We start from the raw sequence: 288,358 nt of genomic DNA, 5'->3' as shown, positions 1-288,358 counted from the left end.
GTTTGTCCACAAAGAATAGAGATCAGTGGAGTAAGACTCAGCATTAGTGAGCTTGGTACTGAATCTAATTATTTTCTGATATGAATTTGCTGTGGGAAATAGAACAACTGGTACTGACTTTTAAAGAGTTCTGAACCTATTTATTATTTGACCTCAATAAGACCATGAAGCTTATTGTTCTATGGTAAGACTTAGAATATGGTAGAGAAAGAATAAAGGTCAGGGGGAAAAAAACTGATCCTTCTGACTCTAAGGGATAGTGAGAAGAAGAGGACAGGCATAGTAGCCTCCAGAGTTCTTAGTTTTTTTCTCTCTTCTCGGGGCAAAGTTTTAAGGCAGGGGAACACCAACTAAACTGAGGAACAGACACTTTGGGGAAGCAAAGGAAGAGACTAGAGCCTTTGTTCCCCTGTGTCCTGGCTCTGAGAGGGGGTCTTGAGGCTTACCTTGGCATCAGTGAGGTGACTTCACAACAAGGCTTGTAGTGGACCCCTCAGACCTGGGTTCCAGATGGAGCCACTTGGAGCCTAAGGATACAAGGCGCAGGGTCTACATGAGTGAGAGTGAGGGGAGGTCAAGTCAGCCAAGGAACCTCTAGACTAGGAGTCAGAAAATTATTGCCTATGGGTCAAATCCAGCCCAGTCTCCCATTTTATAAATAAAATAAACACCCATTTGTTTACATGCTGTCTGTGGCTGCTTTTGAGCTGCAGAGTTGGACTGCAACAGAAACTATAGGGTCCCCAAAGCCTAAAATATTTACTACCTGGCCTTTTATCGAACAAGTTTGTCAACCCCTGCCCTAAGCCTTATGAAAGGCTTTTCAGGACAAACTATTCAGGACAAGCTGTAATAAAGCCAATAAGAGATGGTGCTTTGGAGCTCAGAGGAATCAGAGGCTACCAAGCAAATCCAAGGAGCTGGAGTCCCTTCTTTAGTCATGAGAACACACACCATAAGCCCCTTCTTCTATTCACTCAGAAGCTATCCTGGAGAGAAGCTGAAAAAGGGATGGAAGACTGAACTGAGAAATTCAAGAGGCTGAGGTTTTTACCTAGAGAGACTGAATATTATCTAAATGGATAGCTCTATTATTTCAGTAGGTTGGCCTGAATATAGTTTCTCCAACATGAAAGGGCTGAAATTCATGAGGAAGTCTGAATCAAGAAATTACATTTCCTCTCAACATCTCAAAATGTGAGCTCTACAACCCACCTACTGATTTATAGATTATGAGCCCTAATGAAAACCTTAAACCTCTTCTCTCATTGTGCAGAGAAGGAAAGACTGTCCCTGAAAGACCATGTTCCTCATATAGAGGATGAACTGACACTGGAATCCAAGTTCCCTGATTCAATGGTTCCAAATACCAAATTTTCAGAGGGATTATTAGTGCTACATGTTCATGGTCTTGGTAGGAAAAAGCACAGTCAAACATCAAAAAATGAAGGCAGTTTGATAAAGAAACTGTTTAGAAAGGTGTGACAAGGGTTTAGGTATGCCACAAGGGAGAGTCTGTGTGCCAGGGCCAGCAGTAGTGGGGAGCTCTTCCCATCCAAGGGTAGGACAAGGGAGGGGGTTACTCTGAGAGAGAGTAGCTTAGGAGACAAACACCAACAAGAGTGGAGGGATGCAGCTAGCTCAAAGTAACCCGTTGGGGAAAAATCTAGAGACGTAAGCTTCATGATTTCACTTTCTTTCTACTCTTTCCTCGTCCTGTTTTTCCATTAGCTGAATCCAGAGTACATAGAAGTCCAAAAAATTAACCTCTCAAGATAAAAAGAAGGGTCGATATAGTATCTAGAAGAGAAAATGGAAAAATTGGGTACCGTCAGATAAAATAGTCATATAAAACATCGTCTGGAAGCATTCATGGCTTGTGGTAGGTGCTCAAATATTTTTTGAATGAATGAATTGATGAATTAATTAATTTTACTGTTGATAAATCCATCCTCATGAACTCGTAAGTGATTCTTACCAAGCACAACATCCAGTCAACAGACCATCCATCCAAGCAGGAAAGTTCTAAAGAGAGACATCTCTTCCCCATAACAGAATATGGAGCTCCCATAGATGAGAGCTGGGGTCTCATCCGGAGGTTGAAGGCCTCTTCCATGCTCATTCAGGTTATTGCCAGGATTCACTTTCATGCAGCTGTAGGACTGAGGCCTCTATTTCTTGCAGGCTGTTGGACAAGGGTTTCCCTAAGTTCCTAGAGGCTGCCTTCAGGTATAGGTACATGACTCCCTCTGTAAGCCCCTTCACACCTCCAATCTCTCAGGTCCACCTACATAATCCCTTTAGATTGAGTAAAGTCAATTCACTTATTAGTAACGTGATAACTGGTATCTCATCATATTGGCAGGTCCTGCCTATACTCAGGGGGAGAGGATACACAAAGTGTATGCTCCAGGGTGGGAATCTTGGGGGCCATTGTAGAATACTGCCTTCCATGGTGGTGCAAGTTCTAGTGCTCTTCAAAGTTCATAGATTTTTTTTTCAAGTAAATAGTTTGTTTACATTTGTCATCCTGACTTGGAATCTTTAAACTCTAGAGTGTTTTTTGTTTTATTTTGTTTTAATTTGGGAATATTTCTAGGTCATTTATCTCTTCAGAGACACATGTTGAGGACACTGGGGTATTAGTAGCTATGCTTGCATTTTAGAGCCATTTCTGGTAAGGGAATTTGGTGGATCTGATATCATTCACAAAAGAAGAAAGAGGAAAAAGTGGTTTATTTAAATTGTGTAAATATGATCATTTGAAGCAGCAAGTACCTTATAAATTCTATTTCTACAAAATTTCACAAGCATGGTAGCTAGTGTCTACAATAATTTTTAGACAAAACCATACAAAATTAAACAAACTACAGGCCAGGGGCACCTGGGTGCCTCAGTCAGTTGAGCGTCTGACTCTTGATTTTGGCTCAGGTCATGATCTCATGGTTCGTGAGATCAAGCCCTGCATCGGGCTCTGTGCTGACAGCTCTTGAAATTCCGCCTCTCTCTCTCTCTCTCTCTCTCTCTCTCTCTCTCTCTCTCCCCATCCCTCCCCTGCTTGGACCCCACCCCCAAATAAACATTAAAAAAAAAAAAACCCAAGCTACAGACCATTTACAGCCAAATCAAAATAACATTAATAGATCAAATAATGTTTAATCTTAATGCCAAAAGTAAAAGTATTTTTTATGCTTTTATGCTTTCCAGAATGGTATCTGTGAGATAGAAGTAATACTTAAATACTTAATAGGAAAGTAAATACTTAATAGGAATTCAACTCCCACACTTGACCCTCTTTGCATCTTAACATGGGTCTTAACATGGGTCAACATGGGTCTTACACAAAGTAAGATCATATTTGGTTGTAGATTTTTTAGGACTGTAAGGAGGAAAATATCAGCTATATATTATCATCCATGAAATCTTTGGATTTTGTGAGAAAAGATCAGGAATTTCAATGTCTACTTAAGGTTTTGTTTCAGAGTCATTGCTGCCCTACTGAGGCCCAGGGAAGGAAGCAGAGGGGGCTGGGGAATGGTTTGGTAGTATCTTCACTGAAGCTGCCATTTTGGCATGGACCAATTTGTTACTGCAAAGGTTACATTTTGGGGAAAGTCCATTCATGAATGCAGTTTGAACAGGGTATCATGAGGTAAGTGAAGAAACTGCCCTGATTGTTTTATGGACTCCCTGCTCCTCCCACTTTCCTAGTCTCCCACTACCTCACTCCCTGCAATATCAAACATGGGATTGGCAGCAGAGAGAAGAAAGAGGAGAGCAGGGAAAAGGGAGAGAAGCATAGCAGAAAGTGTGGCAGAAATCACTCAGAAATGGTTTTTACCTCCTCATCAACAGCATAGAAAGAAAGTCTTCAAAGAGAGAACTAGAGTGTATTCCACCTGGTTCCACCTTTTCTCACATACTAAATTCAGTGATGTTTACCTGCTCAGTCAGAGAGTTACCACTATCACATATTGATACAATGGTACTATTGACCACTGGGCAAGCTAATGTATTTAGGGAGGAATATACCACACAAGTAGATGACTTTTAGGAAAGAGATTCAGGGAACTCTCCCTGTACAATTTAGACAAACAATAGTTTTCCTGGAGGCCCCACCAGTTTACTTTCTCTTGCATCTCATTAGGCAGAAATAGATCACATGGCCATCCCTAGCTGCCAAGAAAGTGATTTTTTAAAAAACTGACATATATGGAAGTCTTGAATCACTATATTGTATATCTGAAACTAATATGACACTGTATACTAGCTAACTTGAATTTAAACAAAAACTTAAAAAAATAAAATAAAAACTGGCATGTAGATGCTGCAATGAAAAGGGAGTTCTGTTAATATAAGACAGGAATCAGCAAACTTTTTCTGTAAAGCGCCATATTTTCATCTTTTGGGTCCAGAAAGTGTCTGTTGCAACTGCTCAGTTCTGTCCTTGCAGCATGAAAGCAGTCATTGGCAATACATGGTGAGACTGTGTTCCAAAAATTTTTTTATAAAAACAAGCAGCAAGCTGGATTTAGCCTAAGGACTGCAGTTTACCCACTGTCTTGACATAGGAGAAAGACAGTAGGAAGGAAATGAGCAGCGTGTCCCATCTCACCTGTTTGTTTTTAAAAATTACTCTCCAATCCCCTTTCCCACCCTGCATTCCGGTACTTGAACACAGCAAGAAAATAAGGATATCGAACACGACATTGCACATTTGGAAGGGGTTCGGCTTCTGGGTTGTCACAGGACTCGGTTTCTAATCCTCTCCTGACATAGGTGTCTGTGACTCCATGCAAAGTGGAGCCCAGCTACTCTGGTATCTTAGTCATATCGTTTATTCAAGTGCAGGAGCCCGACTGCACCAGAGTCTAGAAGTCACAAGCAAAAGTGAAGACGTGGCTGTCACAAGATGATGAATGGCTGCTCTCCGAAGTGTTGATTTGGATCCTAAATGACAAAACTGGACCGACCAAGAAAACTGGGTAATTTTCCCTGCTACAGAGCAGCCACCTGGCGGATATCACACTGCAACGACCAACCCTTGGCAGAGGTTGGAACAGCAGCTATAATTATAAAGAGCAGGGAGGAGACTCTAAAAAATCTCTTCTGAGTGGCAAAAATTCTGAAAATCAAGATAATTACAACACTAGCTCATCCTGATTTGCTTGGCTATTTATAGATGAGGAGAAGCTGATGCACTGAGAGCTTTTTCTTTTCTTTCTTTTTTTCTTTTCCATTTGCATTAAATCCTGTGTGGCTCCTCTCTGAAATGTGTGCATATGCTGAGTCCATGTGAGATGCCACCACTGGCACTTGTCATAAGAATTAAATCCCTCTCAAGCTTGTTTACAGCTCAGCACTTGTCGTAGTGCTCCCTTGAGCTTCATGGCTGGTTGGGTTCTTTTTCTCCCCAGCTCTGCGGAAGATTTAATTTCTTTTTTGTTTATGTGTGTACTTACCCTTGCAGGTGCAGGAAAAAAAAAATTGCTGTGCCCAGATGTTTTGGAGCTGCAGTAGCATACATACAACTCAGATTAAATAGAAAAATTGCATAAGATAAGGCAGGCACTTCAAGTACATTATTCTATAGGGTACTGAATAAACCCATCATGTTTTCTTGACAATAAGACTCTTGAATATAACTTTAGGAGCAGAGGAATATTTCAAGGCATCACCAGCTCAATTCATTTATAGATGACTTTACAGTGAGATTTGTCATTTTTGAGGGGGACCCACTGCATTTACCCCATTTTCAACTTAGCGAATATCTTCCCAGAACAGAACAGTCTGGGAATTGGGTGGGAACATCTCCTATCAAGCTGTCTCAGTTCATTACTGGATTAATTAGACCCCAGGGATCTGAGACCAGATTTCACCTTAGTTTTGAAACACAGCAAACATAAGCCAAGCACAAACAACCCTCTTGCTGCCCATTGAGCTCTGTACTAATATGCAAAAGCCCTGCCCAAGTTGCAGATGGATAATGCTTCTGTGGACCCTCAGTTTGGATTTTCCTTTACCCAAGGCAATGGGGTAACCTGTTTTGTACATAGCAACTGTCAAATAGCGAGAAGGAGTTTAGCTCAGGAGAGGAGATAATGCTCAATATTCTCCAGACCCCACTTCACCAGCCTCCAACAATTGTTTCCCACGACTGCATGGAGGTAGCTCATCACCTTCAGCAACTAGTCTTTTAAAATATTCCCTCACAGCCAAAGCCTAGCTCACAAGGCTTGTCACAAAGGCCTATACAATAGACCCACCTCTGCTTTGTGCCACACTCCCCTGCGGGGGGGGGGGGGGGTGGTGCTCCCTGGGAGCATGTTACTGTTTTTACCTTCCCTGAGATGTGGAAGAGTTCCCAGCTGACTTGCTTAAGATGTTGATTTAAAAGAAAACCTCTATCTGCCTTTGCTCATGAAGCTAAAGACCCTCACTAGAATTGGTAGGGGCTTTAGTTAGTGGAAAAGAGAGCTGTAGGCCTGTTTCCCTGTAGGGAAGAAAGAGGTAGTGTAAAAAAACGAAAAAAAGAGAAGCTCTCACATTTTAATCTGAGTTCCAGTGTTGGATCCCCAGTTGGCAAAATCTTTTATAGTCAGTTTTTGGCCCAGCATTTTGCATCTGCAAGATCAGAGCTTATTAGTATCATCTCTTACTTATGCCGCCCAACATTGCCACCAGAGACCGTAAAAGGCATAGGCTATACACACTGCAGGGCGAATGGCTCTTTCTTAACTACCACAATGCAGGGTTTTGCTTGCACTGAAAGACTTATATTCCCTTAGCCATACTGATAATATGAAACACTGTCTTCATCCCAGTATCTTCTAGAACTGCCCCTTGGAACAGAGGGACTGTATTAGAAATCAGTATTTCCTGTAACTGGCTGGTGTGAAAGACAGAATAGTGGGATGTGGGAAGCATCTGTGGTTTCATAGACTATGACAGTGATACTTTTGTTTGTAGGTCATTGATCAGTTCTAGAAACAAAGCCATCATATAATTTATAGACTCGTCTATTTGTGTTTTTTTCTCTTTAGTCTGTTCAAAGCATCCCATTAAACTCCAATTATTCTTATGGCAGGAAGCCTACGGACTCATCAAGAGATGGTGGGACTTTATGAATGAAATCTTTTGTGGTGGTGGTTTTGCTAGTGTAAATAATTTATTATGTCTCTAGCATGTAATGATTATAAATATTTTAAACATATGAAGCTTGTACATTGAGGCTCCAATCAAGCATAGCCACCCACCACCAGACCGTGGGTAATAGAACCACAACCACACGAGCCAATGAGATGAAAGTGGTTATATATGGCCAGGTCCTCAGTCTCAGTGAAGTATGAATCCAGGTGATGACTTCAGCAGCCCCAAAACATCTGCTCCCTACCTTCCCTAAAATCTTCACAAGCACATGCAGAAACACACATACATGTACTTGCCAGATCCAAAAATTAGCTAAGAGTCAAGTATATTATGCTGAGAAGTAGCACAAGGAAGTTACTTTCTAATGTGTTTATCAGGTTCATTTGAGCCTGGAGCAGAGCCATGAGGAAGGGAATCTCTCAATGGCAGTCTTTGTTAGATCACCAGAATAAAAGAAGCTAAAAAGAAGTCTAGAGGCAAAGGGTACTCTTGGGAAGGATGGAGGGGAAGAAGAAAAGGGGACAGAGGGACATTTCAAAGGCACTTTTCTTGCTTCAAAACTTTGTCTTAGAAATCACTGGGCTATTTATACAACAGACAGAAGCCAAGCGACAGTCAACTAGAGTCAACCCCATTGTCTCTCAACCCACAAGTTTAGAGGGACTAAAGATTTTATGCAATTAGTTGTTTACTCTTTTCTGTATAGCTGTCTCAATCTACCTTTCTAGCTCTTTTCCTGCCACTACCATCTTTACCTAAAGCTGGCCACCTTCCTTGAACATTTCCTGCAGCTCTGTGCCTTCATATCTTGGTTCAGGTTATTTGCTGTCTTTGGAAAGCTCTTTGAAAACCTTTCTCCTTTTGAAAACTCTTGCCCATTTTTTTTTTAGAACCTAGCTCAGAGGTATCAGATACTGTGACATCTTGCTTGGGCAGATCAGTCAGTTCCTCCACTGTGTTGTGAGTGTACATTTTACACATTTATTGCCTCCTACAGGATTGTTTGAGAGTTGCCATCCCATCAAGATTCAACTCCCAGAAATCAGTGATGGCATTGGATTTATCTACATGTCCTTAGTGCTTAGCCCACAGTAGGCACTCAATATATGTTTAATGAATGGATGGATGGATGGGGCATTGCAATTTTTAAGGGAAGAAAAAAAAGAGCATGAGGAATTAGCAGGTGAGAAAGTTCCAAAAGAGGTGTTAATCAAAACTCCAGCCACTTTCTCACAAAGGTTCATCTTTCACCTCCAAACATTTGACTCTCAATACTGCCATCATTTCCAAATTAGAGCTACAATCCAGGCAAGTATGAAGGCTTAGAAAAACCACAGGAAAAGTCGTGAGATCCTGCTCATTTGAAGATGGACTTAAACTTCAGTGAAGTACCAACCCTGCCTGCTTGTGTTATTTCTTTATACATTTAATAGAGCACTTACCTCTCAAAACCCAGCTGTGGCTTGATCTCACATTTTCTTCATACTTGCTTGAACACCTGTTAACCACAACACTGAGGCTGCCGGTCCTGGCTTCATCTTGCTCTCTGACTGTTACTACGACGTTGTAACCACAGTTCTGCAGCTGCTACGTTGGCAGCCATTACAGAGACTGGGGCTGGCCTCTGGCCGCTGGGGTGCTTTAACAGTCACACAGGTTCCTGGTGCAATAGATGTCTGTCTCTCTCTTCTGGCCCTCACAGCCCTTTGCTCATCCTGCTCTTGTAAAGCCCATCGCTTCTATGTAGTTAGCTTAAGTATGTCTATCACTCTCACTGGACTGCAAGTTCTGTGAGGGAAGGACCATGCCCTACTCATTATTGTTTCTCTCACACTTACCAGGGCCTGGGAATAGAAGGTAAGAGTGAAGAATGAATGAATGAATGAATGAATGAACGCATGCATGAAAGAATGTGTTCATTAAAATTCTTTGCTAGAGCCTTAATTAAGTCCCTCATCACTCCTATCAGTTATTATTTCCCCCAAAATTATACTCGTGATTTAGTGTAATTGATTGCTTTTTTTTTCTTTCACCCCAGAAACGGGTAATCTTTCTTGATTATCAACAGCTATGCTGTCATACAAAAATAGAAAAGAAAAATCTAGGCGTGGTATAAACCTGCTAACGGCTTCCTCTCTGAAAGCTATCTTTATACATCTTTAAATCCCATTTAGTAATATTTGATTTCCTCAAACCTCTCAAGCCAGTTGGACATGGTGTGCCCTGTTTATGTAGCTAAGTGTATCTAATTCCATTAGCACCAGAGCCACAGTGACACTGCATTTTAAAAATACTACTTGTGATTTTTTCATTTAAAGACTTGAATGTTTCTGCTTTTTGGGGTCTTAAGAAATAAATGTCTCTTTGGAATCTTTGGGAAATTAGCCAATGTATTGAAACTTTATCACACCTGTTAGTAATAAAGATACCAAACAGATGATTCCTCCCACTTGATGTATCTATCTTGTCTTACCTAAAGTTAATCACCATTTCCAAATCAGAGGACACTTATGGGTGTGGTTAAGTGGGAAACCAGGGCCTGGGCTCACAGCTGACTGAAGCTGACTGATCAGCTTGGCCACACATTTCTCTTTATGTCTGTAAACAGAGATAATAATATTGACTACACAAGGTTCTTGTGAAAATGAAAAGAAAACAGGGCATGCATAATGTTCTTAGCCCAATTGTGTGAAGCAGAATTTCCTCTATAATGTTAGTACCCTCCGCTTTCTGACATTCCATGTCCACCAGTGCTGCTTTCCCAACAGGGTGCACTGTGGTGCAATATAGAGACATAAACTTCCATAGCAGAGGGAAATGTGGGGGCTGGGGGTGCTTCACAGAGTTACACAGTAGAGGCAATGGTAAGAACAATTTCACAGTGTTTTGATATAAAGCATCCTGGGACTTTTTGTCTCTCTCCTAGTGACAGTGCTCTTTTCTTTTCTTTTCTTTTCTTTTTTTTTTTTTTCCCAGAAATTCCTCTTCTAGGCCTCAGCCTTTGGGATTACCGCATTTCCCACTTCACCCACGTTTGTTTTCTCCTGATCCTCCAAATCTCAGGAGCAAGGTCTTTGCTTCCCCACTGGCCATGCTGGAAATTACCTTTGTTCTCAATTTAGCCAGAGTCCTCCCTGGGCTCTCCTCACAGGAAAATGCTCTGACTTTCCTGGTCCGGACTCACTTCTCTGACCTGGGGCCTTCACAACCTGAGTGTCATTCCCATCAGTGCTGCCCAAGCAAACACTCCCATCTTCAATGTGAAGGCTTTTCTTGACAGGGCATTTCTTCAACTTCTCCTTGGGGTCATTTTGTTTCCTTCTTCCCTGGACCCTCAGTTATCCTAAAAATATATCTTAGTGGCTCACTGTCACTCCCATCCACCATCTTAATCTTCTCTGACTCACGTAGAAAATTCCTGTCCCTCACAGGGGTAACAGAGATGACCACAGTCAAGGCACGTTTACAGCTCCCCACTCTTGTTTCTGGAGGTTGTTGTTTTTCATCTTCCTTTACAAAAGTAAAACAAGTTCAGAGTACATCCTTATGTTTTGTTATATCTACTACTTCTACCTTCAAGTAATTAGTTTCCTTTCAATTAACAGTTTGGGAGAAATAAGATTTTTAAATATAAAATGCCAGTTTTTTTCTCTTTAAAAATTTTTTTATTGTTAAAAATGTAAATAAAGAGAAAATATAAGATGCTACATAATCCCCCAACCACCGACAACTATTTTGTTTTGTATGTCTTCCATGTACCCTATTTATCTATATCCACCCTACAAAATCTCCACAAAAATTTGTTGTTAAAAATCTGTGAGATACTGAAAATGTCCTGCCTTCTGTTCAACTAAGTTTCTTACATCATCACCTCTTGTCACCATGATTTCAAGAGATTTCTTTAAATAATGTGCTAATGTGCATATAGTAGTTTCTTAATAAATATAATCTCTTATTCATAAACTGGATTGGATTATATGACAATAAAATGGCTTTAACTGTGTTAAAAGTGCAACACCAATGCAGTAGGTTTGGAGAAATGTAAATTCTACTATTAAGAAGCATTTGACTCTCAGGTCTTGATCTCAGGGTTGTGAGTTCAAGCCCAGTATTGGGCTTCATGCTGGGTGCAGAGCCTACTAAAAAAAAAAAAAAGAAAAGAAAAAAAAAAGCACGTAACAAAGGTTTCACTCTTTCCACTTGTAGTGTTCGTTTTCAAAGCAATATATTTCTAAACTAAACTAGCTCATATTCATCAGTGATTATTGTAGCAGTAAATTGTGTTAGTTTAACTATTTCAAGCTTTAGCTTATGAATATACTTACCCTTTTTAAAAACTAAGAACAATAGCTTCCCCAGGGAAGTTTCTGTCTAGTATCCTTTATTGTCTCTTCAAGCTCTTATCCCTCTCTTGTGGTCCTTTCTTAGTACTGACAAATGCCAATAAAGATTGTCCACATGAGAGGTCTTCACCTCCTTACTAATCTCCCCTCAATGCTGGACACTCTGGGTTTCCTGCCACACTACTTTACTGACATTAGACTCCTGTGTTTGTTAGGACAGAGGTTTGGCTATTTTTAATCAAATTATTTGTTCTTTTTCTATTGAGTTGTATGAGTTCTTTGTATATTTTGAATATTAACCCCTTATCAGATATATCATTTGCAAATATTTTCTCCCATTCTGTAGGTTGCCTTTCCATCTTGTTGTTGGTTTCCTTTGCCATGCAGAAGCTTCTTAGTTGGATGTAGTCGCACTTGTCTATTTTTGCTTTTGTTGCTGTTGCTTTTGGTGACAAATCCAAAAAATCATGCAGAGACCAATGGCGAGGAGTTTAGTTTCTCTGTGTTTTTCTAGAAGTTTTATGGCTTCATATCTTACATTCAAGTCTTTAATCCATTTTGAGTTGAATCTTGTGTACATACCTATGTCCAGTTTTAGACACACGATTTGCAAATATTTTTCCCACTCTGTGGTTTGTTTTTTCATTTCTGAATGGTGTCTTTTGAAGAGAAAAAGACTTTAATTTTGGCAAAGGCCAATATACCATTTTTCAAGTGGATTATCCTTTTGTGTCATAACCCAGAATCACAAACATTTGCCTATGTTTTCTTCTAGGCATTTTATAGTTTTCAGTTTTACACTTATATCTATGATCCATTTTGAGTTAATTTTTTGTATGGTGTGAGATAAAAGTCTATATTTGTTTGTTTTAATGAGTATACAATTATACCCACTCCATTTTTTAAAAAAGAATATTCTGTTCCCGCTGAATTGTTTTGGAATCTTTGTCAAAAAGTGACAGACCATGGGTGTCTGGGTGGCTCAGTCAATTAAGTGTCTGACTCTTGATCTCAGCTCAGGTCATGATCACATGGTTCATGAGTGCCAGCCCCACATCGGGCTCTGCGCTTACAGCATGGAGCCTGCTTGGAATTCTCTCTCCTTCTCTCTGCCCCTACCCCACTTGTGCTCTCTCTCTCTTTCTCAAAATAAATAAATAAACTTTAAAAAAAAGTGATAGACTGTACATGTGTGCATTTATGTCTGGACCCGCTGCTTTTTCACATTAATTTTAATGCCTATACTACACTATATTAATTTCTGAAATTGTGTCATAAGTTTTGAGATCAAATAGTATAAACCCTCCAGTTTTGTTCTTCTTTTCAACATTTTTTCTTTGGCTGTTCTAGGTGCTTTTCATTTTTATATAAATTTTAGGATCGATTCTGGGAAGATGGCGGCGTAGGAGGACGCTGGGCTCACCGCGCGTCCTGCTGATCACTTAGATTCCACCTACACCTGCCTAAATAACCCAGAAAACCGCCAGAGGATTAGCAGAACAGAGTCACCGGACCCAAGTGCAGAGGAGAGGCCCACGGAAGAGGGTAGGAAGGGCGGCGAGGCGGTGCGCGCTCCACGGACTGGCGGGAGGGAGCCGGGGCGGAGGGGCGGCTCGCCGGCCAAGCAGAGCCCCCGAGTCCGGCTTGCAAAAGCGGAGGGGCCTGACGGACTGTGTTCCCACAGCAAGCGCGACTTAGCGTCTGGGAGGTCATAAGTTAACAGCTCTGCTCGGAAAGCGGGAAGGCTGGAGGACAAAGGGAGGGTGAGCTGCGGAGCCCCCGGACGACAGAGCTCAGTTTGGCGGGGAACAAAGGCGCTTGCCAGCGCCATCTCCCCCGCCCATCCCCCAGCCAAAATCCCAAAGGGAACCGGTTCCTGCCAGGGAACTTGCTCGCTCCGCGCGAACACCCAACTCTGTGCTTCTGCGGAGCCAAACCTCCGGCAGCGGATCTGACTCCCTCCGGCTGCCACAGGGCCCCTCCTGAAGTGGATCACCTAAGGAGAAGCGAGCTAAGCCTGCCCCCCCTGCCGCCGCGCACCTTGCCTTCCCACCCCAGCTAATACGCCAGATCCCCAGCATCACAAGCCTGGCAGTGTGCAAGTAGCCCAGACGGGCCACGCCACCCCACAGTGAATCCCGCCCCTAGGAGAGGGGAAGAGAAGGCACACACCAGTCTGACTGTGGCCCCAGCGGTGGGCTGGGGGCAGACATCAGGTCGGACTGCGGCCCCGCCCACCAACTCCAGTTATACACCACAGCACAGGGGAAGTGCCCTGCAGGCCCTCACCACACCAGGGACTATCCAAAATGACCAAGCGGAAGAATTCCCCTCAGAAGAATCTCCAGGAAATAACAACAGCTAATGAGCTGATCAAAAAGGATTTAAATAATATAACAGAAAGTGAATTTAGAATAATAGTCATAAAATTAATCGCTGGGCTGGAAAACAGCATACAGGACAGCAGAGAATCTCTTGCTACAGACATCAGGGGACTAAGGAACAGTCACGAGGAGCTGAAAAACGCTTTAAAGGAAATGGAAAACAAAATGCAAACCACCACGGCTCGGATGGAAGAGGCAGAGGAGAGAATAGGTGAACTAGAAGATAAAGTTATGGAAAAAGAGGAAGCTGAGAAAAAGAGAGATAAAAAAATCCAGGAGTATGAGGGGAAAATTAGAGAACTAAGTGATACACTAAAAAGAAATAATATACGCATAATTGGTATCCCAGAGGAGGAAGAGAGAGGGAAAGGTGCTGAAGGGGTACTTGAAGAAATAATAGCTGAGAACTTCCCTGAACTGGGGAAGGAAAAAGGCATTGAAATCCAAGAGGCACAGAGAACTCCCTTCAGACGTAACTTGAATCGATCTTCTGCACGACATATCATAGTGAAACTGGCAAAATACAAGGATAAAGAGAAAATTCTGAAAGCAGCAAGGGGTAAACGTGCCCTCACATATAAAGGGAGACCTATAAGACTCGTGACTGATCTCTCTTTTGAAACTTGGCAGGCCAGAAAGAATTGGCACGAGATTTTCAGGGTGCTAGACAGCAAAAATATGCAGCCAAGAATCCTTTATCCAGCAAGTCTGTCATTTAGAATAGAAGGAGAGATAAAGGTCTTCCCAAACAAACAAAAACTGAAGGAATTTGTCACCACTAAACCAGCCCTACAAGAGATCCTAAGGGGGACCCTGTGAGACAAAGTACCAGAGACATCACTACAAGCATAAAACATACAGACATCACAATGACTCTAAACCCGTATCTTTCTATAATAACACTGAATGTAAATGGATTAAATGCGCCAACCAAAAGACATAGGGTATCAGAATGGATAAAAAAACAAGACCCATCTATTTGCTGTCTACAAGAGACTCATTTTAGACCTGAGGACACCTTTAGATTGAGAGTGAGGGGATGGAGAACTATTTATCATGCTACTGGAAGCCAGAAGAAAGCTGGAGTAGCCATACTTATATCAGACAAACTAGACTTTAAATTAAAGGCTGTAACAAGAGATGAAGAAGGACATTATATAATAGTTACAGGGTCTATCCATCAGGAAGAGCTAACAATTATAAATGTCTATGCGCCGAATACCGGAGCCCCCAAATATATAAAACAATTACTCATAAACAGAAGCAACCTTATTGATAAGAATGTGGTAATTGCTGGGGACTTTAACACCCCACTTACAGAAATGGATAGATCATCTAGACACACGGTCAATAAAGAAACAAGGGCCCTGAATGAGACACTGGATCAGATGGACTTGACAGATATATTTAGAACTCTGCATCCCAAAGCAACAGAATATACTTTCTTCTCGAGTGCACATGGAACATTCTCCAAGATAGATCATATACTGGGTCACAAAACAGCCCTTCATATGTTTACAAGAATTGAAATTATACCATGCATACTTTCAGACCACAATGCTATGAAGCTTGAAATCAACCACAGGAAAAAGTCTGGAAAACCTCCAAAAGCATGGAGGTTAAAGAACACCCTACTAACGAATGAGTGGGTCAACCAGGCAATTAGAGAAGAAATCAAAAAATATATGGAAACAAACGAAAATGAAAATACAACAATCCAAACGCTTTGGGACGCAGCGAAGGCAGTCCTGAGAGGAAAATACATTGCAATCCAGGCCTATCTCAAGAAACAAGAAAAATCCCAAATACAAAATCTAACAGCACACCTAAAGGAAATAGAAGCAGAACAGCAAAGGCAGCCTAAACCCAGCAGAAGAAGAGAAATAATAAAGATCAGAGCAGAAATAAACAATATAGAATCTAAAAAAACTGTAGAGCAGATCAACGAAACCAAGAGTTGGTTTTTTGAAAAAATAAACAAAATTGACAAACCTCTAGCCAGGCTTCTCAAAAAGAAAAGGGAGATGACCCAAATAGATAAAATCATGAATGAAAATGGAATTATTACAACCAATCCCTCAGAGATACAAACAATTATCAGGGAATACTATGAAAAATTATATGCCAACAAATTGGACAACCTGGAAGAAATGGACAAATTCCTAAACACCCACACTCTTCCAAAACTCAATCAGGAGGAAATAGAAAGCTTGAACAGACCCATAACCAGCGAAGAAATTGAATCGGTTATCAAAAATCTCCCAACAAATAAGAGTCCAGGACCAGATGGCTTCCCAGGGGAGTTCTACCAGACGTTTAAAGCAGAGATAATACCTATCCTTCTCAAGCTATTCCAAGAAATAGAAAGGGAAGGAAAACTTCCAGACTCATTCTATGAAGCCAGTATTACTTTGATTCCTAAACCAGACAGAGACCCAGTAAAAAAAGAGAACTACAGGCCAATATCCCTGATGAATATGGATGCCAAAATTCTCAATAAGATACTAGCAAATCGAATTCAACAGCATATAAAAAGAATTATTCACCATGATCAAGTGGGATTCATTCCTGGGATGCAGGGCTGGTTCAACATTCGCAAATCAATCAACGTGATACATCACATTAACAAAAAAAAAGAGAAGAACCATATGATCCTGTCAATCGATGCAGAAAAGGCCTTTGACAAAATCCAGCACCCTTTCTTAATAAAAACCCTGGAGAAAGTCGGGATAGAAGGAACATACTTAAAGATCATAAAAGCCATTTATGAAAAGCCCACAGCTAACATCATCCTCAACGGGGAAAAACTGAGAGCTTTTTCCCTGAGATCAGGAACACGACAGGGATGCCCACTCTCACCGTTGTTGTTTAACATAGTGCTGGAAGTTCTAGCATCAGCAATCAGACAACAAAAGGAAATCAAAGGCATCAAAATTGGCAAAGATGAAGTCAAGCTTTTGCTTTTTGCAGATGACATGATATTATACATGGAAAATCCGATAGACTCCACCAAAAGTGTGCTAGAACTGATACATGAATTCAGCAAAGTCGCAGGATACAAAATCAATGTACAGAAATCAGTTGCATTCTCATACACTAACAATGAAGCAACAGAAAGACAAATAAAGAAACTGATCCCATTCACAATTGCGCCAAGAAGCATAAAATACCTAGGAATAAATCTAACCAAAGATGTAAAGGATCTGTATGCTGAAAACTATAGAAAGCTTATGAAGGTAATTGAAGAAGATTTAAAGAAATGGAAAGACATTCCCTGCTCATGGATTGGAAAAATAAATATTGTCAAAATGTCAATACTACCCAAAGCTATCTACCCATTCAATGCAATCCCAATCAAAATTGCACCAGCATTCTTCTCGAAACTAGAACAAGCAATCCTAAAATTCATATGGAACCACAAAAGGCCCCGAATAGCCAAAGGAATTTTGAAGAAGAAGACCAAAGCAGGAGGCATCACAATCCCAGACTTCAGCCTCTACTACAAAGCTGTCATCATCAAGACAGCATGGTATTGGCACAAAAACAGACACACAGACCAATGGAATAGAATAGAAACCCCAGAACTAGACCCACAAACATATGGCCAACTCATCTTTGACAAAGCAGGAAAGAACATCCAATGGAAAAAAGACAGTCTCTTTAACAAATGGTGCTGGGAGAACTGGACAGCAACATGCAGAAGGTTGAAACTAGACCACTTTCTCACACCATTTACAAAAATAAACTCAAAATGGATAAAGGACCTAAATGTGAGACAGGAAACCATCAGAACCTTAGAGGAGAAAGCAGGAAAAGACCTCTCTGACCTCAGCCGTAGCAATCTCTTACTCGACACATCCCCAAAGGCAAGGGAATTAAAAGCAAAAGTGAATTACTGGGACCTTATGAAGATAAAAAGCTTCTGCACAGCAAAGGAAACAACCAACAAAACTAAAAGGCAACCAACGGAATGGGAAAAGATATTTGCAAATGACATATCGGACAAAGGGCTAGTATCTAAAATCTATAACGAGCTCACCAAACTCCACACCCGAAAAACAAATAACCCAGTGAAGAAATGGGCAGAAAACATGAATAGACACTTCTCTAAAGAAGACATCCAGATGGCCAACAGGCACATGAAAAGATGTTCAGCGTCGCTCCTTATCAGGGAAATACAAATCAAAACCACACTCAGGTATCACCTCACGCCAGTCAGAGTGGCTAAAATGAACAAATCAGGAGACTATAGATGCTGGAGAGGATGTGGAGAAACGGGAACCCTCTTGCACTGTTGGTGGGAATGCAAATTGGTGCAGCCGCTCTGGAAAGCAGTGTGGAGGTTCCTCAGAAAATGAAAAATAGACCTACCCTATGACCCAGCAATAGCACTGCTAGGAATCTACCCAAGGGATACAGGAGTACTGATGCATAGGGGCACTTGTACCCCAATGTTCATAGCAGCACTCTCAACAATAGCCAAATTATGGAAAGAGCCTAAATGTCCATCAACTGATGAATGGATAAAGAAATTGTGGTTTATATACACAATGGAATACTACGTGGCAATGAGAAAAAATGAAATATGGCCTTTTGTAGCAACGTGGATGGAACTGGAGAGTGTGATGCTAAGTGAAATAAGCCATACAGAGAAAGACAGATACCATATGGTTTCACTCTTATGTGGATCCTGAGAAACTTAACAGGAACCCATGGGGGAGGGGAAGGAAAAAAAAAAAAAAAGGACGTTAGAGTGGGAGAGAGCCAAAGCATAAGAGAATGTTAAAAACTGAGAACAAACTGAGGGTTGATGGGGGGTGGGAGGGAGGGGCGGGTGGGTGATGGGTATTGAGGAGGGCACCTTTTGGGATGAGCACTGGGTGTTGTATGGAAACCAATTTGTCAATAAACTTCATATAAAAAAAAATTTTTAGGATCAATTTGTCAATTCCTATGACAACCTATGGAAATTTTTATAGGACTTTTATCCACTCTGTTGTTTTATTTGAGGAATATTGTCATCTTAGCAATGTTAACTCTTCCAATTCATGAACAATTCATGAACATAACACTTATATATGCTGTTCATTTCTTTCAACAATGTTTTATAGTTTTCAGTGTACAGGTCTTGCTCTTCTAAGGACTTTATTCCTAAGAATTTTATTCTTTTGTATGCTGTGGTAAATAGAAATGTTTTCTTAATTTCATTATTGGATTGCTTTACTGATCCAGCATCATATGGCCTCACTGCTCAGTTCAAGTATTTTGTTTTGCTTTGTTTTGTTTTTACTAGATTCCCTACAGTTCTTGCAGAGTGGTAAGGCAGGAGACTCAGGGTTCTCCCTGATGGAAAAGTCCCTCCCTATTCCAATGCGCACCTCAACAGCTCTAGTTTTATCTTTTGATATGTTGTGGTTCGGCTGTAAAATACCATTCGAATACAAATCATCTATTTTACTCTCATTGTGCAGATGAGGAAACTAACTGATCTCAGGATCACTGAGTAAATTTGACATGCAGTTTACAATGAAATAAAATGGGGCACCTGGGTGGCTCAATCAGTTGAGCATACAACTCTTGATCTCAGCTGAGGTCATGATCTCATGGTTGTGAGATCAGGCCCCCCGTTGGGCTCTGTGCTGGGTGTGGAACCTGTTTAAGATTCTCTCCCTCTCCCTCTGGCCACCCCCCCTCCCCTGTTCATGCTCTCTGTCTCTCAAAAGTAAATAAATAAATACATACATACAAATAAATAAATAAATAAAATGAAATATTACAAAGGAAAAATAAAGTATGACATGGAAATACAAAAGAAGTAAGTGAATCAGTAAAATTGCAGTTAGTCTTGTTCCTAATGAAAGATTTTATTTTCTCATTATAAATATTAATTCATGGTGGATACAACTCTTCAGCTTTATGTAAATTTCATAGAAAAAAATGTAGATTTGTCATTTTTCTTATCTCAAATTGAAGCTGCATTTGAAAAGGTTAAAAGGATGCATAATTACACCGTTATTAAATGTCATATGGACTGATATTGTGCAGGTTAGGCCAAGTGTCTCTGTAACTCGAGTGTTAATTATTTGCAAACCTGCATATGGGAGGCCCCTAAGGATATTATTACTGAAGTACTGGCCTTCTCCTGACTTCACTGCTGTTAGTGTCAGCAAAGCCAGTGAATCTGTCATGTCTTTCCTGTTTATTCATAGAGGGTGTAGTGGTATTAGCAATATTCTTGCTTTTCGTGTATAATTGTTTCTGCTTTTGAATTTATATCTCATGTAACATTTTAATAATCCTATTCGTATGCAAAGCTCACTTAAAATGTAGAATATACAACTTGTTATTAACTCTTTTTGACAGAGAGAAGTTCGTGAGAACTGCATACTAACAAGCAGAGAAAGAAAGCCACCAGGACTTTCAATTATTAATAGAAGTAGGAGTTATGCCCAGAGACTTTTTGACACAAATACAGGTAGTGAACGGTCTTATTTTAAAATGGCAGGGGACTCTGACAGCAAAATACTCTGAAAATCCCAAGCCAAATGATGGAAACAAGAGAATAATATATACACCTTTTTTTAATATTTGGTGAAGTCTGCACTTAACTTTGGTAGAAAAACTTATCAAAATTGTTACACAGTAATTAGAAGCCATTGAGTTTTGTTATTTACTTAACTGTTCTTATATATTGTACTTATAGAAGTGTCTTCAGTTGGCTAAGAACAGAACAAAATAGCTACTTGTTATAAAGCATAAGATAAAGTTTCCTGTGTTTAAATCTACCTTTTTGTTGTTATGATATCAGGAAGGTATCAGGGAATTGTTGAAAAGGAGAAATTGGGCCATTGCTACACAAGGAGATACTAGAAGTTTTAATACAGCATGAGTCTTTTCACTTAGAAATAGCTTTGGAGATTTGTGTGTGATAATATATACAACTATAACCCTATCTTCAAATGGAAAACTTATGCTCCAAGGTTCAACGATATTTTTATAAACATATTGCTCATATAGAGAGTCATAAATTACAAACGTAGCACATGAGGGATAGAAATATAACTAACATATTTTAAATTGATTTCAAAAAATAATTTTGTTGAGGCACCTGGGTGGCTCAGTGGGATGAGCATCCGACTTTGGCTCAGGTCACGATCTTGCAGTTCGTGAGTTCAAGCCCCGTGCTGGGCTCTGTGTTGACAGCTCAGAGGCTGCAGCCTGCTTCGAATTCTGTGTCTCCCTCTCTCTGCCCCTTCCCCGCTCATGCGCTGTCTCTCTCTGTCTCTCAAAGATGAATAAACGTTAAAAAAATTTTTTAAATAATTTTATCAGTTGTTTTGGAATTTAGAAGCCTTTGGGTCTCATTCTGGTGGCCCAGGGATCATTTAAAATCTGTTAAGATCATGTGCACCCATGCCTTCTTTTTCTTTTGATCAATTCCCCTACAGCAAGAAAAGGTATACAGGATGCTTCCCTTCACTCTAAAACTGTCTGTGTTCAAAACTTATTTTGTGCCAGTGGTGTTCTTCTTCAGTACCTGCCATGGGAGAAGGTCACTGTCAAGCATTATACATTCAAACTATTGCCACCTCTATATCTCTATCACGTAACAGGGAGGTCAGATGTCTGGACCTGGGGATCAAACCCTGGTTCTGTCCCTTATAAACATGTGAACTTGGGCAATTTACTCAATCTCCCCTAAAAACACCAACCTCACGGAATTGTTATGAGACTTAACATGGATGTATATAAACCTAAGACCTGGCTCCTAATAGGCACAAAATAAGTGATATGTAGTAACAATGTTTTGCTCATCACTATCTCAGGACCAGGGAATAAAACTTTTGGTGGGAAAAGTGAATAAATGCTGAAAACCATCTTCTGTTCTATTTCTTGCTTGCCCTCTGTCTTCTGTACTTCTCCACTGCAGTAAGTAGTAGTAAAGGGTGGAGGAGAGCCACAGCCAATTCCAGACCTACCTCAGAGTTGGTTCCAGGAAGTCAATGGAAAGAATAAAGCAGACCATTGAATTTACTGCCCAGGCTAGCTCACTAGAATGGTCAAGCAGACAAAGATGAAGTTAGAAGTTTTACTTAGGAGTATAGACTATGCACTGGGCTGCAGAGTGTTTGTGTTTTATATATATATATATATATATATATATATATATATATATATATATATATATATATATTAAGCTTATGTATTTATTTGAGAGAGAGAGAGAGAGAGAGAAAGAGAGAGGGAGGGAGAGAAAGATCAGGGCAGGAGAGGAGCACAGAGAGAGGAGAGAGAGAATCCCAAGCAGTCTCTGCGCTGTCAGCATATAGCCTGACCCAGGGCTCGAACTCATAAAACATGAGATTGTGACCTGACCCAAAATCAAGTTGGATGCTTAACTGACTGAGCCACTCAGATGCCTCATTGTGTTACATTTCTTAAGGAGTCTGAGAAAAACCATCTCTGACAAGATGGGCTGCATGTCAAAAACCCTTAAATTAAACAACTCTTGTAACCATTAAATTAGTAAAGGTAATTTTTAAAAATTCTAAAACCATATGTAGGTGGGCAAAAGAGATATAGGCTGATTCATACATTGCTGATGGTACTGTGAGAGTTGGCTTTCAGGACAGTAAGTTGAATGACATTTAAGGGAAAAGAATCAAAACTAATCATATTTGTCAAGACTACCTTTTTGAGAAAATGCATTCTTCCATAACTTTAAAAGACTAGAACTGCTAACATTATTGAAGATTGAGCTGTTGACCATCCAAGATTTACATCCTGTAAGAAAGAGTCGACTATCTTTTCCTCTCTAGCTTGGACACTGATTGAACAGACTTGGGTCACATGCCTTCCCACCAACAAATCAGTCACTGTCAAGAGGAATAAAAGACAATGAGAGACTTGCCACCGCATGTGGACACCATGGATGACCACACCCTCCAGACTGCTCTTGTCCTCATATATTCTCCAAAGGAAAGGGGATATATGTACCAGATAACAGAGGATGAGAAAGTGTCCTAGACAAAATAACTGTCACAATCTGATAATCTAATCATGCCCTTTGCTGTAATAATATTCCTAAAATTATATCCCAAGAAGTAAGTTGAAATAGTGGGAGGGAGGGCTTGTGTAATTACTATGTCAACATGTCATAGCTTTTTACATTTTAACAGAAAAAGGAAAACAAAACAAAACCTAACCTGGAAATGGCCTAAATGCTCAAATGCTGAAGAATGGTAAAGGTACTTTGGCATATTATAATAATAAGCCATCTTGTCCAATTCAATTTATTGAAGATTGAGAAGGTATGTACTTTTGTTTAACAGTTAGTGGGAACATAAGGATGGATAAGGTATAGTGGCCACTATGTGATGTTAGTGATAATGATAATGGGTATTTTTGAGCACTTGCCAGTTGATAGGCAGTGTGTCAAGTCCTGCATTATTACATTCAATCCTCTGAACAATATCTTGAGATAGGCATTTTTGTATATCCATATATTTAGTTATATAGATGGTGAAACTGATTTTAACTTTCCCAAAGTCACACAGCTAATAAATGATGGAAATGGGACTTCACCCAAGGCCTTCTAACTCCAAAGCTGACACTGTGGTAGAGCTTTAAAACAACATTTTGTAGGAACACAGAGAATATGGTTATTTTTTTACAATATTATTGAGTTATAATTTGACATTCAATAAGCACACACATGTAAAGTATACAATTTAATAAACATTGAGATGTTCCTGTGAAGGCATCTGATCTCCTTTCTATGACTATAGATTAATGTGCATTTCTAGAATTTTATATTTGTTTGACTTGTTTGACTCAGCCTAATTATACTGAGATTCACCATATTGTTGCATGTATCAAATACCAAAAGGTCAGTTCTTTTTTTGCAGTGTTCCGTTATTTATTTGAATAAACCACAATATGTTTACACATTCACCTGTTGAAGGACAATTAAGCTCCCAGTAGTAGACTATTACAAATAAGACTGTATGAACAGTTGTGTACAAGTCTTAGTATGGTCAGTGCTTTCATTTCTCTTGGGTAAATAGTTAGGAGGGGAAAGGCTGGTTCATACGGTAGGTGCATATTTAACTTTTTTAAAATTTAAACTCTTTATTTTGAGATAATTGAATACTCTAATGCAGGTGCAAAAAACAATATAGAGAGCCTGTGTACCTTTTACCCAGCTCTTCTCCAATAGTAACAGCTTGTACTACTACATAATAATATAAAAACTGGGGTATTGACATTAATAAAGTGAAAATGCACAACATTTCTATTGCCACAAGGATTTCTTATGTTGCCCTTTTATAGCTACCTCTACTTCTCTCATATACCTCCTCACCAAGAATCAAATACTAATTAGTTCTCCATTTCTAAAATTCATTTCAAAAATATTCTATAAATGGAATCATTCAGTAGATAACCTTTTCGGACTAGCTTATTTTTATTATTTTTTCTTTCTTGTTTAATGTTTATTTATTTATATGGAGAGAGAGAGAGAGAAGGGGAGGGGGAGAGAGAGAGATAGAGGGAGAGAGAGAGACAGAGAGAGAGAGAGACTCAGAGACAACCCCAAGCAGGCTCCACGCTGTCAGCACAGAGCCTAATGCAGGGTTCAATCTCATGAATCGTGAGATCATGACCTGAGCTGAAGTCAAGAACTGGATGCTTTACTGACTGAGCCACCCAGGAACCCCTATTATTAAGTTTTTAAACTCAATTCCAGAATAGTTAACATACAGTATTGTATTAGTTTCAAGTGTACAATATAGCGATACCACAATTCTATACATTATTCAGTGCTCATCATAAGTGTACTCTTAATCCCCTTCACCTGTTTCACCCATCCTTCCACCCACCTACCCTCTGGTAACCATCAGCTTTGTCTCTATAGTTAGAATCTGTTTCTTGGGTTGTCTCTCTCCCTCTTTTTTTTTCCTTTGTTCATTTGTTTCATTTCTTAAATTCCACACGTAAGTGAAATCATATGGTATTTGTCTTTCTCTGACTTATTTTGCTTACCATTTTACTCTCTAGTTCCATCCATGTTGTTGCAAATGGCAAGATTTCATTCTTTTTTATGGTCAAGTAATAGTCCATTGTGTATATATACCACTTCTTCTTTATCCATTCATCTGTTGATGGACACTGGGCTGCTTCCATAATTTGGCCATTGTAAATAATGCCACAATAAACAAAGGGGTGCATGTATCGCTTCTAATTAGTGTTTTTGTATTATTTGGCAAATAACCAGTAGTGGAATTACTGGATCATAGTGTAGTTTCATTTTAACTTTGTGGGGACTCTCCATGCTGTTTTCTAGAGTGGCTGCACCAGTTTGCATTCTCACCAACAGTGCAAGAGGGTTCCTGTTTCTCCATATCTTCACCTACACTTGTTGTTTCTTGTGAGGATTAGCTTTTTTCATTCAGAATAATTCTCTGGAGATTCACTCAGGCTGTTGTGTATCAGCTCTTTCACTCCTTTTTTTTTTTTTCAAAATTTTTAATGTTTATTTTTGAGAGAGAGACAGAGAGAGACAGAGCATGAACAGGGGAGGAGCAGAGATCTAGGGAGACAGAATCTGAAGCAGGCTCCAGGCTCTGAACTGTCAGCACAGAGCTTGATGCGGGGCTCGAACTCCCAAGCCACGAGATCATGACCTGAGCCGAAGTGGACGCTTAACCAACTGAGCCACCCAGGTGCCCCTCTTTCACTCCTTTTTATTGCTGAGTAGCATTCCATGATATGGATTTACCACATTTGTTTAATCATTCACCCACTGAAACATTTATGTTGTCTCCAGTTTCAGGCTATTACAAAAAAAGGCCTAGAAACATTCACGTACAGGTATTTATATAAATATAATTCTTCATTTTTCTGGGACAAATGTCCAGGAGAGCAGTTTCTTGGTGATACAGTAGTTGCATGCTCAATTTATTTAAACATTGCCAAACTGTTTTCCAGAGTGGCTGTGCCATGTTACCATCCTACCAGCAACATATGAGTGGTCCAGTTTATTCACGTTATCAGCATTTGGTATTATCACTATGTTTCACTTTACCCATTCGGATAGATAAGTAATGATATCTCTTTATGGTTTTAATTTGCATGACTCTAATGGTTAATGAAGTAGACCTCTTTTCATGTACTTTTTTGCCATCTGCATATCCTCTTCAGTGAAATGTCTCTTTCTGGTTTTTTTTCCCCCATTTTCAAATTGGATTTTTTTTATTGTTGACATTTCAGAGTTCTTTTTGTATTTTAGACGTTAGCACACTGTCAGATATGTGGTTTGCAAATAATTTTTCACATTCGTTGCTTATAACTATCTTCTTTTTTTAAAGTTTATTTATTTTGAAAGAGAGTGGGGGAGGGCCAGAGAGAGGGAGAGAGAAAGAATCCCAAGGAGGCTCTGCACTGATAGAGCCTGATGTGGGGCTCAGACTCATGAACTGTCAGATCATAACCGGAGTCAGTCAGATGCTTAATCAACTGAGTCACCGAGGTGCCCCATGTAATTTTTATGAGGTTCAGCTTTTCATTTTTCCATTATGGATTGTGCTTCGGTGACAAGTCTAAGAACTCTTGGCCTAGTCCTAGATCCTGAAGACTTTTTTTCCTTTCCCCCCCCTAAAAAAGTGTTATAGCTTTATGTTTCCATTAAGCTTTATGTTTACACAGTACTTATCATAACGTGTAAAATGTAGGTCAAGATATGTTTCTTTTTTAACCTATGGGTGTCCATTTTCTCCATAACCATTGTTTACAGGCTATCTCTCCTACATTGAATTGCATCTGCACATTTGTCAAAACTCAGGCATATGTGTGTTGGTATTTTGGGGGTTTCCCTCTTCTGTTCCATTAATCTATGTGTCTGTGCCTCAAAAATACCAATCTATCTTGATTGTCTTAGCCATTCTAGTTAGTCTTCCATAAAAATATTAGAAGAATCTTGCCTATACCTATAAAATTTCTTGCTGAGGTTTTGATGGGAATTGTGTTAAATCAGAGTATTAATTTGGAGAGAATTGACTATGTTCTTTCCTCCAATCCATAAACATCTTATACCTCTTCACTTACTGATATCTTTTTTAATCCAAGTACAATTAACATACAATGTTATATTAGTTTCAGGTATACAACATAATGATTCAACAATTCTATACATTACTCACTGCTCATCATGATAAGATTACTCTTAATCCCTTCCCCCTATTTCACTCATCCCCCTACCCACCTCCCCTCTGGCAACTACCAATTTGTTCTCTACACTTAAGAGTCTGTGTTTTTTCACCACTCAGAGTGGCCAAAATGAACAAATCAGGAGACTATAGATGCTGGAGAGGATGTGGAGAAACGGGAACCCTCTTGCACTGTTGGTGGGAATGCAAATTGGTGCAATCACTCTGGAAAACAGTGTGGAGGTTCCTCAAAAAATTAAAAATAGACCTACCCTATGACCCAGCAATAGCACTGCTAGGAATTTATCCAAGGGATACAGGAGTACTGATGCATAGGGGCACTTGTACCCCAATGTTCATAGCAGCACTGTCAACAATAGCCAAATTATGGAAAGAGCCTAAATGTCCATCAACTGATGAATGGATAAAGAAATTGTGGTTTATATACACAATGGAGTATTACGTGGCAATGAGAAAGAATGAAATATGGCCCTTTGTAGCAACGTGGATGGAACTGGAGAGTGTGATGCTAAGTGAAATAAGCCATACAGAGAAAGACAGATACCATATGTTTTCACTCTTATGTGGATCCTAAGAAACTTAACAGAAACCCATGGAGGAGGGGAAGGAAAAAAAAAAAGAGGTTAGAGTGGGAGAGAGCCAAAGCATAAGACTCTTAAAAACTGAGAACAAACTGAGGGTTGATGGGGGGTGGGAGGGAGGAGAGGGTGGGTGATGGGTATTGAGGAGGGCACCTTTTGGGATGAGCACTGGGTGTTGTATGGAAACCAATTTGACAATAAATTTCATATATTGAAAAATAAATAAATAAATTGAGTGAATACAGGGAAAAAAAAGAGTGTTTTTTGTTTTTCTCTTTTTTTTTTTTTTAATTTTTTTTTTCAACGTTTATTTATTTTTGGGACAGAGAGAGACAGAGCATGAACGGGGGAGGGGCAGAGAGAGAGGGAGACACAGAATCGGAAACAGGCTCCAGGCTCCGAGCCATCAGCCCAGAGCCCGACGCGGGGCTCGAACTCCCGGACCGCGAGATCGTGACCTGGCTGAAGTCGGACACTTAACCGACTGCGCCACCCAGGCGCCCCTGTTTTTCTCTTTTTTTTAATTTGTTTTTTTCTTACATTTCACATATGAGTGAAGTTATATGATATTTACTTTTCTCTGACTGACTTATTTCACTTAGCACTATACCCTCTAGATTCATCAATGATGTTGCAAATGGCAAGATTTCATTCTCTGTTATGGCTGAGTTATATTCCACTGTCTATATATACATCTTTTTTTTTTTTGGTAACTAAATTTGTTTATTTTTATCATGATTTTCCCCCAAAGATTTTTTTATTTGAGTATAGTTGACACATTATATTACATTAGTTTCAGGTGTACAAGTTGATTTGACAAGTTTATGCTTGACATGATACTATATTCACCACAAGTGTAGTTACAATCTGTCCTATTAACATTGCTATTTCAATAACATTTACTGTATTCTTTCTGCTGTGCCTTTTATTCCCATAACTTGTTCATTTCATAACTAGAGGCCTGTATTACCCCCCTCCCGTTTACTCATTTTGGCCAAGCCCTCACCCCTCTCCTCTCTGGCAATCAGTTTAATCTTTGTATTAATAGGTCTGATTCTGCTTTGTGTTTGTTTAGTTTTTGTGGGGTTTTTTTTTGTTGTTGTTTTTATTCCACTTATGAGTAGAATCATATGGTCTTTGTCTTCCTCAGTCTGACTTATTTCACTTAGCATATTACCCTCCAGGTCTATCCATGTTGTCTCAAATGGCACAATCTCATCCTTTTTAATGAACTCATAATATACGTGAGTGTGTGTGTGTGTGTGTGTGTGTGTGTGTACATTTTCCTTATCCATTCATCTAGTGATGGACACTTAGGTTGTTTCCATATCTTGGCTACTGTAAAAAATGTTGCAATCAACATAAGTGTGCATATATCTTTTCAAATTAGTGTTTTCATTTTCTTTGGAGAAAATCTCAGTAGTGAAATTATTGGATCATATGGTATTTCTATTTTAAATTTTTTGAGGAGCCTCCATATCAGTTTCTACAGTGGATGCACCAATTTACATTCCCATCAACAGTCGGATTTCTTTCATCATCATTTGTACTTCTCAGCTTTTCCACCCAAGTATTTCTCTCTCTATCTTTTTTCAGTGATTGCAAATAGAATTCTGTTTTAAATTTCAGTGTTCATGTGTTCATTTTGGGGGTAAAGAAATACAATAAGTGTTTTAATGTTTATGCTGTATCCTGCAACTTTGCTGAACTCACTCACTTATTATCACTTGAAGGTCTTTGTAGATTCTTTAGGATTTTTTCCATGAATAGTTTTATTTCTTCCTTTATGATATGCATGCTTGTTATTTCCTATTCTTGCCTTATTTCACTGGCTAGAACTTCTAGTACTATGTTAAATAGGAGTTGAGAGAATAAATATATGTGCTTTATTCCCTGTTTTAGGGATAAAGCAGTCACTCTTTCACCATAAATGTATGTCAGCTATAAAGTTTTTTGTAGATGTTCTTTATCAGGTTGATGATTTCCCCTCACTTCCAATTTTTGTAAGTTTTCATTAGGAATCATTGTTAAATTTTGTCAAATGCCTCTTTAGCCTATTAATATTCTGGATTATATATATTTTTAAGTTTTTATTTGAATGCCAGTTACTTAACATACAGTATAATAGTCATTCAAAGCTTCCATTTAACACCTGATACTCATGACAAGTGCCCACCTTAATCCCCATCTCTTTTTTTTTTTTTAACTTGTTTTTACATCGATTTATTTTTGAGAAACAGAGTGAGACAATGCGTGAGCAGGGGAGGGGCAGAGAGAGAGGGAGACACAGAATCTGAAACAGGCTCCAGGCTCTGAGCTGTCAGCACAGAGCCTGATGCGGGGCTCAAACCCACGAACTGTGAGATCATGACCTGAGCCGAAAGTCGGACGCTCAACCGACTGAGCCACCCAGGCGCCCCTCCCCATCTCTTTTTTAAGCTATCCCCTCACCCACCTCCCTTCTGGTAACCATCAGTTTACTCTCTGTACTTAAGACTCTGTTTCTTGGTTTGCCTCTCTCTCTCTCCATTTTTCCCTTTGCTCATTTGTTTTGTTTTGTTTTGTTTTGTTTTGTTTAATTCCACATATGAGTGAAATTATATGGTATTTGTCTTTCCCTGACTAATTTCACTTAGCATAATACTATCTAGCTCCATCTATATTGTTGCAAATGTCAAGATTTCATTATGTTTATGGTTGAATAATATCCCAATTGTATATATATATTTCCACATCCTTTTTATCCATTCATCACTCAATGGACACTTGAGCTGTGCCCATAATTTGGTTATTGTAGACAATGCTGCTATAAACATTGGGAGTTTTGAGTACTGAACCAGCTATACATCCTTGGAATAAAGTCCACTTGATTATTATGTATAGTTTTTTTTACATGGTGGAATTTTATTTGTTGATATTAAGAATTTGTGCATCTATATTCATAAGTGATACTGAGGTTTTGGTACTGTCTCTGGTTTTAGTGTCAGGTAATAATGGCTTCAGAAAATGAGTTGAGGATTGTTCCCTCAGAGTGGGGGAAAATATTTGCATAATACATATTTGGTAAAGGACTTAAATCTAGAATATATAAAGAACTCTTAAAACTCAATAAAAAGAAGATAAACAGCCCAGTAAAATTATGAGCAAAAGATGTGAACAGATAATTTACCAAGGAAGAGATGTGGATGGCAAATAACACATAAAACAATTCTTGATATCATTGGCCATTATGCAATAAAGCCACAATAAAATACTACTATAGACCCCACTCAGAAGGCAAAATTTAAAAAATTAACGATACCATGGGGCGCCTGGGTGGCTCAGTCAGCTGAATGTCCGACTTCGGCTCAGGTCATGATCTCACAGGTCCGGGGTTTCGAGTCCTGTGTGGGGCTCTGTGCTGACTGCTTGGAGCTTGGAGCCTGCTTCAGATTCTATGTCTCCCTCTCTCCCTGCCCCTCCTCTGCTGGTGCTCTGTCTCTCTCTCCTTCAAAAAGAAATAAACATTAAAAAAGTAAAAAAAAAAAAAGATCAACAATACCAAAAGTTAGTGAGGATATGGAGTAACTGAAATGCTCTAAATATCTGGTATGAATGAAAAAAATGATAAAACCACTCTGGAAAGAAGTATGGCAGTACTTTATAAAGTTAAACATACATGTACTATAGAAATCTGTAATTTCACTTCTGGATATTTACCAATGAAAAATGAAAATATATGTCCCACTAATAATTGCCAATGTATATTTATAGAAAATTTATAGAAGATACTCATAATGACCCCAGACTGGATTCAAATATTTTTTAAGTTTATTTATTTATTTGCAGAGAGAGAGAAAGCATGAGCAGGGGAGAGGCAGAGAGAGAGAGAATCCCAAACAGACTCTGCACTGTTAGCACGGAGCCCAATGCAGGCCTCGAACCCACAAACCATGAGATTGTGACCTGAGCTGAAACCAAGAGTTGGCTGCTTAGCCGACTGAGCCACCCAGGTACCCCCAAGACTGGACTCAAATGCCCAAGTCATGAATGGATAGGCACATCCATACAATAGAATGCTACTCATACTTCTACAAACAACAATCAAAAGAATTATGATAAATGAAAGACACCAGATATAAGTGGTGAGGATATTTTATAAAAGGCAAAACTATAGGGCCAGAAAACATATTGATGATTGCCTAAGGCTGGGAATGAAGGAAAAGGAGTTACTTCAAGTAGGCAGGAGGAAACTTTTGGGGATGATGAAAATGGAAATTTTGATTGTAGTGATGGTTATATAACTGTATGTGTTTGTTAAACCTCATCAAATTAGGGGTGCCTGGGTACCTTAGTCAGTTAGGCATCTGATTCTTGGTTTCGACTCAGGTCATCTCATAGTTTGTGAGTTTGAGCCCCTCATGGGGCTTTGCGCTCACAGCACAGAGCCTGCTTGGGATTCCCTCTGTCTCCCTTTCTCTCTGCCCTGCCCCACTCATGCTCTCTCTCTCTCTCAAAATAAATAAACTAAAAAAAAAAAACTCATCAAATTATACATTTTAAAATAATATACTTTGCTACATGTAAATTATACCTTAATAAATCTGATAAAAATTATTTATGTGGCTAAATTTTGCTATATCAGTTACAATTAATTTAAGTTTGCATCCCCAGGTTTTAAGAGCACATGTACCTCTACATCCTGCCAATGAGTAACATTAAACAAGCTTTTTGATCTTTGTTAAAATTATAGGTAAAAAGTAGTATACCATTGCTTTTTTTACTTACAACTTTTTTAAATAAATTTTTTAAGTTTATTTATTTATTTTGAGAGAGACAGAGACAGCACAAGTGCAGGAGGAGCAAAGGGAGAGGGAGACAGAGAATCCCAAGCAGGCTCTGCACTGTCAGCACTGAGCCAGATGTGGGGCTTGAACTCATGAAACCATGAGATCATGACCTGAGCCAAAACCATGAGTTGGACACTTAACTGACTGATCCACCCAGGTGCCCCTTTATTTTTGACAGAGACAGAGACAGAATGCGAGTGTTGTAGGGGCAGAGAGAGAGGGAGACACAGAATCCAAAGCAAGCTCCAGGCTCTGAGCTGACAGCTGGATGATTATTGTTTTTATTCTTAGTACATTTTATATGTGAAATGACTTTTCTTATTATTTCCCATATTTCTATTAGTGGTGTTTATCTTTTCCAACTGAGTTGTAAATAGTCACTGTGGATATTTATTTACTTGGCTGGTAACAATTTATTTTTATTTCATTTTTTAAATAAATTTCACATGCATGGTGGAGCCCAGGACAGGGCTTGAACTCATGACCCTGAGATCAACACCTGAGCTGAAATCAAGAGTCAGTGACTTAACCAACTGAGCCACCCAGGAATCCCTCACTGTGGAATTTTAAAAGGTACTGTATAATTAATATTCAAATGTTCTTGCCAATATATTATTTTTAAGTTATATATATATATGTATATATATGTATATATATGTATGTATATGTATATATATATGTATGTATATGTATATATATATAGTTTTCATTGGAAATGTTACTAATTTTTATTTAGTCAAATTGACTTATTCTTTCCCTTAATATAATCCTGGTTTTACATCATATATTCCTACTCCAAGATTACATATAATAATCTATGTTTTCTTCTGTATCTTATAGAGTCATTTTTGTTATCAAATTTTGCTCTGTGCAGAATGTATTTGGGTATAAGTTGTCTGAACATGACTTATTTAAAGAACTAGCTTTTTCCCACTAATGCCACATTTGTCAATACTAAATTCCCATATCTATTATACTTTATCTATAAATTATATTCTGTTCCATTAATCTTTCTAGTCATATGTGATATTACTTTAAGTATTGATAATAGTCACAATCTTACCTTAAGAAATGAGCATGCATCTATCTATCCTCTACCTGCATCTTATCATAAGAAAGATAATACAGAGAAAGAGAGATACCATATGTTTTCACTCTTATGTGGATCCTGAGAAACTTAACAGAAGACCATGGGGGAGGGGAAGGGGGAAAAAAAAGTTAGAGAGGGAACCAAACCATAAGAGACTCTCAAAAACTGAGAACAAACTGGGGCACCTAGGTGGCTCAGTCAGTTGAGCTTCGGACTTCAGCTCAGGTCATGATCTCAGAGCTTGTGAGTTCGAGCCCCGAGTGGGGCTCTGTGCTGACAGCTCAGAGCCTGGAGCTTGCTTCGGATTCTGCGTCTCCCTCTCTCTCTGCCCCTACCCCACAAGCATTCTGTCTCTGTCTCTCTCAAAAATAAATAAACATAAAAAAAAAAAGATGGTGAATAAACTGAGGGTTGATGGGGGGTGGGGGGTGGGGGGATGAGCATTAGGTGTTGTATGGAAACCAATCTGACAATAAATTTCATATTAAAACACACACAATAATAATAAAGCTAATAAATAATTGCTGAACTTAGTACTTTAATGCCAAGTATCAGTCTTTTAACTACAATATTTAATACTTATTACTTAGTGTTATATTTGTATTAGATTAAAATAATAAATTTAAAAGCAAAATGTAATAATATAGGGTACTAGGAAATTTTTAATGTTTTAGCATCAGTGAACGGACTTACAGTACTATATTTAGTTACCCTGTTTAAGACCTTTAACATAATAAAATCTTTTTGTAGTTTTATGGTCTCCTCCAAGGAATGATTGGTAATTATGTTTAGTGCAGCAAATAGTGAGTTTCTGATTGCACTGCAGCTCTAGTTCATTAGGACTGAGCTAGAATGAGCTTGCACATTTTGAATTAGACTGCAGAAGGGTGCAAGTAGTAAATGAACCTTGGCACCATTTCCAGATTGGCATGTGAAAACCCAAAAGACGCCCTTTGTCCATAGTCATTTCCTCAAATGCTGAAGAATTAATAATGCTTCTGTTCAAAATGAATGTGTTAAAATTGGAAGCCTGAAGAACAAATCTTTTTAAATAACAGGGTCAGTAAACATGAATCACCATTTGTATACGGATCCAACAGATTATAAGAATAGACTAAGTTTTCCAAGGCCTTTCTAGCCTGGGTATAAATGGGGTCATGGTCACGGCAACAGGCTCAGGTCCTCATCTTTTTTGTGTCATCATATTTTATATGAACTCTAGGTATAAAACATATAGCTAGATTGTATTTTGAAATCCTATTTGACAATCTTGACCAGTTTAACCCATCCATTTATCATGACCAGTCATATATTTGGATTCATTCACCATATTTTGGATTCACCATATTTTATTATTTTCTACTTTCTAGGCTTTTTACTTGTTCCCCATCTTTGCTTGCTTGTTTGCTTGCTTGCTTGTGTATGTATGTATGTATGTATGTATGTATATTTGCATCATTCATTCATTCATTTATTGGATTGAATATTCTTCTCCTTTTTCTGTGCAAACAAGTGTTTTTATTAAAGTACAGGGACAGGACCCATGGGAAGAAAGAACTTGAATTGAGTTTTCCTTACTCACTTTACCCTACTTTACTGATTTGGGAGTTACTGACTATACTTGACTGAAAATCTAAGATTAGTCAATATCTCTTTCTCTCTAAAATGTAAGGACTCTAATTACAACATGCCCCTACCACCCGGCCTCTTCCATATTAATTTTGATTGCTTTTCAGCTTCACTTAATTTTGTCCAGTTCTATAATAGTGATTCTTCATTTTCTTTTTTATATAATCAACTGTTAATTTGATTTATCCATATTGTTTTGCTCAGATTATTCTTACAGCCCACATCTTACTCTGGATTAAATTTCCTAAAGTATGCATTTTTACAAATCCTTCTTCAGGGGTCTGAGTGCAATAAATGTATCTATCACCTAAAACGAACAAATCAGGAGACTACAGATGCTGGAGAGGATGTGGAGAAACAGGAACCCTCTTGCACTGTTGGTGGGAATGCAAACTGGTGCAGCTGCTCTGGAAAACAGTGTGGAGGTTCCTCAAAAAATTAAAAATAGATCTACCGTATGACCCAGCAATAGCACTGCTAGGAATTTACCCAACGGATACAGGAGTGCTGATGCATAGGGGCACTTGTACCCCAATGTTTATAGCAGCACTTTCAACAGTAGCCAAATTATGGAAAGAGACTAAATGTCCATTAACTGATGAATGGATAAAGAAGATGTGGTTTATATACACAATGGAATACTACGTGGCAAGGAGAAAGAATGAAATATGGCGTTGTGTAGCAACGTGGATGGAACTGGAGAGTGTTATGCTAAGTGAAATAAGTCATACAGAGAAAGAGAGATACCATATGTTTTCACTCTTATGTGGATCCTGAGAAACTTAACAGAAGTCCATGGGGGAGGGGAAGAAAAAAAAAAAGAGGTTAGAGAGGGAGGGAGCCAATACATAAGAGACTCTGAAAAACTGAGAACAAACTGAGGGTTGTTGGGGGGTGGGAGGGAGGGGAGGGTGGGTGATGAGTGTCGAGGAGGGCACCTTTAGGGGTGAGCACTGGGTGTTGTATGGAAACCAATTTGACAATAAATTTTGTATTAAAAAAATAAATGTATCTATTGCTTGTTTAGAAGAGATTTTCTTTTTCCACTCTTGAAGACAATTCAATGGGAAGAGGTGTATAGACATAGAGTTATTTTCCCTCAACACTTTGAAATTATTGTTCTATCATTGTATGACTGTCAACATAACAAGTGTATAGTCAGTCAGCTGAATTTTTTTTCCATTATAAATACATTGTCTTTTCTTCTTTGGTGTCCTAAAACTTTCTTTCTGTCTTTGGTATTCTGTATTTTGGTGGCAATGTGTCTACTTCTCCATTTCATTTGCTTTATCCAGTAGGGGACTTGGTGTATATTCAGTCTGAAGATTCATGTCTTTAACTCTAGAAATTTTGAAACCATTTTCTCTTCAAATATTGATGCACTCTATTATTTCCTTGCAGAATTCTTTGAGATATATGTTAGACCTGCTAATTATACCCTTCATATCTTATAACATTTCCTTTGTGTTTTCCATATTTCTAATCTGCATTCTGTGTAATATCCAGTGATCTATCTTCCAGGTCACAAATTCTCTTTTCTACTATTTAAACATTTACTGAGTTTTAAATTCCAATACCTATAATGACTATATCCATTTATAAAAATATAGTTGGTCCTTTTTAAATTTTGCCTCTTTTTTTCTCACAGTGAATTATTTATTATCATGATTGCTGGTACTGCTTTTATCTCTGATCATTTTAACAAATGTATTTTATACACTGATATTATTTATTATCTCAAGTTCTTAGACTGTCAGTTCTCCAGATTGTTGAGTCTGGTGACTCTTCCTCATGCTAGATCACCTCATGTTGTTTGTGAATTTTTGTCACTAGCTTAACTTCAGTGGGAATTTGCTTTATATGTGTGAATTAATGCATCCTGGGGTGTGGGGGTGCTCCCCATGGAGCAATTTTGTGGGTTTTTCCCCTGCTGTGTGCCCTCAAATTATTTCAATAGTCATGGATAATTTTTATTTTTAAAAAATTTTTTTAACGTTTTATTTATTTTTTAGACAGAGACAGAGTGTGAGTGAGGGAGGAGCAGAGTAAGAGAAAGACACTCAGAATCCAAAGCAGGCTCCAGGCTCTGAGCTGTCAGCACAGAGCCTGATGCAGGGCTTGAACTCATGAACTGCGAGATCATGACCTGAGCCAAAGTCAGTTGCTTAACTGACTAAACCACACAGGTGCCCCATGATGGATAACTATTAAATTAACATCTTACAGCACGGGATAGTATAAATTCATATACTCTCCATCATCAACAGTACTGGTAGAGTGGTCTCATGGTTTATTTTCTTAGAAAAGACTTCCCCCCTCCTCTGACCTTCACAAAATCAGGCAGATGACCAGCTACTTTGCATTTTTCAAAAACTTCATGGGTGAAGCTCATCTAGTCTCCTTTTCATAGAAATAGCATGCTTTGGGAACCCTAGCTTTATTCAGGGGGCTCCGTTCCAGTTCCTTATTTGGGCTCAAGGTTATATATCAAAGTTAGCTAAATCTCTATAAAGATATATAAATTCCCATCCCTAGTTATTAGACCTGATTAGGACTTCCCCTTCTGGTGATGTTGGAATGGTAATTTAGACCAATACTCCTATTGAAGAAAACTAAAAAAGGTTAGAATAGAACAATCATATTCTTAAAGGCATCAAAAAATGTAAAGGATATAAAGGAAATACTGGAGCTAAGTCCAGAGCTAAGTCCTGAATAACAATTCAGGGATTTGCTTTTGCTCAGGAGGCATTTGCTGACTCAGAAAAAGCAGCTGAGAGGACACAGAGATGGAGAGTCCAAATCCTTCTTTAAGGAAGTAACTGATACTCCAGGTGCTAAGAATACTGTCAGCAAAGAGTCTTCAGTTATCGTCCTTTTCAGGGATTGTCTCAGCTGTAGGGAAGCCACCTGGCCCAGATCATGCCATTCCTAGCATGGCCCACAGCCAATAAGTGATTGAAATGACTGTATAAAAACTTGGCCATTTTGTTCCTCCTTAGGGCAACACTAACGGGCCATTTCAACTCCCCTGTTATTGGACCCGTATCACATCCTGACTTTTCCTTTTACCCAATTCCTACTCCCTTTACCTCCCTTTCACAGCTGTTGATCTCAACAGCACTCCTGAATAAACATCTTAAAAACTAAACTCCATCTAGCTCTTCAGAATTACCAAAACGTTTTTGTTGCAAGTTGGGTTTTCTGTGAATCAGAGCTTTTTCCAAGAGTTAGTGTAGAAGACTTTAAGAGTCCAGAGATTAACTAAACGTCATCTGTGACCAGAAATCTCAAGTCCTAAGATTGGAATGTAGTAATTTGAGATGGTTAGAACATTCATTCAAGCAGCAACACAATCCACCTTGGAGAACTCCTGCAAGTCAGTAAAGAAAAAGAATAATAACCCAGTAGAAAAATGGATGAAGACTTGGATAGGTGCTCAACTCAGTACTCTTCAGGAAAATCCAAACTAAAACTGTAGGAGATACCACTGATCACCCACTATAATGGCTAAAATTTAAGACTAGTGAAACTGAGAGTTGGCAAGTATGTAGAGGAACAGAAACTGTAATGCACTTCTAAGTGGAGTATAATTGGTACAACCACTTCAGAAAATAATTTGGTATTATCCACTAAATTTCAAGATATGCATACCTCATGATCCAACAATTTTACTGCTACATGTTTATATTCTACAGAATTGCATGTGTGTATAAAGAGACACATATAAGAATGTTCTTTACAGACAATGGACTGCTATACAACACTAAAGAAAAGCAACAATGAATATAATTCAGATGCAACAACATGGATAAGCTAACACAATGGTGAATATAGGAAGCCAGACACAAAATAATACATTTTGTATGATTTAATGAATAAGAAGTATAAAACCAGGCAAAACTAAATAATAGTGCTTAGACCTACATGTCTTATTGGTCAAGAATAAAGAAAAACAAGGACATGTTTACCATAATTCAGTACAGGAGACCCTAAAGATTACACACACACACACACACACATGTAGAATTAATGAATGAATTCAACAAGGTTTCAGGATACAAAATAAACACACAAAAATTAGTTGAATTTTTATATACTACCTGAAGAATTAAAAAAATGAATTAAGAAGAAAACACAATTGGTGAAGATGTGGAGAAAAAGGAACTCTTGTGCACTTTTGGTGGGAATGCAAACTGGTGTAGCCACTATGGAAAACAGTATGGAGGGTTCTCAAAAAGTAAAAATAGAATTAATGGATGATCCAGTGATTCCACCAGTAGATATTTACCCAAAGAATATAAAAACACTAATTTTAAAATATATAAGCACTCATACTTATTGCAGCATTATTTACAATAGCCAAATTATGGAAGCTACCCAATTGTCCATCCCTAGATGAATGGATAAAGAAGATGTGGTGTCTATATATATATATATATATATATATATATATATATATATATATATAATGGAAAATTACTCAGCCGTAAAAAAGAATAAAATATTGCCATTTGCAACAACATGGAAGGATCTAGAGAGTATAATGCTAAGTGAAATAAATCAGTTAGAGAAAGACAAATACATATGATTTCACTTATATGTGGAATTTAAGAAACAAAACAAATGAACAAAGAAAAAAAGATACAAACAAAAAGCAGACTCTTAAATAGAACAAATTGATGATTACCAGCAAGTAAGGTCAGGGGGATGAATGAAATAGAGGGGATTAAGAGTACACTCATTGTGATGAGCAATGAGTAATGTACAGAATTGTTGAACCACTATATTTTATACCTGATATAATAACTGTATATTATACCCAATATAACACTATATGGTAACTATAATTGGATTAAAATAAATTAAAAAATAGAATTACTATATGATCCAGCAATTTCATGTCTGGGAGTGTAGTCAAAATAATTAAAAGCAAGGTTTTGAAGAGATACCTGTACACCCAAGTTCATAACAGCACTATTCACAATAGTCAACAGATAGAAGCAACCCAAGTGTTCATCAGTGGATGAATGGATAAGCAAAATATGGTATGTACATACAATGTAATATTATTTGCCTTTTAAAAAGAATGCAACTCTGACACATGGTACAACATGGATGAGCCTTGAGGACATTATGCTAAGTGAAATAAACTAGTTACAAAAAGATGAATATTACATGATTCTATCTATATGAGGTACTTAAATTGGTCAAAATCAAGAGACATATAGTGGAATTATAGTTGGCAGGGGCTGGAGGAAAGGGAGATTATGGAGTTGATATTTAATGGGTACAGAGTTTCAATTATGCAAGATGAAAAGAGTTCTGGAGATGAATAGTAGTGATGGTTACACAACAATATGAATGTACTTATTATTACTAAACTCTACAGTTCAAGATAGTTAAGATGATAAATTTTATGTTGTGTATATTTTACCAAAATAAAAAATGGAAAATAATCCATTGGTCATAGATTATGTATTATTTTTGTACTCACAATTCTATTGATATATATCTGTCCTTATGCCAGTAGCACATTGTTGTGATTATGTAACATTGTAGTAAGTTTTGAAATCAGAAAGTGTGAGTTCCTCAACTTTGTTCTTTTTCAGGATTGTTTTGGCTATTTGGGGTCCTTACAATTCCATATGAATTTGAAGACTGGCTTTTCCAATTCTTCAATTAAAAAAAAAAAAGGCCATCATTTTTGCTATGGATTGCACTCAATCTGTAGACCATTTTGGGTAGTGTTTCCATCTTAACAATATTCTGTCTTCCAATCCATAAGCACAGGACATCATTCCATGCATATAGGACCTCTGTTTTAGTCTCTGTTCTCCAGATAAACAACAAATAGGATAGGAGAAAGAGGGGGGGTTGATTTACTATAAGGAATTGGCTCATACGCTTATGGAGGCTGAGAAGTTCAAGATCTGCAGTTGGCAAGATGGAGACATAAGGAAGCTGATGGTATTGTTTTAATTTGAGTATGAATGACTGAGAATCAGAACAGCCAATGGTATAAGTTCCAGTCTGAGTCCAAGTCTGAGGGAAGGAGAATATCACTGTACTCATTCTGGGACCGGCAGAGACAAAGATTTCTTTCTCACTCTGCCTTTTATTCTGCTCAGGACTTCAATGGATTGGATGAAGCCCAACCACGTTGGGGGTGGCAATTTGCTTTACACAATCTACCTATCAAATGTTAATCTTGCCTGGAAACATCCCCAAAGACACACCAGAAATAATGTTTAACCAAGTATCTGGGCAATATGTCCCAGTCACGATGATAAATAAAATTAAACATCACTATTTGTTCTTACCTGCAGCCAAAGTTGAGAACCATTGCTCTAGACACTGGAAAGAATGCAATCTAAAGCCTGGAACTATCTCCAAGTAGTTAACAGACATCTAAATGGTCAGGTTTTCCTTACAAGAAGTAGAAATGCCAGTTAAGAGAATGGCTAAATAGGTTGGCTTGGGATACAGAAATTGGAGGAAATGATATTGGTTTTTTTTTTTTAATGTTTATTTATTTTTGAGAGAAACAGAGAGACAGAGCGTGAGCAGGGGAGGGGCAGAGAGAGAGGGATACACAGACTCTGTATGCTCTGAAATGTCAGCATAGAGCCTGATGCAGGGCTCAAACTCACAAACTGTGAGATCATGACCTGAGCCAAAGTCGGATGCTTAACCAACTGAGCCACCTAGGTGCCCCATGGAGGAAATAATATTCTAACAAAAGTTTGCTTTATGTACATCTAGAAACATGTTCACTTTTTTCCATATCCTCATACAAGAGAAGCAGATTCCAAACATGTAAACAGGGATTTTGATCTTTTATGCAATGAACTACTAATGTAGGTTTGTTGCATGAACAAGAAAAATGACTTTAATTTTCCAGCATAATTTGAAAACTTGCCATTCAATTACTAAATATTTAAAAACTTTTCAGTATGTTCCCTCTTGTATTCTTATAAACCTTTTATGAGTTGGGGAAAATTAGTGTCACATTCATGAATAAGTAAGCAGAAAGGCTGCATTGGTGCAAATTCAATGAACCCACTATTTTGTTTTGTCATTTGGCAGCAAGAATAGACTTAACATCTAAACATAATCAACACCAAATCTGTGATGTTTTATTCTACAGCTCCAAATTTCAAAATACAGAATTTGAATCAGTTCTCTGGTGGCATATTTAGGCATGAAAGGCAAACTTTTGAGTGTGAATCTTATTACCTCTCAGCCAAATATGGACCCTTTTTCCATTTAGCAAAGCATCTTTGGCACAGTAACTGGTAAAAAGTGCATGAAGAAATGAGAAAGGCCAGTGATGTAATCTTATCTTAATCAAAAGCTGATTTCTGACTTCTTCCTGGCTATAATCAAGCTAACCTCAGAGCTAACCACCTCTGGCAGGACGGAAAACAACCTCAAAACAGACTTAGGCCACTTGAGTTATAAACTCTATTTTTGTATTCTGTGTGATGTAGCTAACTTTGGGAATGTTATCAAAAGCTCTCTTTTTATTAATTTAAACAGAAGGAAATGATAATATGTACCTCAAAGGGTTGTCATAAATATGAAATGACATAACCTATTTAAAATCAATATCATAGCTTTAGAAATATATTCAGTAGGTGCTTGTTTCCTCCATCTGTCTTATAGTTTATTTTAAATTTATTTTAAGAGAGAGAGGGAGAGAGAACGAGTGGGGGAGGGGCAGAGAGAGGGAGACAGATAATCCCAAACAGGGCTGATGCAGGGCTCAGACTCCTGAAACCATGAGATCATGGCCTGAGCTGAAACCAAGAGTCTGATGCTCAACCAACTGAGCCACCCAGGCGCCCCTGTCTTACAGTTTTCTACCACCTTTCTGCTTCCCCAGGTAGAATGCACTTCACCTATTTTATAAACCTAAACTTTGGATAATACCATGTAATAGTCTGAGGCTGAGGTTAGCCTAAAATGGACAGAAGAAAATACTCCTTGCCAAACCTCAATATCTGGTGGAAATGAAGCTGAGGGTACAGTGAGTCCAGATAAATTGGAAGCTCTTGAGTATCCTAGTAATGTGAGCACACTGAGATAGCTGTTGTTTGAATTAGGTTGTTGGTATATTGTATCAGCCCTAGAAGTATTGAAAAAGAGAGAAAGAGGAGTGCCTGGGTAGCTCAGTCCGTTAAGCGTCTGACTTCAGCTCAGGTCATGATCTCGCGGTTTGTGGGTTTGAGCCCCACATTGGGCTCTGTGCTGACAGCTCAGAGCCTGGAGCCTGCTTCAGATTCTGTGCTGCCCTCTCTCTCTGTCCCATTCTCACTCGCAATCTGTCTCTCTCAAAAATAAACATTAAAAAATTAAAAAAGAAAAAGGAAAGAGAGGGAGAGATATCCTTGATAAATAATTGAAGCTAATTTTCAAATACTTAAGAGGCTATATTACTCAATCAGCTAATTCCTACCTATCCTAACTGCCAACTCCATGTACCTGGAGTCCAACTACATGAGCACATTCAAATTTGACTATTATAACTGCTCCATATAAAACTCTCTTGCCATCAGATTTTTCTATTTCAGCCTATGCTTTGCACATTGTTACTTGGTATTATCTCCTAAAAAAATCAAACAGCAAACAAAAATCTACACAAAAGTTTAAATTTAATATTTTTTGGCCTCACTAACTCCTAAAATATCACTAAAATTATAGTAAGGGAGGTAAAATGACAGTAAAAGTGTATGTTCTTCTTCATCAAAATCCCTTTCTACCTCTACAAATGTAACTACTGTACTGACTTTTAAAAGCTATGGTAAAGTATCCATAACAAAATTTACCATTTTTTCTCAAATGTTTATTTATTTTTGAGAGAGAATGTGACTGGGAGAGGGGGAAGACAGAGGATCCATAGGGGGCTCTGTGCTGACAGCAGAGAGACCCATACAGAACTCAAATTCACGATTTGCAAGATCATGACCTGAGCTGAAGTTGGACACTTAACCGACTGAGCCACCCAGCTGCCCTACCATCTTTACCAATTTTAAGTGTACAATTCAATGTTATTAAGCACATTCATACTGTGTAACCAATCAGCAGAATCTTTTCATCTTGTAAAACTGAAACTCTAACCCATTAAACATTAGCTTCTCATTATTCCCTCTCCCTAGCCCCTGGCAACCACCTTTCTATTTTCTGTCTCTATGATTATGACTACTCTATATACCTCTTATAAGTGAAATCATATAGTATTTGTATTTTTCTAACTAGCTTATTTCACTCGCATAATGACCTCAAGGTTCATCCACGTGGTAGCATGTTTCCTTTTTAAGGGTACATAATATTCCATTTTGTATACAGATCATATTTTGCTTATCCATTCATCCATTAATGGACACTTGGGTTGCTTACACTTTTTGACTACTGTAAGTAATGATGTTATGAACTTGGGTGTACAGATATCTCTTCAAAACTTTGCTTTTCATTATTTTGGGTACATGTCCAGATGTGGAATTGCTGAATCATATGGTAATTCTGTTAATTTTTTAAGGAAGCACCAAAGTGTTTTCCATGGTGACTGTACCATTTTATCCTCCCTCCAACAATGTGCAAGGATTCCAATTTCTCCACTTCCTTCCCAACACTTTTTATTTTCTGTTTGTTTGACATTAGGTATCCTAAAAGGTGATATCTCATTGTGGTTTGGAAGTGCATTTTCCTAAAGATTAGTGCATCTTTCCTAAAGATGTTAAGCATCTTTTCATTTTTTTATCTTCTTTGGAGAAATATCTACTGAAGTCTTTCATCTCTTTTTGAATTGGATTGCTTGTTATTTTGTTGTTGAGTTGTGGGAGTGCTTTATATATTCTTGATATTTACTCTTTATCAGATACATGATTTGCAGATATTTTCATCCGGTCTATGTGTTGCCTTTTCACTATGTTCATAGTGTCTCTTGAGGAACAAAATTTAAAATTTTTGAGGTAGTCCTATTTGTCTACATTTTATTTTGTTACCTGTGCCTTTCAGGTCATTGACTGATTGATTTTTGACATGTGCCAGGACCATTCAATAGGGAAAGAAAAGTCTCTTTAACAAACGATATTGGGACCACTTGATATTACATGCAAAAGAATGAAGGTGCACCCCTACGTCACACCACACACAAAAATGAACTCAAAATGGATCTAAATATAGGAGCTAAAAGGAACTCTTAGAAGAAAACAGTGGTAAATCTTCATAACCTTGAATTTGGTAGTGGATTCTTAAATACTATATCAAAAGTACAAGCAATGAAAAAAAACAGGCAAAGTAGACTTCATCAAAATTTAAAATTTTGTGCAGCAAAGGACATCATCAAAAAGTGAAAAGACAATGTATAGGAGTAGGAAGAATATTTTCAAATGATATATCTGACAAGGAACTAGTATCCAGGATATATAAAAACTTCTACAAGTCAACAATAACAAAAAAGACCAACAACCCAATTTTTAAAAATGGTAAAGGACTGTATAGACATTTCTCCAAAGAAGATATACAAATAGCCAAAAAGCACACAAAAATATGCTCAATATCCTTCATCAACAATGAAATGCAAATCAAAATGACATAAAGTACCACCTCACACCCACTAGTATAGCAACAACAACAACAAAACAAAAACAACAGAATATAAAAAGTCCTGTTGAGAATGTGGAGAAACTGAAAATCTTGCACATTGCTGCTAGTAAAGTAAAATGGTTCAGTCACTGTGGAAAATAGTTTGGCGGTTCCTTAAAAAGTTAAAAATACAATTACCATGACTCCATAATTCAACTCTTAGGTATATAGCCAAGAGAATTGAAAACACACTTCAACAAGTAGATGTACACACATGTTCACAGCAGCACCGTTCACAAAAGCCAAAAGGTGGAAAAAAACCCAAAGGTCCACCAATGGATGAACAGATAATCAAATTATAGTATGTACACACAATGGAATATAATTCATCAATAAAAAGAATGGAGTACTGACATGCTACAACATGGATGAACCTCAAAAATAGGATAGGGGCCCCTGGCTGGCTCAGTAGGTAGAGCATGAGACTCTTGATCTCAGGGTTGTGAGTCTGAGCCCTATGTTGGGTGTAGAGATTACTTAAGTAAGTAAGTAAGTAAGTAAGTAAATAAGTAAGTAAATAAATAAATAAATAAATAAATAAATCTTTAAATATATATTATGGTAAATTAAAGAAGCCAGATACAAAAGGTCACATATTATATAATTCCCTATATATGAACTACCCAGAATAGATAAATCCATAAAGATAGAATACAAATTGGTGGTTGATGGAAGCTGGTAGGGAGGAGACAATGGGGAGAAACTACTTAATGGACAAGGGGGTTTTACCTTAGAGTGAGGAAGTGTTTTGTAACTAGATACAGGTGGTGATTGCACAACACTGTGAATATACTGTATGCCATTGAAATGCCACTTTAAAATGGTTATTTTTATGTTATATTACTTTACCTCAACAATTTTTTTAAAAAGAATATTGTATATTCACAGAATTTCCAGGAAATCTGGAGAAGTAGGCTTGGAAATTGACCAGAAAAAAAAAGGAGGCCAGGCAGTCAGAATTACATGAAATTCACACCATAGAATCAGTCTGGAGGGCAAGTGCTACTCTGAGATTGAGGCTATATTCCACAGCTTGCATGAAAGCTTCATCTCTTCAATTATGGATGGTGCCATGGACAATATTATTACCCCTGAAAGGAGAATGTTGTGCCATCGTGAAAACTTCTTTTTTTAATGTTTATTTATTTATTTTGAGAGCGAGTGAGCGAGAGATTAAGAGCAAGCAGGGGAGGGGCAGAGAGAGACGGAGAGAGAGAATTCCAAGCGTAGTGCCCTGCAACAGGGCTCAGTCCCATGAACTATGATATCATGACCTGAACCGAAAACAAGAGTTGGATGCTTAACCAACTGACCCACCAAGGTGTCCCCCAAAAATGAATTCTTCATTGGTCCTCCATTTTTGCTTCCTTATCTCTGAGTCCTAAGGGGGCACATTTGATTAGCTGAGTCTAATTGAAGTGTCCACATCCTACCTCAAGGGGGTTGGGAAGAAAAGTATTTTGGCTTTTTCTGTTCATACAGTGAGAGATAGGCTTTTCCTGATTCACTGGGCAAGAAATTCCTTAACAACAACAAATGGTTCAGATGTCAAGCAGTTTTTTTCCTCCAAGTGGTAAATGTCTACGGCATATTTAACCTTGACTTGAAAATCAAGAAATATCAGGAAAGGAGAAAATATCTCTATTTGCAGATGACATCCCAGCAAAAAACTGGAAATGCTAGTGAAAAATTCGAAGAACTACTGAGAAAATTTGTTAAAATGGCAGGATACAAGATGAGTATACAAATGCCAATAGCTTTTCTTACCCATAATGGAAATGGAAATTTTTCCCATTATCATAACATCAAAAATAGTAAATACGAGGGGTGCCTGGGTGGTGCAACTGGTTAAGTGTAGGACTGTTGGTTTCAATTCAGGTCATGATCTCACGGTTCATGAGACTGAGTGCCACATTGGGCTCCGTGCCCAAGTGGAGACTGCTTGGGATTTTCCTTCTCCCTTTCTCTCTGCCCCTTCCCTGCTTATGCTTCCTCTCTCTCTTTCTCTCTCTCAAAATAAATAAATAAATAAATAAGTAAATAAATACTTTGAAAAAATAGTAAATACTTAAAAAGCACATGATGAAAAATTCTGTGCAGTAGTCCTCCCTCATTCACAGTTACCTTTCTGCAGTTTCAGTTGCCTGAAGTTTCAGTTTTATGATCAACTGTGTTCCTGGAAGCAGGTGATCCACCTTCTGACACATCGTCGGAAGGCTAATGGTTGCCTAACACTACATCACAATGCCTAGTCATTCACCACACTTCATTCATCTCATCGTATAGGCATTTTATCACACAACATCACAAGAAGGGTGAGTAAAGTACAATAAGATATTTTGAGAAAGACCATATTCATATAACTTTTATTACAGTATATTATTTTATTATTGATTCTTGTTAATCTCTTCCTAGGTCTAATTTATAAATTAAACTTTACCACAGGTATGTATGTATGGGGAAAAAATGGAGCATATATACAGTTTGGTGTTATCTATGGTTTCAAGCATCCTGTGGCTGTCTTGGAACATATACCCTGCAGATAAGGGGGGATGACTGAAAAATTATAAAAAACATAAAGCAAAACTTTCAAAAACAGACATGACATATCCATCCAGAATTGGAAGTTAACACTATAAAAAATTTAGTCCTCCTCAAATTAATACACAAATCGAATTTACTCCAAATCAAAAGGGTTATTCCTGGTACTAGATAAAATTGTCCATATACAAAAATTCATATGGAAAAGTTCATATGGAAGAAGAAAAATCTCCAAGAATATACAAAATGTTATGAAAAACAATAGAAAATAGCTAAAATATTGTGAAGAACAATTGCCTTTGGATATTAACCTTTACTCTAAACCTACTGTAATCACAATACCATAATATAAAGCATTAGAGTAGGTAATTAGCTTAGAAGGAGCAAATAGAGAGTCAGACATTAACCTACCTTATAAAGGTGACTTTTTGATTTAGTTATAAAATGGTGGCTTATTTAATAAATTGTAGGGGTTTTTTTTATAGTTGACCACAGAACGATGCATATAGTTTGGTTCTTTTTTTTTAATGTTCACTTATTTTGAGAGAGCATGGAGGCGCGCGCGCGCGCGCGCGCGCACACACACACACACACACACACACACACACACACACACGAGTGAGTGGGGGAGGGGGAGAGAGAGAGAGAGAGAGAGAGAGAGAGAGAGAGAATCCCTGCATTAACAGCGCAGAGCCCAAGTCCAACCATGAGATTGTGACCTGAGCTGAAATCAAGAGCTGGACACTTAACCAATTGAGCCACCACCACTATATGAGCCTCTCATATAGTCTGAGTCTGTTTGACTAAAACAAGTGTGTGTGTGTCTGTGTATGTAGATGGCTATCTATTTACACACACACACACATACACACACACACAGCCTGGGGGCGTCTGTGTCAAATTTTAACAGTGATTGATTAATTCTAGGAATTAGGATTTAAAAGCGAATAGGGAGAGAGGGGAGAGAGGAGGGGCTTTCACTCTATTTGATATGCTTCTGTATGGTTAGTCTAGGTTGTTCAGGTTTGCTTGCTTTTGTTTTACAAAGGCACTGTTTGACAGAATCAACAACATAACTAAGCAACAAGCATTAAACTACTTTCATTGTTCTCTGTTGAAATGTGCACAGTGGGCCTAATTTATTTTTTTAATGTTTAATTTCTGAATGTTGCTTCTTTAATAAAGACTTTAGTAACTCTAGGGTCTCAGCAATATGTCTGCAATATAACCTTTTCCATAGTACAAACTATGCCTTTTGGCATAGTGCAAACTACTAATTATGCCCAGCCACACTTATCTTTCTTTCTCGTAGGCATATGGCAGCTGAGATTAAAAATTACATTTCCTGGTCCCCAATACAGCTATGTATCGCCACATGGCCAAGTTGTGGGCAATGGGCTGCAAGGAGTGAATGTTGTGACAGGGGGAGTTCCTCACCTGGGTTTGTTTTGTTTTGTTTTTTAGAATTTTTTTTTGTGAGCAGTTTTAGGTTCACAGCAAAATTTAGGAAACAGTATAGAGATTTCCCACATGCTTCATGCTGAAGAACTTTTTAAAAAGCTATTTTTAGCATGAAGGATTAGATTACGTAAAGGAAATTTTGATGACAAATACTCTACTTCTGAGATTATTCTTTTTAGCAGTTATGTATGAAAGTCATAGAATCTTTGTTGGATTTGTCTGTTGGATTATATTACTGAGTTTGAAATAATAACTTTACCAATTTGTATTCATAGTTTTTATTGACCTAAACTGGCCACATTTAAACTGCTAATGCTTCCTGTATTTACCAGATAAAGCAAAGGATGGAAAAACATTTCACTGTGAAATGTGTCATCCTCCAGGAGTTTCATCAAATTGTCTTTGCCCACTAGCTACAATAAAGCTAATGCATCTACTAACATAAAATAGTGCACTGGTTTTGTTGAGGTTTATTTACTAGTCTAATGATTATTTCAGTAAAGCCAGAGTTCTAAATGACAACCACATGGATAATTGCATTGTGATGTGTTTTCACTTTAGTCAGGTTTGATTTCATATCTAACAGAACTAGTGCCTTTCAAATATTGTGATTGGTATAATATGAATAAAAAACAATTTATTTGTAAAGTATTTGAACATATTAGTTCTAATACTATCAACTGCATTTTTTTCAAAGTACTTTTTAGTAATATTAATATCAGCAAGTCATTTATTATTCATTTGATACATTAACTTTTATATATATTAACTTTTATACATGATATAAATTAACTTTGATATATAACTTTTATATATAAGAATGCATATTATAAATTTATTATACATTTTTGTGACTGGGAAATGTAAGAGTGTTAGGTCTCTTTTCTGCAAACTTTGAGCTCTGACTGCTATCCATATGAAATGGAACTTACCTGCAAGGATCACTTAATTGAACTCATGGTTGCCATAGAATGGCCAGTTGAATTCTGTCCTACATTGGAGCACCTGGTGGCTCAGTAGGTTGAGTGCCAGACTCTTGGTTTCAGTTTTTGTCATGATCTCACAGTTCATGGGTTTGAGCCCCACATCAGGCTCTGCACTGGCAGGGCAGAGGCTGCTTGGGATTCTCTCTCCTCTCTCTCTGCCTCTCCCCTACTCTCTCTCTCTCTCAAAATAGATAAATACATAAGTAAATAAATAATATAAATAAATAAATTCTGTCCCACCTTATCATTTTGGTATCTTCTAATAGAAGATCCCATTTACAATGTAGTCAAATTTATCAATCTTCCATTATGGTCAGTACTTTCTTTTTTGTTCTGTTTTCTGTTTTATAGAAAACTTTCATTACACTAAAGCTGTGAATTAATTCTATATTACATATCAAAGTTTTATTATTTGGTCTTTCACACTTAGATTTCTAATCCACCCTGAACTGTCTTCATGTACAGTGTGAGGAAAAATCAAGTTCATGGGTTTTTTTTTTTTCCATTTTGATGGGGATTTCTCTCCCTTGTGACCCTGCAATACCATCTTTGTCATAAATCAAAGGTCCATTATAACACAGCTATAATGTCATTGCACACAAAATACAATGTTATGCCATCTAATTCAACAACTAAATATTTCACACTCCACCGTACCTTAGAAAAAACATGACGCTTGGAGCCCACTTTTACTTGCCTTATTTTTTTTAGACATAACGCGAATGTACTAGTAATAAATACTAAAATAAAATGTTGCACTCTGGTGCAACACATGGCACTTGCAACACTGTTCAGTTACAACTGCTTCATTGCAAGTTATAGTGCCACCAGACAGCAACGTGATTGGGAAAGCTAAGCAACGTGATTGGGAAAGCTAAACAAGATCAAAAACTTAACTACTAATAGCCTACCATTAAGCAAAAGCTTTACTGATAACATAAACAGTCAACACATATTTTATATGTTATGCATGTATGCTATATTCACACGTAAAGTAAGCTAGAGAAAATAAAATGTTATTAAGAAACTCATAAGGAAGAGAAGATATATTTACAGTATTTTACTGTATTTATAGATAAGGTAAATTAACACCATCTGTTTATAAGATAAATTGTCAGCATCTACATCAGTATTGTCTGATATGATACAAAACACTGTAGATGTTACACATATTACTAACATCTGACATAAAAAATGGAAAGATAATCTGAAAAATAAATTTATATTAATTTACAGGTATAATGATTCATGCACTGATAACCAAGAAGCAGCCATATAATTGCTTTATAGGAGCCTATTGTAATCAACCCTCTTGCTTCATAGTAGCTGAGCCTATATACTAATGGATGAGTCATTATAAAATTTTTATGGCTTACTGGGGCGCCTGGGTGGCGCAGTCGGTTAAGCGTCCGACTTCAGCCAGGTCACGATCTCACGGTCCGTGAGTTCGAGCCCCGCGTCGGGCTCTGGGCTGATGGCTCAGAGCCTGGAGCCTGTTTCCGATTCTGTGTCTCCCTCTCTCTCTGCCCCTCCCCCGTTCATGCTCTGTCTCTCTCTGTCCCAAAAATAAATAAACGTGGAAAAAAAAAATTAAAAAAAAAATTTTTATGGCTTACAGAATTATAGTCATATTCATAATACATTATTGGAAACATTATTACATTTTTTAAAAAGAAAAAAACACTTGTGATGATAGGCTGATACATAGTTTTTGCAACTATGAGAGAGACATACTGTAATTCTTTGAAAGCAAAGTTATAAAACAGAAAACTAACACATTATTAATTTTATGTTAAATATCACTCACCTTATGTCTATGTGATGATAGGCTGTCCACCTTCCATACAAGTTTCACACAGGATGTTCAATGTGATGAACACTTGGGGTCATGATGGTAATGGTGACACACAAATGTCTTACACAGTTCTTGTACAGTTATTAGGTTTTCATGAGAAGACACATCTATACACAACAGATAAGTTTATTGACTGTACAGCATGAGGATTATTTACTATTCATTAAGTGGAAGTGAATCATCATAAAGGTCCTCATCCTCAGGTTCTTCACATTGAGTAGGATGAGGAGTAGGAGGAAGAGGAAGGATTGTCTTTTTATCTCGGGAGTAGCAGAGGTGGAAGAGGGGGATGAGGTAGAAGGGAGGCAGGAGAGGCAGGCACACTCAGTGTGACTTTCTGGAAATACATTGTAATTTCTGACATTTTGTATTTTCATTTCTCTAAAAACGTTTCTATATGGTACAATTTCTTCTTCCACTGTTTGCTTTAGTTTCCAGGCCTGTATCATAGAAGGGTCCATGTTGTAGAAGTCAAAAGCAGTCTTGAATAATCAGAACCCTTCTGCCAGATTGTCTGACGTCAAGTTGTTTTTTGTGGCACTGCTTCTTCTAGATCTTCTTCCTCATCATCTAGCACCAGTTCCAAAGCACTCATTTCTATCAAGCCTTCTTCTGTTCATTCCTTTGGTGTGGTATCTGTTAGCTCTTGAATTTCTCTAAGATCCATGTCTTGAAACTCTCACCCTCCACTTTTTTTCCCTCCCCATATCCACAATCTCCTTCGTGATTTCCTTGATTGGCTCTGTCATAAACCTGTGAAGTCATGCACAACATCTGAGCACAGTTTTCTCCAGCAGGAACTTAATTGTTTCTGGCTTGATGCTTTCATGACTTTTTCTGTAATGATGATGGCATCTTTGATGGTGTGATTCTTTCAGACTTTCATGATGTTCTCTCTATCAGGGTTCTCTTCCATGGGATTGACAATTCTTTCCAAAGAGTACCATGTGTAATGAGTCTTAAAAGTCCTTATGACCCCTTAATCTAGAAGCTGAATTAGAGACATTGTTTGGGGGCAAGTAGACCACTTTGATGCTTTCAGTGTTGAACTCTGGGTGGCCAGGGGTGTTGTTCAATATTAAAAGAACTTTAAAAGCCTGTCCCTTCCTGGCAAGGTACTTCCTGATGTCAAGGACAAAACATCAATGGAACCAATTCATAAAAAGGGTTCTCACTGTTCAGGCTTTCTTGTTATAAAACCCAAAGACCGGCAGCTGGCATTTATCTTTTTATTTCAAGGCGCAGGGGTTAGCAGCTTTATAGATGAGGGCAGTCCTGATCATAAACCTGACTGCATTTGCACAGAACAATAAAATTAGCCTATCCCTTCCTGCCATAAATCCCAGTGCTCACTTGTCTTCCTCACTAGTAAATGTTCCTTGTGGCAATTTTTTTTCCAGAATAGGGCACTTTTGTCTGCATTAAAAAACCTGTTCAAGCAGATATCCTTTCTCCTCAATGATTTTCTTAATGGTGTCTGGGAACTCGTCTGCTGTCTCTTGGCTGGCAGAAGCTGCTTCTCCTGTTATCTTGACATTTTTAAAGCTGAACCTCTTTTTAAAATTATCAAACCAAACTTTGCTGGCACTAAATTCTCCAGCTTTAGGTCCTTCGCCTTCATTTTGCTTTATGTTGTCACATAATGATTTTAGTTTTTCTTGAATTATATTAGTCTATAGGTGTGTCTTATAGCAATGCTGTACTTACCTGAAAGCTGCATTTTCAATATGACATAAAGAGGCATTTCCAAAAAGTGCAAGGTTTTCATGTTTGCTGACAGTGACGGCTTCACAAATTCCCTTTTCTTTTTTTTACCGTGGTCCTTAACACTGGATTAATTCATTTTGAAATTGTGAGCAACCACAGCTGCAGATCTCAATTTATGGTACATATCAAGCAGCTCAACTTTTTCTTGCAATGTCATGACTTTCCTCTGCTTCTTCTGAGGACTTCCAGCACCAATAGTGGCACTTTGTATGGGTCCCATGGTGTTTGTTATCCAAGGTTTATGATATTGCACTAAAAATGATGAAAAATAGACAAGAACTGCGAGAGATCGCTTTTTACTGTGATATACAATTTACTGGAGAGACAGACTGCTCATGTGGAGATGATTAGCATCACACAGCATTTTAAGTGGATACTCCCTACACTTCAGCTCACCACAATAGCAACAGGAGGTTCCAGCAAAAATACTACAGTAGTCCAGTATGTACTACAGTTAATTTTATGTGGTTATGATTTAATGCTGCATCTTTATGTTTGTTTACATTTCTCTCCACTGTGAATAGCACCATGTATTTTCTGTGTCTGTGTACACAAGTTTTGATAAATTTTAACCTGTTAAACTAGATTTGTGTATGTTTATAGTAGTAAATAATAAAATAGATCAGTATCTACATATATTGTGCACATTTATGAAATATGTAACTTTTTCTTGATTTTTTTATGTTTCTGGGCTATTGTGAGTTTTTTCAAATTGTCACAAATCTCCAAAAAATTTTCCAATATACTTATTGAAAATAAATCTGCATGTAAGTGCACCTGCACAGTTCAAACCCTTATTGTTCAATGGTCAATTCTATTCAACTCTGCTGTTACAGTGTAAAAACAGGCATTGATAATATGTAAGCAAATGACTGTGGTAGTGTACCAAAAATTTTTGTTCAAAGTCACTGAAGTGTAAATTTCATATAATTTTCAAGTATCACAAAACATTATCCTTTTGATTATTTACAACCATTAAGATATATAAAAATGAGAGAGAGGGGAAGATGGTGGCGTAGGAGGACGCTGGGCTCACCGCGCGTCCTGCTGATCACTTAGATTCCACCTACACCTGCCTAACTAACCCAGAAAACCGCCAGAGGATTAGCAGAACGGAGTCTCGGGAGCCAAGCGCAGACGAGAGGCCCACGGAAGAGGGTATACAATATACCATTCTTTTAAAATTTTTAATTCCAATATAGTTAACATACAGTGTTCTATTAGTTTCAGGTGTATGGTATAGTGATTCAACAATTCTGTACATTACTCAGTGCTCATGATAAGTGTACTCTTAATCCTCTTCACCCATTTCACCCATCCCCCACCCCACTGACCTCTCCTCTGGTAACCATCAGCTTCTTCTCTATAGTTAAGAGTCTGTTTTTTAGTGTGTCTCTTTTTACCTTTTTTAAGTTTATTTATTTTGAGAGAGGAAGAGAGAAGAGTTGTACATTCAAACTGTGCATATTAAACATTCTGAAAACTTCTGCAATAAAGAAACGTGTCTATCTTTGCCTAATCCAGCTGTAAGGAACCTTATATATTTGCCCAAAAACTCTTAAGTTACATAACACTCTTATTTACATGCCTTAGAACCAAGATATCATATATACTTTGAGAAATGTTGGCATGAGTGAAATGAAATAACAAAGTGCTGAGAATAAAAAAAGTTCTTATTTTTCTAGAAATGGTCTGACCATTTACTGGCCCTATCAGTAGTAACAACCAGAACCAGTTTAAAACTCATCCCAACTTTTCCATAACTTCAGATCAGTAATTAAAAATCAGTGATCACCCCTTCTGCAAGTCAGCCAATCAACAATAGTCTCATTTTGGTAGCAATATGAAAACAGCTAAAGGTTAACCAATCCCTGAACACTTCTTACAAGTCTTCGAGTTTACACATAATGAAACAAATACTGAGATCAGGTGTATGGGGAAAGGTGTAAATAAATGCAGTAGTGTGAAACAATTAATTTTCCATTTTCACACTTTCAGGTGAAAATTTTGTTCAAAACCCAAGGAAGGCTAGCTGACAGTAAACTGCCTACTCTTGAAACTTGGTAGATTTGCAGTAATTGGGTATTTTGAGGAAAGATCACATTTTCTTCGCTCTGAAGGCACTTTTGGCATTTCGAGTAAAATCAAGTTCCAGAGACAGCACGTTTGGCTACAAAAATGTAATCTCAGGGCTGAATCCAGAGATTCATAGGTCTTTATCTTTTATCTATTGGCTCTTTAAATCCGAAAGTAGCTTTAAAAGCCTAGCTATTATTCTGGCAATAAAATTTTGGTGGATTGCTTAACTGCTGTGAATAAAAAGGTTCTCATCCTCTGTCCTAGGAAAGTACTCATTGTTTTCTGCCCGTAGCATCAAGTAAACTCTAGAATCAGGTTTTAAACCCACCTCAATCTATCAAGGACAACTTTGCATCAGTAACCATGCTTCTGAAAGCCAGAACCTTCATCACCAAGTTGATACATTAGCATGTCCTTATTGCCTTTATTATATATATAATGGAATATTTTTCAGCCTTGAAAAGGAATGAGATTCTTACACATGCTACAACAAAGATGAACCTTGAGGACATTATGTTAAGCGAAATAAGCTAACTAAAAGAAAAAGATAAATACTGTATGATGTCACGTATGAGTAGTCAAAATCAAGAGACAGAAATTAGAATAGTGGTTGCCAGGCACAGAGGGAAGGGAGAATAAGGAATTATAGTTTAATGTACCCGTTTCAAGGAAAAGTGTGAGTCCTCCAACTTTGTTCTTCTTTTTCAAGATTATTTCAACTATTTGGACTGTTGCAATTCCATATGAATTTTAGGATTGACTTTTCCAGTTCTGAAAAAAGGCCATTGGAGCCTGTTAGGGATTACATTGAATCTGTAGATCACTTTGTGTAGTATTGCCAATTCAACTGTATTAACCCTTCTAATCCAGAAGCATAGGATGTCTTTAATTTCTTTCCACAATGTTTTGTAGTTTTCAGTATACAAGTCTTTCACCTTCTTGGTTTAATTTATTCCCAGGTATTTTATTCCTTTGGAGGCTATTATAAGTGAAATTGTTTTCTTAATTTCCTTTTTGGATTATTCATTAGTGAATAGAAACACAACTTTTTTTTTTTTTTAATTTTTTTTTCAACGTTTATTTATTTTTGGGACAGAGAGAGACAGAGCATGAACGAGGGAGGGGCAGAGAGAGAGAGGGAGACACAGAATGGGAAACAGGCTCCAGGCTCTGAGCCATCAGCCCAGAGCCTGACGCGGGGCTCGAACTCCCGGACCGCGAGATCGTGACCTGGCTGAAGTCGGCCGCTTAACCGACTGCGCCACCCAGGCGCCCCGAAACACAACTTTTTGAGTGTTGGTCTTGTACACTGCAACTTTGCTGAACTTGTTTACTAGTTCTAGTACTGAAATTATCACTTAATCACTTCTGAGGAAATGATTATTTCTCCCTCTGGTATCCCTCTGCTTGGATTTAGGCAGTCTGAGATGAGGAAATGGTCACTGATGTGGTGAGATATTGGTTCTAGAGAAGTCTTCTAGCTCAGGTTCAAAGAGGAAGATTGGGGTCTTCTGGAACCCCTACAGGACTCCACAAGCATCAAAAGTTTTATCATGTTGAGGAAACTCCCTTATATTCTTAGTTTTCTGAGTTTTTATCATGAAAACATTTTGTCAAATGTTTTTTTCTGCATCAGTTGCAATGATCACGTGATGATTTTTCTTCATTCTATTAGTGTAATATAGTACATTGATTTATTTTCTATGTGGAACAACCCTTGCATTCTGAGGATAAATTCTATTTGGTCAAAGTGTTTAATCTATTAATATGCTCCTGGATTTGGCTTGCTAATATTTAGATGAGGATTTTTGCATCGATATTCATGAAGCATTGATCCATAATTTTCTTGTGGTGTCTTTATATGACTTTGGTATTAGGGTAATTCTTGTCTCACAGAATGAGTTACAAACTGTTCTCTCCTCTTCTAATTTTTTGGAAGAGTTTGAAAAGGTTTGGTGTTGATTCCTCTTTAAAATTCTATGTTAGAATTAGCCAGGGAAGACATCTGGCCCTGGACCTTTCTTTGTTGAGAGGTTCTCTAATTACTGATTAAATCTTTTTTGATAGCTCTATTTAGGGTTCTGTTTCTTCTTGATTCAATTTTGGTAATTTGTGTTTCTAGGCATTTGTCTATGTTATTTAGGTTATTTAATTTTTTGGTATACAGCTGTTGATAGTATTCTCCAAAAATCCCTTCTATTTCTTTAAAGTTGGTAGTAATGTCCCCACTTTGATTTCTGATGTGGTTATTTTTGTCTTCTTATAGTATTTATTCTGTAAGTTATTTTTCATCTTAAATCAATGAGTGGCTTTTCTGTGATCTGTAACTAAAAAGCCTGAGTAACACAGCAGGCATCCCTGACTTGTTCTTGATTTAGTAAAATTTTGAATTTGGCTTCTACCTGAAATTTTGCTTCGAATAAAATTCTATGGGTCAGTCAGAAAAAGACAAATACTATATGATTTCACTCATATGCGGAATTTAAGAAACAAAACAACAAGCATAAGGAAAAATGAGATAGGGAGGTAAACTAAGAAACAGACTTTTAACTATAGAGAACAAACTGATGGTTACCAGAGGGCAGGTCAGTGGGGGGATGAGTGAAATAGGTAATGAGACTTAAGGAGTGCACTTGTGATGAGCACCGGGTGTTGTATGGAAGTGTTGACTTGGTAAACCGTACTCCTGAAATTAATATTGCACCGTACATTAACTGGAATTTAAATTAAAAAAATTTTTTTAATGTTTATTTATTTTTGAGAGGGAGAGAGACAGAGTGTGAGCAGGGGAGGGGCAAAGAGAGAGGGAGACAAAGAATCTCAAGCAGGCTCCAGGCTCTGAGCTGTCAGCACAGAGCCTGACGCGGGGCTGGAACTCACAAACCGTGAGATCATGACCTGAGCTGAAGTCAGATGCTTAACCGACTGAGTCACCCAGATGCCCCAATAAAAACTTTTTTAAAAGTATGGAAACTTTTAGGGAAACTCGCCTGGTCTTACAAGTGCTTGCATATCAAATTTGTTTGATTAACAAAAAACTGAATAAACAGTCTCCCTTGCTACTGTTGTTTTTAATTAAAAAATTATAGGGATTCCAATTCTGGGTAAGATGCAGTAAGCACACTCCACTCTGCTTCTCCCACTGAATGCGGCTTTAAAACCAGTGTTACAAAAATGTAACAATTCTGGGGCACCTGGGTGGCTCAGTCAGTTGAACATCTGACTACAGCTCAGGTCGTGATCTCATGGTTCATGGGTTCGAGCCCCACGGCAGGCTCCAGGCAGTGGAGCCTGCTTCAGATTCATTCTCTCTCTTTCTCTCTCTCAGAAAATGAATAAAACATTTAAAATTTTTTCTTAAATGTAACACTTTTAAGAACACTGAAAAGTAAATGGTAGTATATAGAGTAGAGAAATAGGACAGAATTCGAAGTATCACTCAATCAGTGGTGAGTGAAGTATTTTTTTCTCCCTCTAGTATCCCTCTGCTTGATTTAGGCAGCCTGAAAGAGGAAATGGGCATTGGCGTGGTAGAGAGTGGTTCTAGAGAAGCCTTCTAGCTCAGGGTCAAAGAACAAGATAGGGGTCTCTTGGTAGCTACAGGATCCCACAAGCACTGAAAACTGAGGGAGGCAAACTTTCCAATCAGAAGAGTCATAGTCTCAAGAGAGTGAGGAGATCCCCATTACTTTTTAACTCTCTCCAACTTCACTTAGCCCTGGTTGTGGGGGCAGTTATGGTGGGTGGCAGAATGAAATAAAGCCCCAGCATTCTAAATGGAGCTTCAAAAGGGAGTCCCATGGGATTAGTACTGAGGCGAGTAAGAGGGAGAAGTTTTTGACAATGACCTGATAGAATTGTTTATGAACACCTGGTATCACTTCTGAGTGCATGTGTGGTTCTGATTGTAAACAACATAGCAAAGACTGAGAACTCAAGTAAGAGAGAGACCACCACTCAGGACTCAGACTGGCCTCTGAGCAGCATACATGTAAGACAGATTTGAATAAAACTGTGGAGGCTTTGAAAATGGAACTGACATTGAAACCACAACCCACAGATGGCCGCTTGGAACTTGCAACCTGAACCCAACCAGGTTAATTGTCTGCCAAAACAAAAATATCAACATTCTCCATATGATTTAAACAAAACCCAGAGTCTCAAAATGTCCCGGATATAATCCAGAATATGAAGCATATGAAGAACCAGACAATCTGAACTTACATGAGAAAGAAATAATCAACACATACCAGTGCTGATTTGACACAGATGTTTGAATTATCTGACAAAGCATTGGAGAAGGCATTATAAAACTGTTCCAAGAATAAGGACATTCTTAACATGAATGTGAAGATATAGAGTCTTAGTAAAGAAGTGGAAGATACAGAGAACCAAATGAAAATTTTACAAGTAAAAAATGCAGTAACTGTATTTTTAAAAATCTCACTGGAATGAATGGATTCAGTAGCAGAATTGAGAAAGCAAAAAGAGTAAGTTAATTAGCAGATAGATCAATAGAAATTATCTGCTCTGAAAACAGAAACATATTTCTTAAAAAGTACAGAGCCTACAGAACCTGTAAGACAACACCAAAAGGTCTTATGTTTGTGTTATCAAAGTCCCAGACAGAGAAGCCAATTATAGCTGATACCATTCCCTAAAGATGGCTAGTACCAAAAACCCTGCTATTAACATGTGTTACTGAGGATGTGGAGAGACGGGAACACTCCCGCACTGCTAGTGGGAATGTAACATGGTGCAACCACTGAAGAAAAAGTTTGGAGGTTTCACAAAATGTTAACTATAGGAATTACAATATGATTTCGCAATTCCACTGTGAGGTGTATACTCAAAAGAACACAAAACAGGACTCAAACACACAGGTAACATGTTCACAGCAGCATTACTCACAATGACAAAAAAGTTGAAACAAGCCAAGTATCCATCAACAGATGAATGGACAAAGTGTGGCATATACATGCAAGGGACTATTATTTAGTCATAAACAAGAATGAAGTTCTGATAGATGCTGCAACGTGGATGAACCTTGAAAACAGGCTAAGTGAAAAAAATGTAGACACAAAGTAATACAGACATACGGTATGATTCCACTTATAGAAGATATCTAGGACACACAAATTCACAGAAACAGAAAGTAGAAGAGAAGTTATCAGGGACTAGGAGGTGGAGAAATGGGGAATTATACTTAATGGGTACAGAGTTTCTGTTTGGGATGACGAAAATGTTCTGGACATAGATAGCAGTGATGGTTGTACAACCCTGTGAATGTATGTACTGAATATCACTGAACTGTATACTTAAAAACATTAAAATAGTATACCACCCTATACTCAACACAGTAAGTGTATGGAAGTGCTGAATTACTATACTGTACACCTGAAATGAATATTATACTGTATGTTAATTAGAATTAAAACAAAAACTTAAAAAATGTTAAAACAGTAAATTTTATGTTGTGTGTATTTTACCAAAATAAAAAAAGGGGTTCCCTCTGGCTGAAAACTTCCCAAATTTGGCAACAGACAGAAATGTACAGATTCAAAGGAGTTCAGTAAATCCCAAATAGGATAATCCCAAAGAAATTCAGAACTAAACAGGCCATAACCAAACTGCTGAAAACTAAAGACAAAGAAAACACTTTGAAGGCATTCCAAGAAAAATACCTTATTATAAAGGAACAATGATTCAAATAATTGCTAATTTTTACCAGAAATCATGGAGACCCAAACAAAGTGGCACAACATTTTATTTTTAATTACGAAAAAAAAAATCTGTCTACCTAAAATTCTTTATCCAGTTAGAATATTACTTAGGAATCAAGGTGAAATAAAGACATTCTCAGATGAAAGAAAGCTAAGAGAATTGTTGTCATCAGACCTACTCTAAAAAAATTACTAAAGAAATTTCTTCAGACAAAAGGGAAATGATACCTGAAGGAAACTTGGCATATCATTAATAAATGATGAGCAAAAGAAATGGTAAGTTTCTTAGTAAATATAATAGACCATTCTCTCTTGAGTTCTTTAATATATATTTGAGGGTTGAAAGCAAAAATTATAACATTATCTAATGGAGTTTTAATGAATGTAGGTGTAACATATATGACAATTAAAACATAAATCGAGGATAAAGGGACATATGATGGTAAGTTTTCTACATTCCATTTTAAGAAGTAAAATATTTATTCTAAGTAAAATGTGAAAGCTAAGTATGCAAATTATGCAGCTACTCTGGAAAACAGTTTGTTAACTTCTTATCAAGTCAAACATACACTTATAATGTGACCTACAATCCTTCTCCTAGGTATTTACCCCAAAGAAACAAAAACTTATGGTTACAAAAAAATATGTACATGAATGTTTATACCAACTTTATTCATAATCACCAAACAGAAAACAACTCATATGTCCTTTAATGGGTAAATAGATAAACAAATCCAGTTTATAAATATAATGGATTACTACTCAGCAATAAAAAAGAATGAACTATTAATATCCGGAAGAGGTTACATGAATCTCAGGCATTACACTGAGTGAAAGAAGCAGTCTCAAAGGTTACAAGGGTAATATTCTATTTATATGACACTCTCAAAAAGACAAAACCATAGTTAAGAGACCAAATCAGTGGTTGCACTATAGAAAAACTGAAGAACTGAAGGAGTAACAGGTGAACTAGAGTGAGATTTTAACTCACATTACCCAGTAAGCAATAGAAAAAGTAGACAAACAAAATCTTATAGGATGTAAGAGATTTGATTCTTTAAAATTAAGAAAACTGACCCAATGGACATATAGCCAACAACTACAGAATATACTTTTTAAGTACACATGAAACAGTAATCAAAATTGACACTTACTTTGCCATAAAGACAATCCCAACACATTTTATTTTATTTTTTTTAAATATATGAAATTTATTGTCAAATTGGTTTCCATACAACACCCAGTGCTCATCCCAAAAGGTGCCCTCCTCAATACCCATCACCCACCCTCTCCTCCCTCCCACCCCCCATCAACCCTCAGTTTGTTCTCAGTTTTTAACAGTCTCTTCTGCTTTGGCTCTCTCCCACTCTAACCTCTTTTTTTTTTTTTCCTTCCCCTCCCCCATGGGTTCCTGTTAAGTTTCTCAGGATCCACATAAGAGTGAAACCATATGGTATCTGTCTTTCTCTGTATGGCTTATTTCACTTAGCATCACACTCTCCAGTTCCATCCACGTTGCTACAAAAGGCCATATTTCATTTTTTCTCATTGCCACGTAGTATTCCATTGTGTATATAAACCACAATTTCTTTATCCATTCATCAGTTGATGGACATTTAGGCTCTTTCCATAATTTGGCTATTGTTGACAGTGCTGCTATGAACATTGGGGTACAAGTGCCCCTATGCATCTGTACTCCTGTATCCCTTGGATAAATTCCTAGCAGTGCTATTGCTGGGTCATAGGGTAGGTCTATTTTTAATTTTCTGAGGAACCTCCACACTGCTTTCCAGAGCGGCTGCACCAATTTGCATTCCCACCAACAGTGCAAGAGGGTTCCCGTTTCTCCACATCCTCTCCAGCATCTATAGTCTCCTGATTTGTTCATTTTAGCCACTCTGACTGGCGTGAGGTGATACCTGAGTGTGGTTTTGATTTGTATTTCCCTGATAAGGAGCGACGCTGAACATCTTTTCATGTGCCTGTTGGCCATCCGGATGTCTTCTTTAGAGAAGTGTCTATTCATGTTTTCTGCCCATTTCTTCACTGGGTTATTTGTTTTTTGGGCGTGGAGTTTGGTGAGCTCTTTATAGATTTTGGATACTAGCCCTTTGTCCGATATGTCATTTGCAAATATCTTTTCCCATTCCGTTGGTTGCCTTTTAGTTTTGTTGGTTGTTTCCTTTGCTGTGCAGAAGCTTTTTATCTTCATAAGGTCCCAGTAATTCACTTTTGCTTTTAATTCCCTTGCCTCCCAACACATTTTAAAGCTTGAAATCATGCCGAGTGTATTCTCTGAGATACCACTACAATACAGATACCATACATACCCCCCTGGAATGGATAAAATTAAAGAGATTGATCATACCAGGTGTTGGTGACAATTTGGAACAACTGCAACTCTCACATAATGCTGATGAGAGTATAAAACAATGTAGCCTCTTTGGAAAACAGTTCAACAGTTTCCTAAGCAATTAAACATACATTTGCCATATGACCTAGTAATCCTACTCAGATTTTTACCATAGGTGAATGAAATGTTTGTCCATTTAAAGACTCATATATAATGTTCATAGCAGCTTATAATAGCTAAAAACTGGAAACAACCTGTACTGGTATTCTGTGCTGCATAACAAATTACTACAAATTTAGTGGCTTAAAATTGGTATTTTATTTAAATGTACTTTTAAATAGGCAATTCACTAACATAGTTCAAATGCTAAAAGTACATTAAGTGAAAACTCTTCATCACACCTGGCTCCCAGGCATCTACTTGTCTTCTGTACCATAATCCTTGTTTAAGGAGCTCCTAAAGGGCTGTTTTGTGCATAGAAAAGCAAATCTGTATGTGTGTACGTGCTTGCACCCACATGTGGTATGCTTGTACAAGTACCAAGAATTAAATGATACATACCAGGGTTATTAACATTGGTTACTTTGAGTGTGTTGAGTAAGCGGAAAGGAACTAAAAAATGAAAAAAATCTATGAACTCTTTCTCTATACATATTTGCATCATTTAACTGGTTGAGCTAATTCTAGTCAAGATCTCAGGCTTTTGAGAAACAGACGACCTATCTAATTACCTTTGGCAAATTTCTTATTCTTTATGCCTCAATATACTCATTTACAAATGGAGGTACTGATGGTTTCTATCTCCTAAGATTTGGGGGAAGATTATAGCAAATAATTTATATAAAGTACTTTTAGCCTAGTGCCTGGCATATAGTAAATGGTTAGTAAATGTGAGCTCTAAAAAATAATCACCTTAAACTCATATTTAGAAAACAAAATGATTCAAAAGAGACTAAGCACCCAAATAAAGAAGCTAGAAAGAGGACAACAAAATAAACTTAGAGAAATATGAGAGGGACCCTTCAGGTCAAGAGTGTTGTAAACTCACACTTTAAACTCTCCTGTTCTACATATGTGGATTATAGATTCAATTAACAAGAAAAAGATCGACTCATGCTCAAACATAAAATGAACATTCTCTGGGTCAGAAACAGAAGGTAATAGTAAGATGTGGCCTTACAGCTATAAAGCTATAGCCCTGCAGATTTCTGGGTCCAGGAAGCAATTAGAAGTCAGTTGGGGGGAGGGGGAGGCTGGGTGGCTCAGTCAGTTTAGCCTCCAACTCTGGATTTTGGCTCAGGTCATGATCTCACCACCATGAGATCGAGCCTTGCCTTGGGGTTCATGCTGTGAGCACAGAGATTCTGCTTGGGATTCTCTCTCTCCCTCTCTCTCTCCCCCTCCCTTGCTTGTGTGCTCTCTCTCTCTCAAAAAAATAAATAAATAAACTTCTAAAAAATGCCGATAGGATTTTTCACTCTTTTGAGGCGACAAAAGCATTCCATATGTGGCATGGAACCATGGTATAGCTGGGCTCTCTGTGTGAAAATGGTTGTGATCACTATATGATGTTACTGCTTATATAAACCTGTATAACTTCATTATTGGTAAGATAAACAGAGAAAACTGAACAGAGACCTGAGCAAAGTTGCATACTTCCCCAGGTACTGGGCCAGCTACAGCCTCAAGCCACTTTGGGGCAGGAGTCCCTAGCCATGGAAACCTAGTTTTGGACTAGGGTCCTGGATGATCAGAGGGAGGAAACCACAAAACTGCCAAATAGGGAGGGGTGAGCACAGAAAGAGGCGAGGTGGGAGCAACACTCCCACTGAAAATGAATCTGCAGATAAAAATTCCAAACCATCTGATGGAAATTAACTTTAAGAAACAGAGCCAAGAACAGAACAGAAAATAACCAAAAAGTCTGGACAAATATTTTTAAAATCATCTTAAATGGTCCATAATCTATTAAAAAAAGAAGAAAGAAGAAAGAAGAATGAAGGACAAAAGAAAAAGGAAGAAGGAAGAAGGAAGAAGGAAAAAGGAGAAGGAGAAGAAGAAGAAGAAAAACAACTCAGGAGGAAAAACTTATTGAAGGCAGGAACCCAGAGAGTTTGAGACCTGAAATTGACTTCTGCTGTGAGTGTACTTGCTGAACTGGATGAACCTGAGCATCAGTTTTACAACCTTAACCCTGAAGAAGGAAAATAAAGCTTATGTGCAATAAGAGACTAGCCTACAAAGCTGAGACCACAAAAGTCTACTTCTTAGTGTAAGGGTGAATTAGAAATACTTGCTCACTCCCTCAGCCACTGGTACTGCAAAAACAAAAAATTATCTCTTAAACTGTGGCATGTTGGGATAATTTGCATTTCTTTTCTAATTTTTTTAATGTTGACTTATTTTTGAGAGAGAGATAGACAGAACACGAGTGGGGAAGGGGCAGAGAGACAGGGAGACACAGAATCTGAAGCAGGCTCCAGGCTCTGAGCTGTCAGCACAGAGCCTGATGTGGGGCTTGAACTCACGAATGGTGAGATCATGACCTGAGCCAAAGTCGGTCACTTAACTGACTGAGCCACCCAGCACCCCGAGAATTTGTATTTCTAAGCTGCCCTTCAAGTAGGTTTGTAGCTTGAATTTGTGGTATTTCAAGAGTCCACAAAACCTCAGATCATGAATTAAAAGTGGTACTGGACTAGTACTACCTCCAGATGCTTGATACAATCTAACCCTCCTCAGAGGAAATTTCTTTCCTTCCAGGTCTTTAAAAATTACTGTATGAGGAAAATACACAGTAGATCAGAATAATCACTAAACATCAAAGAAATAAGACCCCATAAGTGATAACAAGCAGAAACAACAGAGAACAGAATCAAACCTGAAAAAATTCAGACATTGGAATATTCAGACACAAATCAAAATAATTTTGCTTAATATCCTTCAATACATCAAAGGAACTTAAAATAATGAGTAAATTACAAGAGAGTTGAAGAAAGAATCAGAGGATGTTCTAAATTAAAATATGTAATAATTGAAATTTTACAAATTCAATGGATATTGACTAGGTAGAGCTAAAGCAATATATTAGAAGGTCTGACTAAGTAATGCAGAATGTAGTCCAGAGTGGATATGAGAAAAAAGGCTAAGAGTCATAGGATAGAGTGAAAAAGTCTAATGTGAAGTTAATGAGTTTTAAAAAGAAAGAAAAGAGCAGAGGCCAACATTTGACTAGATAGTGGCTGAGAATGTTTCAGAAAGTCACCAATCCACAGATTCAAAAAGTAGGTTAATAAACAGAAATCCATACCTAAACACATCTTTATGAATCTGCAGATAACACAAGGCTAAAAGATCTTAAAAGCATCCAGGAAAAAAAAAAAAGGAAGCATCAATTAAATGAATAGCTAACTTGTTAGCAACAAACACAGAAGTCAGAAAAAGTAAATTTTAATATTTTTTAATATGCCAAAAAAAATTATTGTTCAATCTGTAATTCAATACTTACAAAATTACTTCCAACAATAAGGACTAAAAGCAATCAGACAAAAGCTGAGAATCTGAAAACCCTCCATTGAAGAGCATTATGAAGGATGTACTTCAGGCAGGAGAGTGAACCCAGAGAGAAGTTTGAAATACAAGAAAAGATGAAGAACAAAAAGCTGGTAAATATGATGGTAAATCTGAATAAACCTCACAGCTATGTTAATCTCTCATGAGAAATTCTTAGAGGCCTGGAATGAAGCCGGCATCCTCTAAAGAGAATTAGCTCTGTCAAATATTTGGAGGCACTACTCATCACTTGTTAAAACAAAACAAAGAAATCATGCACATGACAATTGTAGGGCCCTATATTAGTCAGTGTTCTCCAGAGAAACAGAACCAATAGATCTGTATCTATATCTGTATCTATATATCTGTATCTATAAAATATATATGCGTAAATTTATTATAGGAATTGGCTCACATGGTTATGGAGGCCAAGAAGTCCCATGATCTGCCCTATGTAAGCTGGAGAACCAGGAAGCCAGTAATATAATAACCTGAGTTCCAAGGCCTGAGAACGGGGGGCTAATGATGTAAATCCAGATCTGAGTCAGAAATTCCAAGAACAGGGAGTGACAATGTCTGAGCTCTGGAGAAGATGAATGTCTCTTAAAAATAATTGATTAAAATCATTAATAAATTAAGGTTACTTGGTATAATTTCTGGAGTGGCACGCAGGGGCTACTGGAAATTTTTACTTCTCTCATAGCAGGGATAAAAGCATGGCACGTGTGGTAAGGGACTACAGTGAGGCTGTCTGTGAAAAATAGTTGCAACCACTATTAAATCAAGTCATGATGAAATGTTCTCTTTCTTAGGCCCTAGCAGAGTCTTGTAACTGCTGAACTATTAACATGTTTATGGTTTTGTTTACACATTTTTTAACCAACACTTAAAAATCAAGAGATTTCAAGTCCTATTCTGAGCCTGTATTTCTGATTGGCAGGAGTGGAGTCGAAATGGGAAGCAGAGGCCACTTTTAGAAAAGGGTATGTGGTCTCAAGTGGAGTTTAAGTGTTTTTAGTCCCTGTTTAGGAAAATGGAAAATATAACTTAGGACTTTAATAAATTAAAGTATACATTGTGTAATTCTTGGGGGTACCCATTAAAAAGATTTAAAAAAAAAAGAACATAGAGTATATAACTTCCAAAACAGTAGATTTTAAAAAATAGATGAAAGGATACTTCAAAAGATGACCAAAAATAAGATTAAAAAATAAAGAAGACACAAGGGAAACAGAGCACACACAATTCATCAGTACCATAGATATAGTGGATTAAATGCTGTGATTAAAAGACAAAGATTGCCTGGGTAGATTTTAAGGTTGTATCTATATACCACAAAAAGGTTGAAAGTGTAATAGTGGAAAATACTTATGTAAATCATAACCAACAGAAAATGTGTAAGCTATATGAAGGAAAATGACTTCAGTAAAATAACAAAAACTTTAAGTGTTACTAGAAATAAAGAGGGTCACTATATAATGAAGCTCAATTCACCAGGAAAATAAACTAAGCTTGTATGTACGTCATATAATTTCAAATTCAAGCAAGAGCTAATAAAATTACAGCTATAAATAGACAAAATCCATCATTAGAGTCAGATTTAAAACATGCTCTTAATAACTGATCAAGGGGAATAAAAAACCAGTAAGACTACAGATAATGTGAACAGAGTTAAGTAATTTGATCTCAAGTGTATACCTTCTGCATACAGGACTTCTTTGTATTGTACGTCTCCTGGTGATAAATTCAGAAAAAGTCTTTGCCTTTGTTTTTGAAAAGCAGTTTTCCTAAAGAATATAATTCTATGTTGACAGGGTTTTTTTTCTTTCAGTACTTTTAAGGAAATCTGATGTCGTCCTTATCTTTGTTCCTCTGTATGTCATGTCCTTTTTATCTGACTACTTTAAGCTTTTATCTGTCTGCTTACAATTTTCCCTTTATTACTGGTTTTGAGCAATTTTATTATGCTACTTTTGTGGGTTTTCTTCATGTATCTTGTACTTGGGATTTGTTGAGCTTCTTGGATACGCAGCTGTATAGTGTTCGTGTTTGGAAAACATAGGCCTCAATTGCAGCTCACTGGATTGTTTGTATTGCTGTCTTAAAATCTCTAAACTTTTCTTCTGCCCTGTCTGATCTGCCATTAATCTCACAATTTTTATCCCAGATGTAGTTTTTATCTCTAAAGATCAATTTTGATTTTTAAGTATCTTAATTTTTGAAGATAATTCTATTAACTATTTTAAGGTCTTGTCCTAATTCTGACATCTATATCAGTTCTGGGTCAATTTTGACCAGCTATTTTCTTTATTATGACCATGTTTTCCTGCCTCGTTGTGTGCCTGGTAATCATTTACTGGATGCCAGACATTGTGAATTTTACTTTTGTGTAAAAAAAAATTTTTTTTTACTCTTGTTCTGCTTAATGTGGAAATTACTTGACCCTTTCAGGTCTTGTTTTATGATTTGTTCATTGGGTCCGGAGCAGTGCTCAGTCTAGGGCTAATTATTTCCATACTACTGAGGCAAGACTTCCCTGAGTTCTCTACCCAATGCTCCATGAATTATACATTTTTTTTTTCATTCTGGCCTTTAGGAATATGCACTTTCTAGCCCTGTTTAAAATGCCAACACTATTTCCCCTAATCCTTTTGGATTTTTCTTTCCTTCCCCCTGGTTAGTTTCTCACATAAAACAAAGTGCTCTGCAGAATACCGCACATCAGTGCAGCTCTCTCCTCTCTGGGACTTGGTCCTATGAACTCTTCTTCTCTGGGCCTTTCCAGACTCTCAGCTGTGTCTTCTCACCTCAGTGAATCTCTCAGGTTTTGTCTCACTTACCTTCCTCTGTTTCTTAGCTTGTAAACTCTCAAGGCTGTAAACTCAGGCAATCATAGGGCTCACCACATTTGTTTTCTCTCATGGATTCACTACCTTTCGTTCTTGAGGTCACTGTCTTGAAAACCATTGTTTTATGTTGCTTTTTTGGTTTATTTCATGGGGGAAGGTAAATCCAATCCTTATTATTCCAAATTTATTAGAAGTCAAAGTTCTAAAACTATTTTTTTAATTATGCACAAAACCCTGATTCTTAATAATCCCAAGGGGGACTAATTTAAAAATAGTAAAAACTAAGAATTGCTGAGGTAGTTCTAAAAGGTTAGGAAATTCTGACATAGGTTCTAAGGCACTGGCTCAAAAAGATTTTCACGATATTATCAGTCAGGATAGGTTAGACTTATATTGTAGTAACCACCCCCAAATCTCAATTAGTAACAGCAACAAAAATTTCTCACTCATTTTAAAAGTCCATTGCAAACTGGACCGGTGATTTTTCTGTTCATTAGTTACTCAGATGACAGAGCAACCACCATCTCAAACAGTGCCAGTAAACAAATCGAGGAAAGATAAGAGTCTAGAAGGTCTCATACTGGCAATTCAGTGCTTGAGTTCAGAAGTTACATGTCATATTTGCTTACAATTCATAGACCCAGACAGATTGCCCCACTCACCCATAAAGGAAGTGTAATCCTGTTGTGTCTGGTTCTCTAGGGAGAACCTAACCATCTGGGACCATCTTTCTGGTCAATAGCTATTCAGTGCACTCTCCTTCCTACAGCCCAAATACAGTTTCTCTTCTAAGCAGAAGTAACTCAAAAGTCCCATTAAATCAATGGCAGCAAGCTCAAAGTTCAGTATCTCCTGCCAGTCTCTAAATTGGGTAATGGTATGCACTAGTCTCCTCTTAACTATTGACCTATGAATTGAATGGCTATCCGTCTCCTACACATACAAGGTTGAAACAGAAATATAAAGGGGAATTTGGGAGATACGCAGTCACTGGCCCAAAACAATTCCTTGATACAAGAATGCTCTACTCTGGTGGCTCAAAAATTCCTTGAGGGGATCCCTAATCCACTGATGTCTACAGCTATTGATCCCACCATCAAAGAGGCCCTTCCTTTTTTCTTTATCCTTCTGACCACATCTGAGGTGGATATTGGGTAATAGGTTCCATCTGCTACATCATATAGAAAGGTGGGAACCCGAAGGATACAAAAATACTAATTTGAAGGAATATATTCACTCCAATCTTCATAGCAGCATTATCAACAATAGCCAAATTATGGAAAGAGCCCAAATGTCCATCGACTGATGAATGGATAAAGATGTGGTGTATATATACAATGGAATATTACTCAGGCATAAAAAAGAATGAAATCTTGCTATTTGCAATGACATGGATGGAGCCAGAGAGTATTATGCTAAGTGTAATTAAGTCGGCCAGGGAAGGACAAATACCATATGATTTCACTCGTACGTGGAATTTAAGAAACAAAACAAATGAACATAGGGGGAAAGAAGAAAGAGACAAACCAAGAAACAGACTCTTAATTACAGAAAACAAACACACTGATGGTTATCAGAGGGGAGGTGGGTGGGGAGACAGGGTAAACAGGTGATGGGATTAGGGCTGGCACTTGTGATGAGCACCAGGTGCTGTATGGAAGTGCTGAGTCACTAGATTCTACACCTGAAACTAATATTACACTGTATTTTAACTACCTGGAATTTAAATAAAAACTTGGAACGAAAAAAAAAAGTTGGGGACCCAAGGGTTCATTTTAAGACTTGAACATTTATAAACTTTTAGTCTAAATTCATGGTTTCTTTGACAGTATACCTCTCTCCAAATTTTTGCTTTTTATATGATTCCAGTTAGCAATGAGCCAATAGTCACACCCACAATTTTAAAGAAATGGTCCCCACTTAACTGGAGTACCTTGAGCCCATCAGGCATTGATAGAAGACTGACACTTCAGCACCCATTTCCTAAGCCATTTTGTCTACCTGAACAGATTTACTGGGCATTAGTATTTCCAATTCCTGACAGACATTAATATTTAGGAAATAGGAATAAAGAATAACATTTCTGGGAATTCTCAGGAATCCCCAAATTATATGCAATCATCATTCTGTATTTTTCATAACACTATAATTAATATATTTTAAAATAGTTATCACCATAATAAATACTGCATCATTTTTCTGCTAAATGTTTGATATTTTCTGTTAAAAAGACATAAATATGTGATTTCTTAATACGAACGAATGTACTGTGACAATATTATATATTTCAATACCACTCTCTTTGCCTGACATAGACATTTGACAACAGAAAACATTAAATGAAGGAAATATTAGCATAGACGCCAAATTAAAATCATCTTAAACTGTAAGTACTACAAATACTTGTTATAAGTTTATCTTAAAATGAAACTTAAAAGCACACAATGCATTAATTGACCTGATAGTTTTTATCTTTATTTTGTTACAAACATGTCAGACATAGAAACTTATCTTTCATATTCACATTTCTATTAGTTGAATTGCTAAGAATTGTCCAAAAACATCTATAAGCTGGCATTTGGTTACATGTTGATTTATAAAAGTTCTTTTCCTTTTTAATGATGAAAATATTTTGTCGGCTTTCCCTGATTTTGGTCTTGCTGTTGAAATTGATACTGCTTTTTCTAATTTAGAGTTTAGATCAGTTTCTAACTTCATTTCATTATGTGCCAAAACATTTACTTCTTTCCTTTGCATTTCTAGTTAAAGTATTTGCAAAGAACAGCAGCTTTTGGCAAATAATCATACAAACTTAGAAATGCTGACAAGTTTATTTGGTAGTATCTGAATGTTACATTTGGATGTCCCATGAAGGGACAGGACACAGAATCACAGGTCAAAACTGACAATGTAAGGAATTAATTTGCTTCCATGTGTTATTTCTTAGAACACCAGTGATGGGATTTGCATAAAGTATACTCTCTATATATAATCCTATTCATATTTATTTTACTTATAAGAATGACTCACCGTTAGTAGCAGACAGGAACATAGACATACATTCATAACATGGCAATAGCTACAAGTAAGACTGAATGATCAGGTTGTGACAACTTCTCTTCCATGTCCTCCTGTTCTGATTCCTGGAAATGTTGAACTTACTCTGGGACTCTATATCAGCATTCCCCATTCTTGCTTTTGTGCTTGACTTCAGTGGATTCCTTCAGTCCAATAATGGCTCTAAATTCATTACTAAGCTTTAATTCTTGCTTAGTTGCAATTCTTCTTCCTGTTTCACTAATTTCCTGAATGATGGGTCATGAGATTCAGAAAAATACATAAATTTCCCAAGAAATGCTGTGAAAGAATTCCTACATAGAAACACTATGGAGGCAGGATCTCCTTAACCAAATTAGACATTTAAAACAATTAGTATGATGGCCATATTCTTGAATTAATTTAGCTTTGTTACTTAAAGGCTTTCTTGTTCAACTGATTGGGGATGAGAAGTTCTGTCTTTCCCAGCTTTTCAAGTGCCTGAATTTCTGGACTTTTCTTATTTTGTTTCCAATGGACATCTTACCATTTCTCATCTGAGTTCATGTCTTTCTTAAAATGCAACTGTCAAATGCAACTAATAAACAAAATTGTTATCCAAACTCTTCCAATAGAGATAAAACTTCACTATATTATTTTTCTTCCAAGTATTGCAGGCAAGTTTACCAAATGTTTCACCACAGCAAATGTGGATCACCTCATGTAGCTTTACCACCTGTCACCTAAGCCAATGCAATATAGTTTAATTTAGTTCAATTTTGCTTCTTTTTATGGCAGCACTCCACTTTCAGGGCTAATCCTGTATCAAATGAGGTATTCCCTAACTGTATTAACTTAAAACAAAAATGGTTATTTCTCCCTCACGCTATATGTCCATCTAAACAGGGAGGCTAGGTTTACAGTCCCTCAGGAACCCAGCCTGATGCAGCAATCATCATCACCATGTCAGAGAGAAAAGAAAGTTCTAAAGAGTCTCGTATCAACACTTAAATGATCCAAATTGAAATAACTTTTCACTCACAACTCACTGGCTAGGTAACAGTCATATTACCACACACTGGAAATATTTGGTGAATAGCATAAATTAAAGTCACAATAGGTTAAAAAAGCTAAATTTGTTTGAAGAGTCAAAATAAAATCTAGATAAGTAAACTCTTAACTCTAGGAGTTCATACTGGAACAAGAAGCTTTCCACAAGCATCATGGGAAGATAATTCAAGTTAAGTATTGGTATTTGGCTACTTAAAAACTAAATATTCTTCAATCTAATATTGCACTTAGACTTCCTATAGGTAATAACAAATAAAGACCAAAATTTATGAAGTGAGAGCTTCCCTGTAGTCTTTATAATAGTGACAATAAAATAATTATAAAATTATGATATACTTACATAAAAATATAGAGCAGGTGCTAGCAAACGTTTTCTTAAAGTGCCAGATTTAAGCTTTGGGCCTGTGAGCCAAATGGTCTCTGTCCGGTACAGTTGTGCTATTGCAGTGCAAAAACTACAACAGACAATATATAAACAAATGATATGGGTATTTTCTAATACAATTTTGTTTATAAAAACAGGTGGCCAACTGTGGGTCACTGTCTGCTAGCCCCTGATACAGAACAATTAAAGTCATGTTTTTAAGGCAGTGGATGAAGACTTGAAATATTTAAAAAATTTAAAATTATAGTTTAAATTCTCCCAAATTCCCCACAAATGGCAAGTTATACTTTAAGATTTAAAGGGTTTTAGTCATTTTTAAAAAGAGGTTGGATTGGGTGAGTGATACAGTCAATTTTTCTGTTCTGTTTTTGGAAAAGCCAAATGACCCCAGATGTATCTGGGATATTTTCTAGAAACCAAAATCCAAGGTAACTTCTGTGATCAGCAGGTATTCAGGCCATTAACATCTATAGCTATGGCTTCATTTACAGCTTAGCTCAATAATCTTCATGGTGATACACTGTGTCATCAAAGAAGACTATACTATATGCTTAGTATATTCATTTAAATAATGAAACTGGTTTTATAATATTTTAACATGCAATTTACATAACTGTAAAAGTGATTTCTCAGGATATCTCATTCCTCTACAAAGTTACATTTGTTGCTAAAGATGTGTTTAATTCCTTACAAGTATCTTTTAATTTATAGCTTTTGAGGTAAAAATTAAACACTGCCATAACTTGTAAAAATCTAATACTATTTTTTTGTCTACATGGATCTGCACATGTGTCTCATTTGAAAAAATAATTTAAAAATAACTTTCTCCCTTTTAATACTTAGAAATAGGTAAGTTAAATGTTTCATTTCCTAACTGAAAAAACAAGTCTTATTGTTAAGGTAATCTAGTAAAAATGAAATATTTGCACTTCTTCTGTAGTGTCTACATACATACAAAAGTACTATTTCATTGAAGTCAGTACAAGTGAGTGGTTTTGCAGTAATGATTTTGATGGAACAAAAATGATCATGTCAACCATGAAGTAAAAAATGACATTACAGAAGCCTACAAAAATTTAATGATGTTAAATTTATATAATTATTATATAAAGTATATCTTTAGTGGCTCAGTTGGTTAAGCATCCAACTTTGGCTCAGGTCATGATCTCATGGTTCGGGAGTTCGAGCCCTGCGTCAGGCTCTGCGCTGACACCTCAGAGCTTGAAGCCTGCTTCAGATTCTGTTTCAGAATCAAGATCAAATTTCATTCAAATCTTAGTTTTTTGTTTTTTTTTAATTTTTTTTCAATGTTTATTTATTTTTGGGACAGAGAGAGAGCATGAATGGGGGAGGGGGCAGAGAGAGAGGGAGACACAGAATCGGAAACAGGCTCCAGGCTCTGAGCCATCAGCCCAGAGCCTGACGCGGGGCTCGAACTCACGGACCGCGAGATCGTGACCTGGCTGAAGTCGGACGCTTAACCGACTGCGCCACCCAGGCGCCCCTCAAATCTTAGCTTTTTAACCTTAGGCCAATAATTGCCTAGATATTTGGTTTCCTCATCTTTTTACTTACAGCTAAAACAAAGTGACTTGTATATTATCAGTTCCTTTTTAAAATGTTTAGAATAGTTCTTAAAAAAATTCATGGATGAAAAAAATTCCAATTTCCTCCCTATTGGAGAGTCACAAAGGGGAAGAAAGAATACAAATAAATATGGCATTCAGATTTTCAATGTAAATTAAAAGTATATCCACAAAATGAATATAATGCTTCTTAGTGTCACTGAACTGCACTTAAAATCAATCCTAAGTTTATTGTCAGGTAACAGGGAACTATTATACACTAAGGCACCTTGGTAGGTAGTTCCTAGGCAAACAGTCACTAGAGTGCATCACTGGCTTTCACTGTCAGATTAAGTCAGTCTAAGCACTCTAAAGCAGGCAAAGGCAAACCACAATCCATGGGCCAAACATTCTTGTTTTGTAAATAAAGTTTTATTGGAACACAAACAGGCTATTATTTACATTACATCTACAGCTGCTTTCAAGCTACAAGGAAGAGTTGAGAATAATTGTGACCGTATGGTCCACAATTATTTACTATCTGGCCCTACACAGAAGTTTGCTGTCCGCTGTTCTAAAGCACTGCTACTCAAAGGCTAGGTCTGTGCACCTGAACTGTTTGTTCCTCAATGGAAATAAGGAGATGGTATGAGAACATAAACCAATTATGTTACCAAATACAATGCTTATTTCAACTACACTTTTGTTTTCATTGCCAGACTTTCCTTAGAGTTTGGTACAGTTTCCTCTTCTCCTAATGGATAGGCATAAACAGTTCACTGATTAGCTATGTTGAACACAACTACTCTAAAGGTATATAGCCACAGAAGAAGGAACTACCCAAAGCTCAAAGGGATAACAGTGTCATTAGAGACTTATTTTGGCACAGTGATCTAGGGTTTTGTACATTAGGTGATCTGCCAGCCGATTAATTGAATAAGATTCAGAAAATAGTCTTTACATAGACTTTCTTCTACTCCTTCACTTCTAAGGTTTAAATTACTCCAAAAATCTTGTCCGCTATAGTTTTATGTTTCAACAAGGTGAAGGGTAACAGCTAAAAAGTCCCTCTCTCTCTATCTTTTCTTGGTAGCAGGAAAGATGAAAATATGTGACCCCCTCAAAAAAAAAAAAAAACTTTTCAAGAAAGTAAGCCAATAATATATTTTGCCTATTTACTCTTTTTACTTTGCTGGGCAGATAGAAAACTAGAATAGTAAATTATATTTCTCTTGCAATAAAAGAATTTTTAAAGCAGATATATTCTCTGTAAATATTAACAGTATTTTCCCCTGTACTTTAAGTCCTAATTTAAAATAAATCATGCATCAATTAAAGAATACAGAATGAAATCCTACCACTAACTTCAACATGAAATTTCCTTGAACAAGTATACAATTTCTAAAGGCGCCAAAGGTAATCCAACTCAAGCAGGTTTCTGAAAAATAAAATTATTCAGGGACAGATTTTTATTGCAAATATTTACTCAAAAACTACTATATACAGCAGAATTTTAATAGCCATTTAAAACATTTAACATTCAATGAAACAAAATTTAAGAATTCAAAGCACATTTTAAGAAGTAAAAATGTAGCATTTTAAATAAAATTTTAAGTACTTTAAAGCAAACTACTTTATCCATATTATTTATTTCTATATCTACTATTTTCTAGATGATAAAAAACAACTGAAAAATCTATTTAGCAGCCATTTTATGGATAAAATAGGATATGGATAAATTAGACTAAATGTCCCAAACCAATTTTTTACATCACTGCTTTAGGTCCCATTTGAAGTTTCTATTTTACAATTAAAGAAAAAGTCACTTAAACATGGCATGAGCCAGGACATGTTTTCCATTTACTGCTTTACAATATCTACATTATACCATACTTTGGTTTGGTGTCCAGACCATTTTTATGGGTCTATTTCTAAAGATCATTAAAACAATATTAAAAGCATAATAGCTACAGGAGTTTCAACAGTGGGTTTCTATTTTATACAACTAGCACATCAAGGGATTTCTGCACAGCTTACACACTGACAAAAAGCACAAATATAAATTTACATATTAATAATGTCACTTTCACTGAAAGTTTAATTAAGGTAAGCTTACAGCCTTGCAGGCTCACACTTGTAGGGAGGTACACAGATTCAAATATTCTGTTTACATGCTTGTGACAGTCTGGAATGTTATATTAAATCCAAAATTAACTTTACGTTCATCCAAATTCCCATTAGATCAATTAACTTAGCACTCTAAGCATGCCCCTTTACCAGCATCATACTCGAAATGAAGCCTTCATTAACAATGACTATCAGCCATTACTTTAAATCAATTACTCCCAAAAGGTATGTGGTTTCCAAATCTCTTCCTTTAAGTAACCTGAAAAGAATATATAGGTACTAAGAACTTTTAGCTTAGGACTGATGGAAGTTTCAAAAGCTTTATCATTATAATTAATATTCTAAAAATCAATTCATACTGGCCACCGACTTCTCTTCAAAAACTGTAAAATGAGACTTTTCCATTGCAAACTTAGCTTTCTTTAAAATCCATAATAGTTTTAAAGGCTTTTTGGAAATCCATACAAATCATGCTATTATGGGTGAATTGATTTCTTTAATAACCTGGATTGAACATACAGGTAAAGTGTAGATGAATGACCTCCTCACATTTTTCTATTTCTGAACTCTACAGAACAGCACCACTGAGTTCACCTGATAGCACTGTTCCAAATGTTATTACCGTTGGTACACTAAACTTAGAATGACTAATAAATTTCAACTTCTTTCTTTTTCATCTGCCAGGTCTACTGTTGTCTCTGTTGTGCTAGGGCTATTTTCCCCAGGAACACTGCCAGTTTGATCAGATACTACGTCATCAGTCTTGGCTGAAGGATCACCACTACCTTTCTGAAGAATCTCTGTGGCTTCATACTCAAGTACCTCTGATGGAGTCAAAGGTTCTAAATGAATACTGCCTTGCTCACTAACATCAGAACTAATAGATTCAGGTTCATCTCTTTTTCTCAAAAATTGATCAATGCTAACATCACCAGATGTTAACCGCAAATCCTTAACATTCTTTGAAGAAAACTTAGCTTCACTGGAGTTGGAATCTTCATTCTGATCACAAGAAATTATGTTTCCTGAACTTTGGCACATCTTCAACTCCATTTTCTGACAAACGTGCTCTATTTGTTTTTCCTTTTCTACTTTATTTGCATCAATATTTGAATCATGGCTGAAGATATTCTTTAAGCCAGTTTTCTGATCTTCAAGACAGGTATCATTTTCCTTATTTGACACTGTTATGCTTTCTTCATTTTTTGTTGCTAATGAGCCTTCAAATGAATTTGTAACACATTCATTTTTTTCTTCCTCTGAAGAAGCTTTATCTTGTTTACTGAAAAAATAAAGCCATTTATTATCTATTCCTTTATAACACATTGTATTTGAACACTATCAAAATAAAGACATGCTCTTAAAAAAAAAAAAAAGATCAAAGCACATTTGCCAAAACAAAAAACAAACAAAAAAAATAACCCAAATCCCCAGTCCTTGCCATGTACTTTAGGAGGTGGCCAGTTTCTTAGGCATGAGACTGAGAAACTCCAGAGTCACATCTTAAAAGGAGACCTGGGGAATCTATCAAAACTGGTTTTAGTCCTGATAATCATCACTTTCAACTGTTCACACTCTTGCCTATCTAGGTTAAAATTTAAGCATTCTTATTAATTTGTAACTTTAAAGAAGAAGTGAACATATTTGGAAAAAAACTATTTTTTTAATGTTTATTTTTGAGAGAGAGAGACAGAGACAGAGAAAGAGCATGAGTGGGGTAGAGAGAGAGGGAGACACAGATTCTGAAGCAGCTCTAGGCTCTGAGCTGTCAGCACAGAGCCCCAAGTTGGGCTTGAGCCCACAAGCCATGAGATCATGACCTGAGCAGAAGGTGGACGCTTAACCGACTGAGCCACCCAGGAGCACCGGAAAAAAACTACTTTTTAAATGATTTCTATATCCTCTTAATTACAGTGTCTTTCCCTATGCAAAATTAAATAAGCATTCATAAATATTTCCCTAATATTTAATAGCTGAATTAAAAAAAACAAACATATGCCTAAAAAAATATATGTAAATATATACAACATGCATACATAAATATGTTTGTTTGTATATATAAACGTTTATGTGTGTATAAGTGTGTGTGTTCACACTTACCCTGGCATGTTAACACAAACTATGTAGTGAATCATAAAATATTAGATGATTTCAGGAGTAGATTCCAGTGATTCATCCCAACAAGTGTATAACACCCAGTGCTCATCCCAGCAACTGTCCTTTATTATTTAATAGAGTAAATCACCTACATTCTACTACTTTTCTTCCTAAGTTTAATAGTTTAAAAATGGAAAAGATATTGGTACAAAGACACTCATAAAAACAATGTCTAAATAGTGAATACAGAAACAACCTAATACTAACAAAAGAACAATAATTTAAATAAACAATTATGGTAGTAAATAGAACATATGAATCTTCCTTTAAACATTGTTGGTTTCCAAACCAAATCCCATTAGGATTTTTAACTAACTACTCATTATTAAAACTATAAATTAATTTGGAAAATGGCCTATTATGCAGTAGTTGTTAATTAGTTATTTTCTATCACAGTAAGTTTGCATTTCTTCATTTAGATCCTGCACAGTTCTCATTTTTTGCTCCTCTTGTGAAGAATATTATATTTTATAATCACATTATTGGTATATTGAAAGATTCAGATTTTTATAACAAACTACCTTAATTTATACTCTCACTAATTTCATTCTTAGCTCATTTTCTTGGATCTTATAGGTCAATTATGCCATCTGCAAACAATTAGTTTATTTTCCTCATTTAAATTTATATAATTTTTATTTTTATTCAGATCTTATTGGACTAACTACAATTTATAGAAAACATTATAGAGAGGTGACTAGTCTGTTTTTTCTAACTCCTTTGTTGAAATTTTGTTAACCATTGCCCTGTCCCCAAATTCTAGGTGAAGAAAGGGCTAAATAATTTTTCTAGCAAAGTCTAAGAAACACCTTCATAAGGCCTTATTCCATAATTTTCTTCTCAGGGGCAATAGATGAATCACTCTTATTTGGTTAACTAGCACCCTACACCTTACGCTGTATAGCTGTATATAAAATACACAGCATAAACATAGCCATGGGGAAATTACTTAACTTGAAAGATAAAATAAAATTATCTTTATCTGGAATTAAGTTCTAGTTTGAATGTTAGATTCTCTTTTGTTAAGAAAGCTTCTAAAATGTCTTGGGCTCTTTAGTGTTGATCAGAGAATTACATTTTTAAAAGCCAATTCCTGAAGTTTGAAACTTTTATGAGTTCCCACCAAAAGTTTTATAGCTTTTGAAAATACTTTAGGAAGAAAAGATTTTAAGATGATCTGTTTGCAAAAATTGTCCCCATCTGTCTTGTAACTTGTAGTATCTTATAACTGTTTTCATTTGATAGGAGCAATTAAAATCTGTTAACATTTTATTTACTAATAAGTACTTTTTAAAATTTAACAACTGTAAGGTGTTTAAAAGATGTTTAAAAGATGTCAAAACTTAAAAAATGATTTTAAAACTAAGGATATACAGTATATTTTTGTTGTATTAAAATTTCAAAATTTTATTTTAATTAAAACTAAAATAACAGGGTACCTGGGTGGCTGAGTCATTGAAACGCCAGCTCTTGGTTTCAGCTTAGGTCACAATCTCATGGTTTCATGGGTTTGAGCTCCACAGAGGGCTCTCTACTGGCAGTGCGGAGCCTGCTTGGGATCCTCTCTCTCCCTCTCTCTCTGCCCCTCCCCCATTTGTGAGCTCTGCCTCACTCTCTTTCTCAAAATAAATAAATAAGCTTAAAAAAAACTAAACAAAATAACTGAAATATCAATTCACTAAAATAATGCAGTTCAAGTATCAAGCTTTTTATATACTTGAATTTCAAGAGAGTCAGTTTTTCCTTATATTTACCTTTCAGAATTTGATGTTTCTGTTTCTCCTTCAGCCATATTAGTTCTTGTAATTTCCTGAAACGATTAAGAATGTTTCTTTTATATTCATAGTTAGGCTTAAATTAAACTACTTTAATGATACTAAACTTTCTAGATTAAAGGAACATAAATGTTCAACCTAACATACCAAAGAAATAGAAAAACAATTTCTTAATCTAAAGTATGTACTAGAATAATTCTCAAAAGCAGACTTTAAAAAATTGTTAAAAAAAAACCTATCAGAATTTCAGTATACCAAGTTTCCAAATCAAGGTCATGAAGCAATTACCCAGTTATAACAATACCCGTTTTTCTTAGACTGTTTAAAATGTGGACTCTAGTTACAATCACTTGAATAGAAACACAACTTGAATTTGAAAACAAGTTGCATCCATAGTAATTTTATACAAATATATTAAATACAAACATTTATATAAAACATTTCTGAAATTATAATTTCATTTTGGAGTCATGTTAACCCTTTGTATAATATGAGTTGATAGATTAAATATTTTGCTTACTTGAAATGTTTTACAGGGAGAAAAGAATGCAATAAAATTTCAGTAAGCCAGAGACCAGACCAACAGTTCATAACAATTACTGATTATTGAGCACATATGATGCATGAGGTAGTATGTTAAGAGCTTTGCATTCATTATCTCATTTAATCTTCATGTTAGACATTCTCAATTCCATTTTTATAATAAGAAATACGATTATGTAGGTTAAATAGAGAACCCTAGGCAATAACCACAATAAATGGTAAAGATTCAAATCTAGGTCTAGTTCTTAACTACTATAGTGATTGACTATTGAAATTGATAAGGGTGTATTAATCACATACATTTATTTTTTTTACTCTCCTAAAACCCTGATAAATTGAGGCAAAGATATGAAATATTTTCATTCATAAAGACCACAAAAACACCAAACCATACTAATCGCCAATGAGATTTCAACAAATTTTTAGATGGAAAGTGACTGTAAGAGTACAAGTTAACTTTGCAGCATGGAGGAAGTTACAACTAAATACCTGAGTGAATGAGTGCAAGGAGAAGAGAATCAATTTGTCCAGGGAACTTAAGCAATCTGGTATTTGGAATAATTCGGTATAATATCCAGTACATAAAAAATAAAAATGAAGCACAAGGACTGCTGAGAAATCTAAATGCTCTTTCCCCAACTCATATAACAGATACCTACTCTTTCCTCTACCACAGAGGCTAAAGGTTAACTTTATGAACTAAAGAGAATCTAGACTTGTGAACACCAGGAATGGCAAAGGGCAGCCATGAGGTACTGGGAGAAAACAGAAAAATTTAGTCAAATTCCATAAACTGAATAAAGGTCCCTACAGTTCTCCCTGACTAGTTCCCAAAATGCTAGCAGCTGGAGGGATCACTCTTCACTCTACTACCAACATCTGGAATCTAGAAGATTCTTCTTTGGAGAAAATTATTAGATTCAAGACAGACAAGGTTTCCTATAATGACTTTGAAAGCATCTTCCTCACCAAAGAATTAGTTCATCAGCATCTGATTTTCCTATGGGAACTCTGAACAATTCCCATACAGACTATGCAGATTGTATAGACCACTAATCCAGAAGAATTAACTAACCTTCATATTATAATACATGTCAACAGTTCTCCAAGTGTGTTTCACAGATACCTTGGGCCTCCAAGACACTTTCAGGAGGCAGGTGAAGTTAAAACTCTTGGTACAAAAGCAGTAGTGAGTAATATGCTGGCATCTCAACATCAATCAAGGCAGTGGCATCAACCCAAAACTACACTAGAAGTCACTAAATAATTCTTCACTGGCAAACACCAGCAGCAACACTCACTTTATTAAATATCAATCTCTGAGTTCATGTCTTTTGAATATTCTATGTGATAAAACAGAAGAATGCATAAAGCACTGCTATTGTATACTGAAAACACTTGGGTCTGAGACTGAGTTGCAAGTTGAATTTAGGCATATTTTTTTCATAGAATATCATTTTTATTTTAAAGGATGACTGTCAAACTGAATATTGAAACTTGGTTATTTAGGAGATATTTTCTTAAAATTGACAAAGTAAGCCTGTCATATCAAAGAAACAACTGACAGTGTTTATTGCCATAATAAAATTAAACAAAAATTAAATTTTAGGAAAACTTGCATTCACCATTGATTAGATTAATGGCTAATAATGAATGTGCTTACTTGGAATTATACATAAAACATGTCAACACTTGCAAGATCTATGTAACACAGTGAACCATTATTTCCAAATGACTAATCTATGATGCTATAAAATCATTTGTGAATGATTCAATCAAAGTGTAAGACAGACCAATAGATTTTAATGCAACAAAGCATAAAATAGTTCAGTGATATGGAATCAAATCCTGCACTGCAAAAAACCTTTAAGAAAACTTCCACTTGTCTACTTTTTTAAAATTAATTAATTAATTTTCAATTTAAAAAAATGTTTTATTTATTTTTGAGACAGAGAAAGAGAGAGCATGAGCAGGGAAGGGGCAGAGAGAGAGCGAGACACAGAATCTGAAGCAGGCTCCAGGCTCTGAGCTGTCAGCACAGAGCCCGATGAGGGGCTCGAACTCACAAACCGTGAGATCATGACCTGAGCCGAAGTCGGACGCTCAACCGACTGAGCCACCCAGGAACCCCAAAATGTATTTATTTTTTAATTTACATCCAAGTTAGTTAGCATTAAGTGCAACGATGATTTCAGGAGATTTCTTATTGCACCTTACCCATTTAGTCCATCCCCCCCTCCAGCAATCCTTTGTTTGTTCTCCATATTTAAGAGTCTCTTATATTTTGTCCCCCTCCTTTTTTTATACTATTTTTGCTTCCCTTCCCTTATGTTCATCTGTTTTGTATCTTAAAGTCCTCATATGAGTGAAGTCATATGATATTTGTCTTTCTCTGCTGATTTCACTTAGCATAATACCCTCTAGTTCCATCCATGTAGTTGCAAATGGCAAAATTTCGTTCTTTTTGATTGCTGAGTAATACTCACTGTATGTATGTATGTATGTATGTATGTGTGTGTGTGTATATATATATATCACATCTTTATCCATTCATCCATCGATGGACATTTGGGCTCTTTCCATATTTTGGCTATTGTTGATAGTGCTACTATAAACATTGGGGTGCATGTGCCCCCTTCAAAACAGCATACCTGCATCCCTTGGATAAATACCTAAATCTAACAAAGATAAATCTAGACACTGAAAGCTACAGAAAGCTTATGAAAGAAATTGAAGAAGACACAAAAATTTGGAAAAATATTCCATGCTTCTGGATAGAAGAACAAATATTGTTAAAATGTCAATACTACCCAAAGCAGTTTACATATTCAATGCAATACTACTTGTCTACTTTTGATGAGTATCAAAAAAAATCACAATTATTTTAAAAGATTATTGAAGTACTGGCTAGGGCTGGACATTCCTCATATATTTCATCCACAATAACAAGTCATAACAGACTGAATGCAGAAACATGAAAATCTAGCTTTATTCTATTTAACCAGACATTAAATAGTTATGCAAAAGTATAAAACAATACCAAGTCTTCTAACTAAATATCTCATGTTTCAGAAAATAGTTATTTTTCAGAAAAGTGTTATTTATATGTTACTATATGTGAATATATAGTAGGTTTATTAGTTTTGTTTTTAAGTTACATTTTACAACTCCTATTTTCAATTTCTAATATGGCAAATCCAATACTTTTTGAAAGTACTAAGGGATGTATGTAAATATTACCCCCTGGAGTTCTTCAGTGCACAACCTGTATGACCATATGAGGCAGCCCTGTCCCTATTCATAAACAAGTTTTCAAAGAACTTTGTAGTGCTTTACTCTTTAGTGTGTATGGGCAGACAAGGATCACCACACAATTGAAGATACCCTTTAATGTCAGAAATCCCAAAACAAATAGAAAAGGAATAAAGAGAGGAGATACGAGACATCAGAGACACTGCTGGGAACAAAAGAAAAAATATATAATTTATATTTAGTATCCCCAAAGAAGTATCAGATGTTATTACATCCATTAAACAAGAACAAAAATTATGAAGAGAACTGAAGAAAAATATTAAAGAGCTCTTCAAAAATAAATACATGACAACTAAAATAATGTGTTAAGTACAGTAAATGTTTTTAAAAAGACTGTATAAAAAAGAAAGATGGAAGGCAAGAAAGAAAATACCATACAATTAGAGGAGTTAAAGTAGGAAATCAGTGTCACATCAATAGGAGTTGAGAGAGAAAAAGAGAAAGAGAATGAACAAAGAAAAGTGAAAATTTACCAAATAAATAATACAAGAAAACTTTCCCAAACATATACATCCAAATTACAAAGGTTTATCAAATGCCTACCATAATGAATGGAAAACGGATGACTGGTGAACATATTATGAAATTTCAAAGCACTAAAGATAATCATTAAAGTTTCCAGAAAGAACAAAATAACCAAAATGCAATGAAACTGGAGCAAGAATGGCATCAGACTTATCAAAAACAATACTTTCAAAATTACATGGGAAAAATGATTTCTATGTACTTCAGCCAAACTACTACCATTTACGTAAATAAAATTTTAAATATGCAAGGAGTGAAAAAAGATGCACCCATTCTGAGGAAGGTGTTATAGAACATGTTTCATCAAAGTAGGAAGTAAACCAAAAAGGAAAAAAAAGGAACTCAGAGTTCAGGAAATAGGACATCCAACATAACAAAGCGGCAAAGCAAAATCTTGATACAACAAACTATGCAACCAGACCCAGAGAGCAACTAGTTTACACTGAAGGAGATCTAAGGAGATATACAGACTCTCCAACAATTTCTTGTGATGTGTGTGAACATTTGGAAAAAATACTTCCAAACATTAGACAAGTAAATCACATTTTTTAAAAAACAGCATTAAGTGTATAGAAAAACAAATGAGTAAAGATATATATTGTTTAACTCCATAAAAGTAAAAGGAAAGGATATAATAAAGGAAAAGAAATCATAGTACTTCCTGGATCAGCACACATAATGGTCTCAAAAGCTGTGATGTAACTATGCTGATATCAGTGCTATGCCAAGCCATACTGGAACCTGAAGTAAAAGAAAAAACACATACCCCTATATACACGTTTTTTTTTTTTTTGTGATGAAATACACATAAAACTTACCATCATAAACACTTTTAAGTGTACAGTTCAATGATACTAAATACATTCATGCTGTTGTGCAACCATCAACACCACCCATCCCCATACCTTTATCTTGTAAAACTAAAACTTTATACCTATTAAACATTAACTCCACATTCTCCTCTCCCCCGCAGCCCCTAACCACCACTACACTCTCCATCTTTATAATTTTGACTATTCTAAGTACTTTACAAAGGGAATCATATTGTATTTATCTTTTTGTGACTGATTTAGTTCATTTAGCATAATGCATTCAAGGCTCATCCATGTTGTAGCATATTGAAAAATTTGTTTCCATCTCAGAGCTGAATAATATTCTGCTGTATGTATATATCACATTTTGCCTACCCATTCATCTATAAACGGATACTTGGTTTACTTCCGTATTTTAGCTACTGAGAATAATGTTATACGAAAATTGGTATACAGACTAATTGAATTAGTCTCTGCTTTCAATTCTTTTGAGTATACTCAGAAGTGGAACTGCTAGATCATACATATTTTTTCTTTTGAGAAATTGCCATACTGGCTGTATCATTTTACAATCCCATCAACAGCACACAAGGGTTCCGTTTTCTCTACATTGTCATCAACACTTGTTTTTGTTGTTGTTGTGTTGTTTTTAATAATAGTCATCCTAACAGGTATAAGCTGATATTTCATCATAGCTTTGATTTGTGTTTCTCTAATAATTAGTGTTGCATATCTTTTCTATTTATATATCTATCTTCTTTGTGGAAAAGTCTGTTCTAGTCTTACCCATTTTTTTAATTGGGTTGTTTTTTGTCATTAAGTTTTAGGAGTTCTCTGAATATTCTGGATCAGACATATGATTGGCAAATATTTCCTGTCTTTTGTGGGTTGCCTTTTTATTCTGTGGATACTGTACTGATGTACAAAATTTTTAAATTTTTAGGAAGACCAATTTGTGTATTTTTTTCTTGACTGTGTGGTTTGGTGTGATAACTAAGAAATTATTGCCAAATACAATGTCATAAAACTTCTATCCTATTTTCTTCCAAGAATGTTATTGTTTTCAGTCTTACATTAAGGTTCTTGATCCAATTTGAGTTAATGCTTGTATATGGTGTTAGGTAAGGGTCCAACCTCATTCTTTTGCATGTGAATATCCAGTTTTACCAGCACCATTTATTGAAAAGACTGTCCTTTCCCCACTGATCATGGCTACCTTGTAAAAAATTATTTGACTACATATATGAGGCCTATTTCTAGGCTTTTTATTCTAGTCCACTGGTCTATGTGTCTGTCTTTATGCCAACACCACACTGTTTTGATTTCTGTAGCTTTGCTGTAAGTTCTGAAATCCGTGTAAGTCCTCCAGTTTTGCTCTTCTTTTTCAAAATTGTTTTAGCTATTTGAGGTCCCATATAAATTTTAGGATGGGAAAAAGTTAAAAACTGTCTTTGGGACTTTTGTAGGGATTGCAATAAATTGGTACATTGCTTTGGGTGGTATGGACATTTTAACAATATTAAGTCTTCCAATCTGTGAACATGGGTTGTGTTTCCATTTATTTATGTTTTCTTTAATATCTTTCAGTAAGGATTTTTAGTCTTATTTTACAAATCTTTCATCCTTTTGGTTAATTCCTAACTATTTCATCCTTTTTGATGCTATTGTAAAGTAGAATTATTTTGGTAATTTCCTTTTCAGACTTTTAGTGTATAGAAATGCAACCGATTTTTGTCTGTTGACTTTGTATCCTCCTACTTGGCTTAGTTTCTTTTAGTTTTTTCAATGTTTATTTATTTTTGAGAGAGAGAGACACAGCACAAGCAGGAGAGGCACAGAGAGGGAGACACAGAATCCAAAGCAGGCTCCTGGCTCTGAGCTGTCAGCACTGAGCCCGATGCAGAGCTTGAAATCACAAGCCATGAGATCATGACCTGAGCTAAAGTTACCCTTCAGCCTGAGCCACCAAGGCACCCCCATTTATTAGTTCGAACAGGGTTTTTGTTTTGTTATTTCTTTTTTGGTGGACTCTTCAGGGTTTCTACATAAACAGGATAATTTTACTTCCTTTTCTCCAATTTGGTTGCCTTTTCTTTTTCTTGACTAATTGCTATTTCTGGGCAGAACTAAATCTAGCTCTAAATGTCTGCTAAATCTAGTTAGCTTTTTAAGTTCTCTAGTTCCTTACTTACGTCTTATTGTTCTATCCATTATTTTAAGTGGGGTTTTGAAGACTCTAACTATTATTGTAGAACAGTCAATTCTTCCCTTCAATTCTGTTAGTTCTGCTACATATATTTTGGTGAATTGTCATTAGGTACATAAATATTTATAATTGTTGTATCTTCTTGTTGTATTGAACCTTTTATTAATACATAATGTCCTTCTTTATTTCTTGTAAACTTTTTTCATTTAGTCTATTTTGTCTGGTATTAGTAAAGATACCCATGCTCTCTTTTGGTTATTATTTGCATGTAATACCCTTTTTATCCTTTCATTTAACTTGTCTTTAGATCTCATATGAGTCCTGTAGACTGCATGCTCTTGAGTCATGTGTTATTATCCATTCTGCCAACATTTGTCTTATGATTACAGTTTAATCCATTTACATTTAAATTAATTACTGATAAGGAGGGAGGTATAACTGTCACTGTGTTACTTGCTTTCTCTATGCCTTATAACTGCTTTGGCACTCATTTCCTCCACTACTGACTTTGTGTTTAGCTGATTGTGCTGAAATGTTTAAATTCCTTTCTCGGGGCACCTGGGTGGCTCAGTCGGTTGGGCGTCCAACTTAGGCCCAGGTCATGATCTCACAGTTCATGGGTTCGAGCCTCACATCGGGCTCTGTGCTGACAGCTCAGAGCCTAGAGCCTGCTTTGAATTCTGTGTCTCCCTCTCTCTGCCCCTTCCATACTCATGCTCTGCTCTGTCTCTCAAAAATAAAAATTGAGGGGGGCGCCTGGGTGGCGCAGTCGGTTAAGCGTCCGACTTCAGCCAGGTCACGATCTCGCGGTCCGTGAGTTTGAGCCCCGCGTCGGGCTCTGGGCTGATGGCTCAGAGCCTGGAGCCTGTTTCCGATTCTGTGTCTCCCTCTCTCTCTGCCCCTCCCCCGTTCATGCTCTGTCTCTCTCTGTCCCAAAAATAAATAAAAACGTTGAAAAAAAAATTAAAAAAAAAATAAAAAAAATAAAAATTGAGGGGCGCCTGGGTGGCTCAGTCGGTTGAGCGTCCGACTTTGGCTCAGGTCATGATCTCATGGTCTGTGAGTTCGAGCCCCACATCGGGCTCTGTGCTGACAGCTCAGAGCCTGGAGCCAGTTTCAGATTCTGTGTCTCCTGCTCTCTCTGCCCCTCCCCTGCTCACTCTCTGTCTCTCTCTGTGTGTCAAAAATAAACATAAAAAAAAATTTAAAAAAATTTTTGAAAAAAAATTAAAATAAATAAATAAATTCCTTTCTCGTTTCCTTTGTGTATAGTTATTTGTGTGTGTGTATGTGTGCTTACCATGGGAATTACATTTAACATTCTAAGATTGTCACCCTCTAATTTGATTTTATACCAGCTTAACTTCAATAACATACAAAAACTCTGTGCTCCTTTACAGCTCCATTTCCCTCTCTGCCCCCCTTGTCCCATGCTTTTTGGCTGTTGTAACAAAATCACATCTTTATAAACTGTGTACCCAGACATAAACTAGTATTTATTTTAAATGTGTTTAAATCACATAGAAAACAAATTTGGAGTTAGAAACCAAAGTTACAGTAATACTAGCATATACACTAATATTTTTTTTTCTTTTAGTGAATTTATCTTTTAATTCACATAGAAAACAAAAAACAATTACAAAGTATTGTTACAATACTATTAGTTTTTATAATTCCCCATGTACTTACCTTTATTTAGATATTTATTTCTCTGCACATCCTTGAGTTACCACGTAGTGTCCTTTAATCTCACCTTACAACGACTCCCTTCAGCATTTCTTGCAGGACAGATGTAGTTGCCACAAACTCTCTTAGGTTTTATGTCAGAATACCTCACTTTTGAAGGATAGTTTTAATGGATATAAAATTATCGACTGAGTTTTTTTCTTTTAGCACTATGAATACATTGGTCCACAGCCTTTTGGCCTCCAAAGTTTCTGATGAGAAATCTTTTGATAATCTTTGTGGGTCCCCTAGATGTGATGATTTGCTTTTCTCTTGCTTTCAAGATTCTTTGTCCTTTGAGAGTTTGATTATAATGTGTCCTCAGTGTGGGTCTCTTTGAGTTCATCTTACTTGGAATTCACTGTGCTTCCTGATGTTTACATTTATGTGTTTCATCAAATTTGGGAAGTTTTTTTTATCATTATTCCTTCAAATATTCTCTCTTTGTTTCTGTCAAATGTTCTCTGGAACTCCCATGATATGTATATTTGTCTGCATAATGGTGGGCACCAGCTGCCTCAGGCTCTGTTCACTTTTCCTCAATATGTTTCCTTTCTGTTCCTCAAACTCAATACTTTCCATGTCCTGTCTTCCAAGTTTTCTGATTCTTTCTTCTGTCTGCTCAGATCTGCTTTTGAATCCCTCTAGTGAACTTTTCACTTTCAGTTAATGAACTTTTCAGCCCCAGAATGTATTTTTACCTTTTCAGGTTTTCACTCTAACATTTTGTTAACATACTGTTTCCTTGACTTTCCCCACATTCCTTCTGTTCTTTGGGCATCTTTAAAATAGTTGTTTCAAAGTCTTTGTCTAGGATATCTGCCATTACGTCTTTTTCAGGACCAGTTTCTATTGACTTTTTTCCTCTGAATGGGCCCTCTGAATGGGCCATACTTGCCTGTTTCTATGTATGCCTTGTAATTTTTTTTTATTGTACAATGGACATTTGAAACTAATAATGTAGTAACTTTGGAAATCAGATTCTCCCCCTTCCCAGTCTCTGATGTTTTTGCTATTGTTTTTGTTTCTTTTGATTGTTGTAGGCTGTCTCTGTTCTAGGATCAACATGAGATGTAAACTTAAGGTCTTCTTAGGTCTATGCTGAGCCTTTCTCTGGGCATGTACAATCACTTTCTAATTTTACCCATATATGTGATTGTTTTTGAATGTCCTAATCTTTAATGTCAGGCTCCTGAATGGGGAAAAAGCAAAAAACAAAGGGGGGAAAAAGGGCACTGTACCTTTAAATCCCCTGGAAGTCACATCAGTTATAAGGGGAGGGGCTTGCAACAATGAGGAGAGGTTTTAACAACAATGTGCCCACTTCTGTGCAATGCTGTGATAAGAAGTATCAATCAGTGATAACAGCACAGCTCCTCAATATTTGGAGGGCGGTATATTTTTTGGCCACTCTGGTCTCATAAGCTTTGCGCAAGCTGTTCTAGGTACATGTGCACAGCTGCTTGCTATGTGGCTGAGGGTGGGGGGGTGGGTAACTGCTACTGTGTTGAATGCTTAAATTAACCAATAGTAATTACAATTTACCAACCAAGTCTTCCCCTGGAAGTTGCAGGCATTCAACAGACTCAGGAATTCCAAAATACAGACATATTCATTTTATTACATGCATTTCACAGATATGCATTTTATTTTACAAATTAAAGATTTATGGCAGCTGTGGCATAATCCAAGCCTGGATGATAGTATATCTGTTTACTACAGATATGAATCTATGTTTTGAGCCCACTGTTGCAACCTACTGTTCAGGAAAAAAAGATTCCTTTCAAAATATTACTGTTCATTGACAAGACACCCAGTCACCCAAGAGCCCTAATGGAGATGTACAATAAGATTAATGATGTTTTTCATGCTTGCTAACACAGCATTGATCCTACAGTCATGGACCAAAGAGTAATTTCGAATTTCAAGTCTTATTATTTAAGAAATACATTTCATAAGGTTATTGCTGCCATAGATAGTGATTCCTCTGATGGATCTATGCAAAGTCAACTGAAAACTTTTTGGAAAGAATTCATCAGTCTAGATGCCATTAAGAACAGTCATGATTCACAGGAAGAGTTCAAAACATCAACATGAACTGGAGTTTGGAAGAAGTTGATTCCAACCCTGACAGCTGACTGAGGGGTTTAAGACTTCAGTGGAAGAAGTAACTGCAGATGTAGTGGAAACAGCAAGAGAACTAGAGTTAGAAGTAGAGCCTGAAGATGTGACTGAATTGGTATAATCTCATGATAAAACTAATGGTTGAGGAGTTGGTTCTTATGGATGAACAAAAAAGTAGTTTCTTGAGATGGAATCTATTCCTGGTGAAGATGCTGTAAAGACTGTTGAAATGACAACAAAAGATTTAGAATATTACATAAACTTCATTGATAAAGCAGTGGCAGGGTTTGAGAGGAGTGACTCCAACTTTGAAAGAAGTTCTATTGATCAGTCGGTAGCCATTACATTGAAGGAACACCCTTCACTCGCAAAAATATTATTACTTGCTGAAAGCTCTGATGATGGTTAGCATTGCTAATCAATTTTAGAGGACCCGAATACAATTCCCAATTTTATAATTTATTGATATTGTAACAAACTATTCTACATGAAATTTTGATAGAACTTAAATTGTCAGGATATTTGAGAACAGAGTCAGTGGCTGCTTTGTGTAAATCAATGTAATTTATAGAAAATAATTTTTTTCTGGTTTTAAAAATTCTAAATTCTGAAGATACCTTAATTTTTCATATATATATTTCAAATATGAAGTTAGCACATTTATAATCTTAATGTCTATTTGATAAGCACTTTCTCTATAATTATAAATACCCTCAATCATTGATTCATGCATTTCTAATTTCTTTTCTTTTTGTCTAATTTTGAAATTCATGTGAATATTCACATTTCTTGCTTATGTTTTATATTCAATGAACACACTTATCAAATTACTTTCTTTCATTTGTTGTTAGCAAAGGCACAAGCCTTTTATTAAGCATGCAGTTTTATTTATGGTGATTTTTCTGATTGTAGAGTTCTATTATATCTTGCCACTTTGTTCAAAATATCATACTGATAAGTTGTGTAAAAATCTGTAATATATTTGTATCAAGATGCTTTTGAGTTCAACATAATTTTGACATTTGATATTATATCTTTTCATACTTGATAAAAATCTTTAATTTGTATACAAAATACCTCAATTGCATTTAATCTTAATGCCTATCACATATCTGTATGTGATTTTATTTTGTATTTAGAATAGTCAAGAATATTCCATCTGCTTGTTGAATTAACCAACTCCCAAAATATATCCTTTCTACAATACTGAAAAAGATAATCATATTTGAATTCATAGATGCTGTACTATTATATCAAATTATGATTATGAGCTGAGCAAGGCACAAATTTGGCATAATTATTTTGGGGGAGAAATATTGGATTGTATACCCTTGTATACATCTGACATACCTGCTCCATTATCATATACCTGGCCAGGACAATTTTTATATAAATATGATCTCTTTTAACTTATTGATAATTTCATAAGCTAGACCATATTGAGTTTTTCTTTAAAATGAAAAGTTTTTTAAAGATATAATTGTCCAGTTTTTCCTTTTGTTTCAATCAAGTCAAATAAAACTCTCCTCTTTAAATGACATTATTCTTAATGTAAATAATCAGGCACATTCATTCATAATGGAGTATATCTGGTTTCCAAAGAGCAAGGAAACATTTTGCTTTTTTTTATTCTTCATGGTATTTCAGATTTAACATGATTTGCTAACAGCATTTTACGTTTTTTAAAATTTTACTAGACAAATAAAGCATAGAAGCCTTTTAATGATTAGTTATATGATGAGGAGTTCCTGTAAGTTCAAGTGATTTAAACATTCCAGCATTTGGACTTCCAAGAGTTTCCTATGCCCATCTAAGAAATAAATAATTTTTGCACAAAACATACATTTAAAATCACTGACACATATTTTAACACATTCTGTAAAGCATCATCTATTAAACTATCAGTGAATATATGTTTAAAAATACTTCCATTTTTAAGGGGCACCTGGGTGGTTCAGTTGGTTAAGCATCTGACTCTTGGTTTTGGCTCAGGTCATGATCTCACAGGACATTAGATCGAGCCCCAGGTCAGGCTATGCAATGACGGGGTAGAGCATGTTTGGGATTCTCTCTCCCTCTCCCCTGCTCATATGTGCACTCTCTCTCTCTCTCTCTCTCTCTCTCTCTCTCTCATTCTCTCTTTAATAAATAAACTGAAAAAAAATACTAACATTTTAATTTTTTTTTTTTCAACGTTTATTTATTTTTGGGACAGAGAGAGAAAGAGCATGAACGGGGGAGGGGCAGAGAGAGAGGGAGACACAGAATCGGAAACAGGCTCCAGGCTCCGAGCCATCAGCCCAGAGCCTGACGCAGGGCTCGAACTCACGGACCGCGAGATCGTGACCTGGCTGAAGTCGGACGCTTAACCGACTGCGCCACCCAGGCGCCCCAATACTAACATTTTAAAAGCATCAAGATGAAACATGGAATTTTTGTGATCACAAATTCTTTTTCAAATTTTAGAAAAATTTGAAAGCATTTTTTTGGTTACAAAAATTTAATTCTGTTGTGAGACACCTGGGTGGCTCAGTCGGTTAAGCATGACTCTTGATTTCAGCTCAGGTCATGATCTCATGGTTTGTGAGATTGAGCCCTGCAGTGGGCCCTGTGCTGACAGCACAGAGCCTGCTTGGGATTCTCTCTCTCCCTCCCTGCACCTCCCTCACTCATGCTCTCACTCACTCTTTCAAAATAAATAAATAAACATTAAAAAGAAAAGAGAAAAAAAGATCCAACTTTTGAAAATTGTTGCTCATGATGTAAAACAGATACTCCAAAATCTGCATGTTGAATAGGCCCATGCTCTATTAAAAGCATTTTGATTTTATTAGAAATATGTGGCGACAATGAAGAATTAATAAATTTATTTCAAAAGGCATCTTCTTATTTTCTTGCTGATGCTTAATAAATCTAGCTTCTGAGACTTCCAACATTTCATTTTCTTTATCTTTTCCTCACATTTCAAAGAAAAGTCTTTATTTAACTCTGAATTTCATAGTAATTCTATTCTAATAGTATCAATCAACATTAAAGACTATTAATTTTCAGCCACTGGAATATTGTGTTTTTCCACCCTAACTTGTTACAATGCCCTATAATTCTGATCAAGTTGTGTATGTGTTTTTCCCTATGCACCACTTGACTTTTTAGGTGCCATATTTGTTTTAAGAAATTTTTGGTATTCTTTTTAAATATATTTATTTTAATTAGTACATTCAGCTAAACATAACAAACATTTATTTAATCAATTTTTTAAATGTTTATTTATTTTTGAGAGAGAGACAGACTGGGAGTGGGGGAAGGGCAGAGAGACAGGGGGACACAGAATCCGAAGCAGGCTGCAGGCTCTGAGCTGTCAGCACAGAGCCCAACGTGTGGCTCGAATTCACAAACCGTGAGATCATGACCTGAGCTGAAGTCGGATGCTTAACCAACTGATCCACCCAGGCACCCCAACATTTAATTAATTTATATAAATTAAAATATATAACAACCAAATAGGTGTACATAAACATTCATATGAAAAATATAAAAAGTTAATGATTACAAACAATAGAAAATTACATACCAGGAGAATCAGATAAAATGTCAAGACAGAGGAATTTATCCCAAATGAAAGAACAAGATAAGGTCACAGCCAGTGTTAAGTGAAAGAGATATAAGTAACATGCCTGATGGAGAATTTAAAGCAACAATCATAATGATCACTCACTGGAATTGAGAAAAGAATAGAAGACATCAGGATGACTCATACCACAGAGATAAAAAAGTTAAAAAAACCAACCAGAGATGAAGAATGCAATTAATGAGATTAGAAACAGGCTTGATGCAAGGAACAGCAGGCTGGAATAAGCAGAGGAACAAATTAGTGATATGGAAGACAAAATAATGGAAAAATAATGAAGCTGAACAAAAAAGAGAAAGAATTATGGAACATGAGAATAGACTTAGGGAACTCAGTGACTCCATAAACATAATAATATTCATATTATAGGAGTTCCAGAAGAAGGAAAGAGAGTGAAGGGGGCACAAAATTTATTTCAGGAAATGATAGCTGAAAACTTCCTTAATCTGATCAAGGAGGCACAGAGAAATCCCATCAAAATCAACAAAAGCAGGCAACACCAACACATATTGTAACTACATTTGCAAAATACAGTGATAAAGAAAAAAAAATCTTAAGAGCAGCAAGACAAAAGAAGTCCTTGACTTACAAGAGAAGACCCATAGGTTAGCTGGAGATTTCTCAACAGAAATTTGGCAAGCCAGAAGGGAGAGGCATGATACATTCAAAGTGATAAATGGGAAAAATGTGCAGCCAAGAATACTCTATCCAGCAAAGCTATCATTCAGAATGGAAGGAGAGATAGAGTTTCCTAGGTAAACAAAAACTAAAGCAGTTCGTGACCACTAACATGGCCCCACAGCCCTGCAAGAAATATTAAAGGGGACTCTTTGAGTGGAAAGGAAAGACCAAAAATGACAAAGGCAAGAAAGGAACAGAGAAAATCTCCAGAAACAATAACAAAACAAGTAATAAATCAGGACTAAATACACAGTTACCATAATTACTCTGAATGTAAATGGACAAAATCCTCCAATCAAAAGACATAGTGTGTCAGAATGGATAAACAAAACAAGACCCATCCATATGCTGCCTGCGAGACTCATTTTAGACCTAAAGACACCTGCAAATTTAAAGTGAGAGGATGGAGAAACACTTATCACACAAATGGATGTCAAAAGGAAGCTGGAGTAGCAATACTTATATTGGATGAACGAGACTTCAAAACAAAGACTTTAACAAATGATGAAGAAGACACTACATCATAATAAAGTGGACAATCCAAAAAGGAGATCTAACAATTGTAAATATTAATGCACCCAACATGGAAGCATCCAAATATATAAAACAATTAATAACAAACATAAAGGAACTAATTAATAATAATACAATAATAGTAGTAGACATAAACATCCCACTTACAACAATGGACAGATCATGTAAGCAGAAAATCAACAAGGAAACAATGACTTTGAATGACACACTGGACCATATGGACTTAAGAGATATATTCACAACATTGCATCCTAAAGCAGAATACACATTCTTTTCAAGTGCACATGGGCAATTCTCTAAAACAGATCACAGACTAGATAACAAATCAGGCCTCAACAAGCACAAAAAGACTGAGATCATGTCATGCATATTTTCTGACCACAATGCTATGAAACTTGAAATCAACCACACGAAAAAATTTGGAAAGACCACAAATACATGGAAGTTAAACAACCTGTTACTAAACAACGAATGAGTCAACAAGGAAATCAAAGAAGAAATAAAAATAATACATGGGAAAAAATGAAAATGAAAACAATGGTCTAAAACCTTTGGGATGCAACAAAAGCTATGATAAGAGGGAAGTATATAGCAATAGAGACATACCTTAAGAAGCAAAAATACCTCAAATAAACAAACTAATATTACACCTAAAGGAGTTAGAAAAAGAAGAATAAATAAAGCCTAAAGCCAACAGAAAGAAGGAAATAATAAAGATTAGAGCAGAAATGATAAACTAAAAAAACAATACATCAATGAAACCAGGAGCCAGTTCTTTGAAAAAAAATCAATAAAATTGATAAACCTCTAGCCAGACTTATCAAAAAGAAAGGAGAAAGGATCCAAATAAATAAAATCACAAATGAGAGAGGAGAAATAATAACCAACACCACAGAAATACAAACAATTATAAGAGAATATTATGAAAAACTATACGCCAACAAACTAGACAACCTGGAAGAAATGGGTAAAGTCCTAGAAACATATAAACTACTAAAACTGAAACAGGAAGAAATAGAAAACTTGAACAGAACAATAACCAGGAAAGAAGTTGAATCAGTAATCAAAAAATTCCCAACAAACAAAAGTTCAGGACTCAATGGCTTCAGAGGAGAATTCTACCAAACATTTAAAGAAGAGCTGATACCTACTGTGCTCAAACTATTCCAAAAAATGAGAAAGGAAGGAAAGCTTCCAAATCTATTGTATGAGGCCAGAATTACCCGGATAACAAATCCAGACAAAGACTCCACTAAAAAAGAGAGCTAAAGGCCAATACCCCGATAAACACAAATGCAAAAATTCTCAAAACTGAATCTAACAATACATTTAAAAACACATTCACCACAATCAAGGAGGATTTATTCCTGGATTGCAAGGTGGCTCAATATTTACAAATCAATCAATGTGATACATAATAATAATAATTATAAACATAATCATAATAAACTTCATATCAACATAATAAATTCCATATATGAAAAACACACAACTAATATCATACTGAACAGGGAAAAACTGAGCTTTTCCTCTATAGTCAGGAATAAGACAGGGATGTTCACTCTCACCATTACTATTTAACAGTACTGGAAATCCTACACTCAGCAGATGACAAAAGGAAATAAAAGGCATCCAAATTAGCAAAAAAAAATTCAACCTTTCTTTATTTGCAGATGACATGATACTCTATATAGAGTATCCATATAGAAAATATATACTCTATACTCCATATAGAAAATCCATAAGACTACACTAAAAAATTGCTAGAACTGATACATGAATTCAGTAAAATTTCAGGATTAATGTGCGAAAATCTGTTGCATTTCCTTTTTTTAGTGTTTATTAATTAATTAATTTATTTATTTATTTATTTATTTTGAGAGAGAGCATGCGAGTGGAGGAGGAGCAGAGAGAGAGAGGGAGAGAGAGAATCCCAAGCAGGCTCCATGCTGACAGTGGGAGCTCAATCCCACAAACCATGAGATCATGACCTGAGCTGAAATCAAGAGTCAGATGCTTAACCCACTGAGCCACCCAGGCACCGCACACAGAAATCTGATGTGTTTCTATACATAACAATGAAACAGCACAAGGAGAAATTAAGGAATCAATCCCATTTACAATTGCACCCAAAATAATAACATACCTAGAAATAAAACTAACCAAAGAGGTGAAAAACCTGTCCTCGGAAAACTATAAAATGCTGATTAAAGAAAATGAAGATGACAAAAACACAAGGAGAGACATTCCATGCTCATGGATTGGAAGAACAAATACTGTTAAAATGTCAATACTACCCAAAGCAATCTACACATTTAGTGCAATCTCTAATAAAATACCAACAGCATTTTTCAGAGCTAGAACAAACAATCCTAAAATTTGAATGGAACCACAAAAGATGCTGAATAGCCAAAGCAATCCTAAAAAGAAAAGCAAAGCTGTAAGCATCACAATGCCAGATTTCCAGTTATATTATAAAGCTGTAGTGACCAAGACAATATGGTACTGGCACAAAAACAAACACATAGATCAATGGAATAGAACAGAGAAACCAGAAATGAACCCACAACTATATGGTTAATTACTCTTCAACAAAGCAGGAAAGAATAATCAATGGGAAAAAGTCCCTTCAACAAATGGTGCTGGAAAAACTGGACAGCAACATGGAAAAAAATGAACCTGGACCACTTTCTTAAGAAACACCATAAACAAAAATAAATTCAAAATGGATGAAAGACTTTATGTGATACAGGAAAAAATAAAAATTCTCATGAACACAGGCAGTAACCTCTTTGACATCAGCCTCAGCAACTTCTTTCTAGATTGATCTCCTGAGGCAAGGGAAACAAAAGCAAAAATAAACTACTGGGACTTCATCAAAATAAAAATCTTCTGTACAGCTAAGGAAACAATCAACAAAACTAAAAGACAACCTACAGAATGGGAGAAGATATTTTCAAATGACATAGCCAATAAAGGGTTAGGATCGAAAATCTATAAAGAACTTATAAAACTTAACACCCAAAAAACAAATCACCCATTTCAAAAATGAGCAGAAGACAAGAATAAATATTTTTCCAAAGAAGACATACAGATGGCCAACAGACACATGAAAAGATGCTCAACCTCACTGATCATCAGGGAAATACAGAACAAAACTACAATGAGATATCACTGCCTATCTGTCAGAATGGCTCAAATCAACAACACAAGAAATGAGGTGTTAGAGAAGATGTGGCTTGCACTATTGATGAAAATGCAAACTGGTGCAACCACTGTGGAAAACAGTGTGGAGGTTTCTCAAAAAGTTAAAAACAGAACTACCCTACCATCCAGCAATTGCACTGCTAGGTATTTACCAAAGAATACAAAATACTAATTCAAAGGGATACAATCTCAAGATTGGGGTTATTATCTACATTATCTACAATAGCCAAATTATGGAAACAGCCCAAATGTCCATCGGCTGATGAATGTTTAAAGAAGATGTAGTATTACTCAGCCATAAAAAAAGAATGAAATTCTTGTCATTTGCAATGGCATGGACAGAGCTAGAGAATATTATGCTAAGCGAAATAAGTCAGAGAAAGACAACACAGTATGATTTCACTCATATATGGAATTTAGGAAACAAAAGAAATGAGCAAAGTGAAAACGAAGAGATATGCAAACCAAGAAACAGACTCTTAACGACAGAGAACAAATTGATGGTTACCAGAAGGGAGGTGGAGGGGATGGGTAAAATAGGTGATGGGGAACAGGGAGTGAGTGCACTTGCTGTGATGATCACTGGTTGTGGTATGAAGTGTTGAATCAGTATATTGTACACCTGAAACTAATATTATACTATATGTTAACTAACGGGAATTTAAATAAAAACTTAGAAAAAAAAAGGCATCTCTACCTGATTCTTCTTACTCCCTACCTACATTATAATGAAACTCCACTAACCCTCAAATTGGAGGGGAAGATTCATGGTATACATACAGTTACAGATCAATAGCAGTAGACTGTTGAGCATACAGAATACAAATAGTTGTGTAACAGAGGCTATGTTAGAAGCCACTAAATCATAATTCCAACTATAATCTAGTATAGGAAAGGAACTAACTTTCAAAGAGAAAATGTAAAACTACAGAATGAAAAAGAGTGATACCAGGAAAATATTATCTGGGCATGATAACACCATCTAATCAAAATCTTGAAGATTAATTCAACCTATCCATCCTATCACAGGTGTACCTAAAATAAATACTTGCATCTATTCAAAGAACTATCCACATCACATTATACTTGAAAGACATACGTGGACCAAGATTGTTCTATGTAGCCTTCCATTCAATATGACTGCCTTTAACCCTGATGATGGCTTGCTGAATTTTTAGTATAAGGTTTTTTCTTTTAACAAAAAATAAATTTAAGAAATTTGGTTTATGTATAAAAGGCTGGTTTCATTTGACACAGATGAAACAGGGCAATCAAAGGAAAGTAAGAGTTCAAAGATTTATTCTAGTCAAGTATGAATGTATCAGAAAAGAATCAGTAGATGACATGATGAAAATATGGATTCATATTCATATGGATTCATAAATTTTCTTCATGCTTCTACATACTGGAAAGAAGATGGGCAAACTCTGTTGTCCCCACGGCACAGAGACCAACTGTGGCTAGGGGATGGAAGAAAAAATTCCTAATCTCAAGACCCAGAACACAGCCATCTTAAGAGTGAGGCAAAACCAGAATACAGAACATCACCCCACGCCCCACCACCCACCTCCAGGCTAGCAAACACCAAATAACAAACAACAGCACTACTGCTGAAAAAAAGCAACAGTGTAGAGAGAGAAAGACACACCCTCTAAGACTCAGTGTCACCAGGACTAAAGCTGAGTGTGAAACAAGGATATTGAGGGAAAAAACCTCCAGTGATATAACTCCCACCCTAAGCACAAAGAAATAGCAGAGGAATTGAACCTGTAGTATGTTAAGGGTAACCATGGCAACAAGAAAGCTACAACCCAGTTCATCACTATTAAGTGAAACAAAATTCCATAGTAATGACTTAACATAAGAAAAGGTACACCTATTTTCAGATATATATACACTATTTATCTTAGTCCTAGATATAATTTCTTGCTTTTAACCAAACATGATATAACACCAAAAAAAAGCAATGGGAAAAAATGGACTGTAAGGAGACAAAGCAATCAGTAGAACCAGACTTATAAATGACCCAGCTATTGGAACTATCAGACAGAAAATTTTAAATTACTATTATTAGTATGTTAAATCCTTTGGTAAAAAAGGAGGAAAACATGCATGACCAGAATGGGAATTTTAGCAGAGGGTCAGAAACTGCAAAAATCAATGCAAATGCTAGGAAAACAACAACTACAACAACAAATGACAGGGATGAAAAATACCTTTGATGAGCTCATCAGCAGACCTGATACACTGAAAAAGTGAATCAGTGAAACTGAATAAACGTCAATAGGTAGAAACTACCCACACTAAAACACAAAAAAAAGTGTGTGTGGGGTAGGGTGGAGACTAAAACAAGGCATCTAAGAACAGGGACAAACATCAAATGGTATAGTATTTAGGAAACTGAAGTAGAAGATACAGGACAGCTCAGAGGAAATTGAAACCCCAAAAGTAGAAGAAACAGGACAGCTCAGAGAACACCAATCAGGGTAAATGTCCCAAATAAAAAAACAACTAGATAAACATAAATAAACATATGTACGATCCAGAATAAGATACATCATGCTCAAACTGATGAGAACTATAGATAAAATAAAGATAAAATCTTAAGGACAACCAAAAAATTTATATATATATATATATATATATATATACACACACACACACACACATATATATACATATATATATACACATATATACGCATATATATACATATATATATACACATATATATATATAAATAAAAGATCAAAATTCAGTAAGACATTCTGTCAGAAAATATGTAAACCAAGAGATAATAAAATGATTCTACACTCACCAAAAAATATCTTTCAAAAATGAAAAATATAGATATTTTTAAATGAAAAAAGCACAGAAGAATTAATTACCAGTAGATCTGCAACATAAAATATATCAAAGGAAGTTGTTTATGCAAAAAGAATGTGATACTAGACAGAAATGGGGAGCTAACAAAGAAACAACGAGCATTGGGCATGGTAAAAACAGCGGTGAATATGAAACTTTTTTTTAGAATTTTTAACTGCTCTAAAAAAATAACTATCTAAAACAAAAACAGTAACACTGTACTTTGTCTTTATAACCTATATAAAAGTAAAATATATGGCAATAATAGAAAAAAAAGAACTCACAAACTATTAACATCAGGAATGAACAAGAGGATTATCACTGCAGACCTTACAGACATTAAAAGAATAAGGAAATAGTACAAACAACTCTACACATTCAACATAAAATTCAACATTAAAAACTACAACTACCAAAACTCACTCAAGAATAATCATATAATCAAAAAAATCCCATTTCTATGAAACTTATTTGTAGTTAAAAACGTTTCAAACTGAAGGAAACTTTCTGTGGTGTAAAAGAAAGCTGCTTGGAAGAAGGCGGCTAATTCTGTCTAGGTCTCACTAACTCTACAAGACAAGAAATGCTGTTCCAAACATAAATGCTGAACCTGCCTCACTTCATTACACTCAGAAGGAGACATGTAATATTTTGTAATATTAAAAATAATGACATCAAAAGAACAAGTACTTGAGCAAAACTATTTCTATACACATCCAGTAGACTGCCTAGTAAATAACATTTATATGATAATCCTGAGTGTTATATTAAGAGTACCAGTTTAAGATAGGTAAAACACATTTAATAAGTAGCTAAAACATAAAATACTTCTATTTTAAAAACTAGTTAAGTCTTTTAAAAAATCCCAGAAAATATAATCATCTGGAAAGATTAGTATTCCAAAGTGTCAAATCTTTTGAGGTTTTACTGATTTCAGGATTTTTATATCATAAATTTATCTCCATTAACTCACTAGTTGAACTAAACAACAGGCAAGTGAAATATGTGATGCCTTTGTAAAAACAAAAACACCTTATTAGAGTTACATATTTTTATTATCTAAAGACAAACAAAAAACAAATCTCAAAAATTTTTTCCCTGATAATATGCCATATGCCAATAATTATTGATGTACACACAATGAATTGAAATGTCTGAAAAATTAAACCAATAATACTTTCAAATGTATAAACCTTTAAAGTACAAATAAAACAAAATTTACCTCAGACACAGGTTCTTGTTCCTTAGTGGGAGCTTCATTTTTTAATCTTGAAAACAAAATAAGTATTGAATATTTTATATTTACAATGGAAAAATATGAGACAGTTCTTTTTTGCATGTTTAAAATAATTAAAATGTAAATCTAAACTAAAGTAGATTTGTAAATGACTTCTATAAATGTTTTAAGGGAAAAATAAAATGCACAAAATAAACAGATTCAATAAATGTGCTAAATAAATTAATACAGACATGTATTTCCTTCTTTTCTAAAGTTAAGAGCACTTATGAAATTTTCTCTATGTTAAATACAATTATAAATAAAGGACATAATACATTAGTAAAACAATTTCAAAAAAGGAATTACTTTTCATTTAAAAAATGAAAGCACATTTTATGCCTCATATATAAATATGCATGAGTATTTACTATTATAGGGCTTAAAAAGGGAGAAAAGAGAAAGAGAAATTTTATCTATTATGAAATTCAATGTAATGCTATTTTGGTATCTATTATAATTAAAGTGGCAAACTCACAGAAATAATTTAGAATTCTGAAGGATATAGTCTCTTAAGAGCCTTCATAAGCATAGCTCAAATAGTAACTATAAATTTTTAAACTTGGCTTCTAGAAATAAAAAACTAATTGTAACTTATTACATTCAGAAAGGCATATACCATCTATAAAATCTTTTGAAATAATTTAATATAAAAGCTAGCTTTCCCAAAAGATCTTTTACAAACTGCTGATAACTCAATGTTATTTGCTGATATTATATATTAAACTCAATTATAAACCATATAAATTGAGTGCCTACCTGATCTAAAATGCCATTAATACATAGTAAGGTGAATTCATTATTTTATGAAGGCTTACAGTTATACCTAAAAGGTTAATACATTTAACATAAGCAACAGTTATACTGACTTAAATTTCATGTACACAAATGAAGACATATAATAGGATAGAAATGTCAAATATCCTAAAAGCTACTCTCATGGTTAGTGAAATACAGCTGGTGTACATACATCCTTTTCTTTCTCCATTCTCTGTAGTCAAACTGAAAAAAGTGGGTTGATAAAGGCTAATAATTTACTAGATATTAACAATAATTTGTGTAAAATTACTTATCTATATTTTAATTATTACATGAGATTGCAAACCATTGGAAATTGAGCATGTTTTTTTGTTCTTTTACTATGTTAGTAGTGTATTACAATAATTTATAACTAATTTACTAAACAAATTTAAGCAAATAAAACTTGCAGAAATATTGACAAAATGCATAAATGTCAATCATTTTGGGAGTCAAAGATTTTGTAATTCCTGAAAGTGTTTAACTGTGAAAAACAATATTCATACAGATGAAATTTCAAGTGTTTAGTCTAACTTCATTGCTTTAATGATTTATACAGGAAAATGCTAGTCTTAAGAATAATATCTACAAAATAGTAAGAAAATATGAGACCTTAGTCTGAAGAAACAAAAAGTAAACATTAGACTAATGAAATTTAAAAGTAAATTTGAATAGGAATGCCTGGGTGGCTCAGTTGGTTAAGTGTCTGACTCTCAATTTTGGCTCAGGTCATAATCACACCATTCATTAGAGTGAGTCCACGTTGCTTGGGATTCTCTCTTTTTCCCTCTGCCCCTCCCCCTTTAGCACACTCATGTGCATATACTCTCTCAAAAATAAATAAATTTTAAAAATCTTTAAAATAAATTTGTATATTACAACTGATTTTTATTTCTAAGCAGTTAATATTTTAAACTCAGTTTGAAAAGCCGTGCAACAAACTACTCACAAAGTAGTTTAAAAATATTTTATAAAAGAATTTTCCTTCTCAGCTTATTACTGAAATATTATCAAAGATCAACCTTACATTCTTACAAAAGAAACTTTACTATGCTTATCATTTTCACATATGGCTGTTCTAATGAACGATTTTATGCAACAATTAAAATGAAAGCCAATAAGCATGTGTTACTATTATTGCTGACATTTCATTTGGGGAAACTGGGTCCTCCTACTATCTCTGGAAGGTAGGTTAGTGACAGAGGTTTTTATTACGCTTCATTTTACTGGCTAAGAAACTAGTAAATGAGAACAAAGTAAGTTATTGAAATAATTAGCAGTAAGAGGTCTATGATCCCAATCTTATTTTAACTATACTGATAATTCTGTTTATGGAACAGAATTATAATAACCAGCGAAATACTTAAGAAAATATTTAAAAAATTAGAAAAGCACACTATAAAAAATTTCAGAGTTACAAATTCATCACTAAAATGTACACTACATTTTTATAATTACAAAAGCATACTTTAAGATTAACAAATTAAAAAGATTAACAAATTTTAATGCAACTCATTAACATTTATTGGAAAAGAAAAAAAATGTTCTTACCTGTAATTCTTATTCATTAAAGATACCTGCTGAAATAGTCATCATTTGAGATATTCAATTGCTTGGCAGAAGACAGTGAAATTTGCTAAGCTCAAAGTTCTGAGCTAAAGACCTGCTATTTAAGTTAATTACACTTTTCACCTGGGAATGTTGCAATAACTTTTTATAGAAAAATGTAGTACAGCATTTAAAACAAACACTAAGATTTCAGTGTAAAGAGAACAGAAAGACTGGTGATCAATTTCAACAATGATTAGAAATCAAGATTGCAAATAAGTTACTTTTCCTCTGTATGTGAACTTGCTGAAACAGATCTTTCTGATAAAAGACAATCCTTTCTCTCTAAAGGTTAAAGTAAACTAAATGTCACTTCTTGCATTTTTCTGCAGGTCACATAACTAATCCAAGGCTACATGTAAAATAAATATTTCAGGTCAATTACATTAGTGTGTTCTTTGCAGGTTTCATTCATACTATATACATAACCACGGGTTAAAGGGAAGAGCTATAAAGGGAAAAATGTTCAGATTCATTTCAGCCAGGCTACATTCTTTCCTTCTAATCACATTTAAAAGCCCCAAATTTCAATGCTGAGTTTTAAAATGTAATCTTCAATTTCAGAATATTTGTAAGCATATGAAAAAAGCTAAAAAGTTGTAAAAGCCAATAGTAAAATCAATCAGTTCTTAAGATCTTCGACTTAGACACTCATGATTGGATTTAAGATAGTAATCACCAGACTAATAAATTGTAGTAAAACATCTAGTCTACCATTTCTGATCATATGTTGTGGGAGATGTTAATAGATATGCAGAAAGGGTAACTGAGCTAAACATTTACTAGGTTGCACATGCATCAGGTACTGTGCTAAGAGTTCCAGTCCAAAGACACAGTCCCTCCTATCAAGGAATTCACCATCACCATAAAGGAAACATATAGAAGCAAATGCTTATGTACTGTTGAAAAAGAGACATCTATATGACGGAATGACTGTACAAAGGACTGAGCCACTATGAAGGGGAACATGCAAGGAAGCAATGAATATACTACAGTAAACCTGGTTTTGCAGCAAGAGCAAGGGTTAGCAAAGCAGGAGAAAGGGATTCAAGGCAATGCAAAAGAAAAGAAGTATGAAACAAGACAATGATACATGAACCTGAGTGGTCTCATAAGCCTGAAATGTAGGGAACAAAGGAGAGGGGTCAAAAACACAATTGAAGAACTAGCAAGGACAACTTCAGGAAAGATGTTGATTGCCTGGGTAAAGTGCTTATGTTAAGAACTTTATTTTCAGGCGAACAGGAAAGTATGATTAAATTTGTGCATCAGAAATGCAAAGGGTAGGGATGCCTGGATGGCTCAGAAGAGTGTCTGACTATTGATTTTGGCTCAGGTCATGATCTCGTGGTCGTGAGCTCAAGCCCCATGTGGGTGGGTCTCCATGCTGAGTGGAGAGCCTGCTTGGGATTCTCCCTGCCCCCCTCTCAAAATAAATACCCCCTCCTCTACTTTCTCCTTTACTATTAAAATACATAAACATTTTAAGAAAGAAAGAGAAAGGGTAGTATTAGGAGAGGATAGGTTCCACCCAGGAAGTCCAGAGAAGAGACAGTTAATGCCTGTTTCAAGTAAAGCAGTAGTGTCAATAAAGAAGAGGAAGGTTTAGGGAGACAACAAACAAAATAAAAACCAACAGAATATAAGTACCAACTTGATAAAGATAAATGAGTAGAGTAAATAGGACCACCTATATGTCTGCCTCAGTGGCAAGAGAATGGTAATACTATTAACCAAGAAAGGAAATTCAGGTGGAGAAACAACATATACTGTGGGGGGAAAATGAACTTGTGATGCCTGCAAAACATTCAGATGGAAATATTTACCACTCAGAACTGCTCAGGGTTATTTATTTCATCCTTGAAGAAAAATTCCAACCATCACTTCCAAACAGATAACCTCAGAGTCATCATCCAGAGCTTTACCCCACCCCCATTTTTATTAGTTTATTTCAATCAATCAACAATTCAATTCAGAAATATCACAGTGTATTAGAATTAGACTTGAGCCCTAAGAGATTGTACAACTGTCCCTGTCTTATAGATGAGAAAAATCTGAAGCCCAAAAATGCTAAATAAGTCTATTAAGCAATAGAACCGGGATTAAAAGTGGTGGCTCTACTTCAAATTTCCACTGCATTGCTTCACAGCCAATTCCTTTCCTGTGAATCAGGCTCCCTTATAATCATTCCAAGAAAAGTGAAAAAGCTTAACTGATCTCTCTGCCTCTGGATGTTTTCCACTCTTAAATATGCTGAGTATCATTGCCAAATTAATCTTACTAATAGACCAATTTATGGCCATTGTTTGCTGAAATGTCCTATTGCCTACAGTACATCAATGCTACAAGTGTGTCAGTTGCTGCCTACCCTCCTGTGAAAACACACTGAAGCTCAGTCCCATGTAGCTCCACAGCCAATCAGAAACAAAGCAGGAATTACATGTGTAACCACAGGTACAACCAGAGAAGCAATAGCGTACAGTGCTTATTACTTTGGTCTCTGAAGACAGACTGCCATAATTTAAATGGAGTCTCTCTACTTGAAAGCTATGTGACCTTGAGCAAATTATGTATCTGTACCTCAACTGTCTTACCCATAAAATTATCCATAAAATTGGCACATATCTCATTAATTTGTGAGAATTAAATCAGTCAATAAATACAAAAAAGAAGAGTGTCTGGCACATTACATGTGCTCAATAAATGTTAGTTATTATTAATGACATGGGTAGAGTTGGGAGTCAACCTTACTGTCCAGAATTTATTTGATATACCACACAGGCTCGTAAAGACTTTACCACTTAAATATCCTTCATATTTTGAGATTTCCCTGCCATACTTCCCCCAACTCTTAAACACAATACATTATTTATTTTGATTGCTGGTATAGTCCTGTTAGGACCAGCCTTATTTGCTATCATATGAAATTATCTATCCACTTCTAAACACTTAGGTATGATCTAAAGTTAGGCAAGATAAGAGTAAAAAACCACTCTGTATGGATTGAAGAAAGAATTAACAAGAGACAGGAATCAAAAGAAACAAAATATTTATGAAATTGTGAAGCAAAAAAATTAATAATAATAAGACCATTAGTGAAGGCAGAAGATTTTGATGCCAGACTAGGGCTCTATTTTGTCATTTTGTTGGCAATATTGAATTAAGTCTGGAATATTTAATTTATAATAAACAAGCACCATCAGGACCAGAAGACTGAAAAAACTAGTAACCTTAGAATCACTGGCAGAAGCTGGTACAGTTTGTCCTAAATGAAGGACTACACTAAAGTTTCATTTATCTTTTCATTTCACTGATTCTCACATCCTTCTCTGCTTACCGGGTATCAAAAATAGAGGTCCAAACTGCCAGAAACCACCATATTTTGACACATAGCTCCTACCTACTGACTTGTAATTACATAGTAGGGGCAAATATATTGTACCCACTTTGAAAAGGAGAAACCATTTTAGAATTGCTCAAGATTTGGTTTGACATATTAATGTCCATGGTAGGGGAGAGAAATCCAAGGGCATGAGCCCCCATTATCTCCAAACCCAGTTACATTTCAACAGTTTAGAGAAGGTAACCACAAAAGACCCTGAAAAATCAAAGCAATCTTGAGAAAGAAGAACAAAACTGGAGGTATCAGAATTCCCAATTGCAAGATATACTACAAGGCTGTAGTAATCAAAATGGTATGGTACTGGCACAACACACATAAATCAATGGATCAGAAAAGGCAGACTAGAAATAACCCTTGCTTATATGGTCAATTAACCTATGACAGTGAACACTGGCAAAACTATACAATGGGGAAAAGACAGCCTCTTCAATAAATGGTGCTGGGAAAACTGGACAGCTACATGCAAAAGAATGAAACTGGACCATTTTCTTACACCATACACAAAAATAAACTCAAAATGGATTAAAGACCTAACTGTGAGACCCAAAACCATACAAAACTCATAAGAGAACACAGAGAGTAGTATCTCTGACATCGGCTGTTACAATGTTTTTCTGGATACGTCTCCCTTGGCAAGGGAAACAAAAGCAAAAATAAACAACTGGGACTATATTAAAATAAAAAGCTTTTGCACACCATACACAAAAATAAATTAAAAATGATGAAAGACCTAAATATGAGACAGGAAACAATCAAAATCCTAGAGGAAAACATAGGCAGCAAACTCTATGACCTCGGCCATAGCAACCCCTTACTAGACACATCTCTGGAGGCAAGCGAAACAAAAACAAAAATAAACTACTGGGACTTCATAAAGATAAAAAGCTTCTGCACAGCAACAGAAACAATCAACAAAACTAAAAGACAACCTATGGAATAGCAGAAGATATTTGCAAATGACATATCTGATAAAGGGTTAGTATCCAAAATCCATAAAGAATCAAACTCACAACTAAAAAATAAAGAATGCACTTAAGAAATGGGAAGACATAGACATTTTTCCAAAGAAGACTTCCAGATGGCTAACAGACACATGAAAAGATGCTCAACATCACTCATTATCAGGGAAATAGAAGTCAAAACCACAATGAGATACCACCTCACACATGTCAGCATGGCTGAAATTAACAACACGAGAAACAACAGATGTTGGCGAGGATGTGGAAAGGAGAACCTTCTTACAATGTTAGTGGGAATGCAAACTGGTACAGCCATCTGGAAAACAGCATGGAGTTTCCTCAAAAAGTTAAAAATAGAACTGTCCTACTGTCCAGCAATTGCACTACTAGGTATTTACCCAAAGGATACCAAAATACAGATTTGAAGGGGCACATGCACCCTGATGTTTATAGCAGCATTATCAGCAATAACCAAATTATAATAGAGCCCAAAAGTCCATCGACTAATGAATAAAGAAGGTGTGTGTGTGTGTGTGTGTGTGTGTATACCATATTTTGATATACATATTTATGTAAATACATATATATATGGAATATTACTTAGCCCTCAAAATCTTGCCATTTGCAATGATGTGGATGGAGCTAGAGTGTATTATGCTAAGTGAAATAAGTCAGAGAAAGACAAATACCATATGATTTCACTCATATGGAACTTACGAAACAAAAGAGATGAACATAGGGGAAGGGAGAAAAAAACAACAGAGAGAGGGAAGCAAACCATTAGAGACTTAACTATAGAGAACAAACTGAGGGTTGATGGATGGAGGTGGGCGGAGATGGGCTAATTGGGTGATGGGTATTAAGGAGGGCACTTCTTGGGATGAGCACTGGGTGTTATGTGTAAGGGACGAAATCACTAAAATTCTACACCTGAAACCAATTTTACCATATATGTTAACTAATTAAAATTTAAATAAAAACTTGAAATAAAAAAAATGCTTTTGGGGCACCTGGTGGCTCATTCACTTAAGTGGCCAACTCCTGACTTCAGCTCAGGTCATGATCTCACAGTTGATGAGATCAAGCCCCGCATCAGGATCTGCACTGACAGTACAGAGCCTGCTTGAGATTCTCTTTCTCCCTCTCCCTCTGCCTCTTCTAAGCTCATGCGTGCACTCTCTCTCTCAAAATAAATAAACTTAAAAAAAAAAGCTTTTCCACAGTGAAGGAAACCATCAACAAAACAATAAAGACAATGTACTGATTGAGAAAAAATATTTACAAATGATATATCTGACAAAAGGCTAATATCCAAAATATATAAGGAAGTTACACAACTCAACACAAACATTTCAATTAAAAAATGGGCAGACGACCTGAAAAGATATTTTTCCAAAGCAGACATACAGATGCCCAACAGTCACATAAAAAGATGCTCAACATCATTCATCATCAGGGCAATGCAAATCAAAACCACAATGAAATCTTGCCATTTGCAAGATAGATAGAGCTAGAGTGTATTATGCTGAGTGAAATAAGTCAATTAGAGAAAGACAAATACCATAGGATTTAACTCATGTAGAATTTAAGAAACAAAATAGGTGAATATATTGGGGGGGAGAGGAGAGAGGGAAACACACCACAAGAGACTCTTAATGATAGAGAACAAACTGAGAGTTGATGGAGAGAGATAGGTGGGAGATGGGATAGATGGATGATAGGTATTAAGGAGGGCATTTGTGATGCGCCCTGGGTGTTGTATGTAAATGATGAATCACTAAATTCTACTCCTGAAACCAATATTGAAGTATTTTAACTAAAATTAAAACAACACAGTGAGAGATCACTTTAAATCCTGTCATAATGGCTAAAATCAAAAAGACAAGAAAGAACAAGGTGAGGATGTACAAAAAAAAAGGGACCCTTGTGTACTGTTGGTGAGAATGTTAATAGCATGGCCACTGTGGAAAACAGTATGTAGGTTCCTCAAAACATTAAGAATAGAATTATCACATGACCCAATAATTCCACTACTGGGTATTTACCCAAAGAAAAGGAAAACAAGTTCTAAAAGATATATGCACCCCTTTGTTCATTGTGGCATAAATTTATATGGAAGCAAACCAAATATCTATCAATATATAAGTGTATAATGAAGAAGTTATATATGTACATATATATATAACTTGTACATATATGTACATACATGTGTATGTATATGTATGTATATATGTGTACACACACTGCAATATTATACAGCCACAAAGAAGGATGAAATTTTACCATTTATAACAACATGGATAGACCTAAAGGGCATTACACTAAGTGAAATAAGTCAGATACAAAAAGACAAATACTGTATGATTTCACTCATATGTGGAATGTAAAAAACAAAACAAATGAATAAACAAGCAAAAAGCACAAAGAGACCTATAGAGAGAACAAACTGATAGTTGCTGGAGGTGAATGTGGTAGGGAATGGGGAAAATGTGGGAAGGGGAGTGGAGATCCTGGCTTCCAGTGATGGAATAAGTCATGGGAATAAAAGGTACAGCATAGAGAATATAGTCAATGATATTACAATAGTGTTGTATGGTGACAGATGGTAGCTACACTTGTGGTGAGCGTAGCATTTATAGAGAAGTTGAATTACCATATGCTGTAACCTGAAACTAGTGGATTACTGTGTGTCAACTATATTCAAATTAAAAAAAAAAATTAGGGGACCCTGGGTGGCTCAGTTGGTGAAGCGTCTGACTCTTGATTTCGGCTCAGGTCATGATCTCACAATTTGTAGGATGCAGCCCCACATCGGGCTCTTTCTTCACTGACTGTGGAGCCCAATTGGATTCTCGCTCTCCCTCTCTCTTTGTCCCTTCCCCACTCATACTTTCTCTCTCTCTCTCAAAATAAATAAACTTAAAAAATACTTTTTTAGTTTAGAGAAGGAAATAAGCCCAAAATAAATTCCATATACCTCATAAATGAGATCAGTTTGCCTTTTTCCCACTAAATCAAATATATGAAGTGAAGACACTGACCATTTTGAATACTTAAGATTCTCTAACTTAGATAATGTGTTCAGAACAAATAATTTCTCCAAATAATTTCAGAATTTCACAAGAAAATAATGGAATGATTTCTTACATACTCTTCAATGGTCACAGTATTCAATGGAAGTAAACATTTTTACTTATTTTTTAAAAATTTTTTAAATGTTTTCATTTATTTTTGAGACAGAGAGAGACAGAGCACGAGCAGGAGAGGGGCAGAGAGAGAGGGAGACACAGAATCTGAAGCAGGCTCCAGGCTCTGAGCTGTATGCACAGAGCCCGATGTGGGGCTCGAACCCACAGATTGTCAGATCATGACCTGAGCTGAAGTTGGACGTTTAACTGATTGAGCCACCCAGGCATCCCAGAAGTAAACATTAAAGAAAGATAGTATTCCTAAACATAAAGCTTACTTTAAAAGGCTGCCATTCTGTTTCTAAAAGAGCTTACTTGCGGCTTACATTTATGAAGGATAATTAATGAGTTACTGGTATTGTTTAGAGTGGTATAATAGTGATATTTCTCTTTGGGAACAAGTCCAGATTCTCTGTTGGTATATTATTTCACAAAAATCACATAATGTAATATATACATGGTATTACTGGTTTAACTGGTTATGAAATCAGTTTACTATGTGGCCCTGTGAAGATGTGGATTCAGTGTCTACAATTCTGATTGGCTTATTCTGTAATTACTCTGATGGCATGAACTATGCCTTATTCATGTTTCCATATCCAGCACTTGATACAGTGTCTTGCACACAGAAGGCAAGAAATCAATGTTTGGGTCAAGGAATATATGGGAGGGTTATTTATTTACATCATACTATTAAAGAGCCATGCAGTTACAATTGGTGTTAAGAATAAAACACAGTAGCCATTCTGAAATAAGACAGAGGAACTCAGTTTTAAGGAAAGTAAGTTTACTCTTTTCATTTCTTCCTAGTACTCTTTTAAATTAGGAGTATTTAATAAAACATAATACAAATTATTTGTAAAATATTTTACACTCCTGCAATCTTCTAAACAATAGTATAAAGATTATTTTTAAATTTATTTCACAAATGAAACTGAAGTAAGTAACTTGAACATAAAGTTAATAAGAGAGAGGAGTCTTCAACTCCGGTGTTTAATGTACTTTGATTAAAACAAACTTAAAGGTAACTGAGACAACCAAATCAACTTCTAAAATCACTTTAAACAGTGGCTTTTAGTGCATTTGATTCAATCAATAAAGTAGACAACTGGTTAAGTAGCCTAGTTTTCTAAGTTTGAGGTTTTGTGGATTTACTATGGACTCATACTCTCAAGATGTGTTAGAGGGGAATATCTTTCTAACCTGAACTTGTTGTCAAGAAAATTAACCTTGCAAAAAACCTGAAAATTTACTTCTATTCTATGTTATAATTAATTCACCCAGATAGTATACTGGAGAAGACAGAGGAAGAAGAAAATGAAAATAAGGGAAAAACAAATAGAAAAGTACAATTCCATGACTGAATTACACCCTAACATTGTAAAGTTTTTAAAAAAATCATTTCAAAGGTCTACAAAAGGAACAGCAACTTTACTACTACTACCTGGCACAGTTATACATATCCATAAATCTAGCAATATCGAATAAGTAGCCAGGAAATGAATGCCTACTAATAATTTTAAAAGTTTTCTTTTAAAGGGGGATTCTATACGCTCAAAGGGAATGTTTTCTCCTCAACAGAGAAAGAGAGTTTTCTTTTTTTATTTTTTTAAATTTATTTTTGTGACAGAGAGAGACAGAGCATGAGTAGGGGAGGAAAAGAGAGAGAGGGAGACACAGAATCTGAAACAGGCTCCAGGCTCTGAGCTGTCAGCACAGAGCCCAATGCGGGGCTCAAACTCACGGACTGTGAGATCATGACCTGAGCTGAAGTCAAATGCTTAACCGACTGAGCCACCCAGGTGCCCCTATGTACGAGTTTTCAACAAGGGTGTTGTTTCATAGTCTCTAGACAAGAAAAGTAAGAACTATACTCAATCTGACATTAAAGAATTATATCAGATGCAACTGAAGCACTTCAATAAGATGCCATTCACCCAGCAGTTTGGAGGAAGGTACTGCAAGACCTTTGAACTACAAGCTGAAATTACGAATAACTACAGTGCAAATCGATTGCACTAAAACTCTCAATGATGAGAAGATGCCACTGACAGGTGGTTTCCAGGGTCTCCTGTCATCAGCAGTAGCAGTAATTACAGTATTAACAGCAGAAATAGCAGGAGCAGCTGGAGCAGTATCAGGAAGAGCCTTAACAGTAGTAGCAGTAGTAACAGCAGCAGCTGGAACAGCAATGGCAACAACATGCATTTATTAACTACTTTTTGTCAGGCCAATGCTAAATAATTTTAATTATTGAAGTTAATAATTTCAATTATTTAAGTTAATAACTTAACTAATTTAATTTTCATACATTATGTCTTTTTCTAACGACTCTGTAAGGAATTCTCACAGACTTTTCATTGATGAGGAAGCTGGGGCTCAACGAGCTGGTTAGATACACAACTAGCACTTAAGCCTAGGGCTGCCTTATTTCACAGCTGCACTCCTTTCACAATACCATACTTCACAGTGGGATGGAGACAGATATTTTTCCATGTGGAGGATTCCAAACAACAGGTTCCTACATTTCAATAAATGACAAAGGAAAGGAGATGCACAGTAGCTTCTCCAAGTTTGGAGATGAGAGCAAACTCAGGTAGTCAAATACCAAAATGATTAGAGTGAGGCTGCTGAAGGATCTCAAAATCAGAGAGATGGACTGAAAATATGAGATGAACCACAGTGCAATCAGCATAAGGCAGGATAATTAGGTGAAAAGACTATTCTTACTATTTATAAAATACAATTATGACTAAAGGGAACCTAGGAGCATTCACAGACATTCTCAAACAGCAGTTTGGTGAGCATCAGATACCAAAAATCTAATGGCATGACTACTATTTGCTTCAACAATAACTCTAAAATATATATATATATATATACTGGGTTAGGAAAAGAAAGTTAACAAAACTGATCTGTGAAAATGGTATGGGAAGCTTAGGTTGAAAATAGTAATCCTAATGAAGATTAAGAAAATGCAGGCAGAAATAAAATCATGAACAGTAGTAATATAACAACAATAGTAACACTGATAACTTTACACTTGTATAGCACTTCCTATGGACCAATTATTTTGTAAGAACTATATGCATAAACTGATTCATTTAATTCCCTTAACACCTTATAAGCAAGTACTGTTGTTATCTGCATTTTTACAAATGAGGAATGGGGCACAGACAACTGGTAACCCACCCAAAGTCACACACACTGTAGTAAACAGCAGGGTAGGAACTCCAAACGAGGCACTCAACTGTAGAGCTTGTGTTATTTAACTACTGTCCCCTTAGCAGTCTGAGAGGGTTTAATGTGGAGCTAGTATCAAAACTTTACATTGGAAGAAACTCCTTAACAGATAATCAGATAATAAAAGGCTGGAAATAGCCTCAAGAAAAGTAGGTAAGTGGGTATATTGATAAACTAAGCATAAGGAGAAGAAGCTACAAATAAATGAGAGATTCTTTTTTTTTTTTTATTTTTTTTAAATTTTTTTTTTTCAACGTTTATTTATTTTTGGGACAGAGAGAGACAGAGCATGAACGGGGGAGGGGCAGAGAGAGAGGGAGACACAGAATCGGAAACAGGCTCCAGGCTCTGAGCCATCAGCCCAGAGCCCGACGCGGGGCTCGAACTCACGGACCGCGAGATCGTGACCTGGCTGAAGTCGGACGCTTAACCGACTGCGCCACCCAGGCGCCCCAAATGAGAGATTCTTAAGGTTCTTAGTGTGAAATGAAAAGTAACCATACTCCTCCTCCAAAAAAAAAAAAAAAAATTTGTTGCAGCTATAATCAGAGACAGAATAAGCTAATAACTGGTTGTCCCTGTTATGTATTTCTTCAATTTTATAAACATAATGGAAGATATGATTTTATTTAACTTCTAAAAACATGAAAATGTACATTGCTATCAAGTTATAAAGTCTAGAAAAATACATAAAAATGAATGAAATGTCTAGGAGTCCATCCTCGTTAACCCTACACAACTATTTATTTCTCAAGTCAGAGAATCTGAAGAATGATTCCTCTAAATCAGCATTCTACATACGTATTATACGGAAATTAATGTCAGGAAATTAGTAAGTAAGGTTGAATAAATATTCTTGCAGACACTCATGGGCCACATCTAGCATGAAAAATCCTATATTAAAGAATCTATTTAGGGGCACCTGGGTGGCTCAGTCAGTTGGGCATCTGACTTCGGCTCAGGTCACGCTCTCACAGTTCGTGAGTTTGGCCCCGTGTCGGGCTCTGTGCTGACAGCTCAGAGCCTGGAGCCTGCTTCAGCTTCTGTCTCCTTCTCTCTCTGACCTCTGAGGCTCACACACACACACACTCTCTCTCTCTCTTTTTCTCTCTCAAGAATAAATACATTAAAAATTAAAAGAAAAATTTTTTAAGAATCTATATAATTTTAACTTGCATTTCCTAAACTTATTTGACTATGGAAACTCCCCCCCCCCCCCCCCGCCAGATACTTTATAAATTTTGGACACACTAGTTCCACCACTCATTTGGGAAACAATGACTTAAGTTATTTTCTTTTATAGAAATGCAAGAGAATTACTTTTATGAGAATATATGTAGAGAGTTAACCATGCTAAGGATTAATGCAGACATTTAGTTTTTTTTTTAAGGTCAAAAGGTTCTGCTACCAGAGATAAGGATATGCGGCATTCTGTAATCATCTTCTCCTAAGAACAAATTATAGCATGTAGGTATAACCAATATTGAATAACAGAAGTCCAGAACCCTACAACATGTCTGCACTCCTATTTACAAAAAGAGTAACTGTGACCCCAAGGACACCACCACTCCCCTGGTTTTCTTCTATGTCATTGGCCACCACTGTTTAGTCTCCTCCTCCTTTTCATCTCCCTAACCCTTTATTGTCAGATTCCACAGAGCTCAAACTATGGACCTTACCTTTTCTCTATCTCTACTGTGTTCCTCAGTAATCTCCTACAGTCCCATGACCTTTTTAAATTTAATATTTATTTGGGGACAATTGTATATTCACATGCAATTGTAAGAAATAATATATATTGATTCCATGTACCTTTTGTCCAGTTTTCTCCAGTGATAACATCTTACAAAATTATAGTACAAAATCATAATCAAGATACTGACAGTGATATAATATACCAATTAATTCATATTACTCTGGTTTTACTTATATTCATTCCAATGGCATTTAACAGTGTTTAATGATACTTACAGCCTAGAAACTCTCCTAACCTCACACAAGTGAATGACTATGGCATCTCCATTTGGATGTCTAAGAGGTATCTCAAACTAAAACATGTCCCAAGTCAGAGTCTTCATCTTCCCTTCCAAATGTATTCTTCCTAGTCTTCCCCATCTCAATTAATAACAATAATGCCATCTTTCTAGTTGCTCAGAGTAATAAGTATGAAGTCATCCTCTTCTCTTACTTCACATCCAAACCAACAACAAATTCAAAATATACCCCAAATCAAACCTCTTATCACCCACACTGCTAGTTGCCTAGCCTAACCCTCTGCCATCTCCTACCAGATTATTACAATAGCCTCCCAACTAATCCTCTGAAATTTGCCCTTGGTCTTCTAGAGTTTATTCTCAAGACAGGGGCTAGAGTAATATAAACACTCTTCTCTATTTAAGGTTTTTTGTTGATTGTAGTTTTTACTGAGATATAAAAGACTTCACTATTCAAAATCTTCTAATAAACAGCTTCTTATCTCAGAGTAAAAGCCAAATTCACACATGGCCTACATTACCTCCCACGCCCTGCCTCCTACTGCTCTCTCTCTCTTCCTCACTCATTTGCAACCAACCCAGTCTCCTTGCAGTTCAGGTTTTCACTCCAGTGTCGACTCAAAGGCCTTTTCTGACCACCAACTTTCAAATGGAAACCTCCCACCTCCAACCCTGTACTCCTTATTCCCCTTCCCTACTCAATTTTTCTCCCCAGTATTGACCACAATCTAATATACCATATGTTTTACCTACTTTTTATTGTCAGTCTTTCAGCACTAAATAAAACATGAGCTCGAGGAGGGCAGAGATTTCAGTTCATTTTTCTAGCACTTAGAATGGTGCCAGGCACAAATCAGATGTTTAAGAAACCACTGAATAAATAAACAAGGCCCAAAACAGCAAGGTGTTTTGCCAAAATGTGACACAAATATGGCAAGAGTCCTAAGTCTATGTAGCTTAGGAATCATTTTTTCTAAGAATGGTGATGGACTCAAACTGAACCAATCTCACTTTTTATTCAGTGGTCACCAAAACAAACATGCATGAAATGACAATTTCTGATGAAGTGAATAAACTTGATGGTAAGGAGGGATCAGACTCAAGCTAAAACCAAATTAAAATTCAACCACTGCCTCTAATAAGCAAATTTTACATCAACTGCCTTAATGTTTTATTTAAACCAACTTTTTAAAAAAGGAGTTATAGGTGACAGAACTTTAAGAACTTAAACTTCAAGAAAATAAACTGGATAACACTATAAGATAGAGTCCTAGGAAAGAACACAATGCAGTACTCCTACATTGTTCTATCAAGAATGTAGTTTATCAGGGGACCTGGGTGGCTCAGTCGGTTGAGTGTCTGACTCTTGATTTCAGCTCAGGTCATGATCTCACGGTTCATGAGTTTGACCCCGCATCAAGCTCTCTGCTGGCAGCCCAGAGCTTGCTTGGGATTCTCTTTCTCTGTCTCTCTCTTCCCCACCCCTGCTCGTGTGCACTCTCTCAAAATAAATAAATAAAACATTAAAAAAATAATGTAGTTTATCATATTTTTGAGCTTTAACCAAGGTAGAGCAAAACAAAGATTTATAAACAAAAAGGAACTTATGCTAAAAACAGAAAGAAGTTGTTGTTTCTGGGCAAAATTTTAAAATATTTTTAAAAATTGGGTAGAAAGAGGGTGAATGACAAAAATTTTCTAGAGACAGATAAGGAAAAAAGACTAATATATCACCATGTCAAATTATTAAGAAACAAGCCACTTTGGGAGCTTTTGGAAAATCATTCATTTACAGTACAAATTATTTTGGAAATGTAACACTAATGGGTTCAACTTATTATTCTTATTATTTACAAGGAGCACATTTTATAATAAGTAGTCATCTAAGTTGGCTTTAAATCTCTTTCAAAGTAAAATTAAAGAAGTTTTGATTTTAGAGTAAAAAACATAACTGAGGTCATACTTTCAGAGGCTCCTAACCTCACAGCAGGTAAGATCACAAAAAGCATTTTGCTTGTTTTTAAAATTCAAGAAATTGGTATACTATAGTGACCTTTCAATTGTTCTGGAGGAAAAAATGCAAGATGCATTAAGTAGACACAGCTTTCAGTTTGCAGGCCAAATAATAACAAGGCCTCCATAAAACAATTAAAGCAATGCTCCTATTTATATGATAAAAATCTATAGCTTTCATATGAATTCTTTATTGGTAAATAATTCCTGAGGCACTTAAACAATACAACTTTTATTAAAAGAAATTAATAGCATCAAAACTGTTTATATCTATATTTAATATAGCTAAAATAAACAAATGTTCAATATTTAAAATATACATATGTATGAGGAAGTATATATATAAAATATAACAACTGCATTATTGGCCCCCATCATTTTTAATGTTACCTTTACCCAAAGAGACTACATTAATGGTTAAGTGGCTATTTTGTATTTGACGTACAAACATGTGACTTTAAAACTTGTTTTAAGGTCTGCAAGAAGAGGTTCTACCAATTCTTTACACTTTAAAATTCACAATCATTAAGATAATATTAATAATAAATATCCCAAAGTAAGACAGAGGATATAATAATGTCTAATGGTCTGACCAACAGCCAAATTAAAAAGCTATAAATAGGCAGCTATAAAGAAATCCATAGAGAATTCCAGGGAATCTCTTGGAGTTCTTAACAAAACAAAGCAAACACTAAACAACAGTTTTCAAAAAAAGAATATAAAAATAGACATCATAAAATAGACATCTGTAAATCTGGAGAACATAAAACCAAGCTACCAAAATTAATTTTTTTTTAATTCAAAAATCTGAGAACTGGTATTGCTAAAACTCTATAATAAAGTTAGCACTGAGTAATATATTTTAAATGATAGAAAAATAACTGCAATTTGTAACATAAGTTTAGAGACCTGTTGTTCCAAGGACATAAAAATAACCATGGTTTCCTAACAACCAGAGAGCTTTTGTATTCCTTGGACTGCATTCATGCTAGATAAAGATTAAAAGGTAGCAGCCAAAATGACTACACTTCAACTTGGATGTTGAAGCACTTATCTGAATGGGTTTTCTTGGCCACAAGTGACCCACAAGCCTAAGATCAAGAGCCAAGCCCCCAGCGGGAAGTTGTGCTCAATTTGGTGGGCTTAAAACCATCTCTGGCTAAATCAGCATCAGCCTTACGGGAGGCCAGCCATGAAGGAAGGGAGTCTCCCCAAAATCTGATTTCTTGAGACCACAACCTAGAGCAGGTCCCACAGTCAAATTATTCACATTCCTTGGAAAGAGAGAACAGGCATCAGTTGTGTCCATCGAAGGGGGACACTGTCCAGGTGTACCCTGGACATTTTTTGAAATCTCTGGGCTGCCTCTGCATCTGAAAAATAAGAAAAATAGTACAATGACAGACAACAGATGAGGAAAAAGACAATCATCTGGCCTAAAAGCTTAAGACTTATAAGAAATTAAGAAAGCAGACAAAACAGACAAAAAGACAAACAGCTATATCGTTTAGAATGTATTATTCTGAAGGCAAGTACAGCAGAGAAAAACGCAAATTATTTTAAGCAAAGTAAGAAATGACCGTAGCAACAAAAGTTATTTTTGGAGAGAGCCAACTGGGGAAAAAAAAAAAAACAAAAAACATATGTTAAGATATGTCAACCTGACACAAAGATAAGGTGGAATAAGAATCTAGTCCCATTTGAAGCTGAAAATTGCTGAATAATGAGAGCTAGTGTCATGAACTTGGCTGCTTAACTGCCTTTGTGTAAGAAAACATCTCAGAACTTTGAACTTAGGAAATTCCAACTTGTCTTGCACCAGGTCACGAGCTCCAAAGAGCAGGAACCTATTTCAACAAGCAGCTTTAAAAAAAAAAAACAAACAAACAAAATACTTTAATATTTTTCATTTCTATTAATGATACATTTTAAAATGCAATAGTGCTAAAATCCATCAAATTAAATTGCACTGAATTAAAAATTAAACTTACTCAGAAAGATGTTCAGAAGTTGGGATACAAACAGAAACTGAAATTAGAAGAAAAGTTTTATATTTAAAATGGCATATGCAATATGAGTGAGAATAACGATTTAGTAAAGAGCTCATATTGTAGCTGACCAAAAATCCTGGGACAAATTTCAAAAATCCAAAGTAATGCAATTATAAATACGTACCTTTCTCTATTACAACTTGACAAGTATGAGTTTCATGTTGACTTAAGTGTGTGGCCATATTATCTAAGCCAGAAACATCAGCTATGAAATCACAATTAAGGCACACTAGAGTAATGCCCCTATAAAAAAAAAAAAAAAAGCAAACAGTATAAAAGAAAAGGTTTTCATCTTTTATAAAAATCCATATACAAGTTCAATGATTACTTTTCTATAATTTGCTTTTTATGTCATAACTGTCACTCCCATTTTTATTATAGAAACTTGATATAACTGAAATGATTCTCTAGAAAATGGAAGAGCCATATTCAAGTTATACTACTATTTATTTACAGAAAGTATTTTTGCTTTATAACTGTTTTTTAATGTTTGTTTATTTTTGACAGAGAGAGAGAGAGAGAGAGAGAGAGAGCAGGGGAGGGGCAGAGAGAGAGGGAGACACAGAAGCCGAAGCAGGCTCCAGGCTCTGAGCTGTCAGCACAGCGCCTGATGCAGGGATCAAACTCACAAACCATGAGATCATTACCTGAGCCAATGTTGGATGCTCAACTGACTGAGCCACCCAGGCACCCCTGCTTTATAAACGTTTACAGTTCATGTCAGTTGCTAAAACCTGGGTGACAAGAGATCTATAGCCCAACCTTGGCTGTACTAACGTGTCTCTTCAATAAGTCACAATCTATTTGTGCCTCTGCTCATCTGCAATGCAAGCATACAGTATTCATTCACTTAATGTATGTTTACTAAGGCTTCTTGATACATACTGTAATATTATACTGTATTGTGATTATAATGATGACCAAAAATATAGTCTGTGCTCTGAAAGAGTTTATAATCTAGTGTTTCACTTAGGTGATGAAAAAATTAGAAAAGAAACATTAAGGCTTTAAAAACAGATCATGTTGTAGCTGCCATCAATTGTGTACCATATGTTAAAGGTATTGCCACTATTCTCATTTAACGCTGTATTAACTAAAGTAGTTAATTCACCATAAAAGTGCAAAGCTTGAGGTACTTAGTATATCAGCACTGGCAACTGGTCCACTTGCTGGAGCCAAAATTATGAGTTCCCCTAAGAAAACCTCACTGGGTGTTGTAGTTCCTAAATGAAATCTGTAATGATTACAAATTTTCAAAAATATTAGGAAAGAATTCTCAAAGCCATTGATACTTTTTGTTGAATAGTTTTTATACTCATTGGATCAAACTGTGTAGCATTTGCTATTTGAAGTATTTAAACACAATTGGCATATTGCAGGATGTGACACTGGCCTTAAGATTTAAATTGTGTTTAAACGTCTGATTTTTTGTTGAAAGGTATTCTAAAATATTATTAAGCCTGCAAATATATGGAAGTGTTTCAGAGAATTTAGAAAACGACTATATGCTTAATTTATTATATTTACTAGAGTTAAGCACTTGGGATCTTGTGTGTCAAGCATCTGAAGTGCTGTTTAAAAAAGTCAAATATATTAAAAGTATAAATGATGTTAAGTTGTTAAGGAACCTGAACTATAAATGGGACTGTTTAAAAAATTTATTCAACTTAAATGAACTTTTTATCAAACATTAATTAAAAGCTCTCTTGAAAGTGATTATTAAAATGTACTAGGGGCACCTGGGTGGCTCAGTTGGTTGAGCCTGTGACTTCGGCTCAGGTCATGACCTCACGGCCTGTGAGTTTGAGTCCGGCTTCAGGCTCTGTGCTGACAGCTTAGAGCCTGGAGTCTGCTTCGGATTGTGTCCCTCTGTCTCTGCCCCTCCCCCACTCACCCTGTCTCTCTCCCTCTCTCTCTCTCAAAAATAAACATTAAAAATTTTTTTTAAAAAGTACTAGATTTCCAGATGGAATATTTTATTTTTATTTTTTTTTTAAACGTTTATTTACTTTTGGAACAGAGAGAGACAGAGCATGAACGGGGGAGGAGCAGAGAGAGAGGGAGACACAGAATCGGAAACAGGCTCCAGGCTCCGAGCCATCAGCCCAGAGCCCGACGCGGGGCTCGAACTCACGGACCGCGAGATCGTGACCTGGCTGAAGTCGGACGCTTAACCGACTGCACCACCCAGGCGCCCCAGATGGAATATTTTAAAGTTAAACTTAAAAGCTTAAGGGAAGTTAAGATTTAAATACTTTAATAACCAATTATATAGTCTTCTCTATTAAACTACCCTTGCAGAAACTAAAAGCAGTCTCAATGGTAAGCAGTAGCTAAATTACTCTTCCACTAGTCATAGTTCCTGGGACCTTCACTAAACAAGGATTCTTAATTAGAATTTGTAATCAAACTTCTTGATCTGGGAAGACGTGGGGGAATGGGACTACTATATTTGAGTCATCAGTAAAGAAGGCTGGTCTGCACTGAGAAAGGAAAATGGAACACAAGTCCAGAGAAAATATTAAAGACAAGATCATCCTGCCTCAGCAGCTCAGACTAGAGAGAAGCAATGTTAGCAATTGGTAGCTTTCTATTTCCCTCATTTGTTCTGGTTCCACCTCCTCCTCTTATGGGTTCATGAGATTCTTTGGAATCCTGCTTATAAGTTATTTTTGCTTAGGTAAAAAAAAAAATAGATTATGTGATGTGATCATTGTTACCGTCAATTTATCAACAAAGCATAAATATAGCCTTGAAGTTCATCACATAACTTAATAAAGTGTTTTACCAATATACAAATACAAACAAATAACATACCTTAGACTGACTTATCTGAAGTTCTACTCTAACAATGTGATGTGTATTTACACCTAGATGTCATATTAGGACATTAAAACTGACCTTTGTTAAAATCATGTACTTCCTTCCCAAATTAATTTCTCCTGACTTGTCTTTCTTATGATGTTTCCTCTGATAGTAAAACTCAAACTATAGTTATCTCTGTCTCTTCTTCCTTAAAATAATAAGTATGGCAAGGATTTTATAATATTTATTATTTATACTGTGCCAAGCTAACAATTTTAGACATACATCTACCATCTTATCTAAATATTTTAACAACCCAAAAAGGCAGGTGCTAGAATTTATTATCTTTTTATAAAGTTAGCTTAGTAAACTACCAAGGATATAGAGCCGGTAAAGGTAAGCACTAGGTTTGAAACTGAGCACTTTGATTCCAGAGCCCATAGTCTCAAAGATAATATAATACTGCCTCATCATTTTAACTAACTAAATTGTTCATAACTACAATTGTCCCAATCTGTAGGATTCATGCATCTATAACTCATCCTATTGTTAAATCTTCCTTATCACTTGATTCTATATAAAATATCAACGGTTCTCCAATGTTCTCCAACTTACGTCCAAGTTCCTTAACCTTATTTTCAACACTTTTATAATTTGGCTCTAGGCTTAAAACTACTGCTCAAGACTTCTTTCCTTATTACCATTATCTGAACTTCATGCTCCATCCATTTACTACTAGCTATTCCCTCTGTATGCCTTGTACTTTCTCATTTCTGCACCTTTATTCACACTATTCCTTCTAACTCGAATCCCTCTGTGCACCTTCTATCAGTATAAATATTCATTCTTTAAAGCCAAGTACACCTAACATCTATGCAGATATTTCCAAGTAAAACAACCACTCTTTCCTTTGGGAAAAAAAAAAGACTCTACTGAACTTAACAAACACCTCCTTGATTTATTATAGTTTTATATGTTCATGCCTTATCTCCCGCCCAATAAACTGTACATTCCCTAAAGGCTGGTTCCAAGACTAATTCATCACTGTCCTCTTCATAGGACCTGCTATATTATGTACCTGGTAGATGTATCATAAATAGCTAGAGTGACTATTCCAATCTAATAAAAGACTAATTACAAAAACTACTGTTCTACAATTATAAGTATGCTACGTCCATTCACAGAAATTGACCATTTTCAATTTGAGACCTATTCCAGTTGAAAGAAAAGTATTCCAGATCTTTAAAATCATATAGTTCATTTAAAACACATACACACAATTGAGCTTGAAACATTATGGTAAAAATCAAACTTAGGGGATCTGGGTGGTTGCGTCAGTTAATCATCCAACTCCTGATTTCAACTCAGGTCATGATCTCATAGTTGTGGGAAGTTCTGTGCTTTCAGCACAGAGCCTGCTTGGGATTCTCTTTCTCCCCACCCCCCCCCCGCCCCTTCCCTGCTCATGTACACTCTCCTCTTTCTCTCTCTCTCTCAAAATAAATAGATAAAAACTTAAAAAAAAATCAAACTAAAATCTCATCTTTTGAAAAAAGCCCTTTTTATTCTTATAAAAATTTTTAGTAAGGGCAACATGTAATATAATCTTAATCTATTTCCTTGAATTCAGTAAATGTTTTAAAAATCTGTACTAATGCATTTTAAAAGCTGAATCAAAATTTTCTCTCCCTGTGAGCCACTCGATCCCTATATAATAGATGGGGCCTATTCTGTTCATATAAATCTGTTATATAAGACTTATATGACTGTTCATATAAGTCATTTTCAACATATACATTAACTTATTCAACAAATATTTACTGAGTACCTACCATGTGCCAGGCACTAATCAATTCCTGGCAGTGACAAAAATCCAAACCTCACATATTCTAGTGAGAGCACACAGAAAAATTTAAAAGTAAAGTATACAGTATGTCAGATGATAAAAGATGATCTGAATGAAAATGAGCATAAAAAGGAGATAGGGAGTGCTGGGGTAAAGCACAGGGGAGAAGATATAATCTAAAAATCAAGCGGTCAAGGAAAGGCTCAGAGTTGCAACCCAAAGGAGATAACAGACTAATACATCTGGGGAATGAAACTAGTCATAGGAACCAGTAAGTACAAAGATCCTGAAACATAATATCCCTTTTTCTACCTTTTCCACTAAGTCAAAGCATCAAAACAAGTACTGGCTAACTTTATCTCTATATATTAGCTTGGTGCAGCAAAGACACTGATATTCCAAGTAGCAATGACAACATGAACAAAATAAAGAACAAGAGAGTCCAAATGCTTCAAAAGAATATTAAAAAAAATGGTGCTCAGTGGATTCTGAGTTAAGTGTGTAGTACAATCAAAATGAATTATCAATATCTTTAGAAATACTCATCAACAGTTCTTTCTACGTGGTAAGCAAGTTGTGCACTTATCTTTATTTGAAAAAGGAAAAATAAGAATTATGAAGCTACATAGTAATTTCAAGAATTCCAGTGGGTTAAGAAATTTACTTCAAAACTAAAAAAGTGTTAGTCACTTTACTAGGTATCTTAGGTTATCTTTTTAATAATCAAATATTGTTGGACAGCCTTATTTTTGTTCTCATTTTATAATATAAATGAATGAAGATATCACTTGTCACCACTGAAATTTAGCAAAAGAATATAGGCTAATCATACCTCTAATCTAAGGACATAATGAATAGAACTCTCCAATGTCCAGTAGCAATCATTTAGATTTCTAAATCGGGCATTCTGATATCAGGTTTAAAAATAGGACAACCACAATAAGATACCACTTCAAACCCACTAGGATGGCTGTAATCAAAAAGAGGTAATAACAAGTGTTGGCAAAGATGTGAAGAAATTGGAACCTTCATATATTTCTCATGGGAATGTAAAATAGTAAAGGTACTTTGTAAAACAGTTTGGCAGCTCCTCAAAGGTGCAACACAGAGTGACCATATAGCCCAGAAATTCTAATCCTACATATACACTAAAGAGAAATGAAAACACAAATCCAGACAAAAACTTGTACACAAATGTTTATAGCAACAATATTCATAATGGCTTCAAAGTTAAAATAACCTTAACAGATAAACAAACTATGGTAGATGCATACAATGGGGTATTATTCAGCAATTTAAAAAGTGAAGAACTGAAATGCTACAACATGGATGAATCTTGAAAATATGTTAAATGGAAAAAGCCAATCACAAAGGATCACATATTGTGTCATTCCATTTATATGAAATGTCCACAATACACAAATCTATAGAGACAAAAGTTATATTAGTGGTTGCTTAGGGATGGGAATAGTTGGAAGGAAATGGGAATGACTATAAATGGGTACAGAGTTCCTTTTTTGCAATGACCACAATGTACTAAAAGTAACTGTGGTGATGGCTGCACAACTCTGTGAATACACTAAGAACTGTTAATTGTACAATTTAAAGGCATGAATTACACGGTATATGAACTATATTTCAATAAAGATGTCATATACATCACACATAATTGAAGTTCTACAATTTTTCAATAGAATTTAAAAAGATCAACTAGTTACCTGAGATCTTCTGAGTGCTTCTTAAAAATACAAAACCTTTTACTTGGACGATTACTATGAAAGCTGGAGAGACAAAGCAAATTTTATTAATTTTATTATACAGTAAGTCATATTAATTTATAGCTTTATTATCAAGCCTATACTTAAGTTTCTAGTTTTAAACAAAAGATCATGATATAAGTAACAAAATAATGCTTATCATCACTGTTTAACTTGACATTTTATCTTAAATTCCACTTTATCTATTTATTTTTAATGACACATATTTCTCTAAGCATATTCTTGTATGACCAGTACTTCACCATTACATAAAAAAAAAAAGGAAATACGCAAGAATTTTTTTAAAAAGTAAAGCACATCAAACCAGTTTTTTTCATCTGTTACAGAAGAGTTGAAGACACTTTTAAATGTCTGCAAATAACATTTTTGTATAATATGAATCATGGTCAATAATCACTTTTTAAAAGTCATTTTCCAATCTTAACATGCCTGTGTCAGGGGAGGGGGAGTAAAATCCAAATGATCTTTGAAGTAAACAGTCCTTCAGCTAAATGCCACTCTTTACCATTTGTGAAATCAAACATTTAAAGAGTTCCTTGCAATTACTAGTAGAGGTTTTTTTAAAAAAAACAAATTTAAGCAGAACCCTAGAACTAAAATAATGCTTCCCCTAAACACAAAACAGAGAACCACTAACCATACTTTGTACACACGATAATAGCTTTCACATACCCTTTTAAATCTGGTAAAGAAAGCTTTCCTGTATTAGAAACCAGGATTAGCTTAGCACCGTATTACTGAAAAGTCGTAGACTAATAACATCAGCATCACCCAGGAGATTATTTAAAAATGCAAAGCCTTGTAACCCCCACAAACCTAAGTGAATTGATCTCTGGCAGAGGGGCCCACTAGAATCCATTTTAACAAGGTTTTCCGGTGATTCTTATTTATGCAAGCTAAACATTGAGAAGCAGCAGCCCCAGTAGCCATCATCCACGTCAATGGTCACTCTCAAATACAAGGTAACCATCACCAACACCATATGTATGTATGGGAAAAGAAATATACTGTCACTAGCTATAATCCCCAAAAATATCTTCAGAAGACTTCTAACAGTCATTTCTTCAATTTGAGGATAAATACTATTAAAGAGTTTATAAATTCAAGACATCACAAAAATAATTGGGTTTTTTGTAGAACACAGTGGGTTAGAAAACACTGAAATTACATGCAAAAATTTGTGCACATATACTGTGCTTCTTCAGAAGAATAAATCCAAGATTTATCTGATTCCCAAAGAATGTGAATCAAAATAAGGTACTTTTTAATGAGATTTAAAAGTTACTTTTAAAAGCTATTTTTTCTTTCTCTTCAAACAGACTATTTTGGTTTTATTTATTTGGTAAGAGGAGAGGAAAAGATTACATTTTAGGGACTTTTTGATGGCTTCCATTTCTGTATATAACTTGTACCTTATTAAAATGTTGGTAATTTTATAATTCTAGTTGTCTGAATCCAGTTTTTTTATTTTTTTAATGTTTATTTATATTTGATGGAGAGAGAGAGTGCACAAGCAGGGAAGGGGCAGAGAGAGAGATGGAGACAGAATACGAAGCAGGCTCCAGGCTTTGAGCTGTCAGCACAGAGCCTCACGCGGGGTTCAAACCCATGAGCTGTGAGTTCATGACCTGATGCGAAGCCGGACGCTTAACCGACTGAGCCACCCACGTGCCACTGAATCCAGTTTTAATTTAGAGTTCCCTATCTATGTAAAAGCTTATCAAGTCTCTTTATTTACATTTATTACATAAATTCCATTCTTTATTATTATCCTTGTATTATAGAAATGGAAAAGCGGATCCATATAGCTCACAAAAAGGAAAAGAAAAAAAATAACAATCCTTCTTCTTCCTATTAGATCTGCATAAAGTTAATAACAATATAGAAATCTAAGAAAAGAGAAAAAAGTTAAAATTTTAAAAACAATATAGTAAAAACAGGTTAAAAACTAGATTCTAAAAGTTCACTACCTAGTTATATGACTGTATATAATTATCAAAACTCATTAAGCTATTCTCTAAAAATAAGTGAATTTTATTGTGTATAAATTATACCTCAATAAGGCTAGAGGGAAAAAACTCCCTTTGACCATATTTTCTTAATAATCTTAATTCAGTCTAATAACAATTTGTTTCTGATGAAACACAAAAGGAGCATCAACAATACTGATGGTATGTCTACAATTTAAGACCCTAGACTAGAGGTTGATGATACAAAAAGAAAGAGGGCAAGTTGTCTGCCCTATAAGTGAAGGTCCAAGGGGACAGTGGGGGGAAAGGGGAAAAAGTCAAACAGCAGCTGGCAAAGAATAAATGCCTAATAAATGGTTAAATGAATGCATACATATTTACTAATAATTATAAACATTAATAGTGACACATATGAAATTTTGTGGCTACCTGAAGGAAAAATGCAGATATATGCAATAGAAACCAGCTAACAATTAGGAGTTCATTTCAGCTAAGAAGTTCACTACTGCATTGCTCTAGGCAAAACAGAGAGCAAGATACAGAGGGATTTTCAAGAAAATAAGCATTAAAGGAGCTGAAAAGGTGGTTAGAAATTAAATATTGAAAGGTCTCATATTCTCCAAAAAATTTGAACTTCATGACTACTAATGTTAGGAAGGCAAAGGATTATAGGCCAAAAAAGACCTGACCAGATATGCCTACTGCAGCAACAGAAGAAAGGAAAAAATTGGAAAAAATGTGTGTGGTGGGAGGACGGTTTGTGGACAAGACATCAATTATGATGCTATCACAATTATGCAACTGTTCTTCTAATGACTATTATTTAATGCCAATAAATCTATACAAAGCATATAATGAACTCAAGCATATCTTATAAAAATTAATTCAGTACTGTCTTCCTCACTGTATATTTCTTTTTCCTTGGAAAAATTTTAAATCATCCTGTAAAGCCTAAGTGAAATGTCCTTTATAGAATACCTCCCCTTATTTCTTGCTTAAAGAACTCATTCTTACCTTCTCAGTGCTCCTATAGTCATTTGTTTACCACATTTAGTTAGGTAAATTATCTCTATCCTACTAAACTGTGAAAATTAAAGGCAAGGACTTTATCCATAATACCTAACAATGACAACTCAGAAATAATAACAGCTAAAATTACTTGAATATCTCCTAAACAAAAATAATTTTATTGAGCACTTTAAGTACATTTTCTGTAATTATCACAATGACTTTCTTTTCAAAAAAAGGAAACTGGGAGTCAGGTTAAGTAATTTGCCCAAAGTCAAACAGGTAATAAATAATTGGTGAAGCTTGGATTCAAATCCAGATTTGTCTCACCACCAGTTTGCCATACGTCTTAGCAAACAGTAAACTGTGCTAGAAAAAGAGATAAACACTTATGTCCGTTAACTTAATTCTATTACACGTAGAGAAGAAGCCTTCCTATATATAATGTTGGGGAATAATAACATTATCATATGGTAATCTCTTTTTTCAGGTGACTTCAATTGCTACCTAAAAGCTATAAGCAAATAAGGTGCAGTAACTTAAACAACCAAACACAAGTAACAGTTACTTTTTAAAAAAATCAGTTAAAAATTACATGTTTAATGATGCTCTTCTTCAAAAGCCTTATTTCAAATATACTCCAAATGCATCAAAAATTTTTAATATCCTTTTTTGAGATTTTATTTAGAGTCTTTTATAATTAAAACAAATAATAATTATGACTTACTATTCCTACTGTGCTAGGTGACATGGTGAATACAAAGAGCCCCTTCTTCTCAAAGAAACAAATATAGTAAAAGGCAGAATAAATGAATGGTATACAGCTGAAAGTGAGGAACGATCCCTGTGAGTGGTTGTGGTGATGAGATACTCCAAAAAAAGAAGGTAAACAGAAAAGAAGAACAGGAACATTCTAAAGACTAACAAAGAATAAGGAGACACAAATGTCAAAAATGAGATTTGCAATAAACTTTATTTTGGGGAAGAGTAGTCAATTTATGGAGATGGGAGTCTTTAAAGAATGGATTGGGGCAGATATGAGACCAGAGGGAAAAAGACCAATTAAGAGTACAGACGTGATATAGGATAGAGATTAAAGGTCCCCATCCTCTAGAGACTGTGAAGCTTCTGTACATAGAGAATTCAAGCCTATAACATGAATTCACACTGGGTAGAGGTAATGGTGGGACCATTCAATGGGAGATACCTAAGGCAGTGAATAAGGCAAGTGTACCAGTACATAAAAAGGAAGAGACTTACGAAACCCTAAAAATGGCAATGGAAGCTTTTAGTTCCATAAGAGACTAGCAATGAGTAGGAGCTCAGTATGTGATGATGATGAAGAGCAGGGTTGGGCTCATTGGGAACTGGAAAATGGGTATGAGGGAGTTGGACTAATTGGCAATGTTTTGGAAGAAAATGGATTTAGAGGTTTATAGGACAGGTAGGAAGCCTATGACAAATGGAAGAGGGAAGGGTGGAATGATGCTTGGTTTAACAAAACAGAACATACACACAACCAACACCGCAAAAATACAAACAATAATAAGAGAATATTAAGAGCAATTATATGTCAACAAATTGGGCAATCTCAAAGAAATGGACAAACTCCTAGAAAAATATAAAATACCAAAACTGAAACAGGAAAAAGTACAATATTTGAACAGACCCATAACCACTTAAGGAAATTGAATCCGTAATCAAAAATCTCCCAATAAACAAGAGTCCAGGGCCACATGGCTTCCCAGGGGAATTCTACCAAACACTTAAAAAAGAGTTAATAGCTATTCTTTTGAAGCTGCTATAAAAATAGATATGGAAAGAAAACTTCCAAACGCATTCTATGAGGCTAGCATTACCTTGATTCCAAAACCAAAGACCCCACTAAAAAGGAGAATTACAGACCAATTTCCCTGATGAACACAGATACAAAAATTCTCAGCAAGATACTAGTAAACCGAATGCAACCACAATTTAAAAGAATTAGTAGCCATAATCAAGTCGGATTTATTCCTGGGCTGCAGGGGTGGTTCAATATTCACAAATACAACACAGTGATGCATCACATTAATGAAAGAAAGAATAAGAACCACATGACGCTCTGGATACAGAAAAAAGCATTTGACAAAATACAGCATCCTTTCATGATAAAAACCAGAAATAGAAAAACAGAAAAAATAGAAAGTAGGTATATAAAGGCCATATATGAAAAACCCACCACTAATATCATCCTCAATGTGGAAAAACCAGAGCTTTCCCCCTAAGGTCAGGAACATGACAGGGATGTCTACTCTCACCACTTTGTTCAACATAGTGCTGGAAGTCCTAGCCTAAGCAATCAGACAACAAAAAGAAAAAGAAGGCATCCAAATCGGCAACGAAGAAGTCAAACTTTCACTCTTTGCAGATGACATGATATTCTACATGGAAAACCTCAAAGACTCCACCAAAAAACTGCTAGAACTGATACATGAATTCAGCAAAGTCGCAGGTTATAAAATCAACGTACAGAAATTGGTTGCATTTCTATACACCAATAATGAAACAGCAGAAAGAGAAATCAAGGAATCAATCCAATTTACAACTGCCCCAAAAACCATAAAATACCTAGGAGTGAAAACTATACAAAGCTTATGAAAGAAACTGAAGAAGATACGAAGAAATGGAAAAACATTCCATGCTCATGGACTGGAAGAACAAATACTGTTAAGATGTCTATAGTACCCAAAGCAATCTACACATTCAGTGCATTCCCTATCAAAATAACACCATCATTCTTCACAGAGTTAGAACAAACAATTATAAATTTGTATGGAACCAGAAAACGCAAAATAGCCAAAGTAATGTTGAAAAAGAAAACGAAAGCTGGAGGCATCCCAATTCTGAACTTCAAGCCATATTACAAAACTATAATCATCAAGACAGAAAGGTATTGGAACAAAAACAGACACATAGATCAATGGAATAGAACAGAGAACCCAGGAATGGACCCACAAATGTATGGCCAACTAATCTTTGACAAAGCAGAGAAGAACATCCAATGGAAAAAAGACAGTCACTTCAGCAAATGGTGTTGGGAAAACTGGACAGAGACATGTAGAAGAATGAATATGGACCACTTTCTTATACCATAAACAAAAATAAACTCAAAATGGATGAAAGACCAAAATGTGAGACAGGAAACCATCAAAATCCTTCAGGAGAAAACAGGCAGCAACCTCTTTGACCTTAGCCACAGCAACTTCTTACTAGACATGTCTCTGGAGGCAAGGGAAACAAAAGCAAAAATGAACTATTGGGACCTCGTCAAAACAAAAAGCTTCTGCACAGCATAAAAAACAATCAACAAAACTAAAAGAAAACCAGGGGCGCCTGGGTGGCGCAGTCGGTTAAGCGTCTGACTTCAGCCAGGTCACGATCTCGCGGTCCGTGAGTTCGAGCCCCGCCTCGGGCTCTGGGCTGATGGCTCAGAGCCTGGAGCCTGTTTCCGATTCTGTGTCTCCCTCTCTCTCTGCCCCTCCCCCGTTCATGCTCTGTCTCTCTCTGTCCCAAAAATAAATAAACGTTGAAAAAAAAAATTTTTTTTAAAGAAAACTAATATGCAAATGACATATTGGATAAAGGGTTAGTATCCAAAATCTATAAAGAACTTCTCAAACTCAACATCTAAAAAACAAATAATCCAGTGAAGAAATGGGCAAAAAAATAAACAGATACTTCTCCAAAGAAGACTTCCACCGGGCAAACAGACACATGAAAAGATGCTTAACATCACTCTTTATCAGGGAAATACAAATCAAAACCACAATGAGATACCACCTCACACCTGTCAGAATGGTTAAATGAACAACTCAGGAAACAAAGATGTCAGCAAGGATGTAGAGAAAGGGGAACGCTTTTGTACTGTTGGTGGGAATTGGTGCAAATTGGTGCAGTCACCCTAGAAAACAGTATGGAAGTTCCTCAAAAAATTAAAAACAGAGCTATTCTATGACCCAGCAATTTTGCTAGTAGGTATTTTTCCAGAGGATACAAAAATGCTGATTTGAAGGGGCACATGCACCCCAATATTTATAGCAGCACTATTAACAATAGTCAAATTATGGAAAGAGCCCAAATGTCCATTGACTGATGAATGGAATAAAATGTGGTATATGGGGCACCTGGGTGGCTCAGTTGGTTGGGCGTCTAACTTTGACTCAGGTCATGATCTCACAGTTCGTGGGTTCAAGCCCTGCATCAGGCTCTGTGCTGACAGCTTGTAGTCTGCTTCAAATTCTGTGTCTCCCTCTCTCTCTCTCTCTGCCCCTCCCCAGCTTGCTCTCTCTCTCAAAAAATAAATTAAAAAAACAATTTAAAAATTAAAAAAAAAAAAAGATGTGGTATATGGTGATCCAAAAGAATGAAATCTTGCCATTTGTGACAATGTGGAACTATAGTATATTATGCTAAGGGAAGTAAGTCAGTCAGAGAAAGACAAATATCCTATGATTTCACTCACATGTGGAATTTAAAGAAACAAAACAGATGAACATAGGGCAAAGGAAGGAAAAATAAGATAAAAACAGAGAGGGAGGCAAACCATAAGAGACTTACATACAGAGAACAAACTGAAAGTTGTTGGAGGGATGATGGGTTGGGGAATGGATTAAATGGGTGATGGGTATTGAGGAGGGCACTTGTTGGGATGAGCACTGGGTGTTATATGTGAGAGATGAATCACTAAATTCTACTCCTGAAACCATTATTACACTACACGTTAACTAACTTGGATTTAAATACAATTAAAAAAAACAAAATATTTTCGAATTTGGCCCCCTACAAGTTTTGGGCAGAATTAAAGCCCCATTTGGGAAACCATGTATTTATTTGTCACAGGAAGAAGAGACATTCCACACAGAGGTATACTGAGGAAAAGGATGCCTGGGCCTGGTTTAGAGGAAATGGAACATAGGTGTGGGCCATTGTAGTAGCTGGTAGGCAAAGTGGCAGAATGTAAAAAAGGGAGTCTCAAAAATCATGATGAGCATAGTGGCCAATCAAAATGATATCTTGAAAGAGTATTTGGGTGGTAGTCATGTGAATTCTGGACAGATGATAAAGGTTGGATCATTTGTGTTCTTTTGAGACGCTAGTGAGTCAAAGGTAAAAATACATATAAAATAAATAGAAATATAGAGTTGGACTTCAGGAAGACTAAGGATTAAAATTGGAAGATTTAGAGTTGAAAGGTAAAAGTGACAGTGGTTAAGTTACCAAGAAAGCAAATGTAAAGAAGATGAGTTAAAGGAAGAAAAGACAATGAAATAGAGGAGTAGCCAAAAAGGAAGAAGAAAGATAGTGGTAATAATTTAACAGAAGCTGAAGAGAATACTTTCAAAAGTGAGTGATGACGTCAAATACTCTAAAGAAGTCATGGAGTAGTACGAGTGAAAAAGTAAATAAACATGGTGATAAATAAAGACAAATAATCTTTTAAAGTGTCAGTGTCAGTTGGTACAGTGGGATGAGTTAAAAGGTAGAGAAATGAATCATAAATACGCTAGTAAACACTTCTTACAAATATTCATGGTAAGAGGAAGACAAAAAATAAGGATAGTAAGCAGTGGGGACAAATTTCCATCCAAAAAAAAAAAAAAAGTACCTGAAAATGTTTATAAGCAAAAGAAATCTGGGAGAGAGAAGAGATGAAGCTGCAAGTTAACTGAACAAGACTGTGGAAGAACTAGAAGTCCGGAGAAGTGGAACATATCTGATTTCTGAGATCAATGACTAGATAAAAGTAACAAGAAAAAAATTTGAGGTTTTTAAAGATTAGTTAAAAGGATGACTTCCAACTGAGTACTTACTAGTAGGCCAGGTTAAGAACTAAGAGACTAAAATAAAATCTTTAGAATACATAAAAAGTTTAAATAAACATTGTAGATAAAAATAAAGAAGTATTGAAAGAGAGAGAGACATGGGGCACCTGAGTGGCTCAGTCGGTTGAGCATCCGACTTCAGCTCAGGTCATGATCTCGCGGTTCGTGAGTTCAAGCCCCACATTGGGCTCTGTGCTGACGGCTCAGAGCCTGGAGCCTGCTTCGGATTTTGTGTCTCCCTCTCTCTGTGCCCTTCCCAATCTCTCTATCAAAGATAAATAAACATTAAAAATTTAAAGGAAGGAAGGAAGGAAGGAAGGAAGGAAGGAAGGAAGGAAGGAAGAAAGAAAGAAAGAAAGAAAAATTTAAAATAAAAATATAGGACCCAAAGTTAAAGACTACAAAGTCAAACTTGATTGAATCAAATGCTGGTGAGTAGTCCAGAACTCAGCATAAACTTCAGGAGAGTAAGATGTCCGAGTCTCATGTTGGCCTTTATGCCAAGTGAGATGACTAAAAATGTAAAGGATTTTAAAACAAAAACAAAGCAGCAATCAAAACAGATGACCCTGCAAGTGAAATGGACTATAAAGTTAAATAGGTTCTGTTAGAATGAAAAAATGAGTCAAAGCTCCTTAAAGTAACAGGGTAACGGGAACTGGAAAGAAATGAACAGTGGCTATGATGAATGATGTAAGAAAGGGGGTACAAGAACTTAAAAGCTGATGTGAAGCACTGGCCATGAAGAAGTCCAGGTCCCGTGAGGTCAAGCTAATTAATCATCAAAGGGGGGTGGGGGGGGGGGGGAAGTGGGAGACAGGTGCTAAAACCATCAAGAAAGGTGGATGAATCCTTGAAAAGAGTGGCTGATAAATGACCAGAAAGTAACATAGAGGACATTTTATGATTTGTAAGAAAATCACTTTTATTAGTTATACTTCAATTCTAACTTAAAAAAAAAAAGGAACAACTTCACTTTGAATAATCAAGCTAACTGCTCTATATCAAAACAATTTTTGACTATTCTTAAAAAAATAGAAATCCATCCTAAGGGATGCCCCTATTAATGAGACAAAAATGAAAGCAATGTGAGCTGTGAATACTTTCTCTGCATAGAGTAAATATTGGGTACTCAAAAGCCTAAGTTGAATGAATCAATAAAAAGGAGTTCCAACAGTGGCCTTGTGACTGGAATAAAGTCTCATTTCACAAAATGAATACAAGAAGATGGTTGATGGATAGATGTACTGCTAAGACAATGGATTACAGACAAGGAGAGAGAGAGAAATAAGACTCAATAAGGCTCCTAACATCATCCTGGAGTCTCTCAAAGTGATTGCTTTAAAAAGAATAATATTCATGAGAGTACATGTTTTGTAAATTTGTTTGGTAAATACATTTAAAACATTTGACCTTTTATATTTGAAAGTGACCATTTTTAAAAATTCTATAGGAAAAAAAATACCCATAGAGAAATCATTTCCCTAACCAACCTATCCTTATTTCATTAGTCTATCCATTCATAAAATTTTAGTTCCAGTAATTTTGAGTTACTATGCTGGGAAAATAGTATATGAGGCATTATCCTAAAAGTTCCCTATTGCTAGATGTTTAGGTTTGAAGAGAAAAATTGGCTTCTAAAAGGATAATTGTTTTACAGTGAACTTGCTGAACTATAATTGTAATTGGTAATTACAGATGTTTAACTCATCTTACCTCATCATATGATTTACATAGGCTTTGCTACAGCTAGTGTTGTATCTGCAAAAACTACAATGGACATACGTAGGAAAGTGGTTTGCAAAATCTTTTATTTCGGAACAACACTCAATGCACTTGTGAACTCCCCGACGATACCTTATGGAGATATAAAGAAAATGATATATATTTTAAAATAAAAATAATAAGGGAGGGCCTTATTAATATTCTGTTAATAGAGGCCAGTGTGTTTAAATTAATGTGTAAACAGAGAGTTGTAATTTGAAGAATTTGTTATGGAACAACAGCTGTAATAAGTGTAAGCAATTTAACATAAGTCAATATTTTTCACTGGCATAAAAGGGATCAAATTAAGCAATACAAACATCACAAGATATAAGCACAACATATAATACCAGTATAATAAGTGAATATTATAAAAAAAAATAGTAATTCAAGTACTGTTCAATAGTTGTAAAAAAATACCTTTTTATTATTTTCTTGGCCTTTATGTCATAGTGATAGCATATAAATGTATAAGAGATATGTGTAATAAGGTAAATTTATATTAAAGTTTTTATACTTAAGATTAAATTAGAACTATATATGAGGAATAAAAGATTACCTTAAGTTCCTCAATGCTGTATTGACTTTACTTTTTTTATTGCTACTAGCCAATGTGCTTTGTTTCTTTTGTATATTAGAGATTTTTGATTTATATTTAGATTTACTTCCATTAGGCTTACTTGCATTAGGTTTACTTGTATTGGGTTTAGTTGTATTAGGTTTGGTTGTGTTAGATTTTGTGGGAATTTTAGCAGTTATATTTTTAGTCCTTGGAGGTGAGAGCTGAAGAGTAGAAGTGCTTGCACTAATGGAAGATGTAGTTGAAGATCCTGACTGAAGAGGTCCAACTGAAGCTCGAATAGTAACCTACAAAAATGGAGATAATATTTGCTTTAGAAAATTAATCATGGCATTAACATTAAAATATCACTGTGTAATAAAAAGTTAAACATCAAGTATTTGGAAAGGGCAAGTATAAACTAAAATTAGATTAAGTCTTCCATTTATTCTAGATTTTCATACCAATTAAATTAAACTTGATATTCATTCACTTGCAGTACTACATTTTTTTGTATTGATATCAGTTATGTTAACAGTTATTAATGCATAATTAGGAGTTAATGCAAATTATAAGACTATTAAAAAAGAACACATTACATAGCTATTTTTATGCTCTCCTATAACTAAAATAATTCATAAACATAGACATCAAAATTTAAATCTCAAAGTCTGAAAAATAATTCTAGAAAGGCCTGTATTATCCCTCAACAACTATACAACAAACAGATCTACAGTAAACATGACCTTCTCTTTTCAGGGGCTCATTAGGCAGGATTTATGTATACAATGGTTAGGGAGACGTTACATTAATTCATTATACTATATGGAAAGTTTAATTATATTTAGAATTTCCTTAAAGGAAACTAATATAAAGCTTATCACTTAGTATCCAGAAATTATATTTGTTGACTGACAATGAAAAACAATTGCCTACCAACATTCTTGTTAATCATTTGACTACACTTCTCCCATGTATTGGAGGAAGTCCTATGAGATACATGTATTTTGGTATCACACAAAAGCACTGGACTAGGAATCAAAAGACTTGAGGTTAAATTTCATACCATGCCTTCCTAGCCATGTGACCTGAAGTAAGTAACTTATCCTCTTCTTTATCTATAATATAGGGCAATAACTACCTTGTCTTCCTCACTGGATTGCTGTATGGATTAAATAACAATGTATGAAAAAGCATATCGAAAGCCTAATTCTAAGGTGCTATAAAAACATTTAGTATCATTATTAATATTATTACTATTATTATTAATAAGGGAAAATATGAGAGAGGACTGCACTGCTTACATTAGTGTTCTGCATGTCTAGTCCCAGCATGGAATGAATGGATTGTAGGGATGCTGGATAGCTTCTCTTGCTCTAGGTCTTCAGAGCATGGCTTTATATTGTTTTAGTTAATTCAAATAACAGACATACCCACATTCAAAGGTAAGTACCCAAAGCCAAATATAAATGTTTTGGGGATTATTTCACTTTGGATTATCCATGCCTCTGTTTCCCTCCACTGGAGCAAATATTCAAGAGCTGACTGTATATAAAGAAGTCAGAGAAAACAGAGGTATATAAGGCAAAAAGGGAAAAGTAAATTACAATCATCAGTATGCAGTCAGACATGTTGTTTGCTCATTTAAAACATAATGCTATCCAGCAGCAGAACTTGCTTCTCTGAGGAGACTCAGTAACAACAACTTCAATAAACATCTGAGAACCTATGGCATTCGATGCACTATGCCAGATGCTGAGGACACAAAGATAAAACATGACTCCCGATCTCAAGCATCTTATAGTTAAGCAGATAAAAGTGAAATATACACTGCCAACTGGAATAGCTCAGAAATAGCCTGTATGATATTGACACAACCCACTGACCCAGGGAACAGTTAATCTAGTTGCATTTTTTAAAAAGGAATATCACTCTAGCACAGCACACACCACTGACCATAAAACAATGGTCAGAAGGTTTCTTTTCTAGATATAAGAATGATAAAACTTAAAGTCTTAACAAAAATCAGAAATCATTTTTAAGTATTACATTCAATAGGTAAAAGGAGGCAGGAGTTAATTTCTATTATCATACAAAATGTTAAAAATACAACACATTTAAACTCACTTTTGTTCCAGGAGGCAATCCTTCTAGTTGTTTAGGTTTTATAAATGTTCTATGATGCTGAGTCTTGTGATCCATTTTCTCTTTGCATGTCAAAAACTGCAGTCTGCATTTTGTACAACGATGTATTCCTTTTTTCTGTTTAAAAAAAAAAAAACAGAAAAAGGGAGGAAAAATAATTTTTACAACCACAAATGCTGTGTCCTGAAACTGCTCTGATTCAATTTTAATGATACCTAAATAATTCTAAAAGTAGTATTTTACATCTCCCATATAAACAGCAAAATCTTATTTCATTTTTAAAAGCACTTTGTATTAGTATTTATGTTCCAAAAATGTCTATTACTATATAGACATTGAACATAAAAGATCTATCTGTAGGTTCTAATGAAAGTTCTCTCAATAGTGGTGTGAAAGCTCTTCTAATTACAATTTTAAAGTATTTAGACACATGATATGGTTAAAATGAGCCATACTATATTTTTACCTTAGAAAAAGGTAAATTCTTTTTAATTTTTGCTATTTCCAGTTGGTTGACAAGTTGGCAAAATAAAGTCAAATACTTAACCAGACATTTCAAAGAAGGTCACTATAGAAATGGGTTATATAAAGCAGTCTAATATAACTTTCTGCACTGATGAGAATGTTGTATAGCTACACTGACCAGGATGGTAGCCACTACAACATATGGTTATCGAGCACCTGAAATGTGCCAAGTGCAACTGAATTTTTAATTTCATCTAATTAATTTTAGCTTGAATAGCCACATTGACATTGCACAGTATTGATGCAGAGGCATAAATCAGAACTACTACTCTCCATCTACTTACTGATTGAGATCTCTTGAGTAAGTCCCTCTTGAAACTCAATCCTGTTACTATTCTACAGCTGGAAAACAGGACCCAAAAAAATCTAAATCACTTTCCCATAACTAGTTACTGACGTTGCCAGACTGCTGATCCAGTGTTCTTTCTACTATATATCAACTACAATCTTAACTATATGCTCTCATTAATTTAGAAATGATACATGTGTGTGTGTATATATACACAAACTTTAATAATACATAAATATAAAAGAATGTTTTCTCAAAACTATAATCTGCCAGATATATCACTATTTCCATTTTAATACACTCACTCATTTATAAAATTCAAACAAGGTAATATACTAAGAAGTACCTGGCACAATTACTAGCACACAGCAGGGATTTCATAAATCAAAGCTCTTTACAAAATTCAAAGTAATGTATAAATATAATGTGTTTGTATTACTATTCTAGCTGCTTCTTAAGACTATTTTAGAAATGTGGTGAATTGGATTATATCATAGATACAGGCAATTTTTGAAAATTCATTTATATGTGCTGAAGGAAGAGGAGGAGGAAAAAGAGAAAACTTAGCCAAGAAACAGATACCAAGACAAAAGGACAGAAAGTTACTTCTCCAGAATCCAATTCCCAGAAATCTTTTCCCTATCTGTAATCACTGCCCAGGTTACCTCATTCAATTTCAAGGCTTTAAATACTACCTATCCGGCTGTCTACTAGACACCACTACCTGATAGCTAATATGTATCTCAAATCAACATGGACAAAGTTGAATTCTGGATTTTTCTCCCTAACTCCTTGCCCCCCTCCCCACATCTGTTCTTTTCTCACTCTTTCCCCTATGACAGTATATGAAAATTATACTCTTATAGCTGGTTAGGACAAAAAATCAGTAACTCACTCACACATCTTATAACTAACACACTAATAAAACCTGTCAGCTCTACCTTCAAAACCTTTCATAATCTTTCCACCCCTCATTACCTCTAACCATTGCTACCAAACCACTCACCTGGACTACTGTAATAATCTCCTACCTTCCTGTCATGTTCTTTCCTCCGTATGGTCTATTCTCCCCCTAGCTGCTAATGATCTTAAAACATTGTAGATCTTTCTTCACATGCTAAAATGCTCCCATGGCTTTCCCAAGTCCTATTTCTGGTTTACAAGGCTCTACATAAACTAGCCTGCATTCTACTGTTAATGCTCTTACCTCTTACTTCTCTTCCTCTTTTTAGTTTACTCTGCTCTAGCAACAACTGTCCTCTGATGTTTTTTGAGTGTCCCATGTATGCATTCACTTCACTGTATGTCTCCTCTCCCAGACTTCTACGTGGCTTATTCTTTTATTTCCTTCAGAGAGGCTCGCGTTTTACCACAATATATACATAACAACAGCAACCATTCCTCCACTCCCAACACCTCTCTGGCACTCTCCATCTTCCACATTTTCCTTCCACAGTACTATCACCAGCTAGCATGCATATACATTCAAACATAAACACACATATATTTATCTTTCTCCACTATAATTCAAATTCCAGAGAGCTTAGACTTTGTTTTCTTCACTGCTATATAATAACCAAAACAGCTCCTGGCACATAGTAAGGCACTCAGTAAATATTTGTTAAGTAAATGGATAGTGAGGCGGAAAGCAAGAGACTGACAGAGAAAGTACATATGAGAAGTACAATTTAACTAGTTCAAAACGTCTGCCATTCCATTCAATGAACATTTGTCCAGAATCATGAGATAGAATACATTAATCTACTATTCCCTTAGTTGGACACAAGTCTTGCATGTGTTTCTTGTGTATGTATGCATTTCAATGTGATAAGAGTGATAAAGAAAACAGTGCATTATTCAGTAACATCATGTTCAATCAAAGAAATGGTGATCTATTCCAAGGATAGAGAACTAATTATTGGTGTTGAACTTTTTGATACACATACCACATTGTTTGAGAAGCTTAAAGGATATAAGAGTGATTCTGACTACATGTTATTTCTACCCTTAGATCTAATGCCAATGTGAAATCTGGCTCTGTGATAAAGTAGTAAAAGCCTGGGCTCTGAAGTCAAATTTAATTCTGCTTTTTATTAGGTAATAAGGCATTGAGCAAGTTACTTTCTCTAAAACTCTGTTTCCTCATCTATAAGTTAGAAATAATAATATACATATGTGATTGTGAGGATTAAATGTGATAATGTTTGTAAAGCACCTGCTGCTGCCATAAGGTAAGTGATGGCATGTGGCATATGTTAACTGCTTAACATTTTTATTAAAGATCTAATGAGCATATTTAACACATCCAAAATCACTTATATTATTTCTTAAAAGTCATACAAACTGGATTCTTAGCTCTAAAATCCCGAGACTTAATAACAAAACTACTTAAAAAAAAGTCACAACCAAAGTCTTCGAAGACAATAAAATGAGCCAGAGTCAACAATTCTTATTGTCTAATATCACACTAATAATGTCACCTCAATTACAAGTTTATAGTCCTGCTCAACTGTGGTGTCCTAGCCTTTGTAAATAATTAAACAAACTGTAAATACCTTCAAGGATGTTGATGATCCTTATTAATAGATTTCTCCCCTCTTTACTGATGACTGCCTGCCTCGAGTATTCCATATAAACCAAAGAAAACTGGGCACCAACAGCAAGTTAAGACATAAAACTCAGTTTATAAAAACCTTATAAATCACATAGCCCACATAGTGGGCCCACACATCTCTTTCATAATTATCATTCTTCCCACATCTACATCTCACTCTGGAGCTTAGGAAAGCATGTGGGGAAAATTATGTTAAAACTCCCATAATGAAATAGCACTACTGTTTTATATCTCATTCTCCCATTCAAAATTAAAGGCCAAAGGCGAAATAAAGAGCACCAAAAATGGTGTTTCCAAAATTCTATTCTTCAAAAAAATGTTAATAGGTATTATGCAAATAAAGGGGTTAGTGGCCAAAAAAGTTTGGGGACTAATGCATACTATACCCCTTGCTTGGAAATTCACAAAGTTCACTGGCATATAAAAATTTCTGAGAAGTCCTATTTTAAAAAACAGACAACCAAACTGTTTAATATTGTAAATCTGGGCATTTACCAAATTTATTTACCAGTAACAATTTGGGGGGAAACATCTATTAACACCTGCTGGAACACTGTTGAGGAAACCTAGAATAGAAAGATCTTGCCAAAACTTCTCCAAGAGGAGTATCATCCTAGTCACAACATAGGTGATACTAAATTCAATTGGATAAAGAAGATGTGGTACACACACACACACACACACACACACACACACACACTCAATGGAATGTTACTCAGCCATAAAAAAGAATGAAATCTTGCCATTTGCAATGACATGGATGGAGCTAGAGAGTATTATGCTAAGCAAAATAAGACAGAGAAAGACAAATATTATTTCACTCAGATGTGGAATTTAAGAAAACAACTGAACACAGGGGGAAAAAAGGGGAGGCAAAGCAAGAAACAGACTCCTAACTATAGAGAACAAACTGATGGTTATCAGAGGTAAGCAATGTTCTAAGAGGTGAGGTGTGGATGGGGGGATGGGTTTGACAGGTGATGGGGATTAAGGAGGGCACTTGTGATGAGCACCAGGTGTTGTATGTAAGTGTTGAATCACTAAATTCTAAATTTGATACTAATATTACACTGTATGTTAACTAACTGGAATTTAAATGAAAATGTAAAAAAAAATTCACTTGGAAATTCTACTTTTATGATCTTTCCCAGTTAAAAACCACAAGTTGATTTCATGATTGTCTCATGACTAGAACTGAAAGCAAAGTGAGCACCAATCAGCGTGCCAACTTCATCAATAATAAGAAAATGTAATGAGCTGATTAGGGAGGTGGCAAAACTTGATTGCATGATCAGATTCAGTAAGCCCAGTGACTTCTCATTTTGGCAAAGGCACTTTTGTTGCTCTTTCAAGCACTTAAGAACAGGATCAGTGTTACATAAAGGTTTTCAACCCAAACAAAGGGTGGTTTAATTGCTTCAGGAAAAGAACCAGTAAGTATTAACACCAGAATTCAAGAGAAGGGTATAAGTGCTAATATTGGGTCCCAAAAATTACATAGCAGAACTAACATAAGTCATCCATAAAACAAGTGATGGCCTAAATACAGTTCTTTGGTAGAGTTCATGTACCAAGCAGTGTCATTACTGTTTCCTTTATCAGTGGCAGCTATAAAACACCACTTCTGGTCAATGATAACAACATGTATTCTCATAATAAGGGGGCTAAAAAGTGGAAATAGGTTGGAAGAGAAAATGGAAAACAAGAATATGATTCCTCAATGTTTTCTCAGTTCTAAGAAACCACTTTCAAAATCATTCCCACACCTGATAACTACCTTCAAAATCATTCCTATATCCACTCTTGGGCTCTGAAATATCCAATCGTTTGAATACTCCACTCATCTCTCCTTTTTTTCCTTCAATCCTAGGTTTCTGATTTCCAGCTATCTTTCAGAATTTTCACTTATGAGCTACAACATCACCAGAAAGGAAGCAAGGAAAAGAAGTGAAAGTTTCACAAGTAACTCAGCATAAATCAAAATTAATCATGTCATTTGAAATAACCTTGCTTTCCTGTAGAACAAATCTAACCAATGTTCTCAGTAATAACCTATCTTTTTGCTAAAATAACATGAACAAATAAGAACTGGTAAATCTCACCTGATGCTTCATATAATGATGCATGTAGGGTGTTGCAATTTTAATAACTTTGAGGCAAAATGGACATAGCAAGTTCTTAGTGTTTTCATGGGATGTTCTAAAATGAGTTTCCACATCAGAAAATGATGATGATCTATAATTGCAAACCTACAAATAAAGAAGGTTTAGTTTAACTTGAAAATGTATAATGATATGCAAAGTATCAATTACAAAGTAACAATGATAGGTCATTTGTTTAGAAGAACATAAGGTGCTATTAGAATCCCATTAATACAAGCAGTGAAAGATAATCTTTGAGAGAGAAAAGTTATCTTTCAAAGTTTAGGGATAGCTCCCAAAACATAACTAGATTCCCTTATTTTTATCAGCTCTTTTTAATTATCATTCCCATCTTGACTTGAATTTTCAAGCTTTACCACCTCCTGTCCTACAAAGTTTTTTTCTGCTACATAAAACAGCACTTTCCTTTAGATTATACATGGCTTCCAGGCTATGACATTGGCAATATATTTTTATCTTCTTTTTCTATTTCTTCAAATTCTGAAAAATTACTAATCCCAAAGCATTTGGTAGAGTTCTCTGTAAGTAGAAGCATTTCATATTTCCCTTGTATGCCTACATTCTTCCCTGTATAGTAAGCTAAGTCTCTACATTTGTCTGTTAGCCACTGGGCTTTTCTTTGTCCAATTGGGAGTGGGTAAAAATGGCCTGTGGGCCAATTTCAACTCTCTACTGATCCCCACATACAATGCATAAGTTATACCAAAGGTTTTTAAATTAATAAATAGTTTACAAAAGGAATTTTAATTTTAGTAACCAATTTTATTTCATGACCCATAAAAATTATATGAAATTCAGATTCCAGTGTCCATAGATAAAGTTTAAATAAACACAGCCAGATCACATTCATTTACTTATTGTCTGTGGCTGCCTTTGTGCTACAATGACAGAGTTGATTAGTTACAACAGAGATTATATGACCCTGAAAGCCTGAATATTTATCACCTGGTGCTTTACAAAAAAAAAATTTGCTGACCCCTGGCCCAAGAGGTTTAAATCTTATAATCAAAACAATAGAAAACAAACAAACCAAACACTAAGTACACAATAAAATATATGTATACCTGACAAATATATGGCATTTCACCGGGCTTATGATTGTCCTTCATATGTTGTAAAAGAATATGCTCTGTTTCAAATGATAATTCACAGATTTTGCAAATGGCTAAAAGTGGGGGGGAAAAGACATTACACCATTTTAAGATGCACACACACAGACAAACAGCAAATCATTATTTTGTATAACTGAAACTCTATGTCAATTATACCTCAGAAAAAAGTATCATTACCAGGCAAACACAAATATATATGAATAAAATTCATTTTATATATCTATATCAATAATAACAATAGTATTGATGGTAGTGACAGACAGCAGCTATATAGTTTTTATTGGTGTGCCAAACACAGTTCTAAGTACTTTACTTACATTAGTTCATATAATTCTCATGACAGCATTATGAAACAGGTATTTCTATTATTCTCATTATTCAAATACTAAGTTGCCTAACATCACATAGTTGTATTAAAAGGCAGACCTGGGATTTGAACTCAAGCTATCTAGCTCCGAGATCTGTGACTTTAACTATGACTGTAGTTGTTTTTTTCATTATTTTCATATTTTAAAACTATGATCTGAGGTTTTTAATTTAGTCCCCCACATATAATGCACAGGTTATTTACCTTAATGAATTATTTACAAGAGGGATTTTAATTTTAGTAACTAGTTTTAACAGAACTTTTTCAATTTTGCCCCCAAATTCCAAAGTCTTTTTCTTAGTCTTATTTTCCTAACAAGCTTCTTAAGTTTTCTCAGAGTTACACTGTCAAAATTGATAATATCCAATACTGTAACTTACTAGAAAATTCATGAGGTGTATGTGTGCTTTCAATGTGACACTGCAGTTGAAATGGTGTGGGAAACTGACGGTAGCAATGCTGGCAGGTGGTGTGGTTTTCCCAGCTCTCACTGCTCTGCTTCTCAAGTTCCAAGTGGTGTTTCATGTGGTTCATAAACCTATAAATGATTGTCAACAGGTGCAAAAATTCAGATTTAAAAACACAAATGTAAAAAATAAGTATCTGAATCTAAATCTTAAAAATACAAATACATTATTCAAAAAAATCTCAAAAGCCTTAAAGTCTTCTAGAAAACTGTGTATTTTAAATAATCACTTTCATTAAGTGGCTAAATAAACATCTTTTCATCTTTGTTTTAAAAGAATTCATCAATGTAATTAATATGAAATTTCAATAATTTGCTTTAATTCTTAATCATTTCAGATTAAAATGTTTTTTTAAAGATAAAAAAAGCAGTCTTTTTTTCCATACACAAATACTATTTAGATTTTTAAATAAAATTTATTTACTTGAAAGGAAGGAAATAAAATACTTGAAAGGAAGGAAACCCTACCACCAAAAGCAGCTATAGTCATGAGAGAAATCTTTTAAGGTTGTGAAGATATACAATAGATTCCAACTGTTTAAAAGACAAATTACTGGTATTTTTACTTGTGTCTTGGTTTCTAAATGCATGTAATAGCAATTTTAATGCCTACAATTACGAGAACCTTTTGTTTTATTTAATGATACCGGTTTACTGTTAGCACAGACCGTTCATTTTAACTTGCAGACTGTGCCCTTTGTAGGCAACGTCCATTTTTCAGTTTTACATTCTGCTATTTCAGCTTCCCTAAAAGGCTTCTTATGAGCAGGAACTATGACCTTCAACAGCAAAGAGTGCAATAAAACTGGGAACACCTATTTAAAAGAGCTTACTGAAGCTTTTTACTGAATTTGAAAGTAAAGTTATAACAATTTTTAGTCTGGGTCAACTATTAACAATTACTCACTTTGAGCCTGTAAAGAATCTAGAAAGTAAATGATAATGTTATTAATCTGGATAGCAGTCACCATGAAGGCTATAACGTTTATCTCTTTTTCACACCTCCACAATACTACTCTTAAACAGGTTATGGCACACTCTGAAGAATCTTTTTGTCCTCCTTTGGTTTTAACACCACATCTACAAACACCTATAGAAAATCCTAGTCTTGGAATATTTATATAGAGAGATATGGTCATAAGCCATTAAATTTTCACCTCACAACTTTAAGCAATTCAAGTGTATCTATATAAAATAATCTTTTAACTATCAAGCTTTCTCTCAATTATTATATGAGCCCCCATCAGGAACTCATGCTCTCAAACCAAACTATGGAAATGAGGGAAACAAAAAAACAAACTTCTTGCAAGATGTTCACAGAATAAAATAAACCTAACCGTTTTTGGTGACATTCAATGTAGGAAACAAAAGAAAAATACCACACCACAGTATGTTGATGAGGCAGAGAAAAAAAATCTATAGCTATCAATTTCTTACCATTCTCTACAAACATCAATTTGTCTTCCCAATTTTTACTGTTAAAATATTACTTAACACATTTAACTCCTTTGGTTATGAAGTATTTACCATTAAGGTTACATTTACTCAACAATTAGTATTTTAAAAAATGCTCAATTCCTGGATGTTATAAGTGCTGTTTGCTTAAAATTTCTAAATAATCTGGTACTCTAAAATGTATAACAACTCTACTGAAAAAAATAATAAAAAAAGGAATTGTTAATTTTCGTATGTTTAATATTAAGTGGGCTAATCTCAAAGGAAAGGCAAAAGCTGTTGCTGAAATAACTTAATATCATATATGTAATATTTAAGTATAACAAGGAACTAAGTCAGTGAAACATATTTGTATGCATGCACCACATTTATTAACATGATTTTTCTGGTGTATTTTACTATTAAAGGGGTAATAATATGGAAATCGGTGACAGAATTATACTGTAATATTGTTTCAATGTTATATCAAAAAGTACAATATCTCACGGCCCCTGGGTGGCTCTGTCAGTTAAGCAACTGACTTCAGCTCAGGTCATGAGCTCACAGTTCGTGGGTTCCAGCCCCGCGTCAGGCTCTGTGCTGACAGCTCAGAGCCTGGAACCTGCTTCAGATTCTGTGTCTCCCTCTCTCTCTCTGCCCCTCCCCCTCCTCATGCTCTGTCTCTCGGCTCTCAAAAATAAACAAACATTTAAAAAATTTTTTTAAAAAAATACAGTATCAGGGCGCCTGGGTGACGCAGTCGGTTAAGCGTCCGACTTCAGCCAGGTCACAATCTCGCGGTCCGGGAGTTCAAGCCCCGCGTCGGGCTCTGGGCTGATGGCTCAGAGCCTGGAGCCTGGTTCCGATTCTGTGTCTCCCTCTCTCTCTGCCCCTCCCCCGTTCATGCTCTGTCTCTCTCTGTCCCAAAAATAAATAAACGTTGAAAAAAAAAATTTTTTTTTAAAAATAAAAAAAAAAAATACAATATCCCTTCTGTTAAACTACTAGGACCATTAACTATTGATGGCTGTTAAAGTTTAATAAAAGGAGATAAAGAAAAGTGAAAACTCATATGAAATAACATACATGAAAGAATTTGGAAACTATAAAACACCACCATAAACAAAGCTTTAATAACTGTTATAGGAGTATATCACAATGTATCTCAGGGTTTTTCTATATCCTTCTTTTTGACCTAAGAACTCACAGGAAAATGAAATAAATACTAGGTCCAGAAGTAACCTATTGGTACCTAAGAATGCTATTTACAAATAATAGTTATCAAGGGTAAACATAAAAAGGCATACATAGGTATGCTTGTATAAACACACACACACACCAGTGATGTCTGCAACTTACTTGGAAATGTGTGAGAAAAAAAATAGTTTGATATATGATATCAAATAGATGTATGATAAAATACAGTAAAATGTTAATGGCAGAATCAAGGTGGTAAGTATACAAATATCTGCAGTAAAATTTTTAAAACTTTGCTGAATGTCTGAAAATTTTTGTAATAAAATGAAGAAACAACCTTACCTAATATAAATGTCAAGTACATAACCAATGAAAATACCAATCAATATGTCCTGTTACTTTGTTCTTGTTATGTACTCATTAATAGGATGACAACTACTAATATGCCATGTAACACAAAGATTACAAAGTAAAGGTCATAAAATTTAAAGCACACAGGTATAAATCTTCAAAATTACACTGGAAATTAAATTTGTAATTTTTGAAGAGGTTAAATTTTGAAATCAAAGCCAACATGTTTCCTAGAACTGGTATTTCTCTAAAGAAGATCACTTTTCCTGCAAGGTAAATGTTCCAAAAATTACAAATATGAATCGAAAGATCTGAGCATTAAATAAGATGAATATGGAAGAGGTCAAACTAGACAAAACATACTGAGGTGGTACTTCTTGTAAAGTGAAGAAAAATAAAATTCAAAAGCAGCTAAGAATGAAAATAATCTCATGAAAATTCCTAAAACCCTGATAATATAAGGGAAATGTTAATTTTCCCTTATTTGAAAAAAAATTTGTCCTTTCTTAAGTTATCTTAAAGAGATACAACTAAGTGGATCCAGGAGTCAACTCTGAATTATAAGAAAGAACAAGTTTTTCAACAGGACGACCTGCCTTTGTTCTTAGTAGAAAGTATTAAAATTACTTGTCTAGAATGGCACAGAGAAATACAAGATAAAGATACAACATTTGTATCTTTAGCACTCCAATTTTCAAACACAAATAAAAATAAGTATTTACATACCTAATATTATTTTTAAGAATTTTCAAGCAACTGAAGCATTTAAAGGTTGTGTGAGTCTTCTGTTCTTCCTGAACATCTCCTTCATGTTTTCCATAATAAAAGTCATTAACTAACATGATCAATTTTCCTTTCTCTGAATCAACAGTCTTATTTTTATTTGCTGTACTTGAAAATTCTGTTTTAGCCAGTCCTAAAAAGTTATTTATCATGTCTGGACAACAGTACTGAAAGAGAAAAAACATAAGTCTTATTTAACACTTAAAAAAGACTGGACATCAAAAAACAACTGTATGTTTACAACAAGGCCAGACCATGTTAAAACTATGCTTGGTAAATATCTGGGAAAATATTCACCAAAAGTTTGTGGTACATACTCACATTCTAATAACAATAAATACCTATTATCTTAATAAACAACAACAAAAAATTTTTAAAGAAAAACTTTAAAATGAGAACTTGGCTACTGACATAATAATTTTTTTCCTTGCAATTTATCTTTTTGGATATAAATATTGAATAATAACTTAAATGCTTAATTGAAACTAAAACTTATTCAGGGCGCCTGGTTGGCTGAGTGTCTGACTTTTGATTCAGCTCAGGTCACGATCTCAGGGTTGTGGGATTGAGCCCCACTTCAGGATCCATGCTGGACATGGAGTATGCTTAAGATTCATTCTCTCTCTCTCTCTCCCGCCCTCTGACACTCTCCCTCAACCAGTGCACATTCGCCCACTCTTAAATAAGTAAATTAAATAAATAAATAAACAAACAAACAAACCTTATTCATTTCACATTCATGTCAAGATAGAGCATAGAAAGGAAATGTAGGTTATATGCCATAATGTAGATGTTTCATTATCAAGTGATATATGAAATTTCATAATATCTAGTTAGAACGAAAAATTGAGTACAACTAATTTGCCATTGCCCAGACTCAAGATACTAGAAAATGTATGAGTTAAAAAAAAAGCAGCAGTAGTAACACCCTGAAATCTAGAATGCTTAAATTTTTGAAGGGGAAATTTAGTTCCTCATGAGTAAACTCAAGATGTCACATAAATTGGTTCTAAAGTGGAATACTTTCATACATGAGCTTTTTTTTTACCCAACAAGATTTAACTAATTCATTTATTGTACATCATTTTCAGTTGTAGAATTTCTCCAGGGCAGTTTTTCTCAAAGGTCAGTCCAAAGAAGACCTACATTAGAAAAACCAGGAGTACTTGTCAAAATGCTAATTCCTGGGCCCACTTCAGATCCATAAACCACAATGTCTAGATACAGGGCCCAGAAATCCTTATTTTTCAACTAGCCACCCAGGTAATTCATTTATAATATAAACCAGCTGACTTAAACTCTTCGTAAATGTGTTACTTAGTAAATTAATAACAACATTAAAAAGTTTGAAACTTTAAACACAACTCTATTCCATTTCTTTTTTTTTTTTTAATTTTTTTAATGTTTATTTATTTTTGAGACAGAGAGAGACAGAGCATGAATGGGAGAGGGTCAGAGAGAGAGGGAGACACAGAATCTGAAGCAGGCTCCAGGCTCTGAGCTGTCAGCACAGAGCCCGACGTGGGGCTCGAACTCACGGACCGTGAGATCATGACCTGAGCCGACGTCGGACGCTTAACCGACTGAGCCACCCAGGCGCCCCCAACTCTATTCCATTTCTAAGGTAACATCCATCTCTTCTTCTGCCACGTCGAAATGTTAAATCACTGGTAAAATGTTCTGAATCACATGAGAAGCTGTTCCAAAACAGGCCTATAACATTTCCTTCAATTGCATTTATGCTTTTCATCTATCAGTTCTGAAACCTTTAAGAAAAAAAAACACCAAGAAAAAAATATAAAATAGATCTATTTTAGATCTAAAAGAAAGGGGAAAAAATACTGAATAAAATGGGCCCCAAAACAATGACATAACTTGTGATTTAGGAGTTAAGGTTGCATCCATAAGCGAATTTAGGACAAATACATTAGGTCCTTAATACTACATGATCCTCTGTAGTCAACCACTCAGAATAAATACAGTTGAAATGAAACCATTCCATTGAAATGAAAAGAGGGAAATGAGAAAGGTTTTCTCTATATGTTTCTAGATATTCCTTATGACACACATAATACTTAAGAGCTGAACACTAGGTAAGTCAGGCTATTTCTAAGGACTTTTATAGGGCTAAGTTCCTTCTAAAACAGGCTGGTTTTGAACTTAAGGATAAATGGAGAAAAGGATAGTTCAGAGTAAATCCATCAGCATTATCAGAAAAAAACTCAAAATACATATCTTATTACAAGTGATGTGTACCATAGTATCATTTTGATAGATAGAACCGCTGACCTTAACTGCAATTTTACCATTAGAGTGATCTCAAACAATGGGAAAAATTATAATGCACAAAAATGATATATATGGAATAGTGTCCCTAATTAGAAATGTGGACAATCACATATATTCAAACAACAAACCTGGTTTTCAAACTGTAGGAGCTCTTGAGTCATATTTGAGATTCAATACTTTCCTGAAATCTACAAAATAAGTAGTCTATAGTAGAGTGTGTTACAAGGTTATATTTTTCAGAAACATCTAATTTGGTACACCCATAAGAGGTAAAGTTACCTTAATTACTCATAAATTACAATATACATAATAGATGATCAACCGCTTTCTGTGCCTCCATTTTTTCTTTTAAATAAAACAGGATCCGATTTTAAAAATAAATATTAAGCCTCAAAGTGTCTTTATTTTTTAGTATAGTTGTCATACAATGCTACATTAGTTTCATTCACAGTATCTTTTTTTTTTTTCATTCACAGTATATTTTAAGCAATGTTTCAGATCCCTGTAAGACAGATGAGGAACAAATCACTGAAAACCAAGAATGGACAACCTAGTTCAGAAAATTTAGTAACTGAGAGAAAAGCACAGAATCCCACAGAAAATATCCAGAAGTCAAAAGGCAAGAAAGCAACTTAAATGAGAATTAGGCTTAGAAGGAAGGTTTTACAGGAGGATAGAAAAAGCTATGGATGGTATGGCTGAAGTATGGTCTAAGATCACCTGGTCATCTAAAACCCTTTTGGTTCTAGCCCTTCACTGTAGCTCTAGGTTATCCCTTATTGTCCTCGGTTAGCCATTCGAAAGTATTAAACTTTAATGCCATACACTGTAATTTTAAACAGTAGATACCATCTTAGCACCATTTTCATCTTCAGTCCTCCCACTAGATGGCCATGTGCTAGTGCTTTGTTAGTACCTAAATATTTAGGTAAGATTTTCAGAACAAAGAAGAAGAGATGCTATTTTTAAATACTAAAATACAGAGGTGCCTGGGTGGCTCAGTGGGTTGAACGTCTGTCTTCGGGTTCAGGTGATGATCTCACAGTTTGTGAGTTCAAGCCCCCCGTAGGGTTCTGTGCTAATAGCTCAGAGCCTGGAGCCTGCTTCTGATTCTCTGTCTCCCTCTCTCTCTGCCCCTCCCCTGCTCACACTCTGTCTCTCTCTGTCTCTAAGAAGTGAATTAACACTAAAAAAATATTTTAAATAAAAAAATAAATAGTAAATTAGAAGTTCCCATATGATCAGCCTACATAAGTCAACATTTCCCCCTTTTCCTAGGACTCATCCAAAGCCACAACAACCAAATTCTAAAAATTTCACTTTCATTGAAACTAAGAACCACATAAAATCCACAGACTCTACAACATATGACAGTACTACCCAAAGCAGCCAAGATCAGACAGAAGACATGCAGGTGGAAGTAGAACAGAGAAGTCAAAAGGACCCAATAGTAACAGATCTTAGAAAGTGTCAGCAAAAATTTGCTAAAGATGAAAAACACATCCTGAAGTGCAAAGCTATATCCTTTCTTCGCAAAAACAGGTGCAGATGCTGGGGCAAGTAGGATGACAGAAGTCCCTCAGACTTCATTTGGTACAGAGAAGTAGACAAGGCAATGCTATAAAGTCAGACACACAAGTCACATTTGCAGGAAACCTTCTGCCCAGCAAAGAGTTATTATATAAACCAGCTAATAGAATGTGAGATTATTATGGCAACCTTGGCTTCCCTAAAGGAGCTTTGTACAAAAGAGCTAGCCCAAGAAAATCCAACTTATTCTTCACTATGATAGAAACTTACATCTGAACAAAAATACTTTAGGATAAAAGAAGGAAAACGTAAAATTCAGACAAAAACGCCATGGAGCAGATGCAGATGAAAACAGTGACCAAAATTTTTGCTGCAAATTTTAAAACCTTAATGACACAACTGTGTCTATTTGGAAGACCATAAAGCAAGAAGAGATGGCAAGACCAAAAAGACATTAAAAAGAGTGACAAAACTGAGGGAAAAGTAAGGAAATAAAATCAGAGAGATAAAGACAAATTAGACAACAGTGGTGAACAGGCATTGGAAAATAAAATGAAGGACACAGAGGTTAATAATAAGAAGAGCAAATAAAAAAAATTAAGTGTTAAAAGAAGAAAATATTTATGCCAGACAAAGGACATTAAATGAATGCATATTGGACAACATTCTCCTCTCCCCTTCAAAAGGCAAAATAATTACATGGAATAAATATTTTTAAATATTAATCAAGAAAATTACACTAAAATAAATTCTCAAATCCCAACACTAAGTCATGTCATTATAAAATTATCAGTCTTGCAAAATAAAGAAATTCTATGGACTGCATGCAAAAAGGTCAAATCACTTACAAAGGGCAAAATAATTCAGGCTTATCCCAGATTTCTCAACAGCAACATTCAATATTGTAAAACAGGAGCACCACAAACAAGATCCTCAAAGTAGGATCCAACTTACTTTATATCTGGACAAACTGTCCTTTTGAGAATGGATAATCGAACTGTTTTGAATATGAAAGACATCAAAAAATGCTGTTCCCAGGCCATGTTTGAGGAAATTACTAGAGGATGAACTTCAGCCCAACAGATAACTAAAAACCATGACAAACAGACTGGTAATCAACATATTTACTGTGAAAAAAGATTAAAACAAATATGGAAATAAGGTTAACAAAGTCAAATGCAAATGTTATATGCCCTGGCAATGAAAACATTATACAACCAACAAATAAAAACTGGGAGGGGGTAAAAGGACAGTAAGCATAAGTAAGCTTGAGAAAGGTCATAGACTGCCTCACATATAATAGCAGTACACCAAAGAATATCATTTAGAGCTACCAAACGAAGTAGTATATGTATGACCAGTTTTAATAGTACAAAGATAAATACTCAGAAAAATAATAATGACTAAAATCAGGCAGGAGAGGAGAAGGTAACAACGAGTGGGTTAAGAATACTTTAACCAACTCTAATTTTACAGAATGGCAAAATGAATATAAGACTACTAGAATTATATCAGCATTCCCTAAAAACTGAAGCTACATACATGTGAAGCAATCACATGGTGACTTTTAAAAAAAGATAATAAAAATTGTCACAGAACCAAGACCAAAATAAATCATATCAACGAATACAAGTAAGTTTAACATAAGTGCCAAAACAAGAGATTTTCACATAGGATCACAAACCAAGAGGCATAAAGTGATTCAGAATGGTTAAAAATAAAAGGGTAAACAATATATTAGGCAAATGGAAACCACAGGAAAACAAGGGTTGTGAGCCTAAAAGTCATCAAACATTAAGACAAAAAAAGAGAATATTTTATAAAAATGCTAAAGGAAGAGGAAGTGATCCCCCACCCCCACCCCTGGAGTGCAGGCAGGGACCACATATCATGCGCCATGGAGAGGCACTTCTCCAGTACCACGGCACATAGAAGGGAAGTTTGAATCCTAGCCAAGCACAGGGGCATGGGAGTCAGAGGAGTGAGAAAGACCACCTGGTCTGCACCCAGCACAGTGAGGGCAGTTCAGAGTAATTTGGTACAACGGGTCCATGGAGAAGCAATTGGGGGGACGGGGAACGGGTCGCCATTTTTCCCCCCACCACTACCAAAGTGGGGCCTCAGGGATTGGTCCTAAGGGCCCACAGTGGAGGGGGGAACTTGCTCACACCAAACTAGGCCCCTCCATGCCAGGTATACTGCGTATCTACTGGTGCGGGATAGAGGCAGAGGAACCAGACAGCCCCTCCTCCAGACCAGTGCTGCTGCATTACCTTGATTAATTCTTGGACAGTTCTTGTCATATAGATATATTCTTCCTTCCTTTTCTCCTCCTTATCTCTTCCCTCCTCTAGTCTGGTTACCCTGGTTGTTGGTTTATTTAAGGAGACATATTTAATCCATTCTCTTGATACATATTCCACACCTCCTTCTTTACTTTCCTTTCTCTCCCTCTGGAATAATCAAGCCCCATAGTTTCTCTGTCTGGGCAACTTTATCTTCATTTCTTTCCCCACTCCACCCCCGCTTCTTTATTTTCCTTTCTCTCTCTCTGGATTAAGCCATTTAGTCTCTCTGCCCAGTCAATGTTTATTTTCTCTTTTTCCTCCCCGCCCTTGTCACTTCTCTCTTTGTATATGCTCTTTCATCAGCACCACCTCCACCCTGTTCTTTATTTGAGTCTGGTGTTTCTTGCTTTTCTTTTGCATTGTTTTGTTTTTTTCTTTAACCTGTTTGTGTGTTTGCATGTTTTGTTTTCTGTATGTTTGTCTGTTCATTTTCCTTTCCAAGGCTACTTGAAGGAACAAATCAAAGCACACCTGGTGGAGGGTCCAAAACATCACTACGAGTAAGGAAATAAAATAACCAAAGTCACAACAACAGAGACCAAATAACACTCTCCAAAAAACACCTCCTGAAGGTCCAGGCCCTGGACAGTGTATGACCCTCCTTTAATATAGCAGTGCTTACAGGTGCAGAGCACATAATAAGTTTTTAGAACTCATAAGGGACAGAAAACTAGCCAAAATGACGAAACAGAAGAATGCTCCTCAAAAGAAATGCCAGGAGAAGTGACAGCTAAAGAATTGATCAATACAGATATAAGTAATATAACTGAACAAGAATTTAGAATAATAGTCATAAGATTAATCGCTGGGCTTGAAAAAAGCATAGAAGATAGCAAAGAATCTATTGCTGCAGAGATCAAGGACCTAAAAAATATTCATGATGAATTTTAAAAATGCTATAAATGAGGTACAAAATAAAATGGAGGTAGCCATAGCAAGGACTGAAGAGGCAGAGGGGAGAATAGGTGAATTAGAAGATAAAATTATGGAAAAAAGGAAGCTGAGAAAAAGAGAAAAAAATCCAGGGGATTTAGACAAATTGAGAACTAAGCAATTCAATCAAACAGAACAATTTCCATATCATAGGAATTCCAGAAGAAGAAGAGAGAGGGAAAGAGACTGAAGGTGTACTTGAACAAATCATAGCTAAGAACTTCCCCAATCTGGGGAAGGAAACAGACACTGAAATCCAAGAGGCACAGAGAACTCCCTTCAGAGGTAACATGAATGGATCTTCTGCACCATATATCAGTGTGAAACTGGCAAAATACAAGGATAAAGAGAGAATTCTGAAAGCAGCTAGGGATAACTGGGCCTTAACATATACAGATAGACACATAAGGGTAGTATCAGACCTATCTACTGAAACTTGGAAGGCCAGAAAGGAATGGCAGGAAATCTTCAATGTGGTGAACAGGAAAAATCTGCAGCCAAAAATCCTTTATCCAGCAAGTCTGCCATTCAGAATAGGAGAGATAAAGGGTTTCCCAAACAAAAACGGAAGGAATTCATCACCACCATACCAGCCCTATAAGAGATCCTAAGGGGGACTCTGTGAGTGAAATGTTGTAAGGACCACAAACTACCAGAGACATCACTACAAGCATGAAACCTACAGAAAACACGATGACTCTAAACCCACATCTTTTCAATAGTAACACTGAATGTAAATGGACTAAATGCTCCAATCAAAAGACATAGGATATCAGAATGGATACAAAAACAAGGCCCATCTATTTACTGTCTACAAGAAGCCCATTTTAGACCAGAGGGCACCTTCAGATTGAAAGTAAGGGGATGGAGAACTACCTATCATGCAACTGGAAGTCAAAAGAAAGCTTGAGTAGCCATACTTAGATCAGACAAACTAGACTTTAAACTAAAGGCTGTAACAAGAGATGGAGAAGGACATTATAGAATAATTACAGGGTCTATCCATTAGGAAGAGCTAACAATTATAAATGTCTATGCACCAAATTCAAAAGCACCCAAATATATAAACAACAATGAATCACAAACATAAGCAATCTTATTGGTAATAATGTGGTCATTGCAGGGGACTTTAATATTCCACTTACAACAATGGACAGATCATCTAGACAGAAAATCAGTAAGGAAACAATGGCCCTGAGAGATACACTGGATGCAGATATACTTGACAGATATATTTAGAACTCTACATCCTAAAGCAACAGAATATACTTTCTTCTTGAGTGCACATGGAACATTCTCCAAGGTAGATCACATACTAGGTCACAAAAGAGCCATCAATAAATATAAAAGAATTGAGATCATATCACGCACACTTTCAGATCACAATGCTACAAAACTTGAAATCAACCACAGGAACAAGTTTGGAAAACCTCTAAATACACAGAGGTTAAAGAACATCCTACTAAAGACCGAATGGGTCAACCAGGCAATAAAAGAATAATTTAAAAACTATATAGTAACAAACGAAAAGGAAAACACAACAATCCAAACCCTCTGGGATGCAGCAAAGCCAGTCCTAAGAGGAAAATACAATGCAATCCAGGCCTATCTCAAGAAACAAGAAAAATCCCAAATAAAAAATCTAACAGCACACCTAAAGGAACTAGACACAGAACAGCAACAAAAAAAAACAAAAAACAAAACAAAAAAAAAAAAACCCCAAACCTAGCAGAAGGAGAGAAATAATAAAGATCAGAGCAGAAATAAACAATATAGAAACCAAAATCACAGTAGAATAGATCAATGAAACTAAGAACTGTTTTTTTGAAAAAATACACAAAACTGATAAACCTCTAGCCAGGCTTCTCAAAAAGAAAAGAGAGAGGACCCAATTAGATAAAATCATGAATGAAAATGGATTTATTACAACCAAATCCCTCAGGAATACAAGAAATTATGAGGGAATACTATGAAAAATTATATGCCAACAAACTGGACAACCTGGAAGAAATGGACAAATTCCTAAACACCCACACACTTCCAAAACTCAAATGGGAAGAAATAGAAAATTTGAACAGACCCATAACTAGCGAAGAAACTGAATCAGTTATCATAAATCTCCCAACAAATAAGAGTCCAGGACCAGATGGCTTCCCTGGGGAATTCTACCAGACATTTAAAGCAGAGATAATACCTATCCTTCTCAAGCTGTTTCAAAAATAGAAAGGGAAGGAAAACTTCCAGACTCATTCTACAAAGCCAGTATTACTTTGATTCCCAAACCAGACAGAGACCCAGCAAAAAAAGAAAACTACAGTCCAATATCCCTGATGAATATGGATGCAAAAATTCTCAACAAGATACTAGCAAATCGAATTCAACAGCATATAAAAAGAATTATTCACCATGATCAAGTGGGATTTATTCCTGGGCTGCAGGGCTGGTTCAACATTTGCAAATCAATGTGATACATCACATTAATAAAAGAAAAGATAAGAACCATATGATCCTGTCAATCAATGCAGAAAAAGCATTTGACAAAATGCAGCATCCTTTCTGGATAAAAACCCTCGACAAAGTCGGAATAGAAGAAACATACTTAAACATCATAAGCCATGTATGAAAAGCCCACAGCTACTATCATCCTCAATGGGGAAAAACTGAGTTTTCCTCCTGAGATCAGGAACACGACAGGGATGTCCACTCTCACCATTGTTGTTTAACATAGTGTTGGAAGTGCTAGCATCAGCAATCAGACAACAAAAGGAAATCAAAGGCATCAAAATTGGCAAAGATGAAGTCAAGCTTTCACTTTTTTCAGATGACATGATATTATTGGGAAAACCCAACAGACTCCACCAAAAGTCTGCTAGAACTGATACATGAATTCAGCAAAGTCGCAGGATACAAAATCAATGTACAGAAATCAGTTGCATTCTTATATACTAATAATGAAGCAACAGAAAGACAAATAAAGAAACTGATCCCATTCACAATTGCACCAAGAAGCATAAAATACCTAGGAATAAACCTAACCAAAGATGTACAAGATCTGTATGCTGAAAACTATAGAAAGTTTATGAAGGAAATTGAAGAAGATACAAAGAAATGGAAAAACATTCTGTGCTCATGGATTGGAAGAATAAATATTGTTAAAATGTCAATACTACCCAAAGCAATCTACACATTCAATGCAATCCCAATCAAAATTGCACCAGCATTCTTCTCAAAGCTAGAACAAGCAATCCGAAAATTTGTATGGAACCACAAGACCTCGAATAGCCAAAGTAATATTGAAGAAGGCCAAAGCAGGAAGCATCACAATCCCAGACTTTAGCCTCTACTACAAAGCTGTAATCATCAAGACAGCATGGAATTGGCACAAAAAAAGACACATAGACCAATGGAATAGAATAGAAACCCCAGAACTAGACCCACAAAAGGATGGCCAACTAGTGTTTGACAAAGCAGGAAAGAATATCCAATGGAAAAAAGACAGTCTCTTTAATGAATGGTGCTGGGAGAACTGGACAGCAACATGCAGAAGGATGAAACTAGACCACTTTCTTACACCATTCACAAAAATAAACTCAAAAGATAAAGGACCTGAATGTGAGACAGGAAACCATCCAAACCCTAGAGGAGAAAGCAGGAAAAAACTTCTTCTGACCTCAGCCGCAGCAATTTCTTACTAGATACTTCTCCAAAGACAAGGGAATTAAAAGCAAACATGAACTACTGGGACCTCATCAAGATAAAAAGCTTCTGCACTGCAAAGGAAAACAATCAACAAAACTAAAAGGCAACCAATGGAATGGGAAAAGATATTTGCAAATGACATTCGGACAAAGGGCTAGTATCCAAAATCTATAAAGACCTCACCAAACTCTACACCTGAAAAACAAATAATCCAGTGAAGAAATGGGCAGAAAACATGAATAGACACTTCTCTAAAGAAGACATCCAGATGGCCAACAGGCACATGAATAGACGCTCAACATCACTCCTCATCAGGGAAATACAAATCAAAACCTCACTGAGATATTACTTCACACCAGTCAGAGTGGCTAAAATGAACAAATCAGGAGACTATAGATGCTAGAGAGGATGTGGAGAAATGGGAACCCTCTTGCACCGTTCGCGGGAATGCAAACTGGTGCAGCTGCTCTGGAAAACAGTACGGAAGTTCCTCAAAAAACTAAAAATAGAACTACCCTATGACCCAGCAAGAGCACTGCTAGGAGGGTACCCAAGGGATACAGGAGTGCTGATGCATAGGGGCACATGTTCCCTAATATTTAAAGCAACACTTTCAACAATAGCCAAATTATGGAAAGAACCTAAATGTCCATCAACTGATGAATGGATAAAGAAGATGTGGTTTAGGGCTGCTTGGGTGGCTCAGTCAGTTGAGTGTCCGACTTCAGCTCAGGTCATGATCTCGTGGTTCATGAGTTCGCGCCCTGCGTCGGGCTCCGTGCTGACAGCTCAGAGCCTGGAGCCTGTTTCGGATCCTGTGTCTCCCTCTCTCTCTGCCCCTCCCTCACTCACGCACTCTCGCTCTCTCTCTCTCTCTCTCTTTCTCCGTCTCCCAGAAATAAGTACATGTAAAAAAATTTTTTTAAATAAATTAATTAAAAAAAAGATGACGTGGTTTATATACACAATGGAATACTACTTGGCAATGAGAAAGAATGAAATCTTGCCATTTGCAGCAATGTGGATGGAACTGAAAGGTATTATGGTAAGTGAAATAAGTCAGTGAGAGAAAAAGACATCATATGTTTTCACTCATATATGAATCTTGAGAAACTTAACAGAAGACCAGGGGGGAGGGGAAAGGGAGGGAAAAAAAGTTACAGAGAGGGAAGGAGGCAAACCATAAGAGACTCTTTAATACAGAGAACAAACTGAGGGTTGATGGGGAGTGGGGGAGAGGAGAAAGTATGTGATGGGCATTGAGGAGGGCACTTGTTGGCATGAGCACTGGGTGTTGTATGGAAGCCAAGTTGACAATAAATTATATTTAAAAAAGCTAAAGGATGGGTTTATAATACAATTGTGAGAGAACCATCCATATCGCAAATAATATTAACAATCTTAGAAGTGCAATATATGGCAGAAAATATCAGTAATGAAAGATATACATTGACATTTGGTATTTCTCCATCCATGTAAGAAAAAGTACACAACAGGATGGAGTTAAGATGGCAAAGTAGTATGGGGACCCTAAGCTTGTCTAGTCCCTGACATCAGCTGGATCAGCATCACACCATTTTGAACACCTAGGAAATTGATCGAAGGATTAATGCAATAATCTGCATAATTTGAGTCAGAGAATTTGGCAGTTACGCAATGAATAGAAGTAAATTGGGGGAGGAAAAAACCCACAGAGCCACGGAGGGTAGGGAGCCATTTTCGCAGAGAGAGGACCGAGAGATTAAGAAAACGGAGAAACTGCAGCACATCCTGATCATGCAAAAAAAGCACACACCCCAAAAGTAGCTGGAAAGAAACAAAGAGTAAAAACACTCACAGGAGACAGGACAAGACATTTGTTCTCCAAAATCACTGATGGGGAGAAAGGAGAGGGTTCTAATACTGCCAGAAGTTTATACAGAATGGAGAACAGAGTCTGAAGTTTCAGAGCTCAGTGCCTGGCAGTCTTCTGGCGGAAAAGTAGGGCGAATACCCAAAAGCAGGCAGCACAGTTCGAGGGGTCCAAGTCTCTCACGGGGGAAGCAGTTTTCCTGCTTGCACTGCATTTGGTAGAGGCCATACAACCTTCCTATGGGCAAGATTCTCAGCAGACCCTGGAGAACTGCCACATTTACTGATATTTTAACAATGATCCCAGAGTGGAGCAAAACCTGGCACTGGCTGTGTGTTGTGATTTACCATAAACTCTGAGACAGTGCTGCTGCGCGATCACATGAATGTTTTCTGGGACAACCTGGCCACTGCCCAGGAATACCCTACCCCAGAGAATCAGCATGGATCCAAGATGCCGGGGTCTCTGAAGTGTGCGGTTTTGAAACACAGCCCCATCTGAGATAAATCTCTGGAGGCCACACCAGGAAGACAGACAGCTTGGACAAAGACAGAGTAAAGGCATGGAGCAGATGGAGGCCTGAGACAAAGGACGGTTGCTTGACTGCTTGTGTGTGAGGGCATGAAATTCCTGCGCCAGAGACTAGAGAGCCAGGTGAAGCTATTTTCACCACAAGCATGCACATGCACATGCACACACATGTGGAACAACCCCAGTGAGCTAAGCAGTGCCACCAAGTAGAAAACAGACCTGTTACACCAAGCCATGCCCACCTGCACACTCCAGGCACATCCCCCAGAGGACCAGCACAAATCACTTCCACCTGCTTCGTCTACAGACTACAGTGCTGCAAAGTTTCAGTTCTAGGGAAAAATGGATATAACTTCATTTGGATATCATTCGTTTTGCTTGTTTGTTTATTTTCTTTGCTTCTGTTTTTATGTTATTTTCTTTTTTCTCTCTCTGTTTCTTAGATACAGAAAGGGAAATTTTTAAAATTTTTTTATTCTACTTTATTTTCTTTATTCTCTTTTATACTATTTTATTCAATTTTTTAATTAAAAAAATTTTTTTTAATGTTTATTTTTGAGACAGAGACAGAGAAAGAGTGAGAGAGAGAATGAGCAGGGGAGGGGCAGAGAGAGAAGGAGACACAGAATCTGAAACAGAATCCAGGCTCCGAGTGGTCAGCACTGGGCGCAATGCAGGGCTTGAACTAGTGGACCATTAGATCATGACCTGAGCTAAATAAAGTCAGACACTTAACCGACTGAGCCACCCTGGTGCCCCTTTTTTAATATTTAAATTTGTTTTATAAGTTATTTTTTCATTTCTCTCTTTTCTCTTTTCTGTCAAGCTTATCTAAACAAGCAGACTGAAACACACCTAGGTTCTAGCTTCGTTTATTTGACTTTTTTATTTTTAATTTTTTATTTTATTAACTTTTTCTTTACCTCCAAAATGAAAGGACAGAATTCCCCCCCAAAAGAAAGCAGATGACAGCCAGAAATTTAATTGACAAAGATATAAGTAAGACACCTGAACTAATATTTAAATTTTTTTTAGCATTTGAGAGAGAGGGAGAGAGAGAGAGACAGAGTGTTAGTGAGGGAGGGTCAGAGAGAGGGAGACACAGAATCTAAAGCAGGCTCCAGGCTCTGAGCTGTTAGCACAGAGCCTAACATGGGGCTCAAGCTCATGAACTTTTAGATCATGACCTGAGCCGAAGTTGGACGCTCAACTGACTGAGCCACCCAGGCATGCTGAACTAGAATTTAAAACCACAATTATAAGAATACTAGCTGGGGTTGAAAGAAGGATAGAAGACACCAGAGAATCCCTTTCTACAGAGATAAAAGAACTAAAAGCCAGTCAGGCTGAAATTAAAAATGCTATAACTGAGATGCAATCTCAAATGGATGCCATGACAGCAAGGATGAACAAAACAGAGCAGTCAATCGGTGATATAGAAGATAAAATTATGGAAAATAAAAAAGTAGAAGAAAAGAAAAAAAAGGCAAAAGATCACAATACAAGACATAGAGAACTCAGTGGCTTATTAAAGAGGAATAACATTCATATCATAAGAGTCCCAGAAGATTAAGAGAGACAAAAAAAGGGGCAGAAGGTTTACATGAGCAAATTATAGCTGAAAACTTTCCTAATCTGGGGAAGGACAAAGACATCAAAACCCAAGAAGCACAGAGAACTTCCATTAGATCAACAAAAACGAACTATAACCAAGGCATATCATAGTCAAATTCACAAGATACACAAACAAGGAAAGAATCATGAAAGCAGCAGAGGAAAAAAAAGTCCTTAACCTACAAGGGAAGACAGATCAGGTTTGCAGCAGATCTATCCACAGAAACTTGGCAGGCCAGAAAGGAGTAGCAGGATATACTGAACATGCAGAATCAAAAAAATATTCAGCCAAGAATTCTTTATCCAGCAAGTCTGTCATTCGGAATAAAAGGAGAGCTAGAGTCTCCCAGACAAACAAAACTAAAGGAGTTGGTGACCACTAGACCTGCCCTGCAATAAATTTTAAGGGGGACTCTGAGTGGAGAAAAAAACAAAACAAAACAAAAAAGACCAAAAGCAAAAAAGACCAGAAAGGACCCAAGAACATTACCAGAAATACCAACTCCATAGCAATACAATGGCATTAAATTCATTTCTTTCAATAATCAACTCTGAATGTAAATGGACTAAATGCTCTAATCAAAAGACACAGGGTATCAAACGGATAAAAAAAAAAAAAAACAATGGCCATCTATATGCTGACTACAAGATACTCATTTTAGACCTAAAGACATCTGCAGTTTGGGGTGCCTGGGTGACTCAAACAGTTAAGCATCTGCCTCTTGGTTTCAGCTCAGGTCATGATCTCACATTTGTGAGTTCAAGCCCCGTATTATGCTCTGCGCTGACAGTGCAGAGCCTGCCTGGGAATCTCCCTCTCCCTCTCTCTCTGCCCCTTCCCCATTCATGTTCTTTCTCCCTCAAAATAAATAAATAAACTTTAAAAAATTAAAAAAAAAAAGACATCTGCAGACTGAAAGGGGATGGAGAACCAACTATCATGCTAATGGATGTCAAAATAAAGCCTGAGTAGCAATACTTATATCAGACAAATTAGATTTTAAAATAAAGACCATAACAACAGATGAAGAAGGGCATTATATCATAATTAAGGAGGTTATCCACCAAGATCTAACAATTGTAAATATTTATGCCACCAACTTAGAATCATCCAAATACACAAGTCAAATAATCACAAACATAAAGAAACTCATTGATAATACCATAATAGTAGGTAGACTTTAACACCCCACTTACAACACACAGATCATCTTAGCAGAAAATCAGCAAGGAAACAATGGCTTTGAATGACACACTGAACTGGATGGACTCAACAGATATGCTGAGAACATTTCATCCTAAAGCAGCAGAATACACATTCTTCTTGAGTGCACATGGAACATTCTCCAGAACAGATCACACACTGGGTCACAAAACATCCCTCAAAAAGCACAAAAAGATCAACATCATTCCATGCATATTCTCAGACCACAATGCTATGAAACCTGAAATCAGCCACAAGAAAAAATTTGGAAAGACCACAAATACTTGGAGATTAAAGAACATCCGTAAACCAAGAAATTAAAGAGGAAATAAAAAAGTACATGGAAGCCAATGAAAATGAAAACATGACAGTCCAAAACCTTTCAGACGCAGCAAAGGCAGTCATAAAAGGGAAGTATATCCCAATCCAGGCCTTGCTGTAAGAAGGAAGCAATGTCTCAAATACACAACCTAACCATTCACCTAAAGGAGCTGGAAAAAGCACAGCAAATAATGCACAAAACCAGCAGAAGAAGGGAAATAAAGATTAGAGTGGAAATCAATGATTTCTAAATCAAAAAATAGTAGAACATATTAATAAAACTAAGCTAGTTCTTTGAAAAAATTAACAAAATTGATAAACTCCTAGATTTATCAAAAAGAAAAAGGAAAGGACCCAAATAAATAGAATCACAAATGAGAGGAGATTTCACAACAAACACCATAAAAATACAAACAATAATAAGAGAATATTATGGACAATTATATGCAAACAAATTGGGCAATCTGGAAGAAATGGATAAATTCCTACAAGCATATAAATTACCAAAACTGAAACAGGTAAAAGTAGAAAATTTGAACAGACCCATAACCACTGAAGAAATTGAATCAGTAATTATAAACTAACAAAACTGAAACAGGAAGTAGAGCATTTGCACAGACCCACAGCCAGTACAGAAATTGAATCTGTAATAAAAAATCTCCCAACAAACAAAAGTCCAGTGTCAGATGGCTTCCTGGGGCAATTCTATCAACATTTAAGAAGAGTTAACACCTATTCATTTGAAGCTGTTCCAAAAAATAAAATGGAAGGAAAACTTCCAAACTCATTCTGTGAGGTCAGCATTTCTTTGATTCTAAGACCAAAGACTCCACTAAAAAGGAGAATTACAGACCAATTTCCCTGATGAACATGGATGCAAAAATTCTCAACAAGATACTAGCAAACCAAATGCAACAATACATTGAAAGAATTACTCACCATAAGCAAGTGGGATTATTCCTGGGCTGCAGGAGTGGTTCAATATCCACAAATCAATCGATATGATATATCACATTAATGAAAGAAAGGATAAGAACCACATGATACCCTCAATAGACACAGAAAAAGCATTTGACAAAATATAGCATCCTCTCTTGATAAAAACTCTCAAGAAAGTAGGGATGGAGGGAACATCCCTCAACATCATAAAGGCCATCCATACATGAAAGACCCATAGCTGGGTCTTTCACTGAGGAAAAACTGAGAGCTTTTCCCCTAAGGTCAAGAACACAAGAGCGATGTCTGCTCTCACAACTGTTGTTTATCACAGTACTGAAAGTACTAGCCTCAGTAATCAGATAACAAAAAGAAAAAAAAGTCATCCAAATTGGCAAAGAAGTCAAACTTTCACTTTTCACAGATGACATGATATTCTATGTGGAAAACCTCAAAGATTCCACCAAAAAACTTCTAGAAGTGATACATGAATTCAGCAAAGCTGCAGGATATAAAATTAACATACAGAAATCAGTTACATTTCTATACACCAATAATGAAGCAACAGAAAAAGAAATCAAGGAATCTATGCCATCGATAACTGCACCAAAAACCATAAAATACCTAGAAATAAACCTAACCAAAAAGGTAAAAGATCTACACACAGAAAGCTATGGAAAACTTAGGAAAGAAATTGAAGAAGACACAAAGAAATGGAAAAATATTCCATTCTCATGGACTGGAAGAAAAAATATTGTGAAAATGTCAATACTACCCAAAGCAATCTACACATTCAATGCAATCCCTATCAAAATACCAGCATTCTCCACAGAGCGAGAGCAAATAATTATAAATTTGTACAGAACTAGAAAAGTCCCCAAAGAGCCAAAGTAATGTTGAAAAAGAAAACCAAAGCTGGAGGCATCCCAATTCTGAACTTCAAGCTACATTACAAAGCTACAATCATCAAGATAGTATGGTACTGGCACAAAAAGAGACACAAAGATCAATAGGACAGAACAGAAAACCCGGAAATGGACCCACAAATACATGGCCAACTAATCTTCGACAAAGCAAGAAAGAATATCCAATGGAAAAAAGACAGTCTCTTCAGCAAATGGTGTTGGGAAAACTGGACAGCGACATGCAGAAGAATAAATCTGGACCACTTTCTTCCACCATACACAAAAATTAACTCAATATGGATGAAAGACCTAAATGTAAGACAGGAAGCCGTCAAAACCCTAGAGGAGAAACCAGGCAAAAACTTCTGATCTCAACTGCAGCAACTTCTTACTAGACATGTCTCCAGAGGTAAGGGAAACAAAAGCAAAAATGAACTACTGGGACCTCATCAAGATAAAAAGCTTCTGCACAGCTAAGTAAACAATCAACAAAACTCAAAGGCAACCAACATAATGGGAGAAGATATTTGCAAATGACATCTCTTATAAAGGGTTAGTATCAAAAATGCATAAAGAATTTCTCAAACTCAACACCCAAAAAATAAATAATCCAGTGAAGAATGGACACTTTTCCAAAGACATCCAGATGGCAAACAGACTCATGAAAAGACGCTCAACATTACTCATCATCAGGGAAATACAAATCAAAACCACAATGAGATACCACCCCACACCTGTCAGAATGGCTAAATGAACAACTCAGGAAACAAAGATGTTGGCGAGAATGTGGAGAAAGGGGAACACTTTTGTACTGTAATGCAAACTGGTGCAGCCCCTCTGGAGAACAGTATAGAGGTTCCTCAAAAAATTAAAAATAGAGCTATCCTATGGCTAGCAATTACACTACTATTTATACAAAAAATACAAAAATGCTGATTCGAAGGGGCATACGCACCCCAATGTTTACAGCAGCACTATCAACAACAGCCAAATTATGGAAAGACCCCAAATGTCCAATGACTGATGAATGGATAAAGAAGATGTGGTATATATATACAATGGAATATTACTAAGCAATCCAAAAGAATGAAATCTTGCCATTTGCAACAATGTGAATGGAACTAGAATGTATTTTGCAAAATGAAATCAGTCAGAGAAAGACAAATATCATGATTTCACTTATATGTGGAATTTAAAAAAACAAAACAGATGAACATAGGGGAAAGGAAGGAAAAATAATATAAAAACAGAGAGAGAGGCAAACCAGGGGAGACTTTTAAATACAGGGAACAAACTGAGGGCTGTTAGAGGGGAGATGGGGACGGGATGGGCTAAATGGGTGATAGGCATTAAGGAGGGCACTTGTTGGAATGAGCACTGGGTGTCATATGTAAGTGATCCATCACTAAATTCTACTCCATTATTATACTATATGTTAACTAACTTGGATTTAAATTTAAAAAATAATAATAAATTTGTTGTAGATTTAAAAAAAAAGATGAAGTATACAACAAAATAAAGATAAAGAAATCTAAATAATGTAATTAATAAGCTATGTCTGATTAATAAATTTCAAATTCCATACCCTATGAAAAACTGCATACCTATTTTCAGGTTTCCATGTAACATTAAATAACCTATCCACTCAAAAAGGAAAAAAAATTGTGAGAATTTGGGCTTTTACCATTAATGTTTGAATGCCAGTTATGCCTTTAAATAAACTGGCTATAAAACAATGAGAAAATGTTCATCTCCAAGAATTTTTTTCTTTTTTTTTTTTTTTTAAGATTTTAATATATATTTTAGAAAGAGCCTACAAGCAGGGCAGAGAGAAAGAAAGAGAGATAGAGAGGGAGAGAGATTCTTAAGCAGGCTCCATTACCAGTGTTGAACCCAAAGCAGGGCTCAATCCCACGACCCTGGGATCATGACTTGAGCCAAAATTAAGAGTCAGATGCTCAAGAGAGTTACCTACCCAGGTGCCCCTGCAAGAATTTTCTAAAGATTAAATGAAATACAGTATTTAAAGTTTAGTAGTCTGGCACATGGTCTCAGATACACAAATTGTTCTTAATACTGTAGGATATTTGCCTTATGTTTTAGATATTCTTTACTGAAAGAGAAAACATTATTTCTGTAGTGCAGTCATCTACTTATCTATAATAGCAAACATTAATTCACAAAGAATCTAAAAATTACATTTTTTCAAAATGGAACTCATTGTTGTAATACTAAAACTTCAACTGATATATAAAATGCATAAGCTAGGATACAAAAAGTCTAAGTTTTAAACTTCCTTGTCCTAGAGTTGGTAACTATTCTGTCACATTTCTTTATGATATAAACACACATAATAAGCTGTTTATATTATATATTTAACTTAGTTCACTAATACGTCTTCAAGATCATCCCATATCATTATCCATTACAGACATTCCATTCTTTTTAAAAGGTTGCATAGTGTTCTATTATATGAATATTATATGAAATTTTGGTTGTTTCTAATATGAGTAATCAAAAACAATGCAATAATACACATATTGGATGTAAAGCTACATTTTGGAAAATAGCTGCCAATTTTACCAGATACAGAAGGATATACACAATATGCTACAATTTATATACAAAACAGAAAGAAAATAAGAACATTTGTGTTAACTGTTTATGTGGAAAGGAAATTAGGAAAAATACAAAAACCAACTAATAAAAATTATTTTCTTTGAGAGTCATTCTGAGAACCAGATAAATAAGAGACACAGTTAAGATTTTTCACTTATATGCCTTTGGAAACTGTTTTATCTTGAATAATATCACTGTATTTCTTACTCAAATAATTAAAGTCAAAGAATGTAGCTTTTTCTTTCCATCTAAAATGCAAACATAAAATACATCAAGTATCTCATCAAAGCATTACAAAGATAAAAAAAAAAAAGTGAAAGCACCTGTACAGGTTAATTTTTATGTAAGAAGAAAGCACAGAGTGCAATTATCAGGGACTACATTCTGGTTGCTGGAAGTAGTGACAGACCAAATGCTGTTTTGTAACCGAATAAAAAGACATACTTGAAATTCTAAAAAAGTTCCCTTATTTTTTCTACCTTTTTAATAAAATGTTTTATCTTAATAAAAGTTTGTCAATTTCTGAAATTGTGAACAAGAACTTTCCTTACCTATTTCTTTACAACTGTACCCTTCTCCTTCCTTTCTTTCTTCATATAATCTACATGGACTTTTTTCTTTCTCTTTCTCCCTTCCTGCCATTTCTATAGGACATGCAAAGAGAATGCAGGATATCTTTCCTCACACCAAATGAGGATACTGTAATATACACTAAAATATTTCAAGTGAAATGTTACCTACACCTCATATTTCATTTGCACTTTGAAAAATTCTTAAAATTTAATCTCAAGAGCTTCCTATTCCAATAAAAAGCCTGAATTAATTTAGGACAATTACACAAACTATATTCTGAATATAATTATTTCAGATGAAATGCTCCATCATTTGGGGTTTAAGTCTGAGCGTTGAAAATTAAATGTAAAATTCAGATTTTCATTGTGTAATGTGTCATGCACATGTTACCATGAACCCAAAAACATAATAATTAAAGAAACTATAAAAGTGCCTTTTTTTAAAAGTTTGAATTATGCCAAATCTACTAAATATTTTGATTAATAATTTACTTTCATTTAAAATGAGAATATAATAAGCATACATTATAATGCACATAAACTTAATTCTTAAAATTTGATGATTCAGGGGCGCCTGGGTGGCTCAGTCGGTTAAGCGGCCGACTTCGGCTCAGGTCATGATCTCGCACTCCGTGGGTTCGAGCCCCGCGTCGGGCTCTGTGCTGACAGCTCAGAGCCTGGAGCCTGTTTCGAATTCTGTGTCTCCCTCTCTCTGACCCTCCCCCGTTCATGCTCTGTCTCTCTCTGTCTCAAAAATAAATAAACGTTAAAAAAAAATTTTTTTTTTAAATTTGATGATTCAGAGGAAATTTAAAAATCTTATATGAAGATAATCATTATGAATATAAATCTTTGCCAAAGTTATATGGAAATACCACTATGAGAAGATTTTTTTCATTAAATATCTGGACAAAGCATTATTTACTATAAATCAATATTTTAGGGATTTGCAAACCTGTTTAAAATTAAATTTTGAAAAAGTTTTACCTTCATGTGATTTTTCAAAGGATCCAAAAGATTAAAATGAATATTGCACTTTGGACAAGCTCTTGGAAAAGGTGTTCCATTTTTAGATTGATTTGATGAGGTATTTGTACCTAAAATAAATTCAAAACATATGTAATTCAAAATTCATCTTTTATAATTTTAATCACTAAAAATAGGAAATTTACGATTTCTAAAATTTATATATAAATACTATAATTTCTTTTGTATATGCCACATTTCACATTTACCTTTTGATGATGTAGCCTGGGGAGATGTCACTGAAAGAGACTTAACTGAAGGAAATACAGCTGAAGAATTTATTCCAGAAACACCATCACTGGGCTTAGGTTTTTTTGGATTAACGCTGTTTACTTCAGAAGTAGAAGGACGTTTTGATAAAAACGAACTTTCATTCATACCTACAATGAGTTAAATAAGTGGGAAAAGTATTTTTAAACACTGTAGCATGTTTCCTACAACTAAATCAAATTGCTTTGGAGCTAAATTAAATGTAATACAATTGAGTGATCCTATCATTCAAATGACAATAAATAATGATAAAAATTTATGTGATGAAAAGTCAGGGGTGTACCAAATGGAAATCTTGAAAAAGAACAAAACTGGAGGCATCACAATCCCAGATTTTAAGATATATGACAAAGCTGTAGTAATAAAACAGTATGGTACTGGCACAAAAACAGACACACAGATCAGTACAACAAAACAGAGAGCCCACAAATAAACCCACAATTATATGGTCAATGAATCTACAACAAAGGAGGCAAGAATATACAATGGTTTGAAAAAGTCTCTTCAACAAATGATGTTGGGAAAACTGGACAGTTAATATGAAGAATGAAACTGGATTACTTTATTACACCATACACAAAAATAAACTCAAAATGGAATAAAGACCTAAATGAAAGATCTGAAACCATAAAATTTCTACAAGAAAACATGGGCAATAATCTCTTGGAAATCAGCCATAGAAATATTTTTCTAGATAGGTCTCCTCTGGCAAGGCAAACAAGAGCAAAATTAAACTACTGAGACTACACCAAAATTAAAGACTTTTGCACAGCAAAGGAAACCATCAACAAAACAAAGAGGCAATCTACAGAATGGGAAAAGATATTTTCAAATGATACATCCAATAGGGAGTTAATAGCCAAAATTTACAAATAACTTATACAACTCAACAGCAAAATAATAATAATAATAATAATAATAATAATAATAATAATAACACAATTAAAAATGGTCAGAAGACATGAACAGACATTTCTCCAAAGCAGACATACAGATGACCAACAGACGCATGAAAAGATGTTCACCAACACCTAATCATCAGTGAAATGCAAATCAAAACCACAATGAGAAATCATCTCACACCTGTCAGAATGGCTAAAATCAAAAAGACAAGAAATAACAAGTGTTGATGAGGATGTGGAGGAAAAGGAACTCTCATGCATTGGTAGGAATGCAAGCCAGTGCAGCCACTTTGGAAAACAGTGTAAAGGTTCGTCAAAAAACTAAAAATATAATTACTGTATTATCCAGCAATTCCACTACTGGGTATTTACTCAAAGAATGCAAAAACAAAAATTCAAAAAGATGTATGTTTATTGCAGCATTATTTACAATAACCAAAATATAAAAAAAACCCAAGCATCCATCCACAGATGAATGGATAAAGAAAATGTGGTGTATATATATACACAACGGAATATTAGCCATAAAAAAGAATGAAATCTGAACTTTTGCAACAACACAGATGGACCTAGAGGGTACAATGCTAGAGTGAAATAACTCAGTCAGAGAAAGACAAACACCATATGATTTTATTCATATGTGTAATTTAAGAAACAAAACAAATGCATAAAGAAAAAAAGGAGAGAAAGAAATAACCCAGACTCTTAAAGAACAAACTGGTAGTAGCCAGCAGGGAGGTGGATGGGGAATGGGTGAAATAGGTGAAGAGGATTAAAAGTACACTTATCATGAAGAGTACTGAGTAACATATAGAATTTTTGAATCATTATATTATACCCCTGAAACTAATATAACACTGTATTTAATTATATTTGAAAATTTTTAAAAAGTAATTTAACTTTTGGGTGAGGAACTAAAATGGCAGCATAGTAGGACTCTAGGCTCCTCTTGTCCCTTGAACACAACTAGGTAACTATAGCATCATTCTGAATACTCAAGAAATTGACCTGAGGACTGACAGAACAAACACCACAACTAGAGGGAGAGAAGAGGCCACACATCTAGGTAGGTAGGAAGCACAGAGACTTTGGGGGAGAAATGGACTGCAGGTGCTGCAGAGGGGAGGGAGCCCTGGTGGTGGAGAGATGAGAAAGAGAGGGGAGGGAGAAAGAAAGAAAAAGAAAAGAACACACAGGGGAACGCACAAAAACACTTCCCCAAAGCCATTGGCCGGGAAAAGGAGATGGGCGGATTTTCCTAAGTTTTTGCAATCAGCGGAGCTTGAAGACAGGAGTTTTAAAGGTCAGCAGGCTTGACGAGAAGGCAGGCAAACAAATCTGGGGCAGACAGTGACATCTGAGGAATGCCCAAGGCACACAGTGGGGAAATTGTTCACTTGTGGGGTGCATCTGAGAGAGGTAGCATTTGGAGAGGCACCTCTCACGGGCCAAAAGAGCTGGGAGCGCCATTTCCCTACCCTGCCCCTCAGCATAGGCACAGAGCCACCTGCCAAGGGAAGCTTGGACCCAACACTGGCTGCCTACCCTGTGCACCTTGGCCTCTGGCAACTGCCGTTCTTGGTCAAACCCGCATCAGTCCCAGGGCAACAAGACCTTTCGCCAGGAGGCCAGCATAGGCCATGCCCACACCACATCCCTAAAGTTTGGAGTTTTAGAAGTCAGAAGGGTTGGCTGGGATAGAGCCCTAAGTACACTGCACTGCTCCTGGCAGACAAGCAACCCAGAGACAGACAGCATGAAAATGGCAATCTGAAAAATGCCTGGGACACAAGAAGGGAAACTACCTGCTCTTCTGAGAGTGCTTCCCTGATAGCAGCAAGCACGGAGACCCCTCTCTGGGGACAAGGGAGCACGCTGGCACCATTTCTCTCCCCAAGTGTCAGCATAAACCACCTGCAGTAAACAGCATAGTGCCTACACTGACTGCCTAACTTGCTTACACCATGCCCTGCACCGCCCCCCAGCACTCTGGTGAGACTTCCCTTCTTGGGCAAGCATGCTTCAGTACCAGTGCAGTCGGCCGTTTCCCCAGAAGACCAGCAGAAACCCCGCAAACATCACGTCCCCTGGCCAGACAGTTCTGCAAGGCTTCAGTTCTAGAGGAAGTTGTTAAAACTCACCACACTCTGTTCCAGGTCCAAACAATGCTCACTGCAAGCAAACAGAACCTCTGAAGATGATTGGCCTAAAGGACACAGTAGCCAAAACACAGCAGTGAAGTGCACACAACACACACCAGAGACACTCCCTGAGGCGCCAAGCTCTGAACACTATATGACCTCTTCTTCATAAAGCCATTGGTCTCAGAAACAGGAAATATAACAGGCTTTTCTAACACACAGAAGACAGAGACCTAGATAAAATGCCATGACAGAGGATTTAATCCCAAATGAAACAACAAAAAGTCATGGCCAGAAATTTAATCAAAATAGATATAATATCCCTGATAGAAAATTTAAAGCAACAATCATACAATACTTGCTGAGCTTGAAAAAAGGGAGACCCTTACCTGAGATAAAACTGTTAAAAAACAATCAGTCAGAAACGATAAATGCAATCTGAAAACAAACTGAAACAAACTGGATGCAGAGAACACATGGATGGAAGAAGCAGAGGAACAAATAAGTGATACAGAAGATAAAATAATAGAAAATAATGAAGCTGTACAAAAGAAAGAAAGAATTATGGAACATGAGAATAGACTTAGGAACTCAGTGACTCCATCAAACATCATAACATTCATATTATAGGAATCCCAGAAGGAGAGAGAAAAGGGGGGAGAAAATTTATTTGAGAAAATAACAGCTGAAAACTTCCCTTATCTGGGGAAGGAAAGAGACATCCAGATCCAGGAAGCACAAAGAACTACCATGAAAATCAATAAAAGCAGGTCAACATCAAGACATATTGTAATCAAATTTATAAAATATAGCCAAAAAAAAAAAAAAATCCTAAAAGCAGCAACACAAAAAGTCCCTACCTTACAAAGGAAGATCCATAAGTCTAGCTTCACATCTCTCCATAGAAACTTGACAAGCCAAAAGGGAGTGGCATGATATATTCAAAGTGCTAAATGGGAAAAATCTGCACCCAAGAACACTTTACCCTGCAAAGCTATCATTCAGAATAGGAGAGATAAAGAGTTTCCCAGACAAATAAAAACTAGAGGAGTTCGTGACCACTAAAACAGCCCTGCAAAAAATATTAAAAAGGGACTTTTCAAGTGGAAAAGAAAGACTAAAAGTGACAAAGATAAGGAAGGAACAGAGAAAATCTCCATAAACAATGACAAAACAAGTAATACACTGCTACTAAATATATACCTATTAATAATTACTCTAAATGTAAATGGACTAAATACTCCACAAACAAAAGACATAGGGTGTCAGAATGGGTAAAAAAAAAAAAAAGGTACTGGGGTGCCTGGGTGGCTCAGTCAGTTGAATGTTCAACTCTTGATTTCAGCACAGGTCATCCAGGGTCAGGGGATTGAGCCCTGCATTAGGCTCCACACTCAGTGTGGAGTAAGATATTTTCTCTCTTCCTCTGCCCCTCTCCCCACTCATGTACACTCTCTAAAATGATTAAAAAAAATTTAAAAAATAGGGGCACCTGGGTGGCTTAGTCAATTAAGTGTCCAACTTCGGCTCAGGTCATGTTCTCACAATTTGTGATTTCAAGCCCCAAATCGAGCTCTCTGGTGTCAGTGTAGAGCCTGCTTCAAATCTTCTGTCCCCCTCCCTCTCTGCCCCTCCCCATCTTGTGCTCTCTCTCTCTCAAAAATAAATAAACATTTAAAAATGTTTATTAAAAAAATAATAAATAGGGGTGCCTGTGTGGCTCAGTTGGTTAAGCGTCTGATTTTAGCTCAGGTCATGATCTCACAGTTCATGAGTTTGAACCCCGCATTGGGCTCTGTGCTGACAGCTCGTAGCATGGAGCCTGCTTCGGATTTTGTCTCTCCCTCTGTCTGCTCCTACCCCCTCATGCTGTGTGTCTCTCAAAAAATAAGTAAACATTTAAAAAAAATTTTTTTAATAAATAAATAATAGCAAGACCCTACTAAATACTGCCTAAAAGAAACTCATTTTAGACCCAGACACTGGTAGTTTGAAAGTAAAGGATGGAGAAATATTTACCATGCAAAAGAACATCAAAAGAAAGCCAGAAGAGCAATACTTATATCAAACAAATTTGGTTTTAAAACACAGGCAATAACATGAGATGAAGGGCACAACAGAATAAAAGGGACTATCCAACAAGAAAATCTAACAATTGTAAATATTTATTACCCCAACATGGAGATACCCAAATATATAAAACAATTAATAACATAAAGGAACTAACTAATAATAATACCATAATTGTAGGAGATTTTAACACCCACTTACATCAATGGACAGATCATCTAAGCAGAAAATCAACAAGGAAACAGGGCTTTGAATGTCACACTGAACCAGATGGACTTAACACACATATTGAGAACATTTCATCCTAAAGCAGCAGAATATACATTCTTTTCAACTGTACAAGGGACATTCTCCAAAACAGATCACACACTAGGTCACAAATCAGGCCTCAGCCAGTACAAAAAGACTGAGATCACATCAGGCGTATATCCTGATTACAATGCTATGAAACTTAAGGTGAACTACAAAAAAAAATTTGGGAAGACCTCAAATACATGCCACTGAACAACGAACGGGTCAACTAGGAAATCCAAAAGCAAATATAAAAAATACAAGCGAACAAATGAAAATGAAAACACAATGGTCTAAAACCTCTGGAATGTACCAAAACTGGTCATAAGAGGGAAGTTTACACTGGCTCCTGGGTGGCTCAGTCAGTTAAGCATCCAATTCTAAATTCAGCTCAGGTCATACTCACAGTTCTTGAGACTGAACCCTACATCAGACTCTGCACTAACAGTGCAGAGCCTGCTTGGAATTATCTCTCTTCCCCCACATCCCCTCCCCCCCAAAAAAGACATTAAAAAAAAATAAACTTAGTTTAAAAAAGAGGGAAGTCTGGCCTACCTTAAGAAGCAAGAAAAATCTCAAATAAACAACCTAACCTTATACCTAAAGGAGCTAGAAAAAGAACAACAAACAAAACCAAAAGCCAGCAGAAGGGAAATAATCATCAGAGCAGAAATAAATGATAAAGAAACTAAAAAAAATATTAGAACAGATCAATGAAACCAGTACCTGGTTCACTGAAAAAAAAAAAAAATCAATGAAATTGATAAACCTCTAGTCAGACTTATCAAAGAAAAAAGACTCAAATTAATAAAATCACAAACAAGAAAGGAGAAATAACAACCAATACCACAGAAATACAAACAATTATAAGAAAATATTATGAAAAACTATATGCCAAAAAACAACATGGAAGAAATGGATAAATTCCTAGAAACATATAAACTACCAAAACAGAACAAGAAATAGAAAACTTGAACAGACCGGTAACTAGCAAAGAAATTGAATCAGCAATCAAAAATTTCCCAACAAACAAAAGTCCAGGGCCAGATGCCTTCACAGGGGAATTTTACCAAACATATAAAGAAGAGTTAATACCTATTCTTCTCAAATTATTCCAAAAAACAGAAACAAAAGGAAAACTTCCAAATTTATGCTATGATGCCAGCATTACCCTGAAAGCAAAACCAGACAAAGACTGCACGACAAAAGAGAACCACAGACTAATATCCCTGATGAACATGGATGCAAAAATTCTCAATGAAGTACTAGCAAATCAAATACAACAGTACATTAAAAGAATCATTCACAACAATCAAGTGGGACTTATTCCTGGGATGCAAGCATGGTTCAATATTTGCAAATCAATGTGATACACCACATTAGTAAAAGAAAAGAACCATATGATCCTCTCAATAGCTGCAGAGAAAACATTTCACAAAGTACAATATTCATTCAGGATAAAAACCTCAACAAAGTCAGTTTAGAAGAAACATACTTTAACATAATAAAGGTCACATACAAAAATCCCACAGCTAGTATCATCCTCAACAGGGAAAAACTGAGAGCTTTTCCTCTACAGTCAGGAGGAAGACAAGGATGCCCACTCTCACCACTTTCATTGAACACAGTAATGGAAGTTCTAAGCACAGCAATCAGAAAACACAAAGAAATAATGGAAGTCCAAATTAGCAAGGAAGAAGTCAAAGTTTCACTATTTGTAGATGACATGATACTGTGTACAGAAAACCCAAAAGACTCCACCAAAAAACTGCTAGAACTGATACACAAATTCAATAAAAAATGAATGTAGAGAAAACTGTTGCATTCCTATATACCAATAATGAAGCAGCAGAAGGAGAAATCGAGAAATCAACTCCATTTATAACTGCACCAAAAACAATAAGATACCTAAGAATAAACCTAACCAAAGAGGTTAAAGATCTATATGCTGAAAATTACAAAACACTGATGAAAGAAACGGAAGATGACACCAAGAAATGAAAAAAACATTCCATGTTCATGTATTGGAACAACAAATACTGTTAAAATGTGTATATTACCCAAAGCAATCTACACATTCAATGCAATCCCTATCAAAGTACCAACAACATTTTTCAGAGCTAGAACAAACAATCCTAAAATTTGTATGGAACCACAAAAGACCCTAAATAGCCAAAGCAATCTTGAAAAAGAAAAGCAAAGCTACAAGCATCACAATTCCAAACTTCAAGTTATAATACAAAGTTGTAGCGATCAAAACAGCATAGTAGTGGCACAAAAAGAGACACACAGATCAATGAAACAGAACAGAAAACCCAGAAATAAACCCACAATTATATGGTCAATTAACCTTTGACAAAGCAGGGAAGAATATCTAATAGGAAAAAGAGAGTCTCTTCAACAAATGGTGCTGGGAAAACTGGACAGCAACATGCAAAAGAATGAAACTGGACCACTTTCTTACACCATACACAAAAATAAATTCAGACTGGATAAAAGACCTAAATGTGAGATAGGAAACCATCAAAATCCTAGAGGAGAACACAAGCAGTAACCTCTTTGACTCTGGCCATAGCAACTTCTTTCTAGATAGGTCTCCTGAGGTCAGGGAAACAAAAGCAAAAATAAATTATTGGGATATCATCAAAATAAAAAGCTTCTGCACAGCAAAGGAAACAATCAACAAAACTAAAAGGCAACCTATGAAATGGGAGATGATGTTTGCAGATGACATATCTGATAAAGAATTAGTATATAAAATCTATAAAGAACTTCTCAAACTCAACATCCAAAAACAAATCATCCCATTAAAAAATGGGCAGAAGACATGAATAGTCATTTGTCCAAAGAAGACATACAGATGGCCAACAGACACATGAAAAGATGCTTATTAATATCACTCATCATCAGGGAAACACAAATCAAAAATACAATGAGATATCATCTCATACCAGTCAGAATGGCTAAAATTAACAGAGGAAACAACAGGTGTTGGCAAGGATGCAGTGAAAAAGGAACCCTTGTACACTGTTGGTGGTAATGCAAACTGGTGCAGCCACTGCAGAAAACAGTATGAAGGTTCCTCAAAAAGTTAAAAATAACTACACTACCATCCAGCAATTGTACTAGTAGGTATTTACCCAATGGATACAAAAATACTGATTTGAAGGGATGCATGCATGCTAATGTTTATAGCATCATTATCAACAATAGCCCAAATCTGGAAGAACCCAAATGTCCATAGACTGATAAATGGATAAAGAAGATGTGGGGTGTGTGTGTGTGTGTGTGTGTGTAATATAATACTACTCAGATATTAAAAAAGAATAAAATCTTTGGGCACCTGGGTGGCTCAGTCCATTAAGCGTCTGACTTGATTTTAGTTTAGGTCATGATCTCCCGGTTCATGAGATCGAGCCCCACATCAGCCCAGAGCCTGACTGGGATTCTCTCTCTCCCTCTCTCTCTGCCCTTCCCCTGCTAACGCACTCTCTCTCTCTCTCTCTAATAAATAAATAAACATTTAAAAAAAAAGAATAAAAAAATGAAATCTTGCCATTTACAACAGCATAAATGGAGTGAGAGTATTCTGCTAAGCAAAATAAGTCAGTCAGAAAAAGACAAATACGCTATGATTTCACTCATGTGTGGAATTTAAGAAACAAAACAAATGAACATAAAGGAAAAAAAAAGAGGAGTGCCTGGGTGGCTCAGTTGGTTAAGTGTCTGATTTGATTTCCACTCAGATCATGATCTTGGTTCATGGGTTGGAGCCCCACATGGGAGCTCTGCGCTGACAGTGTGGAGCCTGCTTGGGATTCTCTCTCTCTCTGTGCACCGCCCCCACTTCTCAAAATAAATAAATACACTTAAAAGAAAAAAAAAACTCCTAAGTACAAAGTAGAAAAACTAATCTTAAACGATAATACTTCACTCATTCATATGAAAGAGCCCATGGCTTGTTGGCCTTTTGGCTAAGATCAAGGGTAAAATATGAAAGGACTCATAATGGAAGGAGTGTAGGCATAAAGGTTTTCAAATTATGTTCCCAGAGCCTAAAAGGCTCATTTTAGGGAATATAGAGGGTATGTCTAACACAGAAACTCTTGTATATTTTATTTATTAGGCTTCTGAATAAAATTTTTTTTGCATAGGAATTTTACTCCTAAAAACAGTTTGAAAACCATCACCTGAAAGCCTTATTCAGAACATTAGCAAGAGAAATGGGGATATTTAGGCTATATAACCAGGCCAGGCAAAAGCTCTTTTTGAAAATAACATTCAACTGTACATGGTAATAAGCATTCTAAAACTGCACACCATATTTTCATTCTCTCAACTGTACACTGAAAGTAGGAGCAGTAAAGTAAATATATTAGAAATATTCCAGGGTTTTAAGTCAGAAAGTATAAGTTCAAATCGAGGCTCTGTCACTAACTAGCTATGTATTCTTGGTTTATTTAATTAACTTCTCTTAGCCTCAGTATCCTCTTTTGTAAAATAAGAGTTATAATGCCTTATTTTACAGAGCTGTTTTAAGATCAATTAAGATAATATATTTAAAGCACCCAACACAATATCTGACACACTGAAAGCATTCAATAATAAATGACAACTACTATCATTACTAAAAAAATATTTTGTATCTTAACTTACTTTTAAAAAGTACCCATACAATATATGGCACATAGAAAGCATTCAATAATAAATGGTAGCTGTTATCATTACTAATGAAATTATTCTGTATCTTACTTTAGAGGAAAAAAATTATTCTAACAGATTCACCTATCAGCTTTTTAATAAGGGGAAACATGCGAGAAAAATAAAGAATATTATATTAGTTGGCTCCTCTGTTCATCCTGTGAAATAACATAAAAATGATTTTTTTCCCATCCTCAAGGCACATCATTATGGCTATAATATGGGTACCTGGAAAAGATTTGTGCAATCACAATAACATTCTTGTGAAATGGTTAGGTTACCTGAAAAGCCAATGAATGCTGATATTTTAATTATGCATCTGCTTACATAACAGGCTGGAGAGTAGAAACAGACTGTTTTACTATAAGAAATTTTTAATATAATAAAATCACTCTGCATTTAGGAGTTTTAAATTCTGACCCTTCAACTTATTTATCCCTGTTGTCTTTGGCTTGTGTTGTTTCCTATTCTGAACAGTTCTCTCTCTGCCAGTAAAAATCCTTTCAAGAACAAGCTCAAATCCAATCTTCTCCAAATATCCATGATCATTGCAGGGTAGTCAATCATACTACTGAACATAAAACACATATTATCATTCACACCAACTGGTGTCAAATCCTTTAAAGTTTGGGGCATGTGGGTGGCTCAGGTGGTTAGGCATCCAACTTCGGCTCAGGTCATGATCTCACAGTTCATGAGTTTGAGCCCCACATTGGGCTCTGTGCTGACAGCTCAGAGCCTAGAGCCTGCTTCAGATTCTGTGTCTTCCTCTTTCTGCCCCTTCCGTACTCAACGCTCTGCGTGTGTGTGTCTCTCTCAAAAGTAAATAAACATCAAAAAACATTTTTTATAAAGTTCATAATGCACTTTCATTTTATTTATCTTATTTGTGACTGAAAAATCCCTGACTAAAGTAGAGTGAGAATTAAAATTATATCTCCTGATGGCTGACTCCAGGCCTGGAAAATAAATGCATTAAAAAAGAAAAATTAAATCTCCATTTTAATAATATGAGAAAACTGAAGTATAAAGACTTGATAAAGACTACAAAAATCTTAAGAACGGCAGTTGAAATCTACATCTTCTTCCTCATCCTACTTACTGTTCAGGCTAAACTCTCTCTGCAACAGAAAACTTACAGGTTGAGCAGGAGTCATTGTCCTTACTCCCAAGAAGTTTCAAAAATTCACTTTTTCTATTAATAAAGTTTCTGTGTTTTAGAAAACCAGACTTAAGACAACAATTTTTCTTCTTCTTTCTTTTGGTTCTTACCTATTGTACTGACTATATTTTTATAAAGCATGTAAGTGACACACCAAGAAATGAATATGAACTCAATATTATCTAAATGGAAAAACATTTTAGGCACTAATATTACAATAAAAAAACTTGGGAGGAGGGGAGTGCCTGGGTGGCTCAGTCAGTTGAGCATCCAACTTCGGCTCAAGTCATGATCTAGCGGTTGATAAGTTCTAGCCCCACATCAGGCTCTGTGCTAACAGCTGAGAGCCTGGAGCCTACTTCGGATTCTGTGTCTCCCTCTCTCTCTGCCCCTCCCCCGCTCATGCTCTGTCTCAAAAATAAATAATCATTAAAAAAAATTTTTTTAAAGTGTGCTTGTATTTCTGTCTTGCTTTAAAAAAAAAAAAAACAATGGTTAAGAGGGTTTAGTAGATTCTCCACACTGATTTTTTAGTAAATAATCTAAAACTTCCCCTCAAATCTTACTTGTCTCTATTTAGTCAAATATCTGAAATATACCAAAACTGCTAAGATACAAACCATAATTGCCTTCATTACAGGGAATTTTCAATTAGATGAAATTCTTTCATAGATTACTAATTTATTTTAGGTTAATGAAGAACTATGTTTTAGTATACAATCTAAGAACTTTAATTCTACTAAACAGAGAAATTTCATATTCCTCCAATGGGCATAAACTGAGTACTGGCTATATACAAATTTATTGTACCACCTTATAATAGCATTCTATAATCATATGTAACCATAGTATCTAAAGGCTTTACTGAATAGAAAGACGCTAATCTAATTAGGAAATCAACTGTAACCATATACTTTTTCACACTAGTCATGGAAATTAATACTTCTTTTAACAGAGTATTTATGGTGTCAGAGGACTTCTATAACTTACAGAAATTATTTTATGATTTTTCAGCCCATTTTTAGTGCCAAGTAAGAACATTAGCCAATGTCTTATTAATAAAATGTCTTATTAATAAATAAAAAACAAATAAAAATAAAATGTCTTATTAATAAATAAAATTTTACTTAAAACCATCCAAGGGGGAAAAAAAGTCACCCAAGAAAGGTATTCATGAACTATTAGCGCCATTCTACCTTACAAGAAAGTCAATTACATATGCATATTCATCAAATTTCTTCTTATAATTTTGTTTAAAAGTGCTAAAACCAACCTGGTATAGAAAGCGTCGGTCCCCCTTGGTAATGTGATGATCCTGTATCCTGGGTCAAATCAAATAGTAACTCTGAAGAATTATTAGACACAACTCGTGATGAGTTTGTTATATAACCCTGTTAAAATATTTCAAAGGAAGAATATTACATTTATTCAACATAGTTACAATTATTTTCTTTCATAAACTTTTCTAAAGGTAAACTTAACTGTATCTCAATATTGTAAGAATAGCTTTTGATGACTCAATTAGTAATTAATAAGTTATAAAACACAAAGGTAATTATTACTGTCAAAATTATCATCTAGTAAAACTGAAAGGAAGCTATTACTTACAGCTGATTTGTTCCTAACTAGCGAATTAAAACCGGGCAAATTTTAGTCTGATTTTTTCAAGATCAAGGAAACATATACTCATTTTAAATCAATAGGATTGATACACTTTAGAGGGCTACTAAAAATGCAGTATTCCTATCAAAGAGCAAACAGTAAAACTTATCAAAATCTTTGGGTAAAAGGAAAACAAATATGAAAACATACTGACATAACTATAAAAGCTTCTGTATCTCTATAAACCCCCCACCCCAAGACAAAATATTAGGGCAAACAAATTAGAAGTCAATCTGTAGTGCTGTGCATCAGGATTAGGGATGAATATATCACATGGTTTGAGTTTTGTAATCATCCTAATTGGAAAAATTTATAAGGCAAGGGTCAGGAAAAGAAAGAATGGGTGTCCCCCCACCCCCACCCTGCCCCGCCCCACTCTTCCTACCATTCCACAGAAAGCCATGCTAGACCAGGTAATCTTCCATTTCATAGGATAAATATGAAAGCTACCTGATCAACAGGGTAAACAAATAAGAAAGCCAGGCAAACAGGGTTTATTTAAAATGGAAACTGTTTATAGGAATAATCTGGACCAGCTGCTCTGCTCTTGGAAGCTGTGGAAACAAGTGTGTAAGTAACTCAAACCACTTCTAAAATTTGAGAAATAACAGGTAAATTATCTTCATTTGGGCCTTAACAATGTAACATAAAAAATCAGTAATGTCATGACTTCACTGTAAAAAAGCACAATCTTATTTCATAATAAATATTTTCTCCCAATTTGCACTTAAAAAATAGAAAATATTCACATGTATTTAACAAAATAGTTCTTTAACAGAAATACAAAGTTAATACTGTTAATACTTTATTAGGAAAACAACTCTGGTTAATTAAGCTCAACAATTTCAGAGGGCAGGCACATAGTATTCAATAATAATTGGTTAAAATAATTCTCCAACAGGGAATTTTTAATGTCTTAAAAAACAGTTGAAAAAGATATCAAATGGAATAGTAAGGGTGGAACAGACACTAGACTGAGATTCAGAAGACTGGCACATTTAACTATGTAACCTTGGGCAAGTCACTTCTGAGCTTCAAGTTATTCACCTATCAAACTGAAATAATGGCCACAATTGTGTTTTAAATGTACTTGTACTTCATGACACATGTATGTATTAAATTAAGTAGTTGTCACATTACTAATAAAAACCTAACGTTATACCCTATTTTATAAATAGGTAAACTAAGTTTAGGTGTGGTTACAAAAGGCTTCCCAATACAGCTGCTTGTTGTTGATGTAGCTGTAATTAGAATCGAGGCCTTATTTCCAAGGCTATACCATTAGGCTATATCACACTAACCTTATTATAAGTGATAATAATATATCCCTGCCATCTGCAAGAGATCTCAAAGAGATATTGAGGTATAAAGATATTCCATGAAAAAGTGTGTGTGCACACACCAAAAAATGAAAAACTGTAATTATAATTTATTAAAAGCAGTGGCTTCCTAACTTCAGAGTAAATTCCCTTAAATAGAGGGGTCTCAATTCATTCCAGAATATATGACATTCTTAACTTTGGAAATTAGAATCACTTGGAGAGTTTTTTACAATATTTCATCTGTAGGACCCACACAGACCAACTGGCACAATCTCTCCTTTTAAGAACTTACAAGATTGGGAAACACCAACTGAGGTGTTTTGATTTTAAAACTATGCCCAGAGAAATAAATATTCTCAGCTAGAAAAAGCTCTAGTTTCTAACTTTTATAACACTAACATACAACCCTTCCTTTTGTTTTTCTTTCTTCTTCCTGGGTCCAAGTCAGAAAGATTTTTTATCAAACTGAATTAAATAACAAAGTTTCTTTTTCCAGTTTTCTATCCTGCAAAAGCCAACAACTTATGGAAAGTATACTGAGTTGACAACTTATGGAAAGTATACTGAGTTAATGTGATCCAACTAATACATTTCAAGTAGCTTTCCAACTTTTGAAATCCCAGAAATAACCTGCATAACCTTAGGATCCAAGATAGAGTCAGTGGTCTGGGTAAAATCTCTCACTTTAGAAATTAAGAAAATGAGGCTCAAAGAGGTTTTGACAATGCTAAGGAGCAAGGTTGAATCAGCATTCAAGTCTCTTGCTTCAATCTAAGTTTTTTAACTTAGAGCTGATATCACTATGAGTTATTATTTCAGATAATAATTATCTCAAGTCATTAACAACTCAGGGGACAGAAACATTTGCCCAAAGATATTCTTATTTTTTTATGATATATAACCTCTTCAAAATATAAGTGGGAGTTGAATTTACTTAGCCATAGATTTAAAAATCTATAGCCTTCCTTTTCATTTTTACATAAATTGCAATTAAAATAACTTTTATGAAAAATAAAACCTCAGAATATCAGTTTTAGTGCTAACAGATCTGCAGATTACTTAATAGTAATATGAAATACAGAAAAAATATATTATTCCTCACAAAAGTATTTGGATTCAGTTCTGGTTTTGAATTTGGACATCTGCAAGAAAATTTATAGGTGCTTTGGAAGTTTCCCTTATTGTCAAAAGAACAAACATTTTCATTAAAATTTATTATTTCTCTAAGGCCAGTGCCAAATAGCTTATGATAGATATACATGAAAAAAGCACTAATTCAATTCCAACTAATAGCAAAGAACCTTTACATTTTGGGTAACGTTTTGTTTTAGTACTCTAACTCCTTGGTTTCAGGACCCCTTTAACACATTTAAAAATTACTGAGGGCCCAAAAGGTTTTATTTAGTTGGGTTATATCTATTGATATTTATAATATTAGACATTAAATATTTACTTTAAATAACAATAAACCCATTATAGATTAACATAAATAACATTTTTATGAAAAGTGACTATCCTACAACACATAAAAAATTAGTGAAAAGAATGGCACTGTTTTACATTTCTGAAAATCTTTTTAATGTCTGGCTTAATCAAAAACAGTTACAGATTCATATCTGCTTCTGTTTTCTATCTGTTAGAGTATGTTATTTTATTTGAAAAATATAGAGAAAATCTGGCTTCATAAAGATATATAGTTGAAAAAGGGAGTATTTTAATAGCAAGTTGGGATAACTATGGGTACACTTCTTTGATACCACACCAAAATTCAACATTGATATTTTCTTAAAGATTTACTGCAATGTGGAATCTGACTCCTTATCACTGAATTTTTTGTACTTTGTTAAAATAAAACCTATTAGTCTATCTTACACTTTGAATGATCTTTTACACATGCATGATTTTACAATATCATGCACTGGTTATTTCAAAAATACTGGTTTCTGTGAATTATGATTATCTTCCAAATGTTAACAGAATCCACTATACAATAACAAAAAATCACATTTATTAACTGTACCACCCATCAGAAAAGTCTTTAAGTACTGGGAAGCTGTCAGATCATAGTGGCTGATACAAGTTTTCCAAAATTCTAATTTGTGCTTGAAAGCTCAATTTTATTATTGGGAAGAAATGCTATCAGTTATTTTCCTTTAAGTGTGCACTTTGTTCAGTTTTGAGGAAATGTCTACCAAATAACCAAAACTGAATACCTCACAATGTGCAGCAAACAAACTCTCAAGTGGCCTTTATGATCCCCACCCCATGGTGTTCATGTCCTGCATGATTCCCTTCCTTTTAGTGTGGGCAAGGCATGTGACTTGCTTCTCACCAAGAGAATACAACAAAGGTGACAGGATTACATGATTTTGTGCATGTGATTACATTAGATCAGCATGGCATTCTGCTACATATTCTCTCTCGTGGGCTTTGAGCATGTAAGAAGCCAAACTGGGAAAACTCAGGTGGCAAAGCCAGCCAAAAGCCAGTCATTTAGTGAGATTCTCAGTCTAACCCTTAAGAAACTGAATGCTGCCAACTACCATGAGAACTTGGAAGCAGATACGTCTCCAGTCAAGCTTCAGATGAGATCACAACCTCAGAGCCCACACCCTGAAAGTAGCTTCATGAGAACCTGAAGCAGAGGATCCAGCTAAGTCATGACCTGACTCCTAACCCACAGAAACTGTGAGACAATGTGTGTGGTTTTACACCATGAAGTCTGTGATATTACTGATACACAAAAATAAATAATATACTATGGCTTGTTGTGTTTTCAATTAAAAGTAGTCTTCTATTTTTTAGAAAGTGGGTAGTTTAGCTCACAACTGAATCACATAAGTGCTTTTCCTTAAGATAATCATCAAACTTTGGAAACAATAGTGCTTTCGCATACTATTTCATCACACAAAATATTTTTAAAAGACACATAGAAAGGTAGAGATTTAACAAAATTAATAACATTTCATCAAGGAAATTGAGCATGAATATTTTTTATTGGGAGTGCACAGTGGGGACGAATATAAAAAGTACTCATACAGCTTGGTACCACTGTCTTGATTTATACTAAGGCACCAGCAGTTTACCCACCATTACTTCTGCATCATCGGTGCATATGTCAACACAGTAGAAAAGGCAAATCATGTCTTTGTATTATCATGAGAATAGTGTTGACTCTCAAAACCCATGGAAGAGTCTCAGAGGAACCCCAGGGACTGAAGACTATACTTTGAAAACTGCTACACTAAGGCAATGGTTCCATTTTAAGTATATATTAAGTATACACACATACACACACGCACATACCTATATGTACATATGTATACAAATACATAGAAACTATGGGTTAGTCTGGATTGAAATTCTAGATCTATCATTTGCCATCTGTGTGACCTTAAATGAATTATTTAACCTCTGTGAGCCTCAATTTCCTCAACTATAAAACAGGAAAAATAATAATAGTGCCTCTTCACAGGGTCGTTTAAGAATTAAATGATTAATTTATGTATAGCATTTACAACAAAGCCCCATAAATATTACAAATATTAACTATTACCATTAACTATTACTTTTTCTTAAGAATTTTTTAAGTGAACTAAATTATGAAGGTATATTTTCAGAATAAAAAGCTACAATGTCCTCTTAAAAGTTTTCCAATTAAGAACTAAGAACATTTGACCCAGTTTACAATTTTTGCCATTATGCAATATTCGTAATACTTTTATTCATGTTTTGTTATCGCAAATTCCAATACCTTACTATTTAAGTGTGTTACCTGATTTAGGAACAGACTACATCGGTAGTTCCTTCCAATATTACTCCGGATACTGAGCTATCATATAGATAGTGACATTCCTGATGCTGATTATGCTTCTATTGGATGACTACCCACGACAATGCAGAATTTTAATTGGCATTGTTTATACTGATAAATAATATCCAATGTATCCCTGAGCTGTGTAGTTTTAGAAACACTTACAGGTTTAGACAAAGGCTGAACAATAACAGAACTATCTGAAGATCTAGATTCAGGATGAAAATTTACAGGCGAGGCAGCCACTGGATTTGATGCTGGGTTCGTGTAGTGTTGATTTGTAGGCTTGAATGCAGCAGTAATACCTGTATTTTAAAATTAAACAGTGCATTGAATATATTTAGATATAATCAATGATGTCAAAATACTTCACTTTAAAATAAAATACTAAAATAATACTGTACCTCGACTGAGCGCACCATTCTTTATTCCCCTTGAATATGAGCTGGGGTTTACTCTATTCAAAATATCTACAAAAAATTATAGTGATTTTAAAATTCATTATTTGAATAAAACAGAAATCATGAATTGAAATAATCAAATAGATTCCCAGAAGAAGTATATAAGTTATCACTGATTTAAGAATACAGTTAATTTTGGGGTACCTGGTGACTCAGTCGGTTAAGTGTCCAACTTTAGCTCAGGTAATGATCTCATCAGTCCTGAGTTCGAGCCCTACATCAGGCTCTGTGTTGACAGCTCAGAGCCTGGAGACCATTTTGGATTCTGTGTCTCCCTCTCTGTCTGCCCCTCGCCCAGTTGTGCTCTGTCTCTCAAAAATTTTTGTCTCGGGGCACCTGGGTGGCTCAGTCGGTTAAGGGGCCGACTTCGGCTCAGGTCATGATCTCATGGTCCGTGAGTTCGAGCCCCACATCGGGCTCTGTGCGGACAGGTCAGAGACTGGAGCCTGTTTCAGATTCTGTGTCTCCCTCTCTCTCTGCCCCTCCCCTGTTCATGCTCTGTCTCTCTCTGTCTCAAAAATAAATAAATGTTAAAAAAATTTAAAAAAAAATGTTTGTCTCTCAAAAATAAACATTAAAAAATATATATGATTAATTTTAAAAATATAGATCTTTATCTACCAAAGAAACAAGATTACTAGCCTTGTTTTATAGAATAAGAATACTTTCTAATTGTAACTCAAAATCTAAAAGCCAGAAGTAAAAGATTAATAAATCTGACTACATATAAGTCAAACTTTCTAAAGTTTCTTTCATGGTAAAGAAAAGGTCCACATAATAAAAATCTTCCAAAAATATATGTATATGCAGTCTATAATTAGCATATGTATCTTTCTTTCAGTGATGACTCAGGATCCTACCACTCAAAATCAAACCTTATCTATCCTCCATATCCCACTCACACCTCTAGAAGCCTTGGAAGTGTTATTATAAGGGATCTCACTGGATTATCTGTAGCATTACTTTTGAGTTGTTTTTTTTTCAATGTATTTATTTTGAGAGAGACACAGAAAGCCCAAGCTGGGGAGGGACATAGAGAGAATCCCAAGCAGGCTCCACGTTCAAAGCGGAGCCTGACACAGGGCTCGATCTCACAACCATGAGATCATGTCTGAGCCAAAATCAAGAGTCAGACACTTAACTGACTGAGACACCCAGCTGCCCCTACTCTGAAGAATTCTGAAAGGGAAAAACTAGCAGAGATTGCAGACTAAAACAACTTACAGTTTATCAGGGTATCTTATAACTTAAGGGGTTTCAAATTTACCAGTATACCTGAAGTCAATCTGAGCCTAATTTAACTTTCAGGATCACTTGAAAGTTCCTGATTCTGACATGTGTGTTACCTCTGTAACTTCTAGATTTTTTGGTAATCAAGCTAAAATTGGAAGAGTGGGGATTTGCCAAAACCTGCTGGTCAGGAAAAGGTAAAAGCACAAACAGTACCAAACCTCATAAAAATTTCCTTTTTACCTCACAGTAAAAATAGAACCAGATCACATAAAATAACTCTATAAAGTAAAGGCCACACAAAAGTAGAGTTGTTTTCTGATAATGGCAATGCAGTACTGTATATCTAAGCACTACAAATGTCTTACAGAATAAAAACCTGTTCAAACAACCTGACACCATTTTCATTCAGAAATTTAAGATTAAGTATTACTTCAACCATTTTTTAGTGGCTGTATTCTACAAAACACAAGTTTGTACCCTCCTACCTAGCAGTTCTATATAAACACTTGACTCATATTCCACATACTAAAATATTTTATGGCTTATACCTTAACAACAATAAATTCATTTAAATTCTGCATCTTAACAGTCCAGAAGAGAATTTCTACTGGGGTCAACCTCCTTTTGGAAAGAATTATTCTAAAACTAATATACATTGTTCTAGTTGAATACTGTTATCAGTCATCCCCAATTGGTATAAATTCAACATGACCTTAACCGTCATGTTTTCAGTAACAGAATTTGAGTAACTATTTTATAATATGGTAATATTCCAAGGAACTTATGTCCTTATAAAGCAGTTCACAAATTTTCCCATTAGAAACAATATTTTATAAAACTTGGCTTCACTAAAAGTAAATGCTTACTTGAAATTGCTGGTTTTGAACTTGATATCTCTCCAACAAAGATTGGCTCATCATCATCATCATCCTCAACCTCTTTTACTTTCTTCTGCCATGGTTCCAACTCTTCTTCTTCACATTCCATAAAGAGTTCTGCCATTTTTGAATTATCTAATTTCCAAAAGGAGAGAAGAAAACCTTATTTTCAAAAAGAAAAATACACTTTTAAAAATCCATAGTATATTTAAAATCTACTTTAATCATCCTAATAGCAATGTGACTTGATATTTGTAGATAGTGCATGGCAGCAAGTGAGAAACTCAGAGCTCACTCTCTAAGATACAAACCAATTTAGACAGATAATGGTTGACAGTAGTAGTTATTTAATGGAAAAGTCAAAATGAGTTCTAGTCATATGCCTGGAATATAATTTTATCTACAAAAGGACTGTACCTAACCATTATCGGGAGGAGGGGGGGATATTAACAAATGGGAAATAAACTAAGACTAGGAGGCATCTCCTGGGAGATATACTTAGTAAAACTAAACCAAATTCAGGAATTCTAGACACAAAGCAGTGATGAGATGCTAGACTAAAATAAGGGAACAAGGTGAGACTTATTCCATTTGGGGCAAATTAGACCATTTCTCACCTAAAGAAACAGACCAAAGAACATGCAGTAAATATGAACATACACCATCCTAGAAGTTCTGACCAAGAACAGAACTCCTACGAAGCATTTTAATACTTCACTCTTAAATATTAATGGACAATCAATAAGCACCAGAAAGTTTAGGAAAATCTCCTGTCTTTTAGAACAAATCAATAAAAAAGATAAAGAATCCTAAGGAAAAGAAATAATGCAGAGAGCAAGAAAAATATTAAAGAAAATACAATTTGCATCTTTAGAGATATTAGATAAGAAAGAATGTTATAAAAAGTAATATTCACAAAACAAAAAATAAGATTAAAAATATGATAGGAACTCCTGGGTGGGTCAGTCGGTTAGGCATTCCACTCTCGATTTCGGCTCTGGTCATGATCTAGCAGTTCCTGGGATTCAGCCCTGAGCTGGACTTTGCACTCATGACCTGTGCGGAAATCAAGAGATGGACGCTTAACCAACTGAGCCATGCAAGCGTCCCTGGACTATCTGACTTTTTAAACTATCTGCATATATTGATTGCTTTAAGCTAAGATGGAGAAAAAAGAAGAGGAGGAAGAGGGGAAGAGGGGAAAGAAGAGAAACAGTACTGAAGGCCTAGACTTATATCCCAACTAGATATAAGTGGTGCTTAACTGATACACAGAATGAGATGGGTGGTGGTCTACAAAACAAACAAACAAAAAAACCCTCCAGGGTTCTGGCTTTGACAATAATATATTTCATTTATCATTTAAATATAGTCATTTCTAAAGGTAATTTTTTATTATATTAAAGTAATGCCACTTCTACTTTTGACTCAAAATTAGGATAATGTTCTACCAGGTCTTAAAACATACTAACTGAAACAATTCTTTGATGGCATACAAAAGAAATACCTTATCAAATTAAGAACCATTATTTTATAAATTTTTAAATTTTTTCCTTTCTATAAAAGTATGTCACAAATCATTTCCTGTCTTAACATTATTTAAATGTTAATAGTCCACCTACCAAAAAAAAGAAGGCCTTTCCATTTTCCCAAAGGTCATAAACATATTAATTGATCCCTTTATTTTCTAAACTATAATGTTTTATTAACTACATAGAGTTCTTCAAGTAAAGTAACTAAAAATATTACTATATGTCCAAGACCAAACTGAACTCTTTGAGTGTATTTCTCTACACACTAGACAGGCAGTAAGCACATAGTATATAATAATCTATGGCTAGGAAACTAAGTGCAGTTAGGCAATGCCTCGCTTTTAAAAGTTAGGGAAACTTGTAAATGGATAATAAAAGTTTCCAGTTAGTATATGTTATGGGCTAAATTGTGTTTCTCTAATATTCATGCATTAAAGTCCTCACCATCAGTACCTCACAATCTTAATGTGTTTGGAGACAGGGTCTTTAAGAGATAATGAGATGAAAATGAAGTTATCAGGGTGGGTGCTAATCCAGTATGACTGATGTCCTTAAAAGAAGAGATCATGAGGCGCCTGGGTGGCTTAGTCGGTTAAGCGGCCAACTTCGGCTCAGGTCATGATTTCGTGGTCCGTGAGTTTGAGCCCCGTGTCAGGCTCTGTGCTGACAGAGCCTGGAGCCTGTTTCAGACTCTGTGTCCCCCCCTCCCTCTGACCCCCCCCCCCCCCCGTTCATGCTCTCTCTCTCTCTGTCTCAAAAATAAATAAACGTTTAAAAAAAAAAAATTTAAAAAAAAAAAAATAAAAAATAAAAAAAAAAAAAAAAGGAAGAGATCAGGACACGGATGAAGGACATGCTTAAAGGTAAAACCATCCAAAGACACAGGAAGCATATGGCCATCTCTAAGCCAAGGAGAGAGACGTGATACAGATCCTTCCCTTATGGCCCTCAAAAGGAATCAAACCTGCCAACACCTTGAACTTGTACTTCTAGACCCTAGAACTGTGAGAAATTCTGAAATAAAGTTCTGTTGTTTAAGCCATCCAGTCTATGATACTTCATTATGGAAGCCCAAGCAAACTAATACAGAAGACAAAGATCTTGTTCATTCTTCTTAACAGGGTAGTGCCACTGTCAATACATTCAGGATACATGTTGAGAAAAAAAATTTTTAAGACACATAACATCTTTACATTTTTATAAATAATTATATTTTTGTCTATGCATAGAAAAAATACAGGTAATTATATACACCAAACTAGCAGTTATCACTGAGCGTAAGAAAAAAACTTCATTTCTACTTTACTCACGTTTTAATTTACATCATTTTTTATGTGAGCATGTTACTCCAATAAATTTATGTTTTTCTGTCTTTAAGAAAGTGTGCCTATCCTTCCTTCTTTCTACTGAAGCAAATTTATCAGTACAAAAGCCACGTATACTATTATCAGTCGTGGCAGCAACACTTACTTTTTGGCTGAAAAGGGTTGTCGCCCATCAAGTTGCAGAGTTGACTTTCTGTAAATTGTCACCTGAGTACTGACACATGATATCAGTCAATTTTATGAGTCACTTTAATGCCAAATATTGAAACATGAAACTTGGGGTTCAGAAATTCTTGGATCTAATTTTGATCTCAAAACTCACCATGTGATTCCAGACAAGACAGCAATTTGTATCTGTTTTCCTTCCTATAAAATAAAGATACCTAGTATTAGAGTGGATCTCATTAAATTAAGTGTACACATATTTAATCTTTTTTCCTATAAAAAGCTCAATTTTTAAGTTTGATATGTCTGACTTTTACTTACAACTCACTTTACATAATTGGTTCATTCAAGAATTTAGTAATAAAAATGGTAATTCTCTTAAGTACTTACTACTTGAAAAAGTCTGAATTATTAAAAATAATTTTTTAATCTTTTTGTAAAAATGAGTAATCACCTCATAATGTATTGTTTTAGTAAGTCTGAATTTTGAAATGCTAAGTGATACTAATCTTTAACTGTTACTTATTCATGTTTCAGGTATAAGTGTAATTACTTCCATAAGAAAACATAACTTTAAATAAATTGTATTTTTCTTATTTTTTACCAAAGAATTTAAAAAGAAAGAAATTAATTAGATATATTTCAGTGTAGATTAATTCATCCAAAAATAACTACTCATTGGGGCACCTGGCTGGGTCAGTCACAAGAGCATGTGACCCTTGATCTCAGGGTTGTGGGTTCAAGCCCCAAGTTGGATGTAGAGATTACTTAAAAAAATAAATAAACTTGGGGCGCCTGGGTGGCTCAGTCGGTTAAGCGTCCAACTTCAGCTGGGGTCATGATCTCATGGTTCGTGGGTTTGAGCCCCACATCGGGCTCTGTGCTGACAGCTCAGAGCCTGGAGCCTGTTTCAGATTCTGTGTCTCCCTCTCTCTATGCCCCTCCCCAACTCATGTTCTGTCTCCCTCTGTCTCAAAAATAAATAAACATCAAAAAAATAAATAAATAAATAAATAAATAAATAAATAAATAAATAAATAAATAAAATAAACTTAAAAAACATAAGTACTCATAGCCTTCATTTTTTTTAAGTTTATTTATTTTTGAAAAAGAGAGCACAAGTGAGGGTGAGACAGAGGGAGAGAGAGAGAGAATTGCACTCAGGCTCCACACTGCCAGCGCAGAGCCCAACGTGAGGTTTGAACTCAGAATGATGAGATCATCACCTGAGCTGAAATCAAGAGTCAGACACTTAACCAACTGAGCCACCCAGGCACCCCTTAATTCAGTTAAATAGTTATAGCTTATCTCTAAACAGTATCAGTATTACAAATATGTCAAGGAAATATATACATAACAATTTTTGCTCATGTTAAGAACCTACTGTTACCAAGAATACAGAATATTTTTTAAGTGCCACAATTACACAGCTTGAGACTCATATATATTTTTTATTTGAGTAGTTATAATCATATTGGCTCATACATAATGGTTATATTAAATATTACATAGTTGACACATAGATATTTTGCTAAGTGACCATACAAATATCTCTTACCAAAATTCTGTAATTAGTATTCAATTTACAAATATTCAATTAATGAATGACTTGTCTATATGAATAAGACATCCAGTGCCTATTATGACAGAGATGACTTTAAGATAACCTACTTCAAAAGCCTGAGGACCATAGTAGCCTACTATAAAAAGTTGGAAGTCCTCAGATGAAACTTGAATCATAAATTCAGCCTAAAGCTGCCCTGTGATATACAGTAGCCACTAGCCACATGTGACAATTTAAGTTTAAATTAATTAAAATTAAATAAAATGTAAAATTCAGTTTCTCAGTTTTACTAGCCACATGTCAAATGCTCAAGGCCACATGTGGCTGGTCGCTACTATATCGGACAGTGCAGCTACAGAACCTTACAATTGGACAACACTGGACTAACAAATCATTGCCATATTTTGTTCCGTTAATGAACAAACACTTTCATGGATTCTTTTGTCATCTCAGCCACTGAAGCATGCCAAAACTATCATCATAAAAACCTCTCAGGTCACACTGCAGAATTTTGGTGGTAAGGCATGGAATTCTATGAAGGATTAAGTTAGCTGTCACTGAAGTGGAATATCCAGCAAAGATATGCAGTGTGGATCTCAAAGTTCCAAAACATTTCTAATAGCTTCTACAGCTCAGACTTAGCCCCAAAATAGCCAGAAAAAAGAGAATACTCTACTTCAGCTACAGACTCATTTCATGCCAAGTTTAATACACTTGTTTCTATGAAGAAAAAAATGAATTCCAATTAACTGACTTATCAAAGACTGTTTAGAAAATGATTCATTCACTGTTGGGAGACTGCTTATATAAATAATTTTAATTCCTACTTCACTATTTTTTGTTTCAGCTTTTATATATCCAAAATTAAGCTATACCTTAAATAATTTTTTCTACAAATTTAAAAAAATCAGTAAAAATGTAGGTCTACATTCTTAATTGAAAAATTTACTTTTAGCCACTGATAGCTGTCACCTGATGCAATGTCACTGTGTTGAATGAAAGTAAGTCATTTGATCTGGTACATAAGCACACAGTATGACACAGGTGTGCTATGTACTAGATATAGTTCAATTTACTTTCTGATAAAAGATTAATTCCACAAACCCCAACTGTAGAGTCTGCACATTAAAAAAGAGCATTAGGCTAAAAGCCAGAAGAGGCAAGTTATAGCCCCCAGCACTACTACAACCTGCAGTCAAATCACCTTGTAATTTTGGGTCTCAGTTCTTAGTTCAACTAATAATCTCTATGGCTTAATTCAGCTCTCTACTCTGCTGTATACTGTGTACTTTAAACACTTATTAACAGTAAACAGTAAAACATGGTGAAGAATGAATGCCACATTCAAATTCTGACTCAACCATTTATTATCTGTACAATCTTGGGCAAATTACTCTCTGTGCCTTGCTTTACTTTATACATGCAACTTATTTCATGAAGTTACAGTGAAGATCAAATTAGATAACACACATAAAGTACACAGCTCTCTGCCTGGCACACAGAAATCATTCAATAAATCTTAACCATTTTTAACTCTTGGCTTAATCACATTCTGAAAAACTCTAAGAACAGATTACAATTTTGTTATTACACTAGAATTTTCAAGATATCAGCTGCGCATTTAGAAATTATTTTGTTTTTAGATCTTTATTACATTATTTCTTTCGCACAATGACATGTTAGCTTTATAAGTATACCTTCTAGAATGCAGCTATCAAATCTATCCTACCATATTTTCATCTTTTTAAGAAAGAAACATTTATAAACTAGTGAAAACACACATAACAATTTTAAACCCTCATATAAACATAACACACATACCTACAATTCATCAATACTGTTAAAATATATACTACCTGTCTCATAGGTTAAAACAGTATCTAATTAAAAAATACCAACATATAAAAATTAACATTACGATAAAATACCTGATATCATATCCATTAAAAAACACTTTCATTTTACATGCAACACTGTATTTTAATTTCTAAAAAAAAATCATTTTAAAAATGAGTAAGGGGCACCTGGCGGCTCAGTCAGTTACACATCTGGCTTCGGTTTAGGTCATGATCTCATGGTGAGTTCGAGCCCCACCTGCGTGGGGTACTCTGCCTCTCTCTCTGCTCCCCACCTCCCACACTCTCAAAAGCAAAGAAACAAACAAACAAACAAACAGTAAAACCCTTAAAAAAAAAAAAAATGAGTAGGTACCAAGTTAAATAAAAAAAAGAATGTGAGGAATACGGTGAATGGTTAAGTTTTCTATCTCCCCAGGCCCCAAAAGTCAGTTATTCAATAAAATAACCCGAGAAACCACATCATAAAATTAATGCTTTCTTCTCATCATAAAAGTAATATTTTAATAGGGAGTTTGCATTCCTAATCAAGAAATTAGCAACAGTAAAACCAGACAGAATTAACATAAAAGGGAAAATACAAAACTAAAATATAACGATTTTAAATAATGAAAATTTGTATTCAAAATAAGTACAGCATATATATGTTCAACCAACTCATAAATTTTGTCTAAGATTAACAAGCTAGCTGTAATCAAAACCACACTGAGATATCACCTCACGCCAGTCAGAGCAGCTAAAATGAACAAATCAGGAGACTATAGATGCTGGAGAGGATGTGGAGAAATGGGAACCCTTTTGCACTGTTGGTGGGAATGCAAACTGTTGCAGCCACTCTGGAAAACAGTGTGGAGGTTCCTCAAAAAATTAGCAATAGATCTACCTTATGACACAGCAATAGCACTGCTAGGAATTTACCCAAGGGATACAGGAGTACTGATGCATAGGGGCACTTGTACCCCAATGTTTATAGCAGCACTCTCAACAATAGCCAAATTATGGAAAGAGCCTAAATGTCCATCAACTGATGAATGGATAAAGAAGTTGTGGTTTATATACACAACGGAATAGTACTTGGCAATGAGAAAGAATGAAATGTGGCCTTTTATAGCAACGTGGATAGAACTGGAGAGTGTTATGCTAAGTGAAATAAGTCATACAGAGAAAGACAGATACCATATGTTTTTACTCTTATGTGGATCCTGAGAAACGTGACAGAAGACCATGGGGGAGGAGAAGGGGATAAAAAAAGAGAGGGAGGGAGGAAAACTATAAGAGACTCTTAAAGACTGAGAATAAACTGAGGGTTGATGGGGGGTGGGAGGGTGGGGAAAGTGGGTGATGGGCACTGAGGAGGGCACCTGTTGGGATGAGCACTGGGTGTTGTATGGAAACCAATTTGACAATAAATTTTATAAAAAAAAAAAAAAGCTAGCTGTAAGAAACACTAATAAACCTTTAACAATTTTACTTATGTACTTGGAAGTGTTTTTCAGTGGAGTAATTTGGATGACACAGGGTCACTGGTACACTGTTCAGAAAAGTTTGATCTGTCACTCTTTCCTCCTCACAAATTTCCCAAAAAATCAAGTATTCAAATCATTCCACTGACTTTAAAGCTTTGGTTTATGTTCTATTTCATTTTACAAACAATTCTTAGTCTTTATCACTAATAGCATACTGAAATGGAGGTCTATATTTTTAGAATTCTAATCCCAAATGAATAGAGCTTTAAGGATTCAAAGTGTGTTCTTAACTATGAGTAGCAATCTATTATTTCCAACCCTTGTTTTGTGATCTCTCAAGAATTTCCAACTATCTCAAGGAGATTACAAAAAAACTCATTTTAATGTTCATTACCTTAAAAGCATACACAATCTTTTGAGGACAGAGAGTCATTTTAAAAATTTCATTTTATAGCACCTTAATATCCATCACCTATTGATTCCACTGTGGAAATTAATTGTAACAAGGTTAGAAAACAGAGAATGATGTCTACCTTGGCATACATCACACAAATACAAACCTTAAAGCGTAAGCAATAAACCCTATATAATTGAAAAAGACCCACAAGTGAAATCTGATTTCATAAAATTCAGGTGTTTAAATATGAGATTTTATAAAGAAATTAACTTAGTAAATTTATTTACTAACATTAAGCAGATGAAACAAAATTTCAAATCAGTATTTTCTCCTTTTATGCCTATTTTTTAAAATGCTTTATTGTTAGAAAACTAAGTACCTTTTTGTAGAATCAGTCCAGTTTATCAGTTACTGTTAAAAACCACAGACTTATTTCTGAAAAAGGTACATTTCAATCACATAAAATGTACAATCAGAAACATCTGACCACTAGCAACTAAAATACTACAGACAAAATACTGAGAGATCATAGAAACTTTAGAAGCTATATCATCAAATTTTAACCAATTTCTGAAAGACTGTTATTTTTATTTTAAGTAGAATAATGTCTTTTGAAAATGGTCACTCCAAGTATATGAGAAAAGGTCTCCATAAGGGGAGAATATGGATACACTGTTTTATTTTTTAAATAAACCAAATATTTCAAATGTCATTTTAAAGAAGGATTATACATGCAGGAATCTTAACAGTGAACAAGCAAAGAGAGAATGGAAAGGGTTGGGACTCAGCCTTGGCTGGAGTTCCAGGAAAGGAAAGGAAAGGACGGGAGGGGAGGGGAGGGGAGGGGAGGGGAGGGGAGGGGAAGGGAGGATTCCATGCAGAAGAAATAACATGTGGAAAAGATCTATGACACAGCAAATATAAAAGAAACCAGTGTGAGTGGAAAAGAAAATCAAGGGGGTATATGGTAGAAGGTAAGACAGAAGTCAAACAACCGCAGCATCCTAGAGATCATATTAGGAATCTTGTCCGTAATCTAAGAGCAATGGAAAGCCAAAAAGGGGATTTTAAACAAGAACTGGTATAATCAGATTTGTAATACAGTGTCAAAATAACAGAATTTGAGTCTAAAATCAAAGAGACGGTAGTTTTATTCTATGCTGTCCTAATCATCCCCACTTGGAATACAGTGAGTATACTGGCTAGGATGCTTTCACCTATAAGTAACAGAAAACCCAATTCAAATTGGCTTATGCAAAAGAGAATTTTTAGCTCATTTACAGAACTAAATACAGGTGCAATTTAAACAATGATTTACAAAGTTGGCTTTTCTATCTATGTTCCTTGACTTCACCTCCTCTATGTTGTTTCTACCTTCAGAAGAGGTTTCCCACTATGAATGACTCCAACTTAACACCTTCCAAGATTCAAGTCCAAGACTCTAATATAGAGGGTTAGCTCTGATTGGAGTTGACTGGTTTGACTGGTTTAAGACATATGCCCTTCCTGAAGCCAATCACTATTGCTAAGGACTTGTAATAGGTTTAGTCCTAGATCACATACTACCCCTGGAACCAGAGGCACAACAACAACAACAACTAAGATAAAAATTGGTTCCCCAAAGGAAAATTAAGGTATCTGTTACCAAAGTAAAGGGGAATGAATGTTAGGTAACAAAAACAACAGATGTCCATTATAAGGAATTAGTATTAGCACTTTGTCTAGGTCAAAGGACTAAAGATATTTAACCTAGGAAACATGAGACTGTGGGGCAGGGGTGGTAGAAAAGAAAGCTATTTACAGGGATTTTAAGTTTGTCATGAGAAAGAAGGAAAAGAGTAGGTCTTGTTCTTTCTAGCTCAAGTGATAATAATAACAATACTAGTAATATTTACTTGTTTTGAATAAACAAGAATTTTATTCCTAGTGTTCAGCTTCAACACAACTACTTAATTTATTACACACTATTATGTTATCACAATTACAAATTATGTTACTAATAATAACAATTTATCATTACCATAAGCTAACATTAATTAAATGCACACATTATTTTGTCTATTCCTCAAGAAACTCTATGAGGCAGATACTATTATCATCCTCACTTCACAACTGTAGAAACTGAATTACTGAGGTTAAGTACCTTGCCCAAAGCAACACAATTAAGAGTAGAGCAAGGATTCAAATCTAGACACTTAAAATATCACAGATTCCAGCCATACACTACTTGCCTCCACCAGGAACAAGACCAAAATTACAGGGAGGCAGATTTCATCTCAACACAAGAACAGAACAATTCATGGTTAAATATCAGGAAATGAGACAAACTCAAGGTGTGATAGATCACCAAACAAAAATATGAAAAATTCAAGCATTATGTAATCGAAATGGTCACTTTCCAACATCCCCAAGGATCCTTCCAACCCTAATATAAATATACCCATCTGGCATAGATATGAAAATGTAAATTTTTGCCTAGACAAAGGGGATTTATTATTTCAGTGAATGTTGAATTATGAAAAGCCAATTTGGTATTATGAAAAGTCTTTCAGTAATCAAATCAACCATTCCCAAATATTTTCTAGAAACTCCAAGTTCAATATAATAAATGAAGCAAATGGGTTGAAGTTCAACACTGAGGATAAATGAGGATAACTGAGGATAAAAGCAAGTAAATTTTTGAAGAATAAGTAATAGTTGATAATTTTAATTAAATAATATAAGTTGAATTTTAATAAACCTGTTTGATGTCAACTCCCAATGATATCAAGATCTACTTCACAGACACGGATTCAGAGCAAAATCCCAAATATCAAATCATGATAAACCAACTGTTCAGATTTTTAACATTTTTGATGACACAAAAATCTTTAAAGTAGTATCAATAAGTAGAAGGCCTATGCTTCAGCAGACTGCTTATAACTATAAATCAATCTAAATCAGCAGAGTCATTAAAAGCTTCTACGTGAAAGGAATCCTTCATAAAAAAGGGTATGAGGAATCTCTTTTTGTACCACCTCCATTTCATCCAAGTAAAATTTCTGCTAACCCTGATCCAGGCTGCAATCCATTTGCTCTACTTATCACCACCCATTCTGTCAGTCAAAACTAACCTAAGCACCACAGTACAGCTACTACCTTTTCTACTGCACACACTGTATTCTACTGACAATCCGGATAACCCTCCTCCATTGCCAAAGCAAATTACCCTTTCTTCATTTACATTTTCCTTATCTTTCATCTATTTTAACTCAATTTCTTGAAACCTCCTCCTCAAATATTTTCTATATGCCAACAGACTGTTTCTCTATCTACCTGCTCCAATTTAACTCAATAGATTCTCCACATTTTCTTGCTCCTTAAATAGTGCAAAATCAAATTTTTCAGAGTTTAGTCTTCAGCCCTACACAAATTGTTACCTAAACAACAGATCTAATAAATTCCATTCTCTTAGGTTATCAGTTCTCAATAGCAGGGTATAAAATCATCAAATATTAACCTCCAACCTTGACTCCCCAACTCAGTTCCCGCCTATCATTTCCTAACTGCTAAAAACTACTATCTGGGTATTTAAACTCACCTCAAACTCAGTATTTCCAAACTGAACATAACTTCTCCACAAAAATTAGTCCTACTTCATGATTCATAACAGCCAAGAAGTGAAAACAAGCCAAATGTTCATCAACTGATGAATGAACAAAATATGATGTATCCATACAATGGAGTATTACTCAGCAATAAAAAATGAAGTACTGGTACATGCTACATGGATGAACCTTGAGAACTTTATGCTAAGTGAAAGAAGTCAGTCACATACTGTTTGATTCCATTAATATCAAATGTCCAGAACAGGCAAATCCACAGAGACAGAAATTAGATCAGTGGTTGCCAGGACCTGTGGAGTGGGGAGAGGCAGCTTAACAGTACCATTACCTGAAAGTTAATGGTCTGAAAGCTGAAAATACTACCTTGAGATTAGACGATTTTGATGATTGTATAACACCATGAATGTACTAAATGCCACTAAATTGTATACTTTAAAATAATTTAAATGATGAATTTAATATTATGTTAACCTGACCTCAGTTTATAAAAATTAGTTCTACTTCTCTTCTTCCACCAATAAAACTGTCATCCTTCTGATCTTGAGTCCTTAAAAGTGTTTCTCAATATTCCCCTCTTTTATTCATCATATCTAATCAATCAATTCCCCAGTCCTATATAGTCTTCCTTCAAAATATTTTCTACAACCACCCTTGATTTTCGATTCACTACATACTTGTTCAGGCACTTAGAACCTCACATCCATAGTAAGATTTACCGTGTAAGATTCACTTTATATCAGCCTCTCAGCATCCAGATCTATATGATTTCATCCATTTAACACAGAACCACCAAATTAACAATGTCACAAAAAAATGTTTTCATTGTGTCATTTATCAATTCCAAACTCCTCAGTAACACTCCACCAATCCATGCAGAGCTCGGTTATCCTAGTGCCAGAAGCTTCTAGAATCCAGTGAGGTACAGAACAGGCCAAATGTTTTAGAAACTGTCATTTCCACCAGTGATTGTTGCTGCCAGGCTGCAAGGCTAGTCCTATACTATCCAGCTTAAGCAAACAACATGCAATCCTGAGATTAAAGGGCTGAGGTTTGAATTAGGTAAGACCAAGGCATCATAGCCTACAAAATTAACATACAGCATTAGGCATCCAGTAAGTATTACAATAAATGAAATGCACTTTTTGAGATTCAATTCCTTCATCTGTAAAGGGCATATGATGATAATACCATCCATCTCAAAGAAGCATTTATTTTAAAGATAAAATATGATGTATAAATTTACTTTATAATATATAAAATACCACAATAAAAGATTGGAAACACATCTCTTGTGTTACAACTCCTCAAATAAACACAAATACTAACAATGTAGTGTCAAAAAAGTAAGGCCAATTTTCTTATTTACTTTTTCTCTATTCAACAAAGTTGAGAGCTCTATTACTTATTTTTAATCCTAGAACTTAATAAAGCCATTTTGTTTATGAGGGCCTTCCCATCAGCAATCAACAATCCTGTATAAAGTCAGATAATCTTAAACCCTAAATGGAAAAAGCAAAATAAGTAAACAAAGTAGGAGATAGGGATTACCTATACCTAAAACACTCAGACCCCTCCCAAGAGCTTTAGGCTTCCCTTCTCAAACTTGCCAAAGGTAACAATTACCCACAAAATAAGGAAAACACAGGGGTAAAGCCTAGAAGCAAGGAATATATTATTTCATAGACTAATGATCTTTGCTTTGGTTAATAGCCCTCAACTGAAAGACATGCAAGTAGCAGTCATGCTAAAGAAATCCCAAACCTGGCAAAAAAAAAAAAAAAAAAAAAAAAGTGTGTGTCTAATTAATTTCTAAGGATGGAATCTTAGAAGTCCACAAACCCCAACCTGAAATATTCAAGATATATTAATTTACTTAAAAATGACTACAATAGGGGTGCTCGGGTGGCTCAGTTGGTTAAGCATTCGTCTCTTGATTTTGGCTCATGTTGTGATCTCATGGTTCACGAGACTGGGCCCCATTTCAGGATAGCACTGGGCATGCATCCTGGTTAAGATTCTATCTCCCTCTCCCTCTGCCCCTCCCCTGAACATATGTGGGGTCTCTCCCTTAAAAAATAAAAGAAAAAGAAAAAAAAAGAAAAAGAAAAAGAAAAAGAAAAAGAAAAAGAAAAAGAAAAAGAAAAGGAAAGAAAAGAAAAGGAGAGAAGAGAAGAGAAGAGAAGAGAAGAGAAGAGAAGAGAAGAGAAAAAAGAAAAACTTCTAAAAATGATTATAATAAACCCATTACATATTAATATAAATATTTATGTGAAAAGTACTTCCCAAAACATTTAGAGAGGGGTGGCATTGTTTTATATTTTTGCAAAACCCATTAATATCTGCCTTAATAAAGACAGCTGTATTTTCTTATCTGCTTCTACATTTAATCTGTTGCACTACATCGTTCGGTTGAGAAATCCAGCCTCACAAGATACGTAGACGGTACAGAGAGGATCTTGTATAACCCTTGAAAGCACCTCAGGTCCCCAAGACCATGGTTAGAGAACTGCTACACTACATTAAACAAGTCAAAGCCTTTGTTTAAAAAAGAGAGCTAAATTACAGCTCACCAAAAATTTGGTATATACCAATGCCAAGGAGTAAAGTCACAATTTTAAATAGTTAGGGAATATTAAAGTGATGAGCACAACATTAAGAAAAAGCATTTATTAAGCAGTAGTTATGTATAAAGCATTGTATTTAAAAACACAAAGATGTAAAATGATACAACATCATTCCAAAAAATCAGTGTTCATCATCATATAATAAACCAGAAAAGCAGAAAAGCTTGCAATGAAAAATAATTGAAATAAGAAATATTTTTTATTTAATCCAGTTCGCCAAAAGGCCTAAATATTACACCCTGATTCTACAGGGTTTCAGTTAATCATTTTTTACTATAGAGGAGCTCTGAAGGTAAAGTTGGGAAGTAATGGAAGAAAAAATGCTAACAACAAAAATATTGTGGAACAGAAACGTCAAGGAATAACTTTTTAAGTACTACCTGCATTCATTAGAGATGGAGTGCAAACTGCTGAAAAACCTATCATGGCAGTAGATGGAGAGGCAGGAAGGTTTAATGTGTTAGAAAGGGGGCACTTTATATATCTGAAGGTCCAAATTAACCATTAACCTTCAATATACTATCAGAATCCACAGAAACAATTTTAGTTTTTTCTTTCTCGGGTAGTTCTAGTTGTAAAGATTGACATTTTATGGCTTTTACTGTTTCCTAGAAATCTTCAAACAATATCTTATTACTTTTAAACAGAATAAAACTCATTGTATTTGACAATTACTATGTGGGTCTACAGGATCCTTTTATAAATCTAAGATACATTATGCGATCATAGTGATTTTATTCTTCTTACATCTTGAAATAATTTGCTAATTCCATCATTCTGGGTATTATTTCACCACTGATAAACAAATATTCCCACCTATGCTTACAAAAGAAAATTATAAATGAGAAAACATAAGAACGATTTAATTGCCTAGAAGAATAATGCAACAGTTAAGTAAATCATCATCTTTCACTTTTCTTATCTTTCAGTTTTCTTATTGTTTTGCACAAAATATTGCATGAACTTTCCAAAAGATGACTAAAGACATTATCTTTGTAATCTGTGTCGAAAAGAAAAACTTTACTTCTACCCTTTCATGTTGTTGTACCTGAGGACCCATGAACTAAACTAACAAAAAAAACAGATTAACAGGAGAAAAAGCACAAAATTTTTATTAACATTTACACACACAGGAATTCACAGAAAAGAAGTAAAACTCAAAGAAGTGGTTAAATTCAAGGTCTCATATACCATTTTAACAAAGGAGAGGGGATTAGGGCTTTGAGAGACAATAAATCATGGGAAATAACTAGGAAATACATGGGAGGACTAATGGAAGATAAGGGTTATTTTCATTAGGTCTCTTTATGCAAACTCATCTTGGTATCAGCTCTCCATCTCAAAGTGATAAGAGTCACTCTTTCCTACTAAGGGGGCCCGGGGTGGGGGGAGAGGGATGTCTTCACAAAGGGATATTTATGCCTTGCTTTCAGGCAGATAACAGGACAGAAAACAATTTTTGCTTCTTTTAATTCCAAACTGCTGTCCACTCAAAATAATCCTTAGCTCAAAGTGGCATATGTTAGCACAGCATACCCTGATCCTTTTCATATGCTTTTATTTTAGTCTTCCCTAAATACAGTTAAGAACACAGAACTTTTTATTTTCTGCCCATTATGGGACAGAAGAAAACTGGCAGAGGACACATTTCACAATTATTAAATGAACCTGAAAATGAATGCAAAGATAGACAGCAAGCACCTTAGACTCTAATGATGAAAACAAGGAAATCTCAGACTAAATCTTCAGATGAGATTAACCTGATACAGTTCATAAATGGACAAATGTTAAATGCGGGTGTATATAATGATGACTAAAAGGAAATAGAAAATGTGGAAAATTTTTTTAATTCACTGGATTGGTTATGCTAACTGATATCTACAAATCCATAACTGAAAATATCTGGCAATTATGAAGCAAAGAAGATGGCCATCAATGCTTCAACAAAATTAAGACTTACGAAAGGTTTCAAAAAATTCTTCAAGTATTGCATTTAATGATGCACATGCAAAAGAAAAAAAAAAGCCCCAGAATGATAAGAACTTATCAGAAGTATTTGAAATCTGAAATCAGTATTTACAAGATAAATACACTCCAAGTTCATTCACGTATGACAGTTGACCAGTAGTTAGTTACATTCAAACAATGTTGCCCATTTCAGGTACACATACTTTCAAACCCTGAAAAACATTTACTAAAAATCTGGGCAACACAGGACAGTGAATCATCCTAAGCTTGAAAGATGCAGATCTACACAGATTCAGAAAAGGGTGGGAGCAGAACCAAGAGTAATAGAAAAATCACAAGAATGGACAAAAGAATTTTAAAATTCTGTCAGAAATACAACATGTGACAAAATTTTTCTAAGTTTGGAACTAGGTTAGTATTATTATCCAACAAGAAATTTTCTTGATTTGGCAATATCAGGAAGAACATGGTTGAACTTCTATGAATTTTCACAAATAGGACATAAGAAAAAGTCAACTGCACATAATCTGGGCTTTATACATATTTGATGACTCCTAACTATCCTACAAAAAACTAGTTTTTTTCTCAGCTCAATGCATTCTCAAGCATAAATGAATTCAAAAACCCTTGCATAAATTAACATGAAGAGAGATGTATTATAAAAAGACTACATGAGAGGTAGATATGCTCATTAAGAGGGTTAGAACTTATATTTGCAAAGGAATGACTTGAAAATGATAACCTATGACTGACAATAGTGCAGGGAATTCTTTCAGTGTATGGGGAAAGCTTCAATTACAAAACCATAAATTGCCAAGAAAAATATTTCTCATGCAACTAGGAAAAGAACTTGCAGAAACGAGGAATTTTGTCTAACCCTTCAACCACAACATTCTTTTGCACAGGTCTCAAAGTGGGAATAAAGGAAGATACTCTTCGTGTGCATACCAAAATTTTTAAAACGTGCATATCCATTGTAGTATGTGGTATATAATTAAATGCATAAAATATATATGTACAGAAGGTACAATTTAAACCTAACGAAGAGTAAACTATCAGTAAAATACAGAATGTGGGTTATTTTACAGGACTACTGGTAGCCTGGTCTCAAAGGTCAGTGTCATTCAAAAATAAAAAAGAGGGAACTACACTAAATTAAAAGAAACTAACAAAAACAAATGTAATGCATGACTGGATACCGGTTCCAAAATAAATCACTAAACAGAACATTTTGGGGACAATAGGAGAAATGTGAATACGTACTGCATATATATATATATATATATATATATATTAGATTGCAGGGATTATTCTTAACTTTAAGTGTGCTTATGGTATTGTGTTTATATGGAAAATTGGCCTTATTTTTATGACACACAGATAGACACATCCATCCACAGTACTTAGGTGTGAATTGTGGTATTTGCAGTGTGCTCTGAAAATGTTCACCAGAAAGAATTTAAGATAGGTACTTAAAGCAAATGTGACAAAGTGGCAACACTGTTTAAACTAGGTGGTAGGTTATATGTGTCCAGACTATTCAACTTTTCAATATGTTTGGGGAAAAAAATAACATCAAAACTTAATAAAAAGTTGAAAAACTAAGAAATGAAGTCTAAAAAACAAAAATGTAAAAGAAGGCGCAACTGAATATTTCTTAAATTTTGTAGGTGAGCCTCCTTGCTTCTCCTCACTCACCTTATTCCCACAGACAAAAAAAGAAATATAATATAGTGAATTGCGCACTGAGGTATCAGAAGACCTAAGGTTCTAGAAATGGTTCTATCACTCCTTAGCCATGACCTCATTAAAGATGTCTCCCTGAGGCCGTCTCCTGATCTTCAAGATGGTGCCATAAACACAGACCAGTGCAAAAGGGGTCTTCGGGTACAAATAAATTGTACCAACGGCAGATACAAATGCAAGATAACAGTTGTAACGGTATTTATACTGATGTTTCGAAACATCAAGAGCAAAGCAGCCGTAACAATTCTCTAAGCAAACCAGTGCCTTCCTTGGCACAGCAAGTTTCCGCTTAGGCAGCCTAAGTTGCCACTAATCCCAGAAAGCAGGACTTCTCTCTCACAAATGCTAAGAGGGGTCTTTTGTACTTTAAAACTCTACTCCGAGGCTTCAATTTTATGCTTAATGGCACTAAAAGATGTCAAATTCTTAAGACCCAGTCCAAATCTCAAAACAATAAAGTTTAAGTCCACAGAATTTTTAAAAAACCAATCTTTGCAAACAAAGAGAAACCCTTGGACCAAGGTCTCCCGTGCTTGCAGAAGCGGGTCCGCTTTGACGTTTCTCCTCTCTAGCAGATTTCTCCTTAAAAGCCTTCAAACTTGACGTAAGTTGGGAAGAACTTCCATCTCTAGAGCAAGATAAAACCTCAGAGTGAGCTCATTCTTTATGTCTCATTAAGTGAAACCTGAAAGCACGGTCAGTAAATTGTGTACCCAACTCCACGTTTCTCCTCAGGGCCCTTCTGCAGACAATAACGGGACTTCAAGGGCAGAGCAGGGAAAGTCCCTTTGACAAGAATGAGGGTGTGAGCGTGGAATGACTGGTCACCTGGGGGCGAGGGGTAGGGCAGCAGACAGGGGCCCTAGGGCCCTGGACGCCTGGAAGTTCGGGGCCCCCTTTGGTCTCTGTCTACCACTTTAGAGACTCCAGGGAGCGTCGTTGTGAAGGAGGCATGGGTCCCCGCCAAACATCGGCACAAAATGTACGGCGGACCAAAGGGAGTAGTCTCCAGAGGAGAGCCAAACCCAGGCTGGGGCAAACAGGCGCACAGGCCCTGGAAGGCGAGATGGAGGAGGCGGTGGAGGAGGCGGAGGAGGAGACAGAGGAAGAAGCGGCGAAGGCCTGCGCGGCCCCGGCCTGCCGCACCGAGCCGTCTGCCGCGTCGCGCCGGGATCCCTCCCCCGCCGGGGCCGGCGCAAGATGGCGGTCAGGCCGCCGCCGCGCAGCCGGTCCCCTCCCCCGCGCCCTGGGCGCTCTCGGCAAACCGCGCCGGCCTCGACACCCCCGGCCCAGCGCCCCCGGAGTGAGGCGGCGCAGGCCGCGCGGGAGGGCCTCTGCCTGCTGCAGCGCGGGGCGGGCGGGGGCGGGGGGCGCTTACCGTGAGCGGAGCGGATCGGCCTGACTGGGGCCCTGAGGAGGAGGAGAAAGAGGAGGAGGAAAAGGAGGAGCACGAAAAACTACACGGCGGCAACGGCGGCGGCTCCCATTGCGGAGCAGCAGATGAGCCGTGGGAAGGGGGGGGGGGGGGTTCTCGTGGAGCCGGCGCGCTGCCTCATGGGTAGGCTCCGGGTCAGCCTTCGCGCGTCCGGGCTCCCTTTCTTCTAGCCGACACGGGAGGCGGGCGCCGGCATGTGCGTCGCACCGCAGGCCTTCGAAGGCCGCGGCGCCCCACCACGCGCTGGCCGCGGGCGAGGGCTAGGGCCGGGGCCTGGCGAGGCTGTGAGAGCCCGCCTGCTTGTCGGCCCGGTCGGGCCAGCGGTCTCGAAATCGGGGCTGCACCGGGTCTGAAGGCGTGGGAACGTGAGTTCCGGGTCCTCCCTGTGTGTAGCAGCTAGTTCTGGGCAGGCTTGGAAAGAAAGAACGTCTAGGAAGAGAGGCGCCATTACAAAGACTGTTCCTGAGGCGTGAAGACGTAAACCAGATGAGAAGTCAAGACAGGTTCTTTTAATAATTGGCTAATTTAGCCATACTTTTTTCAAACCTGCGGTTTTAATTGTGTCTCCTTTAATTCCTGCCATATGGATGCCTGTAATAACTTAAAAAAAAAAAAGAAAGAAACATGCATTTACAAGAACACTTACCAAGATACTGCTTGCTACACACTATATTTTGATCTGTAAGAGAAGTTTCCTCTCCGAGTTGTTCTCACAAGATCAATGTATCTTCATTAGATCCTTGAAACACACACACACAACACCAATCACTGTGCAAACCCATCACTGAATTGTACTAATTCTCCCTATTTGAATAAGTTTCTTCTTTCTCATCCAGACTGCCCCCAGCTTTTCTTTGGTGTTTAGCATTACAGTCACTTCATTATTGGTTACCACCCCCAGATTAATCTTACCCAAAGGCCACCTGAATTAACCCTAGAAGACCTGGAATGGCTACAGGTAACCATGACCTACTCTTCCCCCATCTGTGCCAGGGAGAGTCTATCCAGCTTTCTCTTTTCTTGCTGGCCCTGAAAGTCAACTTGGTAGGAAAAGAGAATAATTAAAATAACAAACTGGGAAGCTAAAAGTTAAAAAAAATCTTGGTGTATTATTCTTAAGTCGTTATATTTCAAATATACTTCTAGTGGTTCTCAAAGCATTATGGTATGAAAATGAACTTAGATTTCACTCTGTGTTCTATAGTTTGGTCCTCGGTTTAAAGAGACAGAAACTTCATGTTGTTAGACCCTAGAGCTAATTTAAATCCAGGGGATGATTCATGCCAACCAAACTTAATACAGACTGATATACAAACCAATTTATCCCTCTTTTTTTTTTTTTTCCTTTCGTGAAAAGCATAACTGCTCTGAAGACCAGAAAACCTGGTTGACACATTTTCACTCAAAGGAAACATTTATATGAGAAGCTACATTATAAAGGATGTCCAATGAGTATGGAATCAACACACATGAAGTAATTTAGATTATTATTATTATTAATTATTATTATTTTGACTACTCCATCCTTAAAACTCCTCCCTTGGCTTGTAGAACATGACACTCTTGGTTCTTTTGACTTACTATCATTTTCTTAAGAGCTTCTCTTTCTCTGACTTCTATTTTCTGCCCTTTTCCTTATATACATACTCTTTAAGTATCCTCACCATACTCATTCTCAAGTGAGATCATGCTCCACACCCTTCCCTGACTTGTAGTGGGCATAGGTGATTGCCCAGCTTCCATTCCACCACTCCATTGTATCCACCTATACAATTTGGATGGAATAACCACTATCCAATTCCAAGAATGGTCCAGTCAGCGTAAAACTATTATAATTACTACCCTTACCTCCCTTTGAACCAGTTTTGGTTTCATAAACCAATTAGAGCAAAGCCCAGGATTTTTGTTTGTGGGCAAAAGAGAAGTTCTTTCCTTCTCTGAATGCTATAGCATTGGCATTAGAATATGAATACTGGTAGAGTTATAACTTTTTTGTCCTTTTTTCTACTGAGAAGAGCCAACTGAGAATAAAGCTAACAAATGGAGGAGGAAGGGCTGGGTGAATCAATCATAGGGAAAGGAAGTCAATCCCTGAGAGCATCACAAGCCTCCAAACCAAACCCAACCTGAACCCCCTGCTACCTCTAGACTTCTCTATTATATGTGCCAATAAATTTCCTTTTCTGTTTAAGTAGAAGGGATCCAGAATAAGACTCTGTGGCAAAAAAAAAAAATTATTTTTAGCTGAAGGCATTTGAGTTCCTGCAATCTTTTATCTGCCTAAAAGTGGAGCCTCCCAAAAGAACTCAATTGTCATAAATCTCCTCCCAGGGAGCAACCAGGGAAGATTAGCTCTTATCAACAGAGACAGTGAGAATTGTCACCACACCTAAACAATCATTATCACAAAACTATCATATCTCCCATCTATTCTCCTACGGGCCCATTTATCTTTCCTAAACGTCATTTGTTCTCCCATAAGTGCACTTTCTCCCCCACCCCTTTCCAATAAGTCAACTGGTTTCATGTAAGTGCCCTCTCCCCTCCCCTTCACCTATTTAAATTGTATATAAGCCCCAAATTCTAACCACTCCTTTGAGTCACATTTCTTTGTAAACCCCCCTACAAGGTTTGTGATTAAATTCTGTCTTTTCTCTTGCTAACCTGTCCTTTTGTCACTTTTATTCACAAGCCCCTGAAAAGTAAATCTAAGAGAATAAAGAAAAAGTTTGCTCCCTGCCAAAGCCATTTTAAGTGGACTTTCTGTTACTTGCAAGTGAAAGCACCCTAACTGTGACAGAGACAAATATTCACCATCTTGCATACCCAGGAAACCCACATTTCCTAGTTCCTTCTATGTCAGGCCATGTGACTGTTTCTGGCCAGTGCAATGTAGGCAGAAGCAGTGATTGCCCAATCTAAAGCCTGACCCTTAAAGCCTCCAGTGATTTGTAGTTCCTTTTTATTTTTCACACATCAGTCAGCCACATAACAGAAAATTCTGAGGAGCTAAGGAAAGGCAGTAACATTAGATGGAAGGACCCCAGTTGTGTTAATAATTGCATGGAGCACATCTAATACAATGATCTTCATTGTACTGATGGGAGCAAAACATAAACTTTTACTGGGTTATGACTGAGATTTGAGGGTTGTTTATTACTAAATCACTAACCTTGATTAATAATAGAAACAATGGCCTACCATAACAAAAAATCCAAATAGGTGGCATTAGTTTAGCATAGCAGTCATGTGGAAATTAAAGAACCATGTAGTAGGCTGGATAACCAAAAATTCATATTAGGCAGGGGCTAAGCTGTTGCCTATAATACCTTAGAAGGCAGATTGGTATAAGTACATATTTTCTAGCTTTAAGGGAAGAGTTGAGAAAACAATATTAATTGTAGATGTTGGTGACTTTTTATGTGATTAGCAAGATATTACTACAAAGAGATTAGCATGGAACCAGTTTACAAACAAATGAAAGGAAATAGAATCCAGCATTTGGAGGCCTTGCAGAGTTTGAAAACACAATGCTCCTAGATTCAGAAGAGGAAGAGCTATGATTTTAAAAGGCTTTGAGCAAGGAAACCTCAGTAGGATTTGAACAAAATGACTCAGCCCTTAGGAATAGATCAGATTACACATGTTGTTTCAAATAGTATCTACTGTTTCAGATAGCCTCAAAGTAACAGCTATTATTTGTTCCCCAGCTTTACTGAGGTGTAACTGACAAAATTGTATTATAAAGTGTACAGGATGATTTGATATACATATCCATTGTGAAATTATTACAATTAGGTTAATTAACACATCCATCCCCTCACAGTTACTTTGCATGTGTATGGTGAGAAAGTTTAAAATCTACTCTCTTAGCAAATTTCAAGTATACAACACAGTATTAGTACATCAAATCCCCAGAACGTATTCATATTATAATTGAAAGCTGTGACCAGCATCTCCCCAGAGTAGCAACTGTTAAATTGAGAGTGAGATTTGATTAAGAAAGTGGAGAAATAAGGCATCTTTTAGAAGTATGTCCCCAGGGGCAATATTGTTGGTGCTTCAACCATTACTCTCAGATATCTACCCACTTTTTTGGGGGTGCTCCCTTTGCCCCAAGCTTCACTGCGCCTTCCAACAGCTAGCATCTGCAGCTCTTTTTCAGAGGACTACACTTAGACTCTTGGAGCCACTTTTCCTCCCATCACAGAGACTGAAAATACTTGGGAATTTATACCCATAGGGCAAGCTCTTAACCAAGAACTGATAAATGCAAGAGTGTGAAAGTCCTAACTCCCTTGTCTTGGGTGAGAACAACTTGGAAGCATGACTCACAGTCCAGAATTCCCCTGTAGGACCAGTGCATCCCTACCCCAAATTCATTATGTTAAAACCCTAATCCCCAGTGTGATGGTATTTGGAGATAGGGCCTTTCGGAAACAATGGAGACCTCTCTCTCATTCATTCTTTCTCTCTCTTTCTCTCTCTGATTCTCCCTCTCCCTCCCTCCCCCACTCTCTCAGGATACAGCAAGAAGGCTCCTATCTACAAGCCAGGAAGCAGGTTCTCACCAGGCACTGAGTCTGCCACAACTTGATCTTGGACTTCCCAGCCTCCAGACTGTGGGAGACAGATGTTTATCATTTGGAGAGGCTGGGTGGCTCAGTCGGTTAAGTGCCTGACTTCAGCTCAAGTCATGATCTCATGGTTCATGGGTTCAAGCCCTTCATTGGGCTTTCTGCTAACAGCACAGAACCCACCTCAGATCTTCTGTCCCCCTCTCTCTTTGGGACCCTCTCAAAAACAAACATTCTTTTTTTTTTTTTAAAGAAGTGTTTGTTGTTTAGGCCACCCAGTCTATGGTATTTTTGCTATAGCATCTCAAACTAAGACAGTGTTAGTAATGCAAACCTCTTTGTTCCCTCAGCCCTAGAGATGGTAGCTGATTCCTGTAGTCACCACCTTCATAATATTTAGTGTTATCTTTTTGCTGTTAACAATTCTTTATTTTATTTTTTAAATTTTTTTTCAACGTTTATTTATTTTTGGGACAGAGAGAGACAGAGCATGAACGGGGGAGAGCAGAGAGAGAGGGAGACACAGAATCGGAAACAGGCTCCAGGCTCTGAGCCATCAGCCCAGAGCCCGACGCAGGGCTCGAACTCACGGACCGCGAGATCGTGACCTGGCTGAAGTCGGACGCTTAACCGACTGCGCCACCCAGGCGCCCCTACAATTCTTTATTTTAAATTCTCTTCGTTAAACAACGAGTATGCTTCTATCTCCTAACTGGATCCTTAGTGATACACTTGGCTTCCTCTTCTTCCTTGTCCTGCTTTCCCCACTTGTATACAAAGTTCTTAATAGTCAATTTTCACAAATCCTCTTCTCAGGATCTCCTTCTGGGTAACTCAACCTAAAACAGTCTCAGAAAGAATTTTGGGTGTTGTTAATATTGAACTGACTGGGAACAAATGGATCAGAAGCCTACTATAGTTTTGAGAAAACTCTACTGTGAAAGTAACTAGGCACCTAATCTAAAATTATTTTTAATTTTAAAGCTGTAAAACCATCTTTGGTTGACCACTAGCCTCTTCAAGTATGAAAGCTATACAGTCTCCAGGGAGAGCAGTCTCATTCAGATATGGCCACAGAAGATTATAAACAAGGAAAACTTCCCAAAGTGTAGAGCCAGAGGAAATGAAGAAAGATAATATCCTGGTTAACTTTACATATTTACTTGACTGGGATAAGCAATGCCCAGTAAAGCTGATAAAACATTATTTCTGCACGTGTCTATGAGGGTGGTTTCAAAAGAGAGTCCCATTTGAATCAGTAGACTGAGCAAAGAAGATTGTCTTCACCAATGTGGATGGGCATCATACAATCTGTTGAGGGCCTAAATAGAAGACAAAAGGCAGAGGGAGAGTGAATTTACTCTCTCTGCTTGCGCATCTCCTCCTGCCCTCAGATATCAGCACTCTTGGTTCTTGGGCCTTAAGACTCAGCCAGGACTTACACCATCAGCCCCCCTCATTCTCAGCCTTCAGATTTGTACTGAATATGCCACTGGCTTTTTTGGTTCTCCAGCTAGATGTAGATATAGATACAGATATATAGAAATAAAGATATGTATCTGTCTCTATATTTAACACCTATTGATTGTTTCTCTGGAAAACGCTATTACAGAGTATCTCACCAAAAGAAGAATTAGAGCTTAATACCTAACCAAGGAAACTTCTTCACCTCTGGTATAAAAGGCCTTCAAAAATGTCTTGTCATCAGGATTTCAGAATTGCTATAAAGGTGTAACCACTTTGTCTCACATTCTGCTCCTTTTCTAACAAGAGTGTCTTTTGCAGTTATCCTCCTTCACTTCTACCATTGTATATTGAGTGTAAGTCTTGTGGGAGGAGTGGATTATATGCATTAGCTCATAGGTCACCAAACTGAGAAAAGTCACATCTAGAGCTGATGAAGAAATCTGTGCACCATCTGAGACTTTAAGCTAGACACAATGGCTTGATGGGACTCTGGATTATCACCTTTGGACATAGGTTAGTGTAAGGGAGGAAAAGAAGAATACGTATTTGGGACCAGAAAGGTGGATTAAGACAGAGATAATCACTTAATTTTCTCCTTTAAACATTTCCCATCCCTTTTACATTCAAATGGCAGCATGTAACTAGTTCAGGACAGTGGAATGTAATCAGAAGCAATTTACATCAATGCTACTGAAGTGTGGTTCAGAGACCAGTATTGTTCCATGATTTGTTTGTTTTTGGTCCATAACAAGGTAAGAATAGCAAATGAAAATATTTAGAAACTTATATAGAAATTGGACATTTTCACAACATCTTTGTTGTCTTTTACAAAAGTAACAGTCTGTAACAGATTGGAAAGTTTTTAAAAAGTGGTCCTTTGCTACAGATAGTTTGAGAAGCTGTATTCTAACATCACCTCTAGCCCAGCCTCTAAAAATTCTTAACATTCTTCCCAGACCTTTTTGTTCTTCAGTTGGTCAGATGCAGAGGATCTACCAGAGTACTTGAAGCCCTAGAAAATAGTGGAGGTACGAGGTAGAAGTAACCTGGGGTTTCTGAATGATTGATGGAAGAGAAACAAATCCCCAAAAAACACATCAATATCCACTAGACTATAAGGTGAGTGAGAAATAAACTTTAATATGTTAAGTCTCTGGGATTTGGGGGTTATATTTTTGAGTAGCTAGCGTAAGTTATCCAAATACATTGTTACTGACTTTTCCTATGACATTGACTTTTATCTCTATTTTCATTATTCCTCAACTTATATCCTGAAAGCACACCGCTCCCCAAAGCATCAGAGCCATATATCTCATCACCTAGTTGACAATCCCACTTGGATGTCCCACAGGACCTAAAAACTCAACATTACTAACACTTAATCCTTTATGCTCCCTCTTTTTTTCTCTATTCAATTTTGTTCAGCCATAACGCCATCCCTCCAACTTTCCAATCCTGAAATCTTGGAATAACCCTCACCTTCTCCTTCTCTTGTCCCCATCATAACCCATCAACCCTGTACCAACTTCTGAAGGTTCTACCTTCATCACATCTTTCTAACCGTTTCCCTACTTTTAATTTCTAGTTCCTCTACTCTACCTCACTTGAGTGAGAAAATCTTCCTTTGTACACTCCTGCAATTAATTTCTTCTAACATTATAAAACACCTTTCTTTTTTTTTAATTTATTTAAATGTATATTTATTTTTGAGAGAGACAGAGACAGAATGTGAGTGGGTTGGGGCAGAGAGAGAGGGAGGCACAGAATCCCAAGCAGGCTCCAGGCTCCAAGCTGTCAGCACAGAGCCCGACACGGGGCTCGAACTCACAAGCTGTGAGATCATGACCTGAGCTGAAGTCGGATGCTCAACCAACTGAGCCACCCAGCCGCCCCTATAAAACACCTTTCTAAGAAGCAAATCTAAATATATAACATCCATGCTTTAGAAATATATCAATTTTTTACATAGCCCTTAAAGACAAAACTCATGCTCCTTAACATGATGTGCTGGATACTGTGGATTGGCTGCTTCAATTTCCATTCCACTCTCCTTCTAATTGGACATGATAAAAAGCCAAACAAAACACACAAAAAAACACAACTATACTCTCCATACAGCCTTACCAGTAGAGTTCTAGATGTGTTAGGTTCTGCAATTTGATGCACCTGCACTAAATTTGAGGTCGAAGCCATCTTCTGGCAGCAAGGTTATTAAGATGTGACCGTTAGAGGCAATTGCAGCAGTTGAGTACTAGTGGTAGTATCTATTATCTGTCTATAACTGCAGGTTTGTACCTTTTGACTCCCTTCACCCATTTAGCTCAGCCTCCAATCTCTGCCTCTGGTAACCACCAATCTGTTCTCTATATCTATGAGTTTGGTTCTTCACTTATTTGTTTAGATTTTACATAAAAGTGAGATCATGCAGTATTTGTCTTTCCTTGTCTTATTTCACTTAGCATAATGATCTCAACGTCCATCCATGTTGTCACAAATCACAAGATTTCATTCCTTTTATGGCTGAGTAATATCCCATTATATATATATATATATATATATATATATATATATATCACATTTTCTTTATCCATTCATCTGACAATGTACACTTAGAGTCCATATCTTGCCTCTTCTAAATAATGTTGCAATAAACATGGGGTACACGTATCTTTTTGAGTTAGTGTTTTTGTTTTATGTGCACAGCACCCAGAAATGGAATTGCTGGGTCATATGCCCATTCTATTTTTAATTTTTTGAGGTATCTCCATACTGTTTTCTACCATAGCTTCACCAATTAGCATTACTACCAACAGTTCATAAAGGTTCCCTTTTCTCTACATTTTCACCAACATTTGTTGTCTTTTTTTATAATACCTAACAGATGTAGGTATTACCTACAGATAATACCTTCCCTAATGATTAGTGAATTTGAGCACATTTTCATATACACATTGGCCACCTGTATGTCTTCTTTGGAAATATGTCTATTCAGATCTTCTGCCCATTTTTAGATCAGATTTTCTTTTTTGCTATTGAATTATATGGGTTCTTTATATATTTTGGATATTAATCCCTTATCAAATATATGATTTACAACTATTTTCTCCTATTCTAAGTGACCACATTCTTATGTAACATTGCATTTATAGCTAATACAGTATATAATTAGTGTTAGTAGTTATTATAAAAGTCAGTCTATATTGTAATTATTGTCTACTGCTCTCTACTAAACTATATGCTTGTTGAGCACAGAGACTGTGTTTCATTAGTCTTTACCTTTTCAGTGATTATCACAAAACCTATACCAAACCTCAATGAATGTTTGATTAATTAATAAACAAATATGTGAACGAATGACAAACATTCTAAAAAGCTGCATTTTTTGGTCTATTGTACCATATAGGAAACACGTAGAACATTTCTTTATTAAATCATTTTTTCTTCAGTCAAAATATAATAAAATTTATTAGATTAAGCTGGATTGAATTTTTTGCGGTAATACCACCATACTTTCCTGAGACTATTCCTTTTTTTTTTTTTTTTTAATTTTTTTTATTTTTGGGACAGAGAGAGACAGAGCATGAACGGGGGAGGGGCAGAGAGAGAGGGAGACACAGAATCGGAAACAGGCTCCAGGGTCTGAGCCATCAGCCCAGAGCCCGACGCGGGGCTCGAACTCACGGACCGCGAGATCGTGACCTGGCTGAAGTCGGACGCTTAACCGACTGCGCCACCCAGGCGCCCCGAGACTATTCCTTTTTTATTTTACTTAGAGTTTTAGGTGATCCTCAATGAGGTAAATACACAGGTCCAATTCATAATAAATATGTTTAATGAATTTCATTTTAATTTCCTTTCCATAACTCCTCAGTTACTAACTTACACACAAACTTCAACTACTTCTATAGGTAGTTGGTTATTTCCATTATGTATAGATTCTACTAGTTTCATTTTTAAATATTAAACTAATCCTTGTTTTCAAATTTGGGCATATTTGCTAGTGTCTCAGTGTTCCATGATCCAAATACCTAACCCACAGCTGAGACATTGTTAGATGAATTTGACATTTGTTATATTAATAGTTTCCTGAGTATGTAAAATTTTGATGTGATCATTTTGACTAGGGAACATTTTGGTACAGACTAAAATAAAAACTCATACTTTTTTTTATTTTGATAAAATACTCAAAATTATTTTTCTCAACCCATTCCTAAGTCTCATACAATTACATCTTCAGTTGGAGTAAAGATCTGGGATGTGATGAGGCTTAGAGATCAAGTGGGGTAAGGAATGAGGTATAAACAACAAAATTGAGTTTATGTTTTGTCATGATCATGACCATTTTGATGAGTCTGTAACAATTGCATCAAACTGGCCATCTCAAAAAAACAGAATTCAGAGCTATGTATATGTCCTGTCTCCATTTCTAAGTGTAAGCTCTAAAACAGTGGTAGAGTACTAGATCATAAATAGGCTAACATATTTTGGTTATTATAAGTTAGTTAGTAATTATAAGTGATAATATTTGTAAGTGATAAGCAGGTAGAACTATGTAATATAATCTCTAAATATGTTGACTCAGTGACACATGAACAGCATTTAGTCATGAAATAAAAATATAAAACATTTTATCCAAAATATTTAATAATGTACATAATCATAGCCATGCATCATAATGAAACATAATTGATAAAGAATTTACAAAAGCAATACTCAGTTTTTCCAGTTTATTGGTATATAATTGGCATATCATATTGTATAAGTTTAAGATGTATTCCATAACTATTTGAGATATGTATATATTGCAACACTATTACCACAATAGGTTTAGTTAACATCCATTACCTCACATACATTTTTTTCTTATGATAAGACTTTTAAGAAATACTCTCTTAGCAGCTTTCAAATATTCAATATAGTATTGTTAACTGTAGTCACCTTGAACATTACTGTTTTCTATACCTCCAAAACTTAACTTATAACTGAAAGTTTGTACCTTTGAATACCTTCACCTATTTCCCCCATTCCACTGCCTCTACCTCTGGCAACCACCAATCTGATTTTTGTTTCCATGAATTTGTTTTTTTTTTAGATTCCACATAGAAGTAAGACCATGTAGTATCTGTCTTTCTCCGTTTGACTTATTTCACTTAGCATAATGACCTCAAGTTTCATCCATGTTGTAGCAAACGTCAGGATTTCCTTCTTTTTTAGGGCTGAGAAATAAATCCATCCAGTAATGGACATTTAGGTTGTTTCCATGTCTTAGCCACTGTAAATAATGCTGCAACAAACATGGGGTGCAGATATCTCTTCGAGACAGAGATATCATTTCATTCAGATATAACCCAGACGTGGAACTGCTGGATCATATGGTAGTTTTAGCTTTAATTTTTTGAGGAACCTCTATATTGTCTTCCATAATGGCCAGTTTACATTTCCATCAACAGAATATAAGGGCTTCTTTTTCTCTATATCCTTGTCAGCACTTAAAACTTGTTTAATTTTATAATAGTCATCCTAACAGGTGTGAAATGATATCTCATTGTGGTTTTGATTTGCATTTCCCTGATGATTAGTGATGTTGAGTGGCTTTTCATGAGAGAGAGAGCGCACATGCGCAGGGGAGGGGCAGAGTGAGAGGGAGAGAGAGAGCTGTCAGCACAGAGTCCAATATGGGGCTCTGGGGCTTGATCTCACAAATCAAATCATGACATCATTACCTGAGTCAAAATCAAGAGTCAGACACTTAACCAACTGAGCCACCCAGGTGCCCCTGGCATTAATTCTTCTTTAAATTTTGGTAAACCCCACCAGAAAAACCATCTGGTCCTAAGCTTTTCTTTGTTGGGAGGTTTTTGATTATTGATTCAATCTCCTTACTCTTTATTAGTTGATTCAGATTTTCTCTTTCTTCATGATTCATTTTGGTATGTTGCATGTTTCTAGGACATGCATTCATTTCTTCTAGGTTGTCTAATTTGTTGGCATACAATCATTCATAGTAGTCTCTTATGGTTCTTTATATTGTGACATCAGTTGTAATGTCTCCTCTTTCATTTACAACTTTATTTTTGGGTGCTCTTTGCTCAGTCTAGCTAAAGAACCAACTCTTTGTTTTGCTGTTTTTGTTCATCTTTTCAAAGAACCAACTCTTAGTTTTGCTGATCATTTCTATTGTTTTCCTGTTTTCTATTTCACTTATTTCTGCTCTAACCTTTCTAATTCCTTTCTTCCGCTAATTTAGGGCTTAGTTTGTTCTTCTTTTTCTAGTTCCTTGAGGAGCAAAGTTAGGATGTTTATTTGAGATCTTCCTTTATTCCTGATGTATACATTTATTGCTATAAACGTCTTTCCTCTTAGAACTGCTTTTGCTGTATCCCACAAGTTTTGCAATGTTGTATTTCCATTTATTTGTCTCAAGATATTTTTTAATTCCTCTTTTGATTTCTTCTTTGATCCATTGGTTGTTCATGATTGTGTTGTTTAATTTCCATGTGTTTGTGAATTTTCCAGATTTCTTTCTCTTATTGATTTCTAGTTTTATACCATTGTGGTCATAAAAGATACTTAAGTGTGATTTCAATATTCTTTAATTTGTAAGTCCTGTTTTGTGGCCTAAGATATATCCTGAAGAATTATCTGCATGAATTTGAGAAAAATGTATATTTTGCTGCTATTAGATGGGATATTCTGCGTATGTCCATTAGGACCATTTAGTCTATAGTGTTGTTCAAATCTACTGTTTCCTTATTGATTGTCTGAGAGTAGGGTATTAAAGTCCTCAACTATTATTGTATTGCTGTTTATTTTTCCTTTTAGTTTTGTTAGTATTTGCCTTATATATCAGGTGCTCTGATGTTGGGTGCGTAAATACTTAGATAATTTTTGTTTTTAAATGTATCTATGTAATGCTTCGTTTCAAAGAAGTTTGTATACAGATACAAATAATATGGAAATATCAAATAAATTAAAAACAAGAAAGTCAGTCAAAAGGGAAGAAAGGTTAAGAAAGTTTCATATTGTCCTAATGCAAAACTCAAACCAATTTCTTAGGAAAGTAAAACTATGCTTGAATTCAAACCAGAAAATAATTTCTCCACTGGATCATCATAGGCAAGATTCTATGTATGATATTCCTTAATCTGGGAGTAGATTTCAGTGTAGCCAGAGAAATGGATGAATTACGAATTCTCTAGATAGTCCTCCTTAGTGATTCTTTCATCTAAGCTTTAAAAAAGAATAGTGAACAGTTCTGAATTTGAAATTAACCCACCTGAGAAACACCTAGAATACAGCTATTCATTGTCACTAATTAAGTACAGAGCCTTATGTTTTAATAATCACTAGAGCTAGGGGGTAGCTTTGACATTTTCTGGTGAATATTAAAACATGCAAACGATGCCTGTATAAAAAGTCACCCCACCTGGTACTTGGGAGTTGTGCCAAAAAAATAAAGTACAGGAATAAAGATGAAATTGTCTTCAGAAAATAATTTGTGCCCCCTCTAACCTACTGAAAACTGGGTAACTGATATTACAGAGTTCCACACCATAAAGCATGGCAGCAATAATTTTGGTCTGGAAAATGTTAAATACCACACCACACTTTGCATTAAAATTTGTTATACTAAAATATCCACAGAGCATCAATATGTGAATACTATTAATTTGTTATTATGGAATAGCCCACCTGAAACTTGCCTGCTTTTTTAATATAATATTGCTCTAAGATATCTAGAGTTGCAATTATCAAGTATGAAGCAGCAGTTTAAATGACTTATCTGGTAAGCAGCACATAAGTGAAGCTTCTAATTTTCATAGCACAAAGGAAGCAGTATTTTAATAGCCCATGTTGCAAATATTTGAACTGTCGTGAGATGGCCAAGTCATTTGAAGTGAAATTCTTGTTCATTTTGGAACATCTTTGGTCATTATTTCTTCAAGCATTGACTCTGTTCCATTCTCTCCTTCCTCTCCTTTTGGAACTCTGATTATATGAATATTAGATCTGTCCTCCATGTCTCCTGACTTTTCTTCTATATTTCCTATTTCTTTTGTCTATCTGTGTTTCATTCTGGAAAATTTCTTCTAAAATATTTTCTAATTTGCTCTTATATTTATCCACTCATTTTTAAATGTTTATATCACATTAATTTATGTATAATATCATTGGTTCTTTTAAAAATATTATCAGCCACCTTTTAGATTATTGTGATATTTTAAATTTGTTTTTTATTTAAGTATAGTAAGCCACATTTTTAAAAAATCTCTTCTCTAATAATTCCAATATCTGCTATATTTTATTTCTGTCATTTTTTCATGGGATGCTTTCCTTGTGTGTGTGTGTGTTTGTGTATGTGTGCCTATGTTGTTTTACTGTACACTGTTTATTGTCCATAAAATATTATGTGAAAGGATTCTTTGAAGTCTAGCATAAATGTACCTTCTTTCAGAAAGGATTTTCTTCTACCAGTTTAGAACAAAATTATACAAATTCATGGCTTCATGTTCAATGGGCCATTCAAATCAAGGTCTGTAATTCTTGTGAAGAGTGAGCTCACAGCCACAGCCTCTCAGGGAGTTTTTCTCCTTTTTTTTTTTACATCTGTTTTTTGCAGTGCCAAGGCAACATTCTCTTTGGTCTCTGCATGTATGGATAGGTATATTTCAGGTTTTCTTTTCCTCTGAAGGTGACACCACTTCAGTGGAGAAGGGGTTGTCTGCTATGTCCCCCCCACCCTCACTGTGGGCAGGACTTGGGTTTCAACTTCTGATTTCTTACATGTGAGATTGCTAAAACCAATGCCCAAACATGCCCAGATCAATAACTTCCCTTAGAGTAAAGGCAGCCTCAGTGTATCAGTGCTCTGCTTCTGTCTCCAGAGTCTATTGTTTTCTTGTTTTCTTGGATTTTGGCCATAATTTGGGCTCTACAATGCTTTTAAGAAAAAAAAAACTTAATAATTTTTCCAATATTTTTAGGCTCTTTTGTCAGAAGGATTGGGAGTAAAAATAGAATATATAACTTTATAAAGAAGAGAGGTTTTCTTTTCTTCTAATGTCTATGTCTAGTTTTAGTATTAGAGTAATGTTGGCCTTCCAGAGCTGGGAAGTGATCATCCCTCCTCTTTAATTTTTTGGAGTGGTATTATTTTCTTCCTTAAATGTTCAGTAGAATTCACCAGGAAAGCACCTGGGCGTGGATTTTTCTTTGTAGGAAATGTTTTAGTTACAAATTCAATTTCTTTAATAGACATACATATATTTACATTTTCTATTTCTTCTTGGATGAGCTTTGGCAGTCTCTGTCTTTCAAATAATCTATCCATGCCATCTAAGTTGTCAGATTTATTGGCATAAAATCACTCATAATATTCTCTTTAACCTTTTAACATCTGAAGAATATATATTGATATCTCCTCTCTCATTCCAAATATTGTTATTTGTGTTTTCTCCCTCTTTTTCTAATCAATCTGGCTAAATTTTATTAATTCTTTTTTAATTTTCCCAAAGAAATTTCATGGAATTCTTCTATTATTTTTCTGTTTTCATTTCTGTTCTGATATGTTTTATTTCCTTTCTTCTCCTTATTTTGGGCTTGACTTTCACTTTTTTATCCAGTTTCTTACGGTGAAAGCTGTGGTCATTGAACTGAGACCTTTCTTATTTTCTAAGATAGGCATTAGTGCTATAAATTTCTAAGTCTAGATGTATCTCCATCTAACAAATTTTATTTGTTGTGTTTTCATTTTCATTCATTTCAGCAAATTATTTTTCTTCAATTCAAATCTGTCTTGATTTCTTTTTTGACATATAGGTTATCTAGAAAGGTAATATTTAGTTTATAGATATTTGAGGGTTTCCTAGATATCTTTTTGTTACAGATTTATAATTTTTAGTTTGTTTTCATATTAACAAACTTTATTTTTATTTTTTAAAGTTTTTTAAAAATTAAAAAAAAATTTAATGTTTATTTATTTTTGAGAGACAGCGAGAGACAGAGCATGAGTGGGGGAGGAACAGAGAGAGGGAGATACAGAATCTGAAGCAGGCTCCAGGCTCTGAGCTGTCAGCACAGAGCCTGATGTAGGGCTCGAACTCAGAACCACAAGACCATGACCTGAGCTGTAGTCGGACGTTTAACCAACTGAGCCACCCAAGGGCCCATATTTATTTTTGAGACAGAGACAGAGCACAAATTGGGGAGGGGCAGAGAGAGAGGGAGATACAGAATCAAAATCAAGCTCCACAGCTTTCAGCACAGAGCCTGACACAGGGCTCCAACCCACGAACCATGAGATCATGACCTGAGCCGAAGTCAAACACTGAACCCACTGAGCCACCCAGGTGCCCCTACAGACTTTATTTTTAGAACAGTTTTAGGTTTTCAGAAAAATTGAGCAGGAGGTACAAAGTTCCCATTTAACCCTTCTTCCTTCTCCACCTTAGTTGCCCTCATTATTAACAACTTGCATTAATGTGGTACGTTTTTTGCAATTGTCTGCAATTTACATTAGGGTTCATTCTGCTTTGTACTGTTCTATGAGGTTTTTTTTTAAAGTTTATTTATTTATTTTCAGAGAGGGAGAGAGACAGAGGCTGTGAGGGGAGGAGGAGCAGAGAGGGGAAAGAGACAGAGAGAGAGAGAGAGAGAGAGAGAGAGAGAGAGAGAGAGAATCCCAAGCAGGCTCCACACAGTCAGCACAAAGCCCAATATGGGGCTCAAACTCACAAACTGCGAGATCATGACCTGAGCTGAAACCCAACAGTCAGACACTTAACCAACTGAGCCACCTAGGCGCCCCTTGTTCTATGAGTTTTGACAAATGCATAATGTTGTGTATCCACCATTGTAGATCATACACAATAGTTTCACTCCCCTAAAAATCCCCTGTGCTCCACCTATTTATGTCTCCCTCCCCCCAAACCCTTATCAATGACTGATCCTTTTATTGTCTCTATAGTTTTCCCTTTTCTAGAATGTCATATAGTTAGAATTATAGACTATGTAGCCTTTTCATACTGGCTTGTTTTGCTTAGCAATATGCATTTGAGGTTCATCCATGACTTTTCATGGCTTTATTTTTATTGCTGAATGTTCCATTGTCTGGATACACCACAGTTTGTTTATTCATTCACCTATTGAAGGACATTTGACTGCTTCTAGTTTTTGGCAACCATGATTAAAGTTGATATAGGGGTGCCTGGGTGGCTCAGTCAGTTAAGTGTCCAACTTCAGCTCCGGTCATGATCTCATGGTTGGTGACTTCCAGCCCTGCATCAAGCTCTGTGCTGACAGCTAAGAGCCTGGAGCCTGCTTCAGATTCTGTGTCTCCCTCTCTCTCTGACCCTCCCCTGCTCCTTCCCTCTCTCTCTCTCTCTTTCTCAAAAATAAACAAACATTTAAAAAATTTTTTTAAGTTGCTATAAACATTTATGTTCAGGCTTTTGTGAAGACACATTTTGAAGTAATTTAGATAAATATCCCAGACACTATGAGTTTGATTCCCTTGTCCAAGGCCATATAGTTAAGGAGTAACACAGCTAGAAATTGAACTCAAATAATCTGATCCAGAGTCTGTACCTTTAACCAGTATGTTAAACTTCCTTTCAACATGTGATACAAGTCAGGTGAACAAAGTAAGGGAAGATTTCATGGGTGATGGGGTTTGAATTTAATCTTAAGAGGACTAAGAGTTGGAGTGCCTGGGTGGCTCAGTCGGTTGAGCTTCCAACTTCGGCTCAGGTCATGATCTCACAGTCTGTGAATTCGAGCTCTGCATCGGGCTCTGTGCTGACAGCTCGGAGCCTGGAGCCTGCTTCAGGTTCTGTGTCTGCCTCTCTCTCTGACCCTTCCGTTCATGCTCTGTCTCTGTCTCAAAAATAAATAAACATTAAAAAAATTTTTTTAAAAAGAGGACTAAGAATTAGATAAATAGAAGTGGGGAAAGACTTTCAATAAGGGATATGGTGAAATGCTGCTTGGAAAAGTACAGTGTGGGAAAGTGATGATGGTTGCACAATAATGTGAATTGATTAATGCCACTGAACTGTAAACTTAAAAATAGTCAAAATGGTAAATTTTATGTTGTATATATTTTACTGCAATTTTTTTTTATTTTGTTAAATTTTATTTGAGAGAAAGAGAGGGAAAGCATGAGTGGGGAAGGGGAAGAGAGGGAGGGAGGGAGGGAGGGAGGGAGGGAGGGAGAGAGAATTGCAAGCAGGCTCCACACTCGGCGCAGAGCCCAATGTGGGGCTCAGTCTCATGACTGTGAAATCATGACCTGAGCCAGAATCAAGAGTCGGATGCTTAACCTAGTGAGCTACCCATGTGCCCCTTTACTGGAATTTTTAAAAAGTATAGTGTACATGTTAATTTATGGGTGTGGTAGTAAATTAATCTGACTGAAGTTAAAGTTTTATTGAGGGAATAAAAGGAAATGAAGTTGAATACATTAATTTAGAACAAAATCAGCATGAATTTTTAGTGATAGTATAAGGTTTTGGGGAATCATTAAAAAATTTGGAAGATGGAATAGACATGCAGCTTCCAAGGTTTAAGCTATGCTTTATGAGAAATTCGTTGAAATGGGGAAAGGCTGGAGGTAAGAAAACCAGTCCAACTCAGTCTAGGTATGTTCATATGCACATTATCTCATTTCTTCCAACAGCAGCTTTATAAGGTGGGTATTACTGTTCTCATTCTAAGTCAAGAAAGCTAAGGTTTATTCATGCTCAGAATACTAATATAGAATAAAAGCACAATAATTTGAAGCCAGATATCTTAACTTCAAATCTAGTGGGTTCATAGATAGCAGAAATAACATGGACTTAGGAATCACACAGACCTTTGTTTGAATCCTGGCACTGACTTATTAGCTGTGTGACTTTAGGAAGATCATTTTGCTTGTCTGAGCCTCCATTTTTCTCATCTGTGAAAATGTGATAAAAATATCCATCTCTTGGGGCGCCTGGGTGGCGCAGTCGGTTAAGCGTCCGACTTCAGCCAGGTCATGATCTCGCGGTCCGTGAGTTCGAGCCCCGCGTCAGGCTCTGGGCTGATGGCTCAGAGCCTGGAGCCTGTTTCCGATTCTGTGTCTCCCTCTCTCTCTGACCCTCCCCCGTTCATGCTCTGTCTCTCTCTGTCCCAAAAATAAATAAACGTTGAAAAAAAAAATTAAAAAAAAAATATCCATCTCCTAAGGATGAAATTCTATGTAAAGTGATTGCTAAGTACTCAATAGTATGCAAAAAGTGCTCAATAATTATTCCTTCAGTTTCTCCCTCCTTAATTTCTAATGTTTATCTGACATTTATTTGTAGCATATATGTGCATCATTAAATTATTTGTTGATTTCTAATGATACTTAAAACTTATTTGTAAATTTAGATTTTCTTACATTGACAAATGATAAATTTTCACACATTAGTCTCTTTCTGGATAGTAGAAAAGCACATTTTACTAATTAAAGGCATAAAATTCTAAAGACAAATTATGAACATGGTTTGGAAACTCATGTACATATTTATTTAACACCATTTCATATCTTTGAGAAGGCTTTTGGAAACTTATTTAGAAAACTGAAAAGTCCTTGAATACCAAGTGGTTTAACAAGAATTTTTTAATGAGTTAAGTGTAAAGGAATCAAAAACATATGAATTCTATTTTCTGTAAATAACACATGGTTTTGAAAACTGAAAATGTACTTGGGAAAAAAACGTTTCCTGTGCACTAGTGAATTAAAGCTCTTGAAAAACAATGCTCCACCCCCCCCAACTGAGGCAAGTTTCATTTAGATTCTAGGGTACTATCACTTGAAGTTCTTTCTGTCCACAATGAAAATATTGACCACAGCATATCTTACATGTTTGATTTTGTTGAGATAAAATTACTTTAGGATGGTGTCCAAAGCTACATCTGATGAGAATTCTTGGTATTTCCACTTTCACAGTGGGTAGAATACATCATTTTCTTTTTGGACAAAAGAGAAAGCAATTGTTTTCAACATAAATCATTCACAGGGGAGCAATTCTAGGATCTCAGACATGAGAACAGTGGGATGAGAGTGAACAGAGGAGTGTTGGTAAAATGTGGCATCACAGTTTCTCAAGAAGAATCATTTATTTTGTCAGAAAGGCAGGAGAACTAATCAGCTGAATTTTCATTAGCGTATTAAAACCTTTCACTGATAATGCTAAGTAATATAACTGTCTTCAAATGTTTTATTTACACTGTGCCTATAAATGCCTACCTCTTTTCTACAAAGGAGATAGCTACCATATATAAGATCTAGATGAAGCAATCATAATTTTAATATTACCATTCTTTTGGTATTTGATTTCCAATTCCATCTTTTGGTATTACGAAAAGACTCCACTCATTTGAAGTAGTTCATTCCCTTTTATAATTTGTAGTCCTCCCCTCTCCTAAGAGGGCAAAACTGACTACATTTTGTTAGTTGTGGAATGAAAAACATGCAGACAGAATTGCTTTAGAATAAAGCATATGTTTATGCAGTGAAATGGGCTCTAATATATGGCCAAGTGGACATTGATTAAAAGGACCAGAAACACTGGCAGAAGGATAGACATAAATGGAATAGAATCGAGAGTCCAGAGATAATCCCTCACATTTATAGTCAACTGATGTTCAACAAGTGTGCCAAGACAATTCAGTGGGGAAGGAACAGTCCTTCCAAAAAATTGTGCTGTGAAAACTAGTTATCTGAATGCAGAAGAATGAAATTGGACTCCTACTTATACCATAGACAAAATTTAACTCAAAATAGATCAAAGACCTAAATGGATCAAAGATCAATTGAAATTAATCAAAGCTAAAGTATAAAGTTCTTAGCAGATCACATAGGTATACATCTGCATGACTTTAGATTTAGCAATAGTTTCTTAGATGTGACACCAAAAGCACAAGCAACAAAAGAGAAAAAATGAAGTGGACTTCAACAATATTAAAATTTTCTGTGCTTAAAAGGACACCACCAAGAAAATGAAAAGACAACACACAGGATAAGAGAAAAATATGCAAATCCCATTTCTGAAAGGGTACTTCTACTTAAATGTTCAAAGAATTATTACATTCAATAATAAAAAGACAAATAACCCATCCTAAAAATTGGCAAAGGATATGAATACACATTTCTCCAAAGAAGATATACAAATAGCCAAGGAGCATATGAAAAGGTGCTCAATATCATTATTCATCAGGGAAATGCAAATCCAAACCACAGTGAGATACCACTCCAAATTACTAGAAAGACTATAATAGAAAATAGAGATGATAGGAAGCATTGGCAAACATATGGACACACTGGAACCCTTATACACTACTGGTGGGAATGCAAAATGGTGTGAATTCTTTGGAAAACAATCAGGTCATTCTTCAAAAGCTTAAACACAGAGTAACCATATGGCCATATGGCCCGTTGATTCTACTACTGAATTATACCCAAGAAAAATGAAAACCTATATCCACACGAACACTTGTACATGAATGTTTATAACAGCATTATTATAGCCAAAAAGTGGAAGCAACCCAATGTCCATCAACTGATGAAATGGATAAATAAAATGTGGTATATCCATACAATGAAATATTATTTGGCAATTAAAAAAATGAGGTTCTAATGCATGTTACAAAATTGAAGAAACTTGAAAATGTTATGCTAAGTGAAAGAAGCAAGTCACAAAAGATCACATATTTTATTATTTCATTTATATGAAGTGTCTAGAATAGGCAAACTCATAGCAATGGAAAGAATAGTGGTTGCCTAGAGATGGGAGAGTTGAGGAAAGTGAAAATATTCTAAAATTGATTGTGTTGATGGATGCAAAACTCTGTGAATATACGAAAGACTACTGAATTGTACACTTTTAAGTGGGTGAGTTGTGTGGTATGTGAATTGTATCTTAATAAGGATGTTCCCCTCCCCTACAAAAAGAACCAGAAACAACTGATAAATAGAAATGTTGGGTGATTTTTACCTTAAAATATTTTTATGTAACTTATACCTGAACTACTATATGCGTGTGTGTTGAATTTCAGGTTTAAAGAGGTGAGAGAAGAAGGATAGATGGTCTCTAAAGGTCTGATTATAACTGTGTTTTCTCTCTCTCTATTATTTTTCTTTTTTGTATTTCTTTTTGTATTTTTCAATGCACTTGTTTAGAATATAAAACTAATTCCAACATAAATTATATAATGTTAATCCATGTGATATATATTTCCTTTTGCCTAGCAACTACCAGGAATTGGTTTTTTTTGTTTTGTTTTTTTGTGGTTGTTTTTTTTGTTGTTTGTTTTTTGTTTTTGTTTTTGTTTTTGTTTTTGCTGCTGGAGATGCAAGGAACAGGACAATTTCCCTGTGGTAGGCTTACATTCTAGTAAGGGGAATCGAGTGGGGTTGGCAGGAGGGAATAGCCTCTTCAAGGACATAATATATTTGAACACAGACCTTGATAACATAAAAATCTGGAGGAGGAGAGTATTCGCTGAAGGACGCAGAAATAAAGGTCCTGAGCTGGAAGGAGTATTAGTATATCAGAGCAGTGGTTCTCTAACTTAAGCATGCACTGGAATCAACTGGAGATTTTGTTAAAAAACATGCTGGCTCCTCACACACACTGTCTTTTTCAGTAAGCCTGGGAAGGAGCCCAAGAATTTGCATATCCAGCAAGTTCCCTAGTGATGATGATGCTGCTGTTCTAAGGAGCAAAGTACAAGAACCATTGTGTTAGGGGAACAGCAAAGAAACTAATATGGCTGGAGAAATTTAAGTAATTGGGAGAATGGTAGGCAACAGTGTGCCAAAGTCAGCTTATACTAGCTCACAAGAGCTGAAATTAAGCATCTCTTCCCAACCTTATATTTAGTGATGTTCCACTGTTAGCTTGATATCAGCCATGGAGGAAGTATTTATACTTTGGAAATGGACAAAGGCAGCATATCAAGGATCCCATTACTAGTAATAGGAATGAGGTAAAAAAGGTAGGTAAGTGTTGGAACTTGAAGGGTCTTGTACTCCAAGACAAAGAATTTGGATTTAAGTATAAGGGCAATGGGAAGTCTTTAATGAGTTGTGAGCAAAGCAGAGACATGATCTGACTTACTTTTTACATGGAACATCCTGACTGCTGATTGGTATATAGATTATAGGGGGTATGGTTATAAGCTCCAAATTCAACCAGTCCTTTAGTGCAAAAGCTCCTTGACTAAAGGCTACATTTCTGTCTTCTTTGCAGCTGCATGTGGGTATGTGCTCAAGTATGTGCCAATAGAATGTGAGTAAAATGATGCGTGACATTTTTGAATCACCAGATAAAGAAGAAATCCTTACCCTGAGTGTCCAACCTTTTCCTTTTCTGGAAGTCACAACCCAGACATAGCAGTGCCCATTTTGGACTATGCAAATGATGATAATACCCAAGGAAATGGAGAAGCAATGACTTAGAAGCAACCCTAATCTTTGAATCACTGCAACAACAAATCTCCCCATCAACCCATGAGAGACAGAAAAAAATGTTTTTCTTTAAGCAATAAGCCACGGAATTGTTGGGTCTCTTTGTTACAGTCATCTCATCTTACTCTAACAGCAGGAGAAGTTAGAGTGGGAGCAGGGGGAAGACTTAGGAGACTATTGTCATAATCAGTTAAAAGATGATGATGGCTTGAATTAGGGTATGTGCCAGCTGGGCCTTTTATTCTCAGACCCATTCCGTTCCTCTGCTGCCCAGTCCCTGCATTCTGCATTTTACAGGCTCCCTGTCACCTGACTTCTGGCTGGCTGTAGGCACTGTTGGCAGGAATGGGGGAAGCCAGGTCATTTCTTTCTTTCTCTGTCTCTGTCTGTCTCTGTCTCTGTCTCTCTCTTTCTGTCTCTCTCCCTCAACCTCTGCCACAGGAAGCATCTCTGGCAGGGATGGAATGGCTCTGGCATCTGCCATATGCTCTCACCATGGATCCAGCTTCATCTGGGTGATCATGACCCTTCTTTTGTCCTCCTAGCCTGTGCACATGGCAGCAGCTTCCTAGGGTTGTTCATCTTTGGGTTGTCTCGTCATCCCATTTGACTTTTCACTTCTCACATCACTTGTGTAATGAATTTCCTGCAGTAACTCTTCTCTGTTTTAAATGGGTTCTCTTCTCCTGGATGAGACTGGACTGATACAGGGACAAGTGGGGTTAGTAAGAAGTGTTGGAATCGGCGTATCTCTAAGTAAAAATGACAGGATTGGTGAGAGATTGGATATGGGGTATGAGGGAAGAGTTTAAAGATCAAAACAAAACATTTCCCTTCAACCTCCCTACTAAACTGCTTCTCACTCTTCCCAATCTCAGAAAATTACACCATCATTTACTCAGTCTCAAAACAAAAATATAGGCATCATTCTTGATCCACTGAATTCTTTATCTAGTCCTTCATAAAGTTTTACTCCAGCTTTTGTGACATGTGGGGACTTGTCTGGAATTATAAGTTTCCATGTACACTTCATCATACCTGATCAAAAACCTTATACTGGAAATAGAACATAATTCAGACATTATTGCTAATTTCAAAAATTCCAATGAACTTCCCAAAGACTGTCCTCAGAGAAAGAAACCAGAAACTCTATCTGGATTAGACAGCCTGGCCCCTGGACTATTTCCAGGACAGCTTCAGGATGTACAACAGCCAAGGTATTGCTATGTCTGTTGGGAGACCAGAGCTGTTTTGGATAGGCTGAAACACAGGAGCTTAAGCACGCTTGGAAGATGCTAGGAAACAGAAAATGATCACCAGTTACAAGGGCTGGGGCTCAGAAAACTCTTCTATTTTCCCTTGATTTGAGACTTCTGAGGATAAACACAATCTTGTGGGGGGGGGATTGAGGAGGGAGAAAGACTTCTCTATTGATTAGCTGCATGATTAGGACAATGAAGGTAACCTCTCTAAGCTTCAGTTTGCTAATCTGTCAAAAACAGGAAAAGCATTACCTACCCTGCAAGATTGCTATATTAAATCATGTAATAGGCTTTAGAACATGGCACATAACATGACTTCTTATTCATTTTCTTCTCAACCCTTCCATTTTTCCCATTCAGGAGTATTGCAGAGTAAATTAACTATAACTATCTGTAACCTAGTATACCCTCAGTTAATGACTGTTGATCTTCTACACATATGGTATCCAGATCAAATGTATGCTGTGGTTTGATTCATAATTAAAATAAAATGTTTTCATTGTGAAATTCATTGCCAACTGGTTTAAGTTTGTGGAGAGAATATCTGTGGGTTATGGAGTAGGTTCCAAAAGTTTTGAGAAGAAAGGCAAAACGCTGTTATTATCTACATTATATGCAAGACTAGCAGTTGGAAAGTAAGGACCATGGTCTCGTAAGAAGCTTCTCCCTCATGAACACCATTGTTTTGTTTCTCTGGACCTGCTGGATTGTATTTAAAAAGTGGAAATGTGTGGTATAGACAATTCATATTTACTGGCATCATAATACATTTTCTTTACACACTTGATATATTTGACTTTAAAGTATTTCTTATACAAAAACCTTAATTCTCCAATTTATGAAGACATTCTACACAAAGTCTAATTGAACAAGATAACTCAAAATGATGAGTATAGGGTAGTTTTGTTTCATTTACTCTATTTTCTGACATTTAAAAAACTATAGTAATAAGCAATCATTAATTTTTCTTCTGCAAAGAAATTAAGTTCCAAAATCTCAAACATGTTGCTTGTATGATTACTGGATTCTTTCTGCTCAAGAGCTGGCCTGCTCTTTCTGTGTATAGCCAAAATGAAATGAAAATATTAAAATTAGTTGCTTCCCCACATAAGTGGGTGTAATAGTTAATTTTATGTGCCAACTTGGCTAGGCCATAGTACTCAGATATTTGGTCAAACTCCAGTTTAGATGTCGCTTTGAAAGTATTTTTTAGATGAGATTAACATTTAAATCAGTTAGTTGACTTGGAGTAACAGACTACCCTCCATAATGTGGGTAGGTCTTATACAACCAACTGACGACCTTAAGACAAAAAGATTGAGGCTCCTCAAGGAAAAGGGAATTCTGCCTCCAGAATGCTTTCTCAGAGTGCTTTCAGATTCCAGCTGCAACATCTACTCTTCTCTGGGTGTCCAGCCTTCCAGCTTAACCTGCAGATTTCAGACTTTCAAGCTCCATGGTCATGTGAGATAATTCTGTAAAATAATAAATCAATCTTTCTCTCTCAATCTCTTTCTCAGGGTTTCTCACTCTGTGTGTGTGTGTGTGTGTGTGTGTACATATGTATGTATATATAGTAATATGTATTATATTATATTATATTATATATTATATTATATGTATTATATATGTATTAGTCAGGAAAACCTATATATGCATATTCTACTAATATGTATTAGACAGGAAAACCCTAATAGTGGCAAACATTAAACCAAGCATCAAAGTAGAAAAAACGTTTACCAGATAAAACATTTTTAAAATTTGTAACAATTCCTATTTTATCATTATATCTTTTGATATTCTGTATCAAAATGCCACCACATTTTTCCTCACAAGGACTGTTATCTCAAAAATTTGACTAATGGGAAAATCTCATTTCCCTTTTGCATTTCCAATGGCTTAATTGATATATACTATCATACAAGTCACCCATTTAAAGTATACAACTCACCTATCCATATAAGGTCAATTAATTTATGACAAAAAAGCCATATACAATGGGGAAAGTATAATCTCTGCAACAGATGGTGTTGGGAAAACTGGACAGCAACATGCAAAAAAATGAAGCTAGACGTACACCATACACAAAAATTAGCTCAAAATAGATTAAAGACTTAAACATAAGACCTGAAACCATAAAACTCCTACAAGAAAATAGGTGGTAAGGTCCTTGATATTGGTCTTGGTGATGATTTTTTAGATTTGACACTAAAAGCAAAGGTAAAAAACAAAAACACAAGTGAGACTATATCAAACTAAAACATTTCTTCATAGCAAAGGGAACCACCAACAGAATGTAAAGGTAACCAGCAAATGAGAGAGGATGTTTGCAAATATCTGATATCTGATAAGGTGTTAATATCCAAAACATTTAAAGAATTCATACAACTCAGTAGCAAAAAAAAAAAAAAAAAAAAATGGGCAGAGGATCTGAATAGACATTTTTCTAAAGAAGACATAAAAGTGGTCAACAGACACTTGAAAAGATGCTCAACATCACTAATCATCAGGGAAATGCAAATCAAAACTACAATGACTTATCAACTCACAGCTTTTGGAATGGCTCAAATCAAAAAAAAAAAAAACAAGAAATAACAAGTGTTGATGAGGATATGAAGAAAAGGGAACCCTTATGCACTTTTGATGGTAATATAAATTGGTATAATCAATTGGGAAAACAGTATGGAGGTTCCTCAAAAAATTACAAATAGAACTACCATATGATCCAGCAATTCCACTTCTGGGTATTTATCCAAAGAAAACAAAAACACTAATTTGAAAAGATATGCACCCTATGTTCATTGCAGCATTATTTATAATAGCCAAGACATGCAAACAATCTAAATGTCTATCAATGAAATAGACAAATAAATATAAATATATATGTGTGTATATATAAACATATATGTATGTATACATATATATGATGGAATATTATTCAGCTATTAAAAATGAAACCTTGAAATTTGCAATAACATGGATGGACCTTGAGGGCATTATGGTAAGTGGAATAAGTCAGACAGAAAAAAATACTGTATGATTTCACATATATGTGGAATATAACAACAAAACAAAACAAAAACTGAGCTCACAGATATAGAGAATGGATTGGTGGTTGCCTAAGGCAGGGAGTGGAGGTGGGTAAAATGGGTAAAAAGGACTCAAAAGGTAGGAATTTCCAATTAAAAAATGAATATGTCGGGGCGCCTGGGTGGCGCCGTCGGTTAAGCGTCCGACTTCAGCCAGGTCACAATCTCGCGGTCCGTGAGTTCGAGCCCCGCGTCAGGCTCTGGGCTGATGGCTCAGAGCCTGGAGCCTGTTTCCGATTCTGTGTCTCCCTCTCTCTGCCCCTCCCCCGTTCATGCTCTGTCTCTCTCTGTCCCAAAAATAAATAAACGTTGAAAAAAAAATTTTTTTTAAATGAATATGTCATAGGAATGTAATGGACAGCATGGTAATTATAGTTGATAATACTATACTGCATCTTTGAAAGTAATAGGAGAATGGATCTTGAAAGTTCTCATCACAAGGAAAAAATGTAGCTATGTATGCTGATAGATATTAACTGCATTTATCATGGTGATCATTTTGCAATATATACAAGTATAGAATATATACAAGTATAGAATCATTACAAGGTACACCCAAAACAAATATATTGTTATGTCAATTTATACCTTAATAAAAAATTTTAAACAAATTTTAAGCATGCAATTCAATTACTTTTAGTGTATTCACAAAGTTGTTCAACCATCACCACAATCAATTTTAGAATATTTTCATTGCCCCCAAAAGAAATCTCATATCCTATAGCAGTCACTCCCATCCTGCTCCACAGTGCTTTGCCTTAGGTAAACATTAATCTACCTTCTGTCTCTATTGATTTGCCTATTCTGACATTCTATATAAATGGAAGCATACCATATGTGGTCTTTTATGACTGGGTCCTTTCACTTAGCATAACATTTTCAAGGTTTAGCAATGGTGTAGCATGTACCAGTGCTTCATTTCCTTTTACTGCCAAATGACATTCTATTATGGGGCTATACCACATTTCATTTATCCATTCCACTAGCTGATGGACATTGGACTGTTTCCACTTTGGGGATATTATTATTTTTCTTTCTCTTGATCTTAGTACTAAAATGTGAAATGACTAAAAGATAAGAGGAAAAAAAGTATTAAATCCTGGAAAAGTTCTCAACTAGGTAAATGATCACTGAATAAATGAATTCTCAGAACACAGTATTCAGTATATTCAGTATGATTCCTATTAACTAATCATTTCCAAAGCCATAACTATTAATAAAATGCCTTTCAAAATATTTTCTTATTAAAAGTATTTGTGAAAAAAAAAGTATTTGTGTCTAAGTGCTTCTGTTTATGGGACAAGAAATTGAAATGACTGTCTTGGCAGTATAACCTCAGTTGTATAAGCCACGGGATTAAGAGTAGTTTTGAAAAGGAGGTACAGTATGTTCCCTGTGGCTTTGGAAATTATGGTAAATTTATACATAATGTATGGATGATTATATTATATACCCTTATGAGATTGTCATTCAAAACAGTATTTCTATCAGGAGATAGTTTCCAATTCACAATATTTTTTATGTTAGAGCCCATGCTGGTCTTAGATCATATTCAATGTCCACATTTTCTCCATCAACTTAATTTTTAAAATCCATTTCTAAAAATGAAATGACTGATAATTCTGACTTTGAGCAACAACTATCCATGCCAGCCCAGTACAGGAAAGCTTAAATCCAATCCTAACATTACTCTTTATATAATAGAAGTGCTGTTGATGTTGCAAAACCTAAAGGTGGTACTCTCTAATTACCCTTAAACTAGCTGCCATGGCTAGTATTGCTTCACAGGATATAAAAAGAACAGGAGCTAAGCTTTGCATAGAGCAGAGGTATGCTCTAGAAAGAACAATAACGTCAACTGGACTTAGTGTGGAATGCAAGGCTTAAAAATTCCATAAAGTGGAGAAGGAAAACAGGAATTTACTTATAGGCATCTAAAAAGAGTTTGCCTTCTCTCCAGGAAGTCCTCACATACTAAACTTTAGGTTCAGTTTACCGTATAGGTAGGTTTATCCAATTTTAACTATTAATTAAATGTGAGTAACAACTTGACTTGCATTCTTTTTATACAAGCCCAGCCAGATCAAACTGTTAAGTGGGCAGTGTTTATCTTGGATGTTCCTTAATTTCCATTTCCTCTATTTCCTTTCTCAGTGTTCTTTCCTCTGGAAACAATTCTTTAAAAGTGATTTACACAAAGATGTTAAGAATGACTTATTTCCAAAGAAATGATAGGCATTTAAAAGGGCCCATAGCAACATAAAGGAATAAATTGTTACCGATGGAGTTTAACATATGCACACAGATCAGAGGTATATTTCACGGGCTTCTTGAAACCACACACTTTTTTCCCACAGTAAAGCAGCCCTGCTATAGACCCTAGACATTAAAGAAAGCAATGACTTGGGGCGCCTGGGTGGCTCAGTCAGCTAAGCATCTGACTTCGGCTCAGGTCATGATCTCACAGCTGGTGAGTTTGAGCCCCGCGCAGAGCTCTGTGCTGACAGCTCAGAGCCTGGAGCTTGCTTCAGATTCTGTGTCTCCCTCTCTCTCCGCCCCACCCCTGCTTGTGCTCTGTCTCTCTCTGTCTTTCAAAAATGAATAAACATTTAAAAAATTAAAAAAAAAAAGCAGTGACTTGCGGAACTGCATAACGAGTGCATTTAGTTGAAGGAAGGGGAGTTCTTAAATCACAATCCCAGTATCAGCCAGAAACAGCTATTTTCATTCATACCCGGAAAGTGTTGGAATGATTGGGTGATAGAAAAGACACTGATGGTTCCAATCATTGAATCAGAGGGCATGAAGATGATTGTATGCAACACACAAAACTAGAAATGACCCAGTTCAGTCCTCCTCTGATTGATGCTCCTTCATGTTCTGCTTTCTTATCATAATGCTCTTGATTGCAATTGTCAGCTGGGTCTCCTAGGTTCAAATATCCACAATATTACCCAAAAGTGTTCTCTAACTGGGAGGTTTACAAAAGCAGTAAAACATTTGTTTGAGAATGACTTACCGTAAAGTATGGAAGAAGAATTAGATATAGATTTCCAGTTTGATAATAATGGGGTAAAATTGGCCTTTCCTCCTTCTTCTCTAGGAAATCACCCAAAAGAAGAATGAGAAAGAGAAATACAAGCTAGGATACATACGAAAACTTAAGCCACAAATAGAAGGGCTGCCAAAAGCAGTGAAGATCAAACAGGATGTGGGAAGAAGCTGAGAGAATGGCTGTGAATGCAAATCCCTCAGAGAGCTGGCAATACCCCAAGATGGGACAGGGAGCGTAGGGTAGCGACAGAAGCATCCATGTACTACTTTGCTTTTGAGAAGCAGAGGTAATAGGAGTGAACAAGGATATGACTAATATGATAAGCCATTTTTTAAGAAGTCTGTTGATGAGGCAAAAGATTGAAAAAGACTCTGAATGAGTCTTACAGCTGCCTCTTTCTGTTGGCCAGGGAAAGGTAACAGTTAAATGGACTCTTACATTTAACTAAGGGTTCTAAAAAGACTGCTGCTAGCCTTGGACACAGCTTTAGCATCTCCAACATATGACTCATTTGTAAGTAGCTGGTCAAGGAAGCTCACTTATCAATTTGAGAAATCAAAAATAAACCATCCAGAATCTATACTAAAATATTACCAGAGGGGTGCCTGGGTGGCTCAGTCAGTTGAGCATCCAACTCTTGATTTAAGCTCAGGTCATGATCTCATGTTTCCTGAGTTTGAGACCTGCATCAGGAGCTGTGTTGACAGCATAGAACCTGCTTGGGATTCTCTCTCTCCCTCTCTGTCCCTCTGCCCCCTCCCTCACTCATGCACTCTTTCTCCCTCAAAAATAAATAAAAATAAACTTAAATTTTTAAAAAAATATTATACAAAGAAAAAAGGAACAAGAATACAAATGTAGATGAATATTGATCAAAGTAGTATTTCCATGAAACAGATGAAAATTTTGAACAAATGTTTTGCCATGGATTTAAACAGTTAAAGAAACAATTCATCAATTAACAAGAGCTCGTACATACATGCAATGATTTTAAAAGCTTTGAAAAGGAAGGGAGAGAAACCCAATGAAACCAAAAGCTGGTTCTTTGAAAAGATCAATAAAAGTTGATCCTCTAACTAACTAGGAAAAAAAGAGAGTTGATACAAATTACTATCAGAAATGAAAAAGGGAACATGACCACAGATCCCATAGACATTAAGGAGATAATAAAGGAAGACAATGAACAAGTCTATTCCCACAAATGTGATAACCTAAATGAAATGGACCAATTCTTAAAAGATACAATCTGCAAAAATTCACAGATGAAATGGATTCTCTGAATAGGCCTATATCTATTCAAGAAATTGAATCAATAACTAATAACCTGCCAAAACTGAAAGCATTAAGCCCAAATGGGTTCACTAGTGAATTTCACTGAACATTTAAGGAAGATATCATACCAATTTTTACAATCTTTGTTTAAGAGGATAAAAGCAGAGAGAATACTTCCTAACTCATTCTGAGGCCAGCATTACCTTAATATCAAAACCAGACACAGCCATCACAAGAAACTACAGATCAATATCTCTAATGAACATAGATAGAGGGAGCACCTGGGTGGCTCAGTCAGTTAAGCATCCATCTCTTAATTTTGGCTCAGGTCATGATCTCATGGTTCATGAGTTTGAGCCCCACATCTCACTCTCTATCTCTCTCTCTCTCTCTCAAAAATAAATAAATAAACATTAAAAAAACATTAATGTAAAAATCCTCAACAAAATATTAGCAAACCAAATCCAATATTGTATAAAAGAATTATACACCATAACCAAGTAAGATTTTTTCCAGGTATCCAAGGCTGGTTCAAGGGCTTTTTAAGTGAATTTAAAAAAAAAATGTTTGTTTGTTTGTTTTAATGTTTATTTTTCAGAGAGAGAGAGAGACAGAGTGAAAGCAGGGGAGGGGCATACATAAAGAGACAGGGAGAGAGACAGAATGTGAAGCAGGCTCCAGGCTCTCAGTTTCAGCACAGAGCCTGACATGGGGCTTGAACTCACAAACCATGAGATTATGACCTGAGCCAAAGTTGGATGATTAACCAACTGAGCCACCCAAGCGCCCCTGTTTACTTATTTATTTTGAGAGAGAGAGAGAGAGTGAGAGAGTGAGTGTGCGTGTGAGTGGAGGAGGGGTAAAGAGACAGGGGGCAAAGGGACAGGGATAGAGAGAATCCCAAGCAGGCTCCACACTATCAGTGTAGATCCCAGTGAGGGGCTCAGTCTCACAAACTATTAGATCATGAACTGAACCAAAATTAATAGTCAGATGCTTAACCAACTGAACCATCCAGGTGCCCCTCAAGTTTTGAAAGCCAATTAATGTGACCCATCACATCAACAGGCTAAAAAAGAAAAAGCACATGATCATATCAATAAATGGAGAAAAAGCATTTGACAAAACCCAACACCCATTGGTGATAAAAACTCAGTAAAAGAGGAATAGAGGGAAACTCCTTCAAAGTGGTAAAAAATATCTACCAAAAAACCCACAAATAACATCATACTTAATGGTAGGAAACTAGAAGCTCTCCCACTAAAATCAGGAACAATGGAAGCAAGTCCCCTCTCACCACCCTTTTTTAATAGTATACTGGAAATCCTAGTTAATGCAATAAGACAAGAAAAGGAAATTATAAGTATAGAGATTGGGAAGGAAGAAATAAAACTGTCTTTGTTTGCAGGTGGCTATGTTTATCTATGCAGAAAATCCAAAAGAATCAACAAAGACTCTGGGAACTAGTGAACAATTATAGCACAGTTGCAGGATACAATATTAATATACAAAAGTCAATTGCTCTCCTATAGACCAGCAATGAGTAAGTGGAAGTTGAAATTAAAAACACAATATCATTTACATTAGCAACCTTCCAAAATGAAACACTTGGTATAGACCAAACAAAGTGTGTGCAAGATGTATATAAGGAGAACTACAAAACCCTGATAAAAAAAATCAAAGAAAAAGCAAATAAATAATTAGTACTTGTTCAATATTGAGGAAAACTCAACATTGTCAAGATGTCAATTCTTCCCAACTTAACCTATAGATACAATGCAATCTCATTCAAAATCCCAACAAGTTATTTTTTGGATATTGATAAACTGATCCTAAATTTTACACGGAGGGAACAGACTCAGAATAGTCAACACAATATTGAAAGAGAAGAATAAGTGGGAGACTGACATTATCAGATTTCAATACTTGCTATAAAGCTACTGGTGAAAGAATAGACAAATAAATTGATAAAGAACTATTCAAAATATACATAGGACTCCTAAAACTCAACAATGAGTAAAAAGACAATCTGATTTTAAAATGTGCTAAAGGCCTTAACAGGAACATCACCAAAAAGATACACAGATGGCAAATAAGCATATGAAAAGAAGCTCCATACTTTGCCATCAGGGAATGCAAACTAAAATGACAATGAAATGCCACTACATACCTATTATAATGGCCAAAATCCTGACCACTGACATCACCAAATGTTGGCAATGAAGGGGGGTGACAGGAACACTTATTTATTGCTAGTAGGAATGCAAAATGATACCCCTACTTTGGAAGACACTTCGGCAGTTTTTGCAAAACTAAACATACTCTTATCAGATGATACAGCAGTCATGTTCTTTGGTATTTACTCAAACAACTTGAAAACTTATGTCCATACAGAAACTTGGCACATGGATGTTTATAGCAGCTTTATTAATAATTGCCACAACTTGGAAGCAACCAAGATGTCTTTTAGTAGGTGAATGGCTAAATAAATTGTGGTACATCCAGACAATGCAATATTATTCAGTGCTAAAAAAAAAAAAAAAAAGAGAGAGAGCTATCAAACCATGAAAAGACATGGAGGAAATCTAAATGTGAATTACAAAGTAAAAGAAACCAATCTGAAAAGTCTATATACTATAGGATTCCAAGTATATGACATTCTAAAGAAGGCAAAACTATGGAGACAGTAAAAAGATCCGTGTTTGCCAAGGGTTTGGGCAGGAAGAATATGAATAGGCAGAGCACAGAGGATTTTTAGGGTGGTGAAAATACTCTGTACAACACCATAATGATGGATACACATCATTATAGATTTGTCCAAACCCTAGAATGTACAATACCAAAAGTGAACCCAAATTAAACTGGTGATTATGATGTGTCAATGTACATTCATCAGTTGTAACAAATGGTCTGGTAGAGGATGTTGATAATGTGGGAGGCTCTGCATGTGTAGGGGCAGAGGGTATACAGGAAATCTCTGTACCTTCCCCTTAACTTTGCTGTGAACCTAAAACTGAGCTAAAAAAAAAAAAGTCATTTAAAAAAAAAGGAAATTCTGACACATGCTACATCATGGATGAAATGTGAAGACATTATGCTAAGAAAAATAAGCCAGTCACCAAAAGACAAATATTGTATAATTCCACTTATACAAGGTACATAGTGTAGTCAAATTCATAGACACAGAAAGAAGAATGATGGTTGCCAGGGGCTGAGGGTGAAGGTTAGGAATTAGGAGTTAGTATTTAATAAGTACATAGTTGAGGAAGATAAAAAGTTCTGGGGTTGAATAGTGCTGATGGTTGCACAACAATGTAAATGCATGTAATGCCATAGAAGTGTTCACTTAAAAGTGGTTAAAATGGTAAATTTTACATTATGTACATTTTACTACAATAATTTATTTTTTATTTAGCAAAGAGCTAAAGGCAGAGATATAAGGCTCAGGAAGACAGAGACAACTAAAGAAAGGAAACACAAACTGGCAGATCTCTTGGGGGAATAGTGGTTTAAAAAATAACAGAAATAGAGTAAAAACTGCAAGTAGCCCAGAGGAGACTAGATTCTGATGAGAATGCAAAAAGGAACATGGAGATTAGATATGAGAAAAGCAAACAAAATAAGTGAAAACCAATAGCATTTAAAACAATTAGAGATAAAATGATATCTAGGGAAGACAGGCAAAGGAGGTCTAACATACACTTATCTGAAATCCCTATATAATGGATCAGAACAAATATTTGAAATATGATTGAAGAAAATGTTCATTTTGTAAGGGCATTTCAGGTCTTAGGAAAAACTGACACATAATGGTCAACACAGATATATCCTAATACAGTTGCTGAACTTTGAATCCTTTGGGCAATCAGGCAAAAACCATGAGTCATCTATGAAGGATAAAAACAAAACAGGCTGACATCAATCTTCTCTACAACAATATGCACTTCTAGAAGACTGGAGAAATGCCTCTTAAAAGCCTTAAGGAAAGAAAGTGTGACCCAAGTTTATATCATCCAAATTGTTATTCAAATATAAAGGCAGCAAATAATTTTTAATATTCATGAACTCTGTGGAAATAATGGAAAAATATGTGCAATTCATTTCACAAAGCACCAATATTTTTTGTCTATAAGGAATCTTATTTTTTAAACTATAACAACTACCTGGTAACAATTTTGAAAACTTAGCATGGAGAATATATGTATATGCTTCTTGAAAACATACATATACAACATGTAACTGAAGAAAAAATTAAACCTTGAATAGTCCTGCAACTCTTAAATATATTGAAGCAGCTGTTAAACAAAAGTCTTCCCACCAAGATAAGATTAGATAATATGGGTAGTTATAAGGATATGTTTTTCTGGCAGGGGAGAGGTCAGGGCCAATTCATGTCAGTATGTTATCAGAGAACATGTAAACTAGAAAAACAACTATGGTAAGAATTGTTAAAATTTTTCAAAATAAAATAAACAATAATACCTTGAATACATGTATCAACAAAAATTATTGCCAGTCTAAAAGGCCCTACTGGCAACTTGCCCAGCCTGAGCTGTTCACATGCTGACATCCCAGGGCTGTTCTCTGGAGCAGATTGCCGGTGTCAGACCAATCACAAACCACTACTTCTCACTTCTGCCAGGAAGGAAGAACACCTTCCTTCACTGCATAAATGCAGGTGGTATTTATGGAAATAAATGATTTGTGATATATAAAATGAGGAAATGCAGTGAAAAGGAGACATTTGTAAAGTTTGGGAAATGTAAAAGTACTATTACCAAACATTTCTAGAATTTTTAGTTTATGGGAAAGGGAAAGATATCCCACTTTCCCCGTTTCCAGTACATATCACGTTTATTTTCAAAGCTCATCCATCAACTTTATTTTCAATAGGGGTCAATTACCAGTCATCATTTTAAGGATATAGGATGAAGTTTAGTGGCTGAACCAGCCACACAAACAAAGGGAGCTCAAGCCTCTTTCTACAAGTAAATATCTTTTCCTGTAGGAGGAGCATTACAAAAAGCAACCTCACTGAAGTACTTAAACAAACCTCAGAAGGAATTTCAACCACTCATCTGAATGTAAGCCAAAAGCTCATTTGTGCAAATCCAATATCGACCAACTAAATATATTCTCTCACATGGACAGCAACTCCAGATTCATGTTAGCCTAAAATAAAGAGATTAAGTAAAAAGAAAAAATAAATTAAAAAACCCTATAGGTAAACCAATAACCCTGAAGATAAAAGGGCAAAGACTATGAACAGTTTACATAAAAGCAAATATAAATTGGGGCTCCTGGGTAGCTCAGTTGGTTAAGTGTCTGACTCTTGATTTCAGTTCAGGTCAAGATCACCTATCATCAGATTGAGCCCCAGGATTCTTTCTCTCCTTCTCTCTCTGCCCTCCCCCCATGTTCTCTCTCTCTCTCAAAATAAATAAATAAACTTAAAAATAAAGAAGAAGTCTTCAGTAGGGCACCTGGACGGCTCAGTCAGTTAAGCATCTGACTTTGGCTCAGGTCATGATCTCGCATTTCAAGGGTTTGAGTCTCACGTGGGGCTTTGTGCTGACAGCTCAGAGCCTGGAGCCTGCTTCGGATTCTTTGTTTCCCTCTCTCTCTGCCTCTCTCCCATTCACTCTCTTTCTCTCTCTCTCTCAAAGAAAACAAAGCAAAACAAAACAAAAACTAAATAAACATTAAAAAAAAAGGACGTCTTCATAAAGTTCTAACTTATACCTGATTTTTTTTCTGAAATATTTTTGAAACAATTTATTTTTTTGTTTTGTTTTCATTATTTTACTTTTTTAATATGACATTTATTGTCAAATTGGTTTCCATACAACACCCAGTGCTCATCCCAACAGGTGCCCTCCTCAATACCCGCCACCCATCCTCCCCTCCCTCCCACCCCCCATCAACCCTCAGATTGTTCTTAGTTTTTAAGAGTCTTTTATTGTTTGGCTCCCACCCTTCCTAACTTTTTTTTTTCCTTCCCCTCTTGATTTTTTATTGCATTGAACTGAAGGACGTTTCTTTCTATTTGTTATATAGAGTCTGCCAAATTAGGAATACTTCCCTTCTCTGGGACAAGCCATATTTTAATTTTTTTATAACAATGGGACAGAAATTCAGGACTCTAACAAACAGAAACTGGTGAAAAGTGATTAACATGCCCTTTTATTTTCTATCAAATCCAATGTCCAAACAATAATTATATTTAGCCATACTCTTTTTCAGTTGTTTGCTTAAAGGGAAAAACTTCAATTGTCCAAGCACTCATGAGCCATCAGTTTATGTGGCTTGCTCGTGACTGGAAGTGGACTACAGAGGGGGTATCAGAAGCCTTACAGGTAATCCCCATGGGATATTTCTAGGTTATTGCTCTAGCAAATTGGAGGGATATCCTGACCCTGTACATTTTTAAAAGTATAATTTTTCATGAGGTAGAGATTGTAGCCTTCTAATGAAATTTACTTAAAATCTCCTGATACTCTGTTAAGCCTCCACCAATGGCAAAGTCCCATTAGACCTGTCCATGCTAAAGCCTATTTGATATTAAAACAAAAGGAAAGGTCTCTGCCTAAGTAGATTAGGGAGACAAAATCAAGCAAGCCAGATTTCTAAACAAGGGGACTTAAAGCACAGAATTTGCATATATTATTCATTCTCCCTCCATGCAAACATGCTGCTATTGCTCAGTGAACTTTGGCCTACCATGGTTAAAAACAATGGTTATAACATCAGTATCCCCCTTTCCATGGCTGCTGCCAGAGGAATTTCAGGCTCCACTGGGATTTTCACATAACTCCGTCTCAACACTCTCCAGTATTCTTTCTCTAAAATGCCACTCAGAACTTTTATAAGTGGAATGGTTTCTTTGCCTCTGTGTGGCAAGTTTCTGCTCTGTACAATCCACATCTGCTTCTCTGTTGGTACTCTTCCCCTCTTATCTTAGCTTCTGGCTAAAAGAATAACTTACAGGTCAAATTTAATTTGATAAAGGATTAAACACTGTAAAGAAGTAACAGAATCCATGTTGTACCCTGTGTAACAATATTAAGTGCCCTCTATTCCACTTTGCTGTAGCCATACAGGGTTTTGTGCTTACATTCTACATTTTGATTGCCTGCTCTTAGAGGCATATTGTTTACCACCTTGATTTGGTGCCTGCATTTTATTCATGAAAAATGTAACTTGCTATTGCCTGTTATTGGCCTCAAAAATTTACTCGCTGGGGGTGAGATTGAGTGAGTAGTGTTCTTCTTATCCCTGAATAACACTTGGGAAAGCTCCATCACCTTTCTGACACTCTAAAGTACTAGAAAGATCTGTGTCATTTTAAATATATGTGTGGTCTCAGTTTAGAAGTTCACATTCAGAAAAAATCAAAATTCTTTTTTTTTAAGTTTATTTATTTATTTTGAGAGAGAGACAGAGACAGCACAAATGGGGAAGAGGAAGAGAGAGAGGAAGACAGAGAATCCCAAGCAGGTTCCGCATTGTCGGCATGGAGCCTGACATGGGGCTCAAACCCATGATACTGTGAGATCAGGACCTGAGCCTAAATTGGACGCTTAATCAACTGAGCCAGGCAGGTGCCCCCAGAAATGATCAAAATTTTTAACTTCATTTAATGTTCATACCTACTCTGTTTTAAATGTCTATTTATTTTTGACGGAGAGAGAGAGAGTGCAAGCAGAGGAGGTGCAGAAAGAGAGGGGGACAGAGGATCCGACACCAGCTCCATGCTAACAGCAGAGAGCCTGATTCAGGGCTCGAACTCACGGACCATGAGATTATGACCTCAACTGAAGTCAGATGTTTAACTGACTGAGCCACGCAGGCACCCCCATACCTGTTTTTTTTAAGCTAGAAAAAGAAATACAGTAAAACCTTGGATTGTGAGTAACTTGTTCTGCAAGTGTTCTGCAAGACAAGCAAGTATTTAGAATAAATTTTAAGATGATAAACGAGCAGTGTCTTGCAATACGAGTAGGACATGATGCTTAACATCACATGATCACAATTGAGCCAATGGTTCTTGAAATTCACTTTGTTATTCAAATGTTTTGGATTACAAACATGTTTCCAGAACAAATTATTCTCAAACCAAGGTTTACTGTATTTTAATAGCCTTTCCGTATAATTGTGGATATTCTTTGGCAGTATGCCAAAACTCAACACTTAATAGTTTCTTAAATGTTAGTTACAATATGGAATCTGAAACCATATAAATGAACGTTCATCCTATTACATTATAGTCCATTCGTTTATTTTGAAGTTTGAATGGATCTTTAACCCATGTGTGATTCTATACATCATGCATTGATCATATGGAGAACATTAGTGCACTGAGTTATGTAGATTTCCAAATGTTGACATTTTTCATTATACAATATCAAAAGTCACATCAGTTACCAATATCACATATCTCATCAGAAAATCTTTAAATACTGGGAAGCTGCCAAGTTCATGGTGGTGGACACATGTGTCCAAACTTCTACTTTTTGGTTGAAAGCTCAAATTTTATTATCAGCAACAAATACTTTCAGTTGTTTTCCTTAAAATGACAGGCTCACATCATTCATTTTTGAGAATATTTTCTCAAATACAGTAAACTCATAGTTTATCAGTTTTTCCTTCAAGTAAAAATGGCATTCCATTTTTTAAAAAGCTCTGCTAATTCAGCTCACAACTCAAATAATTGCATAAGTGGTTTTCTTCAATACAGGACAGCGTCTTGAGGTGTAGAGCTCTCCCAAGATCATAGATCAAGATCTTCATCTCCAATGTGAACATTTGTTCTTTTTGCCTTTTTGCTACTTGTCTTTTCTCTGTTAATAGATGGGAAGATAATGCTCCTTAACTCTGGCAACTATCACTGAAACCAATGCTAAGGCCATAGCTGCACAATAAAAGTCCTTAGATTTTCTTGCTAAGGTGCTTTTAGATAAAGAATTGCTTTAGATTACTAACTGCCTTTACAAGGAGAAGTCTGTGCCATAGCAAGTAACTTCTGGTGTACCTGGATTAATGGCTCTGGTATTATAGCAAATACAAGAAATTAACAAGCCAGTCACTAGGCTAGAACAGATCACCCTTTCAGATTCATTCTTTGATTTATTTGATACTAACTGGTTTGGTAATGGGGATCATGGGTAAGAAGTATACCTCAGTCTCTTAATATTATCCTCCTAATAGCTAGCATTATAGTCTCTCTGGTACACTATTTCTCTCAAAGGTCTTAAATGTATGTTCATATCCATCAGCAGTACATCACATGGTCTCACTGTGCTTGGAGAAACACACACAAGATGAACAATGACAGGAACAGAAAAACCAATTCTTCTGAAATGAGCAACCTAACTCTGATGGTGACTGAAAGTGGTGCTAATCTCTCCTGTATGAGAGGACTACCAAAGGTGGAAATTGTTAAACTAAACAAGGAGGTCATTAGACTGATGAGGCTGTAATGCCATGGAGAACTACATAAGCAAACCATAGTCTAAGTCTATAAATGCTTCAAGGTTACAAAATCAAAATACAAAGGACAACAATTCATTCACAGCCAACTAGGTTTTATGCTATAGCCAATTAATGTCCTTACTTTGCTTCCTCCTGTTCATAAAGTCTTTCCCTGAACTCCTGACAGTGGAGTGTTCATAACCACTTTTGGTTTGGTGCTGCCCATTTCCAATTATTTTTGCTCAAATAAACTCTTTTCTTTTTTATGTTTATTTTTTGAGAGAGAGAAAGAATGCGAGCAGAGGAGGAGCAGAGAGACACAGAGAGACAGAGGATCCAAGGCATGCTCTCCACTGAGAGTGGAAAGCCTGATGCAGGGCTCGAACTCACAAACCGTGAGATCATGACCTGAGTGGAAGTCGGACACTTAAACAACTGAGCCACTGAGGCGCCCTTGCTCAAATAAACTCTTTAAAAACTTTTTTAAAAATAGAGAGCCCTCAGTTATTGAATGATTAAGTCACAGGAATAAAAAGTAGAGCATAAGGAATATAGTCAATGATACTGTAATAGCAATGTAATGGGACAGATGGTAGCTATACTTGTGATAAACATAGCATACAGTATAAACAGCAAATCACTAGATTATACACCTGAAACTAATGCAACATTGTTTGTCAACTATACTAAAAAAAATTGGGATCTTGTGAGGAGAGGGAGCCCCTTACTTAGGGGGCAAGCTGAGGAGAATGAAGCAACTATGTATATACCCATATTCAGAAATGATCACAATTCTTAATTTCATTTAATGCCCATAACCACCTTTTAAAAATTTTTTTTCAACGTTTATTTATTTTTGGGACAGAGAGAGACAGAGCATGAACGGGGGAGGGGCAGAGAGAGAAGGAGACACAGAATCGGAAACAGGCTCCAGGCTCTGAGCCATCAGCCCAGAGCCTGACTCGGGGCTCGAACTCACAGACCGCGAGATCGTGACCTGGCTGAAGTCGGACGCTTAACCGACTGCGCCACCCAGGCGCCCCTCATAACCACCTTTAATACAAAGGACCACTACATGTATGCTTTATTAGTTTCCTGTTGCTGCTATCCCAAATTACCATGACTTACTGGCTTAAAACAATACAATTTTATTATCTTACAGGTCTATAGGTCAGAAGTCCAACATAGGTCTCAATTGGCTAAAACCAAGGTGTTGGTAGAGCTATGTTCCTTTCTGGAGGCCCTAGGAAAGAATGTCTTCCTTGCTTTTTCCAGGTTCTAGATGATGTCTTCATCCCTTGGCTTATGGCCCTTTCCTCCCATCTTCAAAGCCAATAATATCACATCTCACGGATCATTCTTCCTTCATCACATTTCTCTCTCTCTCTGACCACAGCTGGGAAAGGTTTTCCAACTGTAAGGACTCTTGATTAGATTAGGTACACCATGATGATCCAGGATAGTTCCTCATCTCAAGGTCTGTAGCCTAATCATATCTGCAAAGTCCTTGTACCACTTGTTCAAGCCAGCATCATCTCATCTATTTCTCTCCTGGATTATTGCAATAGCCTTCTATCTGGTTTTCACTGCTCTACTCTTGCCCACTGTAGATAATAATCCTTATAGCAAAATCAGAGGTTGTGTTCTGTACATGTTAAGTTTCATATACCCATTAGACAACCAAGAGGATTTCAAGTAGTTGTCTAATATAAAGATGAGCCTTCAATTCTGGAGCTCAGAGAGAGGTTTTGACTGGAGATATAAACTTAGGAAATATCACCATATAAATAGTACTTAAAATCATAGGGTATCAGTATATCAGAGTAGTCAAACTAACACAGAGTAGTTTAAATCAAAAGTAGGAAGAGACAAACATTATACAGAGGAGCAGAAAAATTACACCTGGTGGGAGAACATGAGGTGTAAGATTTGTTGTTGTTGTTGTGATGTTGTGCAAACAGGACCTATTAAAGCATGTTTGTATACTGATCAGAATTATCTAAATAGACAAAGAGAAACTGATTATGCTGATTATGTAGGAAACACAGAGAATAATTCTAGGAACAGCGCTGGCATGGACAAAGGGATATGGGATCCATTGCACAACAAGAGAGGTCAGCCAGCTCCAGCATTTTCTCCTCTGTATTTCCCCCATAGTCAATTTAGCTCTTCAAAGCCTCAAAGACACCTTCCAGGGTAAAAGTAGTCTACAAGGGACTTTAACACACATTATCTCTTTTTATCCTCATACATCAATTGGTATGCATCTGCATCATATGCATAAAAGATATGAAAACTAGGGGTGCCTGAGTGGCTCAGTCAGTTAAGCGACCGACTTCAGCTCAGGTCATGATCTCACGATTTGTGAGTTCGAGTCCCGCGTCGGACTCTGTGCTGACAGCTCAGAACCTGGAGCCTGCTTCTGATTCTGTGTCTCCCTCGCTCTCTGCCCCTCCCCCACTCATGCTCTCTCTCTGTCTCAGAAATAAATAAACATTAAAAAAATTAAAAAAAAAATCCGAAAACTAAAATTCAAAGAGCTTAAGTGAATTTTCAGGGTTTGATGATTAGGAAAGAACAGAATGTAGAATCAAAATTTTGTCTTCTGATTCCAAGTGCAGTATTAGACTGCTGCTCCTGAGAAAATACAAGAGGTTGGGCAGAGGCCACAAAGAACAGAGTGGGCAGTGGAAGATCACACCAGGGTTGAGTGTCATTGTAGGGGAGAATTGGAGCTCATAGGTAGGGAGCCCAGGACTGTCTAACAGACAAGCAATAGGCAAAAATGAAAGAGAATGCCAGGCAATCCATCTGACTGATATATCATCCTAAAGATACTAGCCAGCCAATATAAAAGCCAACTATATGGCAACTAGACACATACTTCAGACCAGAACAAACTAGTCAAAACTGGAAATAGTAGGAAACATTCAGAAGAATTCCTGAGCCCCTACAGCAGTGCTTCAGGCATTTTTATAGAGTGCTACACTTAGGCTGTATAGACATACCCCAGAGATACCACAGGTTCAGTTCCAGACCACCACAATAAAGTCAAAATAAAAATAAAGCAATCGAATGAAATTTGTCATTTTCCAGTGCACATAAAACTTATGTTTACACTATACTATAATCTATTTAAGTGTGCAATAGCATTGTATCTAAAAAACATGTACTTTGTGAAAGTTGAAGATTTACCGCTTAAACTGACAATATATTCAGAGGCAGATCTAAGGAAGAAAATTGTAGAGGAAGAACAGAAAAACCATTTATCTGGTGAAATATTATGTGAAATGCAGATTGAAGAATTAGCTGAGAATTCTCAGACACTAAAAAAACCTGAAACAGTGGGAGCCCAAAGTGTACGAGATGTCTTCAGAGGCTCATCTTTCTTTACATAGTCAATGCCTATATGAACATGGCACTAAATCTGTTTTGATCTGTATAAAAATGTAAAAAAAAGATAAATTAAAATAAATAAATAAATAAATAAATAAATAAATAAATAACATGTACATACCTAAACTAAAAAATAATGTATTGCTAAAAATGTTAACCATCATCTGAGCTCTCAGCAAGTCATAGTAGTTTTGCTAGTGGAGGGTCTAGCCTCAATGTTGATGGCTACTGACTGATCAGGGTATAGTGACTGAAATTGGGGTGGCTCTGGCAATTTCTTAAAATAAGACAACATTGATTGACTCTTCCTTTCACAAATTATTTTTCCATAGTATGTGATGCTGTTTGATAGCATTAAGCCACAGTAGAACTTCTTTAAAAACTACAGTCAGTCCCTTCAAACCTGCCACTGCTTTATCCACGAAGTTTACATCATGTTCTTAATTCATTGTTGTCATGTCAACAATCTGCATAGCATCTTCACCAGGAGTAGATTCCATCTCAAGAAACCACTTTTTTGTTCATAAGTGGCAATTCCTCAACAATTAGTTTTATCATGAGATTGCAGCAATTCAGTCATATCTTCAGGCTCTACTTGTAATTCGAGTTCTCTTGCTATTTCTACATGTGCAGTTATTTCTTCCACTGAAGTTTTGAGCCCCTCAAAGTCACCCATGAGGGTTAGAAATAACCTCTTACAGAGGTGCCTGGGTGGCTCAGTCGATTAAGCATCCAACTTCAGCTCAGGTCACGATTTCACATTTCTCATGAGTGAGCCTCACATTGGGCTCTGGGCTGGCAGCTTAGAGCCTGATTCTGATTCTATGTCTTCCTCTCTCTCTGCCCCTACTCTGCTTGCGCTCTCTTTCTCTCAAAAATAAATAAACATTAAAAATTTAAAAAAAAGAATTAACCTCTTACAAACTTCCTTTCATGTTGATATTTTGACCTCTTCCCATGAATCACGAACGTTCTTAATGGCATCTAGAATGGTGAATCCTCTGCAGAAAGTATTCAGTTGGCTTTGCACAGATCCATCAGAGAAATCATTATCTATGACAGCTCTAGCCTTACAAATGAATTTTTTCAATAATAAGACTTAAAAGTCAAAATTACTCCTTGATCCATGGCTGCAGAATGGATGTGATGAGACGCAGGCAGGAAAACAACATTAATCTCATTGTACATCTCCATCAGAATTCTTGGGTGACCAGGTGCATTGTCAATTAGCGGTAATATTTTAAAAGGAATCTTTCTTTTCCTGAGCAGTAGTTCTGAACAGTACACTAAAAATATTCAGTAAACCATGTTGTAAATAGATGTGCTGGCATCCAGGTTTTGATGTTCCATTTATAGAGCACAGGCAGAGTAGATCTAGCATGATTCTTAAGGGCCTTAGGATTTTAATAATGATAAATGAGTATTGGCTTCAACTGAAAGTCACTAGCTGCATTAGCCCCTACCAAGAGTGTCAGACTGTCCTTTGAAGTTTTAAAGCCAGACATTGACTTCTCCTCTGCAGCTATTTAAGTCCTAGATGTCATCTTCCTCCAATAGAAGGGTGTTTCATCTACATTGAAAATCTGTTGTTTAGTATAGCCACCTTACTTAATTATCTTAGTTAAATATTCTGGATAACTTGCTGCAGGTTCTACATAAGTATTTGCTACTTCACCTTGCACTTTTATGTTGTGGAGGTAGCTTCTTCCCTTAAACCTCATGAACCTATCTCTGCTATCTTCAAACTTTTCTTCTGCAGCCTCCTCAACTCTCTCAGCCTTCACCTAACTGAAGAGACTAAGGGCCTTCCTTTGGCTTAGGCTTTGGCTTAAGAGAACGTTGGGGCTGGTTTGATCTTCAGTCCAGACCACTAAAACTTTCTATCAGCAGTAAGGTTGTTTCACTTTCTTATTTTCATGTATTTGCAGAAGTAGCACTTATAATTTCCTTAAAAAATTTTTGCTTTGCATTCATAACTTGGCTAACTTTTGGTGCAAGAGGCCTGGTTTTTAGCCTATCTCCACATTTCATATGACTTCCTCACTAAGTTCATTCATTTCTAGCTTTTGATTTAAAGTGGGAGACGTGCAACTCTTCCTTCCACTTATACACTTATGGGTCATTGTAGGGTTATTAACTGGCATAAATTCAACAGATTTTTTTCCCTGAATTCCTTGATCATATTGGTGAATAACATGACTCTCCTGACTTGTTAAAGGTTTAGAGTGTTTAATTTTCATGTTCTTATCCCAAATATTCTCTTTTACAAAAATAATTTTTGCTTTATCCATTGTGGGAACATTAGTAGCAACAGTTCTCACCTCACAGTACACAGCCTTTCTATACATGAAAAGCTAGTCAATCCATCTCTTTCTCTCTACCTTTCTCCCCCTCTTCTCCTCTCATTCTCTTCCTCTGTCCTTACCTCTGCCTCTGCCTCCCTCCTATAAGCATGCTCTAGAATGAGCCCCATAGTTGGCCCCATAGTTTTTTTCATAAACTCTATCTTCCTCATGAAAGGAGGATCAGTCATCAAGGATGTATAGTGGAAGGAGACAGTAAAGAAATTTCAAGACCCACCATAAAAGACCAAACCCACACTAATAGTTTAGAAAGTAAAATTAAACGCAAACAAGAGTGATATGAGTAAGGTATAGTGGGAATAGAAAGAAAAAGGAAGATTCACTCTATTGTGTAAAATCAGAAAAAACTTGGTGGTAAAAACAAAATTTGAGTAATGTCTCTGATAGTAGATAAAACTTAAATATGTCAATGTTATAGGAAGGCCTGTCCTGGGTTTAGGCTAGTATTAACAAAAGGATACAGTCTGGATGAGACACAGTTGCCAGGGTGAAGTAGCCAGAGAGAAGTGCAGATCAGGGGTTTTCTTACTAAACTACTGGGAAACATTATTGCTTCTGTCCAGATGAGTGTCATAATTAGAGTTATGTTTCAGGTAGATGGTTTTGACCACAATGTGTTGCTTGAATTAGAATGGGGAATTAGAATGTGGAAGAGATATAGATTATAGGCAGAGATAACTCAACACTAGATTGCCTTGTAGAGTTTACATCCTCACTCTTACATGAGCAGAAGCTTTACAGAGTGGAAAAATTACTGGACCTGAAGTGTGAAAGCATTTTCTGGCTGTGTCTCTTATTAGTTGTGACGTTGGGCATATTACTTAATATGTATACCCTATGTTTCTAAGTGGAATTAATACCTATCTTTCAGAAGTATTTTGGTAAATGAGACAAGCCTCAAAACATGATGCCTTGCACAAAGTAAGTACTCATTGGATGTTTATTTCCCTCCTTTCCTGCCTAATCCAGATTTTAAAGGTGTTTATTTCTGTGACTATACAGCTTGAGTTAGTCAACACTCACATAGTTCATTTCAGCATTTTAGATGATGCCAAACTCTGACACAGAAGGCAAAATTACAACACATTTACATTTGGGAGAACAAATTTACAATCAAGAAATTAATATGTACTTTGGGTTCTCAAGACAGTCTGAGTTTATTCAACGTTCATTTAGCCAATATTTATTGAGCCCCTGCATGGGTATGTGACAGTGCAAGCCAATGCAAAAGTAGAAACAACTCAGTTCTGCTTTGGAGAAGTTCAAATGATCAGAAATAGATCAGTACACAGATAATTTTAAAAGTTTATGATAGGTGCTCTAGGAGAACTTTACACAAAATGTTATGGGAGCACAAACGAATGCATAACTAGCTGAATTTGCAGAGGTATTGGAAAGCTTTCCAAAGGAGCAATCGCTTTAGATGATCTTGGGAATATAGTGGTTTATCTGTTACACAGGTAGAGGAAGAACATATCAGGCAGGGGAAATAGTGTATAAAAATATAAAAAAGAGAGACATTGCATTTGCCTGCATTTAACTGAAAATAAAAATAACAGAGGCATAAACAAAATTGGGATTTATTTTTCCCACATTCTAGGAAATCTAGAAGTAGATGTTGGCCTTGATTTGACTCAAGGATGGCAAGTCGTAGGTCTTTGAGATTATTTTGACCTATAGTCTAAAGGAAGCAGGGAAATAAATGTTTTCTTTTATTTATTTTATTCTTTTTAGGCTGGGCACAAAACTACCTCAACAAAATAAAAATCCTGTTAAAAAGAAAGGGAAGAATGTATTTTTCTGTAGACAACTAACAATCTCTGCTATAACATTTTTAGAGGATTGCAAAGAGTCATTGTAGCTGGGTGATGGAATTTCAGAAGATTGATAAAAGAAGCTGGAAATCCAAGCAAAACTGAACCAAGGGAAGATCTAAAAGTTTATTTGTGCAATTTTTTCATGGGAAAACATATTCAAAAAGCCATGATGGAACATCTGCCAGTTTATAGCCATAGCAGTAGGAAAGGAAATTTCATTATTCCCAACACATTTGACCAATTGATCAGAAACCTCCCAAGACCTAGAAATGCTAAGGGGCAGGGTCCTGTCAGAAAATACTGGTTGTTTTGCTAGACTGCATAAAACCTGTTTTTATCCCATGTCTTGTTAATGATAAAACTCACCACTGCCAATCATGTTTCTTTTTTCTTTTGTCTTTCTATTTCTTTCTTCTTTTTTTTGTCTTGAACTTACAACAGTATTTGGCCCCATAACTCCATTTCTTCTCCCTCTGATTCTTCAGCAAGAGTCTGTATCTCTGAATGAAAGCCAGACATGGTCATTTTTAGGCTCCAAGGTTTCTGAGATGTAATTTTGTTTTTATATTTTTCAAGTTTCCATCATTCTGTTGTGATTCCTCTCCCTCTCATTCTAGCAATTTTCAACAATTGCTTTTTTAGCATGCTCCATTTCTGCCTCTTAACTCCTTCCTTTCCTGGGTGCACTCATCTTCTCTTGCATAAGGAAACATCAGGGAAATGTTTAGTTACCTGGAAAATCAAGTACTTTTTAATATCTGACTAAACCCCTTCTACTACCAAATTCAACTTATATCCAAACTGTTGATATAAGTAATAACATTTTGGTGATTGTTTTTCTCATCTCAAAAGTAATATTTGTTAATTGTAAAAAAAAAAAACAACTTGAAAAAAAAACCAGATCAAATGAAAAAGAAGTGGGACTCATCCATAATCCCACCATCCCAAAATTTCCACCATTAATCTTTTGGTGTTATGTTCCTTCCTTCCAATCTTTCTAAACAGTATACCTTTATGGTTATTTCTGGGTTTTAAATTTTAAACATTGAAAATGTGTCTCACAATGGAAGACAAGGACTAAGAACTCATGAACGCTTCCCTCATTGCACACACATATTTCCCTTCCTCTTGGAGTTATACAATAATTTTTACTAAACCATCATTCAGTGTTTACCATAAAATGATACCAACAATGGGAATGGACTTAATGACACTGAACTGTACACTTAAAAAATGGTTAAAATGGTAAACTTTAGTGTGCATATTTTACCACAAGTTTTTCTAAAAACACAAACTGCAAAAAATAAATTATATCAACATTATTCACAGTCATTTATTTAGTATGTAATACATTTCATTTCTACTACAATTTTTATTTTTCTGAAAGTTAGTAATTACCTGTTTTTTCCCTCTGTTTGCTCTGTTTTTATGGAAATGATCTCAACTTTCCAACAGAACTATAAAACTTAAAATAGGTCAGCCAAATATATCAGTTCTTTTTTTTTTTTAATACAACATCCATTTTGGAGCCCTCCATAATCCTGCTCTTATCTGAACTGGAAGCTCTCACCTTCAACCTAGATTGTTTCTATCCTGGTAAGTCCTTTTTCCTCTTTTCTACCTTGGATTTCCTGTTTCCTGAATCCCAATCTTTTCTTTCTTGCTTTACTGGCATTCAAGTATGGTAAAGCACATACTTGAATAACTTCCTGTAACTCTGTGTGGAAAGTAAATTTTTTGTGTTCATGGATGACTGAAAATGTTTATTATAAGTTATCTTCACCTAATTGGTAGTTGGCTGGATATAGAACTCTATATTGCAAAAAACTTTTTCTCAGAATTAAAAAAAATTTTTAATGTTTATTTATTTTTTTTTTTTTTTTGAGAGAGAGAGAGAGACAGCATGAGTGGGGTAGGGGCAGAGAGAGAGGGAGACACAGAATCCAAAGCAGGCTCCAGGCTCTGAGCTGTCAGCACAGAGCTCGATGGGGGGCCCAAACTCCCAAACTGTGAGATCACGACCTGAGCTGAAGTTGGATGCTTAACCAACTAAGCCACCCAGGCACCCCATTTCCTCAGAATTTTAAAGGCCTTACTCCATTGTTTTCTACCTTCCAGGATTACCTGCCAGTCTGATCCTTAGAACTCTGTAAGCAATCTGGTTGGTTTTTGGGTTTTTTCCCCTTAAAGATTCTCTCTTTATGCCTCTGGATTTGAAATTCTACAATATGCTTTGCTATGGGTCTTTTTTCATCCAGTGTCTCAGTCACTTACGCTCTTTATGGAGAAGAAATAGGATCCCAAAATCTAACTGCAAGAAGTTTCTCTTAACTTAATCAATTTTGCTAAAGGAGAATCTTCTATTCTTTTACATAGGGGATATAAGCCTAACTACCAGCCTACTACATAAATGTATGCATATATTTTTTTTTCACAAATGAGATCACACTACAATAATGTTCTCTAAAATTTACTTTTCATCTAACAATATATCTAAAACATCTTCCTGTGTGTGTATGCATATGAATACAGAAGAATGTAAAAAGGATGCCTAAAATTTCATATTATATATGAGCCATAATTTACTTAAATAGTTTCTAATTGATGGGCTTTGGTGTTTTTTCTTATAACAACATTGCAATTATGTCCGTATCTTTCTGCACTTGAGCAAGAATATCTATACAATGAATTTCTAGAAGTGGAAGTGTTGGATCAAAAGATGTGCATATTTATTTCTACACACCAATAATGAAGCAAGAGAAAGAGAAATCAAAAGTCTATCCCATTTACAATTGCACCAAAACCCATACGGTGTCTAGGAATAAACCTAACCAAAAAAGTAAAAGATCTGTACACTGAAAACTATAGAATGCTTATGAAAGAAACTGAAGAAGACACAAGGAAATGGAAAAACATTCTATGCTCATGGATTGGAAGAACAAATATTATTAAAATGTCTATACTACTTAAAGCAATCTACACATTCATTGCAATTCCTATCTAAATAACACCAGCAGTTTTCACAGAGCTAGAACAAACAATTCTAAAATTTGTATGGAACCAGAAAAGACCCCAAATAGCCAAAGTAATCCTGAAAAAAGAAATCAAAGCTGGAGGCATCACAATTCTGGACTTCAAGCTGTATTACAAGCTGAAATCATTGAGGCACCTGGGTGGCTCTGTCAGTTAAGTGTCCAACTGGCTCAGGTCATGATATTGCACTTTGTGAGTTCAAGCCCCACGTCAGGCTCTGTGCTGACAGCTTGGAGGCTGGAGCCTCCTTTAGACTCTGTCTCTCTCTCTCTTTCACTCTCTCTCTCTCTCTCTGTCCCTCCCCACTCCTGTCTATCTCTGTTTCTCTCTCTAAAAAATAAACATTAAGAAAAAATTTTTTAAAGCTGGAATCATCAAGACAGTATAGTACTGGCACAAAAACAGACACATAGATCAATGGAAGATAATAGAGAATCCAGAAAAGGACCCACAAATGTAAGGCCAACTAATCTTAGATAAGCAGGAAAGAAAATCAAATGGAAAAAAGACAGTCTCTTCAACAAATTGTTTTGAGAAAACTGGACAGCAACATGCAGAAAAATGAAACTGACCATACACAAAAATAAATTCAAAATGGATTAAAGACCTAAATATTAGGTAGGAAACCATCAAAAACCTAAAGGAGAACACAGGCAGCAACCTCTTTGACCTCAGTTGCAGTGACTTCTTAGTAGATGTGTCCCCAGAGGCAAGGGAAACAAAAGCAAAAATGAACTACTGGGACCTCATCAAAATAAAAAGCTTCTGCACAGTGAAGGAAACAATCAGCAAAATTAAAATGCAACCAACAGAATGGGAGAATATATTTGCAAATGACATATCTGATAAAAGATTAGTATCCAAAATCCATAAAGAACTTATCAAACTCAACACCCCAAAAAAACCAAGTAATCCAGTGAAGAAATGGGCAAAAGACAAGAATAGACACTTCTCCAAAGAAGACATCCAGATGGCCAACCGACACATGAGGAAATGCTCCACATCACTCATCATCAGGGATATAACAAATCAAAACCACAATGAGATACCACCTGTCAGAATGGCTAACATTAACAACTCAGGCAACAACAGATGTTGGCGAGGATGCAGAGAAAGAGAATCTCTTTTGCATTATTGGTGGGAATGCAAGCTGGTGCAGCCACTCTGGTAAACAGTATGGAGGTTCCTCAAAAAACTAAAAATAGAACTACCCTGTGACCCAGCAATTGCAATAGGCATTTATCCACGGGATACAGGTGTACTGTTTTGAAGGAATACATGCGCCCCAATGTTTATAGCAACACTATCAACAATAGCCAAAGTATGGAAAGAGCCCAAATGTCCATTGATGGATGAATGGATAAAGAAGATGTGGTGTATATATATATATATATATATATATATATATATGTATATATTTGCGTATATGTATATATATATATATGTATACACATACACACACGTGCACACACACACACACAATGGAGTATTACTTGGCAATCAAAAAGAATGAAATCTTGCCATTTGCAACTACGTGGATGGAACTGGAGGGTATTATGCTAAGTGAAATTAGTCAGAGAAAGACAAAAATCATATCACTTCATTCATATGAGGACTTTAAGAGACAAAACAGATGAACAGAAGGGAAGGGAAACAAAAATAATATAAAAACAGGGAGGGGGACAAAACAGAAGAGATTCATAAATATGTCGAGCAAACTGAGGGTTACTGGAGGGGTTGTGGGAGGGGGGATGGGCTAAATGGGTAAAAGACACTAAGGAATCTACTCCTGAAATCATTGTTTCACTATATGCTAACTAATTTGGATGTAAATTTTAAAAAATAAAAAATAGGGGCGCCTGGGTGGCGCAGTCGGTTAAGCGTCCAACTTCAGCCAGGTCACGATCTCGCGATCCGTGAGTTCGAGCCCCGCATCAGGCTCTGGGCTGATGGCTCAGAGCCTGGAGCCTGTTTCCGATTCTGTGTCTCCCTCTCTCTCTGCCCCTCCCCCGTTCATGCTCTGTCTCTCTCTGTCCCAAAAATAAATAAACGTTGAAAAAAAAATTTTTTTTAATAAAAAAATAAAAAATAAAAATAAAAAATAAAATAAAATAAAAAGATAAAAAGCTTCTGCACAGCAAGGGAAATAATCAACAAAACTAAAGGCAACCAACAGAATGGGAGAAGATATTTGCAAATGACATATCAGATAAAGGGTTAGTATCTAAAATCTATAAAGAACTTCTCAAACTCAACACCCAAAAAACAAATAATCCGGTGAAAAAATGGGCAGAAATCATGAATAGACACTTTTCCAAAGAAGACATCCAGATGGCTAACAGACACATGAAAAGATGCTCAACATCACTCATCATCAGGAAAACAGAAGTCAAAACCACCATGAGATACCACCTCACACCTGTGAGAATGGCTAAAATGTACAACTCAGGAAACAGGAGGGTTCACAGGTGAATTGTACCAAACATATAAAGAAGAGCTAATACCTATTCTTCCCAGACTATTCCAAAAAATAGAAGATAAAGCTTCCAAATTCATCCTATGAGGCCATTGTTACCCTAACACCAAAACCAGAGAAAGACACTACAAAAAAAGAGAACTACAGGCCAATACCTCTGATGAACACAGATGCAAAAATTCTCAACAAAATATTAGCAAATCAAATCAACAATACATTGAGAGAATTCACCATGATCAAGTGGGATTTATTCCCAGGATGCAAAGTTGGTTCAATATTAGCAAATTAATCAATGTACTACATAATATCAATAACAGAAAGGATATAAAAACATATGACCATTTCAATAGATGCATAAAAATCAAATCAAATAAAAAACTTTTGGCAAAGTACAACATCCATTCATGATAAAAACCCTCAACAAAGTAGGCTTAGAGGAAACATACCTCAACATAATAAAGGCCATATATGAAAAACACAGAGCTAACATCATACTCATTGGTGAAAAACAGAGCTTTTCCCCTAAAGCCAGGAACAAGATAAGGATGTCCACTCTCACCACTTTTATTCAACATAGTACTGGAAGCCCTAGCCAAAACAACCAGACAAGAAAGAGAATAAAATGCATCCAAATTAATAAGGAAGAAGTAAAACGTACAGAATTTGCAGATTACATGATACTATATATAGAAAACTCTAAAGACTCCACTAAAAAACTGCTGAAACTGATAAGTGAATTCAGTGCAGTCATGGGAAATAAAATCAGTACACAGAAATCCATGCATTTCTATACACTAATAATGAAGCAGCAAAAAGAGAAATTAAGAAAACAATTCCATGTACAACTGCACCAAAAGTAATAAAGTACCTAGGGATAAATTTAACTAAGGAGGTAAAATAACCAAGAAATTGAAGATGACACAAAAGGAAAAATAGTCCATGCTCGTGGATTAAAAGAACAAATATTGTTGGGTGCCTGGATGACTCAGTTGTCAGATTCTTGATTTTGGCTCAGGTCATGATCTCGCAGTTTGTGAGTTCGAGCCTCACAGTCAGGTTCCATGCTGACAGTACGGAGCCTGTTTGGGATTCTCTCTGTCACTCTCTCTATGCCCCTCCCCCAATTGTGTGTTCTCTCTCTCTCTCTCAAAATAAATAAATAAACTTTAAAAAAAAGAACAAATAGGGGCGCCTGGGTGGCGCAGTCGGTTAAGCGTCCGACTTCAGCCAGGTCACGATCTCGCGGTCCGTGAGTTCGAGCCCCGCGTCAGGCTCTGGGCTGATGGCTCAGAGCCTGGAGCCTGGTTCCGATTCTGTGTCTCCCTCTCTCTCTGCCCCTCCCCCATTCATGCTCTGTCTCTCTCTGTCCCAAGATAAATAAACGTTGAAAAAAAATTAAAAAAAAAAAAAAAAGAACAAATATTGTTAAATGGTCCATACTACCCAAAGCAATTTAATGCTTTAATGCAATTCCTATCAAAATATCAACACCATTTTTCACAGAACTAGAACAAATAATCCTAAAATTTGTATGGAACCACAGAAGACTGTGAATAGCGAAAGCAATATTGAAAAAGAAAATGAAGCTAGAGGTATAAAAATTACAGATCTCAAGTTATACTACAAAGCTGTAGTAATCAAAACCATATGGTACTGGCACATACATCAGTGGAACTGAATAGAAAGCCTAGAAATAAACCCATGATTATATGGTCATTTAATCTTGGACAAAGAGAGAGAGAATATGCATTGGAAAAAAAGTCTCTTCAACAAATGGTGTTGGGAAAACTGAACAGCTGTATGCAAAAGAATGAAACTGGACCACTTTCTTACAACATATACAAAAATAAACTCAAAATGGATTAAAGATATAAATTTGAGACTAGAAGCCATAAAAATCCTAGAAGGGAGCACGGGTAGTAATGTCTCTGACATCTCCTGTAGGAACATTTTTCTAGATATGTCTCCTGAAGCAACAGAAATAAAAGCAAAAATAAACTATTGGGACTACATCAACATAAAAAAACTTCTGCATAGTGAAGGAAACAACCGACAAAATTAAAAGACAACTCATTAAATGGGAGAAGATATCTCAAACTGATATATCATATAAAAGGTTAGTATCCAAAATACATAAAGAACTTATACAACTCAAAACCCAAAAACCAAATAATCCAATTTTAAAAAATGGGCAGAAGACGTGAACAGACATTTCTCCAAAGAAGACATACAGATGGCCAACAGATGCATGTAAAGATGCTCAACATCACTGATCATCAGGGAACTGCAAATCAAAACCACAATGAGGTATAGCCTCATACCTTTCAGATGGCTAAAATACAAAATATGAAAAACAATAAGTATTGGTGAGGATGTAGAGAAAGGGAGCCCTTGTGCCCTGTTGGTGGGAATGCAGACTGGTGCAGCCACTATAGAAAACAGTATGAAGGTTCATCAAAATATTTAAAATATAATTACCATATTGTCCAGTAACTCTACTACTGAGTGTTTACCCAAAAAATGCAAAAACGTGAATTCAAAAAGATATATGAACCCCTGTGTTTACTGCAGCCTTACAATATCCAAATTATGGAAGCAACCCAAGTATCCATTAATAGATGAATGAATAAGGAAGATATGGTATATAATATATATAAATATATATAGAATATATATAGAACTTATGATGAGCATTGAGTAATGTACTGAATTATCAAATCACTATATTGTACACCTGAAACTAATACAACACTGTATGTTACCTATACCAGAATTAAAATTTAAAAATATCTAGTTCTAACTATAAAATACATTTCTTTAATCATTATTAAAGTAGAATAAGTTTTACTATTTTTATTAGCCATTTGCATTTATTTTAATGTGTCAAAAGACACATACTATATGATTTCACTCATATATGGAATTTAAGAACCAAAACAGATGAATATAGAGGAAAGGAAAAAAAAAGAGAGAAAGGGAGGGAGGCAAACATAAGAGACTCTTAACTATAGAGAACAAACTGAGGGTTGCTGGATGATAGGTAGGTGGGGGGATGGGCTAAATGGGTGGGGGACATTAAGGAGGGCACTTGTGATGAATGAGCACTGGGTGTTAAATGTAAGTGATGAATCACTAAATTATACTCCTGAAACCAATATTACACTATATGTTAGCTAACTAGAATTTAAAAACTTGAAACACTTTAAAAAATAATGGTAGTATAAATTTTTTCTTTTAATTCATTGCACATTTTTCTAATGGGTGATTAATCTTTATGTTATTGAATTGTCCCACGCTTCTGTACATTAAATAAGTTAAGGGGCGCCTGGGTGACGCAGTCGGTTAAGCGTCCGACTTCAGCCAGGTCACGATCTCGCAGTCCGTGAGTTAGAGCCCCGCGTCAGGCTCTGGGCTGATGGCTCAGAGCCTGGAGCCTGTTTCCGATTCTGTGTCTCCCTCTCTCTGCCCCTCCCCCGTTCATGCTCTGTCTCTCTCTGTCCCAAAAATAAAATTAATTAAAAACGTTGAAAAAAAATTTTTTAAAAAATAAATAAGTTAAGCCTTTGTTCATTATTTAATATTTCTTTTTATTTTTCAACTTTCTTTCTAGTTTTATTTTCCTCCTAATGGAAAATTTTACATACGTATATTTTACTTTCTGACTTGGGTGGGGTTTTTTTTGTTTTTTTTGTTTTGTTTTGTTTAATGATTCTTAGAACAGCCTTCGTTACTCCAAGATAATTTTTAAAAATTCACTGTTTCATCAAGTGTTTCATGATGGTTTCTGTTATATGGAGGCACCATAATTTATTTAAATAGTCTTGTATTATTAAACTTTTATGTTGTTTCCCATTCTCCAAAGGCCACATCCCCCATTTTGTCCTAAATTCTCTGAGAAACTGAAGAACAAAAGGTGAATGCTTTCTCTTTTCACAAATATGTAAAAGCCTTTTCACAAATATGTAAACATTTTTCTTCTCTGAGTTCTCTAACTTTAACCATATTTCATTTCATTTTTTATTTCGTTTTTGCTACTCTTCTCTCAAATCCTCCCAGCCACTCACATGTGCATTAAAATGCCAGGGCCCAAACTTGGCATGATACTTTAAGGGTATGACCAATTCTAAGTTTAGCAGAGGGATACTTTCCTAACTCTTGGATGTCACAGACCTATTAATATATTTCACTATCACAGTTAGCTTTGTAAAAACAGCCACGCTATACTGCTGACTCATTCTCAGCTGGTGGTCCCAGGCTATCAAACTCATAAAACTAAAAAAAAAAAAAAAAAAAAAAAAGTCCAATGTGTTAGATGAAAGAAAAAGATTCAAAAGATCCTGGAATTTTGGAACACTGGGCCAAAAGATGAAACTTATCAGAAAGAAATGAAAAGATCTGCATTTTATGTAAAAAACAAAACAAACAAAATAAAATAAAACACAAACTTACAGGATAGGGATGATTTCACTTAACACACACTGGAACATTTTAGTTTACTGTAAACTTAGTATCAACAACAATGTGAAACAGCTGCCAGTACATTTAATGCATTTTTGACAGGAAAAAAAATGGATGTCTGACTGTTCACAGCCTCTCCTCTCCTTCTTCAGCCAAGGAAACTTTTTTCCTTGGCAAGTTCAGCTCGTTTTTAAGAGATTGGTGGATTGGGTAAAAGGAAAGCTTTGACTGATTGACCTATTGAAAAGTTGACCTATTGGAGAGCTGCACAAGGGAAAAAGGCAGATGCTGAAGATGAGAGGAGGCACTCCAAAAATCCAAAGCCAATAATCACTGGCTAAGAAAGAGAGTTTGGGAAGTTTATAAAAGAAAGAAAAGAGAAAGAAATTTGGATTAGCTGCTGTGTTATGGCAAGGGAGGCTTCTGAGATGAGGAAAGAGGTTTTACAGGAAGTGTTGTCATGTGTTATGAATATCATGTCACTCTGTGTGTGTTCTAAGAGACTTAAGTAAAATTTAAACGTTTTTTTCCAATTATTTTTGGATGTTTGAAATGTGTGTCTTTGGATGGAACTTTGAGCTGAGAAGCCACCACAGAATATCTGAACTGTATGCAGGTTACAAAATCTGATGTCGCATTAACAGAACTATAATGTTTGAACATAATAAAGATGGCAATCATGTCATTTTGGCAGACATCTATATTATTATCTCGAGCCCAGGATATCAAATTTTTATAAGGGGTATTAATTTGCTAGGGCTGCCATAACTAACTGCAGACTGGGTGGCCTAAACAACAGAAATTTATTTTCTCACAAGTCTGAAGGCTAGAAGTCCAAGATCAAGGTTTGACAAGGTTATTTTCCTCTAAGGCATCTCTCCTTGGTTTGTGGATGGCCATCTTCTCTCAATGTCTTCTCAAGGTCCTTCCTCTGTGTGTGTCTCTGTGTATGATATCTCCTCTTTTTATAAGGACACCAGTCATATTGGGTTAAGGCCCATCATAATGACCTTTTAATTTAATTACCTCGCTAAAAGATGCTGTCTTCAAATACAGTCAAATTCTGAGATATTTGGCGTTAAGATTTCAAAAAGGATACAATAATCAGACTATAACACAAGGCTGCCGACAAAATTAATCTTTATTTTCATTTATAGAAGATTTTTAATTTTATTGATGGTCTTTCAGGACTTGTACCTAAGTTCTTATAATTGATAGCCAGAATAGTCTCAACTTCATTAAATTATCGTCAAGTAGTAAAATACCTGGCTGACATTGATGCACATGATTTCTATTCCACTCAAAGAATTTAGAAGCTGATAGTCAATAGATACATGCAAAATGATATCATATGGTCCTTTGGAGTTTATGAATATATATATATATATCCATATACATATTCATAAGTATATAAAGAAAAGCAATTCCCTTTTCTGCAAAATGAAGCAAGAGGACCAGATAATCTTTAAGTTCTCTTCTAGTCCTAAAACCCCACAATTCTAGTTCAAGGACAACAAAAATTTATGTTCTTTTTTTTTTTTTTAATTTTTTTTTCAACGTTTATTTATTTTTGGGACAGAGAGAGACAGAGCATGAACGGGGGAGGGGCAGAGAGAGAGGGAGACACAGAATCGGAAACAGGCTCCAGGCTCTGAGCCATCAGCCCAGAGCCTGACGCGGGGCTCGAACTCACGGACCGCGAGATCGTGACCTGGCTGAAGTCAGACGCTTAACCGACTGCGCCACCCAGGCGCCCCAAAAATTTATGTTCTTAAATATAATCTTTAAATATTGGATATGTGTTATAAAAATGGGCATATAGGAAAAGCAGAAATCAAGTCAGGAATCATGGAAGTTTCTCTTAAAATTTGACTGGGCAATCTAAAATATCTTGGAGGAAAGTCCTCAGGTCTGATTATTAACCTAAAGTTAGACTTTCTGAATCGTAACTCATACTATGGCAATTCAGGCTCCCAGTTTCACAGTGCATAACCAGCATTTTCTTTCATGGTGGCACATGCTTCAAAACTGACCTAGGAGAACTGACCATGTGCATTTATGCCTTACTATAGATTTCATATCCTTTCACAGCTTTCATTCACATTATTTCCAATATCCTTTACTTTTATTTTTGCAGAAATAATCACCTTTAATCAGCATTAACTGATTGTCTATGTATTTAGGCAGAGAAGATAGTAAACTTCTGCAGTGCACAGATAAATATCTGAATTTGACAGTGTTTTACACATTATATTTATTCACATTTCCCAAGCTCATGTGGAAATCTATTCATATACTTTTCAACAAGCCAGGATTACACAGTAGATCTGCCAATCCCTAAAATTAGTTTTTTAAAATACCTTGTTTAAGTCAGAAAATGTGGCTCATCTTTTTGAAGGTTGAAGACAAGCTAATATTTTACTTTTCTTTAAAAAAAAGATAAGGGCCAACTGTCAGGCAAAAGTTGTGAAAATTGTAGCAGTAATACTTAGAGGTTGCTCTCAACAGTGAATTATTATACTTTGTAAGACTTTCATATACTACCCAAGGCCCATTCTGACATCAAGTTAAAATCACTTTAACATGAATAATTTTTAAATGAAGCATTTTCTGAAAGTAGAAAAGAGTTATATTGGATTTTATCTGGTTATTAAATTCAAAAAGTGCCTTGTATCAAGAAAGTGGATATTGTGCCCAGCGTTATTAACATATTCTATTTAGAAGAATGACATTGTTATTCATATGAAAATAGATGTTGGTTTAGATAAAGTTAAATGCCTTTAGAGGTCTCAAACGTATACATGAAATTATAAAAATTAGTTATAGTTCAAGCAAGGACTTGCCTGTTCTTCTGCTATAAAGAAAGTGTTTGGGCTATCTACGGCTGCATAACAAACCACCTTAAAATTTAATGGGTTAAAATACAGCTTGACAAACTTTTCCTGTAAAGGGCCAAATAATAGGTATTTTTAGAGTTTACTGGCCATACAATCTGTCACAACCACTCAGCTTTGCAATTTTACCTCAAAAGTAGTTGTAACAATGCATACACAAATGGGTGCGGTTACATTCCAATAAAACTTTATTTACAAAATGAGGCAGTGAGCCAGATCTGGCCCACAGGCCATAGTTTGTTGATTTTATTTATTCATTCATTCATTCACTCATTCATTCATTTATTTATGTGCTTGGGCTCATAACTCTATTGGTTGGTGTTTTGGGAAGGGCTTTCAATGGGGAAGACTTGTCTCTGCTCTCATGATGGAATGGGTTGATGATGCCTGTGTTAGTAGGCAGGTGGCAAGTTGGCTGGGAGCAGAATGGTTCTGAATAGTCTCACTCACATGTCTCTTAGTTGACTGAGGTTGCTGGCTGGGTACTGGGTTTGTCTTTACATGGCTTCTGTTGTAGGCTAGCTTGGGGTTTCTTGCATGGCAAGTGGATTCCAAGGTGCCAAAAGTAGAAGCTTCAAGACCTTTCTGAGGCCTCAGAAACACAATGTCAGTTCACCATATTCTATTGGTCAAAGATCCAAGGCTGACCCAGAGTCAAGTGTGGGGAAATAGACTTTACCTCTCGATGGGATAGGCTGCAATGAATTAGTGGTCATTTAGAATTCTGGCGGTAAACTCTGTCAAAAGAGGGTACTATCAACTCCAAAGACTTTTATCAGCAACTTTCTTACTTTGAAAAATTTGCCAAAACCTAATGTGTTGTGGTCACAGTTCTCACTGTATATCACATAACCACAACTTAAGCAAAAAATAAGAATCAAATTTTCAATTCAGACTATTTTGAAATTTTTGTGAAAAGAAAGAAGTTATGAAAGCAAAAACTCTTTTAAAGTCTCAGAATTGAATGATCTCATTTTTATTTTTAATAGGGTTCTTGTTCAAGAGGGTCATTTGAGGAGGAGAGAGAAAGGGAGAATGTGGAAAATAGTGAACAAGCATGGCTGGAATTTTGATCTTTAGAAGTGAAAAGATTATTGCTTTGAGTGACTTTTTATTTTAGGATATTCCCCTCTCTGAGTCTTTAGTTACATTTGATTATAGTGGTGTCTGCCAAGCTTCTCCTCTGTAAAATTATACTTTTTCACTTTCCAACTAATAAGTATTTTGTTGTTTCTTTATCCCGTTCTCCATCAGATTTTACCCATTAGTTTTAACATTTGTTGATGCTTTTTGTTCAATTTATTAGTATTATGATGGCTGTCAAATAGTGTTTTTCTAAAATTCCATCATTCCCTCTATGTTTACTAGTTATAAGGAAAATCTTCCTCCTCTCTATATGTATGTATTTATTTATATTAATACAAGCCCATGAATTACAATTTCACTCAATTTTATAATCCATATTACTGTTACTTATTTTGATGACCAAACTGTCCTAGAGTTGACCAGTGGAAGCTTCTGGAAACTGACTTTTCTGTTCTTTTAACATCCTCATCATTCTTTGAATACTTCCTTACTTTCTCACACAGTAAGATATTCCAGGCTCATCGTGTACTTTCCCTGCCTCAATTCAGCCTTGTTCCCTTCAATGAAGGGATGAAGGGATGGGCCTCTAGGTCCATCCATGTTGTTGCAAATGGCAAGATCTCATTCTTTTTCATGGCTTATATTCCAGTGCGTGTGTGTGTGTGTGTATGTATGTATGTGTGTGTGTGTGTGTGTATAGGTATATGTGTATGTGTGTGAAGAATGGAGTACGTTGAGGTATGTTCCTTCTAAACCCACTTTGTTGAATTTTTATCATAAATGAATGGTGAATTTTGTCAAATGTTTTTTCTCATCTATTGAGATGATTATATGATCTTTATCTTTAGTTTTGTTAATGTGGTGTATCACACTGAATGATTTATAAATATTGAACCATCCTTGCACCCCCAGAATAAATCCCACTTGACAGTGGTGAATGATCCTTTTAATATGTTGTGGGATGTGGTTTGCTAATATTTTGTTGAGGATTTTTGCACCTATGTTCATCAGGGATATTGCTTTGTGGTTTCTTTCTTTTTTTTTTTTTTTTTGGTATCTTTGTCTGAGTTCAGTATCAAGGTAACACTGGCCTTTGTAGAATGTACTTGGAAGCTTTCCTTCCTCCTCTATTTGTTTCAATAGCTTGAGAAGAATAGGTATTAATTTCTCTTTAAATGTTTTGGTAGAATTCATCAGTGAATCCATCCAATCTTACATTTAGGTTTTTTTCATATTTTTTTAATTAACAGTTCAATTACTTTACTAGTAATCAGTCTGTTCAGATTTTTTATTTCTTCTTGATTCAATTTTGGAATTTATCCATTTCTTCTAAGTTGTCCAATTTGTTGGCATACAATTAGAAAAGAAAAGATTCTTATTTTGTACATAAAGGGATTATTATGGGAGGAATGTTAATACCTATTTTGGTGGGGGGGGGGATAGAATGAGTGGGAAGCTATTTTTTTTCTAATAGCAGAGGGCTTAGAGAAATTTAACCAAATATGAAAGGTGATTTGTCTCAAAGCCTTTAATAAATGTATGTGAGTAAATCAAAACAATCTAAGTGTCTTCTGGCCAATTCCACTTGAATGTTGCAAAAGGAACTACAGCTAATCTGAAACTGAGACTGTATCTCTCAAAGCTGGTCTTCTTTTAATACCATTTATCAGTATAATGTCACCACCATTTATGCACTTTATATGTAAACCAGAAACCTGAGGGTTATTATTAATAACTTATATACCTTCACTTCCTCCATATGCATTTAATCACCAGGCTGTATTTATTTTACCCTCCAAATTTGTCTTGAATCTCTCTACTTACTCCCTACTTTGCCGCCACTTCCTCTGTCCAAGCTATCATCATACTAGACTACTAGTCTTACCTACTAATTGGTCTTCCCTGTTTGTGCTGTTGCTCAAACGTATACTGCATATCTGATGATTTCTATCCAGAAACATCCACTTTCCTCAGGGTAATAACACCCTAAATTTCATTTAGGAAACCACCCCTCCCCCAAGTGGTTTGGGATTACTTCCACCTCCAGCTCCAGAGTTATGGATGCCCCCTAATTGGCATACTCTTTCCTAGCCACAGAGATTGTTCTAGGCAAGGGCATTTAACCCATACCTAAGCCACTTAAAGTACTGTATTCCCCTAGTCAAAGGAATTAGTTCAAGGTAACATGTGATTTAAGTAAATCCAATCAGCAGCATTGACTGGTTCTTGTGACCATGATGGGTACCAGACTGGAGTTGAGCCAGCCCAATGGTAAGAGCAGAATCAAGGGATCCCAGAGAACTAGAGCTCGGATATTAAGACATCAACTGCCTATGCATAAAACTGTGTTTGGGTGGGGTCTGAACTCCGAACTTCACCATTATATAAACCATTGACTATTTGGCGGGGAGGTGGGTGGGGGCTTAAGGCAAGATAGATTGGGCTTCCCATCACTTGAAGCTGAAAAATTCTTAGCTAATATCCATCCAAGCTAATGTACCATTACACATAGAATAAAAGCAAAAGGACTTATTGCAACTTGAAGCATATTTACGTTTGCTTTCTGGGTTCAATCCACAAAGGCCAACCTTTAACCTCTTTTCATGCCATTCCCTCTTCCTGAAATGCCCGTGGCCTCCATATACTCAATATCATGCTTCTTATTCTACTTATCTTTTAATTCTTAGCTCAAATGTCTCACATGAGTCCTCAAACATACCAGATCCTCATCATTTACTTTACAAGCACAAAATGGGTTTGGCTTTGCTACTTGTAAGCATAGAAATTTTACATTTATTTATGAGATTCTTTCATAAAAGTCTGTCTCTCTCATATAAGAAACTCTTTTTGTTCACTAATAATACAGTTCTTGACACATAGTAAGTGCTTTATTTCTTTTGTTTAATAAATTAATGAATTAAAGAAGTCAACAAGAGGAAGACATTCTCTTAGCATAATAAGTTTCAGTTAACTTCACACTTCATCAAATAACAAATTGGATTGTATTTGCAAAGAAGTGGAAAGTTACAGAGACTATCACTGGTTCACTTACAAAATGAAAACAGGTTAGCAAAATTTATTAAAATTTTTAAAGACATGATAGGAGAAATTTTCCTGGTTATATCCAAGCAATTTATAAAAATGAGAAATTTTTTAAACATATATATCAGAAAAACATACTATTTTAGCTAGAGGATGAATTAAATAGCTGAGTTAACATCCTTGTAGGGTAAAAGGTTGAAGGAAAAATTTGTTTTAATGTAACTCAACCAAAGGGGGCAGAATATGACCAATGTATTGATTTAGATGTAGATGGTATAATTTGGGAAAAAACATGATTTCTGGCAAAGTTCCTCTTCTAGCTTAAAGCTGCAACAAAAAAAAAAACTGATAAATGTTCACAATTCCATTTCAATGTTGGATCAAATCTCAACACACAGACTTTCTCTCAGCTATTGGAAAAAGAATTTGAAATGATTTTGTTATACTACAAAATGCAAAGACCTTCTTCATGGTCAAAAGATGATTTTAGATTAATTTTAATTTTAAGAGGTCATATTTCTGCATCAATTTTTCTTTCCTGATGTCCCATCCTCACACAGAGAAATAACAGCTGTGTATGTAAGGTTAAACTGACAATACTATTGCTCTTATGAGAGTTTCACAACATAACAAAATGTATTATATATTTAATGGAACAATACTTTGTTGCTTTTCAATAATGGTTGAATGAAATATACCATGAGTCAATTTGGACTTTGAATGAGCTATGATTCCATAATTAAGAACACCTAGAAAAGTAAGATCACAGGGGCGCCTGGGTGGCTCAGTCGGTTGGGATTCTGACTTTGGCTCAGGTCTATGAGATCATGGTCTTTGAGATCATGGTCTATGACATCTATGAGATCATGACCTGAGGCAAAATCAAGAGTTGGACACTTTACTGACAGAGCATCTAGGCACCCCAAAATCTGAAAATTTGAAGAATATTCTCCATATATCCATGTTCAGGGTAGTATTACTCACAGTGCTAAAAGGTAGAAGCAACCTAAGTATCCATCCAAGATAAATAGATAAACAAAATGTGGTATATACATAAAATGGAATATCATTCAGCCTTAAAACATTAGGAAATTCTAATATATGCTACCACATGGATGAATCTTCAGAACATTATGCTAAGCAAAACAAACCAGTCACAAAAGGATAAACACTGCATGATTCTACTTGTATGAGGCACTTAGTTAAACCCACAGAGAGAGAAAGTAGAGTGGTAGTAACTAGATGCTGAGGAGAGGGCAGAATGCAGAGTTATTGCTTAATGGATACAGAGTTTTTATCCATGAAGATGAGAAAAGCTTTGGAGATGGATGATGGTAATGGTTGTACAACAACGTGGATGTATTTGACACTACTGAATTGTACACTTAAAAATAGTTAAGGTGGTAAATTTTATATTATGTGTATTTTACAATTTAAAAATGGTTGAGATGGCGGTGTAGGAGGACGCTGGGTTCACCGTGTCCTGCAGATCACTTAGATTCCACCCACACCTGCCTAAATAACCCAGAAAATTGCCAGAAGACTAGCAGAATGGAGTCTCTGGAGCCAAATATAGACAGGAGGTCTAAGGAAGAAGGTAGGAAGGGCGGAGAGGCGGTGTGCGCTACACAGACTGGTGGGAGAGAGCCGGGGCGGAGAGGCAGCCCGCTGGCCAAGCAGATCCCCGAGTCTGGCTGGCAAAAGCGGAGAGGATGGAGTGAGTTCTGACAGCAAGCAGGACTTGACATCTGGAAGGTTATAAGCTAACAGCTCTGCTCAGAGAACGGGAGGGCTGGAGGACAATGGGAGGGAGAGTTGTTGCGCCCCGGAACAAAGGTGCTTGCCAGCACCATCTTCCTCGCCCATCCCCCAGCCAAAATCCCAAAGGGAACCAGTTACTGCCAGGGAACTTGCTTGCACGGCGCAAACACCCAACCGATAAGACTAGTGACGGATCTTATCGGTCTCCCTTTATATGTTAGAGCACGTTTATCCCTAGCTGCTTTCAGAATTTCTAACCCAACTCAAAATGATGAAACGGAAGAATTCCCCTCAAAAAAACCTCCAGGAAGTAACAACAGCTAACGAACTGATCAAAAAGGATTTAAACAATATAACAGAAAGTGAATTTAGAATAATAGTCATAAAATTAATCACTGGGCTTGAAAACAGTATAAAGGACAGCAGAGAAATCTATTGCTACAGAGATCAAGGGACTAAGGAACAGCCAGGAGGAGTTAAAAAAATGCTACTAATGAGCT

General features: G+C 35.9%; 1 protein-coding gene across 6 annotated transcripts; it reads right to left on the bottom strand.

Moving 5' to 3' along the window:
• Positions 1-78,555: 78,555 nt before the first annotated feature.
• ZNF280D (zinc finger protein 280D) lies at positions 78,556-219,914 on the bottom strand. Of its 6 annotated transcripts, XR_006961282.1 has the most exons (23): positions 219,804-219,852; positions 203,357-203,400; positions 203,180-203,248; positions 200,166-200,312; positions 198,010-198,075; positions 197,771-197,910; positions 192,081-192,198; positions 179,480-179,650; positions 179,232-179,341; positions 156,835-157,058; positions 153,041-153,198; positions 152,246-152,346; positions 151,122-151,268; positions 145,574-145,708; positions 143,447-143,754; positions 142,840-142,980; positions 132,225-132,287; positions 125,980-126,098; positions 125,796-125,832; positions 106,545-106,590; positions 88,199-88,281; positions 83,140-83,195; positions 80,494-80,510 (listed from the first exon to the last, which is right to left on the bottom strand). XR_006961282.1 is itself a non-coding variant. In XM_047075065.1 (22 exons), exons 3-22 carry the CDS (start codon positions 203,205-203,207, stop codon positions 79,886-79,888), a joined length of 2,940 nt encoding a protein of 979 aa, XP_046931021.1. In that variant the 5' UTR covers positions 203,208-203,248; positions 203,357-203,400; positions 219,804-219,852; the 3' UTR covers positions 78,556-79,885. The 6 variants fall into 6 exon arrangements, 5 of the variants coding, with proteins under 5 accessions (XP_046931021.1, XP_046931024.1, XP_046931022.1 ...); XM_047075065.1 differs by lacking the exon at positions 88,199-88,281 and having other exon boundaries at positions 78,556-80,510; XM_047075068.1 differs by lacking the exons at positions 80,494-80,510; positions 88,199-88,281 and adding an exon at positions 78,556-79,487.
• Positions 219,915-288,358: the final 68,444 nt, after the last annotated feature.

Source organism: Lynx rufus, unplaced genomic scaffold, assembly GCF_022079265.1.
Source record: "Lynx rufus isolate CCGP_SWC_20201006 ecotype Redwood Valley unplaced genomic scaffold, mLynRuf1.p SCAF_13, whole genome shotgun sequence".
Lineage (NCBI taxonomy): Eukaryota > Metazoa > Chordata > Mammalia > Carnivora > Felidae > Lynx > Lynx rufus.
Note: the sequence above shows the minus strand (reverse complement) of the source record. Positions and strands in the feature narration are given on the sequence as shown.

Excerpts from the sequence above, each read along its gene's own strand:
- ZNF280D (XM_047075065.1), bottom strand. The coding sequence starts at position 203,207 with ATGGGCGACAACCCTTTTCAGCCAAAAA. Across the intron at positions 192,199-197,770 it reads TTCAGCCTTTGTCTAAACCT|GGTTATATAACAAACTCATC; the intron begins GTAAGTGTTTCT and ends ATATTTTAACAG. Across the intron at positions 142,981-143,446 it reads ACAGCATTGAGGAACTTAAG|GTATCGTCGGGGAGTTCACA; the intron begins GTAATCTTTTAT and ends TATCTCCATAAG.